Here is a 280,673-nt window from a genome sequence, read left to right on the forward strand (position 1 = left end):
CCACTTTATTCTTGGAAGGAGCCTTCATGATAAGCTTTATCAGACCTCACCGGAGCTCAGCTACCCGACCCTCACGGCAGCAACAACAGGTGTCAGTGTGATTCCAGCCGTTTTGTCGCTGACGATGTTGTTTTCTGGTTAATTTACTTCCAAATATAATCCTTCCTCTTCAGTTGCAATCAGGAAAATTCCATCACAATGTTTTGGTTTACGGACCTTCATCAGGTTATTAACCTTCGATGAACCGATTTTCCTGAAATGTCCCAAAATGTTTTAGTACACAGACCTTCATCAGGTGCCTGTTATCTGTGTACTGAAACATTTCTAATTTTTTTCCTGATTGCAAGAGAAGTGGACAGTGTGTGTGAATTGCCATTCAATTTGGCTTTTTTCATTAAGATAGTCACTGTATTCCTGACATCTGATTTCTTGTTGGGCAAGGGGGTGTTATTTTGTGCCATAAAGCTCGAAGTAGCGAGTGATGCATTCAAGGTGACGTTCCAAGAGCAGTCAGTTTAACATTGATCAAAGAAATATGTTGATTCAAGCGTCATTAGTTTCATATTTCATAAGTAGACCTACAACAACTGGTACTGCTGCACCGATCTGACTGAGTCTCGCTGCCATTTATCTGTTGTTTATTGTGACTGGAGCTCGCTAGCTACAGGGTACGGGAATGTGACATCAACAACAGCAAATCAGCCATTTTTGGTGGATACCAACCATCACCCTGTACACCATCTCAAGCCATGCAACTCAGTCTAAGTGTGTGACTACAGAATATACATTTACTCATATTTAAATAAATGAAAAATATGTTAGGCGAGTAGTTAATTAGACATCCTACTCGTTATGCAGGCTATAATATGTTATATGTTACACAGTGGGAGGCTAAAAACACAGGCTAATGTGTTTCGCTTTGCTAGATGCAGATTAATTATGCATGATTAGCCGAGGTTTTGTTGGCATTCAGTTAGCATGACATTAGCTAAGTACAGTATACACGAGAAATAGGCCTACTGTTGGGCTGTTGTTTAACCTTACAGTCCTTAAACAAGCAAACGGCTAAAATACGTGAAACTTTTGTTGATGTCCATTTCACCAAAGCTTAGAAAAATACATGCTTATCAACACATTTAGTTGCTTTTGTGCTCTACTGCTTTGCACCCTCCTTTGCATCAAAGACACACATCTCACAGGTGTCACACTCCAAGGGCTCCCTTATCTTACCGCACATGAAACCCACTCTGACTAATCAAAAACAGACTGTAGTTAATAAATATGCATACTGCTTAAAGTGCCAGTCAAAAGTGTTGACACACTTTCTCTTGGTGTAACACATTCGAAATAAAGTTTAGTGTTGACGTAAACCTTGTTGAGTTCCAAACATGACTCCCACATTGGTATTTGTTCTTAGAGAGCCCTGGTGGACCTGGCACATCGACATCCTCCTCTGCATCCTCCACGCGGCTTTGCAGAGGACGACTCTTCTTAGCAGCCAGAGGACGCACACAGTGGGGCCTTTTACATCGACACCAGTGAAAATCCTTCAATCTGATCAAGCACAGTCTGTAAGTTTTTAAAGTGCTACAGCAATTAATGAAAAGAATAGAATCGTTTTCGAAGATTATACTCATACAATATGCCAATTACACTCATCGCTAACTCCTGAAACAGTTTACGACGCTCATGCACTGTTTTAAGGAGCCCGGCTGTAAATGGAAGAGGGTGATGTTTTATTCATGGCGGCGTTATTATGGATCTTACTGCTTTTCTTGAAAAGACCCACCATAAACTGCCTCTGGTTGGTTGAAAGACTCAACCGAAGCATCATGGGAATGCCAGTCGATGGCTAACAATCATGCTAACAACAACAGTAGCTGTTTTCAAATCACATGACATGGTCCTGAGTTTTAGTTTTCCGGTTAATTTCCAGTTTTATGTTGAAAGTCTCTTAATTTACACTTCCTGCCTTTTTCTTTTTCCCGCCTGTTTTCTGTGCTAACCTGTGTTTCATTTGTGAATTAGTCACCGTGTATTTAAGCCTTGGTTGGTGTTGTTTTTGTTTTCCCTGGTCTTGTGTTGCTCCTCGTGTGTCCTCTGTGTTTCTGCGTTTCAAAAATTCACATGAACGCCCCCTCAAGTCAAACCAACAACTCTGACAACATGGCCGACGAAAGTAAACACTGGATTGACGGTAACAGGCATATTTGTGAAATACATTTAATGGCTTAGATGACCTGTTTGCTTTGCTCTACCTTGTCGCTCAAATACCAGAAACAGCTGTCAATGTGTTGTTTAAACGCTCTGAGCGATAAAATGCAATTGCGCCCACATTCCGACTTGACGCACACGAACACACCGAAGTCGGAAGAACGGGAGCACATGAATGCAGCACATGTTTTGGTATTTTTCTTTAGTTTTCTCTTGGTTTCTACCTTTCCAGCCTTTTTTCTGCCCACATTTAGGTTCTTTGGAATTCAACTTTGTTAATAAAAGTCGCCTTTTGTTTTATAACCCGCCTGCCTCGGTGTCTTGGTTTTGCAAAAACATAACACACTGCAGTTCAGGGCTGGATTACAAAGCCGCTCCAAGGGATAATTTTACACCAGAGCCCTCGTTAGCACAACAGTATTCTTCTGCACAAAAAGTAAGTCACTAACATGCAGCGTTCCAGAGATATTTAGTATGTCGTACACAACATACTTTAATATAGCATAGGACGTCGTGGACCCCAGGCGACGAGTTGACACTTTAAATGTAATAAACCAGAAACTAGACCAAATCTTATTAGTAATGCCTTATATTTCTTTGTTACTGCTAAAAGTAATATTGAACAATCTGGAAGAAATGAATGTGAACTTGTTCATTTGAATCTGTGTGAACTGATCACTAAACATGGTGGAAAAACCAGAGAGAGGCAATCAGCCAGAGGTTAATTATGAGTTTCTTACAGAGGCTTCATTGACTCAGACTTAATATTTATAATTAGCAAAAGCCTATAAAATGCTACATTGAGCCAAAGCCTATATGTTGAACTTCATAACAGACTGACTGATGTAGACTCCATAATGTCTAGATAACAGACATCATTTCAAACACACACACACACACACACACCTTGGATATTGTGGCTTTGGATATTGTTGGACCTGTAACAAAGCCAGCGTTGACAATAGCCCTGCTGAGCAACAACGATAAAGCCCACAATGGCACCAGTGGGCAAAAATGATATCCATCACACACAAGGAAACAAAGCCGCTCATCTGTTGTATAATCGACACTAACCTGCAACAGAGAGGTCAACAAATGAATAAACATAGACCTGACAGGAACGACTGGTTAAACAGCTGCACACAAGAGGTGTGTTTGTAATCTAAACACCGGCTCCCACAGAAAAACATCGTGGAAGTCTATAACAGCATGGGACATTATAGGGACCATTCGAGATCTTTTATAGTCTCCTACAGGCATTTGATAGCTGTTATCAGTGGCTTGACAAGCTGGCTGAATATATGAAATTACCCCTCATAATTTCGTGCAACATTTTGAAAGCACAAAGATGCACACAACCTGCCATTACAGCTTCAAAACATTTGCATGCCCAAGAGCCAGAATCTTCCACATATGATAAAATCATAGAGCATAAACACGCTGCAATAAGTACTGTATTCTGGTATGATGTTTTTTTCGGAGAGGCAAAAAAGTCTGCGTTTTTTTTGTCAGGCGAGGACAAGCTATCAAAGGAAACTCATGTATCATTCAATGCTATCGTAAAATTTTCAGGAAGGCGGGAAGACACAGAGGAAGAGTGAGAGTCCAGCGCAGAGAGAGAGGGGCGAGAGCTCAAAATAGAAATCAAATTTTAAAAAAAAACAAAAAACATAGAGGGAGCCAGCAGGAGAGCAAAACAAGGACAGTGCAGGACGGCATGTGAGACAAAGAGATGGGAGGGAGGGACAGGTGCGAAAAGTGAACTGAGAGATGAGTGACAGGAAGTCCCGAGTGGATTGGATGTGAAAACAAGGAAGGACTCAGCGACGGGCGGCGAGTCCCACCATCCTCATTTCCACAAAGACTGTACGGCTTCAAAACCATCTTCTCTGCACTTTTCCTCCAGCTCATTCACAACAAACACTCCGTGGAGGCTGCAGCGATCCGTAGTGATGAACAAAACAAAGCTCCTCCACCAAGAACCAAAAAAAAGAAAATCAGCTCAATACCCCAAATGAGGGTTCAAGCAAACCGATGGAAGGGTGAGCAATTTCCCCCCCGACTCAAATACCCTTGAAAATACTTGAGTCTAATTTAAACCAGCCGTCTTTTTGTTATACGACAAAGGTTTCACACGATTACAGTGTTCAGCGCCGTCTGGCTCTGAGCCATGAGTTCAAAATAGCTCCAGCTGATATGATGAACCAATTAGGAGACATAGCCAAATTGCAGCAAGCCTCAACTTGGACAGAAAAAACACAATCCACTAACACTTTTTAACAACCAAACCCCAACAGAGCAAGTTATAAATATACATATTTATAAACGTTATGAAAGTCTTGTACAGTAGATGAGCAGGTGTGTGGGGAGGGGAATAGTGGTAGTAAATGTCCAGGGCCACGACGAAGCCTGGAATTAATTCTGTTTTGTTTTCTTCTATAATTTCAAATTTGACACAGGCTATCTCTCGTTTCTAAACAATAGAGCATCTCGGCCATCCTGATTAGTTTTATTGTGGTGTTTACAAATATTAGTCATGCAATTAAACCTTCAGCACCGTCAGGCTGAGCTCTTTTTTGACATTAATCTCCGTATTAAGACAATAAATAAGGTTGAGAGTGAAAGCAGGTTCTAATCCTATGTTTGCAGTTTTAATACTGATGTTATCTTCTGTGTATGTGTATGTATTGTGTCTGTATGTTATTGATGTTTTTTAATCCACTGCTACGTTACAACAGACTTGGCAAGCACTTGTTAAAAACTACTTTGCCTTACATCTACAAATAAAACACTGTGCACTGACCGAAGGGGCTGATAACATCGGTCCCTTCGGTCAGTGCACAAAAACAACATATGCTGATGTTCAAGTTAGAAAGCCGGCTGTAGTTGTTAGGTCAGGAGCAAATTAGGGGGTCAGGAGCTGGTGTTATAGAGCGACGAAGAAGGCATAGGGAAAAGTTGGGGTAGTTGAATGCGTTTGTTTCCCATTTCAAAATGCGACTCAGTGTTTTGTTCTGTTGTTGTTGTTTTTTTGAGAATGACTATGATTGTTCCCAAAACAAAGTACTTATTTTAACCAAAACTAGAGCCCGGCTGATATATTGGTTGGCTGATATTATTGGCAGAATACGATGCTTGGGGTGATTTATAATTATGACATTTCAAGTTTTAGTTCACTGATGTCATTTTAGACAATAAAGTTTATTGTTAAACTGTAAAACATCTTGCCTCCATTACATATTTCTGTCACAAGTGTTCACAGATAGTAAAATTGTTGTGGCCCACATCAGACACGTTCATCTAGCTCACATACTAGCCCCGAGTGCCATCACTCTGGAACTTGGGTGTCAGCGTGTCTGGTACAATTTTGCCATCTGGGATTTGATAGTCACATTTGAGGGATCACTGCAGAAAGTGTGTGTATATCAGCTGAGATACGGATATCAGAATTCTTTCCTACCTAATATTGGCATCAGCCTCAAAAGCTGCAAATCAGTCGGGCTCTAAAAACCAACAAGTTGTTTTTGTGCCTAAACAAACCTTTCAACGTCGCTTTGTCACATCGTAAAATCAAACCACAGACGAATGATGTTGTCAAAACAGTTAGATAAAGAGGGTCTACACTTGAAAAGCAGGTTCAAGGATACAAAAATCCTGGCAAGCAAACAAAGGTCCAAGTCTGGTTTGAAACACAAGATCAAGATCAAACTTACAAGTTAAACAGAAAGCGTGGCACGAAGACGAAGACAATCTTGCAGAGAGATTGGTGAATATACTCAAGAGAGCTGTGAGGTAACAGGAAACAGGTGAGTGGAGTGAGTGAGTTAGACGGAGATGTATTTCTATAGCTAGGATTAAACATGGAACAAATTTAATATACGTTTAAAAATGTGTAATTCGCTTTTGGTTTTTCAAAGAAAGGTTTACAAAGCTATTTTTGAGGGTGACAAGTGTGAATGACTTTTATTGCTGTTGTTGTTTTCTCTCTGGAGGGAAGCTTAAATTGATAAGAATGTGGGTTAGGCATATATAAGCATTTTGCTTCTGTCTGCGCCTGTTCAGTCACTACTTAATACACAGACTGTTGATTTTGTTTAAACTGTCTTTACTGTTTATATCTATTGTATTATGTGTGATGACTGAATAAAGAGCCAACTACTAGTTAAGGGCTCACGTGTGGACGTGGCAGGGTCTGAAATTACATTTGAGTTAGAACAAAATAAACCAGAATGACTGATTAAGATACATAAATTGTGATAGTTGTAGTCCTGATAGAGGTTTCAGGTCAGAAAACACTTCCATGTGTCATTCTAGAGGTCTTAGATGTACGTCGTATTTTTTTATTTGGAGGACCTTTAGGTTCCTCATTGTAGCAGCCTGGCTTGGATGGCTTTCCACCTTTGTCTCATGCCCAGTGTATAATGAACACCTAAAAAAACAAAAACAAAAAAAATGTCTATAATGTTCAAACCTCAGTGAAAGCTTGACACTGTAATTACAGTAACGTGCAGCGGTGTTGACAAAGGAGGGCTGAAATATGCTGAGTGTTCAGATTGTGCAGATTATCTTTATTGTGTTCGAAAACACTCAATTACTGAATACCCTAATAACCACTACAGATTCCTGCATTCACTTGCTGATTCTGTCATTTGTGCAGACTGGATAATGGGTGTATTAAAAGTTTGCACTTGATTTTGACCCAGATTTTTTTTTTTTTTTTTTGCCACAGAAATGCGGATGAGTGAGAGAAGGCTTGGACTGCCCAGGGTGATGCTGAGGGTTTTCTTGAAGAATACAGACATGAGAGGAGACAGAGTGAAACTACCACTCTCTCTGTCTCAGTTGGCAGTGTACTGCCTTCCAACACCCAGCTGTGTTTGTTTGCTGTGAATTAGCAGGCAGCAAGAGTCTACATGCCCGCTCAATATTACCCACATCACACCATAATTAGAGAGGAGTGCACTATTAAAATGGTCGTCCGCTGCAAAATCATCAAGTGATAATTCGTTCATCTGTCAAAACAATTTTTGTAAATACCTGCGTTCTTGTGGAGTGTTTCGCTGACATCGAGAGGCATGTAATCGCAGAGGCATAAAATTAAAATATCACCAGGAACGCTGCCAGCTCTATCTGTCACTTCCATGTGACAGGTCAAGGCTGCAGACTCACGTAATGTGCTGTTGTTATAATATTCCCGATGACTGTGACAATCCTCCTTTAAAATTATATAATTATTGATTTGCACGTCTTCTCTCTCCTCTGATTGACTTAATTACTATCATCCTCCTGACAACGGTGAACTCCCAGTTAATGCAACCAAAAAAATATTGTTGATACAAGCCCAACAGGGATCGAATCAGACAGTAAATCTGGTCAGGTCCAATCTCAACTCCGCTCACAACTATGTCACGGATCAAACGGCACAGGGCTCACAGGAGCAAGCAGAGGGTTTCTGAATGCCAAACAGCCACTGCTGCTCAAACAGATGTTAGCTGCACCACCTCTGATATCTGAAAATCCCACCCAACACCTACAACACGAGCCCCTGCTGACAATCATCAGCCCCACAGCTGAGCAGCTTAACAACCATGAGAGCCATCGCAGTATTTTTTGTAAGAGAATAATGACAGACATGAAAACAAACCAAATCAGCTAATATAGAGGGATATCTGCTAAGTTAAAATTGTGAAGTCGCTTACAAAAATGACACTGGCGCGGCGCACATTCTAAAAATTCCATGCCGATGCATCTATAAACGGCAATATGCAAACAGACGTCGCAGGCAGCAGAAGGAGATGATACCATTCAGTGTGCAGTACTTCCAGGGGGCTTAGATAACAGAAAGCCAAGCAGGAGGGAGGCTTCAGGATGACTGCACATGAGGACTTTTAAAATAAAACCCATCGCACTGGTTGCCAAAGCTAAAACACCGAAAGCAACACTCGCCCAAAATGTCTTGTCTATTAACCTATGAATCATAACCAAAACTGGCATGGGCCCACTCGCAACTGACACGTGAAGCTTGAGGCAAACATTTGTTCTTATGAAAGCTGACACTGTCAAAGAGTACACTCGGAAATATCAAAAATGAAAGTTTTAGATGTGGACTGGCTCGTGGTGGCTTTACGTAAGATGGGCACTAACCACTGAGCACCTAATGAGAAGAATCCTCTGCATAAAAAATCAGCCTGCATGAATTTCCAACCTACAGTATACGTCTATAAAAAGGGATCTCGGTGGAAAGCCAGTGTGTTTATGCAAATTACACTGTATATACGTTCTAATCATGTGCTCGGGGAATATAGGGCTCCAGCGGAAAATAACAGAGATAAAGAGATGAAGGGAAGTGAGGGAGTCTTGTTTTAGAAGAACAGATTGAAGGGCTGCCGCGCCTTCATGCTCGTTAGTCACATGTAGAAAATAACACACCTGGAGGACGTTAATGTGAGGAAATGATTTTTAACAAGATTAGCAGTATTTATGCTTTGTCAGAGTAAGTGTCGTCAATAACGCGTTTATCATCGCAGAAATGACTGCCATTTATCTCCGTCACACTTTATTATTTTGTACATTAAGCAGCTGTGTTTAATGTGGTTTCACACCAGTGGGCGGCTGACATTTTTCCCAAAGTAAGTGGTCCGAGGAGTACAAAGGGCTTAATTAACATCTTAATGCCACTCTGTGTTACCCCCCGCCGATCTACACACGCAAACACACACACAAACACACTCTGACACACACACACAGACATAAGCAGGGGTAAAAGATGCACTGAAAAGGAAGGGAAAAAAGCAGACACTCGAATAAAATGTTGACAGTTAACAGTTCTGCAAACCACAAGTACTTTCACGCTGGTACGTGTCATAGACTATGTACCATCTTGACATTTCAGCAAAACCTGTCATATTATGTTTGTCCCCTGACTTTCATATCAGGAGGTGGAGGGGACGGTGTTGGAGTTACAGGTGAGAAGGCTGCCTATCCAGTGACTGCAGAGTCTGTGTTTCAACATTTGTAAGCGTGACACCATTGGATGGTGTGTGGACACCACAAGAAACTTTTTTTCACATGCTGAGGGGTTGGTATTTGCTGCTATTCCAGAGTAACTGCTTTGATTGAATATCTTTAACAATATATATCGTGCTTTTGTGTGTTTGGAATGTTATCTATTTATTTCTTTTTAAAAAAATTAAAATTGAACCTGAAGACATGTAAAGCTGTAACATAGAGAACATGTAAAGTTTCAACATATTAATGGTTCAGCACCTCTACTGAGACAGACACACATCATCTTGAGGATGTGGTTACTGTTGGCCTTCACAGGGTCATCAGGCCAACTGATTGTCATCCTATCCCGCCTACGCTTCACTGTCACCGGATGGAAATAAGATCCATTTACAGCAGTGCTCCTGAGGGGACCTCGGGCACTTTCCAAGGCGCTGGAAGCGGAACTACAACCATCCACAGCAGGAAACTAGAAGTCATTCACTGCTCCATTTACTTTAAAGTGGAATATCAAATATAACACTATGTTCCAGGGAAGCAAACAATAGAGAGACTCTGTAGCACCGTCCTACTTCTGCACAGATCATTTCCCCTCGCTTCATATACGTTACAGCGGCATCGAAGAGGAATCTAGGTACAGCCACCTTCTGGGGATTGAAGCAACGCATATGACATAATGCAGAGAGACATGTGGTGTGCGGCGCCTGCTGGAAATGCCAAATCCTGCCATCTGTGGACCAATAAGTTTCACAGCAGTGCGATGGTGGGCTGAAACAAGTAAGTTTGAGCCAACATTAAACTTAAAATAGGTGACCTGTGTTCCTTGGTTGTACAAGCACAGGATGAATCAGAAATCAATTAATTTTAAAGGCATGCAAATCTGAAAAAAAAAAAAAAAAGAATCAGTCAAGTGAGGTGGCACTCAGCCGTACAGCTCTGTCTGTCTACCTAATGAGTGGTTGCCTCCCTTTAATCAATCACATTTCATACCACATAATCACAATGACATGCCCTCTATTAGAGGTCAGTCTGCTTGATCTGTGCTCTGTTTCTCCTCAATGAGTGGTCTGGTACAAATGCTGTATCAGCATAGTTTACTAATGTTTGAGCTGTATCTGTCTGAGGGATTCATTAGTTTGAGGCTGTGCTGAGGAGGTCATGTGGGCACTGAGGCCATCGCATCACGACAGTAATGGACAGTGGTGGAAAGGAAATAAGTCCGCAAGTACATTTCAGGTGAATTTTACCACAATACATTAACATAGTTTCTTGTCTTGTTTATTTTGTACTGTCATCTGATGGTTATCTGTTTGTTCACGTTCACGCAAAATAAAAAAAAACTGCACTTGAACACAACAGCCGATGGCCAATTGCGTGAGAGGAAATACCTCTCAGCCCCTCAAGGCAGCGGTCTTCTGTGTTCGTAAGACTCGACATGCTCAAACAGCCACCAACGAAGGCAGACAAGTGCGAACGGACATCGCAACAATTAAGGCCGCAGACACTCACCGTTGGCCTAGTGTGTCAGAGCCCTTAAAGATTAAACTGTAGCTCCAAACCATCTTCGCTTGCAACCCATCGCATAAAAGCAGCGTCTAATTGGGGCCCCTTGTCATGTTTCAGATGTCAATGAATTGTTAGCAGTTCCACCCCAGAGACATTTCCCCTCTAAATTTCAGAGATGGTTTTATTTAAGTAACAGTTTGAAGCTCAGGGAGGTCAAATGATCCAATATTTCACAAAAAAGCAAAGATTGACTTCAAAGTTGAAAAAATGAATGCAAATTGGTGCAGCAGAACTTTTCTTTCTCTCATTAGTCATCTCAAGTCTACCAAGATGTATCTTGTGACCCTGTGGAGGGGGCCTCGAACTGTACATCAAGCAGCTAAAACGAGCTCCACCTCCACCAGCTACAACAGCAAAACTACTTAAAGGGTAACTCCACCAATTTTACACATTCAAGTGTATTTACACTCTTGGGGAGGACTACTGTATATATGCCTTTTTTGGCTCCAGATGAAGCTGCATATAAACTGATAATTTTTCAAAGTTGCATTGTGGGTAATGATAGCACCAGGTTTTGAAAAGGAGTGGTGGGAGTCACCCTTTAAGCGTAAATGCAACAGTATCAACGATAAAATAATATTATGTATATTAGAAATGCCACAGGGGTCAATTTTCAGCAGAATTACTCACTTATGATACTTTAAGTACGTTTTGCAGCTTATACATGTGTGTTTATACTTCAGAGTGATTTTGAAGGCAGAACTTTTAATTGCGTATTTTTCACTGAATTGGCACTTTGACATAAGCAAGAGATCTGAATACTTATGCGACTGGTAATATGTCTTCATTAATAGCTGTCTTGTAACAGAAAATTCTCACTTCAACACGACTGCACATAATATTTGCACAGATTTTCATAATATTTGCACATATTGTCCTTTCTCCAGTGCACTAAAGTGTCATCTTCTAACAAACTAACTGAAGACAATGTTTATTTAAAGACTCTCTGATTATTAAAGCATGTTAAGATGGCAACAAATGTGGCTGGGAGCTACAGTATATCTGTTAATGAAGCTTGTGTGTTCGTGTGTGTGTGCGTGTGTGTGTGTGTGTAAACTCACCAGCTTGCGTTGACACCAACCACAGACGCCACAAAGAGCTACCAGCCAAACAGCACACACTGTCACTGCGAGGGAGACCAGGAACACACTGAGGGACACTGAGCCTGTACACACAACACGCACACACATGCACAGGGAGGCAGAAAGACAGAAAATGTGAGTAATGGTTTTTTGCATACATGGAGAGATTTTCTGTGAAATAAAAACATGGGATTCTTGCAACAGAGCGGATTGTGTGTCACGGTAAATCATGTAATCAAAGGGGGCAAACCCAAAACAAAGCCGGGCCTTCTCCCTCCACGTCTAATTGAAAAGCCGGGCAGCCATTTTTACATTCTGTCATAAGGAGCTGAGAAATACAATCTCATCCCCCTTCGTGCCGGAGCATTTCAATACCTTTCCAATAAGGGCTGCAGCCAGGCATCACTCAGTTGCACACACATCACTGTCATGGTGTCACAGCTTGTTAACTGACAGGCTGAAAGTGAAGGGAGAGGGAGGGGGGGAGAGCAGGGAGGAGGGGAGGCTGGGCTGACAATACAAGAGAGCTCATGATTAATGGGTATCAGTAGAAGCCCAGAGAGAGAGGTGGCTCTGGAAGAGAGTCATAAAAAAACATCATCTTTTGCTGCTCGCATGTGTCTGTGTGTGTGTGTGTGTGTGTGAGACACTTCACACCTGCACCTGCACGCCTCCGTCTGTTTACATTCTGGTTACGATACTGATTGGATCTAAACTCGTGAGCACTTTGCATTTCAGACCGCACGTTCTCCGCATTTAAACAATTCGACGGCCTTCCCTTAAGAGGATGAGGATGAAGCCTCATTGAGCTTTGATATTTGCACGGCGGGGAAGATGCTAATGTATTCAACTTCATGATTTCCTTTCCAACAATTCTGATTCCTAAATATACAGTGATAAACGGGTGTCAGGATGCATTTTCACACAGCTGAGTGACAAACACTGACAAACACCCATGCATTTTGCTTTCAATAACTGGGTTTGTCTTCTCCCCAATTGCTGTCTCCTGCCCTTCCTTCGCTTGTCACAACTGGCCTTTTCATCTCGCTCCTCCATCATATTTTTGCTTTATTCTCCACCTCGTCATGTCCTCTGGGGAACGGATGAGCTCAGAAAGGAGGGACAGTGGCGGGTAAACTTGTTTCATATGGAGCATAAGAATGAGCATTGTATTGCACAGTCCTCCCTCAGCCTAAACTGCTGTTTTGAAGTCACAGTGACACCTGAGGCCACTTGCAGTCAGAGAGGAGGGAGCACATACAGAACAGCTGAGACCATGAACAGCAAACCTAATGACAGGTACTGGTAGGTAGATGGTGATTCGACTTCTGCTGCTAGACAGCCCTTTAAAATCTCCTCAGGACAGAAATTCTAGTATGTGACTGCACTGAAAAAGAACCAGTTACTTCTCTGGCCAAAGTGGAGGGTGGACAGACTGTTTACTCTGCAGGGAGAGTTGGAAGTGAATGAACTTTGCAGCATGCCTTACTTATTTATAAGCTTTATATAAGCATCATGCAGAACTGTAATGTCAGTGCATGGTGTAACCAACTAGCTCATGTCACCTGCTTGCAACAAATTGTTGCATAGAGCCACTTTAAGATCACCCGGCAATTTTACGGCATTTAAACGTGCCGTGTTTACATTCACTGTTTCCTCACCGAACACCAAATGCATTTCCTTTCTCGTTATTTTACTTAAAATGTTTGAAACCTGCATTATTTCTTCTTCGGCTGATGTCACCTGTAGATAAAAGTCCATATAGGCATGTCTCTCCACTAAGCAGCCGTCTTGGCAAAGCCCACAGACAGTTATTTCAGGCTGACATGACCAGACCCCTCTCTAAATGAATGAAGAGTAGGGCTGCACAATATATCAATTCAGTATCGACATCGCAGTGAGCACACATGCAGTAGTCGCACACAGGTTGTGCAGTGTCATGAAAGGCAAATTAAGAAGAAAAATATTGATGACAGTTTTCCAATATTGTGTGGCCTTAATGGGGAAATATCTATCTCCCCATTAAGGCCACATCTTCACTTTCATTGGTCACTGGGATATAAAAAGTTGTATGTAAAACTTGTATATAATGTATAGAATGTTAATTATGTATAGAAGTTTTCCTCTGCTTGTTTAGTTTTTCTCTTTGCTTTGTTGTATTTCAGGAAACCTTTTTAACTACAGACAAATGTAGGCTTTCATTTAATTCTGGCCCTTTTTCTCATGTATTACATTTTTTCTTTCTTTCCATCTTTTTTTAATTTACTTAAAAAGTTTGATGAATTTGATTAAAAAGTGCAGTGATGTGACGCCGTTATCCGATTAGGGCACTTGAACAAATGTGATAGCTTGATGTCTGATGTCTGAATTACCTCATCTTCCTTGGTAATCCTGTGCTTTAGTGTGATATCCTCCTTTTCCATGCTTACGATTTACAATTTCCAGGCTGATGATTGAATTTTGGGGGAGGGGGTGCAGGGTCTTTCTCATACAACCCCCATCTCTGCCGACTTTTCAGTACAAAATGCTTTAAGTGGTTGTCTCCTCTCTTATAGGGTCTCTGACGTTTACCAGCTCATAAAAACACTGCTCCATAGCGCTACTAATGGCCAAAAACTCCACAGGGGCATCTTTAACAGGCACTTCAGGGGAGCTAGTTTCTTGCAGGTACACCATCCTACGCTATCCCTTCCCATTCAAGCGCTCCAACCAACCAGTAGGAGTCAATCGAGCTTTCTGCTCATTCCCCTTTACGACCTAAGAGATAAAAATCCAAAACATTTTAAAATCCGACACGACCTGAATTAATCTGCCGGCAACAGACTGGAAAAGGCTTCATCTGACTTGACTGATCTTGTTCTGATCGTGAAGGTAAAGATATAATCAGTGTAAAAGTCATTCCAAGTGTCCCGCCGTTATTTATCTGCAGTCAAAGAGCATGCTAATGGTAAAAAAGCCACGTCCATGCCCTCCTGTGCATTAGAGGGGTCAGTGAAACACGGCCAGCTCCTGAGTGATGCATATATCCATTCATAGATGTTCAGAAATAGATGCAGGCTATATACTCTGTTACTGTATATTCACAGAGAGGTCAATAAAGATGAGTCCATTAGAAACAACGACATCAGCGAGGGAAGCAATGGATCTTAAATAAGAGAGGCTGAACTGGTCTCCAGCTAAGGGCATGTATGCTAGCTTTAGTGCTAAGTGGCTCGGTGATGGATGTTCTGATTTTTGAAGGGCCTGGAGAGTCGGGTGGATCCGTGAAAGCCAGCAGCTGATGTAGGGCCCTGCGTCCCGTGCTCTCTCTGAAGGTCGAGGGGTGGGGTGGTGGGTGGTATGGTTTATGATCTGTGTCAGTCATGAGAGGTATGGGAGTAAAAAGCCTCCAAATAAAAAGCAGCATCCAAAGAGGGCACATTACTGCTCTGAGTAATGAACAACTGGATTCTGCTTCCCACTTCATGGAATATAACTTGGTTTTTTGAAGCTACAGAGAAGCACTGAGAGCAGGCAGCCCAGATGAATAAAAGGAAATACACTGTGTTGAAGTATTAGGGAGATATGCAAATCTTCAGCACTATGGCTGTGGAGAAAAAGAGGCATCATTAGAGTAAGAGGAGCCTGCACCGCGCATCACAGCACTCAGGAAATTCAATTTATCTTTCCCCTTGAACAAAACAAAACTTTTAGCTTGAAATACTCCAGCAGGTGACGCATTAACAAGGTGAAAGATAAAACAGTGTTCGTGTGCCGAAACTGGAATAAGGAAACAACTTCACTTGATGTTGAATGAGAACTCCTAATGTCACGTGCAGTAATCTTTTCTATATGTACTGTAACTATGTAAGGAATGGAGAAGGAAGGGCGGTGATGAATCACATCTGAAAGAGGCAAAGAGGTTCCACTCAGTAAAACTAACAAGTGAACTGAAGAAGCCATTGAACCCTTTGATCAGAAGCCTTTAGAAGTCAGAGCACTCTTGAACTTGAAAGTCGCTTGTTTGTTTTAGATTTCAGTGGCCATCTCTTTTATATGCACATAAAAGGGAACGTAAATGGCAGTATGTAGTGGGTCGAGTAGAGACAATGATGGTGTAAATGAGCTTGCAATAAACCCTTTCGCTAAAGGAGACAAAAAAGATGAAGCCCTGCAGGAGGTTAAATATGGATGTTTAAGGATCTGACAGACATACACCCCTGTCAGCATCAGTGGAGATTTAAGTCCCTGAAAATCAGGATCACAGAGCAATTGTCATGGTCATCTCACTCCTCCACCCTGGTGAAAGAAAGCTCAGACTGTATGTCTTAGGGAAACCCAAAGGCTGATTTATGGTTGCACATTGGCTCTACACAGAGCGTACGTGACCTATGTACGTGCTCTACACCGTAGTGGGTATGTTTATGTGCGCTGGTGTGTCTGCATTGCTGGCGGTGGTGAGCCGATTGCCAGCTGCACTTTCTCCTTAAAACGCACCGACTCTTTCGGCACACAGCTGTGTCAAGGCAGTGTTTGTCACTGGGCTGCTCCTTGAGGTGCAGCTGAACATCCAGCCTGTCCACTCTCTCTCACCCGGAGTTACTCCGGAGGAGAAGTATGACCCACAAAGAGCAGCTGGCCGGTTCAGAGGGACTGCAACAGCTGAATAGTGCGGTGTGTTTACTGGGGAAACTACAGGTCACAAACCGGCCAGGCCAGTAAAATGAGATGCTACCAAACAGACATGTTTTCATTTTTTATAAGTAGCATAAACGGACTAAAACTGTCATTTCGTTGTTAGTTTCACTGAGTGAATCCAGGTTGTTAATGATAATTAAACGGATCTGAAATCTTGACTCTTAAAGCCACCCGGTGTTATTCTCTTTTTAATGGTTAGAATTGTTTTTGAAACAGACAATGGGGGTATGGTTAATAGTTGGACATAATCCATCACCATGGCAACCAGATTGCCATCCTAGCAAGATCAACATCATTAGCATGGACTGCAACAGCATGGATATTAGCATAGATAGTGATAGGTCTCAAACATAAGGTTTTCTTGGATAATGCAGAGTTTAATCATGGGCAAACTGTACATTTACTACCATTAGACAACTTCACTGCTAAACTTTCCCTCTGCTCTGATCATCAACGCCTGTCGCTCCCTCTCTCGCTTAACACCACACTCCCTACGCACTGCCCTCTTTTAAAAGGGGCCATGGCAATCTTTTACCACTATATACACTTGAGCCAGTGACTCGCATTTTGGGAGACACTGCCGGAGACTCTACGGCTTCTCAAACTGTCTTTTCAGTTTAGCTTGGAGGATGATATCTGACTTTACTGAGATTTTACTATAGTCATACGTCAATGTCTAATTTTAGCAACAGCTTAATTTTTTTTATGTTTGAGCATAAAGTATGTCAAAAAATATTTGGCAAACATTGTGGCTCATCAATATTGTCAGGAAATGACTCAGAAAAATATGAAATATCATAGAAATGCCAAAATACACTGGATTTAAGGGTAAGGCACAGGCAGAAGGTGCAGATAATATCACAGTACAGAGACTTTAGCAATAAGTGCTCTTAGCAGCATAGAGGCACTGAGTACAAAAAGCATTACTTTGGTTACACATGTGCATGTAGGTGATCTGGCCCACATGCAGTGAGCTAAGCCAAGCAGAAAGGGACCAGTCCTCAGGGGTAGAAAGATTGCTAATTGGACAGGCGGAACTGGAGCAGTGTCCAGTCAGCAAAGCTGCCACGCCGCATCTTTATGCTCTGACTGAGGTGGAGAGGGCAGCGCCTCAGAAGCTCTGGGTGCAAAGCTCATAGCCCAATCGCCGCTTCGAAGTGCCCCCCTCCTTGTATTGGAGCCTGGGTTCTGCCCTCTTTATAGCCACGGCGCTGCTGTTGGGGTAATCCTCAGATGTCGCTCAGATGTCTTTACTCTCCGTTCCCTCTGAGGCTCAATCTGTGTGCAGCAGCAAAATGTTACTTCCAGTTATAGTGTGATACTGAGTGTTTCAAATTGCTTCCATCTACCTTCTGGCTCAACTCAATGCCGCAGTTTATTGCTTTTGTTTTACAGTTATTTCTCAAGGCAAAAGACTGGGTGGTAGTAAACAGGACATGCATTTTAATGTGCTCAAACTAAGTATTTCCCCTGTGCTCAGTCGCGCAAAATGATTTGTGTGGGAATAGCATAAAATTGATTCACGAGGGTAGATGTGGATGAAATGAATAATTGCTATGGTTCCAGGTAAATAATGTCATTGTCAAATAAAGTGAAAAGGTGACATTTCACACAGGGAGCTCAGAGGTGGTTGCTAAAAAGTGCTGTAGCGTGCTCAAAGGATCAAAAGTTGTTTTGGCATGTTTTAGCCCTTTTACTGTTGTTGCAGAGCCAGCTCAGTCTGGCAAGGCTCAACAGGCATTTCCTTGAGACAGAACGTCATTTCAAGTAGGATGTACGACAGTTGACTGACAGGTCTCTGCTTCATGCAGACACCATTGTGAACCCTTCCCACAGCTATCTGAATGAATGTTCCACTTGGTGGGTGGGCACTGGTATTTGTTTTTTGTTAACAGCCAAAAAGAAAACATGGCAGCTTTTTTGAAAATGTCACTTATCTTCTAAATCGTCCTCCAGAACAATTGTATGAATCAATTTACAGTTGCATAATCACCTTTCATTTCTAAAAGTCAGGTCATCTTCATCACCACTGCTTTAGATTCTGATTGGTCTAATATCTGTCTTGTTGGCCTCAACTGATTCTCAGTGGATGTCTTGGTTTGCTTTAATGGTGCATTATGTAAGAGAAAGTAAAGAAAATGACACTGTGGCATCTATGTATTGTTTTGCAGATATATTTACAGTTAGCAGCAGTTAGCGGTAACTCTTTCAATATGCTGCGTCCTAATTGTTTCAACAGGTGGCCAATTCTTACATATTGCAACTTTAATTGCTTTCCATTTAAATCAACATTATGTAACTTTTTACCTTTAAAATAACAGATTCAACATCATGTTCATGGTGCACTTGAGGACTGAAGTAAATTCAAACATTATTTTTTTCACTTGCGGCATGTTTTTGTTTCACAATGAAAGAGCTGAAACTGTTGAGCTGTTTTTCAGGTTGGTGTTGGTGGTGCTAATAGGACGCTGGGGCATCTATTATTCCCCTTGAGAACAGAAAAAAAATACAAAATGTTAAATGCTTGAAAATCCTTGACAACACATTCAGGTTTGCTGATTTTTTGTGTTGCTATGTTAGAACATAGTGTAGGTTATGAATGTTTGGCAGGAACTGCCATCAATTCTTGGATGTCAGTGCTTGTCACCATCACTTTCTGTTTTATTACCAGGCAACAGTAATGTTGAGGAACAATATAGACAACTGTGCGCTGTGATGGATTACCTAACTCAAGTAGGCTGGCAGCAAATTGATCCCTGGATGGTACAGGGAACGTCCATTCATCTAAAAAGCTTTGGTATGCATTGGGAAATTGGTGCTAGTCATGCTGACTTAATGCAATTTGCAGTGAATTGGTAAAAAAGAAAAAAACAGGCAGATTTCTGGTACACTTCAACCACTTGGAAACTCGAGTCCACAGTGGACACAGTGGCCCCATGTGCTGCAAATCACAGGGATGTGTGGAGCGACCAGTGAAATTTTGACAGGTGGAGAGGGGGAGCACCTGTGGTGAGAGTAAGTGTCTCTTGCATCCCCTGTAGGCTGCAGGGAGCTTTGCCGGCTCTCTGTCCCTATATGCTCCCCGTGGCTCAGCTGCAGCACTGCTGTGCTGTCACAGAGGCTGTTTCACAGTGAGAGTAAGAGGACTGCCACCCACGTTCTGTCTGCTCTCAGCTGAGGAATAAGATCCATCTCAACCCAGTGACAAGCCGGGCTGGAGCCGGACCAGCAAGACGTCATGTGACACATGCCTGGTGTCACCTATAATGGCACCATCATCTTATTAGCACCTCTGACACTGAATGGGTGAATCGTCCATAAAACCCAAAGATATCTGGACACTTGGGGTGTAAGTGAACTGAAGCTGTGATAATGTGGGAACAAAATCTCCTGGTTGTGCCATACAACAATATGAACTGTCACTTTAAATACAACAGATTATATTTGTGTCCAGTGCACTCATATTTTTATTGTGACTTGGGCAAACACTGTATTTTCAAACATATATATTTAATGTCTTGGGGAGTACTACTGCATATTTGAACAAAGTAGTATAAAGCCTTTTGTGGCTCCAGAGGAAGCTGCATGTAATCTGATCAATGATGTCACCCAGTGGCTAAGTTGCATTATGGGTAATTTATGTGCTAGGTTTTGAAAAGCAGTCCACTGGTCTAGCATTGCACTCCTTTAACACCATTGGACCCGTTATGGACAGATATCACCTTTTTTACTCTACGCATTCTTCTTCCTTTTCGAAGCCTGGCACCTACGTTGCCCATAATACAGCTTAGCCACTGAGTGAAATAACTGGATGCAACAAATATAGTACCTGCATGAATTCCTTGGCCAACATTTTGGAAATACTCACTATTTCCTTATCTACTGCATGCTAATAGTAAATCCAAAGAAGCGTCTGTGAAAAGAACCAGCAGCCTGCTCGCAGTAAAATGCTCAATGTAGAGTGAATATCTTAACTTTTGTGTAGTAAGTAGTGCTGTATAATACTGTCAAAGTGACATACTGCAATAAAAAAAAACATGAATATGTGATTAATGCATATTTTCTCTATCAGCAAATATAAAAAGGCATACAGAATCAGCTCTGAATGAATTACTATTCTTTTATTCACCAGTGTAGCACCTACTCATTTTCTTCAGGTCTGGTCTATTTACAAAAGTAATGCAGCCTGTTGGAAAATGTTTGTTACATATATTTTATAAACACTGTGAAGCCCTAGTTTCAAGACACTGAAATCAACACGTTAATTTTGAAAACATTTCCTTTATTGTCTTGATTTCCATGGGAGGTGAATTAATATTACCTTCTTTTATTTCTTATCAATCGAGTGTGATACATGAGTCATTCCCATGGACTCGGATTTTATTTGGGTGCCAAACAAACTTGCAGAATCTCTTTCACAGTCTTTCATTTAAGATTTATACCTGCAGTACACCTATGAGCAACATCAGGGAGCGCGTTGGTATATCTACTACACTCTGCTGCCAGCCACAAGAAATGGACAGCTATCCCTCATTGCAGTGTGCTTCTCAAAATGAATACTTTGCTAATAATAAAGAAAAGCCCAGCTAAAGACTAGACTACGGCTAATGTTATCCAAACGGCCGTACATTTACGGTTAAAGGGGCACTACGTAGTTTTGGAGAAGAAATTCAAAATCAGAATTTTAACATTTACAATATAAATGTTATTCAGTTCATTCAGTCGTGAAAATGTCATGTTAGTTTGGCCATTAAAAAAATCAGTTAATGAAGATCTTTCTTGTTTAATTCAAATTTCTTCCCTGAAAATAAAAAAAGGATTTACCAAGTATATATGCGTTCAATAACACATGCATAGAACAAGTTGTGGTTAACAAATGTTCTCTTTGTAATGGCTTGTTTACACATTGAAGATAACATAAGGTCATGCTGAAAAGACAGTAAAAATGGTCAGAAACGTTAATTTATGCTCACAAGTATTATGAATTGGGTCACAATGATTTGTCATTTAAAAAAGTGGGTCCCCTGAAAAAAGTTTGGAAAACACTGGTTACATCTTTGTCTTTGATCGAGACTTCATACAGTATGCATGGTCTTGATCAGTCACATAATCTATCAGTGTCTTTGCCATAATTTTCTCCTCCTAGCTCTGCCTCAGAAAGACTGAATTAACTGGTCAGATTGAAATGGATGACTTTCATATGTAAGCCACAGGAAGGACTCAACACATTTACCAAGGACACTCTCCCTCTGCCTCCTAACAGCAGAGTTGTTTTCCAATTTGTAAGTGCCCCTGCCTCGCATCAAACGCACATTAATAATGGATTACAGTCATATATCACCGGATGATTTCAAAACACTACTTTAAAAGAGGCTGCCTGCTCGGATATCATTTTACTGCTGCACGTGTGTTGGCGTAGTTAAACAGCTAATTACATATTAAGGTAGCTTTGATTGTGTCAGGGCTGTCAGGACTGACAGAAATGTGATCATTGATTCATTTATTCATAGAGTTGCTCCTCATGGCTCCATGTTCCTCATGAGTAACCCCACACCCTGTTCGGACCTCACCTTTCTGCTCTTTTCTAACTACTCTTCCCACTTTCATCAGTATCACACAGGGACAAATGACTGTTATATATTCCAGAAACCCAATCAAGCTGAATGAGACTCTCCTGCTTAGTGGCCCCAGAGCTTTACTGGGATGTTACGGCTCCCTCATAGTTACAAACAATCTATTACTCACAAGTCCCACTGATGCCCTTGACTTTATTGACTTAAGTCTGCATGGTGGCTGTTGATACTCTGGAGGTAGACTAGTGTCCATCTCAGTAATGAGCTCAAGAGCTGTAAACTAAGTCAACCATGACTATCATTATTCAAGGTTCAGGGGCATTAAATTGCCTCTATATAGCCTAGTTTGTTTCTTGCAAGCATGGTTAGGGTTCGCAATAAATCAGCATCTCATTGAAGCTGGTCACTACTCTTCAGTATGTCCATTATTACTCCAATTTACTATTTCACACAGCCCCCTCCCTCTTGTTGTTCCTATGGCTTTCCAGCTCTGTCACAGCAAATAGAGCGGTTTGTATTGTAAAATACTACACGCTATTGCTTGTCGTGAAGGTAACATGTAACCCCACAAAATAGTTAGTTGCATTTAGTGTTTTTTTTTTATGTGTGTGAGTTAAACAACTTCCCTGGTTTAGTCCTGCGAAGGTCACACTTCTACTGCTTTCTTTTTTTTGGCGTGCTGTCTAATGTCAGCTGGGATTGGATCCAGTCCCCACACAACCCTCAGTGATAAACGGGTGTAGCTAATGGATGGAATGGATGGATATCTTCATCGAGGCCCAAGATGATATCACTCTCATATGTTGTGCCAAACGTCTTGGCTGGCTCCTCTGACTTCCTGCGTTCCCTCAATGTTCACTTTATAGCACCATCCTACTGTAAAATAACTTTAGATTTAATGCCGTATCACACTCCCCATCTGCGTTGTGTTTTTGTTACTGCCTTTCTAAATGAGATCGCTATGAAAAGATAAAAAGGGTGCGATGTCATGTGCTCAAAACTGCAAACACACACATATTCTTCCACTTGACACAGCTTAAGCACAGTGACATGAGTGGGAACACATGCGCTTTAGGGATGTGAAGAAACCAAGAAAGTGGAGAGAGAACAGTGCAGGAAAAAGCAGAGTGGGAGTGAGGGAAGAGAGACTCAACTGTAATGCTATTGAGGAGCAATTTGTGAAGCTTCTGCATATGCATACAGGCCTACAGTCCCCATCTGCCCACATCATCAGCTCGCTGCTGGTGACATCCACCAAGACAAAGAGGTCTCGGATGCTCCAGATGTATTATGTGGGTGGCATTATAAAATCTAATCCAAGTCAAAGTCAATTGTATTTGCCTAAGGATACGGGGCAGAGTTGAACGCATTTATTGTATGTTGTGTGTTTGTGTACATGTGTGTGTGTGTGTACGTGTGTGCAAACTTCCGCGCTTTTGTACCTCTGTCCTTTTTCCAGGACGCCACTTCACGTGAAAATATTAGCCTAAATATTCTCACTCCATCAAAAATGGGAAAACAATTATTAAGGGTGTAATTAAAGTATTGGCAGGACAAGTGCAACTTTAATTGAATGACAGCTAAATGACAGTCAAATGACAGTGAAGCAGCCTCCTACCAGCATCTCCGATATGATATAAAATCTCATCAAACACCGCGCTGTCACACAACGAGCTGCTTGAGACTTTGCCGTGATTATTCACAACCAAAACGGACACACATCTATCGAGCAGAGTTCATGTGGAAATGCCAGACAGACTCCATTTGTCATAAATGAATTAATTCAGATTCATGACTACCTGGAGGCCTCTACCTTTGCCTTCTTCATTCAATTAAAGACTGCTTGTAAAAAGCACTTTATTACCTGTCTGGACAGCTCAGGCAGTAAAAACCCAGGACACGGCAAACCCTAGCCTCTAGCTAGAGGTTAGAGTATTGACCCGGCCACAACCCAGCCAAAGTCGTCTCCTTGTAGACTCCATAAAAAAGCCACTAAAAGGCAGAGCTCACGTGACCCGATGCCGTCCGTGCATTTCTTTTCTGTGCGTCTCTATGTATGTCCATGTCTTTCTGCAAGTGGCCCTCACTTTCCCTGGAGTCAGATCCTCACACTGACTAACTTATACCCTCTGCTGGTGTGATGACTGATCACTCTGCCTCGCCTGTGACCACAACCTTCTCACAACTGGTGTCAGGGGTGCTGACGGGGGTGAGGATGTACAAGTGTGCGGCAGCTAAGTGAGGGAGGGCGAAAGGTTAGTTTGGAAGAAATAACGGCTCCAGCGTTGTCTTTGTATGTGTAACAGGCTGCCAAACTGAAATTTACACTGTCATAGGAGTGCAGAGGGAGAACAGAGTCACTCTGCAACAGGGCGCATTGTATTTGCTCAGTGGCTGCTGCTCTCATCAGATGGAACAGAGAATCCCGTCTCTCCAGTGAGCACCTTTCTCCCCAGGTGACCTTTCTCGTCAGCGGCTGTGCATTAACGGTAAAGCTCTACAATGGCTGAAGTGATCTTGTCCCCTTCACTGCTGCGGAGTGAGCAGAGGCCCCAGGGACGACACTACATTGGCTCAGTGTCAGGAGGAGATTTAAATACCCCTTCGCTTTTAGACTCCAGCTGGACAGACACCACAGAAAATAGCTCTCATTAGCATCGGCCAATGTCAATGGAAGGACGAATTAAAGTAATGAAATATACCCTATAATATACACTGTAGGTTTTAATGTATCTGCTTCCTCTGACACAAAAGTGGGTTTCTTCCAAAAAACACATTTAATAATTAATAATCAAATTTAACGTGCAGCAGAATGAAGTTTTACTTTTAGCGGACAGCCAGCTCTGTATGAACGTAATTTGCTCGTTATAAGCACAGGGTGATCAGAAAACGGGCCTCCAGCTCTGCTGTCTGTTGCCTGACTGCCCATTGATGTGTTTGCTTGTATAACTGTCAACAATTTACAGCTGGGTAGTACCCAGCAGACTGAGACATATTGACGATGCCATGCAGCTGCTCGCTCGCAGCAGGTTACAGTCAAGGACTCATGGGAAATATAGTTTTCAACAAACTACCAGTCCACATGGCCCTCACTTCTGCTGGGAGCAGCCTGTCATTTTCCTTCTGCATTAACTCAATTACACAGCACCTGAGGACATTTTAGCCTTGCTCCATACTGTAATAGCATGTCTTAATTCTTACTTACAAGCATATTATTAGTAACTGTTGTGGAGATATAAGTTTGGCACTCACACAGCTTCACTAAATATCACCTTGGAGTTCAGGAGTGGCCATAATACCTGCAGCAGCGTGCAGGATGTCACTGTTTATCACGTCAACCAATACGGCAAAGTATTCCTTCTGGTCTGGCAGGGCAGCAGAGAATAAGTGGCAGGCTTGGCTGCTGCCATTAAGTGAGTGACACACATACACACACACACACACACACACACAGCTCTCACACCTACTTGACATTATCACCCTAACATCATGACAAGGATGTCATTTGGCTAACTATTGCAGGCGTAGCTGAGGGAGGAAATAATAGAGGGATTGTGAGTTCAGGCTGGAGAGGAATTAAGAGCGAGAAAGAGAAGAGATTGAAGTTGTTACTGAAAATCACCTTTAATGTTTCCCTGGCAGGGTAATAACAAGAAACACAGTATTTCTATTACGAATATATGATTAAGTGTGGAGAGCGTGTTGGTGCCTTGTTTTCCATCACTTTCTCAATTTACTGGGTGCCCTCTCGGGAGTCAGAGTAGTGTTTTCACTGGGCGGTGCCTGATGCGGGCACATGCAAACTAAGTTGTCACAAACGATCTAACTGGCATTACGAGCGTTATTTATTGTGACTGGAATGAAAAACAAAGAGGCAAAACTAACCTGATACGTGGTTGATTTATTAACTCTCTTCTAGAGAGCTATAACTCTCGTCATGTGTAATGGGGCCAGATGGAGTAGGCGAGGAATAACGAATGCTGTTGAGGCAGCCTCTCAGCCCTCTCTCTATGAGGTCTGTTAAATCACTAAATGGACAAACAGGGCAGTTGTATGATTTGTATGCAACCTGACCTTTAAGCCAGTTGAGGGGCTCTTGAGTACACAAAGGAACAGTCTCCAAACAGAGGTTCCTGTTAGATCAGTATCCTATTAAGATCTGGCTGGATTGAAAACGTGATTTCCAATTTTTCTTTCCTGGTTCTTTGTAAAAACCCAGTTCAGTTTAGTTTGGTTAGGATTACTAGAGGTAATGTTTAGCCATGCTAGCATGCTACAGCCACTCGATAGGTTAAAGGTGCAGTAAATTAATATGGAGCATGTTGATTGATGAGTCTCATTCCCAGGTCATCAAATAACGTTTTGTATAAAATGTTTTGTACTACAATTGGTAGCTGGTGTTGTTACCAAGAGTGTTGGTGTATGAGTGGAAATGAGACTCAACAATTAACTGTTGTTCTCCAGAATTTCCTTATGCACCTTCATCCTGTCACTTTGGTCCATGAATTGCCATGAAATTTGGTTTGGTGCACAAATTTGCTTGATAGCATCTTCATTGAGGGCATGTTAGCATGCTGACACTGGCATTTAGGTCAAAGCACTGCTGTGTCTGAGTAGCCATCTATTCCTAGCCTCCGTGACACCTTGTGCAAAGAGCCAGCACCTTCTGTGGTAACGCTAATACTTTTTCTTACAGCACTTGGTACGACGACGATCTAGGTTAGTGACTTTATCAAGAGAATACTGCTAACACAATTATTATTGCTTAGCCCACTTAGCTAACGCTTCCAAAGCCTTGTAAGTGCCACCAGTGCGTCAGTTATTATTATACTTTCTTACTTATGCTAGTTCTGCCCGGCACCAGAAATATCACCCATCACCGTTTCCCCAATGACCTCCATAGTTATATTCCATTTTCCTTTGACTTCACTCTCAGGGGGTAAACTTGGATGTCATGGACTATCGATGTGTTACAGGTTTCGAGTCACATAAACGTAAGCAATCTGAACAATTGTTATCCTTTCACCAATTTCTGATTGATCAACAACTGAAAAAAGACGATCCAGCTAGGAAGTGTTTGAATGCTAACGTTAGCTAATGGCTAACCAAATATGTTGTTTTACCTTCAAATACGACCTGGTGTCACTCTAGATTTTCACTATCCATTGTCTTCTCAGTTGCTGATCTACTGAAAGGTGGTGAAGTGATTATGACTTGCATAATGTTCCCTACATATATACGACATTTGAGCTTCCCACCCTGAAAGACGTCAGACAAAAATGGACATAATGTGAATATGGTCTATCCAAAAGTTTCAAGGGAGGAAAAGATTGTGGGTGACACGTTTGGTATTCAGCAGAACATAATAACTGATGCACCAGCTGCACTTTCAAGGCTTTTGCTATCAAGGCAAAATGTTAGAAAGTTGGCTAAGCAATAATAATAGTGTAAGTACTTTTAAATGACAGGACGCACCAAATGCCGTGGCCATAATCTGGGCTAGGAATAAGATGTACAGCCTCACAGAGCTCCTAATATGGCTGTAGACTCCTAGTCCTGTTACGAATGTGTGCAAAACATTAGAATACAGGCACTGTTAGATTAAAAAAACTTTAGACATTCAAAGCATGCAATTAAGTCAGAAAAGTAAGTAAATACTGGATCAAGCAGCTAAGTGCTTTGTGCATATTTTGTCACTAAACACCAATTCTATTTGAAAATCAGCAGCTATTCACAAGTTAATGCAATAGTTTAGTACGGTTATCTAATGGGTATGTGTAAAGTGGCTCGCACTATACCATTTCAAAACACTAATTGATGCACAGATGAAATGCAAGGTTCAGGGGCGAGTATGTGTGTGTGGGTATGTGTCTGTGCCTATTTGTGTAATTGTTAGAATGCTGCGCAGAGCTTAGCCTGTGGATGCAGGGTGATTCACCAGGCTGTTCTGGAGGATTCCTGTGTGGGCTGACAGTCATGGTGAAACGGGACCTAAGACGAGGGAGAATGGGGGAAGAGGAAGAGGAGGGAGAACGACACGTACAACGGCACAACGCAGAGATTTGTGCCTCCCTTTTGGACCCTCATACCCTTGTCTCCAATGACTAGTGAAGTGACAAGTGCCACTTCGACAGGGTTCCTGGCTGATGTATGGTCGAACGGTTGAGTGGTTATAAACAGATGATGTAATAATATGTAGGGGGAGGGGTCTGCAGAGTCACTCCTTCCTGCATCTGGCCTGGAGAGATTGTGCAAACCTTGACTCAAAAAGCGGCACCAAAAATAGGATTAGTCCAGAGCACGTTAAAAAAAAAAAAGAAAAAAAAGAAATCAAACGCAGAGGACTGCCAGCATGCCCTACCTCGAGGCTGTGCTAGTTGGGGGCTGGCAGGCTGAAGGCTGGTGGGGGGGGGGAAGGAGACCATGCGTATGGCTGGCTGGAGGAAGGCAGCATGGCCACGCAGGCCTACAGATGCACAGTGCATTTCATTAGCCTTCTTTTCCTCTGCAAAGCCAAAAAGGACTACGCAGGGCTTTCTTATTACTCATATCACTAATTTCAAAACATTTGTGAATCTTTTGCGCTTCTAGCTCACAGTGATTTTTGCCAAGTAGGTTATCTGATGACTTCGAATGGTGTTTCATATGACATATTATTAACACCTCTTCCAGCTGGCCCGCGTTCTGACAAATCCTACTTATTGTTGTGGCTGCTGGCCCATAATCCTGTCAGAGAACAGCCCTTCCACATGTGTTTCATGCCCTGCTCAGACCAACTGCATCCAGAATGTGTCTAGCTTGAGCTGCAAATCACACTTGGCATCAGAATGTGTCTAAAAGTGACTACATTGCTTCCTGGTTGCATTTGTTTTGGGGGTTTTTTCTGTGGGGAAACTGCAGCTGCTGCTGAACAGAAGAAACAAATTTGTGCTCAGCAGCCACAGAGCTCGGGACAAGATATGCTGTTTGGTCCCTTCCCCCCCATGAATCTACTTCAAAACACTGTCCCCGCTGTTCGCCACAAACAAACAACTTGTCGTGCTGTATGCATGTTGTACAAAGTTGAAGTTGACCCCACGGCCTTCGCATGCAGTCAAGGAGGCACTTGCTTTCACACTACATTGAATATGCAGTCACATGCATCACTGAGCACCTCTGGGTGCTGTTTGAGCGATTCAACCTCAGAAGATCTTCAAAGCCATGTGGGTTCAATTACACCTGTGTTTAGAGCTTTTCGGTGATCAGATCACCCAAGATGTATTTTGGGAGCCTCAGAAAGGTGGTTCAGTCACAACAGGCTTACGCACAGCCTTAATGTTTGGTACATTTCCATTAGCTTTGACAACCAGGAAATTAGATCCCAGCATTTCCTAGAAATCTTCTTTTACCAGGAAGAAGACCTGCAGGATCTTGGGGTTTTTTTTTAGCATGTATGTGTCTGTTTGCACACTGAAGACTATCATATGTGGTGGAACAAAGACGCCTCCTTCAGACCTTACCAACACTGCCATGTTGTTAGTAGATACTTAAAGGTCAGAAATCAAAAACCATAACAGCTAACTGCTAGTTATCTTGGGCTTAAGCAACTAGCTGCCATTAGCAGGTAGCTCAGGTAGCCATGGAGTTCAGTGGCCCTGTCAGGTTGACCAACCTCCCAGTGAACACTGACAGATGCCAGTCAGACGACAGCGGATACAGTACAGAGGTGATTTAAAGTGCCTCTGACCAGGACAATGACCCCAAGGACAAGAAGACACAGCAGGCTGGCAGAGGCATGCAGAGGACAGAGAGAGTCGGGCTTCAGCAGTGGGTGCAGACCAAGAATATTTGGGACCATACCAGAGGTGATTGTGGAAAGACACACCAAGAGGCTTTGGATGAGTTTTATTGAGTTTATCACGATTTTGAATAAAGTGTGTTTTACAATGACTTAACAAGGCAATTAAGCTCATCTTAGTTAAAGAGTAGAAAAACAGAAACTTAAATTCAGTCGGCGTACAGTCGTACTTTTCTGTTTAGTAAGGAAAATAAGTGGAAAAATATCCTTTCCTGAGATTTTGTGAGTTTATTTTGTTTATTTATTATGCTAACAGCTGGCATATATCTGCCAGCTGAAACTATGGGGCCTTTGGACTATCGGCTCTTGAGGTACAAAGTGGTATTACGAGACAGGACGAGCTGGGGCTAGCTGGTTAACATACTAACTACAGCAGACTTCGTAGCAACACAGTACATCTTCGTGTCTTTGATATAATGTCAACAATGTGTCAACAAACTACAAATTCTGGCCATATTTCACAAACTTCTCCTTTAAGTACAACCTTAAAATGTGATTTTTATTATTCCATAACTGCAAAAAAAAATTCAGCTACAGCGATTTTTTTCTAATTACGTCTCATGCTAAAACGATAGCTTAGAGTCCAGCTATGTGATATTTTGTAGAATAAGAATCTGGCAATGCAGGTGGTTCAACAAGTAGCAGATGTGCTTCTTTTGCAAAGCAGCATCCAACAGGTGGAGCATCGAGTGCATCGGGTAGGTCTGATATCACAAGTTAAGGACCTTCAGCACTGCCTCAAACCACTGAAACAGCACACCAACAGCTGCATGCGATGGATTTTCCTTCCCCATCACTGCACGCGGTAATAACCTCAGGTCAGCACTATAAAGATGGTCATAAGCTCCAATATAACCACTCAGACTTATTAAATCTTCTAAGAGGTTATTTCTGAAAACTAGGGCATCAAACGATTCTGTCTGTTTGATGTTGTGATCTTCTCACTTCAAAGATGGTGCACTTTTACCCATTAGAATAATATCAATCTAATTTCAGTGAAATAATAGCATCAAAAAGTCAGAATAAACAATTTTTTGGTGCCGTGTTTAAAATGTATGGCAAGAAGTCCCAGTTTCCTCCTGAAAACAATGATATATTTCCAGAGAGTTATGATTTTAAGGTCAGGGGAAAACCTTCAACCTTATTTCCAATCACTCTGTGGCCTCACTGGTCTGCCTCCTTCATTTCATTTGGCAGTTTTTTTCCAGGTGAACCTCCCAGACTCCACGTACCTGGGCTGTGATCTCCCAGTAGATAGTACTCTAACAGGAGGTATTTTATGGTCCACGTCCAGCCTGTCAAATCTGTCTGGAGCACATTACACAAAGTGCTGCTGCAAACAGTGGGTAATAAACGAAGGGAGACTGAGCAGAGCGTGCTGCTGTGTTTAGAAGTAGCAGAGGAGGAAAATGGAGCAGCCAAAAGGACACAAGAAGCATTTTCACTGAACTTCCCGAAGCGATTCACAGCTCGCTCTACACACTCTCCCCCCTCCTCTCCAGACCGTCCTCGGCTCCTCTGCCATTCTAATTCTGTCCCAGTCCTACCAATTCTTTTAAAATTCAAAGGTAATCCAAAGTAATACTGACCAGCGGTTTATGAGATGCAAATATGACACAGAATTAAATATTTAATACAAATAGCCTATTACATTATATTAATATTTCAGACGAGTAAAGGAGAGGGGGCGAAGTGGCTCTGGGATTTGAAACAGAGGTGTGTGAAAAATCTGTCTGCACAGAATGATAATATTCCCACTGATATTAAAACAGCACCAATCATCTTTTTCTCCTGAAACACCGACATGTCATGCAGCACGAGTGTCTGACAGTGAATCCCATGCTACATCACACATGCCACTGTATTTACAGTATAGGTAACAGCTTATACAACACAAACCACTATAGATCCATGTATAGACTTGGCTATATAACCTTGGGAGATTCATGTTTTATACATGACCGTTCCTTGGTATGTCTCATGTCAATAGAGCCTGCGTGAACAGTCCTTAATGAGGTTTGTCAGGCGCTTTAAGAAGGAGGAAGACTGTCAGAAGGAGCTGGGAGCCACATGCCTGTCAATCCTCAGCCATGTCTGATGTGCAGTCATTGTGTGTTTGCCTCAGAGTCAGAGCCTGTTCAGCGGGGGATCTCAGAGTGCAGCCATCATCAAATATTAACTGTGATTTTTAAGAAACACTTCTCCTAAAACAATCCTCATTATGAACACCCTCCCTACCCCTCAGTGAGCTTCTCCCAGCTGCTTTCATGCGCCCATTTTACCTCCTCTAGCTACACGCTCACAGCCTCTTCTTCCGCATTTGTGGCTTTTGGTCGTTTCTCCCACTTTGTCCTCACCTCCTCCCTCTGTTGCTCTGTAATTAGGCGGTGTGTTTTAGAGGGCGATGGACTCCGAGACGAGGGAGGAACGGATACACCCCAGGGAAAGATGGTGTGAGAGGCACACTCTATGACATCCTATGCATGCATTATCCCTCTATGATAGCTCAATTAACAAGTGAAGACCTCCATCGCCTTGTTGAGAGTGTGCTGACCGTCACCAGTGGGCAAACAATACACTCGCTTTATCAAGTGGATAATCACATATACGACAACATAATTTGGCACCATTAGTCTCATATAGAAGGAAACATTACCATCCAGGAAAGGCTATCGGATGCACTGTGGAGTCAGCACTGGATAATAGCATTACAATTACCATATAGTGTTTTTTGGCATCCAGGCTTCTTGTTTTGATTATGTAATCAACATGCTTATTTTCGGTGGTGAGTGAGCTGAGCTGAAACACAGTGCATTCTGGGAACTCTCTGTTTGACCTGCATGTTTGTTTTTGCCGGGCTGTGCAGCAGGATCCCGCCTGTGCCCAAATATCCTGAGCGCATGGACCACGCCACGGGACTGGAAAGTCAAGATTTCTCTCTGTTTACTTGTGCAAATGCATGTCTGAGGGCATTTGAACGCGTGCCAACTCTGTGGGCAAATAGACTCCGAGAGTGAGTGGCCAAATATTGAAATATCACCCAATGTCAAGACTACTGGAGTGTATAATTCTTCGCCTTTTATGACTCATTAAGGATATCAGCGGCCCCTCCCGAGCCTGAGAGCCATAATCACAAAGAAGGGTCTCAGGGTGGTTGGCATTAATCAATGATTGTTGCGTACATGAAAAATGATCTGTGGACGTGGAAAAGCAGCGCTGTTAATTAGCGTGAGAGTTACGAGAGAGAGAAATTTCTACAGCATGTCAGATTTGTGGACCAGCGGCACATAAAGGCACATTTCAGCTTTGTAGCCCAGACCAATCAGAAATGTACTGCTTGGACGAGCCAGCCCAATCTGGTGTGTCTCAGCTCTAGTGAGTCCGGGGCTGAGCTCTCTCAGCTCACTCCCATGCATGCACAATTGCTTGCATCCAATTCATTGTGCTCTTCCAGCTGCACCAAATCACGTCCCTGCCAAGGCAAACACAGGACGATAAGCCCACGACCGGCAAAAGTTAGACGACTGGTGGGGAGTTGCGAGGGGCGACGAAAACAGTAATCTAGATCGGATTTTGGAGATGGAGTGGGTGGAGAGAGAACAACAGTAAGAGTCTCCCAGCTGTTGGTATCGGTAATTTGATCTTCTTGTGTTCATAACACCGCTTACACAGAGAATGGGGTCAGCATCGCTTTTCTTGAGCCAAATGTTCAGCTGGCGAATCCCGAGCACCCTAATCTGTTCCATTTCCTAATCAGTCAAGTGAATCCATATTTGGGTTCAGAGATGTGAGATTGCATATTTCTTTTGTCTGTGTCAGGTTTTCCCACATCATCTGTCCCTCCTGCCTGGGCTCATTACTCCCTGTTCTGCCTGCTCCTCCTCCTGCTCCTCCTCCTCCTCTCCCCCATGCTTTCTCCATCCTATTCTGCAGAAGGAGCTCTGGTGGGGCAACAAAGCAAAGCACAAAAAAGATGCCAATTTCAAAATGCCACATTTACCCAAATGGCTAAACACAGCTAAAGGAGATGTGAAATATAATAATGTAAATGTTATATTTTTCTAATTTTCCACAATAAGAAAGTGATTGGGATGGTGAATGAGGACACACTGATAGCTGTTGCTGAAAATCTTTCTTTCTATTATTGTCACCACAGTTCTAGTAAAAGCATGAGTGTGAAAACAGTTTGTGTGAACTCTCCCCACACACACAGTCACACACAATCACCCTATTCATGACCCAGCCTCCCTCTGTTCAGTTCGGCAGAACAATAGCTCTCTTTCCTACTTCATCCACGGTATCTGCGTATTTCATAATACACAGAAGTGAAAAAAGCTTTAATGGAAGAGGGTAATGCAAGGACACGAAGAGCGCTCGCTGCCATCTCTGGCATTTTTACCTCACTCGGTCACAAGCTACCTCCATGGCTCGAGCACGGGGGAGACAGACCTGGACGGCTGATCCATCAGGTATTGTAGCCACAGTTATGGAACAGTGAGTGGACTTAATCCGGGGAGAGGGCCTACCTATACAGCGAGCTAGATAAGGCAAATGAAGGAAAAATATCCCTTGGCCTGCTGGCCACCACTGAAGCAGAGTAATAGGAAGATGAGAAGGAGGGAGGAAGGAGAGAGGAAGCAGGAACGAGGGAGAAACGCTCAGGCAGCCAAGCTGAGGAGATGGCACTCGTACAGCCCAATCTGTCAGTCTGACTACCTTGCCAGATACAGGGTGGCTCACACAAAATCACACACTTCTTGCTAAATACCAAGAGACAGTGCGGCTGCACACACAAACACACACATTAGCGCTCAAACGCACACACCAACTTGTGGAACACGCTGTACTCGAGCAAACAGCGTGATGCATCTCCATATAAACACTGTCTTTGTAAGAAACTACCTGCGTTTTTCAGTTTTTGGAAGTGTTGGGAGCATGTGGGAGCTAATGGTTGTTGTTTGAACTTGTGCCTTTTCTCCCACGCACCTTTCTCAGCACAGGTGTGCAAGGGTCACTTCTCATGAATACCTTTTGTCCTCTAAATGAAAACGTTTTAAAGGAACAGTACACTAATTTGCTTTCTTGCCAAGAGGTAGATAAGATGATTTAATACCACTCTCATGTCTGTAAACTGGGTAGCTTAGCTTAGCAGGAAGAATGAAAGCAGGTGGAAACAGTTAGCATTGCTCGCTTTCATTGACTTATGCAAAACATTTACAAACACAGATACAGTAGGTTGCTGTCTGCATGTTGAAAGTTGGTTTGTCAAGAAGACAGAAGAGGAAGAAGAAGAACATGTAATATTAAATCATCCACATGTGCTCACTGCATCTTAGCCTTTCTTACCCTCAGGTGTGCATGGACTACAGGTTATGAATTTATTTTTACAATACAAAGATGGAAAATTAGCTGTCATCTTATTGGTATCAGCTGAAAAAATCTATATCATGATTCCCTATGTTTGCATGAATTAAATTAACAAGATATGATGTGTTAGTCTAGATGTGTTTCTAGACTTTATGCTAAGCTAAGATAACCAGTTGCTGGCTGTATGTATTTTTAATATGAGAGTGATACCGATCTTCGAGTGAGAAAGAGAATGAAATGTCTAAAACATGCAGGACAGGGGGCACCAGGAACAGGATTGAAAAACACTGAGTTACAGTAACAATGGTCGGATACAGTCAGAAAGGTGTAGAGTGGGGGGTTTATCGCACTTTTGAAGATACAAAACAGCCTTGTTTCCACCAAGCTCTTCAATTAAATTCAGTAAGTAACACATTAAAACAATTATTTTTGCGTCTCCATTATCAAAAGATATAGATGGTACCAAAAGAACTGCTCTGTGCAGTCGGTCGGTCGGCAGCGGCCATTTGTACAGTAGCATATACTGCAGATCAGCTGTTTAAGAGTTAAAAAATTACAGTCTGTAGTTGGCAAATGCTTTGACCCGTTATTATTACAGAAGCTATTACTCTTCATCTGTGTAAAATCATGTTGTGGAAAGATTAATTACTCTTTGGAAGCGTGATGACGTCTGTCAACAGGATAATTTGCAGGGAATTTCGGACTGAATGTGATTGTGTGGCCACTGGAGGTTTAATGGGAGGATTAGTGGTGGTGATTGCGTTTTTGTATGACAGAGCGGAAAAAGAGCATTTCTTTTCTAAAAAGTAAAATAAAATTACATCAACGGAGTGTGAGCAGATTAAGACAGAGACTGTCTGATGGGATAACAGTAGGAGCTGGCAGTGACCTCAGGGGGCCACCCACAGGGTGAACTCTTGACCTTCTTCAAACAAAGTCATCACGTTATCACGACTCCACACACCATTGCTCAGGAGAGATAATGTCACAGAGCACCCGAGCCACCTCAGATCTTTCACATCAGCACCTTGGTGCTCCAAAACACTATGGCAACTGCTCACAAGCGTAATCTCTCCTGGGTGTGAGATGCAAACAGGGCTAATATGTTTGAAGAGACAGCAGTGATCACATTTCCAAGTGACTCCCTGCACCCTGCTTGGAAAACCGTGTAAAGAATGTTCTCAGCAAACCACAATCCCACTTTCAAAACACTTGATCCTAAGATGACAAGCACCGGGCTATCCATTATGCAATAGTCTCCTTTTTCTCCATTGCTAATCAAAACTGGAGCACGTTTCAAGATGGGATTAACGGTTCCTTCCTCATGTCTGTCTGAGGTTGTAGGATGTACCTGCAGAGCTGTTTGCTTTTAATCTTCCCAACACATGCTCTGAACAAAACACATCATGGCACCTACTGAAAGTGGGAGCTGCAGCGAGACAGCAGAGGTCATCGAGTGGTGAGAGGGAGGCAAAAAAAAGCAACAGAGAGAGAATAAGAGAAAGAGACTCCGAAGAGAACATGGACCAACACGAAGGGACCGGGTGGTTACGCAACAGCATGTATTGAAGCATTTACTGCACGTACGCACAGATGCAGGATAATCGTAAACATTACACTCTTGAGGTTCAACATGTGAGAAGTTACACATTTATGAAGTCATTCCTGTCGTGAATAGAGGATTGAAGAGAATATGAAGCATAAGAAGAGTGTTGTGACGCCACATTACAAGCTCTTTTCATCTCTGGCTTTCTCCCTTTCCCTCCGCTGCTTCCTTTCTTCATCCCTCCCCCATAAAACCCCACATCCAGACTAAACCAATCCGCTGTCACCAACCCTTCATTCTTTACTATGTAGGCCTCCCATCCCCGCTGTTGTTCCCTTTTTAACACACACACATAGACATGTACACATGCAGGGCCTCCTCTCCTCTGCGTGACCTTGACTGGCTAGCACTCCAGGGCTTGTTCTTTGCTTCTCCCTCTCTCCCTCTGTCTCTCTTGCTCTCTCCATCTTTTCACGCTCGCCTCCACTCCATTGTCTGCCTCTCTACCTCTTGCTTTCCATCACTCTTCCCCTCGGCCGGTTGATGTTAACTGGCGCTGTCCTTTTCCTTCTCCTCCCCGAGATGCAGAGGAGAAAAGGGACAGAAGATGGCAGAGAAGTGAAAGACTTCCTCCCGCCCTCCTCCTCCTCCTCCTCTGCAAGCTAGTCAGCTGAGCGAGAGAGTCCACCATAAGAATAACTCCAGCTCTGAGGAACTGTATCAACAAGTCTGATCCGGTCTTATTTCTCATTCTGTGTCGTATTAGAATACAGGACTTGTATCAATAATTCAATATAAGATGTCACAAAATCAAAAAATAATTGTATTCAATCACAAATCTTCTCGTGCGTTACATAAAGCTAGCTCCACATTACGTAAGTGGGATATTTCTACCAGGCGGCAGGTTATTCAATAAAAACTCATTTTCTATTCTTTACAAACGCGATTTTATTCCTCGACGATTCAAAAAGTATGATTAGTCTTCGCTCTAATCAGCTGATACGGCTTCCTGTTTCACCAGGGGAGGATGATGAGCTCCCTCTGAGGAATAGTGAAACAGCAGGTCCAAATCCCTGTTTCATTGCAGGTGTTCCTACAAAAGCGTCTAATTGCCTGCGTCGCAGTATTGTGTTGCCTGTTCCTCGACTCCGGTGATCCTTCAGATTTTCCCATTCGCTTAGCTCACAACACCCATGTGTGTAATAAATCGGGGCTGTTAACCATTTGACTATCCATTCAAAGCTAAATAAACTTAAGCAGGAGTGACGGAGCGATCCATTAAATGTCAAACAGGCTGATTAAGCGCTCTCTACAATTATGTACGTTACATATCTAAAGGTCTCCACTGCGATGGTGATGCACGCAGACTGAATCAACCACGTTTAATGCAGGCTTTGCTGTAAAATGTGACATTTCCGTCTGCATCTGATATTAATACAGCAAGCTGACAGGACAACAGAATCGCTTGAGGCGGCTTCATGCTTTAAACAATATCAGGAGGGAGAATAGAGGGCATCCTAAATGAAACTCTCCAGTAATCTTCCTTTTAAGTTTGATCACAGTAATACAGACTTGTTGAACGCAGCTGCTGAGCCCGTAGCGATACCTTTACTCCCGGCATCCACAGCTTTTTTAATTCATCTTGCTCTAAGAGGCATGGACATTACTAGACTGCCACAGCAATCCCCCCCAAATAATTTCCCATCCCACATTAGTAAAACAGCCATGAAGTAGAGGGACATCATCAATTTCTACAGGGCAATAATAACAAAGAGGTTAGGAACTCAGTCTTCTGCTGACACTTACACTTCACACCATGTTAAAGACTCACCACAAATTCCCCACATTTTCCATTTCATTTCCCGAGCAGTTAAAATCCTTTGATGCATTGCAATAACTGTGACACACTACCAAGCTAGTATACCAGGAACTGTCACAACCCGGGGCACAATGAAGGCCTTTTCATTCAGAGATAGGTGACTACAGTCAATTAGTCCTATACAAAGGCTCCAACCACAGCTTTGAAAATGTAAAGAACATGTAGAGCTGTTTCGTCTTGTTGGACAGGCCAACAAAAAACCCATTTGCCTTGTTTTATGTCAACAAGTCTACAGCATTCTCGTGGCTCTGTGAGGCAATATTTAACCACATGCAGCAGTGATTCGTCAGCATGCTAACGTGCTCCACTGTCAATGTCTTAGTTCAGCATGTTAGCAATAATCAAAAATTATTGAAATTGCAGTATGGCAAAGTGTAATATCCAAATTGCAGGAGCAGCAATTTTTTTGACGAAGCTAAAATGTGTCACAACATCTGACTATAAAGCAACGAATCCCTGTCTCACTGTCTGTCTGTTTATATCAAGAAACGCTCATCCAATCTACTTCACACTGGGCAGGTTTGTTGCTGGGGACCCAAGGAAGTGCAGTGTCGATTTGGTGCAACGTGGACATGCAACACGTTCACTATTAATACATTTTGAATAAACAGTGAACACTGCTCCGTGCAGCAGCGGGGAACACGCGCTTCAGCGCTCTGGCTTCATGGCTCTGCAGACTGAATCGGGGCTCAAACGTGATGTCATGGGGAAGCAGACCTAAACAAAATGGAGATTAGCGTGGTGCAAGAACTCGCTGCAGTAACACTTTGTTATGAGCAAAAAAACAAAAGGTTTTTATTTTTGCATATCGTTCAGCTAAAGTCTTGACTATAGGGCTAGGGTCATCTCTAGAGCCATGCCTCTAACATGGCCAAAAAAACCAAAACAATTGTGTCTTAAGGGCCCAAAATTAGGTCAGTCAGAGGAAAATATCCATGAATCATTTTTTAAAGGTTTATCTATTTTAACATTCACGGTATCCCTCCTCTTTTAATCACATCAAACCTTTTTAGGTTGCAGATTCATCAAATGTCAAAACAATAAACTGCACCTACTGTAAGGAGCTACCTCAGTGCCAAACCTAAGTCATTTAGATTTGTAGCCCTGGCCAGAGATTTAGACTACAGCTCATATCCAAGGCCAGCAGCAACCTAAATCAATAGTGAACCTGACGGTATTGCTATATATCATATTCAAGTGGTAGATAGCGTGGGGTGCCAGACAGAGTACAGGACCACACATCAAACGAATTCAGGGCAATTTGTCCCTGATGCACAAACTCTGTCTCCAGACTTAGCACCAAAAAAGGACAGAGATAACAAAATGCCCACATACAGAAGGATAATTCTTTATGCTGAAGCTCTGCACTGATTACTTTATTACTTTTGGACTTATTACCGTAATCTGTATCGAGTACAATCCTGCTCTGGACTGAACATGACTGAAATGTTGACTATGCAGTGAGACAACAGGAGAAAATGTCCTGAGGTGACATTGCCACACATACAGAGGCCATAGAGCTGTACTACTGATCCACCTCTTGTTGTCAGTTATACAGATCAGGGTGATTGCATGCATAAAACATGAAGTCAGTCCACCACAGGTTCCCTCTCAGAACACGTCTCCCCAAGCCTAACCTGTACCTGAACCATTCCTGATCAATAAGGCATCCGCTCCTGTCCAGCCAATCTATTACAGTCAGTTCATCAAAACAGTCATCAACACATGAAGCTGGAAAGCTCTCCATTTACTGGTCTCCTGCTGTTTGACAAGCTGGAAACTGCAACCCTGTTTCAGTTGACTCCTGAAAGAAACCCTTCAGTTTCTGGCTGCAGCTGAAATTCATGCTGAAGTGGGTTTAGAAGTGAATCTCCCCTTTCTGTGTAGCTCAGACATTTCACGAGTAGGGATGGTCTTCTAGTTGTGCATTGTGCGATGATGCCGCCTGCCAGACAGATTTCTCACACTTTCTGGTGATGGTTAAAAGGAGAAACACACACTATCATGTGTAAAGCCACATGGAAACCCGATCCACTGATATAAAATCATATTGTTTCTTCAGACTTCTACTAATTAATTAACTGAGCGCAGAAAATTTGGTTAGTTTGCATAATTATAATTAAGATTGCAGTGGTATTGATGGTAGAAAGTCTTTCTTTAAAAAGTGATTTAAGATTGTGATCTACATAAGAAATTGTTTTGGTCAATTAGTTGAAGAAAATGGATATTTGAAGATGTCACCTTGGGCTCTGGGAAATTCAATGCTTTTCCGCCATTGATATAAGCTATAGATGAATTGATTGAGAACATTTGGCAGATTATTAGATAACGAAAGTCATAATGAGATGTGTACTTCATACCTGCCAACACTTTTCACAGGAGTCTCCTCATTTATGACCCTTTCTCCAGCTGTGTACCCAGTTGGTAATGTCTCCCTTTAATCTCTCGATTTCAGAGTGATACGAATCAAATATTTCTTCTACTGTTTTCTATGAATCAATTGGATTTCATTAAGAGGATATACTTTGTATTTAAGATATCTAAATGTATTACATTTTTTTCTTTCATTCTGCCAGTTTCATTTGTATTTTATGAGGAAATGTGTGTACTTTGTACTCTGTTATCTATTTATGATCTACCACCGAATTGTAGGAATTCTGTATCTAGTCATCCTTTGTAGTATTGTAGATGGATCAGCAAGACTTTATACTTTGATGTATAATTTTGTATCTTCTTGTCTTATGTAAAATGCATATGTATATTATAGATCTGTACAGTGGACTGTGGTGGCTATAGCCTGTTGACTTTTTGAAAGTGTATTTATATTAGGAAATGTGACCTTACTAGATTCTCTGCTAATCAGCACCAGATTATCTGAAAAAACATCTGTTGGCAATTAAGCAAGAGTGAATCTGATGGAGCAACATGCAAAACACGTAGTTCACTCCTTGTTGTTTTTGATGTAATTGTTAATAAAATAGTGTCAGATGGATCCTGGTGTGCGCTGGAATATTGATTTATTGTGGTACACAAATCAAATTGGTGTCTCAGTTTCTGTTTGGGATAAGTGTCATGGTACCTGGCAAACCAACCCGCAGGCAGAGGTGAGCACACGCAAACAACACTGCATTTTATCCTATAAATCTGTGGTGAAGGCTTATATGGGGACGGGGAGTTAGAAGTAGACCATTTGGTGATTTTCAAGAAATTCTCCCTCTTTTTCACAACCAAATGTTGGCAGGTATGATACTTAACCTAAACTCAAAAACATAACATCCATCACCTTAGACCTCTTAACAGGCGTTTACTGTAACTTTAAGAACTATCAGCATCATCATGTATGGGCTTTCAAATGTATGTTTAAAGACATCTATAGTGTTTCATTGTTACAGTATTACTCTGATATACTGTTCATACTGCCTGTGCCTAGTGTCTAGTCTCAACACGTAAATTCCTTCTGTTGTCAAAAATGAGATAGATAGATAGATAGATAGATAGATAGATAGATAGATAGATAGATAGATAGATAGATAGATAAAACAACAGTAAAAATAAAGTGATGAATGCCACACCCATCACAAACAGGAATCTTGTTTCTGTTATGTTTAGCTTTGTGACCGGTTTGTTAAAAATCAAATTCATCTGCCCATTTCCCCGATAACAAATTCAACATTTTAAAGAAATTCTTATTTTCTCCATAATGAAGTATTGTTGGCTATGTGGGCTGGATGGTCTGAACATCCCCAAGTTGTCTGTTAATGGCTTATAATCAAACCCTGCAGGAGCCAACACTGTTGCATTCTAACATCAGTAAGTAGTCTAAATAGTTGAATGTTTTCCAGCGGGTATAAATAACAAACCATTTAACCGTCAGACTGAAGAGACAATAACAGGGTGCCACTTATCCCCAGATATCCACCATTTCTACTCCCTACTTTTTTCTTAAGTTTAGTATTGATTGGAACCCACATCCAGTCTTATTTCAGCCGTTTATTTGACAGTAGCCGGCAGTTTATGTGTTTGTCAGCCTCACATATGATCAACCTGTTTGCCCTCACCCCCCTTTAATCCTCTGAGGCCATAATCAATACCTCCATGGTAGACCTTTCTCCCTCTCCCTGCCACTCCACCTTGAGACGCGGTGTGAATTTAAAGGCCACAGCAGTGCGGCGAGGGAAATACCCGCTGGAAAGGAACACCCACTCAAATGAATCAATCAGAGGCGTGTCGATCAAGTATTGAGCTCCGAGTAGCCCCAACACATTAGTAGTCAGCCTGCCCATAATTTAACTACTTTACTTGCAGTCCATTAATCCTTGGAAACGGCATTTCGTCTTTGTCTGGACCAAATAACCTCCAACTCAAACAACGGGTTACAGGTATTCACACTGATGCTCACGCCTGATTCTCCTTCCAACATTTGCTACTAACTAACACTGTTTTACTCCAAACATTTGCATCCCTCTTTGACCTTCAGCTAGACTAGCCATGCTATCAGCTCTGTGAGGATGCACTTAGGCACAAAGATTCTTTTTTAGCTCAATGTAAATGTCTGCTCACAATGACAATGCTAACATGCTGATGTTTGGCAAGTAATGCTTATCATGTTCAACTTAGTTAAGTGTGTTAGCATGCTCGCAATTGCTACTTAGCACCAATAAACAACAACTGAGACTGATGTCATTAGCAAGTTCTGCAATTTTCTGGTCATAAATCTAGTTTCTGGCTCGGTCATGGCGGTAAATGAAAATGTGCTTCTTCGTCTGGGAACATGGATGTCAGTGTTGAGGCTACTCATGAAGAGTAGGCTACACAGCAGTGCTGCAGAAGTTACCTTTTTTTTCTGCCCAGGTAGCTCAAAAAGCTTATGACATTTTTCAGTTGGATTTGGGATTATTGCAGAAAATAAGCTCTGTGGCAAACACAATTTATAATACTTGCACGTTTTGTTCAGCAAGGTTATCTTCACAAATGAACAGCACTTTTGTAATTGTTGAAGCGTCAATGCGATCCCCAAAAGTAAAACGCTTAAAAAGTTAGGCTATAAATGAACGACATCACATCACCACCAATAATGTGTTACTAGCTACACTATACTATACTTTAGGCTACTATAAATTGTCATTACACCGAACACAGAGACTCATCTACTCACTAGTCTGTCTTTACAGGTGGACTTTAGTTACAAACTATTCTAACTTTAACTTTACAACTCGTAGATTTATCCATTTACAGTAAAATGTGTACAGAAGTTGTGAAGTAAGATGCTTAGTGGTGGTGACGTTTAAGTCATGCGACTGCGATGTCGTCTGTTTACGGCCTAAAATGAGCTTTTTTACTTCTAGCGATTTAATTTACGCTTCGAAAATCACAAAACTTGTGTTAGGTGTGTAATTTTATTAGAAATACGTTTAAATGTGACAATTAACAAAACGTAGTACTACAGTTGGCATCCATATCCTGTTTATAATGTGAGCGGTAGCTAATAATAAGCTAGGCTATTGCTAGCTGGAGCTTGCAACCGGCAAAAGTCGGTTACCGAGGCTACCAACAAGGTCACGTACTGTAGTCTGTAGCCGCAGCGGAGCGACATTCACGTTTCGACTATCTAGAGGACTTTTTAGCCTTATTTTTTCCCTTCCTAGCACGTCTGTGGAGGTCAGTTTGAAGTGACCTCGCTGAGCTTCAATTTTGAAAAACTTTTCTTCAGGTAATGCTGAACGTTATCTTGTAAATGAAAGAATTAACGCTGCTTTTTCCCCCTCAAGGGTTAGCTACGTGTTCATCCCTGACGGCACACACAGGGGACTGCTCCCCTCTCCTCCCCTCCTCTCCTCTCCTACCCACGGATGCTGCTGCTGCTGCTGCCGCCGCCGCTGCTCGCACACATCCCGGTACAGTATCATGTTGTTGGCCGTGTGTGGTGAGATCCCATTATCTCACATCACTGGGAAATTAACAAAAATGGCTCCTCCCACTCTGCCTTTTTGCTCTTTTACACCCCCTCTCATCCGTCCTCTCTCCTCCCCACCCTCCCCTCCTCGGTAGCAGCAGGTGTTATTCTCGTGTAACCTGAAGATTTAGGTGGTAATTAGCATTACCTCTTAGCCCTTGGAGAGTTATTTATGCTTGGAGGTAACAGCAGGGGACACGAGTCGAGAGTGTTTGTGGGCACCCGATGAGAGGAGAAATCACGCCTCAAAAACACGTGGGAGAGATTACTCAAATATTCCTCCTTTGTGCCCTCTTTACCCCTCTCTCTCCGCTGCTGCCGCTCGGTTATCTCCATCTCTGCAGCCCGGTCCGTTTGTATTTTTTCCACGCAGGATGTCGCACGCTGTAGTGGACCATAAATAACCTATATACACTTGGGTTTCATTGTAGCTACAGGCTTTGACCTTGTGTTATGTTGCCCTTAAGTGGCTATTATTAAAGCCCTGATCATTGACAGCACAAGGCAATGCATCCCCGGGAAAAATCATGCATATGATAAAGTGGCTACAACAGGTTCACAATTAATCGGTGCAAATGGAATAAAACAAGCAGCATTGGGCTAATGATAAGCATCCTTTCTAGGAGGCAAATAACTGCACTGATATTACATAATGACAGCCCACACTTTCCACTAACACCACCGGTGCGAAGATAAAGCCTCTGTCAGATATACATACATACATATATATATAAATGTATACATTTGAACGCGGGGTGGTGTGTGACAGCACATCCCCACCTTTTCATGTCAGGCAAGTCACCTCAAAGAGAAACAGCGGGTCAGAAATGAAACACCTTGAAACTGTCAGGGTGCTCCTCGCAAAGAGTGGCAATTCTTGACAGGATCTTACCTTTGCTATTGTCCTCTTCCCTGTTCAGATACATGGCTGTGACTTCACTCCGAGGCAAATAACGATGGCGTTGTCTCAGTGATCTGTTGGTACTCCTCTGTTGGCGTGTAGTCGGTCAACTCCACTGGATGTGGTTTGTAGTAGTAGCTGTTTATTGTTTTGTTGCTCCTCAACAGCCTCTCCTCTCCTCCTAGTGGATAGGTAGGCTAACCAGTTTGAGACTCACTCCCTCACTCTCTCTCTCTCTCACACACACACACACATACACACACACACTCACTCACTATCTCCCTCCCTCTCTCTCCCTCTCTCTCCCCCCTCTCTCTCTCTCTCTAATAACCACAGCTTCAGTGTGGCTCAGAGGACAAAATGGGAAAAAGTGACTTTTTTGCAGCTGCTCTTCTCAAGTCTTCCTGTTTGCTCTGCCGCCACGTGCGATTATTGATTTGTTCCTGCATTCATTTGTCATTTTCAAATATTGCTTTGCATGTAATGAGGAGTGCAGTCGCAGTCCGCCTATGGGATTTGCATGGGTTAATTGGGAATCAACTCATTAGTGGTGGAAGAAGTGCACAGATCTGTTGAAGGATAATGCTGATGGAGGTTCTCAGTCAGCCAGATCATGGAAATTCTAAGTGCTAAGACGTAGGCAACTGGACTTTTAAAGGATAACTTCACCCAAAAATGCAAGATGTAGTCATTACCCTCACAGCCTCATGCTTGATGGGAAAGTCGGGTGAAGTTTTGTAGTCCGCAAAACCTTTCTAGAGCTTCACAGCGCTCTTTGTTTTTTTGTGGAGGATGAGCAAATAATGGCTTGATTTTTTAATGATTTCTATTTGGCGGACCCTGCCACCTCTCTAGCCTCAAACACTGTTCTGGGGACCTTATTTTCCTCTGAGAACAGCTTGTTCGCTCAGTTGTGGAAATAAAAAATAATCTGTTTGTATTATTACCTCATTAATATTGTAAATATTAAAATTCTAAGTTTGAACTTCTTCTCCAAAACTACATAATGCCCCTTTAAAGTAAAAAAAAAATTCAACTTTCTTCCCTCCTAGCATTCCCCTGTGGTGTCACTGTTGGTGCCGCTGTGTCGCAACAACAGCGTTAGCAACATGGTTACCACTAACAGCCTGGCTACTGTCTGTTCCTGTTTTGGTTGTGCAGTGGCAGATGTGCTTCATTTGTTTTTTCAGGAAAAATCCACCCCAGTGGCAGACTGAATAGCATAATGAAACAGAGGTTTACAAGGAACCAATCTAGATGTGGATTGTGTCATTTTTCTACAGCCGTTACACTGAGCAATTAGTATTTACTTCGTTAAAGCGAAAAAGTTGTCGACTGCCGGTTTAAGCAAAGCAAAATCTACTAAAAGTAAAAGCACTCTGCTCTTTCAGATTTAAAAGACAGTCACAAAACATATACAATATAAATGAACAACAGAATCTCACAACAAGGTAGACTGTATTGATTTATTATGACTGATTCATTAATGCATTAATGAGTAGCAAGTAGCATTTTAATGTTGTTCCTGATCAATATAGAGCTAATTTTAGCTGCAGCTGGATGGTTTAATCCTTAGAAATGTATCAAAGTCTGTGAGATGATCGTATGTTTGGTATGTAAAATGGTACTGAAATGATTGGCGCTCACCACAACATTGATTGCCAGCTATTTTGATAACTGATTAGTTATTTAGATGATTTATCAATAAAAAAAAAAATGCCCAAAACTGACGAGCTCTCCAGCTTCTCTGATATGAGCATTTGTTGTTTCATCTCTGATTTACATGATTATAAAATGAACATGTTTGGGTTCTGGACTGCTGTTCAGATAAAACAGAACATTTGAAGACAATAAACTAAACCTTGAATCAATAAATTGATAATCCACAGATTAATCAATAATGATAAAAATTAGTAACAATAGTTGACAAAATGAATGTTGCAAAAATATAAAAATATCACAGTGAAAAAATGGAAATACTAACGCAAGTGCAAGTACAAAACTGTACTTTCTTACAGTACTTGGGTAAATGTATTCAGTTACTTTCCACCTCTACGTTTCTTAAAGCACAATGACAAATTATTCATTAAGGCGACAACATCCTGTGCTCAGAGTGACACATTTTAATGGTTCAATTTGTAAAATGTTGTGCTTTCGTGTCAGTAAACACTGATGTAAGGAGAGGAGAGGAGGAACCCATCTGGCCCTGTCACTTCAACCATGTCCCACCTGCTGCATATCCATATCCGTATCCCTTATACAAATGGTGGTCAGATGGTCTCGTATTCAAGACACTGTCCTGCGTGAGTTTATCAGCCACATTAGTAGGCATGGGCCAGAGATTAAGAGCTCTCAAGGAGTAATTGGGTGTGTCCTCTGCCAGTTTTTGATGCAAGGTGATGTGGCTGCTATGCAAATACTCATCAAATGAGATGCAGAAGTGAGGTGTAGATCATTTCACCACTCAGTATTCAGGCTGTCTTACATCACACATAGGCAGCAGTGTAAGTGGTGAAGGAACAGTTTCCCTTGACCTTGACTTAGTCCTGGAAATATCCAGTCGGAAGGCAATTTAAAACAATTTCTTCAATTATTTTCCCTTCTTGTTTCCAATTTGTGATGGAACTTCTTGCTACATGAAGCGGGTAGACTGAGGCCTGAGACATTATAAAATAAATGGGATAAGCTGAAGCACAGGGCTAGAATCACCACTTTCCCGTTGGTTGTGCAATTAATCCATGCTATTAAAGTGGACGCCCATCAACCAATAACCTCTGACCTGAAATCTTTACAATGCATCCACAAGGTCTGTAATGTTTTTATTGCACTTCAGTAGCTCTCAGTGAGCCTGAGTAATAAGTATGCAGCTTCTCCTTACAAGCCTGCCAAATAGAAAGCTAATATTCCATTCAATCATGTGGCTCTCTGATATCAAAGATTACAATTCAATAGGATATGAGTAGAGCTGTACTGTGGATGCAAATGCTGCGAGCGTTGCGATACCGCAGCTAACAGTTTGCCTGCATTTTGTCAATAGAGCTGGGAAGGTCATTTGCTCAAAGCATCCTGCAGTGATTTCCATTTGATTATATTTTGTTTTGCGCCGCGCTCCGTGCTATTTGTTCACTATTGAGAATCTTTTGCCATTTGTTAGGAGAATTCTCTGCAGACTAATTTGACCACAGCAGCCTATTCCCAGATTTTCCCCCTCCTGCGCTCCCAGCATCATTGTGCCTGTCACTGATGCATCTGTCTCCACTGGTATCTATAAATACCCCCTTCTCTCCCCTTCAAAAACCTGATTCCCATTGATTTAGTGACCCATATACACATCAACACCATCCCCTCCCTTCCTCCGGCACTCTTGCTTCTTCCCCCGATGGTCCTTTACTGTCTCCACTTCTTGATTTCCCCCTTTTCCTCCATCATTCTCTGCCTTTAAGATGAACTTAAACTACCCTTTCCTCCACCTTCTCTCCTCCTCTTTGCTGGAAAGTATGAAAGACTAAGAATAGTTCACGGTGGGAGCTTAAGTCATGACACATGAAAGGGATTTGAATGAGCATTAGAACAGTGGCTGGTGCTCATTTCTGTATTTCAAAGTCTTGTCATTGTGGTAAACTGAGCCTTGCTCTAATCTCTTGTGTGTGTAAACACTGGAGTAGATAGTCTGATGAAAGGAATCTCTCAAAGAGGCACAAAATTCAATATATGAAATGTGAGTCTGGCTGAAATACGACCTGGTTACAAAGACAGAGACGTATAGAGCGTGTGTCTGCCATTATATGAAGGTGATGTCTAATTATGCTGCAAAACAGCTGCCTGGAAACTAATGCTATAAACATTGATGTTGAAAACATAGCAAACAGCAGGGGATTAATAATGAATAAACCCCTGTCATAACATCAGTGAAACGTGCTGGATTCAAGAGGGGTTTTATGAGCCTCAAACATTTGGTGAGATCCACACAAAAAACACATTTCCATATTCTTATCGTGCAACTTAAAACACACAGTGAGCCACACAGATAACAGATGAAAAAGACACATCTGTGCACAAGCAGCATCACAGCTGCAAGGGACAGAAACTTGCATGACTGACAGTGAGATAACCAGACGCATAGAGAGAGAGAGAGTGAGATCGGAGCGCGTGATCTACTGCCACACCGCCCCGGCATAGCATACACCTGTAGTATGTTGCACTGCTCTCACTCTTCCCACTCCCATCACGGCAGGACTGACAGCTCTCCTGCGACCCCACACTGACACCTGGTGGCTCCATGAGGCAGCAAATCATCACAACACAATGGTCTCAGCTGTTCTCGTTGGCCCGAGGACCCACAATGTCATCCTCTTCAAAACATGGCCCTGCTGTTTGGTTTTCATTGCTCTAGTGCAAACCACAAAAAAGGGCAGCTTGGGTCATTTGGTATTCTGTTGGATGACTGCTGGACCTTGAAATCTGCAAGCACATTGCTGCCAGTTAAAGGGAACAAAAAGGATGAGAGCTTAGTCTTGATATTCAAAAAACATTACTCCCATGGTAGGTCATGATTATGAGATAAAAAAAAGCCAATTTTTTTTAGTTAAAATGTCAAAATTATGAGTTAAACCCCCAACGTATTAGATAAAAATATCAAATTAGGTAAAAAGTCCTGATTATGAGATAGAAAATCGAGATTATGAGATAAAAATCTGAAATTATGGGATTAAAAGTCTTATTTATGTGTTAACATGTCAAAATGATGACACAAAAAGTAAAAAGTATGAGATAAAAAGTCATAATTATGAGATACAAAGTGATAAATACAAGATAAAAAGTCATATTTGTGAGAAAAAGGCCACATTTGGAGATGAAACATACAAGATAACCGTCAAAATTATAAGATGAAAAGTCAAAATTATGAGATCAATTTCAACTTTTTATCCCACTATTATGACTAACCATGGGAATATTTTTTTTCATCAATCTTAGTTTTTATCTTTTATTTTATTTCTTTAATTTTTTTATTTCTTTTTTTAATTGGCCAAAATGGGCTTTCATAGGAAGCGGCTGCAGTGACGAGCAGGAAAAAAAAATTAGGCGATTTTAAGGACAGTCAGTTTATTGAACAGCAAACTTTGACAGGGAACACAATATTTCATTTTTCCATTGCATTGTCAACAATGTGTAGGACAACTGTGTCATTCATAAACACCCTCTTTGTCACAGAGAGACTTTGTCGACAGACAGTGGGGTGTGTGTGTGTGTGTAGGGGGTCCTTGTTTTAAAGTGCTGTAATGCACAGTTCCTCTTGGAGGAAGACAACAGAGGTGGTTGAAGAGAGTTCAGACCCCAGAAGGCCTCCAAGATCCCCGATTGCATCATAAATTGTGTGATATTGTAATTGACGGTTGTGTTGTTGTGATTTTTTTTTCCTTTTGTGTGTGTGTCAAGTGTGTGTCCGTGTGTGGCTTCTATTTATTGCATATCAGTGAGCTGGTTCGTGAATTTTTCAGTGAATGTGTAATGCACAAATCTTTAGATTAAAATGTAATAAACTCTTCACTATAATTATAATACATCTCATAATATCTAAGTTACATTCTTATATCTGATTCCTTTAGAATATGTATAGGCGATATACATTTTGTGATGCTGATGGCTAACATAGTGGACACCATCCTCTTATCCTGTCGTCTCAGCCCTATGGATCAAGTTTTACAGACATAGATAAACTCTCTCAGAAAGACTAAAAAGTTAATCTCAATCAACATCGGACCTTAATCCATGTCTGCCAAAGCAGCACGCTGTTTGAAAAGGACTTTCTGAGTATAATCAAATCTCTTGTGCCTAATAATCCTTTGTGCTTTCTTTGATTGTATACACTCTAAGTCATACATTTGGTGTTTTAAAGCTCCTCTGCATCAAGCTGCACCCCCAGCTGGAGAGTGGACGGCAGAGGAGTGTGATAGATGGAAGGAAAGAGGGGGAGAGAGCATGGGTCTGACAATCAAAGAGAAAAATACTACCGCAGTGTCACACTAACAACTACACATCAACTACAGCACTACACAGTCAGACGCACGCACGCACACGCACATACATAACCAAAAAATTCACAAAGGTCAGTGAAAATTCACAGCTGTGTAAAACAAAATGACTCTGCACCACATTTTCAAGATTCAACCAAAAACAGACAATCAAATCTGAAGGAGGGAAGAGTGGGGGAGGGGGGGCTCAAAAATCATAACAATTATCTCAACAACACAAAAATAGGCATTATGATCACAATAACAGCATATACATATGAGATGAACTGGCAATCGGAATGTTGAAAAAAACTACAACAGGAATTCATAAAGACGAGCTCTCACGAGGAGGCAGGCAGGTCTTTTTTTTTTTTTTTTTGCCGTTTTCCTGTGGCTCAGCTTTCATCTGTCAACATGGCTGGAGGTGCCAGTCGATGTCTAGCAGTTCTTACGCCCCCCCTGACCTATGGCTTTCAGTTAAGACATCGATAACGCTGAGATTTGCTAGCATGTAAGTCAGTCGGTACAGCCTTGGTCGTTAGTGCAGCGACTTCGTGAAAGAAGCACCATTCAAAAATACAGGCGTTAAGATTTACAGTCTAATGTCAGCAGGTCAGTATTGGCCTTGTCCAAAGTGTGTTTCATTTTCTTTCATTTCCAGAGCAGTTTAAGTAGTGCCATAGGTCATTCACATAAAGCTAACTACATCTCTATCATCATTATATGATGCTTCATTTGGTCCCAGTTGATAAAACTGTAGGAAACGGGACAAAAGGCCAACCAATAGCTCAGGAGAAATGGCACCTCCAAAAACCATCCTACATCTACACTAGTGTTCCCCTTTGCATACAAAAAAAATCATCAATATGCTGCATTTAGGTTCAAATCATGCTTGTTGCATTAAAACAGGTTCCTTCATTTGATAAGTCCACATCATCGTAACGTAAAATCACCACAATATGGATCGAGGGGGGAAGCTGGAGAGGTAGGTGTGCAAATAAGCCATCATGTACAAAACAAACAATAAATCCTAAAACATAAAGTTCATATCATCTGCATATGTACAATATAGATAAGGTGGACACTTTGACACAGAGAAAACAACACATACAAATATATAGTGCTATACTGCCTATAGAAAGGAATATTGATAAATAGATCTCACTCCCACAAATGATAATACATTGAAGAGTTGCACAGTGCAACAGTACAACTGACGAGCTGCTTGAACAGCGGGAGTGAGGAAGGAATGTGATTGGATAACACACATCAAAGTCACCTTGATCTCCGGCGAGATAAACCAATGGCAGGGCTTCAGTGTTGTGATGCATAAACGAGATACGACGGGGCTGCTTTCCCTCGCAGCTTAAAGCAAACAAAACCTCTAAAGCAAACAAGCAAAGACGTTTGGTAAATCTCATAAAACACTGAAACCCCTTAAGTCCTCTGGTAGAGAAATGTTTTTCATTAGCTCTTTGGGTCCTGCCACTGGATTCAAGTTCGGATAACGAATTGAAATCATGTAAACAATAATAATCGTGCCTGGATCTGAGGGGTATGAACTGCTCCGGCTGAGATCTCACTGGCTCCACAATGGATGACTGTACTCGCGAGGCCGCAGCATGTGACGTCTGACAGTTTGTAAGCGTAATTACTGAATATCTACGACTAATCTGGCGCTCTATTAAAATTACTTTCAACCCATTAAGTGTTCACAGCTTATGCTTTTATCTGAATCACACGGGGCTGCACTGCTCTCTGTGGACTGGAAATTTAAAGTGCGCTGCAATGTTGGCCACAATCAAATCAGTGATGTCACAGTGCTGCCATCATCCGTCAAAGGCAAAACCCCTGCGGTGACATCACTGATTGGGGTGTGGCCACAAGTACAACGCGCTTGACCCTTTGAGGGAAGCTTAGAAGCAGTTTTTGTGATTCTACGTGGATGTTAAAAAATGTGTACATGTTGTTAGTGCATAATGCCCAAATGTTGTACACTGTCTCGTCAGTGTTGTGAGTGAAACACGAGATATCTTTCTTGCAAAACAGTCGAACCATTGTGGTAGTGCTAAATATCAGATGGAGCCTGATCTACTTAAAAAGCCAAGGCAATCAAAGTGTGCTCGGAGATGAATGGCTGAGTTCATTACAACCACTTACGGGAAGGGATGTGGCTTCTCAGGAAAGATCACAGGGGATGTGCTGCTTCCAAAGCAACGCATTCCCTGGGTCTTTGTCTGAAGCACAGGCAGATGTTTTGCTATAATTCTACGTATTCTGTCCTTTAAGACTTAAAATCAGGGGGAATTCTATGATTTGCATTGTTAGTAAATCTCCTAGCAGATCTAATGTTCTTAAATATCTGTCAAATTTAAGTACATGTGCATTTAATTTAGCTAGTTACAGTTTAAAAATCAGAATCAGTACTTTAAATTACTTATTTAGTACAGGTACTGTAGGGCTGGCTGAGCTGCAGCAACCAAGGGCAGTACATCTACTTTGAAATTCAACAATCATATTCAAAAAATGCAACAAAATGTAATCATAAAGCAATATTCCTTTAAAACTGATATCTGTGGCTTCATTTCCAGAGAGCGAGCTGAGCATGCCAACTGGAATTTTGTGCGCCACCACAGGCAGCTTGGCAAAACAAAGGCTCAATCCGAAACTATTTCAACATTCAACACAACAAATTTAAAACAAAATGTACTGGTTGGTCACGCTTCGACCCGTCAAAAACTTCCTTCACAATGAGATGAATCCTCACACAATCGGTGTGATGCATTATGGGAGGGAAAGGCAGAAAGGAGGCGCTTCTTCTTAGTTGTCTTTTTTAGGCAAGAAGCTGAGGATGTATTCACCCACGCCCAGGAAGTAGATCACCTGGGCGATGCCAAACAGAGGCGCGATGACCAAGGCTCGACAGTAGGCTCCCTTCAGGAAGGCTGATGGACCCTCATTACGCAGGATTTTCCTAGAGAGGGAAGAAAGGCTCATTAAAACATACAGCGAAGTCGAGTTACGTGGCAGTAGATATGGTGCTGGCGGTCCTTTATTTCAACTGTCAAGTACTTCTCTCAGCTGCGAGAGCACAAAGACCACATGCAGTAAACGACCCAATTTGTCCACTTTTATATTCCTTCTGGAGCCGTTGTTTTCTAGTACTGTAAGAATCCAAAGTATTAATCCAGCAGGGGTGGAAGTAACTAATTACAGCTACTCAAATTACTATAATTAAGTCATTTATTTGGCAATCATAATTGAGCACTGAGTACAATTTTAATTAATCTCTGAACTTTTCATCTGCATTTTTGCAGCCAATAAGGCTTTTTGATCACAAACAGGCCAATGAAAACCCTGACATACAGACAAAAAACAAACAAACTCAGGTTTGGAGAAGTGATAACGACCACTGAGCAGAACACAGCTGGACTTGGGAGCCTGCTATTGATAAAGCATTAGACATCAATGGTTAAAAAGTGACTAATACTCTGAATTTGAGAAGAATACTTTGTACTTTTGCTTTAATATTATTTTTAATACCAGCAGTTTTACTTGAAATTGAGTTATACTTCAGTAATGTAATTGTGCTGTGGTACATGAGTACAGACTTCCAGTACTCTTTCCACCCCTGTATATGAATTAATTATAGCTTGATACCGTCCTTGTGAATTAGGGATGTTAATGATGAATCATTTATCGATTAATTTAACTTACTGATGGGCAAAAAATACATTATAGAGTATCTTATTTACAAATACTTGCTTATTAAATATATCAACATGAAATACAAAATATTGGCATGAGAAAATGTAATTAATAAAATACCAGTAATTTGTCATTTATAAAATACAAAAAGACACTTTTAGTAGCCTCAATATGGCCAGATGATTACGGGTTGCTCTGTGTAAGAAAATGTACAGTAGATGAGAATTGTGTCGGGAGCTCTGGGAAAACGGGGAAAAAAGCACTTCAAAAACCGGATCCAATCCAGGCACACTAAATAAGAACAAAAGCATCAAAAACGGGGGAAGGAAATATTAAAACGAGTGTATTATAGTGGCTAAATAATTAATAGGCCAGTCATTAAAAAAAGCAATATGTTTTCATCAGGGCTTTTCAGTAATTTCTCGCTCGTTTTTGATACTTTTTCTTATTTGGAGTGCCTCGATTGCCTCTGGTTTTTGATGGGTTGGATTTTGTTGGGCCAGTAGTTGAAACAAATTAGATTTGAGCTTTTGTCATTCAAGTAACTTGGTGTTTCCTTTATCTGTCTTTTAAACTCTGATTTTGCATAAAACATAAATCAAGTCAGTGTTTAAAACAGTTTTCTAACGGAAAAATGTCCAAAATACTTCATATATTATTAATTATTAACTGATAATAGATTAAGGCAGTTGATTAATAATGAATCAATTGTATAATTTGCTAGTTCTGCTGTAGTTTTCCTTGTTTTTTGTTGAGATACTCTTTAAATAAATGTTGACTTGACGTGACTACACACACAGTCTCACACATGCTGCAGCGGAAAAGACATAATGGGGTCACCTGATACAGTCAGTCACTCCACTGTACGTGTCTTCTGTGCTTCCTCGGTTCAGTGACTGCAGTCTAGTCTTTATCACTGCAACACACAGAGAGCTCAGGTGAATATATAACATCACACCAACGGTGCACACGTCGCCCTAACAATGTCCCACTGCTCACCATCAACGGGGTTGACAGCAACAGCCGCTGTGCTCCCCGCGAGGCAGCCTGATATAAACGACACGTAGAAAGGAGCGGGCCCGTCTACGCCTCTCTTGCCCAGGTTGTTCAGGTTGGCAAACAGGGGGAAATAAATGATGGAGAAAGGAACATCCCTACAAAAAAAGAAAGAAAAAACATGGTTGATCCCAGTGAGTCTCATTACAGTTGGCTTGTAAAACTTCCACCTAGTTGCCAGACATGTTTTACCTGAGCAATGTGGCGCCGAGGCCTTTATAGAGCCCAGCGATGCCCTTTTCCCTCAGTAATTCTCTGGTGAGCTGCATGGCTGTTGGGGACTTGGTCTCCACAGTGCCTGCTGCCACCGTCTCTGGCATCAGCTTCCTCTGAGCAGCTACAGACGCAACATTAATAACAGCAAGAGTTTCATTTAAAGGCTGCTGTACAAGAATCACACAATGTTAAGAACAGGTATACAGGCAGACATTTTGAATTCATAACACTTCAAAGACAGCAGAATGAAGCTGTTGTAATATTTGACATGACCACATGAGGTCACTGTTTCTCCAGTTTATCCTCTACACTCCATTCTTTGCTAAATCACCATCTGGATTTCATTTCCTCTTACCAATTCTTCCAGCATCTTGGAGCTGGATTTTCAACATCTCCATAGGAGTTGTGACAATAACCTGCAACCAAACAAAATAAAAGCGTCAGGTAACGATGTGAACATATGCACAGTGTGAACAAATCAGCTAAATGTTCCACCCTGTGAAAGTGAATTTGAAACGTGTGTCCAGTGTAAATCTACTGGCATCCGTTAGCTAAATGTCAACACTTGTTTTCCTCTCTAATCCACACAGTAGTAACTAGTTAACTGGATTAAGGGTGAGATGGCCATGTTCTCAGCGCAATCTTAATCCAAGGTCTGCTACACTTAATCTAATCATGCTCCTCGGGCTTGAAGCCTTTGCCCTCATTGACAACAGGCGTTTCCCTCTGACTCACTCACTCAGCGCACATGGCCAAGCATTCTCACGTCTTATCTGATCACTCAAATCTAGCTGTCAGTGTATCGCCGACTAACAGGACAACATTTCAGTGATTAAAAATCATTCATGAAAATGGGACTTTAGAGGTCGAGCTCAGATCACAGATAACAGAGACAAATGCAAAGTGCGAGCGTGTTTCCACCTCTCATTCAGACGTGGTTGTGGCTAATTCTGGCTGTAGGCAGAGACAAATGAGGCGATGGCTGAGCACATTAGCAGTGCTAAAGGCAGCGGTTCCAGATGGAGAACAGGAGGATGCAATTAAAGCAGCACCTCACTTACTCACTCACCTGGCATGTACCTGCCCCGCAACCAGCCATCATCTCTTTGACCAGAGTGAGTTTTCTGAAAAAAGAAGAAGAAGAAAAGAAAGGTCAGATTAAAGCACGCAAGAGACTGACAGTGTGAGAGCCAGACAACTTTATTTCTAGAAAAAGAGTTGTCACCACCTGCATTGGTGATGCTAATCTTTGTCTTCCATATCAACATGTCAGGCGCAAGGGCGGATTAATAATTCACGAGGAGAGCGGCTGGGCCAGACAAGTCAATCATTCATCAGCCTGCATGTTTGTCACCATAGAGATAGATGCCCCAGAAACCTACGGGTTTATCTTTGCAGACAGTGCTCACGGGGGGACAATGGGCGCTTCATTTCAGCAACACCAGACGACGGCTGCTAATGTTTTACATGGCATACCATTGTGTGTGCTAATTAGGGAACACTTGTTGTGATATTCTGGGCCGATACAGATGTTTAAAATAACAATTTGGCCAATAGCTGATGCCAATACCAATGTGTTGTTTTTGGGTTGTTTATTTTGTTCTTGTTCTAATTTATTCCCCCTTTTGTGACAGGGAAACAAAGACATCTTCATCATAAAAAATAACTGTTTTACAGTCATTCAGCTCTCCTTTAAACTACCTCTGAAGAGCACAAATTTGAATGTTAACTGCAGCATTACTAGCGAGAGATTCCTCGATGCCAATCTGACCGTCTTTTTTGGTTATGCTTTTCTGTCGACGATCCATTCCTTGTCCGTGTGTGTCGGGTTACATGTGTTAGTCAACACACTAGTTAATGAGTGTGAATGAGAGGAGTGCGTGTGTGTAAGTCAGACTGTCAGCGCTTTCATGCCTCACCCATCCTTGGAGAGGTGATGCCTGAAGAAGTCGTTGGCAGCCAATTTGATGGCTTTCTCTGGCGTGACTAGTGTCAAGTTCACCGCTGCACCTGGGAGGGAAAAAAGGACAAAGAGGAAGAAAAAGAAGAGAAGAAACAGACAAAGGACAGAGAATGAGTCAGTCTTTGGCAGATAGTTGTCTGGATAAATGCCTGTACCAGTGAGACAGATTCCTCAATTTGATGTCTGAAGCTTCAGTATGAAGCTGGAAGTAAGAATCTACCTCACAACTTTGATGCTCTCATTGTCTGCTTGCACAATGTAGAGTGAGTTTTCTGAACTGCACCTGTTACTCTAATTTACCTTCACCTCCAACCTCAGTGATCACAGTGCTTTTTCATCCTTAAGGATTCAAAGAATTCAAAGGCTTTATGGTCATGTGCAGAAATAAACATGTTATCAAGCAATAAAATTCTTAGTTCACTATGTCTCCACCAAATACCATAATAAACCTATTTACAAATATATAATAGAAACAAATAAAAAAGAGAAGGATAAAAATAAACACATATTCATATACACTGACACATACTGAGGGAGTATAAAGAAAGTGCAAAATCCTTATTTTAGTTCTTTTTTTATTATTCTGATAATCATCTCACTTACTTAATTAGCCAGTCAGCTAGCCTAGCTGGCTACTAAATTGAAGAAAAGCATGGTCAAGTTTATGAGCAATGAGGTTGAAGCTCACTTTCGCAAGATAGTGTACGTCAGTCCCTGAATTTTTCATTTCAGCACATCCAAGCACCGAGTTTTAAAAAAGAGCCTAAACTAAACTAATTTTAACCTAGTGTTAAGTAAGCAAAAAACATGTGTGCTTCAGTGAGTGACTAGCTCGTTTCCTCGATTTTCTGCTCAGGATGCTTTACCAACCCCAAATGTCAGTATATGACATCCTAGGAATTCTCAACCATCAACTATCTCTGTGGTGCGCTGATGAACAGCTCAGACAATTTCTACTGATATTACTTTTAAGCTTAATAGTCTTTGAATTATATCAATATGACCTGAGGTTCAGTAAGCTCTGCGCAGAAATGGCTGATAGAAATGTCCTTCAGAGGGATACTTTTTACTTTTATAATTTGAGTACATTTCGGAGCCTGTACTTTACTACTTTTACTTGAGTAAAGAAGTACAACTACTTTTACCAGTCATTTACGAGTCTTTTTAAGTATTTGTAACATCATCAAATGTGGCTATAATGACTAAGTGGGGAAAGGCAAGTATTAAAACGTGTACAGCAGTCTGACAACTTGCCTGGCTCTACTACTCGACTGTGATAACTGAGGCTGGAGGCGAAAGTAATGTTAATGCAGAGCTGACAGGATGTAAACAGACATGCAGTTTGTAAAACAGTTACAGGTCACACTACATTGTGCAAGTAGAGGAATGTTCACGCTTGTCCAACACTTAATCACAACAACCTTCAGTCACTTCAAGTTAAAAACTTACCTCGGTACATCCCAAAATACCCCTCCGACCGGATGGTCTTAATAAGGCAATCTGACCTGAAACACAAATACAAAATGTGGTGTGTTAGTCTGAGAATCTGATGACGACCTGAGTGATAGTTAGTCCTGACAATGAGATGTATAATCCAGAAATCTCTTACATGCTGGTGTAAAGGCGAGATCCATTTTGCTGGTTTTGCAAGCGAGTCTTGGCCAGGTCAATGGGAAACACACAGGTCACTCCAATTAGGCCAGCGATCCCCCCATTGATCAATTTGGCAGGCAAACTGGATGAAGGTGACCACCACAGAGGAAGAGACAAGAAATATGAAATATGACAGGCAGATAGATGAAACAAAGGCCACAGTGCTGGTATTTGTAGTCATTCTACATTCAGCCTTACCTGATCTGCTTGTCAGCCATTTATGTCAAGCCCTGGCTGGTCAAAGTGTCAATCTGTGTGTTAGCTAGACACTCGGTAGGTTGTCCTTGTCTTTTGCTGTTTGGTTACAGTAGTGCTTTGCTGTCCAAGTGTGGATTATGTAGTCTGATAATGCTTTGTCCACTTGTCTCCTTTCAGTTGTCGTTAGTTTAATTCAGGGGATATCTGCAAAGAAACAGGAAAGGACCTGATCAGATTAAACACTCTCTCTTAACAGAAACAGTCCAACAAACAGAGGATCAGTACATTTCAATAGTTCATTAATAGAATTGCTTTTACATCATGCTGCAGAAACTGCAAACACTAGTTCTACCCCCCGAAATCTAGATCGACAATTGTTTTTGTCATCAGTTATTAATCGCTCTACATATGTCTATCACAGCTTCCTGAAGCCCAAGGTGCTGTGATTAAATCGCTTGTCTTGTTACATTATGTTCACTTCATTTAGCAGACACTTCTGTCCGAAGGAATAAGAACTAAAGTCATCAAAAATTGGACATGCAACCCTCCTTTATAAACAGCTAAAAGTGTTGTAGAGAGCTGCATCTTAAGTGAGATGTGAGATGGAGGCGCTACCGTGAGGTGTTGATGTGCAACCTGATTCTCAAACCACGGCAGAAGCTGCTGTACTGACTGCAGTGAGGAGTTCTTTCTACACCGTGTAACCCACACATTTTTTAAATGAGAGATGCAGTTTTGGCAATCTGGTTTTTACAAGACTTTCTGAATGAAAAGGGAGTTTATCTTATTCCTTGTATTAAATGGTGAAAAAGTAGCCGTGTGCAGTTATACAGAAGATTGAGGAGGTTGCCGTACACTGAGATACATCTGAGATGCATCGAGAATCATTGTGCATTTAAGTCGTCAACAGGTGAATCATTATCAACCTCTACAGTCCACACAGAACTGCCTTTTTCGCACCTAAAATTTAGCTTTCCTTAAAAAGTCTCCAGTCTTTCTGACTTTGGGGAAGAAATTTTAATCACAAGAGAAAGATCTTCATTGATATTGCCCTCAGCTACAGATGGGCTGGCAAGTCAGCAACATTTAGTCTTGGCATGGCATCACTAGCTTACAACACACTGACCAAATGCTCACATGATAGTTGGGCAATTGAAGCTCAGCTCAGTTAAAATAAGCGACTCATGATAAACCACAGATGAATGTGAGAGCCTCAACACAGCAAATGAAAAACCTTTTTAAAAGGTCAGAAGTATTTAATCCAACCAGCACTCCAAAGGCCAAATATTCAGAAGAAAAGCAGCAAATCCTCACAGCTGAGAAGCTAGAGTGAAGGAATGCAAGAGTTGCTATTGCTCAAAAACTCTGTATTTCACCTTTCACTTCCTAAATAAGGACAATGACACAAGATACATTTCCATATTTTACTATGACGCAGCATAATTTGCCAATATTTCTAATGGCTCCTTAAAAATAGAGCTTTACCAATCACTGTAGAGGGATTATGTCCTGCAAACAGATCTACAACCGCTGCAACATCTGTGCGTCATGTGTGTCCTTGAACGCTCATGTTTTATGCATAAGCTCCTTCACTGACTCCTTCACTGCTGGAGTCATACAGGAGATCTTCTGCATGCTATAACACTCGTTTTTGAGCAAACAGATGTGATACATCTAACGTTGCCAAGATGCTCCCTATTTTTGGTACAGTTTGCCCTCATTGTGAAAAGATGCTGCTTCCCATTTCCCCTTTCATTCTCTCCACCCCCTCCATCCACCAATCACAACCCGCCTTTGCGCCTGCAACCCGCCTCCTCCCATCTTCTCCTCACCAACCCTCCCCCCTCAGTCACGAGTCACGACTCTCAAACACAGCTTTTCCGTCTCACATCTTTGCTGACTTGTGGCTTTCTTTTATGAAGTGCAACTGCGCACACACGTATGCATCTCTAATTCCTCAGATTCCTTTTCAGAGGGACTGTGCAGCGTGCATGGATGTTTAGGTCTCTGATGATAACTGTATCTCGGCATGAATGCGCCTGTGGTCTGGTTTGTTTGGTTTGGATGGGGACTTGAGGCCCTCACTGGCTGCTCCAGAGGTGGAGGAGTGAGGAGGAAAGGGGGAGTCAGACCAGGTCAGCGAGCTGCCTCTCTGGTCTCTGTTGGCTGGGTGTTCTCCTCTCACCTCCCTGGAGCGTCACACAGTTGCTTCACAGCCCTCCTCTGTCGCTTTTATCCCTCTAACTGTTTATCGACCTCGACGTTTTCTGACCCGGCAGCCCACCTTCTCACATGCTACTTTTGTTTCCCTATTTCCTGTCACTGACTTCCTTATAAACTCCACAGTCAGCATAATGATTTCCTTTCATTTTCACAGGAGACTATATGCTCTGTTGGTAGAAAATGTATGGCTGCTAAAGAGCACTGCAGTCCTACATGAGTCACCCATCAAACTGGCATCTCCCTCATTTTTTTACCATGCTTGCAGCGTTGCTCGTCAATTTCACTTCATCCACACCATCTAACTGAGTCTGCAGCAGGACATTTATTTGACCCACAGTCACAGCCTGGCTGTGCTGTCTTGTCAGGACAATTGGGAGTCTGTATGGAAACAACTGGCCTCAGTGTGCAGAGTCTGCAGCACAGTCTCATCTCTCATCAACGAAGTCTCCAAGGAATTCCTTTTATTCTCACAGCACAAGAAAAAATAACAAACTGCAGGGGATCTGGTATTTATTCTCTCCAGACTCAGGGTGGGACAAAGTAGCGCTACAGCAACATATTGTATCTCTTGTGATACCACTGTTGATACACTGATGTCAAATATAGACATTTTTATTAAAGCATGCAGCCGCTCTAAACTGATTCCTGACAATTTGTCGCTACTCTCTCTGTAAACTTAATTTACACAGATTGAAAAGAATTTAGTAAGGCATAGTTGTATCCTTCCTTTCAACAGCTTGATTCCAGTTTCGTGGATTCACGACATTCAACATATCTCGAAATCATATCTTGAGTTACTCTGTGATTCCCACCCTTAGCCCGGACTAAACCATTAAAGAGGAGTTACTTCTGACAAGACCCGATAAAGTAGACAATAAAATACCTTTTAAAGTGACTGAAAACTTCTTAATCAAACTATCCAACCTTAACTGACTTTAAACATCTCTGTCCTACATTCACACAGAGGTCATATTTTGAGTTTGTCCCACTAGAGCAGATAAGCACTGATGAGTAAACAATAGACAAGGTGATTGTGCAACTTGGCTGCCATGCAGAACTTTTAACATAACTCAACCCCCAAAAACAACTATAGGACACACTTGATTAAAGAGCTACTTCAGAGTCCGGGCACCGACAGATAACAGCTCTGTTTTTGACCCTTGATCATCATTTCAACTTGAGCAATGAGGCAATAAACACTGTTTCACTGACAAGGACACTTACGTTAAACATTGTCAGTAACAAAGTAGGAGATCTTCTTTAGCAGGATGTCAGGATATTAAATTAACTTATCTTATATACTTATATCAACATATAACAAAGACAATGATCATAAATACCATACATGATTACTTAAATTGATGATTATTGCAAAATAAAACATAACAATAATGATTACATAATAGGTTGGTTATTATGTAATTGAAGTGTTATGTAGTTGAGGTAATATGTAGAAGAATACAATGAATAAAATGATCGTAACACATGCTCTTAAAACTCTCTGGAAGCAATTTCAACTCAGGATCAATCGTTTACTGTGCAATTTTAGACAATTTAGATTTAAGACTTATACTGAGATGATAGCTGGTAACAAATGGCATGGCAAAGGCAACATTTTACAAAACCTTTTTCCACTTCTTTTGATTGATTTTCGAACATTTTTCAACCATTATAAGCACATTTAAATAAAAGAAGAAACAGGGAAGATGAGAATCTCTTCTGTTCAAAAGTCCAGAACATACATGTAGCCAGTGGCTCAGATTAATCTGCTCCGTCTCAATCGCAAAAGCCTCACAAAAGGATACATATATAGCACTGCAGCTACTGACAATCTGGAGACAAGTCCAAGCCAGATCATTTCCTAGGCAAAACTCCATGCAAATTCCTTTCATTCAAATCAACCAGAGAAAAATTTACCTTATCCATGACAGCTCCTGAACTACCTCCCTGTCCTCGAGTGCCAAACAGAGCTAAGGTCTTGCTGACTAAACGACCGTGAGTTTGGTGATTGACAGGAGGAAGCGACTGGCTGTGTTGGTCAGCAGTCCGCTCACGTGACTGTGGCTTAGTCGAAAAGACAGCAAAGAAAGGAAAAATAACACGGACCCTTCCTCATTAGCTTAGAGCAGGCTGTTGTTATCAGTCCATCTGTCTCACATGAACTGGTTTGATTAACTCGCTGTGAGCTCTAAGCCACCAACAGAGGAGCTGCACCAAGGAGTGTGTTCCTGCAATCCTCCATCAGATGTCAAGTACTTTTCTCAGCTGCAAGAGCACAAAGGCCACATCAAATATACAGCCCCAATCTGTCCACTTTTACTTCCTTCTGGAGCCATTTTTCTAATATTAATCAAAAGTATTAATTTGTTGGTAGGATTTTAGTCAACAGCAAAGCTCCTCTGAGCTGGTATTACATGACTTACTTCAAGCTTGATATATCCTTATGCTTTAGGGCCAATTAAAAACATATGAACCAACAATCAGAGATGGGCATAAATTGAGTAAAATACCAAATACTGGTATGAGTAAATATTATATATTTATATTTAAGTACATTTGAAACGACATACTGTTGATGATTATCATACTGTGTACATTTGCTTATATCTGATATTATATTGAATTCTACCATATTAACATTAATTAAAAGAATAATATTTCAAGTCTATATCAAGTTTCATGTCTGTCATGACATAATATTTTATGAAACTTTAATAAAGCATTTGCTCAACCAAGAAACCCATCTGTTTTCATTCAGTTATGGGTCATTAACTGAAATTAATAATTATAATGGGGCCCACAGGCCAAAGATGGCCCACCAGGTTCAATTTGGCCCGGCAGATGTTTCTAGCAAATATATACAAGTATAGGATTTCAACTATCAACTAATCAACTACAATATCACTTGGGTTTTTTTATGTGAGGTAAAATGCTCTTTAAATAAGTAGGATCCCTTGTTATTAACTATTTTTCATAGTGAACATGGCAGGAGGAGTGACACTGTGCAGGACTTCAGACAATTTAGGGAATCTTAGTGCCATTTTGCATCTTAATATTACAGTACAATAAGTGTTAAGTAAGTGTTCACCCTCAAGTTTCAGTTGTGGATCTCAGAGGGAAAAGGTTGGGCACCCCATTCTATCCGAACAATATTATAACATTTAGCCTTTTAGTAGCCTCAGTATGGGTTGGTTTTGTTGGGCCAGTTCTTGAAAAGCGACAGACATCAGCTCCTCATTTAAAATGAAGTCATTATTTTGAGTTATTTAGTTTATCATCCAAGTAACTTAGTGTTTACTTTATCTGTTCTTTGAACTCCCAATGTAGCTTACTCTAACATAGATCAAGTAAGTGTTTAAAACACTTTGCTAATGGAAAAACCTCCAACATATTCTATACATTATTAACAATTAATCAATAATCGATGTTAAGGCAGTCGACTATCAATTAAAGAAACTGCTTTAAATTTGTCTCTCTACTGTGACTGTTTGTTGCATCGATTATTACTAAAAGGACCAGGTTTAAAATAGTTCTCAGCATTGACAGATGTATTTCTACAGTTCTTCACTGTAAATCTGACAGCTGCTGTGATGCTGTTATCGTGCTTTTTTCAGATACTGGTTTATAGGATGCTGTCTATTTTTGGACATCTACAGCACTGCGGAAACAAGGGATGAAATTTGTGGTGTCACAGATAAATCTGATTACTATTCCCTCTTCCTTCCAGCATCAGGATTATAAATCTAATACCTACTTATGAAAGCTCTCCGGCAATCTCCATTTACAACCAGTGGAGTGAGTGTTATGACCCAGGCACAGCGGATGCATTTCCACTACAGGTCCTCTATAGCTGAGTTTCATGTTGCAGCTATTAAACCTGCACAGTGATGCATTGTTGTAATCACCTGCTGTGGATCAGAAATAAGAGTTCAACTTTCAGGCAGCCAAAATGCCCGCTGGTGCAGAGAGGTGGTGTTGTGTTTAGTCCCTCCTGACACCACAGGTATCTCTGGTGGCCCAGTTTCTAAAGTCACCTGGGGCCTCTCCCTTGCATCGTGTCTGTTTTGCCTCCCTCTCAGCTTTCTTACTTCCTTGATAGGCAAATAATAATGCCACTGTGTGCTGACTTTCCTTAGATAGAAAGCCAGCATTGAAGCATCTGGTTACAGATTACAGTAAGGCTTTGGATGGCCTAAAGGATTCTTTCACACAGCAGCACAGCATCTTTCCACCAGCATTTCCATTCAGTGCACACATACGGTACCAGTGACATTTAGCTGTCCTTGGCTTTGGGATGTTAGCTTTCTGTCAGGCATGGCTATATGTGTGTAGCCCTGCATACAGATTACATTAATATTTAACACAGTGTTGTTGTCCTACTGAATGAAAGCCAAAAAGGTACAGCAGTTCCACTGGAAAGCATAGGATGTCACCCTACACGCAGGAATGACTCACCTCATCAATTATTTCAAGGCGACTGCTTGGCCTCGACATAACCGATCCAACACACTGGTCACGATGAAAAAAAGTTACTTCTTTTAAAAGCATGCATTGCAGTAAGTTTGCACACCCTCCTGACATCTTGCTCAGCAGTAACGTTCCCTTATGTGTGCATTTTGGGAGTCTGAGCAGAGATGAGAGGACACATAGAAAAGCAAGGTGCTTCAAGGATAAGTTCACCCCAAAATTTAAATTAAATCATTATATATTCACTTTCATGCTGATGGAAAGTCGGGTGAAGATTTGTAGTCCACAAAACATTTCTGGAGCTTCACTGCAAAACGGCGTTGCGGCGTACGGTGACAATCTCGTACTGCTGCAACCCTACGGGGGACTTATTTTAAAACGTAAAATAAATAAATTTAAAAAACAGGTGGTGTAAGTCTCTGGAAACCGGGAGTTTCCAAATTGATTTGAAAAGACATTATTTACACCTTCGACAAATTTGCCTTTTTAGGCTTTTTACGTATTTATCTTTACCCCCCTCATCTTTGCTGAAACTCCAAAAAAGCATACATAAGGGAGAATTACGGCCAAGTAAGCTGTCAGGAGGAACTCTCCATCAGCACGAGGCTCAGCTGATAATGATTAGATTATCGTTTCTGGGTGAACTCAACCTTTAAAGCAACTTGCCTTTTTATGAACTCCCTCATCTCTGCTCAAACTCCCCAAAAAAGCCCCTAAAGCACTGAGTAGCTAATGACTACATTTTTATCATTTGGTGAATTTATACCTTAAAATAGAAATGGCCTCCAACAAGACACTCAGCAGTAATAAGGAATTACACTTCTCAAAGTTAGGGATATTGTGATTTTTTTGTGTTTCACTTGATTGTTTATTCTGTGACTGAATCTGAATTGTTATTGTGTGTTTTGTGAATATTTTTGGTCCCCAAAAATAATGCGACACATTTCATTAGACTTTTATTGCATATCCATGCACATGCATATATGCACCCATATCCCAATACCCCCAACTACTTTTGAGTAATGTAATTAAAAGGGTTGATTCTGGATAATGAGCACTACTTAGTACAACTTATGTTATTTATTGTTTTTATTCTCTATCCTGTGATTTTGTTGCGTTACGTCTTTTACTTGTAAAATGTCTGTTTCTATCTGAGTACTTCTCCCACCACTGGTAATTACACAGAGGTATCTACTTAAGCAGTTTACAACACAAGCACTTAATACTTTTAACTTGACTTTAAACTTGAGTTTAGTAGTATGTGACACATGTCATTAGACCTTTATTGCATATCCATGCACATGCATATATGCACCCATATCCCAATTTCCCTAACTACTTTTGAGCAGTGTATTTCATTCCTTCTTTTCATCCTGTACTAACAAGTGACAGTATGCCACTGCTTAGCTGGAGTCTGCATGGCTTTCCTCTACCAATGAGAAAGGAGGTGGGTACAGTTTAAGTGGGTTTACCCTCCACTACCAACATCCCAGCCCACATGATAATCACACCGTCACTGCTGAGCGGAAGCCGGCAGAGGGCGGCCGCAGCGGCCCCCTTCAGATCCGGGAGCGATTCGGTAACTGGTCCGGTTACTCTGCGGTAACATCCATAACAGAGCGAGCCAACATGTCCATAAAAACCCTGAGCCGTGACACAACACGGTCAGCTTTAACATCATAATGGATAACTGTCAGACCTCCGTTCAATGGCTGGTCGGTTTTATGGGGAAAATATGACACATTAACCGGCTTATACCGACCCCTGTGTCCCCGTTATTCGTGGTCCATAACGTTAATCTAACACCGTACTAGCTTGAGATGCAGTAGGCCGTCCGTGAACGTTACATCCCTGAACCCACCATATGTTAAAATGTGAGGTTTGCCACATAACGGGAAAAATGAATTACAGCCTCACACATCGAAGCGACAACCTCACACACGCAAAAACAATCACGACCCACAATGAAATCAAGCTAGCTCTGCATGTCATCTCTATTTGTTAAATAGAAATGCAGCTTAACGTGTCGCCTTCACGTTATTCCCCCAGGTGAGGGTTTTTCTAACGGATGTAAGCCAACACACACATTTTGTGACTCAGACACCAACAACACTGTAACTGTGTACATCTACATACCACATAGAGCCGTGTCCGTTATCTGTCCCGGTGTGGCTGAGGGGGGAAATCACAGCCTTTTTCACTGTATCTTTGGCTGACACACCGACAAAAGCTAACCTACCGGCGTTAGTAGCATTTGAGTCCAGCGGAGGGAGGTAAGAGGAGGTGGGAGTGAAGGCAGGCAGGCAGACAGGCAGGGAGGGAGGCAGGGAGGGGGAGCAGCCTGGCTGGCGATGGAGGAGGAGGAGGAGGAATAAAAAAAAACAGCAGAGGGATTTAAAAGGGTCCTCTAGTGGTATGTAGTAGAAATGCAGACACATATTTTATGTGCAGGTGTAGGGGTGGGGGATGGGGGACAGCGTCATCATGATGACGACTCAACCCAATGACCTTGAACACAAAAATAGAAGGAAAAAAATGGCTACAGTTGAGATATTTGGGATGACAGGCAGCATGCAGCAATAAACGTGCCCGAAACAACCAGTGACTCACTGTAGGATAGTGAGAGAGACACCCCTACTGGAGGTGAGACTAAACACAACAATGTTTCTAATTTTCTCCAAAGTCCTCCATATTTTAAATGTTTTACTGGAAAAGTGGTTAAATTGACAAATACTGTGATAAAAGGAGTGCAAATTAAAACACACAGAATGTGAATATCTTACTGCATTGAGGGAAGTTGCCAAAATGCCTTACTTTACTAGCAAAATGACCTAAATACATCCTCTCGTTAACCTGCCATTCCCTTCTCCGTTCCCTAGTAGCAGAAAGAGTAGAGGAGCAGAGTAGTCATTTGGTCGGTTTAGTCTGCTTGACTCATTGATCCTTTGATCCTTTTTCTATCGCAAATCGCCTACTGAATACAGTATTATATACACAGAAGAACCAAAATTGGAAATACCAAATATGAAGGTCTACGGTCGAATTGTTGTCCGTTGGTCAGAGGAGCGAAGGAGTGAGTTACTCGGAGTAGAAAGCCTTGTAGACGTATGTATTAACCAGGAGGACGCTGATAAGAGATTAGAAGCGATTGTAGTTACATGCTATACACCTTATCCAGTCACATTCTTGTCTTATCGTCAAACGCGATCGCACATACATTGTTTGGTTTAACTACTATTCAAGCCAATGGATGTTTCCAACATTTACCCCATGCATTCTGGACATGGCCGAAGGGAAAGTTTGGACAAATCTTTTTTTTTTTTTCAAAGAAACTTGAAGTTCAACTCTCTGATTGTCTACCTGCATGCCACGCCTTCACAGTCTGTAACACCATAAGTAGTTGATACAGGAAAGGGAAAACAACAGCTCTTTACAAAGCTGCAGACCCATCATGTTGATTTATAAGAATAGTCAAGCTTTGGATTATGTGACAGCCTGGAAGAAGCATTGCCTGTGGCAAGAAAATATGCCCTCCATCTGTCAAGTCCAGTCAATTTTATTTATATAGCCCAAATCACAAATCACAATGCCTCGGAAGGCTTTACAATGTCTACAGTGTACGACACAGCGACACAACTGCCCCCAACTGGAGATGCTTTCAAGCTGCATGTTTTGAGAGCAACATATCAGACTTCCAGAGGCACTTCCCTAGAATCCCATCGGGAAAGGCTAACAGTCAAAGAAGGATCCATTGAGGCCACATTGTTCCAGAAACAAGCTGCTGTGCTAGAGCTCAGGAGCACCACAATGTCAGTGCCTTTCAGTGTGATGTCAGATGATGTGCACTGAGTTTTGCTCGTGCTCTTCTCCTGAGTGTCCAAACATGAAACATGTTGTCAAGAGGATAATGTGGATGAGTGACATGCTACAATGTTAAATAAGTGGTCTGATTAAAGTGTATTTTTTTGGTGTCCAGATTGACTGCAGACATGCTATTTATGGACATTTCATATACCTGGAACAAGTCATACATTTTTTTTTAATGTAGACCACTTGCTACAGAAACGTTATGTTTATTACTGGATTCAGCACAGTCATACCTTTACACCCAAGGTGTTTCTGGGATTATCCCAGCCAAAGCTGCTTAAAAGCAAATTAATGCATTCATCTTCGACCTTCATACTTAATATTTACGCTTATTGGGCTCCTTGTATGTAGTGCTGTACACATTCTGTTCCTCGGACATGTAATGGAACAACCTGCCCAGTGGCACACCAAATTTGAGATCAATCACAGCTTGCATTATGAATTTACATGAGCTCAGGTGCATCATCTACTATTTGGCCCTTCACTTTTGCAGAAAATATTTGTACTGAAGAATCCGCTTCATACGTAGTAGACCTTAGATTATATGAAAATCATTGTTGTGCTTTATCCTAATCCTAGTAGAGTTATCTCAACAGCTAAAGCGTATTTGGGGGTCTTCCCTGTAGCCTACTACAGGGCTCGGAGCAATAAGTTTCAAAAATAGCTGACACATTTCTTTTTATCACAGTTTTACTAGACATAAAAACATTGGAAATTCATACATATATTAAAAAACTGTTTGTGTCCTAATTTGCCACTGAGATTGCACTGGGGCTCAGCTGGTTTCCAGGAGACCAAAGGCACACAAGGAAGAATTTAATCAACCGTAAAATCTGCCTCCTCTTGCACTTTCAGCAGGTCAAACAACTCGTTGGACCTGCGTGTTTGCTCTGTCTCTTAACACCTGAACAGGTAACAGTTCACGTCAAGTAACAATTAACTCAGAAGAATTTTGTTTTTCAATGAAAAGGTGATAAAAAGTAGTCATGGCAGGTCAAAATAATGAGATACTAAGTCAAAGTGACAGCATTGTCAAAAGTCAAGAGTCAAGCTTGTAAGAAACTACAACAAAATTACGAAATACAAAATCCAAATTATGAGTCACAATTAAGAGATTCTGAGTGAATGATGAAATACTGCTGCAACTCAGAATTAAGAGGTAGTAAGTACTTAGTATCTCATGATTTTAACTTACCATGAGTGTTTTATTAATCATGACTATGACTTTTCATCATTTTTTCATTTTCCTGAGCAAAATGGGCTTCAACTGTGTTGTCTTGCACGCTGAGACAGCTTTTAAAAAGTGGAGAAAACAAGGCAAAGGCCATCATCTTCATACAAGTCTTGTGAAAGGTGCCATGATTGTAACAAATTGTGACAAAGAGAGATTTTCTTGTCCTCCAGGACAGTTGTTTAGACAGCAGGAAGAGATGATGGAGGCACGTTGTAAACAGGTTACTCAAGTGTAAGTCAGCCATCTGCACCCAGCGTGTGTTCATCTACTGCTGTGTTTCACCGAGGGAGGAGCTCTCAGCTTCCAGACCTACCCTCCTCAGTGACTCAGAGTACTTTCTTCTTCCTATACTGACAATGTCCTCGATTTCATCTGCTACATCCCTCCTGCCGCTTTCTACCATAGCGGCCACCAGCCTCGCCACTGCCCCGGGTCCTGCATTCCTCTGTCCTCGGGCCCAGTGGAACAGCATGTCCAGCACCAAGCCTCCCAGGTTGTCCCTGGTGAGGAGAGGAGAACAAACACCAGACCTTTTTCATCAGCTACAATAATCTAACAAAGGATTAGAGCTCGACTTTTGCTCGATTTTCAGGGCCAAAGTCGATACTGATATTAGGGAGTAAAATATATATACATACAATACATCCGTCAAGCTCAACAAAGGATTAATAAATACTGATGTTAAATAAATACTTTGATTTAAACAATATTAGCCGTTCTCATGTTACCACAAGACTCAATTCTTTAAGCAGTAGTGTATGTTTCAGTTCAATCACAGAATAAAATCATTTTCTTGATATTGCACCAAGTCCTTACATTTAAGAAGCTGGAACCAGCAAATGTTTTACATTTTTGCTTGAAAAATTACTGAAATTATCAAAATAGTTGGCTATCAATTTTCTCTCAATAGACTAATAACTTATCAACTTATCATTGCAGCTTAAGTGATATTGGAGCGCCATGCAGTTAAAGATAGATCATGTATAAAAAGTAGATAATCTCTTTGAGATGTAGGCTATGCACCGCCTGCTTCCTAAGTAAAACATTTATTTTCACACAAATGACGTGAATACAGTCATAAAAACCTTTCATAGAGAACCATCTCCACAACATGTATGATTTTGTACATGATGCATTTTTCCTCCGTCCCCCTGGATGCGTCACGAGAGGTTTTTCTGAGCGTGGGGAGTAGGGGGAGGAACAGATGAGCATCAGTCTGTGTGTAATCTCCTGCCGTGTCCCAGATGGCTTAGTGATGGCTGACAGTGCAGATTAAAACAATCAAAATTTCTACCATTTCTCTCCCACTGCGTTTTTTCCGTCAGTCACGTTACATCTCACTCCATCCTGTTCCCTTAGAGGCTTTGGCTGTGCTAACACACGTGTGTACACACTGGTTACATCACTCACCCATGTAGAGATGCTTTACATATGTCTATAGGTTCACACATTTTACTCTTTCTTTTTCTCTCTTTTTCTTTAACAAAAATATCGATTCGACAGGTCAGCCTGAGATGATGTTGGTATTCCATAGGTTTATTTTTATGTTCTCATTACAACTGAGCTCTGATCTGAGCTCCTAAACACTCACTTTACTTCTTTTGTCAAGATGCAAAAGTTCCAATGAAACCAAACAATTTGAAGCACTACATTTGACAGTGTGATGTCTGAGTCATACAACTGCACTGAATTTGGATCTCAAACCAGAGACATATAAAAAAAAAAGCTTGTAAAAACAATCATCTCACAGAAAAATAGAACAACCTGTTCATTACTATTGTCGAGTTCAGTTCAGAACCTTTGACTGAACACGATGGATCATCCCTACCTGTACTTGTACTGGATGCGTTCCAGCTCCTGGAAGCTTAAGCCAAGATTGATGCCGATACCATGCCAGTCCTGTCCTATCTGAAGAGAGATGGACAGCAGGTTGGCTTCTGTCAGGTAGCCACTCTCAGGGTCACCCAGATTCAGAGGAGGATACTGGGGCTCTTCCATGTTGAAACTATTGTCTGAGTTTAGAGCCTATCGCAAAAACAGAGAGGAGATAATTGTGCAGGGTTTACCACTGGTTATTTGAAGGTAGCAGCTACCAAGCACACCAGTGTTTTGTTACTTGAGTGTTAAGAAATAAGCATCTAGTTTAGTACATATTTAATCTTTTTTCTATTTCTAACCAATATATACGCATTCTCATATGATATTATTTTATAAGAATACCAACACGTTCATATTAATTCATGTACTAGTAGTAAAAATATATCAATGTTATCATAAAATAAGGAAAAAACTGTCATTCCAACTGACAGGAAGTCTTAGCGGCAAAGTTGTAAGCCACTGGCTGTCATGTCCTTTCCTCTTTCTCGCCACTTCCTCTGGCAGGTTGTTGGGAATCTCCCCTCTATAAAAGGACACCTGTAACAGACGTGCAAAACACATCAATGTGTTGTCGAAACAATGCTTGCACACCAATTCATGGGAAAAAAATAAGAAAGGCATTTCTAACTGGCACTTGGCTTAGCAGCTGTGGTGAAGTGACCACAAAGGCAGAAACATCCAATAAGATAAATACTTCAGAATAATTATAAACTTCCATAACATGTTAACTTTTATTGGTTTTATAAGAGACCAACAATGTAGTTGTTTGTGTTTTGACTCAATTGTTTATTAGATTTTGAGGCTGTACTCTATGGTTTGATGTATTGTGTTGAAATGTAATATATTTAATGCAAACCGATACAAAAATATACTATAAAGTCACCCTCAGTCACCCAATGCTTTTAACATTAGCTGCTGTGGAGTGCATATGTGGGTTTTCAATGGGAAAAGCTGCTGGTCCTTCTCTTTTACTTATCTGCTCTGATCATTTAATACGAACACATCGGGCATCACTATGACAACATAAATTAAGGCCATCGGGAGAAGAAGACCCGGCAATCTGTTGTAATGTCAGCAATGGGTAGTCCCTGGTTTTCTCTCTAAAGCCCTGCTTCGTCTGATCTACTTCAGCTACTGAGGAAAACTTAAAAATGTGATGATTCTGAGGGAATTTCTGAAGCATCTTTTTCTTGTGATTTGCCAGCAGAATTACTGAAGTTTAGTCGTGATGGACATCAGAGATAACGATATCCACAGGAGGTGTGAGTCACTCTGAATGATATTAATATTATATTAATATGACTTTGTGTAAGAGTTATTACTCCAAGAAAGAGTATAATTTTTTACTTAAATCCACCGCCAAATTCACAACTCATCTGTGCCCCTCTTTTTCTCTTATCTTTGTGCTGCTGAATAACCATGTCTATGACATAACACATCCTGTAATTTCCCGATTGTTAAAAAGTCATCTGGAACAATATGTTAAATTACAGAAGGAGTACAGTGAATATTTATCCCACCTCTCCTTGTAATGTTAATCCCGTCTGAAAGGGGCTTTAGTGTAGAATGTACTGTACTGTATGTAGATAAGTGATATATATAATCTGTTACTGATTGTTTGTCCTCATATAATGTCAGTGAGGTCATGCAGTCCTTGCTCTGCCATGAAATGTGGAAATGCATGATTCACAAAGTGACTTTGTTTATGTGTACAGACAGTAAACACAGCAGAAATCATTATTTCAGTCACCGCACATTCTTATCTGCTGAACATGATCTTACTTGTCCCCTCACTGGACTGTTGTGACCCTGAGCTGGACAGATGTACACTTCCTTCAGATTCTTCATGTAGGAGTAAAATTCAAAACACAGTCTTCCCCCGACACAGTCTGGTCTCTCTGGAGAAAACAGGAATATCATCTCTAGACTTCTTTCAAAGAACGGTTTCAATTGTTACACAACAGCACATCATAAGACCTTGAAAGGAAAGGGGCCAGGAGAAAAAAGTGTTTATGTAAGATAGAGGTTCAAAGAGGACTTCAGACCTGTGCTGATATCCAAGCCCCTCTCGAAGCCGGCAAAGAACTGCTCTCCCTCCAGCAGGTCACAGAGATCTGATGGCTGAGGTCCGTCATACTGCTCTGACAAAGACTCCACTCTGCTATCCACCTGGACAGGAAGCATCACAATCACTGTATAGTTTTTATGCATAAACATTAAGATGGCATTCGCACACATGATGATAAGGGTTAAATACCACACCCAGAGGTGGACAGAAGAGGGCTGACATACAGACTATCCTTATTGTGAGTAGTTTTAATCAAACTAAACAATAGTAGCACAGACAGGAGGAGAGTTACAAACCTTGTTAGAAGGTAAACACTGTAGCATAACTTGTGAAGGATCAGTCTTCCGCTGGAGGACAAGGAACTGGACTTTGAACTGTTTTAGCCTCTGATAGACCTTCCTGACCACCCCACTAACACAGCGCTGAGTGGTGTACCACAGCCAATACCTGTGATGGTGCACACAAAGCTGTATTACCCAGAGTGTATTATATCGAAACAAACACATATTATGAGATAATATTATAAAAACTTACCATGAGAAATGTGTGATGTAGAAAATGGCATACAAGTGGGTGACATAGAGAGACACTTGCGATGTAATGTCAGTCCAGGTTTGGGCAGTGGGGTCTCCATGGAGCAGGTGCAAACAGGACATATCAACTGTGTGGCCTGCAGAAACAAAAAGGTCAGAGTGAAAGTGTTCACTGTCATATAAACATTTAAAAAAAACAATTTCCCCAGACAATGAAATTCTTCCTCTTGCCTTCCACTACGAATGTTGTATTACAATGAAACACAAGGTATAAAGGTGAAAAGTATTTTTAAAAAACAACAACGCAAGAATATAAGAAATAAAAGGATAAATAATATTTATATACTATATATAATATGGCAAAAGATAGATAGTACAATAAGTAAATATAAAGTATCAGTACAGTACAATACAAATATGCAAATCATCAGTGCAATCTGTGCAAAATCTATATATCAGGGCAGCATATAAATCCCAGTTAATGCATTTTTTTTGTTTGTTTTTTAAGGTTAAATGCTCAAGGATCTCTAATTATTTCCTATTTTTCTGAGGCAGAGCATACTGGGAAGGAATTCAGTCAATTAAGGGAACCTTGAATCCTAGTCCCATTTTTCATCCTAACAATACTTAATAGGTGTTTGCTTTTGGTCTGTGGCCAACTATGAAGTTTCAGCTATGGCACTCCAAGGGACAATGTTTGGGCAGCCCTTCCATATAAAAACAGTGAGTAATTGTCTATGAGTGTCTAGTATGGAGAGTGTATGTGTATCTATGTGTGTGGAGTGGGTTTGGGGGGCAAAATGGTGCTTCCTGTGTGGTAAGATGGTTAGGGTGGTGGCAGAGATATAGTGTATATATATATTGCACTGATACTGTATATTTGTATTTATACAGTATGAAACAGTGGATTTATATTAAACTGTACATATGACAATAAACGCTTTGACATGGCTATTGTACCTGTGACTCCAGATGGCAGAGGGACCTGAACTTTGATAGGCTGCAGGAAATTTGTGCTGGGAGTCTGAGAGAGGCAGAGCAGAGGGCTAACGCTGGCCTGAGGGTCACCACACACAGCCTGTACCTCTGACACAGACACCTGCAGCACCTACAGAAAGAGTGATTAAGTAAAGCCTTGCAAACTACAGATTACTCAATGACATATAAACTTTAATATACTTGAGCGCTACCTGTAAAGTTATAGTGCGTGTCTGCACAGTGGAGTCTGGTGGGAAGTGCAGCTTAATTCCAGGGTCAGAGCTGGACACCAGCAGAGCACCAGCTGGTGTAACAGAACAACTGTCCATTACTGGACGGGACACTGCCATAAACCAGGAGAAGTGGCGCACAGCACAGCAGGCCAGCTGTAGGGACGCCAAGAGGTTAATTTTTAAATACCAACCTTACAATTTGTACTAACTAGAACAAACGTAAATATCGAAGTAAAAATATTCTTTAGCAGTGGGAGGTTTTTTACTTTACCCTGGCCGGACGTCCACCGGGGTGACTGCTGTGTGTCTCACTTCCTCTCCTGAGAACAGTGGGCAGAGTGCTGCAGGACTGTCCATCAAACCTCTGCACCACCACCTCCCTTCTCTTTGTTCGATGGTATGGCACACACACCTCCACAGGCTGGAAGGAGTTCAAAGTTAAAGTGCATTTATATCACTCAAGTGCAGGAAAGGAAACAGTCAAAAGAAAGAACAAGAATAATCTATGAGGATCAAAACTAGTGGTTGCAGCGATATTGAGTTTTCAAGGAATCCTGTGGTATGAAAATGGACAATTGTCATACCGTGTACATAAGCTTATTTATTTATTGAACAGAATTGAATTCTACTGTACTAGTGTTATTAAAACAAATACATTTCAAGTTTATATCAAGTTTCATGTCTGTTTAGACATAATATTTTTTTAAATTATAATAAAACATGTGTTCAATCAAAAAACCTTCTGTTTTCATTCCGTTTAGGGTCACTGTAACTGACTTTATGATACTAAATAAAGGGACTTTGAGTTCGGGCTCGTTGGTTGGATACATTTGAAGACGTCACATTGGTCTCTGGGAAACTGAAAAAGCATTCTTCACACTTTTTTGACATTTTATAGACTAAACTATTAATCAATGAAAATAATCATTAGATGCAGCTTTATCACTATGTACTCTAGACTTTCTGTGATAGGTTTGTCTCTAACCCCAAGCTGAGATAACCCCTGATGACATCACTATAACTTAATTGGGCTATTTTTTCAGACTTAGTAAAGCTCCTCGAGAGCCACTGAAAACATCATACGACTGTTTTTCACAGAGTAGTACCAAACATGAAACTGATATCCATGTGTAAAATGTATGTCGCCATAACAGATGTGCTAATTGAGTTCAGTAAAGACCATTTTATACCTTTAGAAATGTAATTCCATGAGGTCGAAGTTCCAGTGGACGACTCAGTAAGATGTCATGCTCCTCAAGCTGCACCCACTTCCTCTCCGGCCTTTTCACAACCCACTCCAGTCTTGTGGTGTTCAACAGGCACCCCGGGGGGAACAGCAGCTCAGCCCCCCCTGGGAGAAACACATGACACCCAGCAGACGAAACACAGAAACTAAGGAGCAAAAGGAGCACGACATCTTTAATCGCAATGTAGGAAGAAAGAAAGAAAGGCCTTAATTGACAACATTACTGCAAAGATGGAGAAAATGTTTCTGTGCTGAGAGTGACACTGTACCTGTGCTGATTAAATCCGAGATGCAGCTCTGGGATTTTTGTTTCTGCTTGATCTGATGAAAAAAAACACATATAGGAAAGCGTGAAAATGGTGACAAAAAATGTAAACACTGTGTCCAATGACTGCTTGAAGCACTAATCGATTTGAAGCCCTTTATTTTTTCTTTGCTCACCAGGTGTAGGCGGGAGAGGGGGAGGGGTTGGGGGTTGTCCCAGAGGATTGTCACGCACATCTATTTTCAGCAGAGGCAGTATGTTCAGACAATGTGGGATCAGGCGGAGGTCATTGCTGTAGATGACAAGCTCTCTGAGGGAGAAGAGAGAGCCTGGGCAACAAAGAAGACAAGGAGCTTTGATTTACTTCTGCAATCACAAACTTAACTTACATGAAACAAAATGAAACAAACAAGCAACAAAATTCATCCTCACCCATGCTCTCTGGCAGCTGCTTCAGCTTATTGTGGGACAGTTCCAGCTTAACGAGCTCCTCCAGAGAACCAATTTCATCGGGTAGTTGCTGAAGGAGGTTATGTGACACATCCAGTGTCTGTAGTGCTTTAAGCTGACCCAGACTCGGGGGAAGAGAGACCAGCTCGTTCCCCAGGAGGGAGAGGTAGGTGAGGGAAGACAGCCGGCCTATATCAGGAGGCAAAGCTGAGAGGTGGTTGTGACAGAGGAGCAAAGAGGTCAGCACAGGCAAGCTGAGGAGGCAGGGTGGCAGACAGGAGAGCTGGTTGAAAGAGAGATCCAGGTGTGCAAGATGAGAGAGGGAGGAAACTGAAGTGGGCAAAGTGGTGAGGAGGCCAGGCAGCGGGTCACCTTGCGTGTCATAAAAACAGTGTCCTTGAATTAGAGAGAAATGCAAAGTTAGAAGCAGAAAGATTGGAGCAATGCAAGAAAAAAGACAGAGAATGACACCCAGATTATAATGTATTTACAGTATTTACTTTGTATGCAATGGTTTTACTAGGGCTATGAATAAAAACTACAATGAAACAATGTCCAGCAGCTGATACCACATAGAATTAATCAGAAAAGTACCTCGTATAGCCAGTGAGCGCAGCTCTGTCAGATTAGGAAGGACGTCCAGTGCACCATCCAGGCCTGGTTTATCCTCAGAGCCCAGTCTCAGGTACTGGATGCCCCTCAGCTGCCCTGGGACAGACCCCCAAATCAGAGGCAGTGCAGCTGCTCCTCCCTGGTACACATCCAGGGTCAGCCTTGTATCAGTCAACACAGCTGGGAGCTCCACAGACGGAGGCAAGGGTGGAGTCAGAGACAAAACAGAAGAGGAGGAGGAGGAGGATGGAGACAAATTGGGATGGTGATGGGTGGAGGAGTAGGAGGAGGAGAGGCTTGATATGGAAGGAGCACAGGTGTCCATGAAGCTGGAGGGAGACACAGAGGGAGCATCCCTCTCTGGCTCATCAACCTCTGCTTGACCATCAGGCACCACACCACCTGTCTCCTGGTCCTGGTGCACAAGCCCTCTCCAGAGCCTCACAGCCAAATCAGCAGGGTCTGGTACTCCACTACTGTATCTTGTTCTTGATGGGTTACATCCCGCTTCTTCAGCCCCCGCCTTCATTCCTTCCTGGTCCCCATCCTCTTCATCAGGAGCTGCACCTTCCTCGCCGCTTCTCTCCATTGAAGCCACTGTTTGTTACACTGGACAGCTAGCTAAGCTAACAGTGTCCTATTAGCTAGCCCAAAACTGGTCCGAGGTTGTCTTTCTGCATGATGTGTCTGTAACGTAACTCATGACACAACTGTACGTCCATTGTCATTAAAGCTTTGAAAAGCGAAAATGAATATGTTACTAGACATGCTTGCTGAGTAAAGCTAGTTATTAGCCACAGCTGTTGTAGACTCATCATACAGTATTTACATAAATGTTAGCTAAAAATGACACATCTGCTGCCCTTTCTGTGTCCTTTATGCTCCGTTTCTAATGCTAAATACAAGCTAATGTAGTGTCATATTCACTAAATAATGTGTATAATCAGTCTTTGGGTCAACCTGTTTCTTCAATCTGTCCTCTGTCGCTCCTTCCCTTCTTACTTTTACTTCCTTGTGTCCGAGACTTGTGTTTTGAAAGCAAAGCTTCGCCCATCAGTTGTTCGTTCGTTTTTCTGTACGTCATTCACCGACGGGCGGCGGGAGGAGACTAATCATTTGCATCGGTAGTAAAGTAGGAAGCCCCGCCTCTCCGGTTGATTCCGGGTAACAAACCGAGCCCTTTGATGCAGGCGCCGCCAAAGTTTCAACTCGGGGCGGGACAGTTGTGTCAGTGAGTGCTCTGGCTGTGAGTACCTGGTCGGCCATCGGGCGGCGCTGTTCAGTCTCTTTTACTGCAGTTTTAGCTGGTGTTGTGGTGCTTTATGTACTTTTAACAGGTTTATTTATTTATTTACATTTTTTAATTTACTTTATTTTATTCTTTGTCTAATTTTGAGATGTGCAATGTTGTGTTGAGTTAGTTTCTTATTAATATTGTTTATATTGTTCTTATTGCTTTATTATATCTCTTGTAAATATCTGTTTACTTCTTATTTACTTACTTATTATTGTTTTTTATTGATGTTCCTCTGTTTTTGCTATCCCTTTTGCTGCTGTAATATTGCAAATGTCCCTGTTGTGGGACTAATAAAGGATTATCTTATCTTATTTGAAGACAATAGGTTTATTTATAGGCTGTTAACGTAAGATAGCCTATATGATACTATTTCAAACGTATCTGTGGAATACCACTTTACAAAAAAGGCTTCCTCTTATATCATTTTTGTCTGAGTTGTTGTTCTTTTCAAAAACAGTAACACATCTTGTTTTTATCTCATAATAGCCCGTGCGTGACCCTTCGGTACAAACTGCACTGCGTATTGGAAAAGAAACTGTGTCAAAAGTTCATCTCTGTTGTGGAAACCGTTTACTTGTGTAGAAAAGTATTTGTTTGATTCAGATACACTGTGCAAACAGAACACAGTGATTCAATGAGCTATTTGGGTACAATAACAAAATTCTCCACAGAAAACCTCCCAGTGAAGCTGTCATCATGCGGTCAGACACAATCTGAGCCACTTCTCTTGAAGCTCAGCCAGAATGACTTATCCTCTGGTGAAAGTCAGTCAACAATTTAAATACTTTTCTTTTTCAAAAACATATATTGCTTTTACAGTGATTCAAATATGTTACTTGTAACATTTAAAAACAAAATTTGCCCTCCTGTTTCCTGGATCCATTCACGTCAGCATTGCCAGGCTATAAGCTGTTTGGTTGTCCGTTTTGAAACTACCTGGCAGAGACATGGAAGCTGTAATGTTACTATTATGTACTTGTTTTTGGCAGGTTCATTATTTGCCCAGCCACAAGAACAGTTACTTGATCCTGTTCTGGTTTAACACTACCTGCCCTCAGTGTGTCAGCTTGTTTGGTTGATACTTTAGTGGGGCATATTGAGAAAAGTCCCCTGAACCTGACATTTTGTGTACTTTGGGGCTCTGAGGGAATTTTGAAACACTTAACAGAGATACACAATGGTTTCACAATAGGATATGTTCTCTAAGGAACCTGGGTCTGTGCCCACCAAAACGGACTATTTGCAGTCTAATTCTACGAATAGTTTATTCAAGGAAGTGTTACTAAAGATTTTTATTTTTATTGTTGGATGTTCTTCAGTTGCAAGAGATTTCACCACAGTTTCTTGTGAAACCCTCTTCCGTTTACTATTTTGTAATGGGCGCCAAGCCTCGACGATTTTCTTGAAAAACATTAAAAGTGCTGTTCTTTAAGACGAGCACTACCACACATAAAGAAGAGCTGACATTAGTGCGCACTATCTCAGGCTTGTCTAAATCGACCTGTCAACAATGGGTCAATAGCCTATAGCCAATACTGCACTGCAGGGAATCAATACAAATTCTTCCATATGATAACAACTATTGTGAGTACTATTATAGTTCAGTTTAACTGTTGAGGATATCAACACACAATGTGAACACAAACAAACAGGCAGATGCATTTTAAAAGGACAAAACAAACACACGTTGCTCTGCTTGGGGAATATGACAGCTGTCACACTGCCCGCTCGGTGACTTTGCGGGTGTTTCACCGACGTGGATTCTGATTGGTCATTCCTTCAACTGTTTCCGCTGTGATTGGTCACCTTGCTTTGCGGTGTCGATCGTGATTGGACAAGGCTGCTTAGCCTGCGCCCTCCTCTCAACTCACACCAACAAAGTAGGTGAAACAACAATAACTCCCCGTGGTTCACTACGGAGCTATTTAACCTGCCGAGAGCTGTTTTTAATTGCAACACTTTTCTGACGGACTTTAGCGACAACACAAGGGATATTTTATATATTTTAAAATTGTGTCAATTTAGCGACGTCACCTACAGCGAAAGACTCACTTCTAACGTTAGCTGGAAAGTCAAAAAACAGCTAACTAGCAGGTAAAGAGACGTCATTCATAACATTTAAACAGGATTGAGCTTTAACAGCGGACTTTTACTTCTCCTGCAGCTGTTGATCTTCGCCTCGTCGACACAGCTGTGGACGGACGGTCACCGGTATGTTTCCTCTCGACTCGCCGTGGAACATCTCGTTCGCAGGTTGCGGCTTCCTCGGTATCTACCACGTCGGTGTGGCCAGCTGTCTGCTGGAGCAGGCGCCTTTTCTGGTGCTAAACGCCCGGCACGTCTACGGAGCATCAGCCGGAGCTCTCACCGCCACTGCTCTGGTCACTGGAGTGTGTCTTGGTACGTGGTAAACAAAATTTCACACTGTTTTACTTTGTTTGTATGTGGCGGACCCTGCCACCTTTCCAGCTTCAAACAGGGAGAACAGCTTGTTTATTCAGTTATGGAAAAAATAAATATGTCTGAGTTTGTATTATCACCTCATTAATATTGTAAATATTAATATTCTGAGTTTGATCCCCCCCCCCCCCCCCCCAAAAAAAAAAAAACTGAATAGTGCCCCTTTACAAAAGACCACAAGGGTACTAACTAAACTCAAGTTTAAAGTTTTAAGTGCTTGTGTTGTAAACTGCTTCAGTGGATACCTCTGTGTAATAACCAGTGGTGGGAGAAGTACTCAGATAGAAACAGGCATATTACAAGTAAAAGTATTACATTGTTATTAAGTATTAGTAGTGCTCATCATCCAGAATTACCCCTTTTACAATCAAACAATATACTGAAGCTACTATAGCAATGGATCATTACACTACTCAAAATTAGTTAGTGATGTACATGGATATGCATGCATTATTTTCGGGACTGTAAATACTCACAAAACACAAAATAAAAATTGACACAATTCACAACATCAAGTAAAACACTGTAATATCCCTAACTCATTTTGAGTAGTGTACTTTTGTTGCATCAACAGTAGCATTTTAATCAGTGGTGGAAAAATTGCTCAGGTCTTCTACTTCAGTAAAAGTCGCAATGCCACAGTGTAGAAATACAATTAAAAGAGGAGAGCGAATAAACACAGATAGTACGAGAGTACTACGATACTGCTGAGAATAAGTATTGATTCAACTATATCTGATTCAGTATGGATATTTATCGATATTTTGATACTTTAAACAACACTAATATATTATAGGCTTATTATTGTATTATTAACTGTAATGTTGTGGCTAGTAAAGGTGGGGCTATACTTAACTATCTGAATACAATTTAATCATTTGTTGTTGTTTTCTTTGTTAATTAATCATTTGAATCATAAACTGAGCACATGGTTTATATGTTCAACTGCAATGTAATTGGGTACTGCAGCTGTGACATAAAAGTAGTGAAGGAAAAGAAAAGTATTTCCTTTCTAAATTGTTGCGGAGTTGCATAAAATGGAAATACTTAAGCAAAGTACCATAAAGCTTAGTTATTTTCCACCACTTGTAGCTCCATATAAGGACCAATATGGAGCACCGTCGTAACATTTCAATGTCCACTCACACTGAAATTCATTTTGCATCCTGAGGCAGTTCCGTTCAAGAAGTTTACACACAGATTAAGCATATGGTTACACCTATAATGCATATTAATAGATGTACAAAGCACATCAAACAGCCATGACAATAAAACATATCACATAATACTGTCAGATTCAGATGTTAGTTAGCACATAGGGCAAAAGGTGTAAAGGAAAAATCTAGGGGTAGAGTAATCATCAGGTTTGGCAGATTATTGAGGCCGATATTCAGCATTTTTACAATTATCAGTATCAGCGTCCAAATTGTAGACAAGTATAGTACTTGAGTAAAAATGTAATTGGTTACATTCCATCACTGGTTATTCCCGACTTTGAGACTAAGATTTTTATTTTTCCTGTTTTTCTGTTTCCAATTATCGGTTATTAGTCTCCTGGATTACTAATAATCGGTATGCATTGGTATTTGCCCTGAAAAAAAACATATCTGTCGACGACTAGAAACAATATATCCTATTGATTGGTCTATATCAGAATCAGTGTCGGCTATTCTGTAATTCTTGTTTTACCAAATCCAGTTGAGTACAACGTCTAATCAAAAATCTTCTTAACTGAAGCTGCGATTCCGTATTTTATAATGTACACAGAGCACAGTTGCATGAAGAACCTTAATCATCCCAAAAACTTCCTTCCTCCCTCTTCTTTATCTGATCATTTACAGTAAAAATGTCTTAATGTCTTCACAGGAGAGGCCGGTGCGAGCATCATCGATGTTGCCAAAGAGGCGAGGAAGCGATTCCTCGGACCCATGCACCCTTCCTTTAATCTGGTGAAGATTGTGCGTCACATGCTGCGGCGGACCCTGCCCGCCGATTGCCACCATCAGGCCAACGGTCGTTTGGGTATTTCTCTTACCAGAGTGACAGATGGAGAAAATGTCCTGGTATCACACTTCAACAACAAGGAGGAGCTGGTGCAGGTGTGCATCATGTCTGAGTGTATTTTTCTCAGTATTTTGCAGTAGTGTTGATTGATATTAATGAAATCAGATGTCAGGATATAGTTGATTTAGTACCTCTATACCGATAATGTGACATTATTCTGGGGAGCACAGTTTGACACATGATTATTAGTAATGCGGATATGATTGTTGATTTTAGAGCTGAAACATTTAGTATTAAGTAGTAGAGAAAATGCACAACACTCTAGTTTAGCCTCTCAAATGTGAGGATATCCCGCTTGTCTCTGTTTTATTTCCTTATATACTGAATATCTTTATGTGTTTGACTGATGGTTGGACAAAAGAAAATACTTGAAGACATCATCTTGAGCTCTGGAAAATTATAACAATATATTTTCACATTTTATAGACAAAACAATCGATTGATGTAAAAAATAATCTGCAGATTAGTTGATGTTGAAAATAATTGTTGCAGCCCTGATAGGTAGTGACTGTATTTATCTCAGCTACAGTAATGTAATAAGATAATGTAATTTAACCATAATGCATCCTTAACAAGCCTTTAAGTTATATGATAACATTGTGATAAGTAGAAGTATGTAGTTTTACGCTGTAATACCAATATAATATCACGTCAGCCAACTGTAAGTTTTACAATAGGGCTGAAACAAACAATTATTTTCATTATCAATTTATCTAACAATGTCAGAAAAACAGGATGTCATCAAATGACTTGTTTTGTCCACGAGGCAAAGATGTTCAGATTACTGTCATGAGAGTAACCAGAAATTAATTTAATAGTTGACAACTTATTGATTAATCAACTTATCATTGCAGCTGTAGTTGACAATTTATTCATTTTTTCTTCTTTTTTTAAAGTTTAATTTCATCCAAGTTAATTCCATCTTGAAATTAAAAATATATATATATGTACATAATGTTTCTTGTTATCTCTTGTGTTGAATAGGCATGCGTCTGCAGTGCCTACATCCCAGTGTATTGTGGCCTCATTCCTCCCACACTGCAAGGAGTGGTGAGTAGATTCAATACTACACAAGAGTGCACTGTTTTATGTTGCTGATACCCTGTATTTAGTCTAATGAAGGAAAATTACCTTCATGGATTTTAACTTAAGAGCTGCACACTAGTCATTGCTATTGTTAGAGGTGTAATGATCAGGCTGCTTTGCTTGAACCATGTACTGTATTTCCTCTCATTGTGTGTTTGTTGTTGTTACTTGTGGCACTTTTTTCCAGTTGTAACTGCCCGCATCAGAGCCCTCCCTTCCTCAAGAATGTGTTTGTTCTGAATGGCACGTGTGTAGAAAGGGGAATGTAGAACTTTTATTTTTTTCTTTTCTTTGCTGGACATGTTTCTAGCACAAAGGTTTTATAGGAAACATTATTGAGCAATGCCAGCACTCCCACCCTCCCAGGCCTTTGTGGCCTCTGAGCTTACATGTGCTCGCGTGTATGCAGGGCCTGCGACCAAAACTTTGAGAGTGACAGAGCCAGATGTGACCATGTTGGCAGAGGCATTAAGGTTGTCCTGTCCTCTCCTACCCTCAGTGGCCCGAGTTAAAAAAAAAACTGATGCCACCCTGTTCTTATCTGTTGACATGTGCAGCAGGTTAAAAAGTTCATCAGCTTCCAGGAAAACAAAACGTGAATCAATTCGCAGGATAGGATGTCACTGTTATCATAATAACAGAGCCTTCAAAGGATTTACGAATTGAATTTTGCTTGTTCTGATGCTAATATGCATCTTTATCACTTAGCGATACGTGGATGGAGGAATCTCCGACAACCTGCCTCAGTACGAGCTGAAAAACACCATCACCGTGTCCCCGTTCTCAGGGGAGAGTGACATCTGCCCACGAGACACCTCCACCAACATACACGAGCTGCGGTTCACCAACACGAGCATCCAGTTCACCCTCACCAACCTCTACAGAGTCTCCAGGGCACTTTTCCCTCCAGACCCAATGGTAGGTCACCAGATTACAGCCTTCCTGATCCATACAAACACTAACACACAGATGTCTTGTCTTCAGATAAATTGATCAGCTGAGATGAACTGGAGTGAACTCAGTGGACTCATGAAGTGTTTGTGTTTGTTTTGAGTGCAGGTTATGAAGGCCATGTGTAAGCAGGGATATAAAGATGCTCTGCACTTTTTGAAGAAAAATGGTAAGAAAGCTGTTTACTTTGTTTTCTAACCCCCCAAAAAATCACGATGTGCTCTGTTTAAACACAGACTGATTGATATTTTGTCAAAATATATTAGTATGCACTCATTTTGGTGACTTCTTTGCTTGTTTATGTCTTTTTTTGGCAATTTGTAAGCACATAAACATCAATTATTAATATAGAGCTGTGCTGTCTTTGCTGTGATGCAGCATACAATCTGCAAAGACAGAAATAACTAAAGTGGAAGTAAAAATTTCAGGAAATACTCAAGTTAAATACTTGAGTAAATGTACTTAGCTACATTACATCACTGATTATAAAGTAGTTGAATGAAATAGCAAATTAAGATAATCACAGATGATAATAAAGCTTTCATATTTGCTTCTGTTTTCAGAATTGCTTAATTTCAACGGACCTCTCAGAGACAGACCGCTGCTAGCCAATGGCGAAGAAAGTCAGGATTATAACGATGACGAGGAGGACGAAGATGAGGCAAAGCCACATGTGGAGGAGGGAGCAGTGATGGTTCCTGGCTGTTCCTCAATAGAGGATCATTTCATCGAACACCTTCCACCCACCCTGCACAGAGGTAACTTATCATCTAAGTGCAACGAGACAGAGTAGTTTATGGCTTCATAGCTCACCTATCGTCACTGTCCTGTGAAAAATATGTATCTCTGAATAGTGAACATTTTATGGGCTAAGAGAAACAACCACTGCTTAATCAGTGTTTATCTGAATTTGTAAACTGTAAGAAAACAATTCCTCTCTCACCATCCACAGTGTGCAGCAGTGGATTTCCATTACATGTGAAAAAAAACCAACACATTTACAACTTACTTGGGGTGCTTTTGTGTTATTTAGTTCATAATTCAAGTAACTTGGTGTTTCTTTTCTTTGATCATGTCAGTGGTTAAAACAGTTTTCTGATGGAAAAACATCAAACACATTTCATGTATTACTCATGATTAACCTATAACCCATTGTTGAGGCAGTTGACTGTCAATTTAAGAAATTGCTTTAAATTTGAATCCCTAATATTGACACAATGTTTAATGTGATGGGTTGCCAAGCTAAAGCGAACATCAAGATAAACATAGGAAAGTATCCTATCCCAAGTATCCCAAGTATCGATCTCTCAGGTATGTGTTGATATTGGAACAGCACTATAATTCCTATTGTGGGTAGTTTTTATGACCCACCTTCCATTGGATTGGATTGTAACTTCTGTGTATCATTTACAGAGAAATGCTGTATTTGCTTACAAGAAAGACTGTTATATTCACTGTACTGAACATTTTAATTTGATATAACATGTGATTTGCCTCCCTCTGCAGCTCTGGTTGAGGCCTGCATGGAGAGGAGGAGCCTGGTGCAGAAGCTGGGCAACATGCTTCCTGTCAGGATGGCCTCGGCCCTGATGCTCCCCTACACTCTCCCTCTGGAGTCTGCCATGTCCATGACTCTCAGGTACTGTAGGACTTAATTACATCTGGTCTAATTCCCTCCTTATTTCATTCAAATAAGTACTGTGGTGCAGTGCAGTACTACTTCTGTGTGTCTACTCGGGTCTTATATGAACATTTGTTTACAGCAAAAGTAATAACACTATTTTAAACAGAATTTTTACAAAGTTTTAATTGAATAGTGGAGCTGAGCTGAACATTTAAAATAGCAGAAAATACTTGACTGGCCTTCTGTGCTGATTGACTAACTGCAATATATCTCTTGTGTAGACTTCTGGAGTGGCTGCCAGATGTACAAGAAGACGTCGGGTGGATTCGAGAGCAGATATTAAAAGTCCTACAGCATGTTCTTCGCCAGGCCTCCAAAAGCATTTCCCAGCATGTATCTGCCAGGTAGGTGATGTCTCTGCCATTTATATACAAAGACAGCAATTACACAGGCAGCTTCTTTCATCCAATTATTCCAGAATACATTGAATATCATTTAGCTGCTAGCTGGTATCTATAGTAAGTGAACATGGCTGGGTTTCAACCTGACTAACCCTGCAATGACTGACTTTTGTGACCACTTGGGGGGGACAGAAACAAGATGTGAACACAACATTGACACATCATCAGCTTTTAAGTCTATAAGTCAAACTTGTTAGCAAACATTTGCTTATTGACAGGCAACATTAGCATGACTTTGGACTGGCCACCTGATGTATTTAAGTCCAATATTCACCAGAGATGTGGACTCCAGTCATTATAACTCAAGTCACTATTTTGATGACTTGCAGTTTGACTTGACAGAAAATAAATGATTTGAGACTCAACATGGACTCAACAAGTTAAAGACTCGTGACTTGACTTGAGACATAATGACTTGTCAGTTTTCATTTTGAAAGTGCTGTGTAGGGATGGTTTTTTTTTGAGAGGTCTTTTATTATTTGTTTTCTTTGATTACATTTGTTTCAGTAATGAAACAAAACTCACTTAATTGTCATACTTTTTGCAGGTTAGATAAATTGGCCAATAATATTATTATTACACAGGTTCTAATACCTTGTATTGTTCTCTTTATAATAACCGGATCCTGCAGGTAAGACTGCAGTATTATGGGTAGGGTGGGGTGACTTGACTTGACTTGCCCAAGAAAAAATTACTTGGGACTTGCTTGTGACTTGGACCAAATGACTTGAGTCACACGTCTGGTATTCACTCTCTTGTAGTGTCCTCATTTTTCACACTTCTGCGTGCTGCTAATGCTCACTCCAGGTTTTCCTGTCAGCTGGAGCTGCACCACTACCAGTCCCTCCCATCCTCGCTCAGCTCCACCAGCCTGTTCCCCACCTGGGTGAACGGGAGCAGTTCTTCAGTCCTGGATGTCTTCATGCGCCTTGACCAGTACAAGAGGCAGCTGTTGTCTGGAGTGCTGTGCATCAACATGGACCTGCAAGGCTCCTTCAAAACTAAAGCGATGTCACCGGATAAGAGCCCTCCATCCATCCTCTCCCCAGAAGGCCTCACGATGCACTGAGGTTGTCTTAATATTCCTCCTGTTTCCGACTCTGGAGAAACCATCAGCAGCTCTTAAGAGCTTTTGACAGGTTTCTGATGCAGCTGCTGCGGCACTAAACCTATTCTAGATCCAGGAACATATGAAAAGAATTTAAAATCTGAGTTTGACATCTGTTTACATCCTTACATTTAGGTATTTTAAAGCTGCCAGGGAAACATGTATAATCAAATCAAACCCTTTGCATAGGGGTTAGAAATGATAATAATTTACTACTAATTTACTATATTTACACTTAGTGTGTATTCAATATTTTTGACTAATGCCTGAAACTGAAATAAATCTTCAGCTACAGAATAATGAGGTAAGTCCTTACGCACAATATGTCTTTAGGTCTACTGAGGAGCATTTAAACTCAGCGTATGTGCTCACACAGTCATGTACAAACTTGAATTACAGGACGTTACATACAAAAATGCGCACTTGAAGTGGCGCAGTTAAAATAGGCGAGTGTTTATGTTTTTAGTGGAATGAAGTCAGACCAGTAGTTAAACACAGTGTTCCTGCTGTATCCGGCTGTGAGCTCCAACTTACTTCTGGTGGAAGAGACTGACTAGAGGAAGGGGAAACAGTGGATGTCAGCGGTAGTTACTCCATTTATCTGATGCAAGTGTCAATGCAGTAGTGTGAAAAAACATTGTCTTTATGTTTCTAGGTTTGTATGAATGTTAATGTCTTTACAGTTATTTATATGAAAAACATAAAAACTGCTTTGCCTTTTCTCTCATTCCTGATTTACATCAGTTTCAACTCATTTAGATTTGATTTTAAATCTACATCGTATTTAATTCTTGCCTAAAAATCAGTGAACAATCACTTATATGCCAAATTTTAACACAAAAATGTGATTTTTTTGTAGTCATGAAATAGTCAGTTTGATCTGAATTGCACTTTGTCATCTAATGTCCCTGTACAGTGTGACATCAGATGAGTTTGTTTGTGTCCTTTTTAAACACTTCTCTTGAACTCTGTACTAAGAAACTGCATGTTCGAGCCCCAAGTTTTGCCTTAATGTTCAATGATGTTAATGTTCAGTGAATGTAACATATTGTCAAAGTGTTGCTGGGAGTAATATTTATGTGATCATTAAATAAACTGGAATTATTTGACATTTACTGCAGCTTGTGAATACTTTCACTTAGAGGTCTGTTGAACAACAATGATTCTCACATTACCCAGAAAAGCTGTGACCTACAGTGGAAAGTGCGCACAGAGCAGAGAACAGTACACAACAGTATGAGTAACCAAACAGTCGGCTGGCAACCTGAAGGCGTTCTTGGGAGGCTTCCCAATGATGCCAGCAAAATGGCAATCAATCACAGTCGATGCCTGACTTGTGAGTGTAAAGCACAGAAATAATGTAGCTCTTATATGTACAGCTGGATTCAATTTGACAGTTACAAATATAGGTTGACAAAGTTATATTAAATGAGTTCCTGGTTCATTCTGCTGTTATATGCCCCAAAGTTGACTTTTATGTAATTTTATTCATAATATCCTGCTTAGAAATTAGAAGCTGTGATAGTAAAAACATAAAAGTTTTCTATTCATGACAGACTAATTATTTTGGTTTTGTAAGTATAGTAACCGATCTTGGAAAGATGTAAGTCTCTGGTTTCATCTCTATCTAATAATGTCTTAGTTTCCACACACACTATTTGTCTAATGAAGCACGTCATCACCATCTGTGGTGTAGAGGCAGATCTGCAGGCTTTACTTTTACAGTTCTTTGTACACTACTCAAAATGAATAAGGGATAGTCCACCGCCCTCCACCCCGTAGAAACTGCGTCATGTCATATGTTCATCTCTAAAACAAAGAAATTAAAACATGGTAACAAAGGATGTGATTAAAACAAAGAGGATTTACTGCAGACCAGACAGTCAACAGTCGACGTACCGTAGTGTCAACACTAGAGGCGCACACCGGGATTCCCCTCAGCTCTATGTGGTCATCATAATAATAAAAGTCGTCATCACACAGTTTTAGTAGTTGGGATTTTTTGCGAGACCTTCCTTGATAAACTCAAGAAATCTTGGTTTCAAACAAGTTCGCAGCAGATACAAAATGGACCGTGTTGTTGAACTTGGTTTTTAAATGACAGATGTATACGTACAGTATGGTCATATTGTTACGTACATACGTGACAATGCCTTCAGTGATGTCGGAAAAATCAGGATTAGCTCAAATAGTATTTTATTTACCAATATTTGCCTCTGAAGTTTAAGGTTTGCAAGCATGGAGTCTGTGTTCAGTAGGGCTATCTATTGAAAAACATACTATGTTATGTTGGCCATTAACTAAATAGTGTATTTTCACTCTTTCATTTCCCATGAATTTTGTTACACTCAAAATAAGCTGCTACATTGGGATTCTCAGGCACCCTAAGTTCATAAAGAACCGGTGTCAATACAGGTTTTAATCTGAATCATAAATGATGACAAGTAATTTTACCTTTGTGTGTGTGTGTGTGTGTGTGTGTGTGTTGTCAGGTCCTTCAAAATAATCAGTCAGTCAATCAAATGATGATTGATTATGCAGCAGTACACTGAAGACAAGACCCCACAGAGCACATGTAAACATATAATATATAATATATTTTTTAAAATAAATAAATAAAAGTACACATGCAAAATGATAAAAAAAAAAGTTAAATTAATATGAAAAAAGTATGTATAAAAGTAAGTATACTAAAAAGAAATATAACACAGTACAAAAAAAAATCATTAGTCCTTTATTTGGGTTATTTATCTGAAAGGGGGAAAAAAAGAAAAGAAAAAAGAAAACTACAGGAAAAAAAGAAAAGATAAGAAAAAAGAAAGGAAAAGATAAGAAAAAAGAAAAGAAAAGAAAACTAAAGAAAAAAGAAAGATGAGAAAAGAAAAGAAAAGAAAGAAAAGAAAGAAAAGAAAAGAAAAGAAAAGAAAAGAAAAGAAAAGAAAAGAAAAGAAAAGAAAAGAAAAGAAAAGAAAAGTATGATATATACACTGTCCCTCCCTCTGGACTTGGAATGTCCCAGCAGCACCTGAATGCAGCAGGAGTGCCACAGAAGTTCGCTCTGAAGTTCACGGTTTCGTTTCCAGTGTGTCCACCAGGGGGCACAGCCCGGGGGGAGGCTCGGCTCAATCCAAACCCTCCACTCCGCTTCTCCTCGTACCATGAGCTGAATCTGTCCGGGACAGACCAGGGAAGATGGCGGCCACTGACCATTCCCGGTCCGAAGCTGCCAAACAGCGACGGCAGGATCAGCTGCAGCGATGGCTGGGCTCGGAGACGGATCGGACGGGGTCGGAGGCCCGGGAAACCTTGAGCGGTTCCGGTACGCGGCGAGCGAAGGTCCGCTTCGCCCAAGGAGCCGTGTTTATGGCCGCCTGCTCCGCCGGAGACCGGGAGGAGGTGGCAGCGCTGCTCCGGCAGGGAGCTGACATAAACCACGCCAACATAGACGGACTGACAGCGCTGCATCAGGTAGGGAAGCTAACGCGACTGTGTAACTTTTAACAAGTGTGTGTGTGTTTGTGTGTGTGTGTTTGTGTTTGTGTGTTTGTGTTTGTGTGTTTTATGAGTGAAGGCGCCGCTAACAGTCGCACGAGCAGCGGCGACCGTTCACCGTCTATCCGTTAACTTAACGGTCGTCACGGCGAAGAAGCGTGAACGTCTCGTGGAGTCACGAGCTGAACACGTCCCGTTAAATAAAATAAACACGTTTCTGTCGCTTTTCAACGTGGCAGCCTCAGTAAAGTTAGCTTAAAGCTGAACTCTCGCTGTGTTTTCCCGGCAGCAGCGGCGTTTCTGGCCTTTGTAGACAGCCTCAGTTTGGTTTATTATCCTGTTGGTAGGCTGGGCCGTCCGCACTGTTGTCTTTACTAAGTTACAGGCTAGTTTTTCTATCACAACTTGTAATGTGTGGAGGGCAGCGAGCAGCAGACGGTAAAAACCGGTCACACCAGAGCCTGCGGGATCAGTTTGAGACATTAATAGGCACTGACTGGTAGGCTCGTGTCAGACAGTCCCTGCTGCAGTCTCAGTTAAATAGTAGGTCAGTGAATTCAGAGAGGTTTTCATCATCTGATCATCAGGACTTAGGTTGTTTTTTTTTCTGTTTTTTCAAGCAGCAGGGTTGTGCAAACTACCAGAAAACTACCACTGTGTTTGTGGCATCTGTGGCACCATCATAAACGGATGGTTCGGCCTTCAGTTTTTAACAACAGTTTGAAGATTGTTGCTTCTGCATGCCCCAAATTGGCCGCACTTCTTCTTCTTCTCCTTCTAAGCATGTTCCAGTCTTAATGCAGCTCAGCCTTTAAGGTCCCTCCCTCCCCTCCACTTCAGTCATAACACAGAGGAGCCGTCTGGACAACATCACTGTCACACAAGCCCTCACTGATGCAGTATTTCCTCTGCTTTTATGATACCGCGTGTCATAAACACATTGCTGTGTCTTCGCATAAGGTGATCTCACATTCTCGTGGATTTGACTTTGGTATCTAGGCACGCTAGACGGCTTAAATGTTGGTGGTGGTGCTTTTTAATTTTCCTGCCCACTGGAGCTGAATTGTAGCTCAGCGAGCCTGATGTCATTGGTGTTTTCCCTCATCGTGTAAGTATGAGTGTGGTGCCTTCCCGTGACCAGTTCAGATTGAGCATGCTCCAGCCCGGATGTTGGGTAAACGTGCCCTCCTTCGGCGGATCCACGTGTGGGACCGTCACCCAGTGTGGTCCCTCCATCCCTTTCTCCCCTGTTGCTCATCGGTCGCCTCGCAACCAGAATTAAATATAGGCCCACTCTCTCCAAACTTTCCGTCCTCTCCATCCAAAGCCTTTCTGTCTTCTCCACTATGCTTTCTCTCTCCTTTGTCCCCCTCCTCCCTCCTCCTCCCCCTCGTCTCCCTGCCTCTCTTTCTCTTTCTCCTTCCCTTTGCCAATTCCCCATGGTGGGGACTTTTAGGGATTTCGGATGAAGAAATGGAAAACATTCCTCAAACAGCACAAGCTGCTGTTGTCAAAGGCGATTTCCACAATGAGTCACTTGATGACCCAGTGAAGGAGTCTGCTGCTGGCCGGCTGTGTGTGCACCCTCGTAACGCGCAGGGTGCGAGAAGTGCCCTCTGTTCATTCATTCAGCTGGGAGCCCCCACTTGTTCAGAGGGCTCCCCCTCTGCTGCAAGTGAACGCTGCTTTTGACTCGCAGGGTTCTGCCTCTACGAGCCTCATCTCAGATCGACCCCTACTACCACACTAATTATCTCATATTATGACCGAGGGTGGAGACTTGTAGCAGCTTTGTGATTAGTTGATTTACCCCTAAAGCAAAGCCTCTTACAGTTGGTGGCTTAAGACGGCCTGATGGACGAGGTTCTGTCCACTACTGACACTTGCTGCGATGATAATGAGCGGCCGGAAACGCTGTCGCATTAGGGAGGGCAGTCTTTCTCTGAGAAGATGTCATCTCATCAGCTGTTAGTGATGTAGTTGATGTGATGTAGCTGCATGTGTGAATAGTAAAAATCAAGAGTGGTGCCTTAAAGGTTATCCCAGTAATTTAGCGAGAAGTATGCGTGAAAGAGGCTATAGAAACATGCTGCTCATCCAGGTTGTACCCGTCCATTTAGGGCTGCATGACAGTCAAATGCAGCTTCTTGTGACACTTGGCCATATTGCATTTGCGATAATATTTTGATGAATTGTGCAGCCCAACATCCATCTATCCATCCATGAGACAAGACATGAGGAAAAGTGGGAAAACAAGAATACATAACTGTTTGATTTGTCTCAAGAAAAATGATAAGTTATATCTGTGCCCTTTACTTACAAAAGCGCAGACTAATCTAGGGCTGCAGCTAACAATTATTTTCGTTAGGCTATCAAAAAAATCTGCAGATTATTTTAAAGATTAATCGTTAGTCCAGAGCTAAAACCCAAAGACTCCTCATTTATTATCACAAGTGACAAAGAAAAGCAGCAAATCCTCACATTCAAGAAGAAGGAACCTGCAAACGTTTGGCTTTTTTTTTGCTTGAAAAATGACTGAAATGATTAGTCGATTAACCCTCTAGTGTTTTCTCTGTACATTTTTTTCTAGCAGTGATGACAGCGGGTAGTTTTTGGTATTTTTTCCACGTCCATCCCTGTTGGTCTGTTCTTGTGCTATAAGTGGCTGCAGCACTAATATTGTTCATATATGGTCACTTGATCATCGTTAAACGGCTACTTCTACATACTAGACCTTATGTTTTAAATTTCCAGTTTGACCTAGCTAATGTTCTCACTGTGATGCTCCACCACTCATATATGGATGTAGAGGAAACACGGACACTCAATTCAGGCTGATCTGTTTTAGAGCTACCTGCTGGTGTACACTGCTGAATCTTTTCTAGGGATCTCAGTGTTGGTCTGTTGGTCAGCCTGTGCTCCACTTTGCTCCAGACTGAAATATCTCAACAACTATTTGATGGATTGCCATGAAGTTTTGTACAGACGTTCAGGTTCCCCAGAGGATGAATCCCCTGATTTAGTGTCACCATGAGGTTGACATTTGTGTTTTTGAGTGAAATGTCTTAACAGTTATTGGTTGGATTGTCATGAATGGATATTAATTTCTAAACAACTTTGATGATCACTTAACTTTTCATCTAGCGCTGCCAGCAAGTCTAAATTTTGGACAAGAGAAGCAATATGACAACTTTACTGTGGGCTCTGGAAAATGCTATTTAACAAACAAATGAATCTATGATGAAGTGATAGTTGCAGCATTATTGTACGTCAGTGCGGCCCAGTCTTTACACAACAGCTGTAACGTTAGTCAATTGAAAGAAAATTAATATCAGAACTATTCCAGCTTTTTAACTCTTACAATTTGCTACTTTTTTTTTCCTTTATGATAGTAAATGAAGAGTCTTGACGATGTAGCTTTAGGCTCTGGGAAATTGTGATGGTTATTTGACACAATTTTTTGATATGTGAGAGACTACGCGACCAAAAGTGAAAATAATCATCTGTGTAGTCGATAACTAATGATATTAGTAAAGGACCAGTACTATTTCGTGTTACTTCTTCTTTGGGAGGCTCTGCAGTCTTTAAATTTAGGCAGTTGTTTATCCGTTCAGCTCGTTGCAAAGGTCAGTAATTAAAGTGTAAAACCCTCATTGATAAAAAAGAAAGATAAAAGAATTTTAAAAAAAGGTTTTTTTTTGTACAAATGACGACTTACTTTGATGTTAGTGCGGAACTCATTTTCATTCTGTCCTGTTTCAAGATTAACACTGTTTAAAGACATAATAACCAGAGCTTTTTTGCGGTATAAAAATTGGGGTGTACACAGATTGCATTCTCTGAGTTTTTTTCTCATAACTAATAGCTGAAATTAAAGCAACATATCAACATAAAACCATGAGGTCCTCATGAGATTCATCTTGGGACCTGTATTGGATCACATTGGGATCTTAGCTAGACCTCGCCTCGGGAAAAGCAGTTAAATAGATTCGCTGTTTCACTCACGCCACAGAATGACTGTTTTGGAAAGTACTTGAGGGCTTTTAGCAGCCCACTTAACAGAAAGTCATTACCACGAGTAGACACAGTAGTCATTGTTTTAGTCCCAGTGCTTTGGTTGAATTTAATAGATTTTGGAAGTGACTGCAGTTTTGCCTTTCACAACAAACCAAAATGAAGAGGGTCAAAGACCTTTTCTACTGAACCCAAACTGGACTCTGACTGACATTTGCTCTCTGGTTTCACTTTTTTAATGTGCGCAGTGGGGATTCTTATAGTAAACGACAAACAATAAACACTTGTATAGCAATCCATCATGTGGCTGTGTGTCCTCTGGCAGGCCTGCATTGATGAAAATGCTGAGATGGTGCAGTTTCTGGTGGAGAGCGGGAGTGACGTCAACAGAGGGGACAACGAGGGCTGGACTCCTCTGCACGCTGCAGCCTCCTGCGGTTTCATCCAGATCGCCAAGTGAGTGTTGGCCATCACCACACTGACACGTCACTGCCATTATGATTTAAAGTATTCAAAAAGTGTAGACCTACATTGCATTTTCAGTTCAGAGGTAGACACTGTACAGGATATTGTAATAGACAATAGTGATGTCAGGTCAAAGACATTAAACTAATGTATGTTATATAGTATTCCAGTTCTAGTGTCACTCTATGTTGATTGTGTGTTTGTTTTTCAAGATACCTGATAGAGCACGGCGCTCACGTCGGAGCGGTGAACAGCGAAGGAGAGCTTCCTCTGGACGTGGCCACAGAAGACGCCATGGAGAGACTTCTCAAAGGCGAAATCAAAAAACAAGGTGACGAGCCTAATGTTGCATCTTGTCAGTCCTGTTGAGACACGGCCGTGCACGGGATGACAACCACAAAATGTGACAGTATGTGCATGTTGTCATCAGATTTAAGGCTAATGTGAGGCTGTAATCAAGCCTGCATGATCAGGCTAAAATGATAACTGTGCTAGATGCTAGCATCACTGTCAGATACTAAATATAGATAATCTACTCATCTTTGAGAGCTTTATTTATTTTTGTTTCCTCAAATTAATCTACAAATGTATCATCAGTCTAGCCTCAGAGCCTCTTTCCAGATGTATCCAAAGACAAGACAGTAACAGAGTAACTAGGAGCGTGATGAATGGCAACTGTAAAATACCACATTGTAGATCTAAATTTAGACAATCAGCTTTCTCCATAAAAGGCTTTAAACTCTGGAATACATTACTAACTGAAATCAAACCGATTCCTGATATAAAATCTTTTACGATAAAGGTGAAAGCAAACCAGAGCTGTACTCATTTTAAGTAATTGTACATTTGATAATTGTGTATTGATGTACTGTGGTATGTGTGTTGTGGTATTTTCATTTCATTGATTTTATATTTCATTCATCATTTCCATATCTATTGTATATTGTGGTTTTTTGATTCTGACCATTTAAAGCTGTATGTTTGAATTACACTGTACATGTAAAAACCCAAATAAGGCAAAAGTTTAAATTTAGCAATAGCTATAAACTGTGTGCAGCACATCAGATGTTATGCTGCATTGTCCCTTTTAGAGCTCCTGTCAGTAAGACAGTTGATTTTTGAGTCTCATCCCCAACTCGTCAAACACTGACCGTCTTGCTTTTTTTGTCAGTTTTACTAGCTTACTAATAGGAGCTTTAAATAAGATTTTAAAAATATCACCCAGAGTTATTAATTATAAGCTCTGAAACAGTAAGTTGATTATTTAAGTCATTTTTCAAGCAAAAACATTTGCCAAACATTTCTAGCCTCTCAAATGTGAGGATTTGCAGCTTTTTCTGTTTTATATCACAAATCGTAAATGTAAATATTCTTGGTGCTTTGGGCCATTTGTTGACCAAAACAAGCTGTTTGAACATGCCACCTCAGGCTTTATGACATCATCATGAGCATTTTTCACATTTAATTGACATTTTAGAGACTTAATGAGTCTTGCGATAAATCAAAAAAACTTAAAAAATTGGCGGAGCAAAATGGCACAAGCAGCTCCAGCCGTTCCACCTTTCCATCTTGTGACATGATGAATGACATTTTGGGGCACGTTAATCAGAGTATGCACGGCTGCATGTTTAAAAGGAATATTAGAGGAATATTCGTTTTCATTAGCCATGTAAACAGCTGAGTAGGGAATGTTGTTGTCTTCAGAATAAGTGAAAAAATTGACTATTTTGTGCTTGTAAATGTAGCTAGTTACAGCATCCTCTCAAAAATCAACATGTTGTAATGGTGCCAGTATGCCAGGGCAAAGTTATTTATTCATCTGATGGTTTGCATGAGTGGTTCTCAACAGCTTTGGCAACAGCGAATTTTTTCACAATTAAAATGAATGAATGAAAGTGAAATCACACAGAGCTCAGGCTACTTGAAGCGCAAAAACAGAGTTGAGTCCTGTCCCGTTTTTACAAGGGGTCACATTTAAAGCACACGTCCGCTCTGAGCAGACAAAAATAGGCAAAGAAATGAGGACAGAGTCAATCTGTACCAAATGTTCTGTGACCTCCATAGCACTGAAGTGTACCGAGGCTCCAGGCTTATAACTTTATCACTGTCAAATACACACATTGTTGAGATCCATCATGCAATTGAAATCACTGAAGATAAATGAATACGAAGCTGAATATTTTGTCCTAAAGTATGTTATAAATTAAACTGACAATGTTTTTTTCAGATGTATTTAATCAAATGTGTTTTTAATTGCAACTGTTTGTCCACGTGTGCATCACAGGAATAGACGTGGACAAGGCCAGAAAGGAGGAGGAGAGGATCATGCTCCAGGACGCCTTGGCCGTGCAGGACGGGGGCGGCACTCTCACACCTCACCCAAACACCAAAGCCACCGCTCTGCACGTTGCCGCTGCCAAAGGCTACATCGAAGTCCTGAAGTGAGCATCAGTCCACACACACGAGAGCGATGACAGCTCGTTAGCATTTGTCTTCTTCCTCATGGATATTCCTGTCATCGTCTCCCTCTCTTATTTGTTTCTCTCCCCTTTTCCTTGCCTTGTTCAGGGTGCTGTTGCAGTGTGAGGTTGATGTGGACAGCAGGGATATTGACGGCTGGACTCCCCTGCATGCAGGAGCTCACTGGGGGCAGGAGGAGGTGTGCAGCCTGCTTGCTGACCACATGTGCGATATGGGTGCCGTCAACATTGTGGTGAGTGCGAGACAAACGCAATCGGCATAAACATATGTCTTTAAAGCCTCTAAATGTGCCACGACTGACGCTCTCTGAATGTCCCTGTAGGGCCAAACACCTATAGATGTTGCCGATGAGAACCTTGCCGACACTCTGGAGGAGCTACAGAAGAAACAGAACGCTGTGAGTCCACCTTCACACAGGCTCCACAACTATCTCACTCAGTTAGATAAACCTGATATGATTTATCGCATTACAGCGCCGAATGTTCTCCGTGTTTATGTGTGTTTATATTCCTCTTCAGTTACGCAGCGAGAAGGAGAAACAGACTCCTGTTATTGAGACCAGCCCGCAAATCACCATGGTACCAGTCCGCACACGCAGGTCAGTGCCAGTGTGTTGGTGTGTGGGCATGTGTTTAATGTGTGTGCGTGTCATTGTGTATGTGGGCACACGCTACGCTGTCCCTCAGCTGAATCCCAGTAGTCCCAGTACCAGTAGTTTGCATGCAGGTATGATGTTAACAGTCCCAGCATTCCTGTGAGCCACGTTACTTCTATCCACTGACGTAACACTGGATAGATGTAGCAGTCTGTGTCCCAGGTTCATACTGTTCCCACTGAACGTAACTGTTTTCAGTTTGTAGTGTGTACTGTACACATTGGAAAAAGACGGTACACCTTAAAAAAGCAACATCAGGGCTGTAACTAACGATTATGTTCATTATCGTATAATCTGATGATTATTTTCTAGATTAATCAGTTAATCGCCTATGAAGTTGTGAAAAAAATGTTCACCCCACTTACTAAAAGTTCAAGGTGTTGTCTTAAAGTGTCTCGTTTTGTCAGTCCAAACCCGGACGATATTCAGTTAAACCAGATAAAAGCAGGAAATCTACATATTTGAGAGGCTGAAAACGGCATGTTTGTTTTTGCCATATTTGCATAATAAATCATTTTAATGATTATTCTGTTGTCATGCATGCATCCTTAAATTCAGCATCGTTTTAATGGATACTTTTTTATACACTTCGACAGGGAGGAAAATAAAAAATAATAACTGGATTAATAAAGCATTGTAGCCATAGCAAAGGAGAATGATAAAAGAAAAAAGTAAGAAAAATAAAATGAAACAGTGCATTAATTAAAAACTAAAATGAAACAAACTAATTTGTCTTTTGATTTATCATTTATAATTGGCTCTTTGGGATTTGCAATATGGATAAAATCCTCCCTCACAGTTAAGGGGGGCTTTTTCTAGGCTTAGTCAAAGGGGACACCCACAGTCTCAGTCTGTGAAAACCACTGAAATAACTGACAAATCAATGTATCTTATATGTATATATACATAAAATTGCTCACAATGGTCTAATACAGCCATAGATTATATAGTGATAGTATTAATAATGTGGTTTACCCTGTAAGTGTTTTTAAATTGCCTTTAATTGATAATTAAAGTTATCAAATTTTACACAGCCAGTAAACACAATATATTTTACTTACTTTTTGTGAACTAAAAACCAACATAGTACACTATGTAATTGGTACAAAGCATGTACTTTGTAGTATACAGTATGTGGTTTGGACACACATTGTTTTGTCATTTGTGTGGAGGCTCTGTTGCTATTTTATCCCTGTGGGTTTGTGTAAAGTTCACATTATCAGATATTGGGGAAAGATAATCAAACATGTGATCAAATAAAAAGCTGTAGGTCAAAGTTACTTTTAACTTAACGGTGATAAGACAGCAATGGTGCACATGGCATCACAGAAAGTGACCCACTGTCCCGCCCACCGACGTGTTGCATGCTCGCTCTAATTGGCTGCACATGGAATGATTGCCCTCACTGATCAGCTCCCTGCATGCCACCTGTTGTTCCACCCCACCTTGGCCCCGCCCCTGCAGGACTTCTATCTCTCGTATGAGCAGCAAGGAGAAGATCTGCCTCCATGAGCGCGAGAAGCACCCGCCCCCGGCCCTGCCGAGCAGCCCGGCCGAGGATGAGGAGGAGGAAGGCCAGACGGGACAGAGCCAGTCTCAGAGCCAGGTGAAGGCGTCCAGCAGCTCCAGCTCGGAGGAGGAGAGCGAGTCGGAGAGCGACGCAGAATCGGGTAAGAGATGTTGTGTTTAAGGTGTTTTATCAGGTGGGTTTTATGACTTTTGCTGGTGATTCTTTAATGTGTGACCTTGCATGGTTTCAGAGAAAGCCAAGAACCGAGAAATCATAAACAACTTGAACAACAAACGCAACGCCACCAGCCTGCTTCCTACCTCCATGTCAACGAGTACTGCTGCAAGCCAAGTAAAAAAGGTAAAATATAAAGAGAAATTACGTAGAAGACATCTCGTGTCAGCAATACTGAACAATATAGGTGATGACTTCAACTCTGTAGCAGGACCCAAGCAAGCCCCCAACCACCGAGGCCCCGGGCTCCTGGAGAACGTCTCTGAGGAAGGCCGGCAGCTCGGTGACTCTGGGCTCAGCTGGACTGTCTGACTCCAACCAGGACCCCAGCAGACCTCCAGAGAGCGTCCTGGGCATGACCCGCTCTGCCTCCAGCCCCCGCCTCAGCTCCGAGCCCGAGACCAAGGTACAAGACCACAGACGCTCACATGATTCGAGGATTTTCACATCCATGAAACCTGCTATTATTTTATGACTCCAGATAAAGGCTTCTTTTACAGCTTCCATTCGCTGAGTCACATAGAAAACAACTGATCTCATTCTCAGGAGCCGAGGCTCGCCCGAGTACCGCCCATCCCTACACGGAGACTCTTCAGTATTCCAGACAGCAGCCCTGACAACTCCAACAGGTGGGCCTCCTGCGCTCTCATGTGCTCCTGCACTCGTGAAACCAGAATCTGTTTTTCTGAGTCACTGCATATGTGCCCTTGTCACCCTGTCTCTCTCTCAGTTGGCTAAGCCGTAGCTCCTCTTACACCCGGCGCCTTCATAGTCAATCAGGGAATGATCTCACTAGTTCCACCCCCTCTTTGCTTCACAGGTCAGTCATGCTGCTCACCGCCCGTCTTGTATTTGTTTGCTCTTCTGTTTGCTGTGTCACAGCTTATTATGTTCCCCCAGCAGTGAATACTAATTTGTGTGTGTGGCTGTGAAAGATGCCTTTGTGTCTCCAATGGGTTTTGTCCTTCCAGCTCATCTTATGGAAAGAGACTGGATGACCCCACTGTGACCTCAGCTAGCACAGGAACAAGCTCTGCCGGACTCAGCCGCCTTAATAGTGTCTTGGCCCAGAGGTACTTTGTTTTATACTCATTTAACAGTTTGTTTTTCTCACTTATCTTAAAGATCTGATGGTTACACTCTTTCTTTCTCCTCAAGACTCCCTCAGGAACAGACAGAAAAGAAGGATCATTTTGCCGTCACCACCTCCAACTCTCGAAGCACCACGACCACAGGCGAACAGGAGACCAAGCAGAGGCGCAAGTGAGTCAAGGCTTTTGTCTGTGTGTGTGGTTGGGAAAGATAGTAATGCATTGTGTCTAAAAGTGTGTGACTTGTGTAGGTCATATCTGACACCAGTGCGGGATGAGGAGGCAGAGGCACAGAGGAAGGCTCGCTCCCGACACGCACGGCAGTCCCGCCGCTCCACTCAGGTACAGGCCTCGCCCGTCACATGTTCACTGCAGGTTCTAGTTTATGTCAGTCTGGTGCATAAGACGGCGATATCTCTTTTTTCCCGCCAAAGGGAGTGACGCTAACAGATCTGCAGGAGGCGGAGAAGACAATGAAGACGGACAACAAAGGGAGAGAAAAGAAGGAGGAGGAGGAGAAGGAGAAAGAGAAGGAAGCGAAAGAGAAAGAAGCAAAAGCAAAGAAGGGAGAGGAAGGGGTGAGAGCCATATTTCAGAGTTATAGCCCTGCGTTGACTGCGCTTATATAATGTCATGTGACGTCACATAACAGGGGATACTGTATTTACAGGAAGTGAGCTGGAGGTCTCGTATTGCCAGTCTGCAGAAGTCTGACCTGCTGGGCCTCACACAGCCCACTGGCACTCCAAGGCCTCAGACTGGATCTGACAGGAGAGGTACGCATCACCACTTTTCAACATGAGCTAGAGCTCGACAATGTGGCGCTCGTTGCAATACTTGATTTGCTCTTAAACGACTGCTTTCTGGCATTGTTCCAGATGTTGAGGCCGGCACAGGGGAGAGTGAGACTGAGCGATGGGCCAGGGAGCGCAGGGAGAGGAGACAAGCTCGGGCCAGAAGGAAGGCACAGAGGACCGGGGAGGTAAACTCTCCAAACTTCTTTTTATCTGGATGGATAGTAAACAATGCTCACAAGAGAAGATAAATTCAGCGGCTGCAAATGTAAAGTGATAATAATTTTGTAATCTGCTGTCTGTGTCGTCTACAGAGTGATGACAATGATCCCAGTGGAGAGGAAGAGTTCTCAGGCAGTGGGCTGGATCCACAGGTGTGTGTGTGTGTGTGTCTGTGTCTGTGTCTGTGTCTGTGTTTATATTAGTTTGTGGTCTCAGTGGACTGTAACCTAAGACACCGGCTATAACTTGTTTGCTTGTCTTCTCTGTTTACAGACAGTCGGACGTTCGAGTTCCAGGTATGAATTCGGCCTTTGACCTGTTTGTGCTGCTGCTTGGGGAAAGAAAGAGGGCAAATCAATGTCTGTGATCGCAGTATCTCTGACCTCTGCTCCTCTCCTCAGGTCGAACATCTCCTTTAACGACTGCACCCAGGGAGGAGGCTCCGAGACCAAGGATTTTAAGAAGGTCAGCAGACAGAGCTGATTTTGAGGTCACAGCATTTGTCCTTCTTATTTGTCCCAGTTGTTTACTGCTGTGTTTGTTTGTGTGTGCGCCTCTGTGCCTCAGTTGTTCGAGGAGGTCTCCAGAGAAAACAGTCAGCTCCAGTCTCAGCTGCAGGACACCCAGAGGATTATCAGTCAGACCAGGCTGGACTTGGAAAAGGCCACACAGGTGATGACACAGACACACAAACTGTCACTGTAAACATCCCAATGCAAAGACAAAAGAAAGCATCTTGAAGTGGTAATTGACAGGTTTTGTAATTGTGGCGAGTGTTTCTGTGTTCAGTTCTGGTGGCTTTACTTGTAGACATCCTGTCTGCCAAAACCTTACTCTGTTTACCCCAAATACTATTTTTGAAACATGATGTTTGTTGTTTCCATTTTTCTCTGTGGTTTTTTTTCTTTGTTCTGAAAAACAACTCAAAGATTTGGATCGTCAAGCATTACACATGAAAATGAAAATCTGGAACTTTTAAAAGCAGAAATAGTTCAGTCACACAAATAAAAATAAAAGTTTGAATTCAATAGCAGTACAATTACTTGATTCTACAGCCTCATTTAGCAATAAACACAGCAGGCTCAGTTCAAGACGCTCAAGGGTTTTGCCTCCACAACCTTACTTGGTCTGGTATTACCAGTAGCTAACAGAGGCTAATGTTAGCAACATGTTGCTGTGCAACTAACATGACCAAGTCAGTGTGTCTATAGTGTGTCTAGTGGGAATTATTATCCCTATTTACGTCACAATATTTACATATGCATCATAAAAATAGCTTACTATCAATGGTCCATAACAGAGTGCTAACAACCTAAATGCATAGGATAGAAGAGCACAAAAAAAGCAAATTTAGATTCAGCTGTCAGATGAACAAGACAAATAATACAACCACAATATTTCCATGAATAAAACAGGAGCTGGAAGAAGAAAAACTTGTATAACCTGACCCTTTCTTAATGATAATGTAAGTGAGTGTAGATACAGAGGGCCATTCCTTTTTTCCTTTTTTCATTATGCCCCATTATTTTTCCTTAATAGATTCTCTTATTGATATTTGAGCAGCATTTTTGGTCATTATTACAGTTTCACTTCATATACTGGAATACACATCTGCTTTGCTGTAGCGCATGCATACAGACCGTAAAAGTTAGATTTCCTTCTATGATCCTCTTCCTTTCATCTTAATGTAAACAACCTCTGTAGATTTCCCGTTAATAGACTGTTTCTGGCTTTAGACATGACTAATTACATTTTCAAATCAACTAAATCTTTAAATTTCAACACATGACTTGATAAATTGTTGGTTTGTTCTTTTATATCCACCTTGTTTGTGTTATTGCGTAAGTGTTATTGCTCTTTTCTGTAACACATACAAAGGTTTTAATATAAGTCATCGACGTGTCGCCCCACACCTCTGTGCAGTAACCAAAATATGGAAGAATAAACAAGCAGTACAAAATATGAAGGGAAGCAAAATCTAAACTGTCCTTTGCTTTATTCAAAACACTTTTCTCTTTGTATATTCTCTATGAGGTTGTACAAGTATGAGCACAATCTATAACCATTTTTTATTTGATCATTTCAGTTACTAAAAAACAAAATTTTAGTTTTTTTTAATTGTTTAATTCAAGGATAATTTGTTTACCGTATATCGCTGCAGCCCTACTCAGGACTACTTGTGCTAGTGTGCGTCTGTTGTGGTGATGATTTCAATGTTACTGACTTATTGAATCCAACAGAGACAGGAGCGCTTCACTGATTGTTCGGCCCTGCTGGAGCTGGAGAGAAAGGTAATGCATCCCTGCTGATGACGTTACTTGTTGTAGCTTCAACTGCCTCACTACAGCCACCCCTGCTTTCTGTTGACGCTCTCTCCTCTCTTCCCCCCACTTGAACCACTTTCTCACCTTTTTTCACTCACCTTTATTGGTCCTCCTTCTTCTCCACCTCACCCCCCACTCTCCCTCACATCTCCCTGGCATCAGGACCGGAGGATGTTGGAGCTGCGAATGGCAGAGCTGGAGGAGGAGCTAAAGGTGAGGAGATGTTCACAGACACTTTGCATGCATCTGCTTGATTAGCTTGGCTTAGCTTGTGCAGGGCAGCAGTGATGTGGAGGTACACTGCCGTTTTATACAGTAAGCACTCTGTCAAGCTGTTTTCAGGTGGTGTGATGTGATTCACTTGGTTGTTTTTCACATGATGGATGTTTCTGTTTGCTACCTCACTACTACCTCAAAAGGGTATTTTTTTACCCATCTGATCCCTACAATCTCATAATTTTGGGTGTGAAATGACTCCTTTATAAATTGCCTGACGTAATACAGAAAGAAGAGAACAAGAATGTGAGTCCATTTCTCTAAGGGACTGCTCCGACATTCTGGTAAATATGCGCTTACTTGACATGTTGCCAGGAGTTAGACGAGAAGACTGATACCACTCTCTTGTCTTTATGGTGCTAATAAATCTCACCATCACCTGGTTAGCTCTTGGAAACAAGAGGAAACAACTATTGCGGACTTGTCTGAAGTTAACTTCAGTCTGCTGGTTGCCTGTCAAGATTGTTAAGCACCCCACCACCACCACACACACACCAAAAAAATAGCTGGAAAATCTGTTATCAGAGACAACACTCATCCAAGTGATCGTTTATTATCTCATCTCACCAGGGTTCACACAACTTGTTTTAGAGACAGCTTTTGTCATCAGCAGTGAGACTTACTGCAGTAGCTACTAACCAAATGTGTTTTCTGCTCTATTTAATTCATTACTTTTATTATTGTTTTCATGTGTCCTCTAACAATGTGTGTAACTGTGATAGTTGACTGGAGAACAGCCAGGACCAAGTTTTTAGTTTTATGAATATACAGACATGACAGTGTTATGAATCTTCTCATCTAACTCGCAGCAACAAAGCAAATTAATATATTCGCCCAAATGTCAAACTATTCTTTTCATTTTTATAACATGTTCTGAATCTATAAGGACAAAAAATATACTTGGTTTAATAATGATTTATATAAAAAATGAATATACTGTATATATCCATGCTTTTATTTCTTGTTCTCTGCCACCAGACTGTTTTTAGCTCATCCTTTTGGGCCTTTGACACTGTGATTTATCCCACAGAGGATTCAGACATGACTTGTTTGCAGTACATTAGTGCTTTTATAATATGCATTACCAAAGGTTTTCACGATACCACAATCGTAAACTTCAATACTAATTTATAAAACGATACTCAACACCTCTTTAGAAAATGTGATTGTAGAAATATTTTGTTTTTGTTGTTCGTCACTATGGTTCTTTTTTTCTATGAAATGCAGATATTGTTTGAAACGTGGTATCGAAAAAGTACTGGAGTATCAATATTTTGACAACCATATGCAGTACACAGTTTTGGTAAATGAACAATAACCGTATGTAAGTCCTGCTCCCGATTCCTGAGGCTCTGTAGCATGAGCAGGCAGCATTTCATCATTTCATGACCAAAGTTGCCAGAGTTAGGCAGCAAAAGGTCACCGTCCATACAGTTTAAAAACCTACCAACTAAAAAATGAACCAGCTGTCTTTCTTTCAGTTCTGCTTCCTTTTAATTGAACAGCTTTATTTGACATATTTCTGCATTGATTTGAATAAATTATCCTCTTCATCCCAAAGTGGCTCCTTAATTTAACAGTTTAACCGTTCTGTAGTTGTTTAATAGGCTTTTTTAGACATTTTAGCATGCCACTATGGATTAGCGGATTAACAGAAGTTTGCTGGTATTCTGTGTGCTAGCTCAGTGTCATGGCTTACTGCCACATTAAAATCATGTTAATATTATTAGTTACACCTGTACTTTTCCCTTAACATCTAATATCTCTTAATACATTAATGTGAACACAAGCAATAATGAAATTCAAACTGTTTTATTTTTTTATTTGTTTTTAATGTGAGCTCAACTTTCACCGCCAGGTTCTGGTTGACTTGAGAGCAGACAACCAGCGCCTTAAAGACGAAAATGGAGCACTGATCCGTGTCATCAGCAAACTCTCCAAATAGCCGGAGAGAGTGAGAGAGACACGACGAGCAGGGAACCCCCTCCCTCCTTCCCTCCATCCATCCATCCATCCCTCCCTCCTTCCACACATTCCTCCCGGTGCCAAAGAGAGAGAGAGGGGGAGAGAAGCAGCAGAATGTCCCACGTATATGAACACCACAGCTTGACTTGGATTGTGATGCCTCTCTGTGAACAGCTGGAGTGGCTTTTGTGTGCCTTTCAATGCCCGTTTGTCACAGGCAGACCTATGGCATCGAGGCCTGTGGCTCTGGTCAGAGGCTCCCACAGTCGCAACATCAGACTCGACAACAGCCAGAATGTCCACGGCTGGTCCAATGCACGAAACACGACATCTACTATGACTGTGCATCAGGGGGACATGCACACACATTCCTATGCGTGCATCACATACTTCCTCGATGCACATTCCACGAGCGCACAAGGCAGCTTGGGCCTTAAAGCTCCCACTTAAGTATTTATTTTTTTGTGAACACACTCACGTTACACATTCACGAATTTACCCCACTCACGGATCAAATGTTAGGTGTTGTCAGTAAAGGTTTTGGTGTAGTTCTTTTTAAAAACCCAGCTCTGAAATCAGACTCTGTCCTTACATTCAGCTACGTCCTGACGTTCAGTGGTGGTGGGGGGGAAGTCCATGAAGCTCTGTTGGGTTGTTTTGTTTCCACATGCAAGTGTTTGAACCCACCTACCTCTCCACCCATGCACTTCCCCACATCCATTTTTATTTTTGTGACCACAGACACACTCCATGCTCTTAAAAAAAAAAAAAAAAATGACCGCAGAACCAGGTCCGTCGACCGCAGCACTTTACTCTCTGCAAAGCAATAAACGATCTGCGAGGCTTTGCCCGTCCTCCAGACAGACACACTTAATATCTGAGCAGCGCCTTCTCACTGAGTAAGTGGAGGGAGAAGTTACCCATAGCTGAAGGTCAAAGGTCATTGCACAATTATAGGAATTGCTGTTCTGTCAAAGCCTATAATGCTATGAATGGTTTTAATTATTACCATTGATAAAGATTATTTTCATAGTTTTTCATTGTCAATTCCTCTCTTGCAAGGGAGCATGGTTATGTATATTATCTGTGTATAAATACTATTCTTGAACAATACCCTTTTTGAAGTAAAATTCCATGTAGCCTTTCTTCACATGTTGGTTTTCTAATATATTGAATGGATGTCTGCACCCTAATAAAAAAAAAGTGTGTTTGTAGCGACCGCCTGTTTATTTTGGACACTGAGAATTTGTATCAGCGCCGACATCTGTGCACAAAACTCCTGATTCAAGGAAACTTTTACGCAAAAGTCCCTGGCTTTTTACTAACACGTCGTATCAGATGGAGTCATCAGACTGCTAACTTTTGAGATTTGCAGTCACCTGGTGGTTTCCCTCTTTGCTGCTTCACCCACACTGTGCTTGTATCATCCCTGCGTACAGTACAGTCGTTCTGTTTTCTGGTAGCCAGATGTCCCACATCACTGAGGAGAAAGAAAGAGGAACAGCTGCAACACCGCAGCGCTCACACAAAGCGAACATGCGATGTATTTACAGTATGTTTGGACTGTTAAATAAATTTACAGCAGCTCCCAGGTGCACAGTACATCACGAGTGGCTTGACTGATATGATAGAAATGAGTGTCGTTACATTTGCTGGATGAGTGCTCAGCAGACGTCTGGGTGAAAGCTTTAAGTTGTCTTCTGAAGTCTCGTCCATCTGCATGAAGTGTATTTAACACCAGTCATCCATCTGTTTGTCTCATCTGAGAGCAGAGAGATGGACCACTGTCCTGCAGGGTAGAAGTACTGACAACAAGCTGAGCTCCTAATAAGGAAGGGCAGGCTGGCCGAGGCACTCTCTCTGTAAATATCCCTCAGGTCTGAGAAAGACAGAGGAAGGGAGCTGGGGAGGAAGAGGCAAGCGGATGGATTGCAGCCTTATATGGACAAAGCACTGCTTTTCCCAGGGTTTGTGGCTCTGACCCCCGGCATGATGCCAGATGCTACACAAACAGCTCCTCAGCGCCACCAAGTGGTGAAACTCATGAAATGCTGCAGTTCTTTACATGTTTGACAGCTTCAGACCAACTGAGGAATAATGTACCAAAACAAACCTCAGACTATAATCCTGTAATCAGGGCTACCAAAGAGCAAAGTGGGCAACCGCTTCAGAGGCTCTAGGTAGTTTGTGTCAGACACTTGGTGGTAGTAGATTTAATAGACACATGTTTGGTGATATGCTCTATAGCAGTTTTCTTCAATCCCTTGGGGACCCTGCCCTGTATTTTTTAGATGTTTCCCTGCTCCAACACACCTGATTTAAATGAATGGGCCGTCATCAGGCTTCAGCAGAGCTTGATGACGAGCTGATCATTTGAATCAGGTGACCCAGATTGAAGAATGCTGCTTAAGGTAATTTTTTAGGAAATTTACCTAATCTAATCTAGGCTTTGTTTTGTTTCTCTCTCAAAATGTTTAAATTGAAAATGAAAATGAAATATGAATCTGAAATATAATATTTCAGTTGATGTACATGGTGCATATTACAGGGCTACTCCAGGGATTTTGCTATCAGGTTGCAATAAACTCACAGGAGTCAGATTTTAAAAAGAAGCCAAGCTGCAGAGGTGGAGATATCATCCAGTCTTTTAATCTTTAGTATGTGTCAAGCCTAAAAAATGCTGGGTCCTACAATTCCCACAATGCAGTTAGATAACTAAATGCTCCTATTCTGTAACGCAGGCTTTCTATTAAAAATCTAAAGCTTGAATTCAAGTTTATTTTACTTTATTAAGCTCACCCAGAACATTATACAGCTGTTTTACAAATTGAGTATAATTTCCACGACAACAAAACTGAGCTGTAAAATTGGTGGATGTAATGAGCGCCTTGATACATTAACCCCTATGGCACCAGCTTGATCTCATTTTCGTGCACTGTTAAAGGGATAACTTCCACCTATGGCCCTCATTGGAGCAAGGGCCTGTGACCCAAGTATAGTTATGATAATAGTAGAACATTAATAATATGTATGTATTTGTAAAGCACTTTTCAAAGAACCAAGCTACAAAGCGCTTCGTGCATGAAAATCAAACCAAAACTAACCATGAAAAGAGGAAATGGAAAATACTCAAATTAGTATGAGCTCATAAAAGTGTGTCTTAAAGGATAAGTTCACTCAAAAATGAAAATTCAGTCATTATCTACTCACCCCCATCCCAATGAAAAGTCGGATGTCGGATTGTAGTCCACAAAAACATTTCTGAAGCTTCACAGCAAAACAGCGTTGCAGCATTCTCCTGAACAACTGTAGTGGATGGGGACTTACGACAAAACGTAAGAAAACAACAAAAAATATCTCCATACAGCTCGTCTGGCTTAATGCAAGTCTCCAGAAGCCCAAAAATAACATTCATATGAAAAGATGTTATTTACACCCTTTTTAAAGTCGAGATCTTCAGAGAGATTTTTTCTTTTCAAATCAATTTGGGATCTCTGGGCCTCTGGAGACATGGATTATGCCGGAAAAACTGTGTGGAGCCATTTTTATTGTTATGGTTTTTTTTTTTTACATTTAAAAACAAGTCCCCATCCACTTCACTTGTTTAGGAGAATGCTGCAACATTTTTTTTGCTGTGAAGCTCCAGAAACGTTTTGTGGATTACGAAACTTCATCCGACTTTTCAGTTTTTCAGGGTGAACTTGTCCTTTAAGAGGAGACATACAAGAGAAATGGTGATTCTCTCAGGCCCCTTTCCTCAAGCTAGTGGCCCCAGAGACTCTGGACTCTGACTGCAAAGACTTTAAAGATTTGTTGGCTAAAATGAGTAAAAACAAGAGCTAACAGCATAACAGTAAAAGATTAAGAGCGCCTGGTAAGCAGAGGAGAGAGGACATGATTTAGTTTGGAGAGAGTGACGTGGTACTTCTTGGAACAGATGGGATGAAAAGGTAAACACTCTCACTGTGACCTGGAGAGTATTTTAACTGTCTCGGCCAAGTGGTCCTGGTGTTTTAACTGTGCATATGTACGCACAAGTTGGCAGCCATTACAGCCTGGAAAAGACAAACAAAGGTGTTTATTAATATTGTTCAGATGTTTTTCTTAAAGCTGGGAGTTGACATCATTAATAGTGTGATGAGTGCACTTCTTATTTCACTAAAATCTGGTCGGTATATGCAGTGTTGTCCCCAGCTGCTTTACACACACTGTGACTCGTCCACCGCATGAAGTCCATGCCATGTTTTACACCAGACAATCCTGTCCAGGTTTTCTTTGCTGGACACACACAGCTGCATGGTCACCTCCTACAGAGTGATACTCGTTTCCTCAAACTTGGTTCCTTTGTATAAACTTTATTTGACTTTTCACTAGACATGAGCTCTAAAAGGAACTTCCTGCTGTAAACTGGAAACAACAAGCGCTTTTTCGGAACTTTTGCTTTCAATTTTCATTTCTTGCAGGCATTTTTCTTTGTTGCAGAAACAGATGGTTCTTCCTGTTCACGTGAGACTAAACCATTCCCACTGTAGTAATGTGTTAGAAGGAGTTATGCAGGATCTTTATGCCAACTGCAACAAGTGTGGCTCATTTTCAGGAGTGGTTCAGCCCTGATCGCTCAGATTGTATGTTTTATTTTCAGACAAAATTCAGACAACTTTACTTAATGAGGAGAAAGTATTTGCCCTGTTTTGTTCATTAAGTGACTCATGTTTTTAGCATGATGACGCCTTAGGATAATGTCTTGTGACACAAAAGTGTCAAAGTACACAGTCTACAAATAGCCTTCAACGGCAGGAGCCTGTGAAAAGTGTGTGTTGGTTTACAGTAAAAATTTCCAGTACTGATGTAATGTCTCTGCCCATGCATGGTGAACGCTATATATTTTAAAGGCTCGTCACACTGTATTTAGCCCGGGTCTGAAAGCATTCTTAGTCCCAGGCTAAAAGAGAGTTCACATTGGCACAGTCTTGGCACTTTTCAAAGTGGGCTACTTTAAGGCCTGCTCATCTTAAAAGTTAACATTAGTCACACATTCAAAAGGACATTTAACCCGGGGCTAGTAGATGTGCCGTGTGTTATATTTGCATACATACAGAACTTAACCATCATATAAAAATAAATTAAATAATCAGAATATAAGTGCTTTTCACACTGCACTTAGCCCCAGGCTCAGAAAAGACGTGTTAGTCTTGAATGTAAACATAAGTCCCGCTTTCCAAAGGATACTAACAGAGCTAAAAGCAATGTAGTGTCAATTGATAGCTCTGGGTTGGGGCTAACACTGGGTTAATACAAGTGGCTCAGTTATCACAGGGTCAACTCAAAAGCCCTGGACTAAGAATATGCAGTGTGAAAAGCCCTTTAGTTTAATCCAAGAATATTGTACAAATACTGTACACAACTGTTATAATCTCATTGAGGGAGTGTAAAAACAGAGTCAGAATATAGATGTTTTCAAGCCGTGTTAACTTGTAATGAGTGAAATAATCTTTCATTGTTCAAGAACTGGGACAAAATCAACAAACCCTGACTGCCTTTGAGGAACCAGACTTCTTGGTTCCATTTAAGGTTTCCAATTAAAGCGCCCCTCCTCGACATGTCCTGTGACTCAGACCCTTACATCTTTTCCACTGACACTCTGCCCGCTGACCGCCGCTTCCTCCCTCCACTGGCCAATGGGCGCCTGGGATGGAGGGTGTACAACAATACCATGCACATCGGTGGCGTGTATAATGGGGAGGGTGGACGGTGTCACCGAGCGGATGTCCCCTGTCCTTTCGCTGTGGAGGTGGAGACAGAGGAAACGGCCCAGCACACCTACAGCCTAGACACCCACTCAGGTAGCGTCCGCAGGGTTTGACCGTCTGGCTGCAGAACATGTTGCTGATCTTTTTTCATGCTGTGAAGAATGATCGCTGTCTCATCTTCTCATCCAGGCATTTTTACCCATACACTGAGCTCAGCAAATGTGACCATCTCACAGTCTTTGTATTCACACCGACGCTACTACAACCTGATGGTGATGGAGGTTCTGCTGGTGCGTCAGGTGACCTCAGAGGAGCCAGTCACTGTAAAGCTGGTCAGTTCATTCACACCTCAGAGCAAAGACATCGTGTTCGAGTCTGGTCCTGATTATAAAGGAGGAAGGTAAGGATGACAACGACACATTCTTGAATATACAGTACAAGTATGAAATCTCTCAAAGTCTACACCCATGTCTCATTCAGGTACATCCACGGAGAGACAAAGAGTGCTGAGGTTCCAGGAGGTTCCTGTTCCATGGTGCATCTTATCTGGAGCCACATACCCTCTACCCTGACGCTGCTTCCAGAGCAGAGCCAGGCTCGCTGGGGCTTCATCCTGGTCGGGACCAACAGTTTAGACACAGCTGAGGCCAGTTTTGATGAGGGCCTGGATCTGATGGCGGCAGGCAACCTGCGTCCGTCTCACGAGAATGCCTGGAAAGAACTGTGGCTGCAGAGCAAGGTGGAAGTGACTGGGTCAGAGACAATGAGCAAGGCCGTGATTGGCTGCATGTTCTACCTCCTCAGCGCCTTCCCCTCCATACATGACACCTCCAGCTCTTTTGGTGGCGTCAGTCCAGGTGGGCTGTCTAACGGAGGGGATGGTCAGGACTACTGGGGCCATGTTTTCTGGGACCAGGTATGGCTAGATATGTTATTTGCATGTTGTTTGTTTGGGTTGTATGATGTATCACACAGTGACCCTGCCTTCCTCTTGATAGGACATCTGGATGTATCCTGGCATAGCCCTTTTCTATCCCAAGCTAGCCCGAGCTGTGCTAGAGTACAGGGTGAGCACTATAGATGGCGCAAAGGACAACGCACAGAAGCAGGGCCACAAGGTATGATGATCAGAGGGATGAAGGTGCACAAGACCAAGAACAAGAATTGGGGACAGAACAGAAATATAAAAACTGTCAAAACGTTTTCTAACCTGGACCAGTCATTTCTTTGAGTCTTGTTGTCACCAGCAGAGACACTGATATGCCCAGCAACCCAGCCAACAAGGTGCTGCAGGCAACGCCCTGTAAAAACTACGTGTCATTTTTTCTGTTTGTTTGTATACGGATTAAACACACAATCATTTTTAGGGCTGATATCTTTAGTCTTTGTGTTTGTATTCTTCTTTAAAGTAAGAAGTACTTCTAATAATGAAACTGTGTCTGAGTCCTCTGAATCAGTGTTCTGTCTTTACAGGGACTAAAGTTCCCGTGGGAGAGTGCTGTGTCAGGGAGGGAGGTGTGTCCAGAGGACATTTATGGACAACAAGAGATTCACATAAATGGAGACGTCAGCCTGGCCTTCCAACGATACTTCTACCTCACCGAGGTACACTCTTTTATCACCATCATATTGCCTCAGCGTGTGTGATGATATTAACGGGGCTGTTGGTTGCAGGATCTGTCCATGTTCGCAGAGGGCCGGGGCAGTGAGGTGATCTATGGTGTGGCTGATTACTGGGTTTCTAGAGTTACCTGGAGCCCTGAGGACCAGAAGTATCATCTCATAGGTAAAGATTACTATTAGAAAGATGGTAATTCTGCTGAATCTATTGAACTTGACATGGTTATGGGGCAAATTCTTATTCAGTCATCTTGTTATGTTAATTTTGCTATTGTAAGATTTTCTACTTCTATATTCATATATTTTATATATTTGTCTATTTTTATTAAAATATCACAAAGTTGTCTCTTTTGTGCATTTAGGTGTCATGCCACCTGATGAATATTATTACAATGTCAACAACTCTGTGTTCACAAACGCAGTGGCCAAATTCAGGTACAGGTGTGAATATTTCCCTCTAGTCGATTTAAACTGATCAATACCAACAATACAAAAAGTTTCTCATCTGTCAGTCTCCAGTTCGCTGTGGAACTGGCTGCCCTCCTCCAACATCCTGCACCAACAGAATGGCAAGAAGTGGCCGACGGCCTCAAAATACCTTTCGACCAAGAATCCCAGTACCATCCCGAGTTTGATGGCTACGTTAAAGGTTCATTTTTAAGCCTTCTGACACTGACGTATATTAAAAAAACTGAGTGTTCATAACGTGATGTCAGAATGTCCTTTGGGCGTCTCACAGGTCATCCAGTGAAGCAGGCTGACACAGTTATGTTGAGCTACCCTCTTGGTCTGCCGATGTCCGAGGAGGTCAGGAGGAATGACCTTGCAGTGTATGAGCCAGTAACAGACCCCAGTGGTCCGGCCATGACATGGGTAAGACACAATTAAGGTTAACACTTTGACTGTATTATAGAGATTTATTGCCAAATGAACATATTAAAAAGATTATATTTTAATAATTTATAAGCCAAAACTTGGCAGTTGTGGAAAAAAGATTCAGGTACTTTAGTAAAGTAAAAGTAATGATATCATAATGTAAGAAAGTCTTGCATTCAAAATATTACTTAAAGATATAAGATTAAGATCTTTGTTATATATTTTGTTGAGTTTCCATTATCCTAAATGTTTCCAACAATGTTCAAACAAAGACAAACCTGTAAAGCCTATTGCTATAACTCAAGGGGAAATACGGACACCAGACGATTTGTCAGAGAATGAGGAGGGAAGTGGGCGAATGTGACTAAACACAACGTGAATAAAACTGTGATACATTACCTCGACCTTGAAAATTTCTGCCTGAATCGAGCCAGATAGATTTTCATCCACAACGGTGGTTATTTAAAAATGAAGACATCAACTGGTTGTGGCTGGTGGAGGTTGAGCTTTTTTGTTATCATCTTTAGACTTTTCAGTTGTTAAATCTTTTTTTTAAAACGTTAATCTGTAAGGTAACTAGTATCAAAATCTGTCAGATAAATTAATTTATTAGTATTTTGTGTGCACATTAGTAGCTATGTTTTACAGTGTGTCTGTGCATTGAATGTAAAAGACTGTTGCTGCCATTTCTTCTTTATTAGTGTATGTTTGCACCAATGCTTTTACTTTGCATTGTAAGAGTATGTTTGCAATCGGCTGGATGGAGCTCGGGGAGGCCGAGAAGGCTCAGAGTTTACTTCAGAAGTGCTTCAAGAACATCCAGGGACCCTTCCAGGTATCTTTCTGACTCACACACACTCTTAATACTAAAAACAGACCTCTTGACTGGAAACTCAGAGAATGTGTGATTACCTCTGCTCACAGGTATGGAGTGAATCATCAGACGGCTCTGGTGCAGTCAACTTCCTCACGGGTATGGGAGGATTCCTGCAAGCTGTGTTGTTTGGCTACACTGGCTTCAGGTCAGTATTACACCCCAATATACGTTTAGACAGAACACATGGGCAGTGATACAATGATTGACATACTGTGTTTTCTTTCTAGAGTTCAGAAGGAATGCCTGGCCTTTTCCCCACTTCTCCCCAATGACATTTCTGAGCTCTGCATTCGTGGTGTGAACTACCTCGGCAGTCAGATGGACTGGCTGCTGAGGAAAAATGAAGTTTGTATCATAGTGAGGGAACAGACAGGCAGTGCCAAGACTGCTGATCTACAGGTGGTCCTCAAGGCATCAGGAACTAAAATCCCTCTCCCGCCAGGTAACACACAAACATGCATGACATGCTGTCAAAGCAGCCCATTTTTTAGAATAACTTGTATTTTTATTTTTGCATGTTTGTTCATTAATAGCAAAAATACTTTCAAACTACAGGTCAAGAAAAGACAAGTGAATAATTGACCAAATGTGGTACATTTCAGAGAAAACATTGAAGGATAACTTCACCCAAAAATGAAAATTCAGTCATTATCTACTCATCCTCATGCCGATGGAAAGTTGGGTCATTTTTTTAGTCCACAAAACATTACTGGAGCTCCACAGCTAAACAGCATTCTCCTAAACATCTGAAGTAGATGGGGACTTGTTTTAAAACATAAAACCACCGAAAAAGTTTAATCCAGTTCTCTGGAAGCCCTGAGATACCAAATTAATTTGAACAGATATTATTTTCACCTTTTTTTTAAGATTCACAGAGTACGTAGAAGACCAAAGGCCGACAAAATCATAATTTTTTTAAAAAAACAAACAAACTCCTGCACGCTGTCCACTTAACTTACAATTACGTTTAATGACAACAACAAGTGGACAGAGTGCGGGAGTTTTTCATTTTTTTCTTCGTTTTATTTTTTCTCTTTTTTAAGATGAAATCTTCACTGTAGCTGCTACGCTAAAAGCATAAGTGCACACCCCATCCAAAGAATTTTCATTTTTGAGTGAACCTTTAATAATAAAAAAATACTTACAGTAGTAGATGAGGTCATTTTGAGGACACAGAATTTCAGTGACAAAATAATAGTCTTGAACTGCACGCTACAACTCCAGAAATGGCACCATCTGTCTTATTCAGGCGGAAAATGATGGAGAGCACTCACACGCTCTCCACTTAATGAGAAATGGCTTTTCAGACACTTAAGTGGAAAAAAGACAGACAGACATTTCCCATTTAGAGGAGAAAACTGTGGCCTTCAGGGACCTTAGAGAGAGGATGTGATGCTTCTGCAAAACAAATTCATACCTAGAGGAATTCAGTTTCTCAGTTATTTAATTAAACAATGCAGTTCATAAACATCCTGTAGTGCCGCTCCACCCCAATCCAAAATGGTACATGACAGATTACCTGTAATGGGAAAATGACTCCACAAGCCCACTGGTTTGAATTCATGTGTTTTCCTTTGCACCAAGCCTCACTTTTAAATTATGTAATGTTATTCAGCACTGCATTCCTCTTACTTTGTACCTAGATTTCATCTCATATGTCTTAATGACACGGAAGTAGTAACAGATTATATTTAATTGACATGTACTCATCTGTATTTCCAGGGCAGCCAGTAACTTTCCCTCGAGAGCCTGGGTATGTTTGTAAACAGGCTTGGACGTCTTCCTGTTGGCCTCTCTGAAACCTCAACCGGGACCCTCCTGATCATCATCATTTCATTTACCAAGAATTAAAGTGATGCTGACCAAGTCGTTTCATATCCGAGCTACTGCTTAGCTGTATGTTGGCATTCACTTGTGTAACCGTGGACAACGTGTATTAAAATTGCTCGCTATATAACACAGTGGGACCACAAATGAGCATAAAAACGTGACAAAATGAGTTTGTTTTTATATCATTTTACAGAATGTTTATCGTGCTTCTTTATTGGGTTAAAAGGAAAAAAAGGTTTGACATGAAAATCTGTCTTTCTGTTTCTTTTAGGTATTTGGTATTATAATATGCCACATTATGAAACCTTTTGTTTTGTAATTGACATGTATTCAAATAAAACTCCTTTCATTCTGTGCAAATCTTCATTCATTCCCCTTTATTTTCTCTCCTGGATTTTTTATACGAGTGTTCACCTTACCTCTGTAAGCTGGATCACCACCACAGCCTTTGTTGTGTGACTGATGGCTTCAAATATCCTGTTTTCTGGAGGAGGAAGGCAGCAACAGTCCTGCAGTCTGCTGGAGAGGATGGGACAAAGGACAGGAAGAGGTCATCAGCTACACACTCCATGCCTCTCAAACTGACCCACACACAATGATTCCACTTCAAGGTTTATCAAGTTATATGTATACATGTTTTGTGTCACAGTGCCTGAAGGAGCAGGAGATAAACATGTCTGTATTCGTGCCTGGAGCGGAGCATATCCTGCCACATGGCAATTGGTTGATTTAAATCTGAGCAGCGCTGTAACCCCGCCCCACATTTCAGTTGGGGTTGCTCGTTATACTCAAAGCTCATCTGTTTCAGCACTCCGCCCCGTTGCTTGCTATTGTTCCTAACGGCTAGCTCCGCCCTTGCGGATGATCCCGAACACCACATCGAACGCGTCCTGCGAAACGTCACTGCGCTCCGGGTCGGGATTGGCTGGTGCAGTTTTGAACGAGTTAAACGGTTTCAGCGGGGAGGTTTGCAGTTACCACCGAGATCACTCCCGAGCTTACACATGAGCTGTAAAGCGCAGTGGTAAGTCCTTCGTTTTAGCGCATTTTATTTTCTCGTCAACATGCGATTGATTTAGCTTTAAAAAAAAACAAACTAGCGGAGCAACGAGCATCGGATACCCTCTTCAGAAACCCGGAAATCAAAGGTAACGCCGTTTATTTTGACGCTAAAGACAACATTAACGTTAGCTAAGTTAGCGTTAGCTCACAAACATGACCGTGAGAGCAGCTCTGTGCACAGACGTGATCAACATCTCGGTTAAATTTAACGTATCGTTGTCTTACAGTAGCTGTAATAGCAGTCTTGTGTATTACTGAACATTATTTGAGTGTTTTGGTTTTGAATGCTCGTCGACCGCAGTTGAGCTAAGCTAACGTGTTACCTGGGAAACGTTAGCTAATCCTGTCCACATCACAGAGCGCCTGTGTTTAATGTGAGGCTGATAGGACAGTGCTGTGATTTCCCTGCACAACAATACATCAGTGCTGCTGTGACACGAAAAGACCTAGACGACCAAATGTTATTGACGACTATATTGTTGTTGAATAGCGGCCGTCCAGCCCATCAACCGTCCGCTAAAATAAAATGACATTGCGCATGCACAGATTGCACTTAAATAGACATCAAGTGAACAAAATGGATCTGGAAATCCAAGACAAAGAAATGCATTACATGTCAATGCTGTGGTTATTATGTAGGGTTAGAGTCTACACAGCTGCCCAACTTTGCAAAGCAAAATATGAAACGTGTTTAGGAATGAATTTACCCAAAAATGGCTGTGACTTAGTGACATTTTAATAACTTTAGTCGGATTGTTTGTGATGTTAGAAGATAGTTGACGTCATAACACTGTTAAGCTTAAAAGGGACCTATAGGGGTGTGTCGCACACCTCATGCCCCCCCCCCTTTTGTACATTGACTAAACAGACAATGTGATGTTGCAATGAAATATTTACATAGATGCATCTTTCAACTATGTAAGGATCAATAGCAAGCATGTTTTGGTGTCAGTTGACATTAAAAAGACAGTATACAGATCATTTCTAGATCCCTCCATAAAGATAACATTTTCTGTAAATAATGGCCTCAGCAGTCAAAGTTTTGTGAATGGGATGTAATTACAGTCCTAGACTCTGCTTTTAATCAAAGTTTTTGGTCAGCTATTGATGCATTAAAAAATGTAAGTGAGTTGACAAGATGACTGCTTTGGGGGTCTCAAATAGTCATGGTCAAAGCAGATGTTAAAATGTAAAGGACTAATCCTGTCTTTATGGCCTCTTAATATGGTCATCCCAAGTCTGTTACAATCTGTCCTGATGTAACGGTGCAATCTTTCCCTCAGGACGTCAACATGAACTCCGTACTAACTTCTGTGCGGTCCCTCATGCAAATGTTCGATGGCAAAGCTCAAGAATTCGCCAATGAAATCGAGAATGTGCACATGGTTTGGCTTGAGGAGATCCAACAGGAAGCCAACCGCATGTTCTCAAGGTAAGCTTGAGTTAATGTCATGACCCCTCTTGTTCGTTTCAACGATCTATTGTTCTTCTCTCGAAATGTTTACTAATGAAGCTGATTCTTTCTGTTTCAGAGATTTTAATGCTGAACCAGAATTAATGCCAAAGACACCATCACAGAAAAAGAATAGTCGCAGGAAGCGCGTGTCTCTGGGGCGTCAGGAAGAAAATCAAGCCAGGCGAAGGTGCGATGTCTTCATTATCGTTTCAGTAAATGCTGAATTTTCTTATTTATTCAACCTGAGCAATTTTAAACAATGATGCCTTTTGTGATTCAAAGTCATTTTTCTTTTCCTGTCCAGATTTTCAAAGGGAAAGCGCAGCAACCTTCGTGGTTCGTCTGTCAAATCGCTGAACTTCATTGCCGAAGAAGAGCCTGTTCCCGAGGCCTCGACCTCTGAAACCACCACACCGCCTAAACGCACCACTCGCAAAAACAAACAAACAAAGTCTGAGGTGACAGAGGAAGTGAGCCGGTCAACTCATGGAAGCTCTAAAACTGAGATGGTGGAGAACAAGAAGCCAGAGCTCGTAGAGGAGCTGGACAAAAGTAACACAGTGAACGATGCAAAAGTGGAGCCAGACTACGACAGCACTTCTCCAGCAGACCCGTCTCCACCTAAGATACCCTCACCTGAAGTTGTCGTCAGCATCTCTCCAACAGACCGCTTGTCTGCTGAGATTGCTCTCCAGCCGGAGCCTTCTCCTGGCCGCACAGCCGCCAAGATCGCCATCGCTGGTGCAGCTGAAAGCTCACGGCGGAGCTCTGTACGGTGCTCCCTCAAGCTACGTCACTCGCGGGCTGGTCTGCGGCACAGTATGACTCAGGAGTCTGTTCGCCGCGCCTCCCGTCGCTCCATGCTTAAGAGGAAGGTGTCTCGCATGATCAACTCCACATGTAGCAGCAACACTGATGGTGATAAATTAGTTATATTTTTTTTACGAATGACAAACTCTTCCACTCTATCAAATCTGTATGTTATATTTTGGTATTTTTTCTGATTGTAGAGGACGCTTGCATGGACTCTGTAGAGGAAGAGGATAAAGAAGCGTAAGTAATGAAAAAACACATAGTTTGCATCAACAATTACATTGAAAGCATGTAATAGTGACTGCTAATTGTGTCATGGTATGAATTCAGTGTCATTTTATTTTTTTAAGCGTTTCTTACCCATATTAATTTATTCACTGCTATAGCAATTATGAAGCTGTAACTGCTGACACAGAGGATGATACTGCAGCTGAAGAGCTGAAGGAAACTCCAGAGGTATGAATATTTCTTTGTGTATTAAAAGTGTCAAACTTGAATTTAACTTGTTTTTTTTGTCAGCTGACGTTTTGTTTTGTTTGCTTGAAATAAATATAGATCGAGGTTAACCAGCGCGTGAATCCATCTATTGGACGCGTTACTCGATCTGTGGCTGCAAACTCTCCCAAATTGGCGCCTCCATCATTGTTTACCACTGAGCAAAACATGAGCACTCCCAACAGGAGAACAGGTGTGTGCACTTTCTATTTTATTATTTGATTCTTGTTTAGATTTTAGCTAATAGTTCTTGTTGAATGTTAACAGTTTTATACCAAGCTGTAACTTGTATGGGCTAAACACACATTTGTGTCTGTGTTTCAGTCGTCGCTGAGAAGCAACAGTCTTCCAAGTCCGGCCGGAAGTGAGTGCTCTGTGTGTTAGTTGCCCTAGATAACAGATGGGAGCTTACTACAATGTTTGATTTCTGCAAAGCTCTAAAGGCCATGTCAACTTGTTGACTGTTAAAAATATCCTGTCTTTTGTGTTAAAATGTGTTATTTCTGTGTCTCTAGGTCACGCCTTAGTGCCAAACGCAAAGCACCAGATACTGTAGAGGAAAGTCCCACAAAGAGGTTCTCTCCTCCTAAGAAAAGTCAAAGTGTAAGATGCAAAAAATCTTAGATTGTTGAAGTTAAGAAATGGAAAATATGGTAAATATGTCTACAAAATAATGAATGTACATTCAATTAACTTCCTCTCCTTTGGGATAATACAGGCTATCAGACCCAACATGAGGTCTTTCCTCCAGACTGTGCAGAAGAATCAGATGCTGATGATGACTCCAAATACCCTCGGCCGCACTGGCGTTATCAAGTCCTTCATTAAACACACCACTCCTATGAAGACTGATCCGAAGGTACGTTACACCCTTGCATCAGTGCAAAGCAACAGCGCTGTGGTGAAAGAGAGCAACAATGCAGCACTAATAGGCAAGGGTGGCCAAAGGATCAGATTTTGATCAGCTTTATTTTAGATCCATTAAGATATAGATCAGCTCGAGACATCTTGACTCCATAATTACACTCCACTGACCCAACAGACGTGGTATTGCGTCCGCATAACTCGTCATAGGGATTATTGCTTATCAGCTATCTTATAATTTCAGTTGTGTGCCTTCCTAAACACCCGAACCATTTAAGAGTGAACAGTGCATGTTCTAAAATGTTAAGAAGTAATGAGCTATGAAATGTTGTAGTCCTCTTATTTGGATGTTTTTTCTCCCCTCCCCAGTTGTGCGTTGGTACAGTGGTAAGTGTGGAAGCACTGTATGTTGGTTGTGGGCATTTGGTGGTGTCTAATATCCCATTGTGTAATTTATTTTCCCCATTTCCCACATAACCAAGACGAGCCCCTTTCACACTTCCACATTTAAACGTAAATGTGGAGCTGACATTAAGGCTCATGACAGTTCTGTAGCTGAAGATTTAGAAAGATTTTCTTTTAAGTTTGGGCTCTAGTGAGAACATGAGCAGCTACAATTCAGTCTAAATCACATAAAGAGTTAAATGTTACGTAGAATAGACTCTGACAGAGACAGACACACATGAAGAAAACCAAAACCACATCACCATAACTGAGCCCTGCCCTGCATGGTCCACTGGTGAAAGGGGCTACTGTCAACACCCCCCCAAACTGCACTTGTTAGTTGATGGTTTCTCTCATCCCACGGGTCACTAATGCTCATCGTTTGCAATCTTTTAATCTAACAATCCTTCAGACCACCTAATGGCTTTAGTAACCTCACTGTTTGTTGCCTTTGAAGCATAATTTGATCAGAAGTAGAAATTGAAGTAAAAATCCATCTTAACCAGAAGCCGTGTCACTGTTTGGGTTGTTCATAAAACTAAAACTTAAAAACGATTTCCTGTGTGAGGAGAACACTGGAGCTAATGTCAGTGTTCCTTTATTGGATTCTGGGTTTGTGTTTAAGAGCAACTTGTTCTGTGATCAAATGGCATTCAGCCGCTCTTGTCGGTATTTGGACACTTCTTGTTGTTTCTCTGCTTTGTGTCTGTTGTGGAATAAAACGATTGTTACATTTAATAACACAGGCCCTATTCAGACCTGGTTTTCTCATCTGCCCTGACTGATCTGATCACACGTGGACAGCTAAGTACGGGTGTGAACACCCCCAAGATGCACTGGGGACGCATTTGAGATCCGATCACTCAACCTGTGTTCCGAGATGATCTGTGACCACATTCTTTTAGCAGTGTGAATGCACATTTGTCCTGGGCCACACTGAAGTACCGCCTACTCAGCTGATGTCCTCTGTGAAATAATGAGAAGCCACAACAACAGACAGAATGGATTACACGCTGCCTGATTTCCATTTGGTTCTCTCTAATGTAAATTGTGAGCAGGAGATGGTAGTGCGGTCTGTTTCAGCTGATCTAACCTTTGAACTAGTAAACGCAGTGTCATGGAGGTACTCTCCCTCACAAATCGCGTGATTTAAAGAGTTGTGTGAGGAGAAACATACCAAACTTGAGCGAAATGAGTACTGCAATTACAGTACATGCAATACAAAAAGTTTTTTATTTCCATGTAAGAAGTGTCAGCGGTACCAGCCAGGTTAATGCAAGGTGTGAATCAACAGATGTGATTGGATCATGTCATAACCAGGCTATAGACATGACAGTAGCCAGGTGTTGCTTCTTTAAAGAGGCACGAGATCTATCTGATGAGGATTACTCATCTTTGAGAGGCGTAGGCCTTAAGGATGGCTTGAAGTTTGTAGTCTGTTGAAATTGTCCACGCATTAGTTTGGAGGCTAATGGTCTCAGGTCAAAGGACAGGACTATCTCTCTGCAGTTCAGCCGTGTGAGAACAAACTTGATGGAAAAAAACACAAAGTCTGTCAGGGTGGATCTTTGCTTCATCTGTCTGCTCCAAGGATATGATGATCTGCTTCAGAATAAATGCAATCCAAAGCAGCACTGCCACTTTGGATTATTTTTGCATTTACCACCTATTGCAGTGTATCAGAATTAGCTGATTTCTGGCAACATCAGCTAACTAAACAAAATCCTTCTCTTCTCTTTTTTGTTCTCAGGCCAAAGAGCGTCACAAACTGGAAGCACTTAAAAAGAAACAGGAGCAAGAGGAGGAAAGAATGAAGAAAATGGAGGAGGAGAAGAAAAAGAAACAGGATGAACTTAAAAGGTTAACCTCGTTATACACCGACTGGACAGTTTATTAATTAAAGTATTACTCTTTCTGTTTTAACTTTGAAAAATTGTGTTGCAGGAAAAGGGATGAGAGGCTAAGAAGAGTCTTTGAGGCCAAAGTAAAAGAAGAGCAGAGGGAGGAGGAAAAGAAAAAGAAGATCGAGCAAAAAATGGCTCAGATTGATGAGAAAAATGATAAGGTATGTAACACATTTTGTGATTTTCAAATCTGTATGTCAATCTCAAAACCGTTTCAACAACGTTGTCTCATCTTTGATGCGTCTCCTGGTGCAGCGTCAGGCAGAGGAGAAGGCTAAGAAGAAGGCGGCTCTGAAGCGCCAAGAGGAGCTAGATCAGAAAAAGAAGTTGGAAGAAGAGGCGAAGAGGAAGAAGATGCAACAAGCGGTGAGACGGTGCTCTTTTAGTAGTTGATTATGCTGCACTCTCTGTTGCTGTAGCTGTGCTTAGTTTGGTGCACGCTGAGGTTTTCATCCTGTATATGCTGATAACACTCGCTCAGAGCACAATCCTATCACCCTGCACACTAGGTTTTTTTGTAACTTAATTGCACAACATTGCAATTAAACTTTTCTAATGTATCTGGGTTTTTAACTGTGTTTTTTGTTTTACTAGGAGGAGGAGAAGCGGCAGCAGGAGTCACTGGCCAAGAAGAAGGCAGAGGAGGAGGAACAGTTAGCTCGTAAGCTGGCTGAAGCTCGCAGAGCGCTGGAGCTGAAGAGAGAGCAGGAGCGCGAGAGGGAGAGGGAGCTCGAGAGAGAACGCCTGGCTGCTGCTGAAAGGTCAGCAATAACTACTTTATAAACCTCAGTAACTGAATTAACTGTCTAACCAGTGTATGAAATTGAAACATGCACTGGTGAATTTATAAGAACAATGTTTATTTACTCCGGAGTTTGTTTTACTGACTTGGTGTCTGTCTGTCAGGGAGCGGGTGGAAAAAGAAAAAGCTCTCGCTCTGCAACGGGAACTGGAGAGAGCAGCGAGGGAGAAAGAGAGGAGGGAACTGGAGGAGAGGAGAAAGGCACTTGAGGAAAAAAGAAAACTGGTAAGAAATGTATCCCAGCAGCAACCACTGTCACTGCTGCTGGTACAGTAGCTAGGGAGCTCAGTGTCTCACCCTGCTTAATGATTTGGATTATTTGGGTAGTTTCAGGACATTAGTTTGACCTCCATATAACCTTGTTACCATGACCATGTTTACCTCCATGAAACACCTCTGTGGATAATTAGTCCACTCATTAATCAAGTACATTTGTTTAGGCTTCAGTTGCTCTGGGTTTGTTTGTTTGGCTGCTCAGCTGTCCATCTGTTAATGTGCTTTTTCTCCCACTAGGAGGAGCAGCTGAGATTAGCTGCAGAAGAGAAAGCTGCAAGAGAGAGAGAGGCTGCTAAACAGAGAGAAGCTGCTGCTGCTAAGCAGAGAGAAGCTGCTGCTGCTAAACAGGTAATCTACAGTTTACACTGAGGTTAGATAGACCTGCACAGCTGAATATGAGCAAAAGTTGACGAAAAGGTAAATTATTCTCAGTTTGAAGAGGAGCTTCATCTAAATATCATCTACTCATGTAGGTTTAGCTTTTGTTTATTAGGTTTATTATTCACAGACTTTGCTCTTGAACACTTTAAAGTATTCTCTAAATATAATTCTCAACATTTGCTCTTTTCCCCAAGACTGCTGCTGTACTGAATGCGACTGTGGATATCGAGGTAAGAATCGCAGCCTAGTCACTCAAAAAATCACTTTTTACTTTTGGTAATTTATCATTTAGATAAATTGGGACATTTTCGAATGAAACATTTTATCAAAATGTTCCTAACCTGTGAAGGGTTAGTTTAGCTCCAGTTTTTAGTTCACTTTTTATAAATGTAATTATTATTAGATGTCTATGGTTGTAATTATTCAGTGATCCTGATAATACACACAAATTATTTACCTGAATGTGTTTAAAGTTCCCATCAATTCAACATAGGTGTCCAAGTTTTTCTTTTTTTTTAAATCACTTAAGTCTTGCACTGATCATCACATGTACACCAGTGCATTGTGTATTTTCCTGACTTTTACTTTCTAATTTCCTGGAAAATGATAAAAATGTTGATGACCCCTCCTGCACTCAGGGACGAAATGATCTTTGTGTCCAAACTTTAAATGGTCCTCAAAGTTTTTAACTTTATTCACTGATTTGGGTAAAACTGGATCATGGGGGGCTAAATGCACATTCTGCGCTATTGGCTGCTACAAATGCCAGTCAGTGTCCGCAACAAATTCCTCATTAGCTTCCTGATTTTACAGGAAACAAGTAAATAAACAGTTTTCTGGGTGTTTGGAGGTTTGTAATCAAACAAGTTATGTTTGCATTCAGTGTTACTCAACAAGACATCTTTTTTGTATCTGTGAGGTCTTGCAAACATGTAAAGTGCATTTTCTTTTCAGCCGTGGTGAAAGACATATTTTTACCTCTTGTCTTCTTACTCTTTTCAGCGCTCTGTAATGAGCACGCCTGTAGGAAAAGGCGGTGGCCTAAATGTGACTGTGGATATTGAGGTAAAATGAAATAATGCATTTTTGTCACATGTATTTAATCAAAAAAATCTTAAAACCTGACCGTTATCTTTTCATCAGAGTACATCCTCATAGTGTGTGTTTTATCCTCCTCTGTAGAAATCACCACAGTCATACGTCATCACTCCAAAGGGCGGAAACAAACCCTTTGTCCCCAAAAGTGCAGAAGATTATGGGATGGACCAAAACAGTGACGACTCTACTGATGATGAGTCCGCCCCAAGGAAACCCATTCCATCCTGGGCAGAAGGTGGGCATGGTTTCATAAAATTATCATTTATTATGATGACGTTCAGTCTTCACAACTTGGAACTGCTGCAGAGTTGGGTCCAGACATATTTTGTCAGTATCTCAGTGTGTTTTCTCATGTTGTTTGGTCTTTATTCAAAACATTATTATTGTTTTGTTTTGTTCTGTTTTCACATGTCTGCATTCATTCATTCAACATTCTACTTAATTTTCTTCCAGGTCACAATCTGCAGCAGATCATTATGAAGCAGTACTTTAACCCTCCTGATTTAGACTCTATCTTTGGAACAATTGAACCACCCAAACTGGAAAACATCTTTTACAAGAAGAAGCCTCGCTATTTTAAACGCACCAGCTCTGCTGTGTGGCACTCGCCTCCAGTTGGATCCAAGTAAAGTCTGTACACTGATACAGACGTACTTTGCTGTATAAAGTTTTCATTTTGTTTTAAAGTCTGTTTCCAATAAAGTATGTTAAATATCATGATTTAAAGTGATACCCAAGTGATGCTTTTACTTGTACTTGAAAATGGGTGTATATTATAACCTAGTGGGATGTGAAAGTCTTTCTTTCCAAATGATCAGTAAAACTTTCTTTTGTATGATGTGTGTACTGTCTGTAAATGATAGCAGAACCTTCAAATGCAATAAAATGGTTGATAACGCCAAAATGTGTGTAAGTTGACATGAAAAATTAGACCCCCCTGTCTGACCACAGCCTGAAACTTTAACAGATATCTACAAGAAAAGTAATCGCCACCACGAGAAATATGCTTCAGGTATGAAACTTGAGATGACGTATCTACAGTCGTGGTCAAAAGTTTAAATATGCTTGTATAGAAAATGTTTATCATGGCAGTCGTCAGTTCCAGTGATTTCTATAGCTCACATTTTTCTGTAATGTTGTGAGTGGACCATGTATGACTTAGTCACAAAAAGCTGATATTTGGTTAAATGTCTCGGCCATTTTCACCTCAATTAGGTGCTTTTGATAGCCGTCCACAAGCTTCTGGCAGGCCTCTGGCTGAAATTTTAATCTCAACTCTAGCCTGATTTAGCCGTTCCTTTACCACTTTTGTTGTGTGTTTAGGATCGTTGTCCTGTTGATACACCCAAGACCCAATCTTCTGGCTGATGATTTTAGGTTTTCCTGAAGAATTTGCAGATAATCCTCCTTCATTATTCCATTTATTTTATTTAGCGCACCAGATCCACTGGCAGCAAAACAACCCCACAGCATAATACTGCCACCACCATGTTAGACCGTCTTCTTGGAATTAAAGACCTTGTCTCCAAACATATTGCTGCTCATTGTGGCCAAACAACTCGTTGAGCTCTTTAGACTGAGTCAAGTGGGTGTATCAAATACGCCCTACTAAAATTGGCCCAGAAATGTCATCAGCTGTTATCAATCAGAATCATAAGGCCGTGCTACAAAGAAAACCCATAATAAATTCAGATTTGAAGCAAATTTCATGAATTTTATTTGTGACCAAGTCGTACATGTTCCTCTCATTCCATCACAGAAAAATGAGCTGTAGGAATCACTGGAACTGAAGACTGCCATGATAGACACGTTCTTTATGAGTGGATGTAAACTTTTGACCACGACTGTATATAATTAAAGTAATCCATAATCTCCATAATCTTAGGCCTATCATATCACAGTCATTATCTCGAGATCTCGAATTAATTATATCGTTATCTCGGGAAAACAAAGTTTTGTTATCTCGAGAAAATTATCCCGTTATCTCGTGTAAACGGCAGTTGTTATTTCGAGATAATAACTCGAGATCTCGAGAAAACAAATGAAATTAACTCGTTATCACGGGAAAACGGAGGAAATAAAATGTATGAATGCATGGCCCTTTAGGGCTTCCGTATAAGACAATAATAATACAAGAACAAATTAACACTTCAGAAAACCCCAGTCATGGTATGCACATTTAGGGAGCATCAATTAAAGTCATAATTATGAGACATAAAGTCAATTATCAGATCAATTTATCTGATAATTGACAATCAGAGGTCGCAACTAGGAGGTAAGAAGTGGAAATTATAATATTAAAGTTGAAATTATGAGCCAAGAAAGTCAGAATTATGAGATAAAAAGTTAACATGTATCTGATATTTTTTTTACTTTTAATCTCATTATTTTAACATTTTATTTTTTATGACTTTTTACCTTTTTTTTTAAAATCTCCTTATTTCAGTGTTCAATCCCATAAATATGACTTTTTATCTCATCTTTGTAGCTTATTAAAAAATCTCATAATCATGATTTATCATGGGATTTTTTGTTTTTAAATCAAGGCTTATTTTTCTTTCTCTTTTGTTGACTGGTGTGTTTGAGCTTCCATACGCAGCGCAGCGTCGAGCAGACAGCGTTCATTTGCTGTGACGGCAGGTAACGTCAGCCAGTCTGCTAACTTCAGTCGTTGGGAAGTTGACGGCACAAATATCGGACTTCTTCACAGCTACCTTTTTATTTTTGTTACAGAGCCAGAGATCCACAAACCAGGTAGGTTTTACACACCAGCTTGATGCAGCGTCCTAGCTAGCCTGTAAGCTAGCTAGCTAGCCAATGGTTCACCTGCCGATGCGCTGATGGAGATGTGCTCGCTAACGGTGCCTAGCAACCATAACTATAGATCTATGCTAGCAACGCTCGGTGCCTCTGGTAGCTTGTTAACTTGCTAGTTTGCTAACCTGTCAAATAAAATAACTGATTAGGCGATAACTCAGTATTATCACCAGTCAATACCAACATTACTATCCCTTTTTAATCGTATATTTGACGCCACGTTAGCAAGCTCTGTCATCACTTATCAGCTCACCTTGACGCGTTACGTTTCTTTAAATAAGCTCATGTGCTAACTTAGCAAAAACAATCTTCTCCTGGCTGATTGTAAAAGTCACAGCCATTTTGTGCTCTCTGGAAAAATGACTTCGTTATGTCATTTTCATTACTTCGTAAATACATATTAGTAAATATTTAGCTAACTGCTCATTAAAAAAAACAAAAGTGAGGAGTGTTTATTCAGCTTGTTAGGAGTTGCTTTGAACAACAGTGTCTCGTGTAGTTTTTCAGATGGATACAGTGAGATGAAGGTCAGCCTGTCCGGATCAATATGGATGCAGTTATATCCCTTAAAGGGTCGATGCACCTGAATCAGCATAATTCACAGACTGTAGTAAGTTTGTAAAGGTGCAGTCTCTTTATTATTCATTAGTAGTTATATGAGTTATTTGTTAATTCATCGGTCTGCATGTTTGAATAAAGGTGTCGTCTTTTGGAAATCCATATATTCAGTTATTTACTGAGAAGAATAATGTGTCAGGTGATGTTAGCGGTGGTTGTCTCAGTGCTGGTGGCCAGGTTCATGATCAGATACAACACAAGCGGCTTCAGCTGTGCCCGTCTAGGTGCATCATTAGCAGCGGTCTGTAAGGTCTTTTCTTGCTATGCTTGCATCATGTGCAATAGTGTCATTGAAAAGTTGCTCACACCTTTCTTCATTGTTTTAATTTACACAGAAATGGCTTCACAAATCCGACAGAACTTCCACCAGGACTGCGAGGCCGCCATCAACAGACAGATAAACCTGGAGCTTTATGCCTCTTATGTTTATCTCTCCATGGTAAGAAATACTTTTCAACTAGTAATGCAATGTGCATCTTTTCTTCCTAGTGCTCACAGCTCAGTGCTGTTTGTGTCTTTAAAGCTTCTCTTCTTCATTTCTCTTGGCTTGTAGGCATACTACTTTGATAGGGATGATAAGTCCCTGCCAAATTTTGTTAAGTTCTTCAAGGCACAGTCCAAAGAGGAGCAGGAACATGCGGAGAAGCTGATGAGTCTGCAGAACCAGCGAGGAGGCAGAATTTTTCTACAGGACATCAGGGTGTGTACTGATACTTTTTCTACTTTTGACAAAATGAGTGTGATAACAGCATCTTCTTTTGGGGGGGGGGTGGTGCTTTTTAAGTTTGTCAGTTGAGATGCAAGCACCCCTTTATGATGCAATTATTAGTTCTGTGTTGGTTATTTTTGTAAAATAATTATAATATCAGTGTTGAATTGTCGTGAATTATTTATGTCTGTCATAGAAACCTGATAGAGATGAGTGGGGGAGCGGTCTGGAGGCTTTGGAGTGCTCCTTGCAGCTGGAGAAAAGTGTAAACCAATCCCTGCTGGACCTGCAGAAAATGGCGGCTGAACACAATGACCCTCATGTAAGCAGCAGACCAAGGGCCAAGTCACACAGCATCTGGCTGCGTCACGCTCCAGCTCTGTCATGGCTGCCAAAGACGATCCGCCGTCTTTATTAGCATTTAACTTTAATTATGATGCACTTTATTTGTTTCGGACTTTGTCTACACACAGTAAAAGTAGTTGTCATTAGTGAATGAAAGAGGAAGGGGGAGAGCGAGGGAGTGTTAAACCTCTGTTCTGTCTCCTCCTGCTCATGATCATTTAACGCAGTTGAGTTCACAAAGTTGCACTCAATAGCATATCGATATCATGGGATATAAACAAAAATCCAGGGTTATGACATGTAGAATGAGAACAAGCAACAAAATGTTGTCATATTCAAGCCCAGCTAAAAACACATACCACAGCTAAATGAGCTGCAAATGTGTACTTGTGCCTGTAAAACAGGAGAAATGTGGGAAAAACTATTCTAAACTATATTATACTGTAAGTGTGGCTGCTGAAAAACAGCCGCTCCGCTTCTGAAGCGTTTCCAGTTTACATGAAATGAAGGAGTGATGGAGCTGTGACTGAGCCGGAGTGCATCCAGATGCTGTGTACATTCGATGTTAGAGAACATGTAGTGTAATAAGAATAACATCCTATCCATTTTATCCACAGATGTGTGACTTCATAGAAACACATTATCTGGATGAGCAGGTCAAATCTATCAAACAGCTCGCTGACTGGATATCAAACCTGCGCCACATGGGAGCCCCTCAGAGCGGCATGGCTGAGTACCTTTTTGACAAACACACCATGGCTGAGGAGGGCAGTTAAACTGCGCTGATGACACTGATGATCATCTTGGTCACTGCTGCATGCCAGTCTGCTCCCCGCCCCTGTCATGTACTGCATGTATCACAGATAACGCTGCTTTATTTATGTTGTCAATTAATTGCAGAATTTGCACAAAGCATAGATAGCTCTCTAAACTAATGTTTTGTAGAAACAAAGAAAGACCAAGCAAACCTTTAAATCATGCCATTTACGCTTCATACTTCCTGATGTTTTACAGATTGTTCAGTGTTTTTGGTGTTTCCAAAGTGCAGTGGCTAAAACTCTACAATCGTCTGAGTCCAATGAAATTACAATGACATGGAAATTTATAATTCTGTTTGTAATATTTTTATATATGAGAATTATTTTATAAATGGATTTGTGAAATAATTTCAAGTTTTACTTTAAGCTTTTACTGAGTGTTAAATTGTATTCCAATTTGTTTTTTACATTTATAAATCCACATTTGTTTCCTGATTTTGCATCTTTTTTCTTAATTTGACATTTTCATTCTGATATTCTCATATTTTTTTTGCACTTTATAGTTCCTGCTAGTGTTGAGTGATGAAGGATATCTAAAGTGATGAGAGTCCTCAAACCTGAACATTTAGGCTGGTCATCATTTTACTAGCTTTCAACTTTGTGTTGAACTTTTTGTTTTGTTTTGTGTCAAAGAGGAAGCCGGGAGATCCCTAACTAATTTTTCAAATCTATATGAATTTACCCTTTAATCCATATTTTCAAAAACATTTACCTACTGTGGTTAAAATTGTGACATACTTAACCCTCCATATATTCACCTAGTATTCACTTTTAAATGCGTCAGCTTTGAGTTGCATCAATCACGTATTTATGGGATAACTACATACGGTGTCTGTGTAAGCCAACTGTTCAGAAGCTGCTGAAGAATCAAATATGTTTGTTGTCCGAACACACTGATGTGTTTGAGCAGGTGTGACCCAGGAGGATGTTTCTCCAGGGTACACTTTGCTTCTTCTCTCTGCAGTTGCTTTATATAACATGAATATATTATGAATATTTGTGAATTTAAGTTGAATTGTACAAACAGTTTCCTTGTATAACAAAATAAAATGGTAACCAAATAATTTCAAGTTTCATTTTTTTATTAAAAAAACAAAATGACAAAAGAAACAAAACATATGATACTTAATATTTATTAAAGAGTACACTGATGGGAACAATGCTTAGAAGACAAGTTTTTTTTTTAAATATACACATTTCTGCGTCTTGTTGCTGAGATTTAGAGGAAACCTTTGCATGTTGACGGTTAAATCTCATAAGGTGCTTTTTTGCGTTACAAGTAGGTTAATTGTTCTATAAGAGCTTATCAGGAAGTAGAGATTAACTCAGTGTTTGCAACAAATACTTTTCAGTTTGTGTGTTTGGCTCCAGATGACTGTAATGCGCGTCAGATGGAGCACAGATCAGGACCTGTTCGTGAGTAATGTTTTGAAAGCCACATGTGATACAAAAACAGTCTGTCACACCTTCTTTTCTCAGTCCTGCTCCCTCCCTCCTGTCGCCTTGTTCACCCCGCTGTCCACCAAAACGCCCAGCAGGTCCCCTTCAGCCAATGAGATTCCTGAATCATTGGGCGAGTTTTGCTGATTGGTTTCTTGCTGCGATGACGCTGAAGTGGAAACTGTGTTCATGTTATTACTCAGCCCGCCGTTGGTGCCCCCGTTGCTCGCCCTCATGTTGGCGCTGAAGTTCCCATGGTTACTAAAATTACCGTGACCTGCACCGTTGCAGAGACTTCCTGTGCCAGCGCTGTTGGTGCTTGTTGCATTAATGCTGTTAGAGCTGCTGTTGGGATTACTGGGATTTGCTGCCGCTGTGCGAGAGGGTGAAGTGAACGAGAACACTCTTTCCCCTCCGCTTCCTGCCGCCCGAGCACTTGGGGGTCCGGGCTGGCTGTCAGCTGAGGGGAGGGTGTCCAGAGTAAGGCGTGGAGGTGGAGGGCGGCGAGACAGCAAGCCGTGTCCAGGTCTGAGTTTAGATATCGGGCAGAGTTCAGGTGGGTCTGGGAAGGAGAAGGTAGGGGCACTGGGGACCCCGCTGTCCTCACTCAGCCAGGGAAAGGCAGAGGATGGTGGTGGGGGGACGTGGTTTGGGGTGTCAGGAGGCAGCAACTGTGAGCCCACCATTGGATGAGCAAGGGAGCTGCAGCTGCGGTCCCACTCGTTCTGAGTCCGCCGGGCAGGTCGAGGGCGGGGCACCGTCGGGGGCACACAGTGGATGGGTGTTTGTGGGCAGCTGTAGAAACCCGGCCTCTCGTACAAGGGCATGGTGGAGAAGGCATAGTCCGGATCTCGCTCTTGGTTCAAAGGCTGGCGGGCTTGACCCGGAGTCGATGGTGCTTCCTGTTGAAGGTACAGAGGGAAACGGCTTAGCGGAGCTCCAGGACGGCGGCGCAGCAGAGAGACCCGGGAGGAGCGAGGAAAGTTTGGTGACTGGACGCCGAGAAGACGACCCAGCCCTCCAATCAGCGGGGTGGAGTAGTTGGCTTCCTCGTGTTCTTTGATTTGCTCCAGATTGGACTGAAACTCCATCTCTTCCTTAGGAACACTAGATTGGATTAAATAAATGGTTAGGTGATGATTAGCTGGACTGTTTCAGAATTGTCTTCAAGAAAATATAAACATTATTGAACCTGATATCTAGGGCCGAGCCCATGAAGGAGGGTTTGCGGTGTTCGGCGCTGGCAGCAGTGTAGGGAGGCTGAGGTTCAGACTCATTCCAGTACATATCCCTCTCAACCAGCGGCAGGCTGTCATACATCTCATCCACAGACAACAAGGACACCTGGGAGACAAAAGACACCAAAGCAAGAAGATGAAGACAGCCTCTTGATTAAAAAAGAGGGGACACAGTTTGGTTGGAATCCAAACCTGTAAGTTACGATCAACGAGCCAGTTGGTTTCAAAGTCGTCATCGTCTTCACCGAAAGGATTTATGAGTTGTTCAGCCACCTGAGACCATGAGCAGGAAAGACAGAAACGTTAAAAGGACAAAACATCAGTGTGACATGATCGCAACACGAATCTATTGTTCCTCACCTTCAGCCAACCAACATAGAAGAAAAACTGCAACAGGGTGAAAACGGGCAGGTAGAAGTCTATATCGTGACCCGGGTACCCCTGAGCTGGATCCAAGAACTGACGACCAATCAGACAAGCCAGGAAGAAGCTGTAGACCGCCACCGTCACCACCTAGTTAAGAGACATGAGTCAAATCTGGAAGTGTTTCACGACTAGTCTCTTATAAAGTGTTTACGCTGCTGATTTCATCTTATTTTTCACTGTCAATCACTAATTATGATCAAACTGAGTTAATCATTTTAGGTACATGATGATTTTTGTAGCACACAAAATCACATTCTTATAGACTACTGGTGTCATTAGCTGAGTCATTTCTTTACACAATCATTGTACATTCATCACCAAATGCAAACTATACTTCAGCACAGTATATCAACAAAACCTGAGTATAGACAAGAGGCAGGCTGATCCAGTCATAACCGTACAGCTTCATACACTTTGCCCGTAAACTATTCAACTCCTGAACAGGGAGAAAAAAGCAAGACAGGCAAAAAAAACATGTTTCAGAGCAGAAAAACTCCACAAAGTGAAGATGTTCAGGCCTGCAGACAGACAACACATGAAGACCTACAGTGAGAATGGCTGTGAGCGCCACGTCGTTGTTGATGCGACCTTCAGTGCGAGCCCTCAGAGCCAGGCTGACGAACCACACGCAGGGAACCCAGAACTTGTTGTGAGGAGAGGGCAAGTCTTCCATGTGCCTCAGCTCCTCTGACGTCATCAGACCTGAGAGGAACAAACACAGCGTGGACAAAACCACCACGTCACACTCTCTCCTAAAATAGTGGTTGTGCTGTATGTGATAAGACTGGCTTGATGGTTTCATTGCGACATCGTACCTGCCTGCACCAGATGCTCCATGGTGGGAAACCTCTTATAGACGGCAGTACTGACAGAGCGGTAGATGAGCACGCCAGAGAGGTTGGCGTATCGCATCAGGGTTCGTCGGGTCAGCCTGGAGGCCTCGTCCGCTCCACGAACGTGACCTCCCACCAGTGCTGCCAAGCGGTCTGGCCAGGGGACGTTCTCAAACTGGCCCCACCAACGTGACACGACCAAAGTGACATAAAACCCTGACAAAAGAATGAACAAGAAGTGGATGCCTTGTGATGGTTTCGAGGATGTGAAATGTAGAAGTAGAAAATAATCAGTCTCAACTCACCCAACACGAACGACACAGGGATGAGCTCTGCGTAGCGGTCACAGTATATAGTCAGCTTCTCAAACAGCCTCCTCTGGTCATCATTTAACACAAACCTGGTGAAGGAAACAACTATTGAGTCCATCACAATTAAAACCCAGGGAGGGGAGCCTTGTGGTCTCTTTGTTGGTGTTGATCTTTTTTTTTGTTACTTTTGTGTCAGAAGATATGGCAGCATAAAGGTGACAAAACTACTGTGACCAAAAAAAGCTCAGTTTCTCCTCATAAAGTGAAAAGTTTCTTGCTTTTTATGTTATATTGACATACTTCTCACATTTCTTTTGACCTAATATACCAGATTATTCTTTTTATATCAAAACTTTCCTCTTGATGATGTAAACAGTTTCCAATATAGTATAAACAGTCATATTTATACTATACTACTATTTATATATACTATACTATTGGCAAAAATTAATATTAAAGGTCCAGTGTGTAGGATTTAGAGGGATCTATTGGCAGAACTAGAATTATATATTCAGAAATATGTTTTTGTATGTCTATAATGGCCTGAAACTAAGGATTGTCGTGTTTTTGTTACCTTTCCAATTAATCTTTAATATCTACAGAGGGAACTGGTCGTCTTCCATGGAGTCCGCCATGTTTCTACAGTAGCCCGGAATAGACAAACCAAACACTGGCTCTAGAGAGGGACTTTTCGCATTCATACCTCACTGCTAGAGGCCACTACATCTTAGACACTGGACCTTTAAATTTACAATTCCTAAACTAAAGATCCCCCAGAGGCTCCTCAAAGACCTCCACTGGCCCCCAAATTCCAGCTCTAAAACGTCTTACGTTTGTTGAGCGAATAATTACTGTTCAATAAAATCAGAAACTGTATATACATTGGTGACAACTCAACATTAAAAACTACCAGTGGAGTTCAGAGTGTTTGGTCAGAGAAAGTACCTATAAACAATACTGAAGAAGGAGTAGAGAAGAGTGAAGATGATGAGCTCTCTGTAGAGCAGTTTATAGATGCTGCCCTTCCATCGCAGAAGCAGGTTAAAGAAGGTCCCCAGACCTGCATCAGCAACCCTGCGAGAGTATGTGACTGTCATTGCTGCTGCTGCTGCTGCTGCTGCTTGCTGGCCAACTTGCTGGCTGACTGTGGAGTGACATGAAGGAGACCAGTGTTGTGATGCTCTCCGGAGTTCGTCTGAGCTCAGCGTCAGCGACCAACCTGGATCTCATAAGGACAATTTGGTCACATATCTAAAATGAAGAAAAACAGAGCAGTGTTAGTTATTTCACATATGTTCTCCAGCTTGTTTGAAATCATACACCCTTACTGTGTTGAGATACAACATTAATCATTTACCTGAGCAGGTGTTTGTCAGGCTACAACATGTGAGGGTCCCAAAAGGTCAATTCTACTGACTCCCAACACAAGGCTGTAAAGTTGTGGTTACTTACCACACAATGTGAGGACGTCTGGCCATCGTACTCGCTGTGGCTCGAGATGTGTGGCGGCAGAGTCCGTGGAGAATGTTGTAGAAGGGAAAGAAGGAAAGAAAAAGAGAGCGGGGGACTCCTACACCTCCGGTCACTTGATGTGTTAATCTGTTTCAGCAACAAAGCTGCATTGTGAGGCCGGGTCCTGTTAATCTGAAGCACCCACACGGCCACAAATAGGTTGGTTAAAGGCATGAGTGCTGAGTTGTTGTGTTCAGATTTTGGAAATGTGACCAATTTCAGCAGCCAGTCCAACCACTTTCTTTAGAGTTTGACACATTTCTCTCTGTGCCTCTCGTTTGCTGCAACACAAAGACACACTTTTGAGCAACATTCTCATTTCTTGATTTCAGTGAACTTCTGCAGGGAGATTTGATTATTTTCCATTTGAAGCGTCAGTCTGTATTTGATCATTGAAAACTCTCGATCAGGTGAGAGTGTGTGTCACCCCCCTCTGCTGGAAGAAATGTGCACAGCCGGACTCTAACTAGAAGGTGTTAGTGTTTAACCCTTCCTGTCTAACCAGGAGACCTACAGCAGGGCGAAGTACGGACTGACTTCAACCTGCTGAACTCTCGATCTTGAGATTATCGAAGCGCAGTTTCAGCAGTTTTTACTGAGTTTTTACTTGGTGCAGCTCTGATCACTCTGGTGAGTATATTCTGTGTATTATTTCGTCCTGAAGTGATCCAGGATGAGTGTAAGTCTATCATGTGTGTGATACTGTATCTTATCTTAGGTTGAAGTAATGTTTACACTGGATATCTCAAAGAAAGAAATTCCTTCAGCACGAAAGCCTGCAAAGAGAGAGCCTGACTTCCTTTAGCTCTGTGTGTAAGTTACAGTTTAGCACTGCAGACGTCACGGCTCGTCCACCGACTGCTGGAAGACTTTGACTTTGTTTGCATTATGTAACTCTTTCTTTTCTGCATTTTAGGTGTCTGACACCCACAGGAATCAGGATCATTAAACAGGAGGAAAAGCATTCAACATACTTTATGTAACTTCAATGGAGCCATCTATTAGTTTCTGAAGAGTCCCTGCATCTCCTGAGAGAGACATGGATGCTTTTGAGGGAATTCACAGTGTCCGGATTTCCTCTTCTCCACCGTCTTCAACAACATCCAGCCCAGGATATGAAGTCCTCAAAGCAGGGAGATCGGGAATAGCAGTATATTCCTCTGCAGTTTTTTTCGGCACACCTGACGTCCTGGGATCCAGACACAAGTCCAGCAGGGAAACTGAGGAGAAAGGCTGTGTTGTTGGACGGTAAGTGTCAAAAACCTGATGAGTTGATCTCACCTGTGTGGAATAAACATGTTGGTTTTTACTGGTTAAAAAAGAGGTGTTAACTAAAGTTTAGTGTTAGATCATTTCACTATTAATTAACTTGCTAAAATATACCACAATAGCTGTATATAAAAGAATGACTTTTTTCATTAAATGCTTAACTCTCAGTTAGTGTTTCCCAAAGTCCAAGATGACATCTTTAAATGTCTGATTTTGTCCACGACCTAAAAATATTCAGCTTTTTGTCATGGAGGAGTAAAGAAACCACAACATATTTACATTAAAAAAACTGGGATCCTATAGTTTTCAATTATCAAAATAATTGAAAACTAATCAATCACTCACAACTTCTACTCACTGAAATGAAAAATGTTGTTTTCACCTGTGACCATCACATTGAGGTAGAAGACAGTTGGACTAGTCAGTATGTAAACTAGCTGACAATGGTCTTTATCTAGTCACTAGCTTAACTCTAAAAATACATGATGTTATCTTAGACCTGTTTTACATGTAAATTTTATTCCACGGCCGTCAGACAAAGTAGTAAAGGGCGGAGGAACCTTGGCTGTCACGAGCAACATATTCACAGACAGAGCCACACGATCGGGCATTTTTTCAATCTGTGGGCCGACTGCAGGGTCGGATCAGGACTTGTTTTGGTTTTAATTTTTTCCTTCATTATAAAGTACAGTAGAGACCCAACAGGAAATGAGAGAAGTCCCTTGCCAAAGCAGCCAACTGATGTGCTTTATTATGATAGATTTTAAGGCGTCTAAAGTGGATTTGTATATTGAGAGATGGGGTGAATTGCTGTAGTATGAGAGTCGCACTGATGCTCTTTGTTTGGTTAGTAGAGCCTGAATGATATTGATGATGGCATGATAAATATTTTAATAAAAGAAAAACAAACAAAAATTGTCCCCTAAATTTTGTTTTTCAAAGACCTGTGATCAAGTAGTGGAATATAACTAAGTATGTACAGTACTACTGCACATGTAGTATGAAGTCTTTTGAGGCTCCAGAGGAAGCTGCATGTAATCTGATTAATTAACTCAAGTGATGTCACTCTGTGGCTAAGGTGCATTGTGGGTAATCTAGTCTCCAGGTTTTGAAAAATAAGAAAAACGCGTGGAATAAAAAAGGTGGTATCTGTGGTTCTGTCGTATCAATTTTGATAATTTGTTTTTAAACTGTCCATAGCGAGTGCAATGCAGGACTGCTTTGCCTACATTACCCACAATGCAACTTGAAGCCACTGAGTGACATCACTGGAGGTAATTCATCTGGTTACAGGGCAACACAATTTCATATTGTTTTACTTTGTTTATAATTGGCGGACCCTGCCACCGTTCTAGCTTGTAACAGTAATAATATTTAAAATATTTAAAAATAAATATTTCTGAGTTTGTATCATTACCTCATTAATATTGTAAATATCAACATGAAGTGCCCCTTTAAAGTGGCATGTACATGAATGCATCACTCATTATAATCCAGTCATATTATATTATATTATATTATATATATTCTACTGGAGTTATCCATGGGCCATTTTGCATAATAAGTACTTTTACTTTTGGTCCTCTACTTTGATGCTAATACTTTTACTTAATTACTTAATTTTTAATGCAGGACTTGTACTTTGACCTGAGTGACAGATGTGATCAGTAATGGAGTAGTGCAGTAATCGGATACATGGATGCTGGCTGCATGTGTCGGTGCTGCTGGCTGCATGTGTCGGTGCTGCTGGCTGCATGTGTCGGTGCTGGCTGCATGTGTCGGTGCTGCTGGCTGCATGTGTCGGTGCTGCTGGCTGCATGTGTCGGTGCGCTGCTGGCTGCATGTGTCGGTGCTGCTGGCTGCATGTGTCGGTGCGCCGCTGGCTGCATGTGTCGGTGCTGCTGGCTGCATGTGTCGGTGCGCCGCTGGCTGCATGTGTCGGTGCTGCTGGCTGCATGTGTCGGTGCTGGCTGCATGTGTCGGTGCTGCTGGCTGCATGTGTCGGTGCGCTGCTGGCTGCATGTGTCGCTGCTGGCTGCATGTGTCGGTGCTGCTGGCTGCATGTGTCGGTGCGCTGCTGGCTGCATGTGTAGGTGCGCTGCTGGCTGCATGTGTCGCTGCTGGCTGCATGCGTCGGTGCTGGCGGCTGCATGTGTCGGTGCTGCTGGCTGCATGTGTCGGTGCTGCTGGCTGCATGTGTCGGTGCGCTGCTGGCTGCATGTGTCGGTGCTGCTGGCTGCATGCGTCGGTGCTGGCGGCTGCATGTGTCGGTGCTGCTGGCTGCATGCGTCGGTGCTGGCGGCTGCATGTGTCGGTGCTGGCTGCATGTGTCGGTGCTGCTGGCTGCATGTGTCGGTGCTGCTGGCTGCATGTGTCGGTGCTGCTGGCTGCATGTGTCGGTGCGCTGCTGGCTGCATGTGTCGGTGCTGGCTGCATGTGTCGGTGCTGCTGGCTGCATGTGTCGGTGCGCTGCTGGCTGCATGTGTCGGTGCTGCTGGCTGCATGTGTCGGTGCTGCTGGCTGCACGTGTCGGTGCTGGCTGCATGTGTCGGTGCGCTGCTGGCTGCATGCGTCGGTGCTGGCGGCTGCATGTGTCGGTGCTGCTGGCTGCATGCGTCGGTGCTGGTGGCTGCATGTGTCGGTGCTGCCTGCATGTGTCGGTGCTGCTGGCTGCATGTGTCGGTGCTGCTGGCTGCATGTGTCGGTGCGCTGCTGGCTGCATGTGTCGGTGCTGGCTGCATGTGTCGGTGCTGCTGGCTGCATGTGTCGGTGCTGGCTGCATGTGTCGGTGCGCTGCTGGCTGCATGTGTCGGTGCGCTGCTGGCTGCATGTGTGGGTGCTGGCTGCATGTGTCGGTGCTGCTGGCTGCATGCGTCGGTGCGCTGCTGGCTGCATGTGTCGGTGCGCTGCTGGCTGCATGCGTCGCTGCTGGCTGCATGTGTCGGTGCGCTGCTGGCTCCGGACCGGACAGGCTGTTTTCAGGGCGTTGGGAGTGGATGCGCTGTCATGTGACCTGTGAGAAAGAGGCAGAAACTGAGGAGGGACGCTCGTTTTTCTTGTCTAGAAAAGGGAACACAGAGGATGAGAAGAAAAGCGGTGAAGGACGTGTAAACTTCATGGTTTTGTGTGTGTCACTGGTAGTTAAGGAGGCTGCTGCTGTTGATGTGTCGGTTGTTACGTCAGCGTCCGCATTCCTCCGCTGACTGTGATTTAAACGGCTGAGATTAGTTTGACTGAAACTAGCTAACGTTAGCTCACTCTGTTCACTGTTTACTAACTTAAAAACAACAACAACGACAACAACAACACCTGAAGGACGCTGGAGGGGAGAAGCTGACAGATACCCAGACAGGGCGGGAGGTTTATCTGCGGTCCTGGCCGCTGACAGGGTAAGCTTTAAGGGCGGACACCGGGGAAACCTCTCCGTGTTAGAAAAGTTGTGACGTTAGCTGATTGTTAGCTAAAAGTCTCGGTTCGTGTGTGTAGATGAACTGATTTGAGCACAATCTGTACAACTTGGTGGGAAAAAAACAACACCATTTAATTAACTGAACGTGAGGTTGCTAATGTAGTAGCATAGGGTTTAAAGCTGTGGTCCGCGGACCTTCAGGGGTCTGTGGCTCAGCTGATTTCTCACATTGTAACTTTAATTAGCTGTAACTCAGTGATGTAGTTCATGTGTAGACCCCAGAGCTGGGGAAGAGGCTGCTTTGATTAGGGGGACACTGATTATTAGTTTAAGCTGATTATCTGCAAGACATTCAGCTTTTTTACAATTATAGGTTTGTGTGTTTTGTGTGTCAGATTGCAGATAAAAATAAAAATACAGTAATTTGGCTCTGATTGGCTCTGTAATAGTTGATCAGCACTGAATAATCTGAATTTGTTTGCAAAAGTTATCAAAATAAATGGAGTGAAAGTATGAAGAAGCAGAAAATGGAAATACTGAAGCAAAGTACCTCCAAATTGTACATAAGTACAGTACTTGAGTAAATTGTAGTTGTTGTTCGATCACTGGTTATTGTCAACTTTGAGACTAAGATCTTTATTTTTCCTGTAAACGTATAATGGTTCCTAATGTTCGAAACATTGTGAATCTGTTTATGAATCCTCAACATCAAACGCTCTGAAACTAAAATGGCTGTACATGTAAGGGTCAGTGTACAATACAGCTGCAGCCGCTTGGCAACTAAAACAATGTGTGGTGTAGCCAGTCATCGTCATTAAATCAACCGTATATCCTAAACTGTGGACAGAAAATCTTTCTTTCCCCTCAATAACAATCCTGATTGTATTTCTGCTTTTGCAAAGGTTGGTAGATCTGGATCCAGAGCTGGAGTCCAGAGTGGAAGGAGGCGGCCAGGCTGGGCCCACCTCAGGCCGAGACCATGGCAGCCTCTCCCGGCTCCGTAGCTCCTCGCTGGAGATCAGAGAAAGAGAAATCAGAGAAAAGGGGTCGGAGATCCTCAGGGAGCAGCTGGACGCTGCCAAGAAGGTGTCGCAACCTACTTTCTGCTGACACGCGCAAAACCTGAAAAAAAAGAGTTGACAGTGCAAATGTCCTTCCTCGTAAATGTGGTTGTGATCTTTTCTCTTGCACATCTCAGGAACTGAAACTGAAGGACAAGGAGTGTGAGCGTCTGTCGCAGGTCAGGAATCAGCTGGAGCAGGAGCTGGAGGAGCTGACTGCCAGTCTGTTTGAGGTTAGCAGTAATCACTGCTCTCTGCTGAGTGCACTGTAATTATGATACGTGGGTTTGACCCTGGTGATGAGGGAAGTGTCACGATGCTGCGATTCATTACAAGTCCTCAAAATGACAATTTGCTTTGCAGTGAAAACATTAAGTGTAAATTTAACACTAATGTTTCATCTTTTTCTCTGTAAGGAAACAATGGATATTCTGTGACGAGGTTTTGCTCGACAGAAACTTCCCGCATAGTTTAAATCAACACAAATCAGAGTTTTATTTTATGACCAGTGGATCAAATGATTATACAGTATGTGAAAGGGGTCGCTCATGCTGACAAGCGGCTGGACTCTTCAGTTCCCCTCAGCTTTACGAAGCATTAAACCTCTTGTGGCTCATTGTTTTGTTTTTCTGGCCCCAGAGCTGCAATGATCATTTATATTATGAAGGAATCAAAGCAAACATGAAAAATACTTAGAGACAGCACACGTGATAATGCTCCCGGGAACATTTATTATCTCCATATGTGACGTTTCAGTCTGAAGCCCCTCTTCAGAGTTTTGCTTCCGTTCAGCACCCAGTCTTTAACGTCTTTGGATGCTTTTATAAAAGCTTTGATAAACTTTGTGTTGATGTTTCAATCTTCTTCTCAACAGGAAGCTCACAAGATGGTGCATGAAGCTAACGTCAAACAAGCAGGAGCAGAAAAACAACTGAAGGAGGCTCAGGGAAAGGTGTGTGAAGTTGTTTCTCTAAAGTCCTGTTCTCCAGTAGGTAATACTTCATGACCCTTTGTCCCATTAAAATTCCTTCACAGCACCTAAACTATTTTTGAATTGCACTCTGGGGCTGCTCTGCTAAATAGTTTTGAAGTCAACAATAAAAGCCCATCATCAAACCATCGCTCTCTTAACTTTTTGTGTCTCTACTTCTTCTGTGTCTAACTCCCAGATTGACGTTCTGCAAGCAGAGGTGACAGCGCTCAAGACTCTGGTGTTGACATCGACACCTTCTTCACCAAACCGCCAGCTACATCCACAGCTGCAGTCTTCAGGAACCAGGGGAGCGTACAAACATGTCGGGGGCCACATCCGCAACAAGAGCGCGAGCGGTGCCTTTCCATCCTCAATTGGAAAACCAGAACCGTCCTCTGTTTCCATTCAGCCTGCGGCCAAAGAGGACCGAGAGGTAACCTGAATGGTGTTTGCACATTTGCCTCTCTTCTCCTTTAAGTATGTTTCTGCAACTTGGACTCTGTTTCTGCCCTTCATTCCTGTTTCCAGTCACTCGTATCTTTGCTTTTCTTTTCTCACTATACTAACCTCTCCCTGTCTTGATCTTCCTCTCTGTCTCTGGTATCTCTTCCTCTCTCAGCCTGCCGTTCCTGCTCTCCTCTCTCTGATACTCTGCCTGGTCCCTGGCCAGTCTGTCAGTGTGAACTTTGACCATTACTGGCAGGAGCGGGGGGAGGGGCTAGACATTGACGGCAGACAGGTAACTGCATCCCTTTGACCGGCCTTCAGCTGCTGGCAGGTCTTTAGCTGCTGTTTTCTGTAGTTTGGGCCTTTTATGGGACAATGAGTAGGTTTTTCCTGCCCCAGAGCACAAAGGGATAATAATGCACCGTCTCTCTTGGGACAAAGTATTATCAGTCATTTTCTTGTTTGCAAAACTCAGTGAGTAACATAAACGTGGTGCCTCTGTTTTCACTGTTGCTGTGAGATGGACATGGACTTGATATGTCTATACACTACTACTTGATACTTTTTACAACAGCGATAGTTAAGACTTGATTTTAATGTTTGATCCTGTCAAGTGTTTGTTAGTGAAATACAATGTTTATGACTTACAAAACAATGTGTTATCGCTTCTGTCTCCTTTTGGAAAGAGTTTTTTCCTGCTAATGCGAGACCATTTTCACTGGAGAGTGCCAATATTAGCACAGCTCTTTAAACAGCTACAAGTATGCAGCAGGAACCGAATCTCCACTTTGGAGATTCGTGGAGGCACAAGTAGAAAAGTAAACGCACAGCCTCTTTATTCCACTTTCACAATTTATATTATCTAACCATGATTTGTTGCCATGGTTGCTGTGTGGCTCTACAATGTTGGTCTGTTGAACACTTTGCAGACTGACTGAAATATTTAACTTTTGTTGCATGGATGCTATCAAATGTGGTTCAGACAACCGCAGAGTTCAGGGTGGATCCTAATCATTTTGTTGACATTTTCTCGAGCGCCACCTACAGATAAAAGTTTTCACTTAACCTGTGAAATATTTCAACATCTACTTGATGGATAACCGTGAATTGTAACATGTTCGTTGAACCCTTAAGTTTTCTTTGAATGCCGTTACCTAGCCAAAACTTAAATGTGTTCAAGACTCACATTTATGAACAAATACCTGTAAAATATTCCCATCAATCTTAGCTGCACTTTGTGTTCATTGCTAATCCGAAAATGTTAGCATGCTAACATGCTAGGACAGTGAGCATGGTAAACATTACACCAGGTTAACATCAGCAGGTTAGCATTGTCATTGTGAGCATGTTCGCAAACTGATGTAAGCGCTTTTAGTTTTTTAATTTACGCATAGGTTTATTGACCAATGCTAGGGCTAAAAATTAGCACCAGCCAGCAGCTTAAGCTGAAGCTGTAATTTTTCTGTTACAAGACTTTTCAGTTGGTAAATGTGGTTAAAATCTATTTTTACCATGCTAGAAGGCAGAAAATGAATCTTTACCAGAGTGTTTTGCACAATATAATACTCATTGGATCTGTGCCCTAATAAGCCAGCTCACCTGCCTCCATTTTGAAAATGTGCTCATGATCTTGTCACTTGCAAACTTCTGTAATTTAACGGCGGGTTACGAAGGGTCGGAGGTAGAACCATAACTGCATGTAGTTGTCACATTATAAAGGCAGTTTAATAAGCCAGTGTGATGGACTGTTTTCTTCTTGCAGATGGACTCCGTTCTGTATGCAGAGTTTTTAATGTGGAAGGAGAATCCATGTCTTGAGCGTTCCTCCGCCTTCCTGAGTCGCATCTACAGAGAAGACATCGGACCCTGCCTCTCCTTCACCAGATCTGAGGCCAGAATCTCACTGCTTCGTCACATAAACACTGCATGTTATATTTCACCGTGTGAAGTTATATTAACATTATTGATTACTTTTCTCCACAGCTGTCACAGCTGGTGCAGAGCGCAGTTGAAAACAACTCTTTGACTATCGAGCCTGTGGCCATGTCAGCGTTACCGATGGTTAAAGCCTCAGCTATAGAGTGTGGCGGCCCTAAGTGAGTTATCACGTTTACAGATTAACGATCACCTGTCCGCTCTTTCACCATTCACTGCTAAACAATGGCATAGTCATCACTGAAAATCCACTCTTACTTGTATTTGGTTTCTCACTGCTGTTAGTAGTCATAGCTGGAGGTTTTTCAGTCTTACATCAGAGGGGTTTAATCAACGGGCACCTTTCTAATCACTGTCTGATTTAAAAATCTTTTTCTTCCAGTGGCTTTAGAGCAGCAATAGAGACGTAAGTCCTCTCGGGAACCAAGCACCTGTCAACTTTTCACTAACACAAGTGACTGATCTGCATGTGTCTGGTGTGTGTTAATGGAACGGTGAACCTTTTCCTCTTCCAGTGACTAACTTTCTCTGATTGTGCACTACTCTTTTGTGTGGTCTCACATATTCAGTCGTTGTTCAAACCCAGCTTTCATTGGATGTGACTCATGTTCACTGTTTTGTGTGATAAATCACTGTGTATCCACGTCTTGTAGCTGTTTTCTGACAGCTGATCCTTCTCTATTTGTAGAAAATGTGCGTTAAGCGGCATGTCGCGCCTTTGCCGACATCGCATTAAACTTGGCGACAAAGGGAGCTACTATTACATCTCTCCTTCGAGCCGAGCACGGGTAACTATTGCTTTATCTCTGTAACCTTCATTTGATACACTGCTGTTACTACTGTTAACTTTTGCTACATGTGACCATGTTTTTCTAGATCACGGCTGTTTGCAATTTTTTTACTTACATCCGCTACATCCAGCAGGGCCTGGTAAGACATGATGGTAAGTTAACACTAACATCTTTTTGTTTTGCCTCCTTTGCTTTTCCAAGAAGGGTTTCATTCAGGCAGCTGACATGTTGTATCTTTTGTTGTCTCTCTGTCCAGCGGAGCAGATGTTCTGGGAGGTGATGCGTCTCCGCAGAGAGATGACTGTGGCCAAGTTAGGTTTCTACCTCACTGACCAGGGCTAGAGGACCTGACAGTCCACTGAAACACGGCGGGACAGAAGATCCCAGGACCAGGATTATTCAAGGTCCTGGTCAGGGTTAAACTGTGGTAACAAACAAGTCATGTATCAGTTTTAGTAGCAGAGGTTGTGCAGCATTGTAGTGCTGCAGCAGAGGTCAATCAACAAGGGAAGAAGAAACTGTTCACTTTTATGCAATCAGACAAAGAATTAAACCAGCACAGATAGATAGAAGTAGAAATAACATGCTTTACTGCAGATGAGGAGAGTTGTTTCTGTTTCTGAACCTCCCCGGTGGAGTCTCATGTTAATACAATAGATTCTGTGTCATATTTCAGGTCTTGGTCTTTGTGAGGAGCACAAAGCGAGATGAAACCAGTCTAGAGAGTTTAGTTGTCTCTTACCTCAAGTATTACATATGCAATGTCTTAGTTCCACCAAGTTTTCACCAATTATTTGGTTTGTTTTCTTTATTTTTACATAAATATGATGCTCGTTAGCATCTCATTGTTAAATTCAGTTATCAGCTCAAACACCAGACGAGACTTTTTGTCTCAGCAGTTGATGCACTCCTGCACTTCCTGTTCTCGTTGCCTTGTATAAAAACACAAATGTAACAGCTGCAGCCTTTTTGAAAGGAACAGCTTGATGCTAGCCTGGCCTTACTTAAAGCAACAAATGGGGCTTTTCCAAACAGAAGTGCTGGCTCGACTTGACTCGGCATGTCTGCTCATTGGACCTTGCATTTCCACTTCAACAGGGCTATTAGGTCTTCAACTTACGGCACACTTGTCTTGATTAGTGCTCAGGAGCGGATTTAATAGTGCGTTCATGTGGTGTCGGAATTATCGAGGGAAAAAAAATCTTTAATCCACAGAGATTCAGTTGACCACACAGAGACTCGGCGCGGCTAAAAGTGCCAGTGGAAAAGCCCTAACAATGTAACTTCCTGGAGAAAGATAGTTAATTGATCAGTCCCATCTTCAAATCATCAAATACTGACACTTTGGATTCGTGTTTGATTACCTGGGGATGAGACTCAACCATCAACTATCTTTCTTCAGGAGGTTATACATTGTTGCTTTAATGACCAGATACATTAATCATGAATTAGTGTTGACACATCCAAGCTCAACATAGTGACAGATTCACAATATAGTTAGAAAATAAAAAAGCTTTAATACAAGTGATCGCAATATGCACAACTGTAGTTTTGCACGTCTGCAATGAACAGTCTGTACATACAGTAAAAGCCATAAATGACTTTGCATGAATGCAGTACATAGCCATATTATGCAATGTATATTGATTGTACCTCATAGTGTAGATTTATTGTTATTAATGGCCATTTTTTACAGAAAGCGTCTGTTGAAGGTAAAACTGAAGAATATTGTGTCAGAAAGTGCAATAACTGCTTCTTAGCCTTCTTTAGGGCTTTGAGGTTTCTAACCTCAGTGTACTGATAATCAACTGTCTTCCAGTGTAAACACGCCATTAAAGACCAGCATTGTAGCCTGATGACATCTCCTTTGTACCGTGTGTGATTTATCTGACAGCAGATAAATAGATTAGCTCGTCTGACTTTGATGCTTTGTTTTGTTTTTTGGTCTTTTGTGCATTTTAAACTGAAGATTGGGAACGATGACTCATCGCCGTAATTCAATTCATTTTACAACCAGTACAACCAGATGACACAGAGACCTATTTCTCTCAGAGCACGACACTGATTTGGCTTTAGATTAAGATCACTGCCAGGAACAGCCTGGTTCCCCTCGATACAAAGACACACACAGAGCTGCCAAACAGGTTTGTGTGCAGGAATCAGTCACAGGGATATTGAGACCAGATCCCGCTCAGAGGGATTTTTATGGTATGAAAATCTGTTTTTGGAGCTGACATTCCAGTAAGATTTTAGTTTCCGGATTGAAAGGACTTATGTAAGCTTGTTATTTTGTGTTCATGACCTCATCTTTGACTTGTAGTTAATGAGGGAGCGCCGTCAGACTGGTCAATTCAATTCAATTCAATTCAATTCAATTCAAAAAACTTTATTTGTCCCCAGGGGGCAATTAAAGGATTATGTTAAAAGGTCAGTAACATAATGTGTAGTCAGAGGACATCGTATGATATAAGCATACAAACAACAGGGGTAATTATAAATGTGAAATATTGATTTGTTCAGCCGTAGTGTGATATGGCATCATCATAAATAAACAAAACAAAATAAAAACAGGTCCAGAAAGTTCACAAATGATTATTTTAGGTTGCAAATATACTGAAGACAGATAATGTTCATATGACATACAGGAACATTAGAACAAAAACTGACCAAACTCTTAACTTTTCGCCTGGCAACATCCAGCATTCACCAACTCTTCTTTCTTGGGGAAATATCTGCAAAAGAGACATTCAGTTATTCATATTTCGATGTGAAGTTTTTATTATGTTTTATTATGTTTCAGGGATAAACGAACAATTTACAGAACATTTTTTCTACTTGTGTGTCAATATGTTAGTGTGTTTTTATGATCTGATCGGGGCCACCTACAGAATTTGAAGGCACTGTAGTCAACAGTCCATTAAATTGACTTCTACCTTCAGTGACTGACCTGCGGTAACAGAACATCAGCAGCAGCAGTGCGGCCACACCACCGATCACTACCATCACTGCAGTGACAACAGAGACGGCGGACAGCGAGGACGGTTCTGGATCAATGCACACAAACGGGAGAACGGAAGTGGATAACACTTAAATGTTGCACATTTTTAAATATGTCAGCAATGTAAGCGAGGAAAGAATAAAGGGACAGTCGCCTCAAAATCAAAAATACATATTTTTCCTCTTACCTATAGAGTTATTTATCCGTCCAGATTGTTTTGGTGTGAGTTGCAGAGTTTTGGAGATATCCGCTGTAGAGATATCTGCCTTCTCTTTAATATAATGGAACTAGATGGTACTCAGGGTGTGGTGCTCGAAGTACCAAAAAATTACATTTGAAAAACTCAACAGCAATGCCTCTTTCCAGAAATCATGACCCGGTTACTCAAGATACTCCACAGATCTTGTTGTGGTACTTTCATGTAGGAACTATTCTCTCTTTACTGAACTACACCCCCTCCAGCTCTTACCACTCTGCAAAAGGAAGCATGCATCTACTCATGGACGAGAGGCTAACTAACTAAGCTAGCCAACAAAACAGCTCAACTGAGGAGGGTTACATCCGGTGCTGTGACAGACATGTATGGATGCCTATTTTTGCCAGTTTCAGAAAAGAAAGATGAAAACTAAGCTTGATGAAACAAATATTCCCTTTGTAAGTCACACATATGAGATAAAAAGTCAAAAATTCTATAATATATATATATTTTTTCATTAACTGGTGGAAATGGGCTTCCATTGACACGAGCCTCTGTTTCATGAGTAGATGCACACTTCCTTTTGCATGGTGATACAGTTGGTGGGTGTAGTTTGGTAGAAAGGAAACAGTTCCTACATGAAACCGCTAACAACAAGCTCTGTGGATTATCCTGAGTAAATGGGTCATGCCTTTTGGAAAGGGAAAGAGACATTGCTGTTTAGTTTTTCAAATGAATTTATTTGGCGCTTTGAGCACCACAAGTCGAGTTCCATCCAGTTCCATTATATTCGATCTCTAAAACTGGGCAACTCACACCAAAACAATCTGGATGGAGAAATAGCACTACAAGTAAAAGATAAAAATATGTAGTATTGATTTTGGGGTAACTGTCCCTTTGATTTACATGGTACTTTTCAAAACAAAAGTTACAAAGTGCTTCACAATAAAGCACTAAATATCAAACAGGCAGAAAATGTGTGAACCAACCTGAGCAGATAAATGAACCAGGTGTGTTGAGGCACTCCAGGTTTTGTGGGCAGGGAGAAGTTTGTTCTTGACATTCATTAATATCTGCAACAAATCAAGCAGACATGCATTCTGTATCTGATGGGACGGGGCGATTAGTCACAATTATTGTTAATCTTTCAGTGAAATCATATGATTGGAAGATATTGTAGTGACATGATCCAACAGTGTTGATGAAACCGATGATGAAAAACAGGTAACATTTTGGGGAACGGTTAACAGAGCAATTTCATCAGTCTGTCTTCATCTGTGTTCCTCAGCAGATGAGGGTTTTCTCACTTTGTATCTCAAGTTTCAAGCCAGCGCGGACGAGAAGTCATTAAAGGGCTTAAAAAAAAATTAAGTTTGAACGTCTACAATTCAGACAGTGTGGTATGCTCAAAAGCTCCAATGGACCTTAGTGGTTGGAAGAGTGACTTTTGTTGTGATTTTACAGACATAAACCATTTTGTGATGCACTGATCTTCAATATCTACTCCGCTCAGATCACCTGGACCTAGTCCAGGCTTCATACCTTGACATGTTGGGGGTTTGGGGCTCCACTGCTGGCTGTCTGGATCACAGCTGACAGATGAAGATCCCAGCAGCTTGAATCCAGAGTGACACTGATACAGAATCACAGAGTTGCACAGCATCGAGAAGCCGGATTGAATCCTGGGTATCGGACCACAGCTGGGATCTGGAAGAGAGGTCAGGCAGGGAGACATGACAACACAACAAACCTGATATCAAATTCTTCTTTTTCACTTTCTTACCCGTGTCCGGTTCTTTCCATGGGCTGAGGTCGAGGTGGGGGATGAGCGGGTGTGAACAGGCCAGCATATCCTCTGGTCTCTCGGTGCGTGAGAACGGGTTTGCAGGGACGTGAGTGATGTGGCTGTTGTCACAAATGATGCGGGAAAGAGAGACGGCGTGGAGGTGTCTCCTCTGTGGGTTGGTGAACACACCTTCTCTTTCCCACCAGAACCTCAGGAGAGAAAAAAACATTTAGATTTCTCTTCTTGCACGATAATATTCACAATTTTACATCAGGATTTAGTTTTACTTGTCCCCGTCTCTCAGTGCTCTGAACTGTCTTGCCAGCAGGCAGGACAGGAGCGGTCCGACTCGACCTCCGGGCAGAGCGGGCTCAGAGATGGCCCCCACCCACACGTCGATGTTGTGTGGCGTCCCGTACAGGAGCTGGAATTTGTGAGCTAAAGTGAAGTTACTCAGAATCTCGGCCAGTTCTGATGTCGTGTTGGGAACAGAGAGGCTGCAGAACCTTCTCCACGAGCCGTATCCTGATGTGGAGAGACGGGACAGACAGAAGAGTGAGCACTAAATACAAGGTTTTCAGTTACCTGAAACAAAGACCACCTCTAGTAAACATCAGAAGAAATTACAGCACTTAAATGAAATAAATCATTACTCTTTGGGGCAAATGGCTAGACTCTGTACTTCAGCAGATGCCATATATTTACCCGTGGTGCACCCACTTATTTTGCCTGATTATATTTCTTCTCAGTTCTGTGTGAGCAGCAACAGAGTGTGCTTGATTGATATCCTCCTAATTCTAATGTTGTGTTGGTGTAGGTGTTGGCAGAGATATCAGTCTGCTGTTGGTACATGTTTGTAAGTACAGTATACCATGGAAACCACACCGACCGGCTCCAAGCGGCTCTGTGCCAGTTGTGTGTTGGAGCGCACCCATTGTTCCCAGCAGAGCTCCACCCAACTTCAACCTGAGCAGAGGTCTACTCAGCCACAATAACTGACACATACACATACATTCCTTCTTCTGGAAATAGTTCAGGAATCAACAGACTTTCTTCACATCACTGGTGGCTGCATTTGTTTGGTGTAGGAAGGTTGGTTTGGCGCATGTTGACTTTCTCTGCATCATTTCATATTAATGTATACAGTATGCTCTGAGCTCTTTTTCAAAGTATATCTTTGAAGTTAGCTCACTATCAAATTATCTATGGGTTATCGCACTGTACTAGGAAATGATGCAAGTGCCAATGGATGACTCACCTTTAGAATGTCACTGCCAATCAAAACTTTCCAAATAATTAACTTTATTTATTTATATAGCACCTATTAAAAACAGAGTTTACAGTGCTTAGACAAACAAGCAAAAGCAAGACAATATTCCAGAATAAACACAGTCAAGTCAAACACAAGGAAGCCCAGTCTAAGGTTAGTTAAAACAAGAAGACAGAGCAGAAAATGTAAAAACACTAAAAGAGAAAGTCAGATTATTTTCCAAAGATTAAAAGGTTTGTTGTGTTGTCTAATACATGTTTCCACCTCCACCTGCACTCAATTTTATTTTCTTGCAGCTGTGAGAAGCTCCTCAACAGCACAAAACAAGTAGATTCGGTGTGCATACTGATTTTTTAAGTATACTTGATCGTCTCACTTTTTCTTTTAATATATTAATTTTAATTTTGGAAAAGCATTTATTTCACATTCATCAATTTACGTAGTTATCATTCCTCAGAGGTGAGTGGCTCTGATTTTAGCCACCTCCTCATCTCAGTCTTTTTGTTTGCAGCCAGAAGTATTTGTCTCTTTTTTCCGTTTAATACACTACAGACTCAAAACCTGCTTAGCATTAGTGTGGAACTACTGTCATGATTTACTGAGACATCGAGCTGTCATTGTTTTGTTACATCTACGCCTTTCTTTTATGACAATGTGACAGTATCTTCTGTGAGAAAGGCCAAATTAATATCTGTCCAATAACTCTTATTAAATGTTTGTTTTCTTACATTGTCGACGTTGAATTTACCCTTTGCCTAACATAATGGTAGAAGATAAAATAAATACACTTTGCAAATTAAAACAAATCTTGGTGATGGTTCTGACTTTTGAGTAAAAAGTGATATCAGAGGTAACAAAGCTGGTACCTGGCAGGCCGTGATCCCGGCCCCTCTGGAGGTTGAGGGCCCCGAGGTCCAGAGGCATCCCTCCCTGCGCCTGAAACAGCCTCTCTCTCAGCTCCTCCACCATCATCTGACCTGGAGTCTGCAGCTTGGCCGGAGACAGCAACAGACCCCGCAGCACTGGGTCTATACCACCTGACACACCAGAAGAAAACAGAAAACATGAGTACATAATTGTCATCAGAGTGTAATGCTTCACAGCATCGTTCTTTACCTTCCTGCACAACCCTCCAAGAGGCAAACAGTGAGTGATGCAGAGGCAGCGGGGGATGCTGTGAGTTGGTGGTGTATCCTGGCCCCAGCCTGCTCACGACTGGCTGCACTGTGACGTGGGCAAAACGAAAGGCAGCGGTAGCGAAGACGTTAGCGATGGTGGGATCCTCCTCAGGATCGTAGCCCTTGTAGGGAGGCATCAAACGAGACATGGCGCCCTCACTGATGACCCGCGGCAGGTAGTGCTCCCATGTTAGGATCTGGACAGGCAAAGGAAGTAGTTCAGAGTGAAGGGAATGCTCATGTAGGTAGAGGTGAATGAAATCCAGCTGAAGTGATACCTGATGAATGGCTCCCATGATCTTGCGTGCCTCCTGATACAGGGTGTCAGGGCTCCAGTGAGGGTTGAGCCGCTGCAGCTCTTTGACCAGCCGGTTGTGCTCCCTCAGGAAAAGCGTGTGCAGTGCGATCATTCCCAGATGTTCGTTGGCTCTGGAATCACCTGTGAAACATGAATCATGAACAAGAGCTCCACTAAAATCTAAAGAGAGATCTTACTGCATGTACTCACTCACCAGCTTGAAAGCAGGACGTGGTGTTCTCCTGGCGCTTGGATCTGTCTGATGCCCTCGAGGTGGTGGAGTTTCGAGGGCCACAGGGGTCCAGGTGAGCCTGCAGGCGGGGAAGGAACGGCATATGGGCCAGCTCCTGGTCCGAGTGCTGGGAGTTTACGGCCATTGAGCCCAGAGGAGAGGAGAGGTTTCTTAGAGCCGAGGCCAGACTGGTGGAGCTGCCGTACACCATGCTGGCATCCACAAAGGAGGTGATGGCGTTGAGCTGCTCACGGTGGCGGTGAGACAGGACGCCAGCGACACAGCTGGGAGCAGAGCGGAAGAAAGGCATGCAACTCTGGACGCCGTTACGAGGATCTGACAAAGGGATCTGGGAGGAGAGGTTTTATTTTTTTATAAGTGATGATGAGGGGAAAACTGTTGCCTCTAAAATAAATAAAGAGTTGCAGCATCTACACAGTATGTAGAATGAAGGACAAGTTAAGGAGGGACAGAAAAACAAAGCACACTGGACTAAGAAGCAGCTGACAGTAAAGCTCACCTGTATGGGGAAGCAGGGCGTGTCCCGGCTGCAGGTGTGGGTGCAGTCAGCTCCTGTCCTGAAGGCGGCTGTACTGGGGCTCTGAGGTGTCTGCACCACATCGTGGTCTATCCACTGACCCCACTCCACCAGCAGGTGGGACAGAGTGGAGTCCAGAGAGATGTTGTCGTTGCGAGTGAACAACACCTCCTGAGACACCAGCCGCACCTGGACAACAGACAAAGTGTTGGAGCTACAGCAGCTGACGGGACAGAGGATGAGTGAGTGCTGCTGCTCGACTCTTACCGGAGGCAGAGTGGCGTTATGGTAGGTGTGCTCCGGGTCCCAGCCTCTGGGCGTCCCCCACGAGTCCTCGTACTCTGGAGGCAGCCAGCGGGAATATGGGATGTTTGCAGCTCCCCATCTGGGATATTTTCTAGACAGGACAAAGTCTGTTAGAGACAGCACTGCTCTTGTGACTACATGTTTCTTTGTGTGAGCACCAGAGTTAGGATAGTTTTTATTTTTGCATATTTTTTAATTTTTGTTTTCAATTCAGTTTAGTTTAAGTTAGTTTCCAGAGTGGGTTTGCTCATTTGGTTTAATTTTTATTGTTTAAAAATTTTTAGTTTTAGTTTAGTTTTTATTAGTTTCAGTTAATAGTTTCAGTTTTTGTTATCATAATATGGGGATATTTGTCTGGGGCAAGATGTTCAGAATACATATCACAGTACAAACTCAACACTCTTTGAAGGCAGCTCACTCAGTCATGTAGAAATCCAATGCCTCCTCCTCATGCTTATTGTTCTGACAAATAAACTGACAAAGACTAAAACTTAATACAATTCCTGTTGACATGTATTTAATTTTAGTTTGTTTTGTAAGTACACAATATTTCAGTTGAATTTTTGTTTTTATTTCAGTTCAGTAAAATGTGTTTTCACACCTAGTTTTAGTTTGAAGTCATATTCATTCATTATCTGTAACTGCTAATCCTTTGAGGGGTCACAGAGGGCTGGAACCGATCCCAACTCACATAGGTTTTAGTCATTCGTCATTCGTTTTTAGTTTTTATTTTAGTTTTAGTGAATTATAATAACCTTGGTAAGCACTGACCTGTTGTTGCACTCTCCTGTGATGGATCTGTAGCGCTCAGACAGACAGTCAGAGTCACAGCTGGGTCTTTGCAGCTCAGCAGAGCAGCCGGTCACCTGCAGCAGGTTCTCAATGTCTCCTTCACTCAGCAGCTCTTTGGGAACGAACAGTAAACACAGCAACTAAATTATACAAATAATAACTTGCATATTTAGAGAGGAAATCCCCAGATGACTTTAACTTGCTCGGAAGTGACAAGTAATACCAGGCCTATTTGTACTAACATGTCAAAAGCATGTAATATTTGTCTAGTACCTTTAATTAATCTGTTGTCTGAAACATAGCCAGGGTAATGAGAGCCTGGCATCTAAGATAAGTTTAGTTTATCAACAATTTCACATACTAGATGCAGAAACATCTGTATGTGTTGTGTTAAAGCTGCTGTTCAGTACCATTAGGGTTGGGCTGCTCCATAGTGTTGGTGTACACCATCTCTCTGATCAGCTCCACTGTGTTGTCCAGCAGCTCTGCAGCCCAGACCTGAGTCCTGGTCGTGGCTTCAATCTGTTTAAACTGAGCCAGCAGATCACTTGGTCTCAGGGCGCCTTCAGACAGAGACTTCTTCACCCTGGAATAATTTAGAGATTTTTTTTTCAGTGCCTTATATAAGTGGGTACTAATCATGTAATTTTTACCTTTCACTTGTGCGAGCATAAGCAGCATCAGTCAGCTCAATCGCTCTCTGAAGAGCCTCCTTCACAAACACAGATCCCAAAAACACAGTTCCTAAAAAACACCACAAAGATCCAGTTAGAAAGGCTCCTCAGTGGCTGCTCTCATCAGTAATAATCAGCCAGACATCCTACCTGAGGTGTTGGCAAATTCTCTGTTCAGTGAAGCGTGCTCGGGGAGAGAGAGCAGGACGAGAGCCAGTCCAAGCAGAGAGACGGACACCTGAAACCAGAACACTTCTAACTAAACATCTCAGGAACTTTATTCTTTTATTTTGATTAAAATTAAATATAAAGGAAAACTCACCATGAGTGCTGTGTCCATCTAGAACCTTAAAACTATTCAGTCAAAATCACTTCTGGTTGAGAAAATTAATCACACTCGAAGGAACTGACCGAGGGGCTGACCGTGACTCATCTTGAGAGCCAACCAAAGTGTGTGTGTGTGGGTGGGTCAGTGCGTGTCCGGCTCAAAGCATCGTAGGCTGCCATTTATACACTGGCAGCAGGGGCAACAGGTATGTGCAGAATCCCCTTATCTGTCCTCCTGGTGACAGGAAGGCAACATCAAACACTGGACTCACCGCCCCGACCGAAGAAGCTCTCAAATCAAATTTACTTCTATCCTCTCGGCCGTGATGAAAGCCCTCTGACACATTTGGATCATTTCAATTAAATGAAACAATTCTACCCGTCCTTCAAGAGCCAGCTGAAATGTTGACTCTCCGAAAACAAATTTAGAAGCAGATTGAAAAGACGGGATTATTTATTATAATGAAGCAGCCAAACTGGATTTCACAATATGTAAACAGCATTTTTTGTGGATCATTTTCACTTCAACTGTGTCTGTCTTTCCATAAGCCAAAGCCTTCAATCTGATTGTCCCTGTTCCAGTGACACACACAGGATGGTGAGCTGGAAGAAGAAGAATGTGAGGATTCTGGGAAATGATGTAGAAGCAGGGATGAGAATGACAATAAGAAAGCATTGAGGATCGGACAGAAAGGTCACTGTGGCACAGAGCCCGGCTTTAAAACTCAAATGTGAAGGACTTCCCTCTGCGCACGTCTGCCCTTTGATGCTCCAGGTGTGTGATAGCATCAAATGAGTCATCAGTCCCATTTCATTACGTCGTTATTAACATTATCTCTGTTGCCCCACATTACCCATCGTCTACTGTGGGTGCTGTTGATGTTTGAGAACTGAAATGTAGAAATGTTTTATTCTAAAAAATGTAGCTGTGGATTCTTTTTGGGTCAACCTTCATCTCAAAACCTCAATTAATCAACCAAAACTGTCCACATAGCTGGACACTAGGATGGGACTTAATTTCGTTTTGCAGTTGCAATAATAAAGTTAAGAAATAAGGTTGATTTTTTATGCTTTCGGTGTGCAGAAATTACATTACTGTAAGAGGCAAAGACAGGCTTGTTCTTTTTCTCATAGTTTTCTTACATAGTTTTATACTAATTCTAAAAAAAAACGTACATTGTTAGTTTTTAACTTTTGAATTTTGGAGTATTAAAAATAAGATTCATACGTTTTACATTTGGTTTTATATGTTACGTCTAGTATAGGCCATTTTATTAATTTTGATAAATGTGTACTGTAACTTTAGTGAAGCAGTGGAGTTGAGGATAGTGTGGAGGCTGGACTTGCTGTGGAGTCACACAGTTCTGACATTGATACATGAGGGAAAAATGCACATTATTCAGGCTTGACTATAAAAAAACAAAAACAAAAAAAAAAACACATGAAAAGAAAAAGAGGTTTCATATCGACAGCTTTTATTCACATAATATCACCTGGTTAGAACATTTCACAGTTATTATTGACAGCTCATTTTTTGTTGTTTTGATATTTGACAACCTACACATGCAAAAAAGCATTTCACCTGAATTGTTTGAAAAAAGGTAGTGTAGAGATAACCCTGTACACATGTCTGAATATTGATAAAATTGGCAACTTAATGGAATGAAGAGGATAATACTGGTAACATCTGTGCAAAAAAAAAAGGAAAGTAACATTTAAAAAGATAATACTGTTTTCAGTGGGAGGAGAAGTACCTTCATTTAAACTGCAAAGCTCAGACAAATATTACAGTGCATAAATTAAGTCACAGTTTTATCAGCAGTTACTGGGGAGATTTACATACAGTGTTAGCCATCTTGAAGGGACGCCTCTCTCCACACAGCTGTGATTTTTAGTTAGGCATGTTGAGACCACAGGAAGCGATCGCAGCGCTCAAGCATCGTCTGGATCATCGCTCTGAAACGCAAAACAAAAGAAATTGTACTGTGATACCTATAAAATACAAAACACACCCATTCTTTCTGATTCTAACAGTTCCTGTGATGTCATTTCAGATTTCAAAAACACAGTTTGTTTCAATATCAAGTTATTAAAAAGGGATTTTCAGACCACTAAGATCACTGTCATGCTCTCCAAGACACTAAGAAACCTCTAAAACGGTTCTCAGTGTATTCTCTGTCTTCAAGAAGCAAATTTAATAAAGTTGATGGATCACATTAGCACTTCTGCCAAAATGTCAACACCTTCAAAAGATAAACAGAATCCCATCATGTCAGAAAATGCCCACATTAGTCAGGAGCCACAAGAATGATTTTGATACAAGATATTTCAAAACAGCTCGATCACACTACTCTTGTCTGCTTTTAAAGTTTGATAGTTTGGTAATCAGCATCCTGACCCACCTCTGCCTCTTCTCAGTGACTCTCAGCAGCTCACAAACCAGTTCGGATTGTGGTGAAAGGACCACCTGCACTCCACACTCCTCCAGGACGGCCATGGCGCGGTCGGGCCCGGCCGTCCGAGCCAGCATCAGGGTCAGACTCTCTGGGCTGATCTTCCCTCCGCAGTCAGCTGAGCCGTTGGACCAGCTGCTCCCATTCACACCAGGGACCTGCTCCGAGTCTCCCACGCTGCTGCACTGCTGAGATAACTGGATCAAGAGCTTCCACTCGTCCAAGGTCTGGGGCTCAACACCTGGAAAATAACAGCGAGCCAGTGCAGACATTATGGGTTTTTTGTCCAGTGTGAAAGTAACCTCTGTAACCACGTTACAAACTCTCCTCTCAGCCCATTAGAGATTATAACTCTGCTACTGTGTGGAAGTGTGAAAGGAAAAGATTTCCATTTTACCTTCAGGTTCCTCCAGCAGACTGATGTCATCCAGCTTACAGATGGTGGCAAACACTTCCGTACGACACTGCAGCTCACAGCAGAGGTAGAGGTAGCCAATCCAGTACCTGCACACACACCCGATACAGAGGGTTATATAGACAAAGGTCACTACCAAGCATCAACAGCAAAAAGAAAGAAAATCCGAAATACCCGTGACTGCGGCAAGTCTCTGCCATCTTCTGCTTGGAGGACAGATCAGCAGGAAGATGAATCAGGAGAGACAGGAGGCGTCCGTATCCCCAACTGTAACAGTGAGAATGCCACCTACAGCAGGAGTCACACAAATTCACTGTTACAATTATTATAGGGCTGCACATTACAAACCGATTAATCTGCCGATTATCTTTAGGTTAATCGTTTAGTCTATAATGTCAAGAAATTTATGAAAAATGCTCATCACAATATCCCGGAGCCCAAAGTGACATTTTCAAATTGCTTCTTTTGTCCAACCAACAGTCCAAAACCCAAAGACTCTTCATTTATTTTCATAAATGACAAAAAAGCAGCAAATACTTACATTTAAGAGGCTGAAACCAACAATTGTTTGACATGTTTGCTTGAAAAATTACTGATACCATTGTTCGATTATCGATTATCAATATAGTTGATCAACTTCACTTCATTATTTTACCTTGTTGCGGCCTAAAGATGACTCACTAATGAAATGTACCCATGATAGTTGCTTAGTTTACCGCCATCAGGTCTAAATGTGTTTCTTTTTTGAAGTTAGTCTTAAAAATTAATTAAAGGAACACCAATGTTAATATTATGTTACCAGACCTGGGCTGTCCATCGGGGGTCAGGGTATCACAGCGCTGAGGAGCATCATGGGTAAGTGCCAGCTCGAGCCAGTCCTGTCTCAATGATTCTGGTTCCAGAAGGGACTGCAAAAATGACAACCTATAGGGAGAGATGAATGTAAAATTCAGCAACAAGGAGAGTTCACTTTTTTCGTCTTTTTTTTATTTCTGACAAATAGATGAAACAGAAGATTTACCTGTGCCCCTCAGTTCTTGATTGGACCAGATTATCCAGGTATGCCAGGAAGTGGCTTTGCTGAGCAATGGTCATTACGTCAGCAGGAGTTATTGTAGGATAAAACTGAGAAAACGATCGTACAGCTGCCTCCCCGTGCTTCTCATACAGCCTAGATAATGACAGTGATCTTACTTACAAGGTTCATCAAGTGTGCTGACAGTGAAAGAAATAAGTGTACTGACCGGTGTAAGTGAGCGAGGAGAGGAGGTGCACTCCAGGGCTGCAGCTCTCTCAGACTGCGCAGTGATCTCAGCAGATCACCTCTCTGAATAACCTCCACCACCTTACTGGACTGAGTGAGATCTACAGAGAATGACAAAAAGTTGATTTTCCACATCATTAAAGATTAAAATAGAAGAGTACCAGAGATTTAAAAACATTTTTTTTATGATTTTACTACTTTTCTTTATTTGAGAAATTTGAAATCTGAAAATAGAATACAGTAAAAAAAAAAAAAAAAAAAAAAAAAGATAAAACCAGAAGGAGAAGCTGACCTAACATGGCCTCAGTGAAGGAGCTCTGCACCTCCGGCTGCTCCTCATAACACAGCAGACACATTCTCCTCACACGCTCTTTGTCCAGCAGAAAGAAGTAGCGCCGCAGGAAATTTGTGCACCCCACTGCTTGTTCATCCTGCTGGTTTCTGAAGCAGCTCAGCTCTGTGTACAGTGTTGCCAGCTGGGTGAGATTAGCCAGGAGATCTGACGGTACGGGTTTGGGAGACACCACTCGAACTGGCTCTGAAGGGCTCCCTTTTGAAGTGTCGGGCTCCGTCTCAGTGGAGTCACATTGGTCCTCTTTTCCTCCGAGCTCAGGAGACTCCTCTTTTGTCTCATTCTCAGTGATGCTCTCTGTTGGTTCTCCTGATAAGCTGAAAGACTCCTCTTGTTGCTCTGAGCAGGGGCTGAGATAATCTCTCTCCCATCTCTCCTCTCCTGCACCATCCACTTTTGAATCACCTGCAGCAGCTGACCCGTACTCCTCAGGTCCGAGTATTCGCTCCAACACCGGCAGCCACTCCAGCAGAGTTTCTCTCAAGCAGGCTGGATCCAGTAGCACCAAAGGATCTTGGATCTGGGAGCTGAAGTTTGGTAAATATAGTAGATATACATTCAGATTATACTATTAAAACTGGTGAAAAAGATTGTCAAATATTCTAAAAAAAATGGTGTGCAGTACTTACATAGCTCGCTCTGTTGCTGCTCGAAGCTCCTGCATGTCGGCCTCTGTGTTTGGCATTTCATCATAAACTCTGACGACAAATTTAATTCAGTGGTTTTAATAGTCTTATCAAAAGAAACGTACAAGTTGTTAGCACAAAATGTGTCTGAAAAGTAAGTGAAGAAATGAGTGTGGACTCATTTCTCTATTCCAGATACATCTGTTCTCAGTAGAAACCGTTTCAATTCTACTTACTCGTTGTCCATCTCCTCTGAGTATGAAGCTGTGGTGTCGGCCTGTCCGCCCTCTTTGAATTCAGATCGTTGCCGGAGTTCAGAGTTCATCTGGAGGGTGTTGATCTTCTCTGTTGTCTTCTTAACAAAACTCGAAACACTGAAGAAAAGAAAATCAAATAATAACACAACCTGTCTTCAATGAGATTGCATTTGATGGGTTTACAATCTGACAACCATGGAGGCAAATAGAACTACAAACAGTGAAGGGCTTCATATGACAAATGAGAAATGAGTGTGAAGTGCTTTCAAAAAACTAGATGTGGGTCTTCAGTGGAAAGGGGAAGTAAGCCATTTAAAGCACAGCTGTGCTTGAATAACATTATATTCGGAATGAAAGAACAAATGAAAGAAGAACAATCCATTCTGTTCCATTTACACTTCTTTCCTTGATTTATCTGGATGTTCACCTGTCTTTGACGGCCTGCAGGGCGATGCGAGGGGGTTTGGGGCGGAATGAGAGGGGGAGGTGGAACTGCAGGCCTTGCTCAGATCGCTCGGCCTCCGTACGCTCACTGCTCTGTGGGTCTGAACAAAGATGGGGGCAAGAGCCAGAGGAAAAACACAGATGGATGGAGTACTGGACGGGAGTGATGAGAGGCAGAGGACATAATGCAAGCAAATGGAGCAAAGGTGCCAGACACCACTACAGAGACAACGTAAATTAAATGCTGCACAATGCAAAAGAACCAAATGGTGATATATGTGTGATACAATGGAACAGACAGGAAACTTGATATTAACAGTGTGATTATATTCGCAAAGCACATCAGCCATCAGACTGCTCATTCAGCTCTCTCATAAATCCAGTGGTACAGCATAGCAACAGTATTAATTGATTTAATGTATTTTTCAAATCAAATTAGAAACATACAAAAAGGTATCAGAAATGTGTACATATGATCCTTACGACAACGCACATAAAGTAAAAGAGTAAAATTATTATCATGTCATTTGTTTACATTTATAAATCTTTCAGCAGCGGTGATGCTCCAAAATCCAAAATATCTTATTTGGCATTTTTCCTTCATATTTTGTTTTTTATTGTTCAGCTTAATCATATAATGTAATGGTAGATGTAAAACTGAAAATAATTTCACTCTCTTTTCACACTGAAATCAGAAGATGCAGAAAAGGAGTTTGTTCCTGCTTAGAGAGAGAGACAGAGTCAGAACCAGAGAAAAATAAGGAGTGAAGAAAGAAAGAAAGACACAACAGAGTGTGTGTGAATAAGAGCTTTATTATTTGTTCTGCTGATGAAGAGTTTATTTTGAGCGAGAGCAGATGAAAACATCTTGACCTCTAAATCAGTACGGTTCATGTCACTCTGCACAACCGGTATTTATAATCTTTCACATCAGGGAATGGTTCATTGTTTCTTCATTTATATTTATGCCAGAGTAGACTAATGTTTATTATCATTAATATTACATTGTTAGGTTAAATTAGTTTATATCCAAAAATATCACAATTTCAGGCCTTAAATTATTTCAGCCATTCTTCTTGATGTTACGTCTTAATAAATCAATATATAAATAAAGTAAAGGCAATCATTCCACTGTTCTACTTGACTCCTACTGGTAATTGCCATATTACTACAACTGAGATTATTATTATTACTACTAGTGATTATTGTATTAACATTTGAAGATAACCTGTTTATTCATAAAATCAGAATCAGACTGTCCTGAAGGGACACAAAACCCCCGAAACACGACTCTGAATAACATTTTTGTATCTTTTAAGTCATTTATATTGATTGCTCATTTTGTGGCTGATGATCTCTTACCTTGTTCCACCTGATCTTCCTCATGCACAAAACTGAACTCTTTGAGCCGCTCCTCCTCTGACATGGACTGATTGATGAGGGAGCCCGTCTCCTCATCTGACTGACTCCCTCTGCGGCTGATCACACGATAGATTCCACAGTCCAGAACGTTGAAGCTCTCCTGGTTAATGATATAACCGATATAAGTCCAGTCATTTGTCACATGTACATACAGATTTACAGAATCCTAGTGCTTCTGTTACAATCAACTCAGAATTAAATGTGTTGAATGGACAATCCTGTTCAATTAAACCGTGATGTGTTTGTTTGATGTGGATTCATTCTGCATGCATTTCTGCTCCCTGGAGCTTGTGACGAGTCATGAGACAGAAGAAAGTCACAGTGGAGATATTTAACTGGCTAATATTAGCTGACATGTAAGTTTAATTCTACTGTTGAAACCTGCTAGTCCTTAACAAACATCATGTTATGCCACAGAGACACTTTAACTAAACGGTCTCCATAGCAACAGGATTCAATGGGTCCCATAGAAAAGTAAATTAAATGGAAGCGGGGTGCTAATAATCCATAGTTTTTACAATTGCTTAGAAACTTTTTACATTACATAATTACATTATTAGGTGTCAAAAGTAGATCCAATAGCTAAAATAAACTCGATCTGTGTGACATCGTTAAAGAGATAGTTCAGAGAGTCAGAGACTAAAAAATATCTTAGAGAGAACTTTTTTATGTATTTGGTGTAGTCTGAAGTTACGTCAATTAGCAATATAGGGCTATCTTGGCTGTCATAGACATCCATAGATTGGGGGGTTGAAGGGTTTTGTCTGAGGGGAACCCCACAGTCTCAAACTTTGAAAACCCCTCATCTATAGAAAGTTACTTTAACTTACATGTGAGGAGATACTACTTCTTCGGCTGCTGCAGGCCGAGTCCAGAGGTTCTAGTTTACTGATGACTTCCTCCAGCTGGCCAGAGAGCTCCAGGTGTGTACTGGAGCTGAGCTGGGACCTGAGATGTTCAAGGCGGTCGATGGGAATCGATTTCCTGGCCTGAATGAGCAAATACTGTATCAATATTCCAAAAAGATGATTTATAATGTGTTTAAGATACCTGACTTCATAAATGCTTCATTTACTTTCATCTGTAGTATGTCAATTTCACATTTGGATTTCACCATCAAGACAAAACCAGACTTACATCTGATTCTTTATGTGCTGTGTTAAGAGGAAATACTGAGACAATCCCTGATGAAAGTATAATACTGTTTCTAAGTCAATAGCGGGAGTCAAATCTTGCACCTGCACATTTTTTATTTTACGGCCAGGCCATTCAAGGTGGGACACCTCAGGCGAACAGGTATGTTTCTGTGATTTATCCTTAGGAACACAGGAAGTCATAAAGTCATATGAACAACTCAGCCCAGATAAGAGTGGAATCTAGGTTACACAGTACACAGAGACGAGGCCAGTTAGCATGGCAGTGGCAGCCATCTTACCCTGCCGGTGGTGATTGTGTGCTGGAACATACAGCAGACAACAGCAGCTAGAGGCCAGGACTCCCGCCGCAGCAGACGCTCGACACAGCGCTCGGCAGATAACAGGGAGAGGTGAGACAGACGTCCGCTGCCATGGAGACAGAAGAGCTCGCTGCGGTAGACTACAATATCAACCAAGTCTAATAAATGAGAAAACAAGTTTAAATCAATTTACAGTCCATCAAATAGAAACAAAATATCTGGGGGATCACTGTTTTAGATATGTATCAACATATTTAGCTTGTGTGCATTTATTGATAAAAAAAAATTTCATAACTACTTGAAAGGATCTCTCGTGGTATTTTGGGAGAAAGCAACAAACACACCTTTGACTTCAGTCCAAAGGAGGACTTGTCCATTCTGAGGTGTGAAGATATAAACAGCTGAATCAGTCCAGGTCAGCAAGTTTTGGTCTCTACACGAATTAATAGAGTATACAGTTAGTCTGATGTAAATAACATATTTGTCTTGTATTCAACAGTGTGCATGTGATTAAAAAATAGTGATCGATGAGCCTAACCACTCTGATAATAAAACATATTATCATAACCAGCATTACCCCACATAAAGCAGTTTAGGGAAGGCGATTGACTGGGAGCTCTTCTGCGCTGGATTGTAAAGTGGCTCATTTCTGCAGGTATACAGGAACAAAAAGGCAAATTAGGAGTTTGTCCTTTTAGAGAAGACAATTTAAAAACAGGAATAACCAGTACCTGTATGTGATGAGAGGTAGAGGAGGACAGGCCAGCAGCTGTTTGAACTGATGGGTGCTCAGAACCTCGCCATTAAAACTGGCCTCCCATACTCGGGAACCCGGCCGGGCACAGTACAGCAGGGGGGGCTGACCGACTAATAATCCCCTGTTCTGGGGAAAAAAACAAGCTCCATACTCCCCATCACGCTCCTTATTTCCAACACGCCAGAACTTCTCCCTAAAAGCAGAAAAATTAATTGCCGCTAAATGATCCACATGAAGAATATTTTGACAACCCGTTTTGGGAACTCAATATAATCACCCTTTTTGTTTGTTTTTTAATTCATTACCTAAAGTACCTTAGATTCTGTTGCATTGCTGTTTTAAAGAAAATTATGATAAAAAGTTACTTTAATTCGCTTTTCTATACCTGCCACGAAAATATAAAAATCACTACAATACAAACAAAGTACCAAGACAGTACCAAGAGAAAAAAATCCTGAATAAATCACCACAAAACTGGTATGTACACAATATGGATTCACCATCTTGCTACTGGACATTTAAGTAGGGACTCGCTCTGTTGCTGCTTGAAGCTCCTGCATGTCGGCCTCTGTGTTCGGCATTTCATCATAAACTCTGTGGCAACAAATTTGCTGGTACTCACCTCTCTGTGTCACACAGGTAGCAGCGGCTCAGGGAAGACACCAGCAGGCGGCCATCTTGATACCCGAGCTGAACCACTCTTGAGTCCACAGTGGTGACGGTCTGAACAGGAAAGATAACAAATGCTGACCCCTAGAGACAAAGACACAATATCAAATAGTCACTTAAAGCATCGATATGAAGAAATTGTTAAAAAAAAAAAAAAGGAGGGACAGTGATTCATTTTACTCTACTGTAAATGAAAACAGCTAAGAACAAAGAAAATATAGATTGCGCACAATGAATGTTTGATATTGAACCACCAATTTATATTCAAGTCTGGGGACTTAGATGCACTTCTTCGTATAATTTGCCAAGTAAGAGTCAATCATTTTTATTTTTAGATCCTTAGTCAGCTGCTTGAAGGTTGTTATGATCGTCACCTGGCTTGAATTAAGGCCTGCTGATTTGATTAAATTCTGAGAGCTTACACGACTGCTACTTTATCAACTAGTAAGTTCCTAAACTCTTCAAAAGCCACATTTACTTTCTATATCTTATTACATTATCATTGAGGAAACAAACAATTTTCAATATTAATCAGCAGTCACTACCTTGCCCAGCTTGGAGGATCCTGCACGGAGACAGGTCACCTTGCCTCCTGAGTCTCCGACAAAAACTCTGAGAGTGCTGGTGTCCCAGCAGAGTGCAGTGATGGCGTGACCTCGGTGCTCCCAGGACAAACTGACCCTCTCTGGACGACCCCGCCGCTCCAGCTGCAGCTCCCACACCACCACCAGACCCTGACTGGAGCAGAAACAAACACTTTGAACAATACAGGCAACACATCCAAACACAAAGAAACACAAAGGGTAGTGGCACCAGGTAACTAGAGGTGACTTTAGACTGAGGGTAGATGAGCATGAGACATATCTTTGCCTGAGGGAGAGCTGCTAACCTTGTTGCAACGGCGATAAAGTCTTCATCATGAGGGCAACATGCCACCTGAGTGATAGATCCCTCCTGAAAGAGTGCAGATTTGGAGTTAGCAAGAAATTGAGAGAAATCAACACATACGAACACTGTATTCTTTGTTATGTGCAACTCATCAGTTATTAGCAGAACAATAGTCAGCTCCGCACTTCTGCATGAGGTACTCATTAACATATTACCTTGTGAGTGAGGATGAGCCTTTGTTTCCATCCCTCCCTCTGAATCAGGTGCAACCCTCCTGCTGATGTCCCTAATGCGAGCCACTTCCTTGACACGGCCAAACAGGTACACTGTAACACAACAGGGTCACATTTAGAAACAGATTACTCATCCTATTAATTTAGATACATCGTTAGATAAATGAACTCTGGATGTGGTTTTCATCGAAAGTGTTACCCCCACTTCTCCTAAGACTCAATCCAACTTTTTAAATCGGCAAGACATTTTTTGCAAGTCCAGTGCAGCTGTTGGGTTTTGAATCTATGTTTGGTGACTACAAATACCTATAACTGTTTATAGTAACTGTAATTCACTAACTGTTTACTCTGTAGTACTTTAAAGACATTAAATAACAAGATACTATAAATTGTCGATGTATGATTTTCTCGTGATGGCATGTGATGGTGTAACCTACCTTCAGCCTTCCGGAGTCCAATCGGAGAGCAGACAGGAGCGGATCAAGGCAGTCAAACTCTGCCAGTACATGACTGTGGTTCTCTGGAACAACTGGTACTAGAGGCATCTTCACTGGTGATCCTCTACATCTGTGAGAGAATGAAACAAGGGAGTCACTACTCTGCTTCCTCACATACCACGGCCCTCAGCTGTGTGGCGTCTGACTTTTAATAGTGTACCAACGCTCTTAAATTTACCAGTCGTGACTCCAATTTTCACTGACTCCAGCCCGGTAAAACATCCTCATCAGCCTCATGGACATTTAAAATGCTAAACAAAACTACACTTGAAAGGATATTTTGTAATTCCAGTAATCCCTACCATGAGGAAGACACTACTGTCACTTAATGAAGATAAAAAATCTTGTAAATAGTTGGATGTTCACTTGCATACATAATTCTGTTTTAGGCTGAGGCTTATGGGGGTAAAAACATGTTATCATGTAAAGAAGTGTAAGTGTTGTTCAAATATTTCTTGTCCTGGAGCTTTCAGTTAATATTGCCAGAAAGGACCAGAGGACACAATTCATCTCAGAAAGAAGCACAACACACACTCGAATTGACTTATTGTGGTTTCAAATTAACTTATGAGGAAGCAGAAGCAAAACTAAAGCTGCAGCTCATGAGAGTTATCAGTTACTGTTGGCAACAAAAATCAGCGCGTAAAAGTGTGTTTAAACAAAATGAGAGAACATAACTGCTCCTGATCATTGAGTAGTTGACATAGGAATCTCAAAAGAAGGTGAGAAGTGGCATTCAACTCTGACCTCTGTATTTGTTAGCACTTTAGTGCTACAGGAATGTAAAGTGGTAGAGGCTAGATTCAGATCCCTCACTTAAATGTCAAAGTAGCAACAATATACAAAATACTTGAAGTTGTTGGAAGTCCCGTAATGATAAAGTTTTAATAGCCATCTTACTTCAACTATCAAAAAGGTACAGAAAAAAGGCCACTTGAGTGTAACACAATTTTATTTTACCTGTAAAAGACCATTATTACTGCTGCATCAACAAAGTGGGGCTAATTTTAATTTATTTTTTAATTTTAGTTTTAAAGTTCATTGTGTGTGTGTGTGTTTTTGCATGTAAAATCATATAGTGTGAAAGACAACAGAGCTGTCAAATAAATTCAGACTTGTAGAGGAGTACAAGTATGCAGTGATGTAATGTACCCAAGTACATCTACTTTAGTACTGTACTTCAGAATAATTGTGAAGTACTTTCCATTTTCTGCTACTTCATACTTCAATGCCACTACGTTTAGGAGGCAAATATTGCACTCACTACATTTATTTGAAAACTTTAATTACTAGTTACTTTGCAGATTGAATGCTGCATTAGGGCCAAAGTAGCAGATTTTTAATTAATTTGTTTTATTGACAGTAGAATAAAAAAAAAAAAAAACTTTTCTTTTTAGAAAAATGATGGTCCAATAATCAGTCAACTCACAGTATACAGCAGGACCTATTAACTGGCAGCCAGTGGGCCAAATAAGATCCTTTAACAACTTCATTCTGGCCCCTTGATCATTTTGTCAGTCAGCTAATTAACCCATTAATTGGTTATGTCTGTTGCTAATCACAAAATTACTCTTATTTTCATTTTAAAAGTTTAGCCCAGGCTGTTTATGCAGAGGCAATTTACAAGAAAGAAAGTATAAAGTGCCATGAAGTGGAAATACCCCAGGAAAGTACCTCAGACGCTGCTTGGCTGTGTACAGTGCAGTAAGCTAGCTGCTAGCTGCTAGCTACAGAGATGTTCTAATTAAGTCACAGAACAGACCTTTACGTTTCAAGCTTTCGTGCCGAGCCGTTCCAGGTTAATGTCAGCTAACTACTGCGACTCGGTCAACTGGATAACTGGACGGCTCTCTTCGGTTTAAGTTTTTGTTTTTGGAGCATAATGATAAAGTTGCGTCGCTTCACACAACTAATTTAAAGGGGCGAGTCGCTCGGTCGACCATGGCAGCCTGCATCACGAGACCCGTCTGCTGACACCGATGCTAACGTTTCTATCACAACTAATGCAACCCCGAAAAAACTTTAATAAAACACACATGAGCACAACGTGACTTTGTTAAATATGTATGACAGGTCGTTAAAATTAAGATTTAGCTTACAGACTCTGCTCAGTGTGCCAGCTCGCCTCCAGTGTTTATATATTTACAAGCTAGCACGCATGCTAGCTAGCTGAGACAGTGATGTTGACATCCACTCGCCGCGTCGTCAGTAAAACTCACCAAATGGTCGGAGTGACTGGTGGTGAATCCACACCAAACTGCTGTCTTACATCGCTGGGTTCACTCGCTTTTTGAGGAGAAAGTTAGCGGTCAGTGTCGCCTCGCTCTGACGGCAGCCAGCCGACCTGTCACAGCTTCTCTCAGCTGATGTGAGTGCACTTCCTGAATGCAGCGCGGCGGCTCCCCCCCCCAGCAGCCCTGATGGTGGATGCTGCCGGACGTCCTAACAAAAAGTGAAACCATCTCCTAATTACACAAAGCAGCTACACGCAGTGACGGAATGTAACTAAGTACATCTACCCGAAGCACAATATTAAGTTACTTGTACTTTACATGAGTATCTTCTGCTTTATACTTCCACTCCAACACGATATTGTACTTTTACTCCACTAAATTTGTTTGATAATTTTAGTTACTTTGCAAGTTGTATGCTGCATTAGAGCCAAAGTAGCACCATTTTTTATTATTTTATTGGCAATCCGATTAAAACAAAACAACAGATTCTGAATCAGAAAATGTTGAATATCTGATTCAATAATTGGTTGACCCATAAACATACATGTAGGCCTAAATATATGTATAATTTACTTTTACTTGAGCTTTTGATGATTAAAGATGCACTATGTAGTTTTGGGTAAGATATTTTAACCGGAAGAGAAATATCTTCATTGATCGATTTTTTTTTATGCCTAAACAAACTAAATAAAAAACTCATGACTGAATAAACTGAATAAACAAACTGACCTTAAAGGGCAACACAGTTTCATACCGTTTGACATTGTTTATATTTGGCGGACCCTGCCACCTTTCTAACTTCAGTGTTCTGGGGACTTTATTTTCCTCTGAGAACAGCTTGTTTATCGGGTAATGGAAAAAATAAATATGTCTGATATGTCTTTGTATTATTACCTCATCAATATTTCAAATATTAAAATTCTGAGTTTGAATTTCTTTAAAAACTTTAAAGGTGCACTATGCAACTTTTTTATGGGCCTAAAAACAGACAGAGCTCTTGATATAAAGAATAGCATTTTGCAAATACCAACATAAGTTTTTGATATACCTTATCACCATTGATTTATGTTTGTATTTGTAAACATTAGAGCAAAACAGGCTTGTATTTTGAGTTATGGTAGGATGAGAACAAAAAGAGCACATTTAAGCATAAACTGTATATTTATGTAACCAAAATTGTTCCTTAAGTACATTTAATATCAAATACTTTGAGACTTCTACTCAAGTGCTAGTCGTATGGGTAACTTTTACTTTTGCCAAAGTAATATTTTAACAGTGTCTTTACTTTTACTCAAGTATGACTTTTGAGTATCTTTTACAACACTGATTGCATATTTAGAAAGGTGACAACATCTAGCTACAGCTCTAGATGCTGTAGTTTATTAGGGAAAAACCATTGGGAAAAACAAAGTTGTAAAACCTGAGATGAATACGCATATAAACAGAAACAAAAACAGTGCTTAATGAAATACTACAGTTTCAATAGACAGTGGCATGATCAAAAGCTTTATGCCTCACTTTAATTCAGAGTTACATTTTTGTCTTCAGTGCAGAGGGTGCAGACATTACAAACCAGTGACAGTGTGATTGTAGTCACACACACTAGTGCACTCGAGTGTGAAATGTCTTTACAGTATTGCTATATTCACTTCGCCTTTCGCTTTAGATTTTCCGGGAACTTTGTTCCACAAATCTACCGAGTGCTCAGAGGGGCTTCCTTGTTATGTCCAAGCTCTCTTTCTCTGCTCTGTGCACTGATGAAGCACATGTTGGCAGCCCTCCGCTTGCCTCTCACACCTCAGCCTGTTGTCCTGAGCGTCTTTCTGATTTTCCATCTTGAAATTTGGTCATGTTACACTTTTTTTTTTAAAAGTCCCATTTAACCATTACCGGCACCAATCTCTCAGCCATTGAGAAAACACAAACAAAAGAGAAATAAACTAATTACAGTTATTTGTGACTGAGATGCAGTTAGTCTCTGTTTAACAGTTGTAGCAGCGTCCACCTATATCCTCATTAAGCCCCTGTGAACCACGTCCCATCAGGATCTGTGGTCTCTTCACAGCAGTCTGGAGAACCTTCACAGGCCATTTATGTCCATATACTTTAATGTCTTCCTCGTTCTCTCTTTGTCAAACCATAGACCTCAGGTTTTCCTCATCATGCGCCGGGTTTGCCAGACGTGGAACTTGCTATAGGCCGTCTGCAACATCTCCTCCAAATGCCCTGTGAGCTGTGGGAACGTCAAAGAGTTTTAATGCAATTGCCATCAGGTATAAACCATTACTGTGTCATTGTTAACAGCCTCAAGACTTACATTTGTACTCAAGTACTGACGCTGAATCTTCTCCTGAAAAGGACAAAGCTTGGTCATCTGAAATCTCTCGAGGTTTGACTTCATTTTCATCACCTGTGTGAAAATACACAAGGAAAATTGGAAATATTTTTTATATCATTGATTTGTATGCACTATTTAACACATATTAGAATTGCCAAAGGACAGTGTAACTGACTGTGTGACAAAAATAATTTGGCCTTGTCAGTACAAGGTGTATTAGTCACCTTTTCCTCCAAAAATGGTGTGTTTACAGGAAAACAGGACCAGAAGTGTCTCAACAACTCTCCTGCAGCTGCATAAAGATGCTTCAACTCTCCTTGAACCTCAGTGGGGACCATCTCTGGAGAAAAACATAGATTTGGGAGAAATGACAAAATGAAGTATTGCAAGTTTAAATATTAAATATTTAAATATTCAGCATTTAAACAACCAAGAAATCTAAAAACTAAGAGATTTTGGCTATTTTTACAGAAATAATTCCCTCCTCTATCTGCTCGGAAGACCTAGACAGCAGTAATATTATAGTTTTTTAGTAATTGTACAAGGAACTTACGATTTATGGCTTGCTGTGTTCCTGTCATCATGAGGACGCCACCTGGAGAAAGTGCTGTAATGGCAGAACTAGCCGCTGTGCTGGACAACACCTGCAGAGAGTAAGAGTACTCCATCAGTTTGAAGGGAACATTCATTCATTAAACAAGTTACGTTCTGCTGGCTTTTCAGGAAAACTGAAAGTGACTTCTTAAGTCACTTAAGTCATAACTGGGTGTACATAACCTTAAATCACATTTTAAGTTCAGGGAGATTTGATTCTTCGCTACAATTGCCAACAGATCCCACTTCATTAAAATGAAAATCTTCTGACCAAAGAACAAATAAAATCAAGTACTGACTCATTGTGTGTTAATCGTGTGAAATTTGTGTTATTTCTACGCCGACACACATGGGTACAGTCAAGCATTTCATTGCCATTTAGACTGTAAAAGGCTCTTTCAAAATTAGGTCTGGAGGTTACATATAATGAGTAAACTAGTACCCATAAATAAACATTATTCAAATTTATGATGACTATGACTTTGTATACAGCCGTCATTTTGTGGCACATTATATCTTTATAGCTCTGGAGCTCGTTTATGTTTACCCATGAACAAGCTCTGTTTGCCTTATTATATGCAGTTAATGTAAAACGGTCACAGTTTGGTTAGGTTTAGGCACCAAAACTAGGTTCAGGAAAAGACCATGGTTTTGGTTAAAAAAGGATATTAATTACATAATTATGTAAGGTTGATTAGGTACAAACACAAGTACCAGTAAGCAAAGGATGAGCATGGTTTAAAGAGCGAAAAAGTCCATGTATACAGGAGGTCGGGGTGGATGGATGGTCAAACACAAAACTTTTATATAGGAGACCAGGGATTGTTTCCCGTGTGAATCAAGTTGTTTTTAAACAAACCATTATTTCTTTGTTTCCCACCATTCTTAAATATCCTACGATTGTCACAGGAAACATAAATAAAAAACCCTGAACATGGCCATAACCACAGCTCTAGTGGGGGTACCAACTAGATAGATAGTGGCCTCACCTGTATACAACATGTCACAGACACAACTGAAGTCTGCACTCAAGGGTTATGAAGAGGCAGGAAGACCTAGAGGTGTGTGACAGCAAAGAACAAGCTTCCTGATCTCAACCTGAGAATATGTTGTCACTGGACGCCTGAGCTGCAGAGATAATCATTAATCTTTTTTCAAAGGTCAATGATTGTTTAATCACAACAAGGCTGTGTGTTATGTTTGTCACCCTTTATTTCTATTTACATCCTGTTTTTATATCTATTGCCTTTCAAACATTTTATTGCTTTACACCTTTTATGGCTATTTCACTCTGCTTTCCTATTTTTATATCTTCTCTATAATTATTGACTATGTTCTGTAGTGGCTCCTCTCAACCAAAGAATTCCACTCGTACAACTGGATTAACAATAAAAATCTCAAATCTTATGTCCAGTTACAGAAGCATAGTGTGTATGATCTAACCTGAGTGAGGTTGGGTTTGTAATTGACCATCTCATGCTGGATGTAGTTGACAGAGTTGATGATATCCTGGCTTGTCGTATAGTGCTGGGACTGAAGTGGCACAGGACCATGAGCATACCTTATAAACAAAGACAGGGATTGAGAAATATATTAGAACATGTAACCATAAATTCAGCCAAGAATTGAAATAAATATTTCATCACTGGACAAGTTTTTAACTTTCAAAAGTAAAAGTGGGGGCTGCAAACTGGAAGAGCATCCTTTGTCCTCCACCTGAGATTTCATACATTGACTTTGTGACATTCAGGTGTTGGGTAATGACGACTGGCAGGAATTTACACACAGTGACAGCAATGAATCTGTAAAATGAAAGTACAATAATCTATTTCGAATCAGTACTCTGTCCAGAGGAAGTGAGACTCACCCACAACAGATGAGCTTCTTCCCTAATTCTGCACAGTTAATTTCTGTCTATGGAAGCCTAAAACTGTTGAAGTGCTATTGTCTGTACTAGAGCTGACACAATATCATCTGATTATGTAATTTCTGGTCAGTTGATGAATGCGTTTCAATAATCACTGCCATCTGGGGTTAAGAACATGTTAACTTACCCAGTAAGGAACAAAGAAAAATAAATAAAATGGACACACTGTACCTGTCAGACTTCTTGAGGTTTAACGCAACAGTTTTTAGTCTGTTTTCCCTTTGCAGATCTTCATACTCAATGGCTTCTTGTAATCTAACCTATGAGAGTTTACCAAGAGAAAAAAAAGATTCAGTCTGTTACAGAGGAACAAACATATTTTGGAAAAACTCTGTTAAAACTACAGAGCCATTATACCTTCTTTACAGGAGGCTGGAAGAAGTCAGAATCCCTCGAGTTTCCGTCTGTGCTGCTCGTCTCACTGGCTTGGTCAGTTGGTGTTTCACTTTAGAATATGATACATTTAGCAAAACATTTAAGACACTCACACATTAAGACAATAATAGCTTTTAAAAAATAAATAAATAAAAAAAAAGGGACTTCTCATTACCCTTTGCGAGAGCCTGCTGCCAGCACCATGGCACTGTGATGGTTGAACCGCTTTATGATGGCAGCATTGCTGCTCTCCTTCACCGTCCTGTTTGCATTAGAAGTTGAGGGTGTTGTTGTGCTGGCTCCATAACCCTGTGTCACAGATAATACCAAGTCTTGAGGTTGAAGGACGGAGAGGAAAAAGAAATCTATACAAGAAAATGATTTTTGAGTCGTATGATGTTCCTGCGATAGGCTCATCATCTCATTAAGTCTCACCTCATCTAATGTTTTGTCCTCCAACGACAGGAGGTCAACCAGAGGATTCTTCACTCCTTGAACCACCATAGACTTTAACCCTGCATGAGACAGATTTAAAACTTTTACATATGAAAACAGATTTGTGGCTTATTAGGATTTTATTAGGTTAGGTTCTACGTGATATTTGCACCTAAAAGCACTTTAAAACTCCTACCCTTTTCATCCTGCTTGGCACACTCTGAGAAGATATCCTGTGTTCCTGTGTTGATACGGTCTCTGTGAAAATAATGGGACTGGAAAAAGCGGGTCCAGAACTCCTTCTCCGTCAGGTTATGAGGCACATTTTCGCCATACTTCTGCTTCACTGCAAGCACAACGCAAGTTGATATGACTGTATTTAGTCCATTCTTTTATGTAACAAATGAGGAAAACCATTTAATATCAGTCACTGAGGAGAACAGAATGCACTACACTGTCTAGTTAAAGACATGCCAGCTGATTTTACAAATCAATTATTCTTCTCTGGCTGACATGGTGTTAATCAGTAACATCACTGTTGTTGTCTTTAGTTGTAATGAAAATCTGAGCTTGCAACAGCCTTTTTCTGCTCTGTTATTTCTGTTGCAAACTTCAAAGTTGAGATGTGATCTTTTACCTGCAGGGTATGTTCTGAAGATGGATTCAATAATGTCAGCTGTCAGATTATATCTCAAGCCATTGCAGCCATCTGTCTGAGGTCTAATGTCTGCCTGTGAAGCACAAAATTAAGGTCTGTTAAATTTCAAGTGTGTTGTTGATGCTGGAGTTGTCAATGTTTAAATCAAATATTATGTTTTGAAAAATGTAAGCTATAATTGCGCCAGGCTTGTACTCACCAGAAAGGCTCCAGATATACCGACTTCCTGTTTGTTGTTGTATGGTGTGGGGTCTGAGTTGTTTATGTCTCCTAACCGGTTGGCCCAGAACTCGTCAGCACTGATCACTTGGCTCACCACGAGATCCTTATACAACTGGAAAAGCACTGGATCTTCTTGAAGCATCCTACAGCAGACAATAAAACAAAGATATTTTAAGAATGAAATTGTTAATGCATTAATCTATTAAGTTCAGAGAACTGTATTGATTTACTGTGAAGCATCTTTAAAGAACAGGAAAAGATGTTATTAAAATATATGCTGATATTACGTTAAAAAATAAACTATAGACAACTATAATAAAATCAAAATCACATCAATATACACTCAGTTGCCAGTTTATTAGGTTCCACCTAACTTAAACGTATGCAGTCTACAACAATCCTGCAATAAATCCTCCCTTCATGAATGTTTCTTTTTTGTTGAAACTACTTTTGAGAGGTATTGATTTAACTGTATGGTCTTTCCGAAAGCTGCATTTCTGAGTTGTATTTTTTACACTACATTTATCAATGAGGCTAGACTAAATATTAGAACATATCCCAGAGAAACACAAACTACAGCCTCCAAAATGGCCTAAAAGTTTAATCAACACCTGTGTCAAACAGTTTGGAGTAAGTGAATCTAGAGTTGAGACTATTTAGACACACATAATGTTCCCAAAGTCAACAGTGAACTCAATGCTCAACACGAACTGATCATTTACTTTCTGACATCCCTACACTGTTAAGGGCTCGGAGCCCCAATTTTTTACTTGATGTAAAATATGTATATACTTTTGATATGTAGATAAAAATGTATCCCAGTTTTAAAACAAAATAGTTTGATATGACTCAAACAGGAGTATGTGGTTTTGTTGTTGCTGGTTTCAGTGGACTAATGCATTGTATATATTACTGAACAATGAATGTGGCACTGACTGAAAGTTAACAACAACTGAACATGCCACCCAGTGCAACAGCAAGGTTCATTGGTGCGTTTTTAAGTATTTGGAAATCTATGGAGACCTATGGCTGAAAGAAATATGCTCTATTAGACTTGGGTAACACATAGCGATGTCCAAAATATCGATACATATCTATTCTGAATATTTGAAACAATTTTAATTAGCATTTTATAGGGATGCACGATATGGACATTTTTCAGCCGATATGATAACCGATAATTACCTGATTCTCATGGCTAATATCAATAAACTAACCGATAACAGAAACCAAAATTTTTATGCTTTTTTAAAGCACACCTGAGTGCAAGAAAGGCTAAGCTGTAATGAGCAACAATGTTATATTCCATAGCTGTGATAAGATTTTAAGGTTAAACTTGAAAACTTTTCCCTCATGTTATGTTATGGTAAAAAAAAACGTTCACACCAGTGATGACATGTGCACAGGTGCAGCAGTTTGATGTTATGAGTGCGACATCAGCGTGTTTGTTCTTCTGTGTTTATTGGCTGCTCACAAAACAACTTTAAAGGTGCGTGCCACCACCTACTGTGTGTAGATGCTGCACTTGTTAAGTCAGCAAAAGCAATTTGTATTATCGGCTAGATCTGCCAATAACTAATAATGTAAATTTTCCATTATTGGGCCGATAATTTATCTGTCCGATATATATATATTTTTTGCAGTATGATACACCAGTGCCAGCTGTTTTTTTCCCCCTCTCCTCTCCAACAGCAAGTTGATACATTCACCGCTATAGTGTCCAAAAAAGCCCCACCTCCTCCAGAAGTAAACTGACTGAAATGCTATTGTTCTTAACAAACAGTATATTTGGCTTGTTATATTTATTTTTTAATGTAAAAACAATGTCCTCATGGGATAGATAATCAATATTTTTCAAGCTACTGCATCAAAGTTAGACTTTCCAGTACTGTGACAACACTACTTATACAAACAATACTTGTTAAAAGGATAAATTCATTGTTGGTTTTTGTCTTCAGGTACAATTTGTAGATGATATGAAAAACACATATTGTTACCAGACTTATCTTTTAAAGACGTGTGAAAACAGCACAATCTCACCTGTTTTTCTCCTCCAGTTCCTTGTTGGCTTTCTTCTTGAACTTGGGAAGCAGCTGCTGCAGCAGTTCTTTGGCAGCATCTCTGTCTTTGAGTGCGCTGCTCTCATTGGAAAAGTGGAATGTGGTACTCTCACCAGTGTGAAGGATCAGCTGGAGCTGAATTTTAGCTTTACCATCTGGGCTGATCTTCTGACCTGTACAGAGAACAAACAGAGAACAGCTCCAGAACACCACCAACACAACATTATTTCAGCACTACTTGTAATTTGACGTTATGGACTCACAGCGAATATCTGCATACAAGTGGCTGACTGTGAAGCGGTCTTTGCCCTCAGGACCCCAGGCTATACGTTCAGCCATCAGATAAAGTGTGCCATCCTGCTTCCTCTGGCGAACCTTTTTGACCACCAGCAGCACCTCCTCTGATAGTGATGCCATGGCTCAAAACAATAACTGAGAAGAAAACATAAAAAACTAGCACTGATAATCATTAATAATCATGCACAACAGTATTGATACAAGCTAAGATTAAATAAGAGAAAAGAGCACTTGAAATACACGTATTAAACATATGTTAAACACTGTGACTGAAGCACTTAGTCGTTACTTTGAGCTGCAGTTACAGAATTAATATAAGTGACATTAACGGAAGCAGGAGTAAAGCGAGTACACACACTGAGACATTAAGCACTTTGTATGAGATACAAGCACGAACTATTTCAGCTGCGAGCACAACACCATCATGAATAAATGTTGTGTTTCCTACAACACCTTCTCTGCTAGGTAATGTGACCTTAACACAAGCGAGCCACTGTTGAGTTGACGTTTTTTATCATATCAACTTAGCTAACCAGCGTTACGTTAGCTAACGTTAACAGTCAAGAAGAGAGAAAAGCCTGGGGGAGAAGTCGGCAATAAACTTATTTTACCTCAAAATAAATCGATACTGCAACGAATATGTCGCTTTCCTTCAACACATCATCTGAAACTGATGCAGCTTCAATATTAATATTACAGAATGAGTTATTTTAAACAGATATTTGACTACTCTAACAGTGAGCGTCCTGACTTCAGCGCCGACATGACTGCCAAGCCGTGTGTTACTCTCAAAATGTTCCGACTGGATAATGCGATAAAGAATCAGTTCCACTCAGAGCCTGCTGAACAATATAAGATAATTCGGTTAATTTAATGCAAACATCGATTTTGATACTAAATAAATACATAAAATTAAAAGTCAAAACTTAATTTAATTTGGTTATTTTTAATAAATCATTGTTTTTTTGTTTGTTTTGTTTTTAAATTGACTTTGCGTTTAAATGGGTGGGTGATAATAACAGAAAAAAACTTTGGGAAAGTTTGGATAATGTAAAAAGTTGCAAGTGATTCCTATGATATTACAGAGTCAGGTCACAAAACTGTGAGTGGTCTAGCTGTATTGTGCTGCCATGATCTCGCCCTTTTATGGAGGAATAAAACTGCCTTAATAATAATAATAATAATAATAATAATAATAATAATAATAATAAAACATATCTCTGCTTTAATTTGAGTCGGTATTTATTTACCTGTGTATTACTTAAACTATGAATTAACTTTTTATTATACTTTTAATAATAATTTTAATTTATTTTATTTCTGGTGCATTTAATGGCATATTAATTTATCTATTGAGCAATTTATATATTTCTTTAATTATTTCTAGTATTGGCAGTTTCAGTCCTCCACAGTCAGATCTTATTTCCAATAATTTCTTTGCTCCCTTTATTTGGTTTTACAGACACCAAAATCTAAATATCAGGTTTACTGATTTTTTTTTCTGTAAAGAATCCTCACACAGCCAAAGACCATGCTCTTTTTCAAACAGGATCTGTTGATACACCCTCAGCCACTAATGACAAAGAGGTTTTTCATCTGTTTTTCATAACAACTGAAATATGATATCATGATTTTCTGTCCAAATTTTTGACCCAGTTTGAATCTACAATACTGGACCAGGGCTTCGTTACCAACGAGTCAAAGTGGGCAAATGCTCCAAGGCTGCAGACCCCCAAAAGCCCAGGTTGTCAGATGGTTTATGGAGATGTAATTAATTGTAACACATCTTTAAACACTGGGCAGTTTGTACCAATTAATGTATTATTTATTATCTGATCTGCTGGCCCTGTCCTTTGGAGGGGCCCTTTGCCAAAATCTAGCTGTATTTTGTTTGTTTTGATTTATTTAGGCTCACAAGGTGCATGTTCCTAAATAAAGCTGGGCTTTTTCAAATTAATTGGAGCACAATGGCATTCCCATTCTCTTTTAAATTACAAATAATGGTGTACTGCCTGTGGGCAAAATAAATACGTTTTTACTGAAATGAAGACATTCTCCTCACTACCAACAATGCATAATGCATAATAACACATGCAGACAAATTACACAAAAATAGCCATGAAAAATAGAGTTTTATTAAGATTTGCAGAAGATTAACACATCAGATGCTGGATAATGACAGTTTCAAGATTCCTTACACTTTTTTATTCATACATTTTAATTAGATAATTTCTGTTGATGGTGCTGTTATGAATAGTAACCAACAATCATTTAAAAATCAAATCTATGTTTAAGATCTTTCGCCTTTACCACAAATATAATCCCTTTTCTCCCGGGCCAAAAGTCAGTGAAATTATCGCTACAATGTCATGTATACCCAAGCCATTGTGTCTTACATCTCTTAAATCATTAAAGTTAAAATGAAGAGAAAACACCCTCTAAGAAAACACCACATGATATAATTGGGATAAAGGAAAACCCTCTTCAAAGCTTAAAGAGACCACGACACAAATATTTGCTGTGGACCTGCCTCCCCGACAACAAATGACAAGTGATGACAAGTGCAAAGAGGTGAAGGAAACTTTAGATGACAAGCTCTCTGCTGTTTAAAAGGTTGAACCTTTTTGCCCTTATTTCAGGGCTGCTGAATACACAGAGATGTGCCTTTGGTGAACTTCACATACTGAGTCTTGATTCTTTAATAGACTTTGGAGAGGAATTGTTGAATTTTATAAAAGTACATTAGTCATGTTTTCCCTTTCCCTTTCATTTTCCCTTTCCCTTTCCCTTTCCTTTTCCCTTTGCCAGTCCTTTTCCCTTTCCCTTTTCCTTTCCTTTTCCCTTTGCCAGTCCTTTTCCCTTTTCCTTTTCCTTTCCTTTTCCCTTTCCCAGTCCTTTTCCCCCTTCCTTTTCCTTTTCCGTTTTGCTCTCAAGACATTCTTCGCAACCGCACTTGTCAACTGAAATGTAGGAGTACGTCATCCTTTTGCCATCAGTGCACTCCATCTCCACCTTCTTCTCACTGGTGGCCTTTTCTTGACAGCACGAGCATGAATGCATCAAACTGTTGCTCTCCATAAAGTACCTGTAAATAGAGACAGGATCAATGTCAGTCACCTGCCGGTCAATGTAAACAAACATTTGTCTTAAAAATTACTCTTCACATGAAAACTGGGCAGATGGTTTTAGAATGATTGATTAAACAATTTCTATTTTTTAATCTTTGGCTTCTTACATTGATGAGGACGGTCCACAGGTTCCCTCACAGGCTGTCATCTCCACTGGTGTAACTGACTTGCAGTCCTTTGTCTCCAGATAGGTGGTATTCTTCTTCATTGCACAGCGGTGACGAGGAGTACCTGTGTACGACACATGAACATCTTTTGCATCTTTCTGCAAAAACTACATTTCACACACATTATTATTGCAGTTGCCAAGTAAAACAAAGCATCTTATATGTGAACTTTTAGCCTTTGAATATAGAAATTTAGTGCTGAATCAGTGAGTTGATTTATCAAATGTTTGGTTGACAGAAAATTGATCAACAATTTTAATAATAATCAGTATATAATTTCAAGCAAAAACGCCAAACATTCACTGACTCCAGCTTCTCAAATGTGTCGACCTGCTCTGTTTCTGGGTTGTAGTTATTGTAAATACCTCTGGATTTAAGGCTGTTGGTCTGACAAAAGAACACAAATATAGGCGAAAATACCTCCTTATTTCTCCCAAACACCAAGGGCTCACACGTTAGTCAAATCATTTAAATAAAAATTAATTTCAAAGGTTGTGGATGAGGTTCATGAAGGTCTATATTTATGTGTAATAACATTAAAAAATTGATAATATTGTGTAATTTAAATTAAATCTGTTGAATACTTACATATTTTGCAACAACCGTTCGCGTCACTTTGTTCAGTTCCCTGTAATATAGAGACTATAGATTATAACATATGCAGATACACAACACTGACAAATGTAAAAATCCACCTTCATTATGTATTTGTGTATTTCATATGGTATATTTACATATTTTATATTTCTCTAACCATATATATCGACTCATATTATTTGACAAATGTGAAACTTTTTGAGATTAAGTTAGTAAAATAATCAGTTCAAAGTTATTAACAAAGAGACTGGATTATACTCACAGGGACACAGTTCTCTGGATCAAATTCAGGACATGTTTTTAGGTTTTTAGAGGTTATGAACTCATCCTTCACCTTCTGGCAATCATACGTGGTACAGTTGTCATTTGGTGGAGACCAAGACTGAGAAGGCTGTTAGATGTGTAGAGGAGGTCGATTAGTGAACATAAACCATTCTGAATGATACCGCAATTTAAAGGAAAAGTTCACCCAAAAATGAAAATTAACTTAATATCTATTCACCCACATGCCTATGGAAAGTACCTAATAATAATAATAATACATAAATAACTAAATAACTAAATAAATAAATAAATTAAAAAAAAAAATTAATTGGCTTCATGCCGCTCACAAGGCATAATCTAAGTCTACGGAAATCCATTAGATCCCAATGAATTTGAAAATGTGTTATAAACACCCTTGACGTGCAACGAGCTCAAGCCCATGCACTCACTTTTGACAGGGTGCATGCTAACACTTTTAGCTTAGCAGTAACTGAAGATTTCAGCTTAAAAAAGCGTGTAAATAATGTCTTTTTGAAATGAATTTGGGAACTCTAGGCTTCCAGAGACTACACCAGACTAGCTGTATGGAGCCATTTTATTTTGGGGGATTTGTTTTTTTCTGTTTTAAAACAAGTCTCCATCTACTTCAGTTGTTTAGGAGAATGCTGCAACGCTGTTTGGCTGTGAAGCTCCAGAAATGTTTTGTGGACGACAAAACTTCACCCGACTTTCCATCAGCATGGGGTTAAGTGATTTTAAGACTGAATTGTCATTTTTTGGTCAACATTTCCTATGAGGTTGCAGACACTGATTATGAAGGTGTTTCCATTACACAGTACTTACTTTAATAATTATTGGAGAAGTGAGGCCTGGGAGCTCCAAAACACAGCTTGTCCTTTTGCATGATCCACAACATGTTCCAGATTTGTCCTCATACACATGGCCCTGAAAAATGCCAAAATCAATGAGATCTGCATCTACGATCAATTACTAGAAAGTTCACACATAGTTATTATGTATATATATATATATATGTATATATATTTGTATAACTCAATACTAGATACAACTGGGTTATGTGAAAAAAAGTTGGTATTTTCATTAAATGGTCAACAATTAAGAATTAATTCCCAAATATGTATCTTCAAACCAATCATCATGTGCACATAAAAAACATGTCTATGTATAAGCATTTCTGAGAGTTAAGCATATGACTGAGTGACCCCCTGATGTAGCATTTGTTTACATTTTCAAATTCTTTTTACAATATATAACTTTACTGACTCTAAATTCAATTGATTAAAACCGCAATACTCTAATTTTCCATGCAAAGTACCTCTGGACATGTTTTGTCACACTGTTCCACCCGACACTTATCCTTGTTCAACTGGGTGATGGGATCCTGAGTTTCAGTACAGCGGCATAATTCACATGGGTTTTTGTAGAAATCCTTACCAGGCTGTGAACAATAAAATGTAAAGTCTGAGCTAGTTTTATATGAACGCCAGCAATACAAATGTTACTCAGGCATGATGGCTGGAATAGTGAATTATATTATATTATAGTATACTTCATTTAAAGATCGCAGAGTTTTAGTAACACTTTAACAAGCAAGTATACTTTTAGTAGAGCAGATTCAAAATATAAACAGTAAATTACTCCTTACCCTGTACTCAGTCTCATTGAAGACACAGACACCTTTGGGTACTAGATAAAAAAATATCAACAAATACGATCACATTAAAGGCTTTGCTTAGTTTAGTTTAAGGTCATCTTACACACAATGATACTAAAAGTAAATGTAACTGAAACCTATATGCAAAGCCTACCACAGGCTGGGCAGCAGCTGTCATTTGAGATGTTCAACTCAAATCCCAGTTTGCACTTCTGTGACGAACAGCGGCTCTTAACACATTCTGTTGGTTAAAAGACATTTCCAGGGTTGGTGAGTATACCATAAGAACACCAAATATTGTTAGACACATTAACTTGAATCACTATCACATTCAAATACATAATTTCGAATAAAAAAAGTTTTTTAATTGCAGAAAAAGTGACAGGAATAACATTTTTCACTGATACAACAAAACTTAAAACTTGTAAGAATAACTGAAGTTATTCTGTTTAGATTTCAAATCGGACAAATGGAAAAATAATGGCATACCAATCATTTGGCGCCATACTTTGCTGTGTATAGTAATATGTTGTTTTTTAAGAGGAAAAACTTTTGTTTTATTCTTTCAAGTCAAATGTGGGCATTCCTCCCATTTAATTTAAATGTGCATGTCTTTTTCCATATTTCATTTTTATGCATGTAATATTCGTTCATGATCAGAAAATCCTGCTTTGTTGCAGTATTTAACGAGAGCTGCATGTCACACTAATGCCAACAATTTAGTATTGCACTTCTGTGAAGCTGTGGGATTTGTGAGAGAAAATTATGCAGCAGAGGCCAAGATATCCTGACCTTTAGTCCCTTTTATGGGTCAAACTCCAAATGCTGCTCTTCAGCTCCCACATTGAGACTTTATAGTTAGACCCTCCTGGTGAACGAATGCATCTTCCAAAATTCGTGAGCCCAATTTCTAATGTTTCCTTTCCATAACACCTGCCAGTTTAATAAATACACCAACCTGAAATCAATGTAGTCTTATGCAACAACCCTGTAATAAATTCTACCTCTTTGAATGTCCTAATGTTGATTTTGTTGAAATTTTGAGGGTGGTCATTCAACTGTATGGTTATTTTTGAGGCTGCAGTTTTTTGTGCTTGTATTGACAGTTTCTATTTATTTGTCCACCCTCTGTATATCACTGGGGGTCAGCTAAATAATAGTCACCTCTCTGTATAATGCAATAAAGTTAAACAGCAGTTTTCAACAACACTGAACACAATAACCTCCATCATACAGGTTTCTGTTAAACTATTAGGTCAGCAGACTTTGAATCACTCACCACACCGATGTCTCTCACAGCAGTCCTCAGTGTGGTTCACCAACACCTCTCCTTCCTCATTACAGGTTATTGGTTCTTGAGTGGAACATGTGAGATTCTTACACTGGACTTCCATAGTGTTGTTATCACAAACACACTCCTTACAGCCAATCCGCCAACGCTCACCAGGCTGTTTAATGAAACAGAGTTAATGTGGTAACAGCAATAATTACACTATGAATAATGATAGTTAGTCATGTTCTGTAGCATTTACCTCTATAGGTCCGCCAGCAGGTCCAGTGCAACCTTAAACAATAAAAACAATCAGTTTACCTGTACCTTAATTCATTCCTAAAAAAAATTTGCTTTTTCTTCACAACAGAATCTCTTACAGGAGGTGACACAGGTGTCAGAAGTTGAACTGAATAAAATCATCCCATCTGGGCAGTAACATCCATCATGATCTTTGTTCTGGTTGTCCGCATATATCTGATTGTATCTTAATGTGAAGAAAATGGATAAAAAACAAACAGAATCTTTTTAGAAATTATATACTGTATTGTATTATATACTTAATTGATTGCTGTGAAGTTTTGCACAGACATTCAAAGTCCCTCGAGAAAGAATCTTAATTACTGGTGACCCCCTTACTTTTCCTCTTTTGCCACCATTAGGTTGACATTTGTAGTTTTAATGAAAGTTCTCAACAAATATTGAATGGATTACAATACTATTTGGTACAGAAATGAGTGATCCCCTCAAGATCAGATGTAATAACTTCTTATCTAGTGCTATCATCAAGTCGAAATTTGAATTTGTCCAATGTTGGTTTATGACCAAAGTATCAATATACCAATATACTTGCAAAATTCCAATTAGCTTTTACTGTACTTTTACTTGTTAACATACTATCACACCAGTGATGGTGATCATGGTTAACATTACTGCATTCCTGCATGTTAGCATGCTGACGTTACATTTGAGCCTAAGTATAGCCTCTCAGAGCCATTAGCATGGCTATAGACTGTGCCTTGATAAATCACAAGCAGCTGACATTATTTAATTTATGAAATTGCTACATAGAACAGAGCGATTACCTTGCATTACAAGTTGGTTCAACAGCTTGCTCACAAGGCTTGTAGACTTTATTTCCTGGACACTTATATTCTACAATAAGAGAAAGTGGATTTTAACATCAAATTAAAAAATCTGGACATCTATGAGATAACATTGTTTGCTTTCTACTAAAACAAAACCCTCCTACCACACAGTCCGTTAGTAGCATTCCTCCAGGCTACACAGATAGATGCTTTAGCACACTGTGAGGCATACAGCTCCAAACTGGAACAACCCATGCGTCCTTGCGTGTGGCAAACATCAAATTGACAGGCGCTATAAAGGTCATCTGGTGAGATAACTTTGCGGCATTCCTCAAACACCCTTAATGGAAATCAAAGGAAAGTAGGCAGTTAATCCGGGTGTCACTCCAGAATGAATCTACATGTTTCTTGTTTATTTTTAGGCAAAGTCTTACTTGCTGATCAAAATGTCACAAATAGGAGCTTTGCAAGTTGGTTGAGGTGTTGATGTTGATACTGGTGTAGGTATTGTAGGAGGCGGCTTCTGACAATATGGCTTATTCGTAACATTTACTTGCCACTGTCCCATCCCTGAGCATGAGGGATGAATCTGGCCATTTGGTAATCTACAGTCATTTTTCTTGTTATTATCACAATAACCTTGTGAAAGTCAAGGAAAAACATGATAGATATTACAATTCATGTGTTTCCATATTTGGTGCATCCATTGGCATTTTCATATTAAATCTTGCTGCTAATTCCAACAGCAAAATCATGATCAGCTTACCACACTGTCCCTCTGTGTTGTTGTGGAAAAAGGAAAATGGCAACTGCACGGTGAAAAAGAATCCTTCTAACGTCACATCTGCGCCAATTGCTGGGATTCTCAAAAGCAGCTTAATTCCTGTACTTGTTATGATGAGGTCATCATTAGAGTAGGTTGGGACTACCTGCTTGTTGTTGATGTACACCTAAACAATTTGAACATTGTTAAGGTGAATCAGTTTCGTTCATCAATATCATTGCATATCATTTAAATATACTGATGTAGTTTTATTATATAAGTCCCCTCCAGGCAAAGCTTTTTTTATTCTTGCTCCTACAGCTGAATGTTTGAGCTTCACTGTTTAAAATGATGCACATGCAGAGTCTTAAATTAGAAGGCTGTTTTCACAATCATTGCTCAAAGTGTAAATTTTCTGTGCTCATTGAAAATTTGATTTGAAGAGGCGGGTGTACAAGCATGATTTGTGACATCATAAATAGTCTCAGAAGCCAATCCTGGTCCAATATTCAGCAAACACAAGTATGATGTGGAAACCTAAAGCCTCCAGTGCATATACACTGAGAGTGGACCTTACAGTGACGTAGGAGACATCTTCTGTACAACAGTTAAACTTAAAAATATTTGCATATTCATATATCATGGAATTTTTAATGAGGGCAAATGCTATTTTAAGGATTTGAATGAGATTATATATATATACACACATACAAACAGTGTATATATATGTGTGTATATATATATATATATATATAAAAACATGTCTGAGAATTTATATACACTGTGTGGAGGGGGTCTTTAAAATAAGTTAAGAAAGTTTATTGTGGCAAAACTTACAAAGTTCTTGGTCTTTGGGGCTCTCTCCAGGACAAGAGTAATGTTATAGTTTTTGTAAAAAACAAGCAAGGCTTTTACACATGTCACGCTTCCAGATGGATCACAGTTTTCATTGTCGATAAGAATCGTAATGTTGTATCGAGGAATGATCTCTTTGACCAGGACATATGTGCAGTTTTCCTGGAAGCTGTAATACTGGCCATCAAATGTTTTATAGTGAGGATCTCCCCAGCCATAGCAAAGACCTGCAAATGTTAAGTTGAGATGACAATAAGTGTTAAATCTAAGAAATACTGCATATGTTGTAGATAGCCTATATGTGCAGTAGTTTTAAGATGTCTTGAATGTGAATTTTTAAAATGCTTTCATTTGAACTTACATTGGCATTCGTAGTGGAAACAACAGCCTGTTTCATCATAAATCTTAACTGGTGGCTTCCCATTTTCACACACAGGCTTGGTCACTTTTTCACATTCCACATGTGATGTAATTACGCTTCCATTGTCACATTTGCTTGTGGTGCAGTTGTCTGGCCTCCAGGTGTCACCATGCTGTAAAGGCCAAAGCAGTACTTTAATCTACTACCAGTAAAATCAATATTATGCTTGAGCCCACTAGGTGCACACATGTACAATATACACATCTATAATTAGTGTAATTCAGAACAAGAAAAGAATTCAGAAACAAATGAAGAATTTTACATAGAAACAATGCTAAGGAGAAATACAGTATTATTCAAGGGTGGTATTATTAGTCACACTTATGGACTGAAATTCTTTAATAATGTTAATGTTGGGTTTATTTGTATTACTTACCTGCAATTTACTTTGTTTACAGAGTTATTTGTTTTGTTGTGTTGTAAAAAGATCAATAAGTAACAGGCATTAAAAGGTCCTTTCCTTTACCAAAGAAATAATTAAAGGCCTTGTTTCAGACTTTCTCAGATCTTGATAATTTAGACACTGGTAACAAAGTCAAATAAGGTAAAATTTAGAACTCAGTACATAATGACAGCATTGTTATCTTAAGGTTATCTGTCCCTTTACACGGGACATATTGTGAAAAGCTAAAGTTTGGGTATCTGGAGTGCCTACCAACCCACAAACCAGTCTGTATTTGTGAGCTGCCAGTCACAAAACATGGGATTCAGCAAGCCATTCAGATTTTGGCCTCCTTCTTACATAATGTTGTAATATTAAGCGACAGTCAAGAGAAACTGTGTAAACATTAAGTAACTGTTTTTCATGTTGCTTTTTGTGTTAGTTACTGTAATGTTACTGCAGCGCTAGCTCAGCTACCGTTATCTTTGTCGTTATACGAAGCCTGTTTTGCTCCTGAATCCTTACTGGTATGTGTGTGTGAATGTTGCTGCTGATATTGATAAAGTTACATGTAAAAAAGAAATGATTAAACTGAAGGAATTAATTTGCTTGGCAACTGTGTGTAACTGTGATTATCACCCTGCAGTTTCTAACACCATACCAGGGCTGTTATAAAGTGGTAATGTTAGAGGCCCACTAGGAAGTGAGGCTGAGGCTAATACGGATCATATTCCTTCTCTAAGATGAGTGTTGGTGAAGTTTTTTAGTTTAGAAGCGGTTCTTGTGGTGATATTTGTGGGAGACGTGTTGCCGCTTGGAAGCTTAAAGTGCCTGGCAGAGCTGACTTGAGATACAGTGGGTGGTGCTAGCTCACGCCTTCGAACCAACGAATCAGAGTAGTCTGGGCTTTTTGGGAAAGGTGTCTTAAAGAGACATTCGAATGTCTGTCGAATATCTAAACTAAAACTATCTTCACCACAGTGGACTCAGTAACAATCTATTTCTGAGCTACAGTTTTGAAGTGATCCTGCTTTATATGTTGCTGGCCCTTGTTGAGACAGCTGTCAGAAAAAACAGGGTAAAAAGGTGAGCGCACACATAAAAGTGTTTTCCAGTTGTTGTGGGAACATTTCCATTAAAAATAAAGTTAATCCATTGGGTTTTCATTTCCTCTGATGGTTTTTGCAGACAACAACGGCAATGGGTTGCTGTGTTTACCTTCCACATGCTTGTGTTACCAAGGTTGGTTTAAGTAAGGAAAACAGGGGTTACTGGATGTAACTTTTGTTCTATGAGTAGGTGCCCCTTTAACTGCAGGTTATCGCAACCACATTTTTTTTTATTATGCTAAGACACAACGGTTATGAAGATATTGCAAAATCTATGGTGTAGTAGAACATGACACCAGTGATGGTGATGAAACTGGAATGCCACCCAACTCTATGCAGATGGTGTCATTGTTCTATAGAAATTACATTGTGCAATCAACATTACTTCATAATGTCATGTTAAAGCTAAAACATGCCAGTTTTTAAAGTACATGTTTATATAACTAAATTCAAATACCTTTCTAGGTGGCTGGAGATAAGGACAGTCTTCTGGTGGTGTTGTTGTGGGTGTTGTTGCTGTCGATGTTTCCGTGGTTGTAGTTGTTGTTTCTGTGGTTGTAGTTGTTGTAGGTGTTTCTGTGGTTGTAGTTGATGTAGGTGTTTCTGTGGTTGTAGTTGTTGTGGGTGTAACTATGGTTGTAGTTGTGGGTGTTACTATGGTTGTAGTTGTTGTTATAGGTGTTTCTGTGGTTGTAGTTGTTGTAGGTGTTTCTGTGGTTGTAGTTGTTGTTACACAATTGTTAACACAACATTTTACTCGTATTTCATAGTCTTTACACAAAGGTATATCTTGGTCTCTATTATGACAACTCAGTCCAACTTCTGCATTGCACGTTACGTTTTGACCTACTTCATTGAAAGAAATATTTGAGCCTTTTGCTCTACATTCTATTTCCAGAGGTTTTCTGCAAACATTTTGATCTAGATCAGGAATGTTTTCAATGGGTTCATAATCCCCACCATCTCGGTTGCCTTTGTCTGGACTATCGCTGTTTGTCCAATTAGACCAGTTACAAACATAGCAGTCAAGAGTTATTGGGGATGTTTCTGTGGTTGTGGTTGTTGCTGTTGTGGTTGTTGTTGTTTCTGTGGTTGAAGGTGTTTCTGTGGTTGTAATTGTAGTTGTGGTTGTGGTTGTTGGTGTGGTTGTAGTTGGTTTTTCTGTGGTTGTGGTTGTTGCTGTTGTGGTTGTTGTTGTTTCTGTGGTTGTGGTTGTTGCTGTTGTGGTTGTTCCTGTGGTTGTAGTTGTTTCTGTTGTTGAAGGTGTTTCTGTGGTTGTAGTTGTGTGTGTTTCTGTGGTTGTAGGTGTTTCTGTGGTTGTTGTAGGTGTTTCTGTGGTTGTAATTGTAGTTGTGGTTGTTGGTGTGGTTGTAGTTGTTTCTGTGGTTGTTGCTGTTGTGGTTGTTCCTGTGGTTGTAGTTGTTTCTGTTGTTGAAGGTGTTTCTGTGGTTGTAGTTGTCGTTTCTGTGGTTGTAGTTGTTGTAGGTGTTTCTGTGGTTGTAGTTGATGTAGGTGTTTCTGTGGTTGTAGTTGTTTCTGTTGTTGAAGGTGTTTCTGTGGTTGTAGTTGTCGTTTCTGTGGTTGTAGTTGTTGTAGGTGTTTCTGTGGTTGTAGTTGATGTAGGTGTTTCTGTGGTTGTAGTTGTTGTGGGTGTAACTATGGTTGTAGTTGTGGGTGTTACTATGGTTGTAGTTGTTGTTATAGGTGTTTCTGTGGTTGTAGTTGTTGTAGGTGTTTCTGTGGTTGTAGTTGTTGTTACACAATTGTTAACACAACATTTTACTCGTATTTCATAGTCTTTACACAAAGGTATATCTTGGTCTCTATTATGACAACTCAGTCCAACTTCTGCATTGCACGTTACGTTTTGACCTACTTCATTGAAAGAAATATTTGAGCCTTTTGCTCTACATTCTATTTCCAGAGGTTTTCTGCAAACATTTTGATCTAGATCAGGAATGTTTTCAATGGGTTCATAATCCCCACCATCTCGGTTGCCTTTGTCTGGACTATCGCTGTTTGTCCAATTAGACCAGTTACAAACATAGCAGTCAAGAGTTATTGGGGATGTTTCTGTGGTTGTAATTGTAGTTGTGGTTGTTGGTGTGGTTGTAGTTGTTTCTGTGGTTGTTGCTGTTGTGGTTGTTCCTGTGGTTGTAGTTGTTTCTGTTGTTGAAGGTGTTTCTGTGGTTGTAGTTGTCGTTGTTTCTGTGGTTGTAGGTGTTTCTGTGGTTGTTGTAGGTGTTTCTGTGGTTGTAATTGTAGTTGTTGGTGTGGTTGTAGTTGTAGTTGTTTCTGTGGTTGTTGCTGTTGTGGTTGTTCCTGTGGTTGTAGTTGTTTCTGTTGTTGAAGGTGTTTCTGTGGTTGTAGTTGTCGGTGTTTCTGTGGTTGTTGTAGGTGTTTCTGTGGTTGTAATTGTAGTTGTGGTTGTTGGTGTGGTTGTAGTTGTAGTTGTTTCTGTGGTTGTGATTGTTGTGGTTGTTTCTGTTGTTGTTGTTGTTGCTGTGGGTGTTACTATGGTTGTAGTTGTTGTTATGGGTGTCTCTGTGGTTGTAGCTGTTGTAGGTGTTTCTGTGGTTGTAGTTGTTGTTGTGGGTGTTCCTGTGGTTGTAATTGTTGGTGGCGTTTCTGTGGTTGTGGTTGTTGTTGGTTTTTCTGTGTTTGCTGTAGTTGTTTCTGTGGTTGTTGTTGTTGTTGGTTTTTCCGTGGTTGTGGTTGTTGCTGTTGTGGTTGTTCCTGTGGTTGTAGTTGTTTCTGTGTTCGTAGTAGTTGGTGGTGTTTCTGTGGTTGTGGTTGGTTTTTCTGTGGTTGTGGTTGTTGTTGTTTCTGTGGTTGTGGTTGTTGCTGTTTCTGTTGTTGTAGGTGTTTCTGTGGTTGTAGTTGTTGTAGGTGTTTCCGTGGTTGTAGTTCTTGTTGTTGTTCCTGTGGTTGTAGTTGTTGGTGGTGTTTCTGTGGTTGTGGTTGTTGTTGGTTTTTCTGTGTTTGCTGTAGTTGTTTCTGTGGTTGTTGTTGTTGTTGGTTTTTCCGTGGTTGTGGTTGTTGCTGTTGTGGTTGTTCCTGTGGTTGTAGTTGTTTCTGTGTTCGTAGTAGTTGGTGGTGTTTCTGTGGTTGTGGTTGGTTTTTCTGTGGTTGTGGTTGTTGTTGTTTCTGTGGTTGTGGTTGTTGCTGTTTCTGTTGTTGTAGGTGTTTCTGGGGTTGTAGTTGTTGTAGGTGTTTCCGTGGTTGTAGTTCTTGTTGTCGTTCCTGTGGTTGTAGTTGTTGGTGTTGTTTCTGTGGTTGTGGTTGTGGTTGTTGTTGGTTTTTCTGTGGTTGCTGTAGTTGTTCCTGTGGTTGTGCTGTTTGTCCCGTTCTGGCGACCTGTTGGAACTGTATCCACTGATTGAGTTACAGGGCTATTGGGCGTTGTGGGTGTTACTATGGTTGTAGTTGTTTTTGTGGGTGTTATTATGGTTGTAGTTGTTGTTGTGGGTGTTACAGTGGTTGTAGTTGTTGTTATGGGTGTTTCTGTGGTTGTAGTTGGTTTTTCTGTGGTTGTGGTTGTTGCTGTTGTGGTTGTTCCCGTGGTTGTAGGTGTTTCTGTTGTTGAAGGTGTTTCTGTGGTTGTAGTTGTCGGTGTTTCTGTGGTTGTAGGTGTTTCTGTGGTTGTTGTAGGTGTTTCTGTGGTTGTAATTGTAGTTGTGGTTGTTGGTGTGGTTGTAGTTGTAGTTGTTTCTGTGGTTGTGATTGTTGTGGTTGTTTCTGTTGTTGTTGTTGTTGCTGTGGGTGTTACTATGGTTGTAGTTGTTGTTATGGGTGTCTCTGTGGTTGTAGTTGTTGTTGTGGGTGTTCCTGTGGTTGTAATTGTTGTTGGTGTTTCTGTAGTTGTAATTGTTGTTGTTGTTTCTGTAGTTGTTGGGGATGATGTTACACAGACATTAATACAACATCTTACTCGGATTTCATAGTCGTTACAGAGAGGTATATCTTGGTCTCTATTATTACAACTCAGTCCAACTTCTGCATTGCACGTTACTTTTTGAGTTATTTCATTGAAAGGAATATTTAAGCCTTTTGCTCTACATTCTATTTCTAGAGGTTTTCTGCAAACATTTTGATCTAGATCAGGAATGTTTTCAATGGGTTCATAATCCCCACCATCTGGATTGCCTTTGTCAGGTTTATCGCTGTTCGTCCAATTAGACCAGTTACAAACATAGCAGTCAACAGTTGTTGGGGATGTTTCTGTGGTTGTGGTTGTTGCTGTTGTGGTTGTGGCTGTTGTGGTTGTTCCTGTGGTTGTAGTTGTTTCTGTTGTTGAAGGTGTTTCTGTGGTTGTAGTTGTCGGTGTTTCTGTGGTTGTCGGTGTTTCTGTGGTTGTTGTAGGTGTTTCTGTGGTTGTAATTGTAGTTGTGGTTGTGGTTGTTGGTGTGGTTGTAGTTGGTTTTTCTGTGGTTGTGGTTGTTGCTGTTGTGGTTGTTGTTGTTTCTGTGGTTGTGGTTGTTGCTGTTGTGGTTGTTGGTGTGGTTGTAGTTGTTTCTGTTGTTGAAGGTGTTTCTGTGGTTGTAGTTGTCGTTGTTTCTGTGGTTGTAGGTGTTTCTGTGGTTGTTGTAGGTGTTTCTGTGGTTGTAATTGTAGTTGTGGTTGTTGGTGTGGTTGTAGTTGTTTCTGTGGTTGTGATTGTTGTGGTTGTTTCTGTTGTTGTTGTTGTTGCTGTGGGTGTTACTATGGTTGTAGTTGTTGTTATGGGTGTCTCTGTGGTTGTAGCTGTTGTAGGTGTTTCTGTGGTTGTAGTTGTTGTTGTGGGTGTTCCTGTGGTTGTAGTTGTTTCTGTTGTTGAAGATGTTTCTGTGGTTGTAGTTGTCGGTGTTTCTGTGGTTGTAGGTGTTTCTGTGGTTGTAATTGTAGTTGTGGTTGTGGTTGTTGGTGTGGTTGTAGTTGGTTTTTCTGTGGTTGTGGTTGTTGTTGTTTCTGTGGTTGTGGTTGTTGCTGTTGTGGTTGTTCCTGTGGTTGTAGTTGTTTCTGTTGTTGAAGGTGTTTCTGTGGTTGTAGTTGTCGTTGTTTCTGTGGTTGTAGGTGTTTCTGTGGTTGTTGTAGGTGTTTCTGTGGTTGTAATTGTAGTTGTGGTTGTTGGTTTGGTTGTAGTTGTACTTGTTTCTGTGGTTGTTGCTGTTGTGGTTGTTCCTGTGGTTGTAGTTGTTTCTGTTGTTGAAGGTGTTTCTGTGGTTGTAGTTGTTGGTGTGGTTGTTGGTGTGGTTGTAGTTGTAGTTGTGGTTGTGATTGTTGTGGTTGTTTCTGGTGTTGTTGTTGTTGCTGTGGGTGTTACTATGGTTGTAGTTGTTGTTATGGGTGTCTCTGTGGTTGTAGCTGTTGTAGGTGTTTCTGTGGTTGTAGTTGTTGTTGTGGGTGTTCCTGTGGTTGTAATTGTTGTTGGTGTTTCTGTAGTTGTAATTGTTGTTGGTGTTTCTGTAGTTGTTGGGGATGATGTTACACAAACATTAATACAACATCTTACTCGGATTTCATAGTCGTTACAGAGAGGTATATCTTGGTCTCTATTATTACAACTCAGTCCAACTTCTGCATTGCACGTTACTTTTTGAGTTATTTCATTGAAAGGAACATTTAAGCCTTTTGCTCTACATTCTATTTCTAGAGGTTTTCTGCAAACATTTTGATCTAGATCAGGAATGTTTTCAATGGGTTCATAATCCCCACCATCTGGATTGCCTTTGTCAGGTTTATCGCTGTTCGTCCAATTAGACCAGTTACAAACATAGCAGTCAACAGTTGTTGGGGATGTTTCTGTGGTTGTGGTTGCTGCTGTTGTGGTTGTTGTTGTTTCTGTGGTTGAAGGTGTTTCTGTGGTTGTAATTGTAGTTGTGGTTGTTGGTGTGGTTGTAGTTGGTTTTTCTGTGGTTGTGGTTGTTGCTGTTGTGGTTGTTGTTGTTTCTGTGGTTGTGGTTGTTGCTGTTGTGGTTGTTCCTGTGGTTGTAGTTGTTTCTGTTGTTGAAGGTGTTTCTGTGGTTATAGTTGTCGTTGTTTCTGTGGTTGTAGGTGTTTCTGTGGTTGTTGTAGGTGTTTCTGTGGTTGTAATTGTAGTTGTGGTTGTTGGTGTGGTTGTAGTTGTTTCTGTGGTTGTTGCTGTTGTGGTTGTTCCTGTGGTTGTAGTTGTTTCTGTTGTTGAAGGTGTTTCTGTGGTTGTAGTTGTCGGTGTTTCTGTGGTTGTTGTAGGTGTTTCTGTGGTTGTAATTGTAGTTGTGGTTGTTGGTGTGGTTGTAGTTGTAATTGTTTCTGTGGTTGTTGCTGTTGTGGTTGTTCCTGTGGTTGTAGTTGTTTCTGTTGTTGAAGGTGTTTCTGTGGTTGTAGTTGTCGGTGTTTCTGTGGTTGTAGGTGTTTCTGTGGTTGTTGTAGGTGTTTCTGTGGTTGTAATTGTAGTTGTGGTTGTGGTTGTTGGCGTGGTTGTAGTTGTTTCTGTGGTTGTTGCTGTTGTTCCTGTGGTTGTAGTTGTTTCTGTTGTTGAAGGTGTTTCTGTGGTTGTAGTTGTTGGTGTTTCTGTGGTTGTAGGTGTTTCTGTGGTTGTTGTAGGTGTTTCTGTGGTTGTAATTGTAGTTGTGGTTGTTGGTGTGGTTGTAGTTGTAGTTGTTTCTGTGGTTGTGATTGTTGTGGTTGTTTCTGTTGTTGTTGTTGTTGTTGCTGTGGGTGTTACTATGGTTGTAGTTGTTGTTATGGTTGTCTCTGTGGTTGTAGCTGTTGTAGGTGTTTCTGTGGTTGTAGTTGTTGTTGTGGGTGTTCCTGTGGTTGTAATTGTTGTTGGTGTTTCTGTAGTTGTAATTGTTGTTGGTGTTTCTGTAGTTGTTGGGGATGATGTTACACAAACATTAATACAACATCTTACTCGGATTTCATAGTCGTTACAGACAGGTATATCTTGGTCTCTATTATTACAACCCAGTCCAACTTCTGCATTGCACGTTACTTTTTGAGTTATTTCATTGAAAGGAATATTTAAGCCTTTTGCTCTACATTCTATTTCTAGAGGTTTTCTGCAAACATTTTGATCTAGATCAGGAATGTTTTCAATGGGTTCATAATCCCCACCATCTGGATTGCCTTTGTCAGGTTTATCGCTGTTCGTCCAATTAGACCAGTTACAAACATAGCAGTCAACAGTTGTTGGGGATGTTTCTGTGGTTGTGGTTGCTGCTGTTGTGGTTGTTGTTGTTTCTGTGGTTGAAGGTGTTTCTGTGGTTGTAATTGTAGTTGTGGTTGTTGGTGTGGTTGTAGTTGGTTTTTCTGTGGTTGTGGTTGTTGCTGTTGTGGTTGTTGTTGTTTCTGTGGTTGTGGTTGTTGCTGTTGTGGTTGTTCCTGTGGTTGTAGTTGTTTCTGTTGTTGAAGGTGTTTCTGTGGTTATAGTTGTCGTTGTTTCTGTGGTTGTAGGTGTTTCTGTGGTTGTTGTAGGTGTTTCTGTGGTTGTAATTGTAGTTGTGGTTGTTGGTGTGGTTGTAGTTGTTTCTGTGGTTGTTGCTGTTGTGGTTGTTCCTGTGGTTGTAGTTGTTTCTGTTGTTGAAGGTGTTTCTGTGGTTGTAGTTGTCGGTGTTTCTGTGGTTGTTGTAGGTGTTTCTGTGGTTGTAATTGTAGTTGTGGTTGTTGGTGTGGTTGTAGTTGTAATTGTTTCTGTGGTTGTTGCTGTTGTGGTTGTTCCTGTGGTTGTAGTTGTTTCTGTTGTTGAAGGTGTTTCTGTGGTTGTAGTTGTCGGTGTTTCTGTGGTTGTAGGTGTTTCTGTGGTTGTTGTAGGTGTTTCTGTGGTTGTAATTGTAGTTGTGGTTGTGGTTGTTGGCGTGGTTGTAGTTGTTTCTGTGGTTGTTGCTGTTGTTCCTGTGGTTGTAGTTGTTTCTGTTGTTGAAGGTGTTTCTGTGGTTGTAGTTGTTGGTGTTTCTGTGGTTGTAGGTGTTTCTGTGGTTGTTGTAGGTGTTTCTGTGGTTGTAATTGTAGTTGTGGTTGTTGGTGTGGTTGTAGTTGTAGTTGTTTCTGTGGTTGTGATTGTTGTGGTTGTTTCTGTTGTTGTTGTGTTTGTTGTTGCTGTGGGTGTTACTATGGTTGTAGTTGTTGTTATGGTTGTCTCTGTGGTTGTAGCTGTTGTAGGTGTTTCTGTGGTTGTAGTTGTTGTTGTGGGTGTTCCTGTGGTTGTAATTGTTGTTGGTGTTTCTGTAGTTGTAATTGTTGTTGGTGTTTCTGTAGTTGTTGGGGATGATGTTACACAAACATTAATACAACATCTTACTCGGATTTCATAGTCGTTACAGAGAGGTATATCTTGGTCTCTATTATTACAACTCAGTCCAACTTCTGCATTGCACGTTACTTTTTGAGTTATTTCATTGAAAGGAATATTTAAGCCTTTTGCTCTACATTCTATTTCTAGAGGTTTTCTGCAAACATTTTGATCTAGATCAGGAATGTTTTCAATGGGTTCATAATCCCCACCATCTGGATTGCCTTTGTCAGGTTTATCGCTGTTCGTCCAATTAGACCAGTTACAAACATAGCAGTCAACAGTTGTTGGGGATGTTTCTGTGGTTGTGGTTGCTGCTGTTGTGGTTGTTGTTGTTTCTGTGGTTGAAGGTGTTTCTGTGGTTGTAATTGTAGTTGTGGTTGTTGGTGTGGTTGTAGTTGGTTTTTCTGTGGTTGTGGTTGTTGCTGTTGTGGTTGTTGTTGTTTCTGTGGTTGTGGTTGTTGCTGTTGTGGTTGTTCCTGTGGTTGTAGTTGTTTCTGTTGTTGAAGGTGTTTCTGTGGTTATAGTTGTCGTTGTTTCTGTGGTTGTAGGTGTTTCTGTGGTTGTTGTAGGTGTTTCTGTGGTTGTAATTGTAGTTGTGGTTGTTGGTGTGGTTGTAGTTGTTTCTGTGGTTGTTGCTGTTGTGGTTGTTCCTGTGGTTGTAGTTGTTTCTGTTGTTGAAGGTGTTTCTGTGGTTGTAGTTGTCGGTGTTTCTGTGGTTGTTGTAGGTGTTTCTGTGGTTGTAATTGTAGTTGTGGTTGTTGGTGTGGTTGTAGTTGTAATTGTTTCTGTGGTTGTTGCTGTTGTGGTTGTTCCTGTGGTTGTAGTTGTTTCTGTTGTTGAAGGTGTTTCTGTGGTTGTAGTTGTCGGTGTTTCTGTGGTTGTAGGTGTTTCTGTGGTTGTTGTAGGTGTTTCTGTGGTTGTAATTGTAGTTGTGGTTGTGGTTGTTGGCGTGGTTGTAGTTGTTTCTGTGGTTGTTGCTGTTGTGGTTGTTCCTGTGGTTGTAGTTGTTTCTGTTGTTGAAGGTGTTTCTGTGGTTGTAGTTGTTGGTGTTTCTGTGGTTGTAGGTGTTTCTGTGGTTGTTGTAGGTGTTTCTGTGGTTGTAATTGTAGTTGTGGTTGTTGGTGTGGTTGTAGTTGTAGTTGTTTCTGTGGTTGTGATTGTTGTGGTTGTTTCTGTTGTTGTTGTTGTTGTTGCTGTGGGTGTTACTATGGTTGTAGTTGTTGTTATGGTTGTCTCTGTGGTTGTAGCTGTTGTAGGTGTTTCTGTGGTTGTAGTTGTTGTTGTGGGTGTTCCTGTGGTTGTAATTGTTGTTGGTGTTTCTGTAGTTGTAATTGTTGTTGGTGTTTCTGTAGTTGTTGGGGATGATGTTACACAAACATTAATACAACATCTTACTCGGATTTCATAGTCGTTACAGAGAGGTATATCTTGGTCTCTATTATTACAACTCAGTCCAACTTCTGCATTGCACGTTACTTTTTGAGTTATTTCATTGAAAGGAATATTTAAGCCTTTTGCTCTACATTCTATTTCTAGAGGTTTTCTGCAAACATTTTGATCTAGATCAGGAATGTTTTCAATGGGTTCATAATCCCCACCATCTGGATTGCCTTTGTCAGGTTTATCGCTGTTCGTCCAATTAGACCAGTTACAAACATAGCAGTCAACAGTTGTTGGGGATGTTTCTGTGGTTGTGGTTGTTCCTGTGGTTGTAGTTGTTTCTGTTGTTGAAGGTGTTTCTGTGGTTGTAGTTGTCGGTGTTTCTGTGGTTGTAGGTGTTTCTGTGGTTGTTGTAGGTGTTTCTGTGGTTGTAATTGTAGTTGTGGTTGTGGTTGTTGGCGTGGTTGTAGTTGTTTCTGTGGTTGTTGCTGTTGTGGTTGTTCCTGTGGTTGTAGTTGTTTCTGTTGTTGAAGGTGTTTCTGTGGTTGTAGTTGTTGGTGTTTCTGTGGTTGTAGGTGTTTCTGTGGTTGTTGTAGGTGTTTCTGTGGTTGTAATTGTAGTTGTGGTTGTTGGTGTGGTTGTAGTTGTAGTTGTTTCTGTGGTTGTGATTGTTGTGGTTGTTTCTGTTGTTGTTGTTGTTGTTGCTGTGGGTGTTACTATGGTTGTACTTGTTGTTATGGGTGTCTCTGTGGTTGTAATTGTTGTTGGTGTTTCTGTAGTTGTAATTGTTGTTGGTGTTTCTGTAGTTGTTGGGGATGATGTTACACAAACATTAATACAACATCTTACTCGGATTTCATAGTCGTTACAGAGAGGTATATCTTGGTCTCTATTATTACAACTCAGTCCAACTTCTGCATTGCACGTTACTTTTTGAGTTATTTCATTGAAAGGAATATTTAAGCCTTTTGCTCTACATTCTATTTCTAGAGGTTTTCTGCAAACATTTTGATCTAGATCAGGAATGTTTTCAATGGGTTCATAATCCCCACCATCTGGATTGCCTTTGTCAGGTTTATCGCTGTTCGTCCAATTAGACCAGTTACAAACATAGCAGTCAACAGTTGTTGGGGATGTTTCTGTGGTTGTGGTTGTTCCTGTGGTTGTAGTTGTTTCTGTTGTTGAAGGTGTTTCTGTGGTTGTAGTTGTCGGTGTTTCTGTGGTTGTAGGTGTTTCTGTGGTTGTTGTAGGTGTTTCTGTGGTTGTAATTGTAGTTGTAGTTGTGGTTCGTGGTGTGGTTGTAGTTGGTTTTTCTGTGGTTGTGGTTGTTGCTGTTGTGGTTGTTGTTTCTGTGGTTGTGGTTGTTGCTGTTGTGGTTGTTCCTGTGGTTGTAGTTCTTTCTGTTGTTGAAGGTGTTTCTGTGGTTGTAGTTGTCGGTGTTTCTGTGGTTGTAATTGTAGTTGTGGTTGTGGTTGTTGGTGTGGTTGTAGTTGTTTCTGTGGTTGTGATTGTTGCAGTGGTTGTTGTGGTTGTTTCTGTTGTTGTGGGTGTTTCTGTGGTTGTAGTTGTTGTGGGTGTTTCTGTGGTTGTTGTGGGTGTTTCTGTGGTTGTAGTTGTTGAGCAAGCTGCAAAAGAAGTATTCATATGAGAATAACATGAATCTTTATGGTTAAAATGTACACGTTATATTGTTTTTTCCATTATTCTCTATGTTGTGATAGTCAATCACAGGAATATTCATAATCATGCTCACCTTGGATATTGCATTCAAGCGTTGTTGAAGAACAATAACTAAAAGATAAATAAAAAGAACAGATTGAACACAATGTATAAACATTTAGGGTCACATGTTGGTGTTGGCGCACAGCGCGCGATGCAACATCACACAAGTGAACTGGTATTTTACTGGGGCACGATGAGGTAACTTCTTCAACTGTGCCAATTTGGTATCTTAGCAACTTGCCATGCGTCCCAGTGGGAGGAGAGGCACGATGGGGAATGTGACAGTGCCAATCCTCTTTCATTATATTTGTGAAGGCACACCCATATACAATAAAACCCCTTTTATTCATGCTTTGCTCATCTTTCCACCTTTATTCTACACTCTTCAGCCAGCTAACATGTGATCACGTTAAATGTTACTGAAACAGATATTTATATGTGGAATCCGTGTGGCTAAATTCACATGCTGGGCCAATGTGGCAGGGTGTCAATAAAGTCTAAGTCAATGATACGTCAAAAACAATAATTTCATTTAATCAGAGTGAGCTAACTACTTATGCTAAGAATGTTCTGGTTTTTAACGTATCATTGACCTAGACTTTATTGGCACTGGCCAGGCATGCTTGTTTGGACATTTGGCATATTTTTTGCTTTTGTGTGTATACAGAGATATTATCATGTGGATGGATATGGGGAAAAATATCTGTTTAAAAATAACATATCTGTATATGTGTGGAAACATTTTGGCCCAAGTTTCCTCAAAGGAAAACCAGAGGGTTTCTGAAGTATGACAAATATTCACAAACATGACGGGGATGAAAGTAACAAATGTGATTGGCCATGATTTTCACAGGCTGTAACAAGCCCACCTACTGTATAATGTATTATACTGTATGATAATGTATTCTTTCTGATTCAACCCTCTATGTAAATCCTGCGTACATGTGAGCCCCAGGTGCACCAGGTGATTGCATTTGGCACACACCACTGATGAAGTGACCAAGATGCACTTGACTGTGATTAGTGCAGTGCTGCAAAATGCTTGATAAATAGAACCCTTAATATCTTATTTGTAATTATTTTCATAATGAATCACTACTTTATTAACCATATACACATATATATTCAGTATATAATGCTGCAATAAAATTGTTTTCAATTTATAATATAGCTTATCAGCATGAATGAATGATAGTATTAATTATTTCATTGTGTCAGCTTTTCTAAATTAAAAAAAAAAGTAGCATAAAAATGGTCATTAACTTTTGCACCAACATCAGTCTTAATAAGATGGAAAGTGTCCTACCAGTACAGACAGTTTTCCTCCGAAGGCACACGCTCCCTCGGTTCATAATATTTCCCCCTGTAATAGCAGCCACATTCCTCCTTTGACACACATTTCATGGTATCTTCTCTCAAATAAGATCGTTCAGGCGGGCAATGTGGATAGCAACCTTAAAAATATAATGTTACGGTAAATCACAAAACAAGCACAGAATAGGTAGAGACAGAAAGTCAACCTAAACCCCGGGACAATCTCTGAGTGGTAAAAGTTGTTAAGATGATGGTAAGCACCATTGCACTTAACCAATGGGCTTTGCCAGAACAAAATCATGCGCTGTCAATTCTCCCTAAATAACTCTTAAGTTTGAAATACCCACATTATATTTTATTTGTACCTTCTAATGCTGGAATTTTATTGGAGCACATTCCTGAGGGATTCTTGCAAGTCTTCATGCAGGGTTTCCCGCAGGACTCGTAGTGCCATTCACACTCTCCATCAGGATTGTAAAAATCACAAAATAGAGCTAATGAAACAAAAGAAAGGAATATTAACAAACTACTGTAAGCTGACAATACATTGTCTTTTTTTTTTAATCTCCTCAGAAATACAACACTCACGGCAGATTGTGGGAGTTCTCCATTTTATGCAGGCTCCGGCCTTGTTACAGGCTGCTGCGTAGGCTGCTACAGCCGAGCAGAAACACTCACAATCTCCTCCTGTATTGCAGGCACACGTGTCTCTCACACATGCATCATGATAATTCTGCGGCTCCACCTTTTTGGAAGAAAAAATTGTAAATGTAAGATGAGGCTAAATTATATTCAGCTAATTATACAGAAAGCCATTATGCAGATGGTTATCTGATTACAATAACTTTGTTTGTGTTTTCATGCCATGTGATATTGCTCAATTGTTTCCTTACCTTTGAATGGCAAGCAGTAAATACTTCACTGTTGATAATGCTGCAGTGTTTTGAGGCCCATGCCTGCCTGTGTGAGTACAGACTGCAGGGATTTTTTAGTGCTTTTGCATCAGGGCATGTAGTTGACGCTTTCCAGCTGTTTCCAAAATCAAGGGCTTCGGCCACAACTTCTTTGTTTCTGGTGGTGAAATCATCCTTCACATTCCCATCGAAGTTCCCACACAGACCGCAGACTTTTCCCTGGGATAAAATGGAATAGTTCAATTGTAAAATGGCAACCACTCCAACAATTACCTGAATACCTGTCTATATATCTTCTCACCTTAAATGTGGAGCTGAGTTTGATCATGAGTGTTGTCTTCTTATTCCAAATGAGAATAAGACCATTCTCTGCCTCAATGACAAGATATATACCCAAAGAGTGGACCTGATAGGGTATGTCCACCCCTTTGCTTTGTTTGATAACTTTGACATTTTCCTCTGAAAGAACAATTTCTTTGTTCTGAAAGAAACAAAACTTGCTTATTTGTAGTCCTGCAAAGACAGCATTGTAAACATGGTTTTAAATGCATATAATAGAGTAATGTACCCCTAAGTAGAGCTTGATAATAGTGGAGCAGATGCTTTCAGTTGATCCACAAGGGATGCTCTCAGTCAGAACCCTGAAGCTTCCATTCATTTCGCCCCCACAATAATCCTGGAAGATATTGATGTTAGTATCCCAAGACTAACTTTTCACAAATCGCAAAAGACAAAACGAAGTAGCTCTATACCTGCGTGAAGATGTAGCCGCAGTCCCCATTAAAGGAGAATCTCTTTTCATCAAAAGTGATGTAATGCCCTTCTCCATATATGGTGCAGGTTCCATCACAGTTTTGATGCGTACAATTCCATTTTCCACTTTTGCAAGTGCTATGAATTATATTGATGAAGTAATGTCACGTTGTGTCTCAGATTTGAAAAACAAAATAGTGTGGAAAGGATTAGAGGGCTCACCAGGTGTTGCAGTCCACCGTGATAGTCTGTCCAGACTTATAGTAGTCTTCATCATATTTGCAAGGACAGTGCTCCTTCTCAATGCAGCCTCCATTGCCATCTGACAGCAGGCCAGTAGGACACACACAGCCTGAGATACACTGTTTACTGTCCTGTACAGCATAAAGCAATGTATACAACATGTCATCCTGCTGCTTTAATATACATTAGTAGAAGATTTAACAACAATCATGAACTAGTGTTTCAATCTTACACAGTCCATGTCTTCTGTTTGGCAGCTTTTTTGGCACTCCGATCCCTTGACGCCCGGCTTTGCACTTGAACAGTTGAAGTAAATCATTGGATCTTTGCATGCTGATGACAATGAAAGCATGTTACAAAGGACACCACTGTACGCTTGATGTTGCACATACAGTACTTTGCTGTCGAGGGAATACTATGATAAGCTGAGCGATTTGTACTTACATTCATATTTGGCTTGTCCTTTACAGTCTAGCTTTCCACTGTGACAGGTGCTGAAATGCACAGAAAAACAGGCAAGGAGGCCAAAGACGAGTTAATTTCTGGAAGTTTTAGCTCAATTTCTTTCTCCAGCAAAAACAATGTAAGACAGTGGTTGCAAACAGCTCTTATTTTTTAGGATCTACAATTCTCAGTGGTAATTAAGTCATTGTCCCCACACACACAGGCTTAATTGATGCCAATTAAATATTGTGTCCATCAGTCCATTCTCTGAACGGAGGAGGTTGCAGGAAGCAGTGTACACCTGAATAGTTACTGATTTGTCAAAGTCTATCTGATATCCCTGTGTTGGTGTTTTCCAAATTAATGTTGGTCCAGGATCATAATTTCTTCTCCCAAGAAAGCAACTATGTCCAGATTTTAAGCAAGCCATTCTGGCTTCATGGGTTGAGTACAGGACTCTCGTTGGTATCCTGAGTGGAGCATGCTGTTATACTACTGTTTGGTAAGGTTGAGGCACAAACAATACTTTGTTAGGTTTAGACAAGAACAATAATAGGTTAGTTTCAGGACTTGAAGGTTTAAAATATACAATTTCACAATGTTAACATGTGTTACAAAGAATAATTTCTCTCTGTTTTTGCCCCGAGTCACTAACGCTGTTTTTGGACATTTGGATTAAACGAAAGCCTCAAGAGGAAAGACACACAAACAATGTGTCAAAACCAAGACCTCCTTCAATTTTATGTAAAAAAAAATAAAAAAAAAAAAAATATATAAGGTGTAAATGGAGCATTAAACCTAATAAAATAGGGCTTAAAAAATCAACATTAAAACCATTGGAACATAGGAACTACAACAAATTTAGGCTCACAAAGCTTTTTATTTTACAGCATAATGTCCATGGGCCTAATAATAATGAGAATAAACAGAGAAGTAATAAAGTTAATAATGCATTGTCTTCACTGAAAAGAACAAGTTACAAGCTAGACTTCAAGCAAGGGCAGCGAGGGCAGTACCCCCCTGCCCCCCCTGCATATAACATACCCAGGTTGTTTTTTTGTTTTTTTTTAGGTTATTCTTCACTTTAAGTCAAACCAAATTTCACGTATTACGTCTGTTAAAAAGTACTTTTAAGACAATGCTAGCTTCCATCTCTGGAATTAGCTGCAGAGATCCTCTAGGAACCACAATGATGTGCAAGGCAAGCATCGCTAGGCTAGCTTGATTTTGGAGCGCTGCATGCCTTAACACTGGTACTCACTCTACAATGAGCTTGATATGTACTACACAAAGTTGACCCACAATTGGCTCCTGGGACTTTGACCCACAACTTAGGACCCACTAATCTTGTGTCTCTTTTGTTTAGTTAAAAATAAAGTTCCCAGTTTGCCTCCTGATGGAGACCTTTGCACCATCTCTCTCTCCATTCTCTCTCTTTTCTTTCCTGTGACCTCTCAACCATCAGCTGACTAATAAAAAAAAAGACTGCTCTGCTTTATTATTTGTTTTGAAAAATCGAAATTCTCACCAAGTTTGTCCATTGAGCCTGGTGGTTTGCCTGGGATGTACCAACGTCTGTCCCGCATGACAGGGGCATTTACTGGCTGGCACACACTTTTCCTTCTCATTTAGGTAAGTTCCTTCAGCACAGCCGCAGCCATCAAGGGGGGTAAACCTAACCCCACATGTTGAGTCTGACTGACTGAGAGAACGGCAGGTGCGTCCACAGCTTGTCATTTGGTAGTCATACACAAAAGTCGGAGGGCAGGCAGTCATGTACTTCTCTTTTGAAAGGAAACAGATTCACTCAGTGTTTGAATATAATAGCTATAGACTTCATTGTTTCAGTTTTGGTAGTTTAGGTTTAACTTACTGCATGTGTTGTTCCTCCATCCATTCAGTAAAACACCTTCAGCGGCACATGCATGGACATAAGCGGATAAGCTAGCACACATGCATTCTTCACTGTTATCACAGGCACAGGCGTCGTATATACAAGACTGTTGAGAGAAACGGCAAAATGAGCAGTTGAAATGTGTGTTAAAGAAAGTAAAATAATACCAATGTTAGACAACATATAAAATGTAATCACTGCTTACAGCTTCATAGTCTTCTGGGCTTATTTCAGAATGGCACTTGGAAAAAATCCCTTTTCGGTCTGACAGCAAGGCGCACCAGTTTTTGGCATATTTCTCTATAAAAAAACAAACAAACACGTTAACTGGTACAGTGATGTAAAGAATGATATTAAAATATAGAGCATGAGGTCTGTTACCTACCCTTGGCTGTGCTCAAACTGCAGGGGTCCTTCAATTTGTTTTTCATATCGTGGCAGTGTCCTCTGGTTTTCCATGCATTAACAAAGGGACCAGCTGTTCCCTCAATCAATCCAGAGCGGGTTCTGAAGTCATCAGCTTCCATATCATTAAAATCTCCACAAAGACCTGAATGAGGATAATGATTTTGACTTAATGCTCATCCTGATATTCCTCATATTGTCTGCTACACTATAATCAAAAGTTCTCAAGAAGTAAAACACACCTTGGAGTTTTCCCTTATTGGAAACACTGGCTTTGATGTAGACCTGCATGATGGGTGTGAGCTGAATCTCAAGCTGAAGCCCATGGGGGGTGTGGATTACAATGAAGAATGTTGATGGGCTGAAGACTGTTATGTCATCTGCAGGCAAAAAAACATTTTCACATTAATTAGAAAAGACAGTTTTAATTTGAGAAAACTCGATTATGTCTTGTTATTTCATAGAAAAATGAATAACAAAAATAACCATCCACTCACCCACGAAAAGAGGCAGTTTGGAGGTCATTTTGTTGTGAAAAACTTGTCCGTTTGCTTCAACTACTATCGTCTGCAGCAGGGAAAAAAGACAATATGACTGTTAAAAACTACAGGGTACATCTCAACCTTTACTTCAGATATGAAACAGAGAAAATCCTATGAGTACGTTTTCACTTTATTAGGAGAAATCCATAATAAAGTCTCATTTTACCATGCTTTTTTGAAGTTGCAGAGTGACTGCAGTCAGGCAGGTCCCCTTTACTGATTTTCCACATTTTTCCAGGTCACCAAGGACACGGAAAATCCCACTAGTTTCCTAAAATCAAGAAGAAAAAAATGCCCTCGGTTACAGAGTTTTCTTTTTTCTTTATTTCTTTTTTTTTTTTTTACAAGTAATGTCATATTTTTGTGAATTAAAGGATGAATTAAAGTTTGAATGCCTCACTTTTGAGAGAATATATGTGCAGTCTCCAGTGAAAGTGTATGTTTTATCGTCATATGTCGAGATATGGGAGCCACCCAGTACAGAGCAGATACCAGGACAGTGCTTATCCTTACAGCTCCACTGACCGTTGGTACAGGTGCTGTCAACAGAGTTCAGTCACTTCATCTGGACAGACCATCATGACAGACACATGTTGTAAATGTAAACATTATATTGAATAAAATTAAGTGATTACCATTCTTTACATTGCCTCGAGATTGATTCTCCTGGGGAGTATGGCTTGCCATTGTGCATGCAGGAGCACTCCTCAACAGCAACACAGCCACGTTTTGTAATGTCATCAAAGACAGTCCCTTGGAGGAAACATGACACGATTAGTCGAAGCGTAACAGCTCTACAGTGAAAATACTGTAAAAGCTATACATACACATGGGTATTGCAAAATATTTTTTTTCAGAGTGCCCCTAAGTGTGCAGAGCCCAGCAGGTGTCATGGGGGAAAATGCTTTTGAATTGCTTGATTTGCATTCTCAATTAATAATTTGTGCACATAAATAACATTATATGTTTGATGTTTTAGGAATGTCAAAGATAACATTAATCAAAAATTCTGCAGTATATTATTAACATATCTCCATCCAAAATGAAAAAGCAAACACACAAATACTATATCCGAGCTCCTCAATAAGATTTATTTGACAATGGCCTGAAAGCTTTTACTGTCAATTTTTAGTACATTAAGCTACTGTTGCATGCTAGCACCTAGCAGCCAAAGCTAAAAGCCTTAGTCTTATGTTGCAGCACAAATGTGTAAAGATGAGTGTTGAGAGGACAAGGAAAAATTTAATTAATGTAATAACCTTAGGCAACTAAACACGAAAACACAGGTGCTAGCCTGGCTTTAAAACTACAACTTCCACTTCTGATGCTATGACAACTTGACAGTAACACAACAGCACATATTAAGTAATTGAGAGCATAAATTACATAGTTGTGTGAACAAATAATACAAAAACATTTAAAAAACAAAAAAAACAAAACATCTTTTAGACAAATATCATCTGTCCTGATTTTCAAATCTGGAAGCTTACCAGGCGGACAGAGGCAACCGTCTATGCAGTGATCATCACACACTTGGCTTCTCTCACGGTTGCTGCAGGCGTCAATACAGGGACTACCACATTCCCGATACTCCATGTTAAGAGGGCATGTTTTTGCTATTCAACACACAAAAAATTAACAATTTATAAAAACAGAGTTTCAGCTATAAATTCAATGACACCATGAACGCTCAAACATGTAAATGCTGTTCTTACCACACATGTGTTTGGTCCTCCATTCCAGTGGTTTCCCGCCTGCATGAGCACACTGACGGGAGTACTCTGATATGGTTGAACACAAGCATGAAGTGCTGTTGCTGTCACAGTTGCACTGGTCTTTCTCACAAGCTTTGAGGAAGGACTCAGTATTAATCAGGCCATGGCAGCTGAGGAATTCAGGTCTAAAGAGCAGGTTCTTACAGAGGTCTTTCTGTGGGTCAAAGTATATGATGTATTTAAATTGTATCAGTAAAAAATATTTACAAACAATCATTTGAAGCAAATCCGTTTTTACATACCTGATTTGCGCAGCTCTTTGTGTCTTTAGATAGGATTTCTTCACAGTCTTCAGTTGGACCATTGACTTTCCAGACATCCCCATAATCTTCAAGACTTACAGAATCCCCTGTTTTTAGAAGCAAATATAGGTTTTAGAAAATGTGAAAACTGACTGTGCGCAGTTTGTTTTAGGCTTTATTTTTTAGTAATTACCTTTTTCGATGAACTCATCGTAAATCTGGACGCCGTTAAAGTCACCACAGAGGCCACAAGTCTGATTCTTGAATTTTGCATCCAGCTCAACCTTGGAACCAAGTGAAAATTAGATTTGAAAAAAGTGCAGAAAATAAGAAATCTTGGCACAATCTTTGCGCAGTAGCTCACTGATAACTTTGTTTTTACCACAAAAGAAGAGAATGGAAAGTCTGAACATCCACATCGTAATTTATCATATCATTTATCATATTATCATTTGAAAACTACTGTCTCAAAGAATGAACTGTCATACCTAAATCTAAAATGAAATGCTCTCAGGCTTTCACTTTTTCTGTTGCCTTTGATTAATATTGGTGTGAGTCAGTGCAGTGTGTGTGTATCTTTGGTAGTATTTTGGTCTGTATAGACTTCCAAAATAAAGTCATTAACGTAGGAAATGTGTTGATCAAGACACTGAACTAGTTTTGTCCCAGTGACACAATTTTCCAAACAACTGCTTAATGAATCAAAGAGCAAAACAACAGTGGGCAAGTAATGTATAATATAGCCCTCACAATTGCTTCTCTTTAATCAGTCTCAACTAATCTTAAATTCACCTGAGTCGATTCTCTGATTTGTCAAATAGCAGTAAAACTAAATATAGTGTATATATTTTCAGAACTCAGTGTATGTGCTTATCTGTAAGTTATCCAAAAATAACAATAATTAAAAAAAAATCAGATATAATTTATACACAAGTAGAATCAGGTCTGATGACACAATATTTACACATACCCAAAATGAGTCTTTTTCATCCCACATGGCGATCAGACCCAGCTTTGCCTCAATTTGGACATAGGACATGGTTTTTCCAATTGAGATGCCACGCTTGCTGAATGGTATAGTAACACTAGAGACGACAAAAATAAATGAATAAATACATTTAAGAAAATCACCCCAGTAAGATATTAAAACATTTCATTGTACAGAACTGTGTGGACTAATGTTCAACTGAATCTTGAATTAACCATTATTTTAACCAGTAGACCAGCGGGTAATGAAAAGTTACTCACACATCATCGTCAACTTTGATGGAAGTTTCGGCTAACTCTACGACGACCCCATCCAGTTTCATAGTGACCTTCTTGATGGTGGTGGTCTGATTTATCACCTGCCGTCGTAGCTGAATATTGAAAAGCTCATAGTTACTCTTACACTGGGACGCAAAGACGTAGTTGCAAGTGTAGGGAAGCTGGAAGAAATCTCCGTCAAAAGTCTTGAAATGATAGTTCCCCCATGTACTGCAGAACTGGTCATTCTGAGAGCGTCTCACTTCTAGTTTGTGGAGAGAAAAAAAACCCTTCATTACACTGAAGCTCAAATTATACATTTTGATTTTGGCTATCTTTTATCTTTGGAAAGAAAAATTACCTGTAATTATTGGCATTTTGGTCACCGACTGAATCATGACTTAAAAAAGAAAGACATTTATGCTTTAAGTTATTAAAAAGATCACAATAATATCACACAAAAAACAGCCTGTTGTATTACCGAATATGCACATGAAAAAACCCCCACCTTTATTTATTTCATCAATATTTTTTCACATGATAAGTTCACTTATGATAGTGCAGAACAATAACGTTAGGTTTAATATATGAAGCTCTCTTTGTGTCCCATTGAGTGGACTCACCAGTGGTCGCGGCAGACAGTCCAAAGCAGAGGATGAGCCATGGTATCGCCCGTTCTGGTGGCATCCTGGCTGTTCTCGAGAGCAATGTGCAGTCCTGACAGAGATGGATGAGCCGAATGGTGTCACACTATGAATGTCATGTAAAATACTTCACTGGATGTTTGCTGTTTAGGAGGGGTCAAAGATACATTTGGGGTGTCAACCATTGTGGTTTCTGGCTCTATTAACATCAAACCTGTGAAAAGGTGTCTTATTACAACATGGTTGAAGGTGAAGATCAGTAAATGTGTTACAGTGTATCCTTAAATCACTCAACCATTTATTTAACTAAACATTTGCCAAGGGCTTATTGAATGTTTACTGAGTGTTAATCATCATAATTATCCATCTATCATCTTCTCTCTCATATCAGGTATCATAACAGTGTTCATAACACTGAGCGTAAACATTTACTTCTACAAGTCCTTCCTCTTTTCAGCTGTGTTACTGAATATCCTTTTGAGACATGGTGCCTTATCAGCTCATATGTGACAACATACAAGGAAGAAGGTGTGACTTGAAACAAGAAAAACACAAATTAACTGGCTGTGTTGTTAGTTCACTTCACAAAAGCTAAATACTCAACAACTCTACAACATTCACACTATAGGTTTACAGGATACTAAACCTACTAGTGCTGTTTACCTGTTATCTAATAAAAAATAAATGTGCATTTTAAGTAAGGAGGAAACACTTGAAGATGACGAATTTCAGAGCCAGGAACTGCAGGGTGTCACCAATGAGCTATTGTGGTCTAATACGAAGGGAATTTTTTCTGAACAAATAAATGGTGTGTGGTTGTGTTTGAGGAGAGAGTTCCAGAGGGAGGAGGACCTATGGTGAAGTCTCTGTCACCCAAAGTACTGTGCTTAGTCCTGTGGAGACAAGAGGTTGGCATTAGAGGAGCGGAGGCTACAGGAAGCAGTGTGGGGTTTGAGGAGCAGTTCAGACAGCATTGTTTAAAAGTGTGATAAACAGTCTGACTAAATGCTTGAGCATAACAAATATTAGAGACAGTGCTGTACTTGAATATGTGGCAAATAGAAACATTCACACTGTTCTGAAAACTGTTCGCAATCTGAAATAGTCTAAACTATATCAATGACCCAGGCAACAGACTAAGAAAGGAAACACAACCATACACACATCGAAACTCTCTACACATCTTAAGAGGATTCTGGGTCATCAAAGCAGGTAATGGTCAGTCACTTGTCAGCCCTTTATGTTCAGATTGCTTGTTTTTTTGCTTTAACTTTTAGGTTAACTACATGGTACACTGATAAAATCAGGACCCATTTTGCAAAGGCAAATATCTCATGCAACTAAAAAAAAGGCCCATAATATTAATGAAACTCATGGAAAATGATATTGTTGTGTTTCAAGTAACTGTGGGTTTAAATGTGGTAAGAGACCATGTTGCATAATTTAAACTGCATTATGAACAGTGCAGGATATGCACGCAACACTACATCCTTGGTTACTGTCATGCACTGTGACCATGAAATATACAAGAGCGAACGTCATATGAGAGGATGACACGACGATCTTTTGTTTGTTCGAACTAATGTCGTGGAGCTGTCCTCAAGGTGCTGGCCTGCTTATCAGGGAAAACCACAAACCACAAACCCTCCACATGAACAGCTCAACCACCTAAGCCATACTGTAGGCTAAGAAATCACAATTTTACTCCAGTATGACTGGACAGTTAACTGTGTACCACAATGATGTCCAATTAAATATTTATTCATTAGGGTCAGTGTTTTTACTTGTAATTTAAAGGGTCACTGCACTTTGTGTGTTTGACTTTGGTGAACTGATGCTTCAAAGTGGAAACAGTGTCCGAGTGTTTCCCTGTGGGGGATTCCTGTTGTGGCCGCTATTGCATAGACAGCATTGCTACAGCTAATGGCCTAATACACCTGGTTGTATTAATAAGTAGGCAGATTTAATGATCACTGATCAAGTAGAAAGAATGCCAGTTCTAAACCGTATCAAGTCCTGCAGGTAAGGGAAAACACATATCAATGGGGGCACAGACTTTGACACAACACCGGCACTCTCCATCGAGTGAATGCCCGTCTGTTCACTCGTTTTCCCTCAGTTTCTATCATTCTCCCTCCTTCTTTCTTATTCTTTTGCAGAGTCGAGTTTCCACAGTTATTCCAGTTGTTCCACTGTTACTTTGGGATGGTGACCGGACAAAACAATACAATGGTAAGTTAAAGCAAAAACGTTTTCTACTGCCAGTTTAACGTTCAAGTCAACATTCTTCCGATAATGAAGCTTATCAGTATGCCTTGCAGCTGGTTAGTAAAAACATCAATACATGAATAAATAAATAAATAAATAAATAAATAAATAAATAAGAGATAATTAAGATACATAATTATCTCCGCCATGGAGGTTATGTCTTCACCTGTGTCCGTTTGTTTGTTGTCAGCAGGATTGCACAAAAACTGCTGAGCTGATTTTTAACATTGCAAGATGGTACGTTTTTCAACATTTTCTACATTTCTCAGGTAATAAAGCATGACTCTTGATGAAAAGAATCAGGCATCTTTAGGTGGCTGGCCAATCTATGAGTGAGTACAAAAAGGGGACTGTTAGGCCTTTTTGGAGGTATGCGCAGAAACATGCAGCATAGACTGACTAACCCTAACCAACATAACTAAGAAAAAAAATTCTGGATCCTGTCAAAAAACATGTTTTGAAGAAAGGATAAAAAATTAAGACAAAATTAATTGTCAACTCTCTTGTCTTACATGTCTGTTATCTTCAGTTTAGTCATTTTATCAGTCAGTTATCCATTAGAAAGATGTACTGGCTGGGCTGGTTGTCACTGTGTGCATAGTCTGAAAAGGAAAAACTAAAATGTAAAATATTTTGTTGACTTAGCTGCTCTACATCCATGATTGATTGAATTGGGACAGAGAACCAGAGAACCATTAAAATAAATTAATATTAAAAAATTAACTGAGATAAATTCATCATTTTTGAAAAATAAAATCCAAAATATTAAATATTTCTGTTGTGTGTTTTAAACACTTAAACATGTTGTGTTGGCATACTTCCATGCAAAGAGAAAGCCTTTCTCTGACACATAACAAACAGAAAGGCTTGCATTGACTAATCTGTCAACACAGTCAAATTAAGCTGTAGCTTAACAATACAGGCTGAATTGGCAGTGATATGGAGCTAGGTGTTGCTGTGTGTGTGTGTGTGTGTGTGTGTGTGTGTGTGTGTGGTATTTTTGTTGTTTTACAGGACAGACAAAGGACCTGGGAAGGACACAGCCTGGTCAGCTGCTGGAACGCCCCATGTAGAGGGTCTTTCTGAAAACCTCAAACATGTGTCTGAGGTTCTCTGGTCATATAAGCGATTAAATAGGTATCTACTTTTGTTCAAAAAACAAACCAAAAAAAAGTGTGTTTTTTTAAAGTTTGAGTGAGTTACAAATTAGTTCTTTGAAATTCAAAAAAAGCAATAACATTGCTGGAAGGAACATAGATAAAACATCAATTTAGCGACAGATTTTATGGAGAATGTCCTCAGAAAATAAGTTGTCCGGTTGTTGTGCTGACCTGATCCTCTGGTCAAATTATCTTGTCAGACTGCCTGTGAGTTTAGATTTTCTATGTATTATTAATTATAAGGAACTAAGGCTAACTTCATGGGTGATATTGAATTTGTAAATGTTGTAAAAAAAAGTTTGTTCAACCTCAAAAACAAAAATATTCTTTATCCCTGAGACAGGATAGATAGATAGATGCAGTAACTACTTAGTTCCACATTAACACTGTAGCGTCCACTTAAATTTGATATAAAATGCATTACTGAGATGATTGGATTAAGATCGGATGCTATGTTATTGCATGAATCTTTGAATTTTTGTTTAACCATTGAGTATGAAATCTGAATTTAGGCTAGCGCTGAATGAATGCAGAAATACTACTGGAAATACTACAGCACAATCATATATTCTACCAGTTCTTGTTTAACTTGTAACATTTCGGTTGTGTTTCCATGTTAAAGCCTGCACATTATTCTGGCACGCTACTTTGTTTAAACAACCTCAGTGATGTTTTAGTTTGTTTGAGGTATTATAACATTCGGTGGAAGTCAAATAGAATTATGTTGATACTAAAAACAACATCTTGAACAGTCCTTCCTTTAATCAAAACTTGTTGAAGGTATTATGGCGTATCAACTGTTCTCCTTGAATCAACACAATCCATGTTGTCACACAGAAATTGACCTTTCTCATCATGCTGCTGTCTACCTGTGGGAGGCCCAAAGCCATGTTTGCTCTTGGAGGAGCTCCTGTGTGAGTAGCTGCTTGAGTGCATCAGTGCATTTGAGTGGAAAAATAACTTACCAATGTACAATAGTAGTACAGTGTACAGTTAAGGACATTGTTAGACCTCAGTTCTCAGACATCAGAAAATTGGTGTAGGACCAAAAGGGTTCAGGCAACAGGAAACACATTGTTAAGTAAGCATGTCAGACTGAGTCAAACCAAAGTGAACGGACAAACAGCAAACAAACTCACCTCATCTTGACGTTGGCCTCCTCACAGCTGCCTGATAAAAAGTAAACATCCTGAAATGGTGTGATGACGCTTTCATGTTTTGGTGTAATCTTTTGATCAAACCACCTTTTCTGTGAGAATTGGCACAATGCTGTAAGAGAACAACACAATAAAGACGTTGCTCACTTATTTCTGCACTTTTATTAGTTGCAAGGACTTTTGATTAGAGAAAAAAGCCTCGCTCTAGATTTCTGGGCTCAACAACCTATGGGCTGAGATCTACATGTTGCCCAAACTGTATGCAAACCCAAGTGCAAATCTGGATCATGTGGTAAATGGCAATTATAGGCTACTGAAATTTCCTATCGTAGATGAAAAGGAAATATGCAAATATAACAGAAATCCTGCATTTCCTTTATCTCATTTTTACATATGTGTAAATGTAATATGCTCAGTTATTACCAAATGAATGAAGTCTTCAGTTGTTTTCCTTGACATTTTCCTACTAAAAAGAGGGGTTTCCAAAATACAACCAAAATAAGTTTAAGGGGAAAAAAAACCCAAACATGTATGGCTGCACCACCTCCTTTTAGCATCACTGAGAGTACATCCACTAACCTACTAAACCTACTGTACTGGCTAAAAAAATTTCTTTAGTATCAATTTATGTATGTTAATGATCACAGTAAATGTGGATTTATATCAATTGAGATAGCCTCTTTTGGGAAATTCTCCATCCACCGAAACTGTTATTGTATAAACGTTTTTAAACTTCTTTCCCATATTGTTAACTATTCTTAACCCAGAAGAGACTGTAGACGGATGTAATATATCTTCTCTCAGCACTGTTGTGACCATTCACAGACAGCTATGTTAGCATCAACCTGAATGACTTGACACATTACACACACAACTACATTAGCTTTACACACTGAGGACAAAGTATTTATGACAATTTACCCTAAATGATCCATATAGAAAACACTATTCATCAACCTTTCTCAACGGCAACGGCTGAAACCGCAAAAAATAAAGTTATGGGTTTTAAAAAATGAATATCTGGAACAAGCTGATACAGAAAATACCATACACATTCATTGTCAGTGTGGAGAAATGTTTTTCCGACATAAAAAAATACTACATACTTTAAACTGTATGTTAGTATTCAGTAACAGTATTGCTGTCCAACATGTGGGAGCTGTCTGGGATGTATTTCAAGGATTTTAGTTTATGGGAATTGCCTTCCCAAGTCTAAGTGTGTTTTTTTTTAGGTTGGCACTGAAGCCTGCTGTGTTGTTTCTATGCACCAATCTGGCATCTTCTTAGGACCGACTGACCCCCCTCTCCACTTCAGCCTTCAAAGTTCTCCTTTGATTATTTGATTAATGATAATTATATTTTTTTAATGAATATAATTTATAATTGATACTGTATTATTACAAATCAAAACAAACAAAACTTAAATAGGCACAAACAAGACAAAAGAGATGACACTTCAAGTTGCATCTTTTTATTTGAATTGATAAATACTCTCTACAATCGTAATACTTTGTAAGAGATGTAATGATTAAGACAAAATGAGAAGGAACTTTTACATCCTTCATCCATCAATGTAATGACATATTGTGTATTACACCAGAGTGAAGCTCCGCCTCCTGCGAGCTGATTGTCCAATAGCTCTGGTGCAGTCTGTGTGGCCACAGCCACACTTCTCCACATGGATGTAGGTGTAGGGTAAAACCTCTCCATTCAAGCAGTGCAAGTCAATGGTGCGATTGCTGGAGCGTGTCTCCTTACAGCAGGAGCAAGAATGCTGCATAATAGCTGCTGCTTCAGAGTACCTGAAGAAGGCAGAGGAGGGATTGATTAATGCACTAAACTATACCTAAACATTTTCAAATTTCCAAATTTCAATGGGTTTATGACTTTCCAGAGGAATGATAAATTTTAGTATCATCCTTACTTGGTGAAAGTGTTACAGGATCCTTCACAATATGGCATTTCGACTTCCTGGTAAGACTGACAGCTCTTGTGTGTAATGTGAGTTTTCATTGTTACTATCTTGCAGGCCTTCTCCTTCTCTACACCTTTTATTAAAAAGAGAGACACATTCAGCTTTTCATTCAAGTACTGTACCTTTTCAGGAAATGTAAACACAAATGTCATACTCACAAACTTTACAACAGCCATTTGCTGCAGTCTGGATTGTTTCCTAAGGAGGAAAATACACAACATCAACAAACTCATGTTCTCACGGACGACAATCCAGATGTGTTGAAAGTGATACTTACAGGTTTGCAGTTGCTCTCCTGGAATGGCGGGCACACAATGTGTGAACTGACTGTTGTTAAAGTCTCACCGCTCTTAACACAGCTGTAGAACTCACACTTATTCTCAAGTGGTGACCAGGTTTCTCCTAGCTGGAGAGCAGTGAGATGAGCGTACACACATAAACCGGAATTCACACAGATACCAAATTACTGAGAAATTCTACGCTATTAACGAAGAACATGTGGAATAGCAGCCAAAATAGATGATCCAACTTACCGTCACAGGCTGCTTGGTACCATTAACATTGACCACACAGTGTGTCTGTACACACTTCCCACAGCATTCATCTGAAGCTTTTTTCACATATTCATAACCCTGAAGGAAAGGAGCAGTTAAGTTGCCAAGTTAAGTTTACAAGTTCACCCTCCCAGTAAACATATTCTAAAGAAAACAAGTTGCATAGTATTCAGTGTGTGTTTGGATATGATGGGTGCAATTCCTCCTACCAAGTCACAGTCTCTTTGACATTGCTGTGGCCCACAAATAACCTTGAATAGACCAGACTTGAGATCAACCTCAAGTGAACAGGTACAGTCCTGACAGGGAACTACAGGAACTGACGAACCAGGCTGGTAAATAAAGAAGACATGTATTCATACTTTTGTTTTTAGTCATTCATAACTGTAGCAGTGTAACAGATATAATTTAATAACAATAGTGACATGTTAACAAATTACGTAAGAAATCATTTTTGCAATTCTAACTTATTTACCTGGTATTCAACGTCTTTGTGCACACAAACTCTCTTAGGATCTAGAAAAGAGTAAGACAATGGAAATTGCATGAAAGTGTCTCTGTCGTCCTGAGGTTTTATATAAATTCAAGCTATGAATTAATGAGCTCACCACATGTATGCTCCGGACAGCATCCTCCCTCAGGAACACTGAAAACTGGTATATATCCAACAGGACAGTTCATGTTGGTGACTGGGCAAGTGTTGCTGTGACATTCTTTGGAGATGATAAAACAGTGAACACAACTAGTTAAGAGCCATCCTCAAGAATCGTCATCTATATCATTTTGAAAACTCTAGAAGAAAAATGTGCATTGATGTCTTACGGCAAACAAAGACAGAACAGCAGGGGTCTGATGGATTAGTCTGGCTGACAAGAACAAACCCTGGACCAGTGCAGTTTGTTGGAGGTGGTGCTGGGCACACCTTAGGCTTGCATGTCACAGTCTTGGTTGACTCCTCACAGATGCAGTCTTGGCAGTTATACTCAAACCTCTCATTAAACTGAAAGAATACAACACAGTAGTGACTTAACTGTCTTTTGCAAGCAAACAACACAGGTTAGGATTTTAGTTAAACAGTCTTACCTCACGAGGAATACCCTGAGAATCAAGACATCCTGTTGAGCAAAGGATGCAAATGAGCAATCCTGTAGGACTTCATGATTGATAAGATACTTTTAGCTCTATGATAAGACATGAAGATCTACACCACACTTACCACACTTATCAACACATATGCCAGACTCTTTGTTGAAGAGTTTCATTCCATCAGGACAAAAGCAGCCCTCAGTAGTGAAGTTTAAAGATGGTTCAGCAGGACTGTAATATTGAATCATCAAGAAAGATGTCAATTTACATTATTCCTTTAAGATCTCTAAAAACACAGTTCATTTAAACACTCCATTCTACTCTACTATGTTGTGGTCAAGAAACATTTATTACCACTATGCTCCTAGTTTCACGAAACACTAATGTGAGCAGTCCACTTTAAAATGAATACACTGTTTGTGTGAAACTCACTTGTCATCACAGGTTGGTTGTTCTGCAGGACCACATGGCTTGTAAACTTTGTCAGAAGGGCAGTCGCTTGCTGTTAGTGAAGAAAAGTTATTTTTAAAATTCATATTGCCCATCTATTGTATATAATAAAATATGCAGCAGCCTGAGCAATGTGTGCTAGGTGCAACAAAAGTGAAAAAAAATTAATTCAACCTCCTGATTCCACTGATCTCAGCATTTACAGTGAAAGTATTGAGGGCTTGCTTACTACACAGTTCGGTGTGGTTTCTCCAGTGAAGGCAAACTCCTTCCTGAGCACAGGCAGCAGCATAAGTCTGCAAGCTTGTGCACTCCACTGCTGGATTAGAAACATGGCAGCTATCAAAAACACAACCTTGATAGAATTTGTCTGGAGAGACGAAGGGGTGGCACTCTTCAAATAAACTGTGAAAGTAAAACACAAACAGAGCACAAAAAAAAGTTATGGTGTTTAAACTGCAGATATGCCAAAATTATGGGGATGAATTTGAATTACTATGGGGTTTTACGCCTACCTGCTCTTAAGCATATCACATATGGAATCTGGCTTGCATGGAGTTAAGGTTGGTGGAGGTTCAGGTGCACTGGTGGGCAGTACAGTTGGTATCTGGCAGTCAGGTTGGTAAATATGTTTTGCAGGCCAATAGTCAGCCATTACAGCACAACTTTCCACCAGCTGGCCTCCAGGCAACATGCAGTCATCAGCCTGGTTGTTATTGCATGTTCCTGAAAGAGAGTCCCAAACAGTTAATATTACAGTCTGGCCACAAATAATTTCTCAATATGGCCACTTGAAAGGGAGATGTTCTTACCACAATGGCCCTGTGTGTTTCTGCCAAACTTTTGAAATGGAAGGTTGACACTAAAGCCAGTTATTCCGAAAGAAATTACCACATTAAGAGAAGGGATCTCAAAAATCAAGTTAAGGCCAGAGTTTAAGACTTTAACATCTTGTTGTGAATACGGTAGTTTCAAACGGACTCCATCTTTGAGTGCCTACAGGGAAAAAGTAAATAAATTATATAACAGGAAATATACTATGACAAAATTATCCATTATTGCTATTCTATCTACACCGACAGTAATAATCTACTCAAAGTTAGTCTGGTGAGTTTTTCAGAATGTACAATAAAACCTCCATGTGACCATACATACCTCTAATTGTGGAGCTCCAATTAGGTTATGATTCATGAGTGTGATAACTTGTGAATTGTATGCTATAATTAATGATCGTGGACAAGAAACATCTTCAGTGGGATCACAGAAGACATTATCAATATAAATCTTCAAGTGATGTCGTGGTGAAATCTCTTCCATCAAGACATAAGTACAGTTTCCTTGATAACTGTAGTATAAGCCATCAAAAGTGATGTAATGAGGATCTCCCCAGCCTTCACACTCACCTAAAAAGAGCCCCAAAAAAGTTAAAAATCTTAAATTCATTTAGTGGAAACATATGAGTCAAAAAAAATGTCAAACAGCATTTTAACCAAAGAATGGCTTACAGTCACAAGCAGAATAGTTGCAGCAGTAGTGCTCATCATACACAATAACTGGTTTCTTTCCATTGGCACAAGTGATGTTCTCAATGGGTGGACATTCATATGGAATTATTTCAATTGTCGTGTTCTCAATGCATCTGGCCATGGTACAGTTGCACACTAAGAAGGTCTCGTTTTGCTGATGAGAAGAAAAAAATGGGGAGAATTAATAGTACTTTGAAGTCATTTGATAGAAAATTGATAGTAAGCTTGTCTTTTTTTATGTGCAAATGTGCAGTGTTATTAAAAATGCTATAATACTTAGTAATACATTGTGTATACTTTCAATGTGCTAGATACATAAATATTCTTACTACAGCGTCCCAGTCAGGGCAAGTAGGGATAGTAGGTGTGGGTATAGGCATTGTTGAAGGTGTAGCTTCAGATGTTATGGTTGTAAATTCACTGATAACAGGGGCAGTTGATGGATGGGTTGCATTGGGACCAGTGACAGGTGTAATTGGTGTAGTAGTAGTAGTAGTAGTAGTGGGTTCCGTTGATGGTCTTGTAGTTGGTGGTGTAGTTGGAGTAGTAGGCACAGTTGTTGGAGGTGTAGACCTTGTGGTTGTGGTTGTGGTTGGTGTTGTAGGTGTGGTTTCGGCTGTAGTTGGAGAAGTAGGTACAGTTGGTGGTGGTGTTGTATATTCGGTGGTTGGTGTAGTTGGAGCAGTAGGCACAGTTGTTGGTGGCGTAGACCTTGTGGTTGTGGTTGGTGTTGTAGGTGTGGTTTCGACTGTAGTTGGAGAAGTAGGTACAGTTGGTGGTGGTGTTGTATATTTGGTGGTTGTTGGTGTAGTTGGAGTAGTTGTTGGTGGTGTAGACCTTGTGGTTGTGGTTGGTGTTGTAGGTGTGGTTTCAGCTGTAGTTGGAGAAGTAGGTACAGTTGGTGGTGGTGTTGTATATTCGGTTGTTGGTGTAGTTGGAGTAGTAGTCACGGTTGTTGGAGGTGTAGACCTTGTGGTTGTGGTTGTGGTTGGTGTTGTAGGTGTGGTTTCGGCTGTAGTTGGAGAAGTAGGTACAGTTGGTGGTGGTGTTGTATATTCGGTGGTTGGTGTAGTTGGAGTAGTAGGCACAGTTGTTGGTGGCGTAGACCTTGTGGTTGTGGTTGGTGTTGTAGGTGTGGTTTCGACTGTAGTTGGAGAAGTAGGTACAGTTGGTGGTGGTGTTGTAAATGAGGTGGTTGGTGGTGTAATTGGAGTAGTTGTTGGTGGTGTAGACCTTGTGGTTGTGGTTGGTGTTGTAGGTGTGGTTTCAGCTGTAGTTTGAGAAGTAGGTACAGTTGGTGGTGGTGTTGTATATTCGGTGGTTGGTGTAGTTGGAGTAGTAGTCACGGTTGTTGGAGGTGTAGACCTTGTGGTTGTGGTTGGTGTTGTAGGTGTGGTTTCGGCTGTAGTTGGAGAAGTAGGTACAGTTGATGGTGGTGTTGTATATTCGGTGGTTGGTGTAGTTGGAGTAGTAGTCACGGTTGTTGGAGGTGTAGACCTTGTGGTTGTGGTTGTGGTTGGTGTTGTAGGTGTGGTTTCGGCTGTAGTTGGAGAAGTAGGTACAGTTGGTGGTGGTGTTGTATATTTGGTGGTTGTTGGTGTAGTTGGAGTAGTTGTTGGTGGTGTAGACCTTGTGGTTGTGGTTGGTGTTGTAGGTGTGGTTTCAGCTGTAGTTGGAGAAGTAGGTACAGTTGGTGGTGGTGTTGTATATTCGGTAGTCGGTGTAGTTGGAGTAGTAGGCACAGTTGTTGGTGGCGTAGACCTTGTGGTTGTGGTTGGTGTTGTAGGTGTGGTTTCGACTGTAGTTGGAGAAGTAGGTACAGTTGGTGGTGGTGTTGTATATTTGGTGGTTGTTGGTGTAGTTGGAGTAGTTGTTGGTGGTGTAGACCTTGTGGTTGTGGTTGGTGTTGTAGGTGTGGTTTCAGCTGTAGTTGGAGAAGTAGGTACAGTTGGTGGTGGTGTTGTATATTCGGTAGTCGGTGGTGTAGTTGAAGTAGTAGGCACAGTTGTTGGTGGCGTAGACCTTGTGGTTGTGGTTGGTGTTGTAGGTGTGGTTTCGACTGTAGTTGGAGAAGTAGGTACAGTTGGTGGTAGTGTTGTAAATGTGGTGGTTGGTGGTGTAATTGGAGTAGTTGTTGGTGGTGTGGACCTTGTGGTTGTGGTTGGTGTTGTAGGTGTGGTTTCAGCTGTAGTTGGAGAAGTAGGTACAATTGGTGGTGGTGTTGTATATTCGGTGGTTGGTGTAGTTGGAGTAGTAGTCACGGTTGTTGGAGGTGTAGACCTTGTGGTTGTGGTTGGTGTTGTAGGTGTGGTTTCGGCTGTAGTTGGAGAAGTAGGTACAGTTGATGGTGGTGTTGTATATTCGGTGGTTGGTGTAGTTGGAGTAGTAGTCACGGTTGTTGGAGGTGTAGACCTTGTGGTTGTGGTTGGTGTTGTAGGTGTGGTTTCGACTGTAGTTGGAGAAGTAGGTACAGTTGGTGGTGGTGTTGTATATTTGGTGGTTGTTGGTGTAGTTGGAGTAGTTGTTGGTGGTGTAGACCTTGTGGTTGTGGTTGGTGTTGTAGGTGTGGTTTCAGCTGTAGTTGGAGAAGTAGGTACAGTTGGTGGTGGTGTTGTATATTCGGTAGTTGGTGGTGTAGTTGAAGTAGTAGGCACAGTTGTTGGTGGCGTAGACCTTGTGGTTGTGGTTGGTGTTGTAGGTGTGGTTTCGACTGTAGTTGGAGAAGTAGGTACAGTTGGTGGTGGTGTTGTAAATGTGGTGGTTGGTGGTGTAATTGGAGTAGTTGTTGGTGGTGTAGACCTTGTGGTTGTGGTTGGTGTTGTAGGTGTGGTTTCAGCTGTAGTTGGAGAAGTAGGTACAGTTGGTGGTGGTGTTGTATATTCGGTGGTTGGTGTAGTTGGAGTAGTAGTCACGGTTGTTGGAGGTGTAGACCTTGTGGTTGTGGTTGGTGTTGTAGGTGTGGTTTCGGCTGTAGTTGGAGAAGTAGGTACAGTTGATGGTGGTGTTGTATATTCGGTGGTTGGTGTAGTTGGAGTAGTAGTCACGGTTGTTGGAGGTGTAGACCTTGTGGTTGTGGTTGTGGTTGGTGTTGTAGGTGTGGTTTCGGCTGTAGTTGGAGAAGTAGGTACAGTTGGTGGTGGTGTTGTATATTCGGTGGTTGGTGTAGTTGGAGTAGTAGGCACAGTTGTTGGTGGCGTAGACCTTGTGGTTGTGGTTGGTGTTGTAGGTGTGGTTTCGACTGTAGTTGGAGAAGTAGGTACAGTTGGTGGTGGTGTTGTATATTCGGTGGTTGTTGGTGTAGTTGGAGTAGTTGTTGGTGGTGTAGACCTTGTGGTTGTGGTTGGTGTTGTAGGTGTGGTTTCAGCTGTAGTTGGAGAAGTAGGTACAGTTGGTGGTGGTGTTGTATATTCGGTTGTTGGTGTAGTTGGAGTAGTAGTCACGGTTGTTGTAGGTGTAGACCTTGTGGTTGTGGTTGGTGTTGTAGGTGTGGTTTCGGCTGTAGTTGGAGAAGTAGGTACAGTTGGTGGTGGTGTTGTATATTCGGTGGTTGGTGTAGTTGGAGTAGTAGGCACAGTTGTTGGTGGCGTAGACCTTGTGGTTGTGGTTGGTGTTGTAGGTGTGGTTTCGACTGTAGTTGGAGAAGTAGGTATAGTTGGTGGTGGTGTTGTATATTTGGTGGTTGTTGGTGTAGTTGGAGTAGTTGTTGGTGGTGTAGACCTTGTGGTTGTGGTTGGTGTTGTAGGTGTGGTTTCAGCTGTAGTTGGAGAAGTAGGTACAGTTGGTGGTGGTGTTGTATATTCGGTAGTTGGTGGTGTAGTTGAAGTAGTAGGCACAGTTGTTGGTGGCGTAGACCTTGTGGTTGTGGTTGGTGTTGTAGGTGTGGTTTCGACTGTAGTTGGAGAAGTAGGTACAGTTGGTGGTGGTGTTGTAAATGTGGTGGTTGGTGGTGTAATTGGAGTAGTTGTTGGTGGTGTTGACCTTGTGGTTGGTGTTGTAGGTGTGGTTTCAGCTGTAGTTGGAGAAGTAGGTACAGTTGGTGGTGGTGTTGTATATTCGGTGGTTGGTGTAGTTGGAGTAGTAGTCACGGTTGTTGGAGGTGTAGACCTTGTGGTTGTGGTTGGTGTTGTAGGTGTGGTTTCGGCTGTAGTTGGAGAAGTAGGTACAGTTGATGGTGGTGTTGTATATTCGGTGGTTGGTGTAGTTGGAGTAGTAGGCACGGTTGTTGGAGGTGTAGACCTTGTAGTTGTGGTTGGTGTTGTAGGTGTGGTTTCGGCTGTAGTTGGAGAAGTAGGTACAGTTGGTGGTGGTGTTGTATATTCGGTGGTTGGTGTAGTTGGAGTAGTAGTCACGGTTGTTGGAGGTGTAGACCTTGTGGTTGTGGTTGGTGTTGTAGGTGTGGTTTCGGCTGTAGTTGGAAAAGTAGGTACAGTTGGTGGTGGTGTTGTATATTCGGTGGTTGGTGTTGTTGGAGTAGTAGGCACGGTTGTTGGTGGCGTAGACCTTGTGGTTGTGGTTGGTGTTGTAGGTGTGGTTTCAGCTGTAGTTGGAGAAGTAGGTACAGTTGGTGGTGGTGTTGTATATTCGGTGGTTGGTGGTGTAATTGGAGTAGTTGTTGGTGGTGTAGACCTTGTGGTTGTGGTTGGTGTTGTAGGTGTGGTTTCAGCTGTAGTTGGAGAAGTAGGTACAGTTGGTGGTGGTGTTGTATATTTGGTGGTTGGTGTAGTTGGAGTAGTAGTCACGGTTGTTGGAGGTGTAGACCTTGTGGTTGTGGTTGGTGTTGTAGGTGTGGTTTCGGCTGTAGTTGGAGAAGTAGGTACAGTTGGTGGTGGTGTTGTATATTCGGTGGTTGGTGTAGTTGGAGTAGTAGGCACGGTTGTTGGAGGTGTAGACCTTGTGGTTGTGGTTGGTGTTGTAGGTTTGGTTTCGGCTGTAGTTGGAGAAGTAGGTACAGTTGGTGGGTGTGTTGTATATTCGGTAGTTGGTGGTGTAGTTGAAGTAGTAGGCACAGTTGTTAGTGGCGTAGACCTTGTGGTTGTGGTTGGTGTTGTAGGTGTGGTTTCGACTGTAGTTGGAGAAGTAGGCCCAGTTGGTGGTCCTGTATATTCAGTGGTTGGTGTTGTAGTTCTAGTAGTAGGTACAATTGTTGGTGGTGTAGAACTTGTGGCTGTAGTTGGCGGTTCAGTTGTCATACTAGGTGTAGTAGTTTGGTTTATACATCCATCACAACATACTCTGATCTTATAGTCGAAGCACTTTCCAGGACGTAAGGGTTGGTCTTCTTTTCTACATATTAAACCATAACTCACATTACAAGTAACAATTTGGTCAGCTTGATCGATATAGTCATCAAAGTCCATGTCAGGATTTTCTACGGCTCTACAATCAATTTCGATGGGTTTTGCACATATGTGTTTACCACTATTTGTGATGTTCTCATATGTTTCCCAGTCACTTTTGTCTGTACCTGGGTCATCTACATCATACCACTCTGACCACTGACAGGGTATCATACATGGTGTAGTGGCAGAAGTTATAGGAGTTGTAGTCGTAGGAACAGTTGTTGGTGGTGGTGTAGATTCTGTAGTTGGAGAAGTAGGTACAGTTGTTGGTGGCGTTGTATATTCTGTAGTTGGAGTCGTAGGTACAGTTGGTGGTGGCGTAGACCATGTGGTTGTGGTTGGTGTTGTAGGTGTGGTTTCGGCTGTAGTTGGAGAAGTAGGTACAGTTGGTGGTGGTGTTGTATATTCGGTGGTTGGTGTAGTTGGAGTAGTAGGCACGGTTGTTGGAGGTGTAGACCTTGTAGTTGTGGTTGGTGTTGTAGGTGTGGTTTCGGCTGTAGTTGGAGAAGTAAGTACAGTTGGTGGTGGTGTTGTAAATGTGGTGGTTGGTGGTGTAGTTGGAGCAGAAGGTACAGTTGTTGGTGATGTAGGCCTTGTGGTTGTGGTTGGTGTTGTAGGTGTGGTTTCGGCTGTAGTTGGAGAAGTAGGTACAGTTGGTGGTGGTGTTGTATATCTGGTGGTTGGTGGTGTAGTTGGAGTAGTTGTTGGTGGTGTAGACCTTGTGGTTGTGGTTGGTGTTGTAGGTGTGGTTTCAGCTGTAGTTGGAGAAGTAGGTACAGTTGGTGGTGGTGTTGTATATTCGGTGGTTGGTGTAGTTGGAGTAGTAGTCACGGTTGTTGGAGGTGTAGACCTTGTGGTTGTGGTTGGTGTTGTAGGTGTGGTTTCGGCTGTCGTTGGAGAAGTAGGTACAGTTGGTGGTGGTGTTGTATATTCGGTGGTTGGTGTAGTTGGAGTAGTAGGCACGGTTGTTGGAGGTGTAGACCTTGTGGTTGTGGTTGGTGTTGTAGGTTTGGTTTTGGCTGTAGTTGGAGAAGTAGGTACAGTTGGTGGTGGTGTTGTATATTCGGTAGTTGGTGGTGTAGTTGAAGTAGTAGGCACAGTTGTTGGTGGCGTAGACCTTGTGGTTGTGGTTGGTGTTGTAGGTGTGGTTTCGACTGTAGTTGGAGAAGTAGGTCCAGTTGGTGGTGGTGTTGTATATTTGGTGGTTGGTGGTGTTGTTGGAGTAGTAGGTCCAGTTGTTGGTGGTGTAGATCTTGTGGTAGTGGTTGGTGTTGTGGTTTCGGCTGTAGTTGGAAAAGTAGGTCCAGTTGGTGATGGTGGTGTATATCCTGAGGTACATCGCGTAGTTGTAGTAGTAAGTACAGTTGTTGGTGGTGTAGAACTTGTGGCTGTGGTTGGTGTCGTAATTGTGGTTTGGGCTGTAGTTGGAGAAGTAGGTCCAGTTGGTGGTCCTGTATATTCAGTGGTTGGTGTTGTAGTTGTAGTAGTAGGTACAATTGTTGGTGGTGTAGAACTTGTGGCTGTGGTTGGTGTTGTAATTGTGTTTTGGGCTGTAGTTGGAGAAGTAGGCCCAGTTGGTGGTCCTGTATATTCAGTGGTTGGTGTTGTAGTTCTAGTAGTAGGTACAATTGTTTGTGGTGTAGAACTTGTGGCTGTAGTTGGCGGTTCAGTTGTCATACTAGGTGTAGTAGTTTGGTTTATACATCCATCACAACATACTCTGATCTTATAGTCGAAGCACTTTCCAGGACGTAAGGGTTGGTCTTCTTTTCTACATATTAAACCATAACTCACATTACAAGTAACAATTTGGTCAGCTTGATCGATAAAGTCATCAAAGTCCATGTCAGGATTTTCTACGGCTCTACAATCAATTTCGATGGGTTTTGCACATATGTGTTTACCACTATTTGTGATGTTCTCATATGTTTCCCAGTCACTTTTGTCTGTACCTGGGTCATCTACATCATACCACTCTGACCACTGACACGGTATCATACATGGTGTAGTGGCAGAAGTTATAGGAGTTGTAGTCGTAGGAACAGTTGTTGGTGGTGGTGTAGATTCTGTAGTTGGAGAAGTAGGTACAGTTGTTGGTGGCGTTGTATATTCTGTAGTTGGAGTCGTAGGTACAGTTGGTGGTGGCGTAGACCATGTGGTTGTGGTTGGTGTTGTAGTTGAAGAAGTAGGTACAGTTGAATATCCTGTACTTGGAGTAGTAGGTACAGTTGGTGTGGTTACAGTTGTGGTGGTAATAGTTGTTGGTGGAGTGACAGTTGTAATAGGACATGCCTCTACACACATTTCGGTCTCCTCATCAAATATGGGTTTGTCTTCAGGGCATACAGGGTAACAGCCTGTAAACATCAAAACATAAAACAACACAAATTACATCTTGATTGTAAAATACACCAATCAGCCAGAACATTAAAACCACTGACAGGTGAATATTATTGATCATCTCGCTGCTGATCACTTGCTGATGGGTGTAATTGTTACTCACATTTTATTTAAATCTTTGACACTGAAGCAGGCCAGCTGTTCATTTCTTTTCCTACTTGGTCACATAAGATTAGCCGAATTTGATAAGTTTGACATTTAAGATTCAACAGCATCATGTAATTCTCAGTCCCTTTTATGTGTTTATTGAGTGTACCTTAGTATGTGTGATGATTATTATTTTGATTCACTGCTGGCTGTAAAACAAATTGCCGGCTGTAAAACAAATCAAGGGATAATGAAGTTGATCTTGACCTAGCACATTAACCAGAGGTAAGTAAGGTGAGACCTTAGGTGTTCTTACCTTCCAGGTTGGGTATAGGGTTGCTGCAAATTCCTTGTGGATTTAAGCAGGTCTTGTAGCAAGGTGTGTGACAGGGGCTGTAGTGCCACTTGCATTCATCTGGGCTGTTGTAGTAATCACAAAAGACGGCTAGGAGGAAAACATACAAGGTATGCAATCTTTTTACCAAAGAAATTGTTGATTCAGATATGTATATCAATCTCTGTCAAAGAAAACTCAAACTTAAAATCCACCTGATGCATTCTCACATTATATTATTTTCATTTAGTTTAAACTAGATGTGGGAAGTTATCACTCACTCCAGAATAAATAAAAGACCATCGAACATTAGAAAGGAAAAGGTTTAGTTTTGAATCACATCAGGCCAAAAAAACCCAATAATACTTACAAAATTACACTCACTGTAAGTATAAATTGAACTGGAAATTGCACTTGAAATCAGCGCAGTCTTGATGATATACTTTTCATAAAGCATGCACTGACGCAACATACAGTAGTCTCTGTAATACATATCCGCTTTACTTACATTTGGTGGCTATTTACATATTAAATATATAATGATAATAAAAAAACGGCAGAATATCAAATGTCCTATCTATAAAGAAAGGGAACTATATTCATACATACAGTACATCACACATACAATATCTTGCCATAAATCTCTAAATGCTGAGATCATAAGAATTTGGGATCTAATGACAGGGTCTTGGCAGGAAAAGGCTCAGTTTTATATGAGGGTAAATTTGTTGTATACTTACGACAGATTTCTGGAGTTCTCCATGCAACACAGACACTGGCCTCATTACAAGCCTGAGCGTAAGCTGCAACTGCTGTGCAGAAACACTCACAATCTCCTCCAGAGTCGCAAGCGCATGAGTCTTTCACACAGTTTTCATAAAATGGAAGGGGATTGACCTGTTTTCAAAATATATGATTAATTTTTAAAAATGTGTCCAATATTTGACCATGTGACTTTTAATAATACAAATTAGACTAATTGGTCATTACCTTATTGTGGCAGTCTTTGAAAGTCTCTCCAGTGATAATGCTGCACATCATTTTGGCCCAGTGGTGTCGATTGGGTCTTGCTCCACAGGGGTCAAGGTTTGTTTCCACATCTGGGCAGTTGCTTGACACTTTCCAGCTGTTTGCAAATTCTAACAGACTGCTCACTACCAGCTGACCCTGGGTGGTGAAGTCATTCTGTCCATCACCATCAAAATTTCCACACAGGCCACACACCTCTCTCTGTACAGTGAGAGATAAGGGAGTCAGTTACTTCTTTTACACACCATATCAAAGCTCTGAATTCTCACTTTCAGAGAGATTTCAGTTGCCATCACTCAAACAAATACTGTGACTCACGCTGTGCTGTGGTTCCAGGAGGATGCGAACAGTTGTTTTGCGATCCCACATTACTGCCAGACCAATGTCAGATTCTACCACCAGATACAATCCAACCCTCCTTACTTTGTACGCAATCACAGAGCCTTGTCCCAGGTCCTCCTCTTCATATTTACCCTTTGATAGTTTGACCTCCATTCGCTGTAATGTTAAGAGAGAGATTTGTAATTTAAAAACTGCAGTTTGATGTATTAAATAATTGATTTAGTCATGTTCAATACTTTATGGAACAGAATACAAGTCAGTTGTTGGTATGAGCTCTTACCCCTAGTTGGACTCTGACAGTTTTGGAGCATGTTGTGCCTGTAGAGCCACATGGTACATTTTCTGTGATAACTCCAAAGTTGTCCTGTACTGTTTTATTCCCGCACTTGTTCTTAAAAGAGAGAGATTCATTAAACATTTTAAATTTTTTTTCTTAATAGTGTACACAGACCATTGATCACATTAAACTTCAGCTTAGCCTTTTGTAGTCCACAGTATTTCAAGATTTTTAAATAAAGTCTAGAACATAATAAGTCCCCAGGAGATCATATAATTATAATTTTTCATTCATTACGTCATCTTAAAGGTGCAACATGTAAAAATTATTGGCTGTTGAAGATCAATCCAAACTGATAAGGGTCAGCATATCAACAGAGTAACCGCAAACAGCTGGTCCCTTTACTCTCTGCTGTAGCTACTAGCTGCCGTTAGCTAGTTAGCTCAGTTAGCTGTGCAGTTAGTGGCCTAAGCTGACTTGAGGTACAAAGTGATATTACGACACAGGGAGGGGCCAGGGCTTGGTGGTGAGCATGCCAACTGTGGCAGACATCTCTGCAACTCAACACAGACGTCTTTGACATGTGGTTCATATTTAGTTAATAATGTTAGTTAATTTAAGAATGTTTTAAACTTAAAGATTTCGGCCAGGTCTTACACATTGCAAGTTTTAAGTGAAACATAAACATAGCATAGTTGATGCATACATCACATATTTACTGTATTTCCAGTCTGATGTCTAAGATTATCAATTAGTTAGAATTGGATAAATGTCATGTCTATGATTTTTTTTAAATGAAGCCTGAGATTAAATAAAAGCATGAAGGTTGTGCACTGCAGTACATTTACTGTCTGCCATTTTATTTGATTCTCTGAATTATGTACGTGTAAATTTATTCACTGTATAGTACAGTACAGAAAAATAGTTTCCAAAGCATCTAAAGTAGTTTCTGTTGACAATTCCACATGCAAAAAAATGACACTTTTAGTTTCTGTTCTAGATGTAAGATATCTCATTTTAATTAAATAAATTAAATAAATATTGAGTGCCACCAAATACAGGGACAACTAATCAGTGAACAGGAAAGTTATTTCGGACACAGTCTGTCATTTGAATGATTTTGACATGCATTATTTACCTTAAGAGCAACATAGGCACAGTGTCCTTGAAACCCATATGTTCTCTGGTCAAATGTACTGTAGTGACCGCTCCCATAAATAATGCAAGTTCCTGGACATGCTTTCTTTGTGCACACCCAATTTCCACTTGTGCAGGTACTAGATGCATCAGAAATGGTTAAAATTACAAAACAGTTTTTTTTTTAAAAGTATAAGTAACACATGCATGCAGGTATGGTAATATTTGTTCAGCATGCTATATGATACAACTGACTAAGGTCATACCAGGTGTTGCATTGGTTAGGGATCTGTTTTCCAGGGGCATAAAGATGCCCATCATGTTGACATGGACAGTCAGTTTCTTTAACACAGGAACCTTTGCCATCATCAAGAAGCCCAGCTGGACACTGACAGCCAGATTCACACTCTGTGGAGTCCTGGGAAGATAGTAAGATCACAGTGATAAAAAGCAAGAACATTTGATGTTACTGTTAAATACAACTGTTCTTAATTCTCTCAAAACTATAGTATAAATTAGTGTACACAGTGTGTTACATCCACAATATACTGGCCACCATTAAATTCAGGACATATATAGTAGATCCAGTTATTTAAGACATAGTGGCAAAAATAACTCACACAATCATCGCTGTCCAGATTTAAACAAGTTCGAGCACACTGCAGTCCAACTTCCCCCGTGCCCGCGGTGGCGCAGTTGAAGAATACTTTTGGAGAACGGCATGCTACTACAGAAGTAGAAATGGATTTAATATGCAGTACATTGTACCAACCCAATGCTTGTAGTGAAGGAAAACAAAACAAAACTTACTTGATGAGCGGATTCTCCAAGAACGGCAATGAAGCATTCCATTGGTGCACACGCTAGAAAAAGATTTACAAAATTTAAGACGAGACACAAAGTTACCTTAAAAACAACACTGATTTGTTCAGTAAATCTAATATATTGCAGGAACTACATCATGCTAACAACTGACTCACCAGTGTTCGTCTTTGATACTGACAGACTTTCCTGGCTTAACGTAGACTTCATTATGGTAGCAGGAACATTTTGCCATGGGAACGCAGATGCCATTTTCATTTAGGTAGAGACCCTCTGAGCAGGAGCAGCCATCCACAGGCAAGAAGTCAGAGGTGCAGCTCTGCTGCTGTGAGCCCAGTGATCTGCAAGTCAACTGGCATCTCTGAAGCTTGTATGAGAAGGTCTGAGATGCTGGGCAGCTCTTTGTGTATTTATCTGTTTTGTGCACAATGTGACAATGGTTACTTAACAGTTTTATGACTAACTAATGAGAAATCATTACTCAGCTTTACCACAACATAATGAAAAAAATCCTTACCGCACACATTCTCTCTCCAGTCTGCCAAGAAAACTCCCTTTGATGCACAAGCTCGTGCGTAGGAAGAGAGGACGGCACACAGGCAGGCCTCACTCTTCTCACAGTTACAGCTAGCATAAATGCATCGCTGCATAAGACAGCAAACACTTTCAGAAAATTACATATTCCATCAAAATGTAATTAAATGATAGACAAACAGAGGTTTTGCTGTACCTTGTAGTGTATCTCAGGATCCACCGCTGAACGGCACTGTGCAAAGGAGCTGTCTGGACTTAGCAGCAAGGCACACCAGTGTTTGGCGTAATTCTCTATAAGTGGATAATCAATCATTTTTAATTTCTAATGTGTTTAAATGTGTTGCACTGTCTACTTGAAGATAAGTATGTAAATAAAGCAAATAAAAGTAGATAAACAGTAGAATAATCAACCAGTGTGTTTTACCATTTTCCACACTGAGGGAACAGGGATCATCAAGTCTTTCCTGTCTGTTTCCGCACATGAGGTTAGCTTTCCAGGAGTTACAAAAAGTTGCTGCTGTTCCCTCCACAATTCCCTGAGGAGTCTTCATGTCATCAGACAGGACCATGTTGTAGTTTCCACATAAACCTTAAGAAACCAAATATTTTATAATTACATTTTTTTATTTATATTTTTTATTTTATAATTTGATTAGAAGTCAGGTCTTAAACACAGAAAATAAACAAATGGAAATAAAGGAAAATGTAAGGTGTAAAAACCGTGAAATAAATTTACAAAATGGACATGATAACTAATTGGGTTAGGAATTTGATTAATTTATGCGACAAATGTACAAGCTTACCACGCGTCTTTGCTCTGTAGCTTTGTTCCAGACTGACATAGACTTGCATTATAGGTACATGCTGGATCTGAATTTGCAATCCAAAACTGGTCTGGAGCAAGATGTGAAAGGATGAAGCATGGAATATGTTGATGTCAACTGTGAATAAAGAGAAGTACAGTAACAGTCAAATCAGTTGCTCGTGTCACAGCTAAGGCTGGCGCAACGCGTCGATGTAATCGATTACGTAAAAACGACGAATAACGTAACGTGCGTTGATCTGTCGGATATAATCAGTACTACCGCCATCCTCGAGTTATTGAAGCGGAACCATCCTGGGGCGGCTTGATTCACATTGGATCCGGCGTTGCGGCAAAACAGCGCAGGTTGGTGTGGTCCGTGTGTGTGACGTGTTGGGAACCCCTGCTGATCAGTTTGCCGAAAGACGAAGCTGCTATGTTGTTGTGCTACTGGCATTCTGGTCCTACTAGTGATTTTTGTACATATCAACGGATTAAAAATAATAGTAAACAACCAGGATGAGGCAGATCATTGCTGTGTTTTAAACTAGTGGACAAGACCGAACTGAAGTGAAAGGGAAATTTAACGCCAAATGTCCGTTGTGTTCCCTCATTCCCCGCTCTACTCTGCTTATGATCTCATGTCTGCCACAGTAGGTTAAACATGCCTGTTACTAGTTACTACTACTAGCAGTTACTTTTTGTCCCCACCCAAACGTAATACATAATAGGATTACACAGATTACCAGTTAAAACTGTGCTATTTTTTGTTGGGGAATAATGCCCTGCAGTGCATACTTTGTCATATTTGTTTGTTGATGATTGAAGATGATTGAATAAAATATTGAAATATAAATGAGAAGTTTAAAACTATTATTTGAATCGATGTTATAGGAATCAGGTAATAAAAAAAAATAGTTAGATTAATCACAAAAATAATCGATAGATTAAACGATAAAAAAATCACTGTTAGGTGCAGCCCTAGTCATAGCATTAATGAATGTTTCGTTCAGAGTTTCTTATTGTTTGACCCACCTGACTGGTATGGCAAAGTGATGGTCTGCATATTTTGCTTCACTGTGCCATCAGAAGTGAACATTAATACCTGAATAAAACAGAATTGATCATTAGTGTTGCAGGCATCAGTGTGATTGATTGATTGATGACCACAGTCTTCTTAACTGACCAGCTTTAACTCACATTATTTCTGTCATTGTTCAGCACGATTTTAAGAGTCTTAAGACAAGTGTCAAACTTCTGATTTGCACATGGTGCCAACTGAGCCAGGAGGGTAAACTTTGGACTTGCATCATCCTGAAAAAAACAAAACAAAGTGTGAGTGCAATTAAATAAAAAAATAAAAAAATAACATCAGCTGATTATTTATTTTCTGTCATTTGATTGTACAAAACTATGAATCATTCACCTTGCTCTCCACTTTAGCTAGGGTGTAGTAACAGTCTCCATGAAAGGTGTAGGTTTTCCCATCAAAGGTAGTTACATGTGAACCCTCTTCAACTGCACATGTAGCAGGTGTTGGAAGGCTCTTACAAGCCCATCGACCCTCAAAGCATGTACTGAAACAACAGATTATTAAAGTTAACAAAAAAGAGATTAAGAAATGATCATGTATGAAAAATTATGTTGTCTTTATCAAATATTTGACACACCATTCCTCACTGTCCTGCCGGTAAACCTCACTGGAGTTATAGATTTTGTTGTGTTTGCACTGACACTCAGATTGATCGATACACCCTCTCATGGAAATATCATCAAACACAGTTCCTGAAGTAGACACACGAGTCATGAACACTCACAGACAAGGACGATGAAGTCCAATATAATCTTTAAGGGCATTAAAGAATTAATATTATTATATATTTGACATAATTATTGTATGCACATATGAACAGCACTAACCAGGTGGACAAAAGCAGCCGTCCATTTTGTGGTCCTCACACAGTGAACTTGTATCTTGATGTGTGCATGAATCCATGCAAGGTGAACCACTTTCTTCATGAACCATGTTGAATGGGCACTGTTTAGCTGTGAAGATATGGTACAGTTGAAATAAACAAAGGTAGGTGTAAATGTAATTGAATTATTCAAGTTTATCAAGGTTGGAAGTAACTCATTAGATTTTTTCCTTAAGTGTAACAAAAGTAGATTTTATTGTGTACTTATTAGAAATTACTTATTATATATATTTTTGTTACAAATCAAATCAATACAGAACTTATTTTTTTAGCTCTCCATGAGAGCGAGGACCTGGAAAATAATATGCAGACCTTTGCTTTGACACAGTGAAGTCACATAGAAAAAGCAGAAATTTCTGTCATTTCTTTAAGTCTTTTTCCCATGTGTTTTTCAAACAGAAAATAATTAATCCTCTCATCCTAGAGTTTATGATGTTGAGAAAAGGTACACAGAGCCTTTTATGTGATTAACAATTAAACTTCTTAACTTAATAAATGTAAAGATATGGTCACAGAACACAAAACCTTACCACAGAACTGAGGTGTCCTCCAGCTGGGAGGTTGCCCTCCTGCATGGGAACACTGTCGAGAGAACTCAGACAGCGTGCTACAAAGACAGAAGTCACTTGTACTGTTGGTGCAGCCACACATGTCCTGCACGCAGGCCTGGATGTAAGGTTCAGGGTTAATCTGATTGGTGCATGAGCTCCAGGGCTCTGAACGCAGGATCTGGTTGCAGGTGGTTTGCTGAAAGGGAAAAAGAGACACATAATAGAGACAAAGTTACTCTGTTGCAAATGTTTATATTGCAAAATATCACTATTGCTAATACTAGGGGGATAAAAAACTCACAAACTCCTTGCATGAATCCAGCAAAGCCTCAGCTGATTCCTCTTCCTCTTCATAGGGGTCCTCACATTCATCATTTGGACGATGGACTTTCTGTTTGTTGCCAAACTCAATGGAGCTGATTTTGCGATCTGCGTATTATTGTAATTATAGTGTCAAAGGTTAAAGATACAGTGGATGATTTTTGAAATGTATTAATACAAAAAGTCAATAACCATAAATACCATTATGGATGAACTCATCGTAGACAGAAACACCATTGAAATCTCCACAAAGTCCACAAGTACGATTGGCATAGTCACGATCCAGTTCCACCTACAACACAAAGAGAGGTTATTACAAGTTTCTCATTTAAATAACATATTGTGCAATTCAAAATTTTAATTCAAACAAAAAACAAACAAACAGTAAAGTGCCTTATGAAATGACATGAATGGAATACATATTGTGATTTGATACTTTCATAGTTTGAGCTAATGTACTTTAATTTCTTCACAAAAACCTGAGGAATTCATTTAAATACCGTCAAGAAAGACTTATAAACATGACTGTATCTCTGGTGAGTCGATTTGTTCTACGTCAATAAAAGATAAATGTGTTCCTTCTTAGATACTAAAAAGAATCATCATAAAGGAGTCTTGACAAAATAGTCTATGTATTACAATGTACTCTTTATGGTCCTGTATGTGCCTCATACAGGAGACTCTGAGGAGAGCTGTGTTGATGTATTTCTGCCTGGTGTATCACACAACAATCTTTTTTAGCAGACAGAAGGTAACAAACATCCATCCATTGTCTGTAACCGCTTATCCTTTACAGGGTCACGGGGTGGCTGGAGCCGATCCCAGCCCGACAAAGGGCCAGCGGCAGGGTACACCCTGGACAAGTCAGCAGTTCATCACAGGAGGTAACAAACATATTTAAAGTAAAACATTTGCAAGTCTTTTTTACCATGACTGCGTCATCACCATTCCACATGACAACGAGACCGACTTTAGATTGGAGCTTGAAGTAAACCGCATTTTTTTCCACTTGTACCCCTGCATTGTAGTATGGCAATTTGACACTATGGAAAAAGAGAAGGTTTTATATATTTTAGTGCAAAATTATCACAGAAAATAGAAGTATAGTTGCTTTCGGAGAAAACACAGCTTTTTACTCACGGGAGGCCGTTCACAGTGACCAGGCTCTTGCCGAGGTGGAATGAAAGGTCGTTGATGGTGACCACCACATAACTGACTGTGGGGTTTCCATCATGCTCTTTCCTCTTCATGTGCACTGAGAACTCCTGGAAGGACTCGTGGCAGTCGGAGGCCAGGTTGTATTCACATTTACCAGGGAACTGATACACATCTCCATCAAACGTCTTGAAGTGCTCTCTGCCCCATGTGCTGCAGATGCTGCTGACATGGTTGCGAACTACAGAAGATTTTAGAGTGCAGAAAACAGTTTGTGTTACGAATGCTCTAAATTATTGACATTGGAGACAGTGCTATTCATTATCAATTTGTTGGTATTCATAAAGTAGAATAATACATCCAATAATCCAAAACTATATAAGTCTTACCCAGTCTGGCTTGGACATCGGTAACACTGCCAACAGACAGAGCAAGGAAACACAGCCACACACAACTCCACCTCATCGTTGCCACCGTGGGCTTAATTGTGCCAAAGCAGGTAATAGTCAGGCTGAACCTGATAGGCTTTTATATTAAGGTGGTACATTTCTTTGCTCCCACCCTCTTACTAAGAGGGAGGTGAGGATTTATTGCCAGACCATGGCAAACATGTGCTGAATGGATGTCTGACGCCCTTCACAAGTACAATACAATTATCCCTACATCTTCCTTATCTCTTACAAATATGAACAAATATGTTTGCACTTCCTCAAGGAATGGGCAGCTATAAAAAAAGGTTTGATGACAATGCACTCCTCAGTTCTAAACTTATTCTTTAGAAGTCTTGAAGAAGCCATGCTATGACAGATTTCTGTACAATTAAACAATCTAATTTAGTGACAAGAACGTCTTAGCCTTGATATCTTGATACGAGAATTATGATTGAACAGAAAATAATAAAAACATATTTTATTATTAGATTACTGTCAAACACCATCACACCCGAAGTCAGCTTGGATAAGCAGCTGTAGATCAGATGTATGAACAGCCTCAGTGTCAAAAACACAAAATTATATTTTATTTCAGCAAACTTTGAAGCATAGATTTGAATGATAATCATAATTTTGTCAACTAATAATTATGTAAAATAGTAATACAAAATTAGATAAATTCATGCTAATATTTAAATTTTGATGAGCACAAATAAATTCATTGAGGCACTGGCAACACCATGTCACAGTAAAAATGAAAGGAAAGTAGAGATATCACCACATCAAGTATGGCCTTAATGGAGGCGTCAACCTACAAGGACAACACCTTGACTGAACATGCTAAAACAATGATTCAAACAAAGCCTGCGTCACACTATTTGCCATCTGCTTACATTTGATAGGCGGGTGGATCATTAAACTATCAAACAAAGTTAGCTGTTACCAGGATTCAGTGTTTCCATGAAGGATCTTATTCTTTTCAGAGCAATTACTTTCTATTCCAAATCACTTTCATCGTAGGCTTTGACAATATCATTACATGCTACATATCCTGAGCTGATAAAAATGTATTAGTGGTTCAAGTTTCGGTTTCCTTGGGGCATCTAAAGCAATCCCTTAAATATTTTTTTGATTCAGCAGGACTATGATTTGCAATATTGAATGAAATCAAAAATGTTACTTCATGTGTTCAATTTGAAGAACGCATCAGTCTAAACATGTCTGCAGGTCACCTGTAACTACATTGATTTTTTTTTCTTTCTACCATCCAGACTACTTGATCTCAGGATGATCCTCCAGAAACATTTAAGCTGGCGTGATGCCAATATGACCTGGCAGATTCTGTAATGCGGCAGGAAAAGAGGCTGATGTGTTACAAATACAAACCATAAAAAACATTTAATATTAACAATATCATCATTTAGCCACATTTCTCCAAAATATTACAGATATTACTTTACCTTTTTGTAGATTACCCAGTAAAACAAAAACTGAAATACACTAAAGGTAACCTGTGAAATCTTGACCGGTAGCAGTGCTATGGAGTAATGTTTTGGTCACACTGAGCGCATATAAGGTGGATCAAGATGCAGTAGACAGCAGGCAGGCAGATCAACTGCAGATCTTATATATTATATTAACATCAGGAAGAGGTAAACAGAACAGAAGACTCGACAAAAAATTATCTGACAACTTGACTTAAACACAAAATAAATTGACAAGGGGATGAGGTGTCGGTGGAAAGATTGGCAGACAAGCACAGTTGAGGGGAAGGAGGAAAAGAAACAGGAGAACATGAACATGGCTGGGATGAACACTGGGAACAGTGCAGGGCAGGTGTAGAAGGAGAAGCAGGCTGGGGACAAGAACAGGAACACAGGAGGGAATCATAAAAGACACCAAAAAAACCCTAAAAACACAATAAGAGGAGACAGACATGACCATGACAGTTTTTTATGAGAGGGGCCCGTTTTGTTCTTATTTCATGCATATTATGTGTACATATACACAAATGAGCAGCTGGGTGATGCAATACCCACTTCAGCTGACAGTTAATACACTATTTGCAAAGAAAAACAGAAATGTGCAGCAAGACAGGAAAAAAGGCAGATTTTGAAATGAAAGGTAATTCTTTCAATTCCTGCATTGATGAATGCTCTTCAAAGAAGTGTCTATGTTGGCCGATATACTGTATATATATATAATCTAAGTACAATCTTATTTTTCAAAAAAAAGTATAATGCTACAATCAGGACACAATGGTGAAACCCATTTTTAAAATACTACTGTACAATCATACAACTTAAAGTTAATATTTGTGGTAAGAGAGTAGACTGCATTATCTAAATTGCATCTGTATCTTGAGTAGCCCAGGATGTGCACTTTAACTGACTGTATTACATCCTTGATTGCAGTCATCCTCTACCTGCAGTGTCAAGTTAATACATATGAGACTTGGCATCATACCAAGCTGTGAACTTTCCAACTCTCAAGGTGATGAAGACAGGCTTATCTTGTGACAGATGCATTTACAGAGTACAGTTTAGGAGGTTAATTATTTAAGCTAACAGGTTGACCTTTAAAATCTGATCAAGCATGTTCCACATTGGAAAACAAACATAAAATAGTTTTTCATGTTTGCAAATTGCTGCTTACTGGAAACCCCTCCAAGTGCAAACAGGGCCAATCCCACAGCGGGACAGCTGCATGATGGGAGAGGTGTATTGTTATTTCAGCCTGACAGCACATATTGTGTTGGTACAGGGAGGATGATACACTTGCCAAATTACCAGAAGTAAGTTTTGATTAGAGGTGGGACAATTAAATATTTGTAATCCATGTTGGCATATTACTGTTTAACTTTCTTGTCTTCATTTCTCATAACACAGACTGAAATGACACCTTAACCACAGTAGTGTGTCAGGATACAATACAAGTTTTGCAATAGAAGTGGAAGGAAACAGAAAGTGGTCAAGGTGTTGCAGCATTTCTGATAAGATTCTCCATTACAATCCAAAAAGCTTATTCTATCATTAGTTATTATTAGTAGTAGTATTATTATTATTAGCAGTAGCAGTAGGGATAGGAGGAGGAGGAGGAGATGGATAATTATTATTAAAAGGACAAGTAAAAAAGTAGATAGGCCTATAAAAGAAACACATTGTATGTTTTCAGCCAGAATGGTGAAATAAAACAACTATGTCACAACTCATACATAGCTAGCTTTTCTGTTTGCAGGACCTTATGCAAAGATAACACTACATGTGTGACACGTTGTTACAACAAAGAGAAACCACACAAAGTCTTAAGTTGGTGTGCTTTGCATGAAAGCTTGGTTGAAAAAACTAACCCTAACCACTATTTGTTGTGCAGTCATACACACCTGTTGCTAAAGCTAAAGTAATTACTGGGACTGCAGCTGACTTTTATTTTCATCAATAAATGTATTGAGTCTACTTTGAGGGTGCACTATGTAGTTTTGGGGAAGATATTTTAATCAGAAGAGAAAGATCTTCATTGGCTGATTTTTTTTTTCTATGTCTAAACAAAGTAAATAAACAAAAGTTTTCATGACTGTATAAACTGAAAAAACAAACTTACCTTAAAGGAAAACATGATTTCATACTGTTTTACTTGTTTATATTTGGCAGACCCTGCCACCTTTCTAGCTTCAAACAGTGTTCTGTTATTTTCCCCTGAGGACAGCTGGTTTATTCAGTTATGGATTTTTTTTTTTTAAATATCTGAGTTTGTATTATAACTTCATTAATATTGTAAATTACAAAATTCTGGTTTGAATTCCTTCTCCGAAACCACATAGTGCACCTTTAAATGTAGCATGATAGAGCGGATGGTGGCATCTTCAAATGTCTTGTTTTGAACAACCAGCTGTTCCAATCCGAAGAGATTCAGTTCACTGTCACAGAAGACTAACTAGTTAAGGAAACCAGTTAATATTCAGTTTGAGAAGCTGCTAGTAGTGCATTTATGACATTTTTGGTAAAATTCCTGTACAATTAGTTCATTATCATAATTGTTGTAGATGAGTTTTCAGTCTAATAATCTAATGATTCATTCATATCAGTACTTGTAATTATTACATGGCCATATAAGACTATGGCTTACATTGGCAAGAAATGCTATTGGAATGTTAATATTATTTTTAATCGGTGAAATTGTAGGCCGACAAATAATATTTACTTTGCTTTTTTTAAAATTTGAGTAACAACTGAAAATAAGACTTCAGCTCTGAAAAATGCACTCTATTTGGGGCTTTGACACAGGGCTATTGAAGATTAAAGCTGTGACAACCGAAGAATGTCAAGTATTTAACTAAATTTATGTACAAGCCTGAAGATTACTGTATAAAATTGAAAATGTTTAAAATTGGCCAAACATTTCTGTAAGCTAGTGGCTAACTTATTAACAAACCGGGGTACCATTAGCAGCCAACAGGTTGAATTAGCTTTTTCCTAGCAAGATGGCTACCCAGACTAGCTAACTGCTGTTGGTGGCGGCTAACATGATTGCTGGAAGCAAATGTTTGAAGACCTTTGTGTCCAGTCCATGGATCTATTATATTAGTCTTATTATCTTTATTAGTCTTACTATAGATCCATGGTCCAGTCCCGGTGTTTCATGAACATATCATAACACAAGTCACAAACATGAACACCAGTGAAATTAACGTGAATTGAATTATTCAGGCTGCTTAAACATTGAAAAGGGGAACTTTGAAACACTCAGCAGCATTAGCCTTACCTGTCTTACAGGCAATATCATCTTCATGAATAAAAGCTGACAGCTCCAGGTTTGGACTTTATGACACTTGACACCCTCGTACTGTAAATCAAATCTGTAGAAAAAACCCTTGTTTTGTTACTTTACAGCCGGCTGACATTGACCCTTTTCTCGATAAATCGCTAAAACTTGTATCTAAATGCAGCCCAGATTGGACGCGCTATCCCCTCCACAGCCTGTCGTTTCCGCGGCGCCCTGCAGGGGGCGCCATTAATTTTAACTTGACGTGGTCGACCACAAGAAGAAGCCTGCGCATGCGCACTCAGCTTCCCTGTACTAAATGGAGGCGACTTGAAATGTCGCCTGGAGACCGGTTGCTGGAAACTGTGAAGACTGACTGCACACGATGATAATGTGTTTCATATCTACCAGCTAGAGTTAGTTTGAATAGAGAGCGGTCACTATGGGTGAGTTAACATGCAAGAAGTGCTGTTTATGAGCGTGATAGCTAGATAGCAATCCGTCTTTATGGCGCACTTGCGTCTGCTAGCCCTCACTGTTAACTTAAACGTTGAATCGACTCAGTTAAGCTAGGCAAAGTTTGCATTAAACATGTAGTGCGTTACATCCAACAATACTTCCATAAAACAGTCCTGTTTATTGATGGTGTTACACTTCCTGAAGTTACACAATAGTAAAAACAAAATAACAAAAATGTACTTGTTGATAAATCTCTGGCTCTCCATGGTATAGTCATATCACCCTACTCTAATCAATGGCACTGTTTTCTTTACATCATGTACTCTGTTACTTCACCCCGTAGACGGTAGAAGTGATGGTGCTGACGAAGTGGAGGCTGAGGGATCCTCATCTCCAACTGCAATACACTCTCCTGTCATGGACCGTAACCCATCACCACCTCCAGACACAGCCGACGGAGAGGAGGACGGAGATTTGGACGCCATTGGAGACACTGTTTACAGCAAACACTGGCTTTTCAGCACCCTGACTCGTCTCATCCATGTAGGCTGGCTGTTATTGTTAACGTCAACAAATTTGAGGCATGACAATTTCACCATGCACTTGAAAATGAAAGCGAGATATCACGTAGTACTTCACTGATTCGGTTGAAAATAGCCAAGTGACTTGTTTGGAAAAGTTGATGGAGTGTGAGATCAGTCAGTGACACACAGAGTTTCATTTATTTTCTTGACCTATTTAATGATGGCCTTTTCCACCACCAATCCAGTCAGCTGGAATAAAAATACTTCCAGTTACTGTTGATGGGAGCAGCTTAACTGTTCAACACATTGTTCCTCTGTGCTGTCGCTCTCAACACCAAACATGTCTTAATGTTTATGAAATGGTCTTGCAGATGGTCACAGAGCATTCAGAAGTGGACTCTGAGGGTCAGATGCAACTCCCTGATGATGAGGAGGAAGATCTGTGTAGAGTCTGGGATATGGCGATGGATAAGGTAAAGGTCTTTATCTGTCTTAAAGACTTCACATTCTTATTTACTTATTGGAACATTTAATGAACACTCGTTTCCACAGAATAGTTGTATTTGTAAAGGAAACTACAACACAAGTAAAAGAAAAAATGAAATGGATCGAAACATGTCATTTTGATATTAATTCTGTAGATAATTTTCTATTTTGCAGTTTAGTTGGTGGTAAACCTTTTACAAAATATACATCAACATCAACATTGGTTACATGGAAATGAAACTGTAGCTCTACATTATGGGATTTCCGGATATTTAAACATTAATTATGATGTATGCTGCTACTGTGTTTGTGTCTGCCATACGTATAGCATTACCAATGAATTAAACCACACATAACATTGGCAGTTTGTTAGGTACACCTAGCTAAGACTAATGCTAGAACAGGCAGCCGTCCCTTTCATGTTCAGTTTATGTTGAAACTGTTTTAGAAAAGTGTTTCAACTATATGATCATTTTAGAGGGAGTAGTTTATGGCGCTGTTGAACTGTATTACAATGTGTTCCTGGAATTTAGCCTATCCTCTACATGGGGTGAACAAACTAATAGAAATATCTGTTATCATAATGTATATACAGTTCAACTGCACCACAAACTACGTCCTCCATAAGGAGAATGAATTGAAAACTGGCAGCTGTGTGCATTGCAGTTCAAAGTTAATCATGTAAAGCTTGGCATATTTACTAATGACTGATTATTCCCAACTGTGTGCAGGACGTGGCTGGTTTTCTGCAGGAATTTAAAGCTACAGATATCCTTCTAGGGGTTATAGCCAAATCTCGTTGTCCACGTCTCACAGTGAGTGAAATCCTCTACAGTTTAAGCTGTCTGTGTCAAAATATTATCCTGTGTAATATATGTTTTGATGCCAAATTTTTAGGCTTTGAGAATTTCATAGATTTTTCTTTTGCTTCTCTAGGAAATTTGTGTGGGAATCCTGGGAAACATTGCTTGTTTTCCTGACACTTGTCTGACTCTCAGCCAAAATGATGACTTGGGGTGGGTAGAAGTCATCATGAATAATCCTTTAATTGTCTTTGTCACATTATTGTGATTCAGTGTAAATAATGCAACTCCTTGTGCATCCACAGAGCTGTGCTGTTGCTTCTTCTTGGAGACACTGATCCTCCGACCCTGCTGGAAACAAGCAGGTGACATTTGTATTTTCTGTAGACATGTGAGACAAAGAGACAGAGACAGAATTATTAATCTTTTCTGATGATTTTGCAGATTGCTGCTGACTTGTGTCTCTCAGAAAGATGTCTGTTCTTTGTGGCTTCAGCGAATACAACAGCAGACGTCTGTGCGCTCCAACCTGTGTTTCATCATGTGCAGCTCTACCAACAGTACTGTTGTTGTTACTCATTCCTTCCCCTATAATAAGATGATGAAGTGTCAATCGTGTTTAAAAATAAATATCTCTTTGACATGCCAAGATGATATTACCTTTAAGTCCCTGTAAGCTGCTAAAGGTTCCCTGTGGAGTTTCTGACCTCCAGTAGTGTTAACTATGATCGGTTCAGTGTTTTGTGTATGGTGTGATCAAGGACTAGCATGCATGTGCACACACGGGAGACATGATACACAGCCCTGCCAATAGATTTACACTATTCCACTGATTAACAGGCAGCAGTATCACACCAAGATTTGCTGCAGTGCGCCAACAAAAACAGGGAAGAAATTGCTTGCAAGTAAACAATGCAGAATTTAAAATACTTGAAACTGATGTGTTTGTTAGACCTCAAAGATACACACCTTCAACTGTTTGTAACCCTTGCTTTTAAAATGGTTCTTTTGACTATAACCCTGTGTTTTTTGCAGCGGAGCTGATCGAGAAGGTTGGGGAGCTGGTCGACAAACTGTTCGACCTTGACGAAGAGCTGATGAAGAGTTGGATCACAGCTCAGCCAAGTGAAGAGGAGGGGGGTGATGGTGAAAGCCGTCTGGATGTGGCCTCATGTCTTCTTGAGGCCGCCAAGCAGCTTAGGTGGGAATCAGAAACTGAAATTCTGGAGAATGTTTTAGCGTTTGAAGCTTTGTAGTTTGCATAATTATTTTTACTTTTAATAGGAATAGGAGGCATCTTGACTTTGAGATTAAAAATGTACAAATCAATCAGTTTCGTGATGATAAACTGCTGGTAATGTGTGAATATAAGTAATATATGGCCAATTTTAACATAAAAAAAATTCTCTGATAAATTTTCTCTCTTTTTTACTTTTATACGTCTCTATTTAGTTGATGCAATGCACTGGTACATTGTTGATATTTTTGACGTCTTACAAAGCAGCTCTGTTTTTTTTACTGTCAGGCTGACACAGCAGAGTTCAACCTAAATACACGGTGCTGATCATTTAGTTGACATTCAGTATTCAACAGTGTTAAATTGCTTTCACAGAACAGAGAGTCCGAATGGCTTAGAGGTTTACCTTCACGCCCTCCAACTCCTCACCACCATAGATGAGGGGATTCAGAGTTTTGGTAAGTGCCGCAAAGTATTAAGTTCAGCCTTTGTAACATCATTACAGAAGATAAACGTGTTTACAATAGTTGGTGACACAAGACTCAAGTGGCATTGTTTGATTGTTTCCTCTAGCTGCCCCTGATGGACCCGGCAAAGCAGTATGGGACTTTGTCTGTGACGTTGTGTGTGAGGACCTGTGCCAGCCAAATGATCTTCCAGTTGTCCTGCAAGAGCAGAAGAGCATTTTGGTTCAGGCGTTTGCTGTGCTGCACGCTCTTTATAGATGCCAGGACCAGTGGTGCAGCAAAAGGGACACAAGTGAGTTTTGTATCAACCCTGTGGTTCTTCGGTTTGCACATTTTACCACAGATTCAGCTGTGGTCACTGAATGAGACCAGCTCTGAAATCAGCCTTTTTATTGCATGTGGTACACTGAATGTTGATTTAGCGTTAGCCATATGGTCTCTGGTATTAGAAATAGTCATTTATGATATATTAGGATTTTTAAGCTGACCCACATGAATAGGATTGGGAACAATCTTTTGCCTCTAGGTCTTCCTCTTATTGGGACCATTTTGCGGGTGCTTCAGTACCACAGTGAGGGCAAACATGACAGTGCCAGCAAAGAAGACACAAGCGACGAACAGCTCCAGACTCTAGCAGAGATCACAGCTGAGTTTCTAGCTGATATCTGCATTCAGATTCCCAAGGTAAAACCAAAGGAGCGCTTTGTTCCTTTCTTCGTTTTTGCTTCCTCCTAACCCAATTTTCCTACTGGATCAGATTGCAAAAGAAGTGTCTATTCATTCTGTTTTCTTTTTACTCTTTGTAGGACACTGTGGCAGATTTGGTGACGAAAGGCTACCTTACAGAGAAGACTTCTCTCACAGCTGCAAGCAGTTTAGTTCCCAACTTTAAGACTTCAGTAAGTGCTTGCTCAAAAAAGTACAATCCTATGTGTATGTATGTGGAGTAACTAGAATGAAAGATATCCAAATTTCAATATTTGAGGGGGGCCTATCCATGAAGATAATCATCCTGTCTTCTTTTTACTGTTAAAGGCAAGTTTGTTGTAAAAATCAGACATTTTAAATCTTTCATTTAATAACAAATTATATATTTTCATTTGTTCTTATTACTGTTTGAATGATTGGGTGAAAAAGGATTAATGACAGCAAATGGTAGGGCTACAATTAAGTCCTTTGTAAGGTATAAATGGTTACTGTCAAAATAAATTTAGAATGTCACATGAGTTCTCAAAATTTTATAGACCCAATGACAAATCTATTTATGGGAACAAGATTTTTTCTTGTCAACACATTTCTTCATTAATAGCATAGTCCTCACGTGTGCAAACAGTGATGCCATCGTTTTAATAAAGTCTACAGGAGTTATTTTAGAGCTTGTGTCAGGTGAGGATGTGTGATGGACTGCTGCTGTAGTCCACCAGCTCCTGTGGAAAATAAACATTATGTTTCCACCCTTCCGCCCTTCTTCCTCTCGTGCAGTTTCAGCACCTGCAGTCCATGTTGTCAGAGACTGATCCCCAACTGGCAGACGTGGTGAGGAAACGGTTTCCTGTCTGAGGCGCCCAGCTGATCAGTGTTCAGCACTCATCCAGACTCTCGCCCCTGCTTTTTTATAGTGGCTTCTGTTACCTCTCCAAAGATCCTGCCTCAAGTCATACATACTATTTGGATTACCGCTGGGAAGACTCAACAAGGTTTTCACACCATCACGAGTGACTGACAGTGTGACAAAGACTCATTCATATTTTGAGCCAAACTTAACAAAATTCCCTAAGATTTAATTGTGTAATGGTTTAATGATTTTTTTTATTGTTCTGTGAATGCTATTTTTGTAATAAATAACTGACTTGTCTTTTATTAAAAAAGATCTTTCTTTGAAGAACTTGTGCTGAGACTCTTTTATCATCATTATCATCTTGGCTCGATGCAAAGCTTTAAGCAATTTCAGGAAAATAAAATATCAAATAAAAGATAAATAATAAGTAGGACATACAGACATGTGAGATTCAGTCCACAATAAAAAGAAAAGAAAATGTCAACTTTATGGGAAATGTCTGACTGATATTTGTACAGGCAAAAGCTTTTATTTATTTTCTAGGACCAAAAAAAAAAAATTCCCAGGAGGAAGTTATATCTTCCAAATAATCGTTTAATACAGGATGCAGTGTCTACCATTACATCCCGTCTTTGAAATTTGGAGCTGTTTTCACATGAAATATTTCCGGAGGCTGTGATCCACCATGATAACAGAAAATTAATATATGATATATTTGGTACTTGAGATGTTTCCCCTAATAAACAAAACCAGGACCAGACAGTGTCCTGAACCAAACCAAGGCCTGAGGACTTCCATAACTTTTGACAAGAATAGTCTCACTAATGTACATTCCAATATGATGTAGTAAAGTTTCTATATCCATTCCCCAGATTAAAAACAAATCCTTATCGGTTTCATTCTGTGGAGTGTAACTGCAATATGATAATATCTACGTCAGGGCTCGCCAAAGCGGGGCCCGCAGACCAAAGTTGGAGTGCATAAGTTTCGGTTTGATCTACAAAGTTTCTAGTGAAAAAATAGATAAATAAATAAAAATTCTATATTCTTTATGCTGTTTTTATTTTTTTGTGAGGTAAATATGTAAATGTTTCAATATTTATTAAAAAATTATGCACACCTGATCTATATAATGCATTGTGCAAACGTACCTTTTGCTCCATCCAACAGCATTTTTAAAAATCTGGACACAACACACATCAGTCAGTGTACAATTTCAGGATTTTTTTTCCTTTATTTAAAAATGCAAATAAAACACTGGTACAATGCAGATTTTACTGCAATATTGTACATCACAGAATTGTAAATACATACAATGTAAGTATAACCTTTTTGATGATTATATTGTTATTGACTGTACTTTTTTCTCTCCTCATCAATTTGTAACATGCAGGCACATTTCTTCTGTCGGCTATTCATACAAAAGAATATACAGCAAATTCATCTGTAATATCAGTCGTCACTCTAAAATGGCACAGGAGCCATTTTTAACAAAAAATAGGCAAAGCTTTTATAGTAACGCTTTAAGCATTAAATACATCTATCACAATATATATTCATCATTTGAATCATGATCATTCTATAAGAGGAAAATATACATTTTCTACATACGAACCACCTGCATTGAGTGCGAACTGAGTCACTTTTCCAAGCATATGAGTAATGGTACTAATGCTGATGACAGCATCAAGTGTTTACCAGAGGGTGACAGTCACTCGGTAACGACAATAAAATAAGATGAAAGGCTAGAGCCTGGCAACAATGAACTCATTTGGTTTCCAAATGCACCATTTCACCCACTCATGGAGAAGAGCAGGACAACCTGCGCATTTCCAGCAAGCTTACGAAGGCTCTGTGAATATAACAGCTTTTTAATTAAAGCTTGGATTGATATGTAGAACACTCTTTCTAATGGAAATCCCGAGATGGTTCGAGCTTATGCAAGGCAGAAAACACCCTATGGGGGAAAAAAAACCTGTCTTTTTAATCTTGCTGTCTCTAGACACGAGCTTGATGCACATAGTTGGCCGGTGCCTTGATCTGCGAGTCATGTTGTCTTTGTGTTGTAAATGGCTCGAATGATGTGGACTTAATCATGCTTGGCCTTTCGAGATTGCTTGTGGCCAGTGACTTGCACTTTGCTGGGTGCTCTTGTCTTGAGGCCTCACTCCCGGGCGTGTCATGTCACAGAGATCAGGCTGAAGCCCAGATGTTTGTTGCTGCCCTGCCAAACTTCATTGTCGGTCTGCCAGTCTTCACAGCAGCTTGATATGATCTGACTCCATGCACACATCACAGCAGGCTGCTCCCCGTGTGGCCAGTGCTTTCTACACATCAGTGGCGCTGAGGCATGTCAGGCCTGTCTGATGCTGATGCCTAGTGTCAGCTACTTCTTTTTCTGTTTACCTCTGCCCACACAACTTTCTGTTCTTTTAAATGACCCGATGTTTTGCCTTACGTTGAAATGTGTTCTATTTTTGTCTCACATTTGTGTGAAAATTCACATCCGGCCTTACATAACCCTGGAAAAATATAAAACTGCTTTTCACACCCATGAAGTTTATTTATATTTTGACATATCTGCAAAGGTCAATCAGGGACTTTTGAGGATAATAAACAAATAGGCTTTAAGTGGGATTAAAAAGGCCTTTTTTTCGATTAGGAGACTGAGAATGTCTGACGTCCAACATAAAGAGGATGTAATATGTTTTTCTTGCCCTGAGCAACACATTTATAGAAAATGTGAAGGCCTAAAAAGGCTGGTTGATCTACATTATGCCCTCTTGAGCATGTAAACTGGCTTTGACACTGGTGTAGTACTTGTTGCTGGGTGAGCGGGGGATAATGAATGGGATGAAAAAATGCGTGTGCAGTGTCACGTTCCCTCTCCTTTGATTCCAAGGCCCGGCCTATTCACAACCACCTGGTCAAGGCGTGTTAATAAAGACACACGATGCTATTGGACGCAATCAAAGCCCCCTTCAGCTCATTTCCTGAGTTCCCTGGCTTTCTATCTCTTGTCAACAGAATCACAATGAAACTTTCCCCTCCGTGATCCCTGAATATCAAAGACACTGACGTTTCCTGCTCGCAAAAAGTGAAGCGATGACGTTGATGTTTGCCTTAAGTGCGTGTTCTGCTTCTTCAACCACCTTATCTGTTAGGATGTAGTAATGATAAACTAGACAGCAAGGATGCTTTACTTTTTCTCAAATTATCTCATTTATGCAGACACAGAAATATTTTATGGCAACAAGAATTAAGTCAAGTCAAATGTATTTTTATAGCACATTAAAAACAACCTGAGTCGACCAAAGGGCTTTACAAACAAAGGTTGAAATAAGGTCAACAGGGCAGACAATAAAAGATCATGCATATGTCGAGTTCAAGATACAATCCCTGTGCAATGTAAAAAATAGTGAAACAACCATTATAAGAGCCCATTTAGTTTGATCCAAAGCCAAAGAAAAGATGTGAGTCTTGAGTTGTGCTTTGAACGTCTCAGTAGAGGGTGCAGATCTGCTGCGGCAGGGCAGTTTGTTCCAAAATAAAGATAATAATAATAATTAAAAAAATGGATTTAATTTTAATTATGCTCTACTTTAATGTTCCATACATTAATAATTAAAAAAGAACAATTTGTTTTCTTTGTCTATAGAGTGTGATGAAGGCTGCTCAACTAAAAATGGTATTGTGTGTGTTTGACGTTGGCTCTTATAAATAAATGAAGGTCCTCAATAGCTCCCTTTTGTTACTAAGAGACTGTCAGCAAAACTCTGTGGTGACAGTCATGAAATGTAAAAAAAAATTACATGTATTTGTTTTTCTGAACTGCTGTGTAAAATGGTTGCCTTTACTATTTTTAGTATCTTTTTAATAGGCTGTATTAGAGGAATCATGTGGTATTGGGAGACAAAATGTTTTGATTAAAAAACCTCGTGCATCATATAAAAAAACCTCTCCTAACTGATAACTTAACATCATTTATCATCAAAACACTGATAAATATTTTCTGATTGAATGCACAATACTTTCAGTGACCTTTTCTTAATCTCCATCATTTTTTTTTTTTTACATGTTGCGTTACTATTTTGAATGCGGCAGGTGTTTATGGGCCCAGCTCTATCCTGTCCTGTCCTTGTGCACATTGACGCCTGTCACCGAGTGGCATATGCTGCTGTTTGTTCAGCAATGAAAGAATTGGAGCTAATTAAAGGGATGTGGTCCTGCCGCAGGAAGTGTACGTAAGCAGACCATTCACTGTTCTGATTAGTTAGTTGTTCAAACAAGGCTCGGGATCAGGTGAAAGACTGGAATTCTATTGATGAAGTGCTTTCAGAAGACCTTGGATTCTCTGGAAATTCAAATACAGCAGGATGTTACAATCAGGAGTGGAAAAGGGAGACTGAACAAGCCACTCAAGTAGAAACAGATTATTTTAAAAAACAGATCTTACAATACTGATGTTTTTTTTGGTTATTAATCAATGTAGATGGACACATCTATTAAAGATCATTTGTGCATTCATTTACAGTATGTTAACTGTAATTCTTGCATTGAAAATTGATGTATTATTTTAATTGCTCTGTTTTTGATTTTGTTATTCACTTCTACAAAATCTGTACTCACCAACTGATGAGATTAGAAATGATATATTTAAGTCAGTGTTTGTATATTTATATTATACCATGTTCAGCTAATTTAAATGTTTCACACATGAACAGCCAGTCTTTGTACATCATCCTTATTTAAAAAATCAATTGTATGCTTTTAATATGAATTATTCCCCATTAAAAGCTTTTCAATTGGTAGTTTAAAAAAAAAAGTATTTATTTGTCAAGCTTTTTTTCTGGTGTGTTTCCAGTGCAGCTTTAACACTTTATATCCCTGTGTTAGGATGTGTAACTGTTACCTCAGCTAAAAATATTTAAAGCAACATTATGTAGAAATTGGCATTTTGTGTGATTTGGTGCCCCCCACAGTTTCTGAGTGCAACACCACTGTCTTAAATACAAATCCCAGGTCTGTCACAATTTGTCAGATGTAATGTAGGTGCTAACTACAAACAAAACATGTAAGTGTACAAGTAAACATGTATGTAATGCTGTGGTCCTACCCTCTCACTGAAGTTACATAGTGCAGAAAGATAATGAATAATGAATAATGTTGCTCTAAGTGTGTGATTACTGTAGCGACTTTGAGTGTCATTACTGCCCTTGCAGTTTGAAACCTGTGTGACAGGTTGGCATCTATCTTTGAACAAGACACTTAATCCCTGAACCAAAAACACTGAGACCTCTGACCTCCCTGTGGAAAATGCAATAAGAATATTTATCATTATTGTTGTATTTTAGTATAATTTATCCACCAAAAGCCCAGTGCAATGTGGAGCAGGTGAAAGTAGGCTACTGCTCATGTTGGGCATGTTTCTAAGTGGCACCATGGCTGAGATTAGCCAGAGCGGTGTTGTGCAGCTTGATGCTCAGACACTGTGAGTAAATCCCTCTGATTGAAGTGAACAGAACTGGGACAGACTGGTCATGGTGCAGCTCACGCGCTCAGACATGTCTGGAACCCAGCATCTACCCTTCACCAAATCTCTAGAGAGTCATCAGGAAATTTGTGCTTGAGCACTAATTAAGAACAAATGTCATTTATTTCTTCCACTTGTAATCGTGGGTGCATTAAAGACTAGAGTCCTTCAGCAGTCATTCCATACCTGGGTACCTCAAAAGTGGACATGAGTGTCATGAATGAAATGTGTGAATGTATTGTGTATTCTAATAATCTGACGACAGCAGACCATGAAGTGATTCATGAGGAGCCACATGCACAAGAAAACAAAAGTGCGTACAGCTGTATCCGAGTAGATAGAGTTTAGATGGACTCCTGCTGGTGAGAGAGACTTAAGGATAAGTTTACCCAAAAATTTACATTTAATCATTATCTACTGACTCTTAAGGTCAAGTGAAGTCTTGTAGTGCAGAAAAAAAATTCTGGAGCTTCACAGCAATGCTGCAACGCTGTATTTTTTATTTTATTTTTGCCGTCTCTGCACCCAAAAAGTCTGCTGTGTTTAGTACCGCCCTGTGACACTCACCCCTATCCTGATTAATTGCTTTGAGAAACTGTTTCATCACATCAAAGATAACACCCCAGCCAGCCTGGACCCTCACCAGTATGCTTTCAGAACCAACAGATCCACAGAGGATGCCATATCCATTGCCCTCCACTCAGTCTTCATGGAGAGTGGAGAATAAGAAAAGCTACATCAGAATGCTGTTTTTTTTTTAACTTACTTACTACGTTCTCAGGACTTAATGGAAACTTCACACTGTCATGGCCTGAGCACAACACTCTGCAACTGGATATTGGACTTCCTCACAGACCCCCAGACAGTTTGGATTGACAGTCACACCTCCTCTACGTTAACCCCCGGAGTACCCCAGGGCTGTGTGCTCAGCCCCCTCCTTTTCACACTGTACACTCATGACTGCACACCCAGACATCAAGAGAACTACTGTGAAGTACGAGGACAACACCAGCATCATTGGCCGCATTACAAACAACGACAAGAGTTCGTATCGGGAGGAAATCAATAATCCAATAAGCAGAGTGGTGCACAGAACAATCTACTGCTCAATGTCAGCAAAACCAAGGAGCTGATTGTTGATTCAGGTCAGCTTTTACAGAGGACCAACAGAATGCATTCTGACTGGAATCATCACAAACTGGCATGGTTCATGCACAGCCCAGGACAGGAAGGCTCTACAGCAGGTGATTGAAATTGCCCAGAACATCATTGGTCTCCATCTATCGAGCATCAGCGACACTGGTGAAGTGAGGTGTCTGCACGGAGCCCAAAGGATACTAAAGGACAACACCCACCCAAGCCACAGTCTGGTCACCCTGCTCCAGAAGTATCCGCTTCCATATGAGCAGACTACAGAGCAGCCTCTTTCCTCAGGCTGTGAGACTCCTCAATTCATCCTCTAATCCCCATTTTATAAAATAGACTTGTAGCTTTTTGTTTCCTTTTCTGTGATGTAGCTAAAAAGGACTCAAACTCAATTCCATTTATCAACCCTGAAATGAACCTTGTAACCTTACAACCTTGAGTGGCTGAAGTATTGCATCATGTTATCTAGTCCTTGAAGCTAATTACCCAGAGACCACTATCCACATAAGGTAAGAGGGTCACCAGGAGAGACAATGAGCCATCTTATTCATGCTGCACTCCCTGACCATACCCTGTCAAAGCACTTGATGGCTTACAGCATATTAAAGCACAGATGTCGATTACTGCTGAATGGCAAGGCAGAGGCGCCACAAGCCCCATGACGTCATCAATACGAGTCATTACAAACTGTTTAAACATACTTTAATATAATTAAATGATAATATCAGATTTAGTGTGGACACATTTAGTGCAGAAATGCAACATTTGTAAGCTGGATTCAGCTTGAAATCTGACATTAAATGACTCTGACATTAAATAACAGAGATCTGATCCAGGAGCTGTCAAGACGTGAGGACATCAAAGACACGGCGAGGGCATCTGCAGCATTAAAGTGTGGTCTGTGATAAGTAGATTTGGACGTGCTTGATCCTGTGGTGTAGAAGGCCACCTCAGTGTTCATGAAAAAAACAGTTCATTACTGAATCATAAACAATACCATGACGATACCAATCCCTGGGCTTTGTCCTTTCCCCTGCCTTTTCTCTCCTCTTAGTAAATAAGCAAGCCACAATACCCATTCTAGGAAAAACGAATTCAGCCTTTTCCGATGTATTAGTCATAGCGTTAACATGTGTATACGGTCCACAATGCTCACCAGTGCTCTTTGTATTGCTTCAGGCAGCAGCAGCCTAGTTAACTACTTGTGACGTTCACAGATGTGTGCTGCTGTGAATGGACGGCAGCAGAACTAAAGGGAGAGTTTGTCTAAAAGAAGTCTAATTTCTATTTCCATTCAAATCCATTATTCTCCACTAAATTTCACTGCTACTGTAGTCTTTTTCTCAGTAACGTTATTCAAACCTGTTTTTTTTTTTTTTTATAAAAATGGCTTTTTATTACCGATAATTTAACATCAGTAATTCTACAGTTCTGTGCCATATTAACTTTCTTTCTATATATTAACACTAATAACAATATTATCATGTTCTTGCCTCTCTTCAGTTTTCTATTGTTTTAATGATTTTTTTATTTATTTTTCTTTGTAGACCCTTAGTTCTGTGATGATATGTGCTATTTCAGGCTGCAATTAAAGGGTAACTCCCATCATTTTTACACATTAAAGTTTGTTTCAGCCTTTTGTAGCTACAGAAGAAGCAGCATTCAATCTGATAAATTGCCTCCAGCGATGTCACTAAGTTAAGTGGCTAAGTTGCATTGTGGGTAATATAGTTGCTTTGAAAAGTTCTTACTCATTATGGACAGTTTCAAAACAAATGATCAAAATCAATACAGCAGAACCAAAGATATCACCTTTTTTATTCTGAACATTCTTCATCCTTTTCCACACAATGCAATTTAGCCACTGAGTGACATCACAAGAGGCAAATATTCAGATTACATGCAGCTTCCTCTGGAGCCACAAAGGCTTTATACTACTTTTTTCACATATGCAATAGTACTCCCAAAAGTGTAAACACACTTTAATTGGTGGAGTTACCCTTTAAGAATTATATTCACTGTTGATTAATCCATTACAATCCAATTACTTTTTAGACTCTTTACTTTTTTTTTTTTTTTTTATATTTTTTAATCAACAGATTAATGTAACGGATTAACAGTGTAAAATTGTTACAGTCCTAAAGGGTAAAATGGAGATGTATGATATTTAAGATGACTTTAACTGTACTTTAACTTTTCATTTGTTGTGTTTTGTAGCTGAGGTGGTGCATATTGTGTTTGCATATTGCCTTCTATAGGTGGAGATGATAAGGAGCTTAAGCTAACAGTCAGGTAAACATGTTCACTCATGCTTTGCTGATCTTAAAGGGGGGGAGGTTTCTGTTGCTGCAAACTTCATGAGCAATACATACTGGTACATGTAGTTACTGTTGGAGAAGACTGGTTCGTCTGTTAATATGAATGGTGCCACATGTGTATAAACTGACTGCACTGACCACCAGAACAGACTGGCTCCCACGTAATAAGTGGTGAAGAGAGAGCAGATCTGAAATCAGTTGCCGAGAAGAGGAAGTTCCCTTCACTGCCTTTGTTGTGTAAAGCATCTGTTCATGTCACGAGTGACACAGGCCAGGACCACCTGAGACAAACAGCATGTGCACCAGCCACATGTATCACTGCATTAGAGCTGTGTGGAGCTAAGAGTATAGACTCACAGACAAAGACATCTCCCCTGTCCTATCTTTGAGGTGACTAAAGCTTAGACAACAGTGGTGTTATCTATTTAAAGTAATGAGCTCTCACCCTCAGTGCTCCCTCGTCTTGATTCAGCTTGCAGAGGCCCCCTGAAGCCTTTTCCACTGATTGTCTTGATCTTATTAAAAGGCTCACAGTGCTAAAGACAGGAAAACATGCAGATTATTTATGCTATGTGCACGAGAACCCAGAGGTGCTTACAGTGCAGGCAAATGGATTTTGAAAAGGGGGGCATGTTTGGATCACTAAAGAATGCAGGCAGGTGGGCTCTGCTTGAATCCTCTTAAACCTTGACCTCCTCTTAGTCTCAAGGTGTCAACAAACAAGAAGACTTAACTGCTTGGGCCAACATGAAGTCTTAGTCTACAGTAAATTACAGGTCTGCATACAAACTAAATGTACTCAATAACAAAAATACAACTAGAATGGCACTCAGTAGAGTGCATACTTCCGCCAAGGCCCAGCAGTCCCCTTTAATTCAATCAAGCCTGATGCAATATCAAACTTGACAGCCATGTATCACTTTAAACCACCCATAACGGTAATTTAAGATTTTTTTCATCAGTATCAATGCATTATTCCCAGAGGAATTAACAAAAATGTCCAAAAATGCCCTATCTCACAATGTTGTGAAGTAAGAAAAACATTTCCATGTCCATCCCTTTATCTGGATCCACACCAAAAGTTAATGGGGTCTGCTCTGGGCAGAGACCCATTCTCCATCCAAGTTTCATGGAAATCAGTTTCATAGTTTTTGTGTAATCCTGCCAAAAAAACAACCAACCAACCAACCAACCAACCAGCTACTGCTGCATTTTGGATTTTTTTCAAGCACATTGATATATCCAGAGGACAAAAGGGTCTGGAATAGGGCTGGATGATATGGCCCTAATTTTTAAGGCTTTATCGCCATACACAATATATATCTTGATGATTGGAAATCTCCTCAAAAGCACGTCATTAATGCAAGAACTGGGCAACAAAATTAAATATTAAAATATTATTGACCAAATATTGGCCTATTGATACAATATGGTAGAGAAGACTAGTGGTACTTTCACACAATATAAACACAATGAGATTTTTGATAAATAATCATCAGTAATGTGGATATAATGACTAAGTGGGTAAAAGCAAGTATTAGAACAAGTAGAACAGTGTGGTGAGTTCAGAAAATGACATCACTTTACTGTAATGCAGCCTTTAAAACCAGGAAAAGACAACACTGATGTCATATCAAAATATGAGAATATCCAAAATCTAAGTCTCATATCAATATAACAATATAATATTGGATTAAGCCTTTTATTGCACAGACTAATGTGTTGGCACTACTGTGTCTTCATCAGGTTTAAGACGGAGAAATAAATGAGGCAAACACCATATATATAGTCAGCCTAAACCAGGTGCACAATTATCATTGGATAATTGGTTGAACAGGGTTTAAAATCTATTAATGGGTAATGAACCCAAGGCCAGTCGAGTGCCACACCTATAAAACCATGTCAGAAACACAGACCTCCCTTCAAGTTATCACAGTGAAAATACAAGAAGTAAAAGTACAAACACCCAAACCAGTGTGACAAAGCGGAGGAAACAGAAATTCAGTTCTTTATTTATGCCGAATGGCTCGATAGTGATCAGAGTGTGAATCCAGTACTCCTCTCTTCAATGATGCAGCAGTGTCGTGGTCAGCCTTGTACATCATGATCAGCAGCAGTGATGCCAATGATTAAAATATCTAATAAAATCAGTGTAAGCAGGTATTTTTACTCTCTGTAGAATCTGAATGTGTGATTGATCTCATTGAAGCTATTTCAGGCCTTTAGGTGAAACAAAAGGTACCCTTTTTTCCCCCTGATGACGTCAGAGGTGCTGCTCTTTTTCCATTTGCTGCTGTGGGGGAGATTATTGCCCCCTCCTCTGTCTCCCTGTGGTTAAATAGCAAAGCGCGCTGCCTCTCGGGGTAGTCAGCCCACTTTACATAGCGGAGGTTATTTAGATAAGAACTACATAAAAAAGGCAAACAACCAGGCGGCACTTGAACATGTACTCAAACAAAAACGAAGGACCGCGTAGAGGAAGATCTTTTGACTCCATGAACATTGGCTTTGAAGAAAAACTGCTGAACAATGAGGTAAGAACTTCTTCATTAAATACTTCTTTTTTTTTTTTTTTTTTTTAAAAAAAGGGGGAACAAAGTAATACTTTTAAACAAATATCTTCCAGCAAGCGTGATGTTTGGTCCTATTTCTATTGTCTTCATCCTGCATTAAGAGCGCCGGAGAGGCTAAAAAACCAAAGAGGTGAAGAGGTTTTCACGTGTGATAATTTAAAGACTTTTTTTTTTTTTTTTTGACAGTGGTGGAGAAGATCGTTCGGGGTCATCTCAGTGAATAAGCCTTCAGTTTGTCATCAGCGCAGATTAATTTAAGCCGTTTTGTTATACTGTAATTTACGTCAAAGGGTTAAGAGGGTTATAGTTGGATACCTCCGAAATTCATGTCATAAACGAGTCTTTTTTTCCTCGATCATGTAGCTACATCCTTCATTGATTTCCATAAAAGAGAGAAGAGAGAAATCTGCCTGCAGTGTCGATGTTTTCTGCATTGGGTGCGCGGAAAAGATAGCCAGGACACAGGGAGAAACCATAGTTTAAAGCTGTGTCGAATTGCTACCTACATTTGTATTATTTATTGCATTTATAGATATAATATATATTCCAGCGTTTTACCTGCGTCAGATGCGTGCATTTCATTTTTAAGACTGCAGAAATGCTCGACAAAAAGCGGGTAAACAACCAAAATAGACAAAATAACCATCTTACTGAGGCAAAAATGATCTCTAAACTGTGACTTTTATATATTTTAAACACATTTTATACGTTCTTGGTGCTTTTCAGGCCTTCTCTGACAAATATTATGCTGCACAAGTTTATCTAAAAATGAATAAATAGAACAACAATATTCTGTCGCTCATAACAAAGAAAAAATATGAATATTGGTTAAATTGCGCAGTTGTAATCAGGCCTAATTGTACATTAAATTTGAGATGAATCACAATTTTAATCACTTTTAAATGTGTATAATGAAAATAAATGTAAAGCTACATTCATAAAGCTGACATTACAAAAGGGAAAGCAACTATTCCATGAGGAGGATGTGTGCGTAAAACCAGCCTAAAACCTGCGCGCAGCAGCGATTAAACGCTGCCTAATGTCTGCTAAGATCCCAACATGCAGGGAGCTAATAATAGGCTTCCTCGCTGTCTCAGTGGGATTGCAGTAAGGCGATTTTTTGAGACAGAGACAAGTTCATCTTCGTTAAACCGAGACGCAAAGAGTTGACCCCGGAGAGCCTCCTGATCCAATCTCCATACACGAATGCTTGCAGGGATACTACCGACAAGGGGGCACCGAAAACTGCTCTGCCGCGCTGTCTACACAATGCTCGAAGGGCGAAATATGGTAACTGAATTTGAATGACTCTTGTGATCGGCCTGCTCCCTCCACAAATTAGTTTTAACCATTAAGCTGCGTAGATATTTTAGTATTTCTGAAAGCAAATTAGAGCCTAAAGCCGTTACGCATGGCAGTAACTAATTGTAGCTTCTAAATCAGGTGACTGCTGCAACTACAGTGGACGAGAAAACGTTTGCAGTCGATCAAAACAGATTAGTTATTCTGTGCTGGTGGCATGTTGGGAGTCCTACTTCTAAAATCTGATGCAGGATTACATCCATTTTCCCCTGGCGTGTGCAGCGCGAACAGCCATGCGTCAACGTGAGGGCGCTGGCCAAGGTGCTGAAGTGGACAGGACGGGTTGGTTCAGCCTCCTGTGGGCACTAATCTCAGCCCCGTCTCTACATGAATTCAAGGCATCTGCATTTATAATTCCACGATTGCGAAGAAACAACCCCTGTGTCTTTTTCAGGGCGAAAGAAATATGTATGCGACATTTCTCTGTGGCTCTCGCTGCTCACTGCCAGTGTTGCATGCTCATTTGAGAAGATGTTCATTTATGATAATTGGTAAATCAAATTACGCATATATCACCAGTTTTTGAAATCAAACACTACTTGTATGTTGAAGGATTAGCACAGAACTAGGAGGTGCTTTTTAAACTTTAAAATGAGTTTAATTCTCTGTTTGAAATTTGTTATAATTAAAAAAGGTGTACTTTACATGTATGCATTTTAAAAAGTGTTCATAAAAGCTGAATATCTCCTCATATGACCGTCAAAGGAGGCGACACTACTGGTTGTTGAATGGTGATGATTTCTTGCTGTTGCACAAATTAAAATCTCTAAAATCTGTCCTACCTTTTTTCAGATAAACAAATCAACCTTCACAAAAATTGAAGAAAACTCTGAAAAGAAGAACACATCAGAGAAAGGCAGAGCAACAATCATCTTTTCCCTCAAGAATGAAGTGGGAGGACTAGTAAAGGCACTCAGACTCTTCCAAGTAAGTCATTATACTCTTGGTTCCCTATCTGTTCATGCATTTATCTATACATATATCTTAATTGATCTCTTCCAGTAACTTACTCATTTATGAAAATTAAATAAAAAATGAATCTCAATGTCTCTTGCAGGAAAACCACGTCAACCTTGTCCACATAGAGTCGAGAAAATCCAAACGACGCAACTCTGAGTTTGAAATCTTCGTGGACTGCGACAGCAACCACGAACAACTGAATGAAATAATCCAGCTGCTTCGAAAGCATGTGAACGTGGTGGACATGGATCCTCCAGATAACTCCTGTCTACACGAGGAAGGTAAGTGAAGTCCTGCAGATACTGTTAATATTTACAAAAATTGTAAATATTAACAGTAAATTAAAAACTAATTTTTGCTTCTTTCCTGTCAGATATGTATGACGTTCCTTGGTTCCCAAAGAAGATTTCAGACTTGGACAAGTGTGCTAACCGTGTCCTGATGTACGGCTCTGAGTTGGATGCGGATCATCCGGTATGAAGGCCCAAAATCAGCCTCCAGACTTAAAAAATGCAAAATCCCTTAAATGGAATTATTCTCATATCCTTCTGTGTTTCTCTTTATCAGGGTTTCAAGGACAACGTCTACCGGAAAAGGCGAAAGTACTTTGCTGATCTTGCCATGGCCTTCAAACAGTGAGTTTTTCTTCTATATCTTGATGGTTATTTTGGAAATCTGGCAAATTTCTTCTTGATACTTAGAGAATTATTGTCTCTTGTTGCAGTGGGGATCCGATCCCTCGTATTGAGTTCACAGAGGAAGAAGTGAAGACTTGGGGAGTTGTGTACAGGGAGCTCAACAAGTTGTACCCAACCCATGCCTGCCGGGAGTACTTGAAGAACCTGCCACTGCTCTCCAAATACTGTGAATTTCGGGAGGACAACATCCCTCAGCTGGAAGATGTCTCACGCTTCCTCAGGGGTAGGTTTTCATTTCTTAATAAAATGTGCCTCTTTTTGGAAATTAATGTTTTCAGCCTTTAATATTTGCTTGTCTCTTCTCAGAACGCACCGGATTTACCATCAGGCCTGTGGCTGGTTATCTGTCCCCTCGTGACTTCCTTGCTGGTTTGGCCTTCCGTGTTTTCCACTGTACCCAGTATGTGCGGCACAGCTCCGACCCCTTATACACCCCAGAGCCGTAAGTAATCCAAAACTATAATTAAAAAAGTGATGTCAATGCTCATAAAGATATTGGTCCTAACATTCTGCTATCTATCATTATTAAGGGACACGTGCCATGAGCTGCTGGGTCACGTCCCTCTGCTGGCCGAGCCCAGCTTCGCCCAGTTTTCTCAGGAGATTGGTCTCGCTTCACTCGGAGCCTCAGATGACTCCGTTCAGAAACTGGCCACAGTGAGTGACACCTATACAGGCACAGTTTGATATCCTTATATATAAAATCTAGAAGAATTGAAATGATTGTGTCTGTCTTGTGTTACAGTGCTATTTCTTCACTGTGGAGTTTGGCCTATGCAAACAAGAAGGGCAGCTGCGGGCATATGGAGCGGGACTGCTGTCATCGATCAGTGAGCTTAAGGTAAAAAACATTTGAAAAGAGCCCGATATTACCTATACATCCTAACCTGCCAGACCCATTGAATCAAATTGAGCAAATAGAAATCCTAAAGAAAAATGTATGCTAAAGACGTCTCCTCTTGAAACAGCTAAATACAGATTGATTTGTGTTCAATCAAATGACCCAAATGTGTGAAAGTGTTTCTATAAAAATGACTGCAACATCTGTTTGGTTTCTCTCTCACAGCATGCACTCTCTGGCAATGCAAGGATAATGCCTTTTGACCCCAAAGTTACATCCAAACAAGAATGCATCATCACGACATTTCAGGATGTCTACTTTGTGTCGGAGAGCTTCGAGGAGGCCAAAGTCAAGATGAGGTGAGCTTGGTTACAGTACTTCAACATCACAGAGATATCTTGCACGTATAGATGAAAATGATCTACAAAGCAACACTTGTCTTTTCCACATAAATTAAATATTATTATGTTAATTTCAGGGAATTTGCCAAGACCATCAAGCGTCCCTTCACAGTGCGATACAACCCTTACACCCAGAGCGTGGACGTGCTAAAAGACACTCCCAGCATCAACAGCGTGGTGGAGGAGCTTCGACACGAGCTTGACATCGTCGGCGACGCCCTCAGCCGGCTGAACAAGCAGCTGGGCGTCTGACTGCCCACATTACAGTCAAAGTTGTCCAACTGCAGTCCGTCAACGCTTGCCGTGTCACCCCTGAGCACCGCTGTAGAGATACTGCTTGTGTATCGCCCCTCGTCAGTACAATGAATGTGCCCTGCTTCTGGCAAAATGCTCTGTTGTCCCCACTGCATGGTGTATGGCTTATACGATTCACAGAGGCGCATTAGGTGTGTTTAACCACTGATGTCAGTATATTGCACAAACCCAGAAAGCTGCTTAACCTGAGATATCGTCTTCTGTATCGCAACCAATCATTGCTCTCATAAAACATCCCCAGCTGTTACAAACACAGATGTGGTTTCCTAATCCTCTTGTTAACTCTGCTGTTGTATTTATCATGTGAATTTTTTTTTGTATATCATTTAATTATCTTTCTTCAAATTAAATCTTCCTCACTTCAGTGATATGTATAAAATGTACCTTGTTTGTATTCTCTTGGTGTATGTATCATGTTCCTTTTTATGTGCTGTTAAGGGAAATTGTGAAAGTGAAAACTGGAATTTTAAGGATGTTTTCATGGCTGATTACGGCAGACCCATGTACCCTGACCTATTTTATTTTACAGTGATGATTTTGAATACCTCCTCTTGAAGTGAATATAATTGTAGTACTCCTTAAATCAAAACATTATTTTTCTACTGTAAAGAAATATAGACTATGAGTAGGCTCTGTATCAAACTATTGAAAATAAAATAAAATGTTTATTGTGTCTGCACAGTGTGTCAAATGGTGTGTTACCTGTTGAATTATTACTTTTTCATACCATCATGATGGTGATTTGACCCTGGAAAGTCATAATAATATTCATGTTTACAATGAAGAAAAGTATCAAAATTAAATGTTGCAACAATAATCGACGGCCATCACATCAGTGACATGAACATGTTTTCCTGAGATGGAAAACAAAACAGTTGACATTTCTGGAATTGGTTCCTTGAACACTACATTTTAATTTGGGATATTTAACATTAGAATTAGATTAGAAAATCTCCAATCAAGGGTCCTCTATGTCCAACCCTCCAGAGTGAAAGCTCGTCAAATTAACATGGTGAAACTAGGAAGATATATTACTGATATAACTTTAACTAATTATACACCAAGTGTTGTAGAAAAAGTATTCTTCAAGAAAAATGCAAATACTGCAGCTTGTGTCATTGAAGGAGTTTAACTGCAACAAAACTGAAACTTAGCATGAGTCTACATCCTCTTTATACAGAATCAAGTAATTATGTTATGACTACAGGAAGACATGGTTATTTACTTGATGTGGACCAACTGAACAGTCAGTGAAAGCAAGGGTGAAAGAAACCTAAAAATAGCATATCTAGGTTTAAAAAAAGAAAAAAATTCTTTACGACCCCACTTGTCTCTTTTCAAGATAATTATGGCCGATTACGGTTTTCATTTGCAATGGCTAATATGTATAATACTAACTTGACATAAACTTGTTGATGCAGGTTACATATCAAGGTCAGCACTTGCCTGCTGTGTGCAGTTGAGTGCAAATCAAAAACGTAGGTCAAATATATAGACTGAGAGTATAACTGAGCAAAAATATAATTCAAAAGTTTGTCTGGGAATTCATCAACTCCAATTATGTAACCCCTTCATACACTACTTGTATGGGCAATTTCATTCTTACCAATGTATTTAACAATATGTCATCCCCACACATCCAATAGCTATCTGCTACTGCAAAGGTCTGTTCACTCAGCAAGTGGAGAGTAGGTACAATCATAGTTATATTGTGACTATTGTGAAGCAATTGAAAAAATCGGCCAATGTTTTCATGAAAAATTGTGTTTTTTCTTTAGAATAATCATGAAAAAAAGAAAATCTACTTAAATCCAATAAAAACAGATGTGTCTAATTCAACCAGTATTGGTTGACATTTATGATCGATTTCAAGTCAATTTGTCAAATGACCTGGAGGAAGCTATTGAAAAAAATGTCCGATGTTTTCATGAATAATGGTGATTTTTCTTGAAAATATTCATGAAAAGTAGAAGCCCCTTTAGCTCAGTTGGTAGGGTGGGTGTCCCACCTACAGTGGCTTTGTCCTTGCTATAGTGGCCCCTGGTTCAAGTCCAACCTGAGGCCTTTTACTGCATGGGTATTCTGAACTTAACCATTTGCTTATTTTGCACTGGATTGTGTTTGAATTTGTCCTGAACATCCAAGAAACACTGGAAAAAATTGGCAACATTAATTCTCTGAAGTGGTTGTTACTGAATGGTTACAGGTATTGGTCATGTTTTCATGAAAAATTGTGACTTTTCTTTAAAATATTCAAGAAAAATACAAATTGCACTTAAATCTAATAAAAACAGGTGTGTCTTCTTCAACCAGTATAGGGCGACATTTGTGATCGATTTTGAGTCAATCGGTCAAATGACCTGGAAGATATTGAAGAAAACATCAGTTAATTCATGAAAAAATGTGCTTTTTCATTAAAATATTCATGAAAAATTGAAATTCCCCTAAAATCCAATAAAAACTGCTGTGTCTAATTCTACCAGTATAACAAGTCATTTGGCCATTGATTTCGAGTCGATGGCTCAAATGACCTGGAAGCTATTGAAAAAAACAAAAACATTTTCATGAAAAATGGGGAATTTTCTTTCAAATATTCACCAAAAATTCAAATTCCACCGGAATCCAATGGGAACTGCTGTGTCTCGTTAAGCCAGTATAGGACCACATTTGGGAGCGATTTCGAGTCAATCGGTCCAAAGACCTGGAAGCTATTGAAAAAATGGGCGCAGGTTTTCCTGAAAAATGGAGACATTTTTTTTCAAATATTCACCGAAAATACAAATTCCACCGGAATCCAATGGGAACTGCTGTGTCTCGTTCAGCCAGTACAGGACCACATTTGGGAGCTATTTCGAGTCAATCGGTCCAAAGACCTGGAAGCTATTGAAAAAATGGGCCGAGGTTTTCATGAAAAATGGCGACTTTTCTTTCAAATATTCACCAAAAATACAAATTCCACCGGAATCCAATGGGACCTGTTGTGTCTCGTTAAGCCAGTATAGGACCATATTTGGGAGCGATTTCGAGTCAATCGGTCCAAAGACCTGGAAGCTATTGAAAAAATGGGCCCAGGTTTTCCTGAAAAATGGAGACATTTTTTTTCAAATATTCACCAAAAATACAAATTCCACCGGAATCCAATGGGAACTGCTGTGTCTCGTTCAGCCAGTACAGGACCACATTTGGGAGCTATTTCGAGTCAATCGGTCCAAAGACCTGGAAGCTATTGAAAAAATGGGCCGAGGTTTTCATGAAAAATGGGGACTTTTCTTTCAAATATTCACCAAAAATACAAATTCCACCGGAATCCAATGGGGACTGCTGTGTCTCGTTCAGCCAGTATAGGACCACATTTGGGAGCGATTTCGAGTCAATCGGTCCAAAGACCTGGAAGCTATTGAAAAAATCATCCGAGGTTTTCTTTCAAATATTCACCAAAAACACAAATTCCACCGGAATCCAATGGGAACTGCTGTGTCTCGTTCAGCCGGTATAGGACCACATTTGGGAGCAATTTCGAGTCAATCGGTCCAAAGACCTGGAAGCTATTGAAAAAATCGACCGAGGTTTTCATTCAAATATTCACCAAAAATACAAATTCCACCGGAATCCAATGGGAACTGCTGTGTCTCATTCAGCTAGTATAGGACCACATTTGGGAGCGATTTCGAACCAATTGGTCCAAAGACCTGGAAGCTATTGAAAAAATCGGCCGAGGTTTTCTTTCAAATATTCACCAAAAATACAAATTCCACCGTAATCCAATGGGAACTGCTGTGTCTCGTTCAGCTAGTATAGGACCACATTTGGGAGCGATTTCGAACCAATCAGTCCAAAGACCTGGAAGCTATTGAAAAAATGGGCCCAGGTTTTCCTGAAAAATGGAGACATTTTTTTCAAATATTCACCAAAAATACAAATTCCACCGGAATCCAATGGGAACTGCTGTGTCTCGTTCAACCGGTATAGGACTACATTTGTGAGCGATTTTGAGTCAATCGGTCCAAAGACCTGGAAGCTATTGAAAAAATGGGCCCAGGTTTTCATGAAAAATGGCCACTTTTCTTTCAAATATTCACCAAAAACACAAATTCCACCGGAATCCAATGGGAACTGCTGTGTCTCGTTCAGCCGGTATAGGACCACATTTGGGAGCAATTTCGAGTCAATCGGTCCAAAGACCTGGAAGCTATTGAAAAAATTGACCGAGGTTTTCTTTCAAATATTCACCAAAAATACAAATTCCACCGGAATCCAATGGGAACTGCTGTGTCTCGTTCAGCTAGTATAGGACCACATTTGGGAGCGATTTCGAACCAATCAGTCCAAAGACCTGGAAGCTATTGAAAAAATGGGCCCAGGTTTTCATGAAAAATGGGTACTTTTCTTTCAAATATTCACCAAAAATACAAATTCCACCGGAATCCAATGGGAACTACTGTGTCTTGTTCAGCCAGTATAGGACCACATTTGGGAGCGATTTCGAACCAATCAGTCCAAAGACCTGGAAGCTATTGAAGAAATGGGCCAAGGTTTTCATGAAAAATGGCGACTTCTCTGTCAAATATTCACCAAAAATACAAATTTCACCGGAATCCGATGGGGACTGCTGTGTCTCGTTCAGTCAGTATAGGAGCACATTTGGGAGCGATTTCGAGTCAATCGGTCCAAAGACCTGGAAGCTATTGAAAAAATGGGCCACTTTTTTCTTTAAAATATTCACCAAAAATACAAATTTCACCGGAATCCGATGGGGACTGCTGTGTCTCGTTCAGCCAGTATAGGAGCACATTTGGGAGCGATTTCGAGTCAATCGGTCCAAAGACCTGGAAGCTATTGAAAAAATGGGCCACTTTTTTCTTTAAAATATTCACCAAAAATACAAATTTCACCGGAATCCGATGGGGACTGCTGTGTCTCATTCAGCGAGTAGAGGACCACATTCGTGACGAATTTCGAGTCAATCGGTCAAAAGACGACCGTAACCCTAACCCTAGCTCCATAACCCTAACCCTAACCCTAACCCTAATGCCAGCCTTAAGGCAGTCTCATGAAACATTGTCTCTTTTCACTAAAATATTCACCAAAAATACAAATTTCACCAGAATCCGATGGGGACTGCTGTGTCTCGTTCAGCCAGTATAGGAGCACATTTGGGAGCGATTTCGAGTCAATCGGTCCAAAGACCTGGAAGCTATTGAAAAAATGGGCCACTTTTTTCTCTAAAATATTCACCAAAAATACAAATTTCACCGGAATCCGATGGGGACTGCTGTGTCTCGTTCAGCCAGTATAGGAGCACATTTGGGTGCGATTTCGAGTCAATCGGTCCAAAGACCTGGAAGCTATTGAAAAAATGGGCCACTTTTTTCTTTAAAATATTCACCAAAAATACAAATTTCACCGGAATCCGATGGGGACTGCTGTGTCTCTTTCAGCGAGTAGAGGACCACATTCGTGACGAATTTCGAGTCAATCGGTCAAAAGACGACCGTAACCCTAACCCTACCTGCATAACCCTAACCCTAACCCTAACCATAATGCCAGCCTTAAGGCAGTCTCATGAAACATTGTCTCTTTTCACTAAAATATTCACCAAAAATACAAATTTCACCGGAATCCGATGGGGACTGCTGTGTCTCGTTCAGCCAGTATAGGAGCACATTTGGCAGCGACTTCGAGTCAATCGGTCCAAAGACCTGGAAGCTATTGAAAAAATGGGCCACTTTTTTCTCTAAAATATTCACCAAAAATACAAATTTCACCGGAATCCGATGGGGACTGCTGTGTCTCCTTCAGCCAGTATAGGAGCACATTTGGGAGCGATTTCGAGTCAATCGGTCCAAAGACCTGGAAGCTATTGAAAAAATGGGCCACTTTTTTCTCTAAAATATTCACCAAAAATACAAATTTCACCGGAATCTGATGGGGACTGCTGTGTCTCATTCAGCGAGTAGAGGACCACATTCGTGACGAATTTCGAGTCAATCGGTCAAAAGACGACCGTAACCCTAACCCTACCTGCATAACCCTAACCCTAACCCTAACCATAATGCCAGCCTTAAGGCAGTCTCATGAAACATTGTCTCTTTTCACTAAAATATTCACCAAAAATACAAATTTCACCGGAATCCGATGGGGACTGCTGTGTCTCGTTCAGCCAGTATAGGAGCACATTTGGGAGCGATTTCGAGTCAATCGGTCCAAAGACCTGGAAGCTATTGAAAAAATGGGCCACTTTTTTCTTTAAAATATTCACCAAAAATACAAATTTCACCGGAATCCGATGGGGACTGCTGTGTCTCATTCAGCGAGTAGAGGACCACATTCGTGACGAATTTCGAGTCAATCGGTCAAAAGACGATCGTAACCCTAACCCTAGCTCCATAACCCTAACCCTAACCCTAACCCTAATGCCAGCCTTAAGGCAGTCTCATGAAACATTGTCTCTTTTCACTAAAATATTCACCAAAAATACAAATTTCACCAGAATCCGATGGGGACTGCTGTGTCTCGTTCAGCCAGTATAGGAGCACATTTGGGAGCGATTTCGAGTCAATCGGTCCAAAGACCTGGAAGCTATTGAAAAAATGGTCCACTTTTTTCTCTAAAATATTCACCAAAAATACAAATTTCACCGGAATCCGATGGGGACTGCTGTGTCTCGTTCAGCCAGTATAGGAGCACATTTGGGTGCGATTTCGAGTCAATCGGTCCAAAGACCTGGAAGCTATTGAAAAATGGGCCACTTTTTTCTCTAAAATATTCACCAAAAATACAAATTTCACCGGAATCCGATGGGGACTGCTGTGTCTCATTCAGCGAGTAGAGGACCACATTCGTGACGAATTTCGAGTCAATCGGTCAAAAGACGATCGTAACCCTAACCCTAGCTCCATAACCCTAACCCTAACCCTAACCCTAATGCCAGCCTTAAGGCAGTCTCATGAAACATTGTCTCTTTTCACTAAAATATTCACCAAAAATACAAATTTCACCAGAATCGGATGGGGACTGCTGTGTCTCG

General features: G+C 40.6%; 21 protein-coding genes across 29 annotated transcripts; 8 read left to right on the top strand and 13 right to left on the bottom strand.

Annotated features, from left to right (window-relative positions):
* Positions 1 to 53,734: 53,734 nt before the first annotated feature.
* slc25a22a (solute carrier family 25 member 22a) lies at positions 53,735 to 64,627 on the bottom strand. The gene is made up of 11 exons (XM_073471275.1): positions 64,546 to 64,627; positions 60,406 to 60,609; positions 60,164 to 60,289; positions 60,004 to 60,059; positions 58,511 to 58,601; positions 57,661 to 57,715; positions 56,947 to 57,007; positions 56,568 to 56,712; positions 56,319 to 56,473; positions 56,160 to 56,235; positions 53,735 to 54,585 (listed from the first exon to the last, which is right to left on the bottom strand). The coding sequence occupies exons 2-11, from the start codon at positions 60,423 to 60,425 to the stop codon at positions 54,432 to 54,434; spliced, it is 939 nt and encodes a 312-aa protein (XP_073327376.1). The 5' UTR covers positions 60,426 to 60,609; positions 64,546 to 64,627; the 3' UTR covers positions 53,735 to 54,431.
* A 6,018-nt stretch (positions 64,628 to 70,645) lies between these two features.
* Positions 70,646 to 81,755, bottom strand: pidd1 (p53-induced death domain protein 1). The gene is made up of 16 exons (XM_073472886.1): positions 81,420 to 81,755; positions 80,442 to 81,192; positions 79,830 to 80,243; positions 79,574 to 79,726; positions 79,402 to 79,453; positions 79,077 to 79,278; positions 78,158 to 78,307; positions 77,866 to 78,039; positions 77,636 to 77,783; positions 76,677 to 76,812; positions 76,439 to 76,589; positions 76,120 to 76,243; positions 75,857 to 75,972; positions 74,504 to 74,611; positions 74,025 to 74,221; positions 70,646 to 72,696 (listed from the first exon to the last, which is right to left on the bottom strand). Exons 2-16 carry the CDS (start codon positions 81,046 to 81,048, stop codon positions 72,462 to 72,464), a joined length of 2,967 nt encoding a protein of 988 aa, XP_073328987.1. The 5' UTR covers positions 81,049 to 81,192; positions 81,420 to 81,755; the 3' UTR covers positions 70,646 to 72,461.
* A 1,907-nt stretch (positions 81,756 to 83,662) lies between these two features.
* On the top strand, positions 83,663 to 92,625 carry pnpla2 (patatin-like phospholipase domain containing 2). The gene is made up of 9 exons (XM_073471673.1): positions 83,663 to 84,156; positions 86,083 to 86,315; positions 87,265 to 87,330; positions 88,075 to 88,284; positions 88,426 to 88,486; positions 88,881 to 89,075; positions 89,824 to 89,956; positions 90,223 to 90,345; positions 91,210 to 92,625. Exons 1-9 carry the CDS (start codon positions 83,970 to 83,972, stop codon positions 91,469 to 91,471), a joined length of 1,470 nt encoding a protein of 489 aa, XP_073327774.1. The 5' UTR covers positions 83,663 to 83,969; the 3' UTR covers positions 91,472 to 92,625.
* Positions 92,626 to 94,610: 1,985 nt separating this feature from the next.
* LOC141000818 (protein phosphatase 1 regulatory subunit 12A) lies at positions 94,611 to 112,247 on the top strand. Of its 4 annotated transcripts, none has more exons than XM_073471691.1 (25): positions 94,611 to 94,978; positions 99,342 to 99,472; positions 99,694 to 99,812; positions 101,766 to 101,922; positions 102,050 to 102,194; positions 102,285 to 102,359; positions 102,481 to 102,560; positions 104,082 to 104,287; positions 104,378 to 104,487; positions 104,573 to 104,767; positions 104,908 to 104,990; positions 105,092 to 105,181; positions 105,333 to 105,434; positions 105,520 to 105,624; positions 105,704 to 105,794; positions 105,887 to 106,030; positions 106,123 to 106,228; positions 106,331 to 106,434; positions 106,561 to 106,620; positions 106,742 to 106,764; positions 106,870 to 106,933; positions 107,036 to 107,140; positions 108,709 to 108,759; positions 108,955 to 109,005; positions 110,927 to 112,247. In XM_073471691.1, exons 1-25 carry the CDS (start codon positions 94,703 to 94,705, stop codon positions 111,011 to 111,013), a joined length of 2,760 nt encoding a protein of 919 aa, XP_073327792.1. In that variant the 5' UTR covers positions 94,611 to 94,702; the 3' UTR covers positions 111,014 to 112,247. The 4 variants fall into 4 exon arrangements, with proteins under 4 accessions (XP_073327792.1, XP_073327791.1, XP_073327793.1 ...); XM_073471690.1 differs by having other exon boundaries at positions 94,626 to 94,978; positions 104,570 to 104,767; positions 110,927 to 111,103; XM_073471692.1 differs by having other exon boundaries at positions 94,626 to 94,978; positions 104,106 to 104,287; positions 104,570 to 104,767; positions 110,927 to 111,103.
* Positions 112,248 to 113,418: 1,171 nt separating this feature from the next.
* On the top strand, positions 113,419 to 122,352 carry pgghg (protein-glucosylgalactosylhydroxylysine glucosidase). Of its 2 annotated transcripts, none has more exons than XM_073472839.1 (14): positions 113,419 to 113,444; positions 116,540 to 116,876; positions 116,973 to 117,183; positions 117,264 to 117,699; positions 117,782 to 117,901; positions 118,257 to 118,388; positions 118,458 to 118,569; positions 118,766 to 118,838; positions 118,916 to 119,052; positions 119,143 to 119,276; positions 120,019 to 120,114; positions 120,204 to 120,301; positions 120,384 to 120,598; positions 121,879 to 122,352. In XM_073472839.1, the coding sequence occupies exons 2-14, from the start codon at positions 116,633 to 116,635 to the stop codon at positions 121,953 to 121,955; spliced, it is 2,085 nt and encodes a 694-aa protein (XP_073328940.1). In that variant the 5' UTR covers positions 113,419 to 113,444; positions 116,540 to 116,632; the 3' UTR covers positions 121,956 to 122,352. The 2 variants fall into 2 exon arrangements, with proteins under 2 accessions (XP_073328940.1, XP_073328939.1); XM_073472838.1 differs by lacking the exon at positions 113,419 to 113,444 and adding an exon at positions 115,339 to 115,539.
* A 600-nt stretch (positions 122,353 to 122,952) lies between these two features.
* incenp (inner centromere protein) lies at positions 122,953 to 132,414 on the top strand. Of its 4 annotated transcripts, none has more exons than XM_073471252.1 (21): positions 122,953 to 123,010; positions 124,332 to 124,480; positions 124,581 to 124,691; positions 124,809 to 125,422; positions 125,515 to 125,557; positions 125,704 to 125,773; positions 125,873 to 126,005; positions 126,137 to 126,176; positions 126,328 to 126,415; positions 126,531 to 126,671; positions 127,046 to 127,063; positions 128,871 to 128,980; positions 129,065 to 129,185; positions 129,280 to 129,390; positions 129,619 to 129,785; positions 129,931 to 130,051; positions 130,340 to 130,450; positions 130,678 to 130,713; positions 131,486 to 131,548; positions 131,666 to 131,816; positions 132,035 to 132,414. In XM_073471252.1, the coding sequence occupies exons 2-21, from the start codon at positions 124,341 to 124,343 to the stop codon at positions 132,208 to 132,210; spliced, it is 2,565 nt and encodes an 854-aa protein (XP_073327353.1). In that variant the 5' UTR covers positions 122,953 to 123,010; positions 124,332 to 124,340; the 3' UTR covers positions 132,211 to 132,414. The 4 variants fall into 4 exon arrangements, with proteins under 4 accessions (XP_073327353.1, XP_073327355.1, XP_073327352.1 ...); XM_073471251.1 differs by having other exon boundaries at positions 122,973 to 123,134; XM_073471254.1 differs by lacking the exon at positions 127,046 to 127,063.
* A 1,874-nt stretch (positions 132,415 to 134,288) lies between these two features.
* fth1b (ferritin, heavy polypeptide 1b) lies at positions 134,289 to 137,158 on the top strand. Its single transcript, XM_073472331.1, has 5 exons — positions 134,289 to 134,335; positions 135,352 to 135,455; positions 135,570 to 135,716; positions 135,922 to 136,047; positions 136,688 to 137,158. The coding sequence occupies exons 2-5, from the start codon at positions 135,354 to 135,356 to the stop codon at positions 136,844 to 136,846; spliced, it is 534 nt and encodes a 177-aa protein (XP_073328432.1). The 5' UTR covers positions 134,289 to 134,335; positions 135,352 to 135,353; the 3' UTR covers positions 136,847 to 137,158.
* A 1,205-nt stretch (positions 137,159 to 138,363) lies between these two features.
* On the bottom strand, positions 138,364 to 142,233 carry best1 (bestrophin 1). The gene is made up of 9 exons (XM_073471802.1): positions 142,082 to 142,233; positions 141,131 to 141,225; positions 140,808 to 141,041; positions 140,540 to 140,694; positions 140,351 to 140,428; positions 139,927 to 140,079; positions 139,759 to 139,839; positions 139,521 to 139,672; positions 138,364 to 139,435 (listed from the first exon to the last, which is right to left on the bottom strand). The coding sequence occupies exons 1-9, from the start codon at positions 142,231 to 142,233 to the stop codon at positions 138,364 to 138,366; spliced, it is 2,172 nt and encodes a 723-aa protein (XP_073327903.1).
* Positions 142,234 to 143,192: 959 nt separating this feature from the next.
* Positions 143,193 to 154,394, top strand: rab3il1 (RAB3A interacting protein (rabin3)-like 1). The gene is made up of 12 exons (XM_073471215.1): positions 143,193 to 143,278; positions 143,565 to 143,896; positions 148,229 to 148,412; positions 148,525 to 148,620; positions 149,262 to 149,339; positions 149,557 to 149,793; positions 151,570 to 151,698; positions 151,791 to 151,903; positions 152,125 to 152,148; positions 152,431 to 152,530; positions 152,619 to 152,685; positions 152,790 to 154,394. Exons 2-12 carry the CDS (start codon positions 143,688 to 143,690, stop codon positions 152,873 to 152,875), a joined length of 1,323 nt encoding a protein of 440 aa, XP_073327316.1. The 5' UTR covers positions 143,193 to 143,278; positions 143,565 to 143,687; the 3' UTR covers positions 152,876 to 154,394.
* Positions 154,395 to 154,951: 557 nt separating this feature from the next.
* epx (eosinophil peroxidase) lies at positions 154,952 to 163,141 on the bottom strand. Its single transcript, XM_073471803.1, has 17 exons — positions 163,124 to 163,141; positions 162,952 to 163,039; positions 162,781 to 162,871; positions 162,538 to 162,713; positions 162,107 to 162,239; positions 161,297 to 161,426; positions 161,012 to 161,218; positions 160,474 to 160,840; positions 160,240 to 160,400; positions 159,900 to 160,158; positions 159,650 to 159,820; positions 157,801 to 158,038; positions 157,511 to 157,722; positions 157,270 to 157,434; positions 156,717 to 156,800; positions 155,481 to 155,577; positions 154,952 to 155,265 (listed from the first exon to the last, which is right to left on the bottom strand). Exons 1-17 carry the CDS (start codon positions 163,139 to 163,141, stop codon positions 155,208 to 155,210), a joined length of 2,655 nt encoding a protein of 884 aa, XP_073327904.1. The 3' UTR covers positions 154,952 to 155,207.
* A 1,441-nt stretch (positions 163,142 to 164,582) lies between these two features.
* hps5 (HPS5 biogenesis of lysosomal organelles complex 2 subunit 2) lies at positions 164,583 to 177,264 on the bottom strand. 2 transcript variants are annotated; one of them, XM_073471930.1, is made up of 23 exons: positions 177,081 to 177,264; positions 174,802 to 174,931; positions 174,347 to 174,457; positions 174,133 to 174,197; positions 173,789 to 173,981; positions 173,197 to 173,327; positions 172,549 to 172,767; positions 172,395 to 172,466; positions 172,162 to 172,250; positions 171,797 to 171,975; positions 171,192 to 171,350; positions 170,302 to 170,461; positions 168,923 to 169,040; positions 168,475 to 168,612; positions 168,242 to 168,310; positions 167,553 to 168,139; positions 167,241 to 167,361; positions 167,018 to 167,167; positions 166,801 to 166,920; positions 166,171 to 166,284; positions 165,979 to 166,085; positions 165,531 to 165,822; positions 164,583 to 165,084 (listed from the first exon to the last, which is right to left on the bottom strand). In XM_073471930.1, exons 2-23 carry the CDS (start codon positions 174,907 to 174,909, stop codon positions 165,024 to 165,026), a joined length of 3,363 nt encoding a protein of 1,120 aa, XP_073328031.1. In that variant the 5' UTR covers positions 174,910 to 174,931; positions 177,081 to 177,264; the 3' UTR covers positions 164,583 to 165,023. The 2 variants fall into 2 exon arrangements, with proteins under 2 accessions (XP_073328031.1, XP_073328032.1); XM_073471931.1 differs by lacking the exon at positions 177,081 to 177,264 and adding an exon at positions 176,624 to 176,710.
* Positions 177,265 to 178,572: 1,308 nt separating this feature from the next.
* Positions 178,573 to 186,763, bottom strand: gtf2h1 (general transcription factor IIH, polypeptide 1). Its single transcript, XM_073471241.1, has 15 exons — positions 186,613 to 186,763; positions 185,968 to 186,136; positions 185,685 to 185,877; positions 183,622 to 183,787; positions 183,402 to 183,495; positions 182,961 to 183,110; positions 182,765 to 182,844; positions 182,505 to 182,638; positions 182,312 to 182,399; positions 182,126 to 182,214; positions 181,471 to 181,588; positions 179,987 to 180,077; positions 179,658 to 179,773; positions 179,413 to 179,505; positions 178,573 to 179,328 (listed from the first exon to the last, which is right to left on the bottom strand). Exons 2-15 carry the CDS (start codon positions 186,119 to 186,121, stop codon positions 179,242 to 179,244), a joined length of 1,653 nt encoding a protein of 550 aa, XP_073327342.1. The 5' UTR covers positions 186,122 to 186,136; positions 186,613 to 186,763; the 3' UTR covers positions 178,573 to 179,241.
* A 2,004-nt stretch (positions 186,764 to 188,767) lies between these two features.
* Positions 188,768 to 193,761, bottom strand: LOC141000918 (intestinal mucin-like protein). The gene is made up of 12 exons (XM_073471804.1): positions 193,742 to 193,761; positions 193,483 to 193,589; positions 193,365 to 193,396; positions 193,112 to 193,280; positions 191,987 to 192,073; positions 191,824 to 191,864; positions 191,494 to 191,616; positions 191,001 to 191,102; positions 190,156 to 190,284; positions 189,885 to 189,924; positions 189,237 to 189,360; positions 188,768 to 189,086 (listed from the first exon to the last, which is right to left on the bottom strand). The coding sequence occupies exons 1-12, from the start codon at positions 193,759 to 193,761 to the stop codon at positions 188,768 to 188,770; spliced, it is 1,293 nt and encodes a 430-aa protein (XP_073327905.1).
* A 422-nt stretch (positions 193,762 to 194,183) lies between these two features.
* Positions 194,184 to 198,472, bottom strand: LOC141000919 (intestinal mucin-like protein). The gene is made up of 8 exons (XM_073471806.1): positions 198,466 to 198,472; positions 198,178 to 198,236; positions 196,170 to 196,341; positions 195,791 to 196,035; positions 194,957 to 195,140; positions 194,625 to 194,829; positions 194,355 to 194,530; positions 194,184 to 194,257 (listed from the first exon to the last, which is right to left on the bottom strand). The coding sequence occupies exons 1-8, from the start codon at positions 198,470 to 198,472 to the stop codon at positions 194,184 to 194,186; spliced, it is 1,122 nt and encodes a 373-aa protein (XP_073327907.1).
* Positions 198,473 to 198,703: 231 nt separating this feature from the next.
* On the bottom strand, positions 198,704 to 203,282 carry LOC141000920 (uncharacterized). Its single transcript, XM_073471807.1, has 5 exons — positions 203,275 to 203,282; positions 202,848 to 203,162; positions 202,027 to 202,409; positions 198,901 to 199,517; positions 198,704 to 198,709 (listed from the first exon to the last, which is right to left on the bottom strand). The coding sequence occupies exons 1-5, from the start codon at positions 203,280 to 203,282 to the stop codon at positions 198,704 to 198,706; spliced, it is 1,329 nt and encodes a 442-aa protein (XP_073327908.1).
* A 66-nt stretch (positions 203,283 to 203,348) lies between these two features.
* LOC141000922 (uncharacterized) lies at positions 203,349 to 209,378 on the bottom strand. The gene is made up of 5 exons (XM_073471809.1): positions 209,318 to 209,378; positions 208,083 to 208,529; positions 206,184 to 208,010; positions 203,415 to 205,931; positions 203,349 to 203,359 (listed from the first exon to the last, which is right to left on the bottom strand). Exons 1-5 carry the CDS (start codon positions 209,376 to 209,378, stop codon positions 203,349 to 203,351), a joined length of 4,863 nt encoding a protein of 1,620 aa, XP_073327910.1.
* A 1,000-nt stretch (positions 209,379 to 210,378) lies between these two features.
* On the bottom strand, positions 210,379 to 219,534 carry LOC141000923 (mucin-2-like). Its single transcript, XM_073471810.1, has 27 exons — positions 219,471 to 219,534; positions 219,209 to 219,247; positions 218,851 to 219,112; positions 218,573 to 218,687; positions 217,796 to 217,886; positions 217,603 to 217,709; positions 217,301 to 217,514; positions 217,076 to 217,201; positions 216,221 to 216,338; positions 215,986 to 216,124; positions 215,752 to 215,856; positions 215,541 to 215,610; positions 215,286 to 215,423; positions 215,024 to 215,188; positions 214,844 to 214,938; positions 214,618 to 214,744; positions 214,273 to 214,528; positions 212,745 to 212,794; positions 212,533 to 212,633; positions 212,280 to 212,431; positions 212,057 to 212,195; positions 211,873 to 211,980; positions 211,606 to 211,785; positions 211,284 to 211,523; positions 210,979 to 211,135; positions 210,756 to 210,884; positions 210,379 to 210,530 (listed from the first exon to the last, which is right to left on the bottom strand). The coding sequence occupies exons 1-27, from the start codon at positions 219,532 to 219,534 to the stop codon at positions 210,379 to 210,381; spliced, it is 3,639 nt and encodes a 1,212-aa protein (XP_073327911.1).
* Positions 219,535 to 225,667: 6,133 nt separating this feature from the next.
* LOC141001694 (intestinal mucin-like protein) lies at positions 225,668 to 229,803 on the bottom strand. Its single transcript, XM_073472850.1, has 17 exons — positions 229,647 to 229,803; positions 229,297 to 229,544; positions 228,954 to 229,137; positions 228,657 to 228,867; positions 228,371 to 228,546; positions 228,124 to 228,193; positions 227,822 to 227,922; positions 227,689 to 227,720; positions 227,428 to 227,605; positions 227,214 to 227,318; positions 227,081 to 227,121; positions 226,815 to 226,937; positions 226,585 to 226,683; positions 226,329 to 226,457; positions 226,210 to 226,249; positions 226,001 to 226,124; positions 225,668 to 225,878 (listed from the first exon to the last, which is right to left on the bottom strand). The coding sequence occupies exons 1-17, from the start codon at positions 229,786 to 229,788 to the stop codon at positions 225,668 to 225,670; spliced, it is 2,214 nt and encodes a 737-aa protein (XP_073328951.1). The 5' UTR covers positions 229,789 to 229,803.
* Positions 229,804 to 236,972: 7,169 nt separating this feature from the next.
* LOC141000924 (mucin-2-like) lies at positions 236,973 to 247,238 on the bottom strand. The gene is made up of 27 exons (XM_073471811.1): positions 247,163 to 247,238; positions 246,759 to 247,014; positions 246,547 to 246,661; positions 245,820 to 245,910; positions 245,599 to 245,726; positions 245,277 to 245,493; positions 244,691 to 244,816; positions 244,441 to 244,555; positions 244,197 to 244,347; positions 243,971 to 244,084; positions 243,806 to 243,875; positions 242,772 to 242,909; positions 242,393 to 242,557; positions 242,165 to 242,259; positions 241,952 to 242,078; positions 241,593 to 241,848; positions 241,423 to 241,475; positions 241,233 to 241,336; positions 240,879 to 241,030; positions 240,614 to 240,752; positions 239,479 to 239,589; positions 239,175 to 239,354; positions 238,818 to 239,057; positions 238,568 to 238,724; positions 237,810 to 237,938; positions 237,305 to 237,363; positions 236,973 to 237,215 (listed from the first exon to the last, which is right to left on the bottom strand). The coding sequence occupies exons 1-27, from the start codon at positions 247,236 to 247,238 to the stop codon at positions 236,973 to 236,975; spliced, it is 3,807 nt and encodes a 1,268-aa protein (XP_073327912.1).
* A 5,020-nt stretch (positions 247,239 to 252,258) lies between these two features.
* saal1 (serum amyloid A-like 1) lies at positions 252,259 to 257,826 on the top strand. The gene is made up of 13 exons (XM_073472851.1): positions 252,259 to 252,411; positions 252,768 to 252,967; positions 253,320 to 253,421; positions 254,166 to 254,249; positions 254,371 to 254,450; positions 254,543 to 254,602; positions 254,682 to 254,797; positions 255,273 to 255,438; positions 255,850 to 255,932; positions 256,048 to 256,233; positions 256,468 to 256,625; positions 256,748 to 256,840; positions 257,424 to 257,826. Exons 1-13 carry the CDS (start codon positions 252,408 to 252,410, stop codon positions 257,499 to 257,501), a joined length of 1,410 nt encoding a protein of 469 aa, XP_073328952.1. The 5' UTR covers positions 252,259 to 252,407; the 3' UTR covers positions 257,502 to 257,826.
* Positions 257,827 to 268,940: 11,114 nt separating this feature from the next.
* tph1a (tryptophan hydroxylase 1 (tryptophan 5-monooxygenase) a) lies at positions 268,941 to 273,583 on the top strand. The gene is made up of 11 exons (XM_073472145.1): positions 268,941 to 269,030; positions 271,224 to 271,358; positions 271,489 to 271,672; positions 271,765 to 271,865; positions 271,959 to 272,026; positions 272,116 to 272,312; positions 272,396 to 272,531; positions 272,620 to 272,746; positions 272,835 to 272,930; positions 273,156 to 273,289; positions 273,409 to 273,583. The coding sequence occupies exons 1-11, from the start codon at positions 268,941 to 268,943 to the stop codon at positions 273,581 to 273,583; spliced, it is 1,443 nt and encodes a 480-aa protein (XP_073328246.1).
* The last annotated feature ends 7,090 nt before the right edge of the window (positions 273,584 to 280,673 follow it).

This window comes from Pagrus major, chromosome 8, assembly GCF_040436345.1.
Source record: "Pagrus major chromosome 8, Pma_NU_1.0".
NCBI lineage: Eukaryota > Metazoa > Chordata > Actinopteri > Spariformes > Sparidae > Pagrus > Pagrus major.

What these genes read in the sequence shown, in the direction of transcription:
- tph1a (XM_073472145.1), top strand. Translation starts at nt 268,941, where the DNA reads ATGTACTCAAACAAAAACGAAGGACCGCGTAGAGGAAGATCTTTTGAC. An exon ending in AAAAACTGCTGAACAATGAG is followed by an intron (nt 269,031 to 271,223) that starts GTAAGAACTTCT and finishes ACCTTTTTTCAG; the next exon opens with ATAAACAAATCAACCTTCAC. An exon ending in CCCTTATACACCCCAGAGCC is followed by an intron (nt 272,532 to 272,619) that starts GTAAGTAATCCA and finishes ATCATTATTAAG; the next exon opens with GGACACGTGCCATGAGCTGC.
- LOC141000920 (XM_073471807.1), bottom strand. An exon ending in AGCAACAACCACAGAAACAA is followed by an intron (nt 202,410 to 202,847) that starts GTACAACTACAA and finishes TAACACCCACAG; the next exon opens with CAACAACAACAACAACAGAA. An exon ending in CACCGACAACTACAACCACA is followed by an intron (nt 199,518 to 202,026) that starts GAAACACCTTCA and finishes CTTTGTGTAAAG; the next exon opens with ACTATGAAATACGAGTAAAA.
- LOC141000918 (XM_073471804.1), bottom strand. Translation starts at nt 193,761, where the DNA reads ATGGTGGCAAAAGAGGAAAA. An exon ending in CAGCTGCTGCCCAGCCTGTG is followed by an intron (nt 191,865 to 191,986) that starts GTAGGCTTTGCA and finishes TTTTTTATCTAG; the next exon opens with TACCCAAAGGTGTCTGTGTC. An exon ending in GTGACAAAACATGTCCAGAG is followed by an intron (nt 191,103 to 191,493) that starts GTACTTTGCATG and finishes GGCATTTTTCAG; the next exon opens with GGCCATGTGTATGAGGACAA.
- fth1b (XM_073472331.1), top strand. Translation starts at nt 135,354, where the DNA reads ATGGCTTCACAAATCCGACAGAACTTCCACCAGGACTGCGAGGCCGCC. An exon ending in CTTATGTTTATCTCTCCATG is followed by an intron (nt 135,456 to 135,569) that starts GTAAGAAATACT and finishes CTTGGCTTGTAG; the next exon opens with GCATACTACTTTGATAGGGA. An exon ending in CTGAACACAATGACCCTCAT is followed by an intron (nt 136,048 to 136,687) that starts GTAAGCAGCAGA and finishes TTTTATCCACAG; the next exon opens with ATGTGTGACTTCATAGAAAC.
- gtf2h1 (XM_073471241.1), bottom strand. Translation starts at nt 186,121, where the DNA reads ATGGCATCACTATCAGAGGAGGTGCTGCTGGTGGTCAAAAAGGTTCGC. An exon ending in CTTCAGAACATACCCTGCAG is followed by an intron (nt 183,111 to 183,401) that starts GTAAAAGATCAC and finishes TTGTGCTTGCAG; the next exon opens with TGAAGCAGAAGTATGGCGAA. An exon ending in AACACAGCAAGCCATAAATC is followed by an intron (nt 179,774 to 179,986) that starts GTAAGTTCCTTG and finishes GTTTTTCTCCAG; the next exon opens with AGATGGTCCCCACTGAGGTT.
- LOC141000924 (XM_073471811.1), bottom strand. Translation starts at nt 247,238, where the DNA reads ATGAGGTGGAGTTGTGTGTGGCTGTGTTTCCTTGCTCTGTCTGTTGGC. An exon ending in GTCACTGTGAACGGCCTCCC is followed by an intron (nt 246,662 to 246,758) that starts GTGAGTAAAAAG and finishes CTTTTTCCATAG; the next exon opens with TGTCAAATTGCCATACTACA. An exon ending in TCAAAGACTGCCACAATAAG is followed by an intron (nt 238,725 to 238,817) that starts GTAATGACCAAT and finishes TTTTGAAAACAG; the next exon opens with GTCAATCCCCTTCCATTTTA.
- LOC141001694 (XM_073472850.1), bottom strand. Translation starts at nt 229,788, where the DNA reads ATGGCCAGATGCATTGAGAACACGACAATTGAAATAATTCCATATGAA. An exon ending in AAACACACAGGGCCATTGTG is followed by an intron (nt 228,868 to 228,953) that starts GTAAGAACATCT and finishes ACTCTCTTTCAG; the next exon opens with GAACATGCAATAACAACCAG. An exon ending in CAACCAACCTGTGATGACAA is followed by an intron (nt 227,923 to 228,123) that starts GTGAGTTTCACA and finishes TCAATATTACAG; the next exon opens with TCCTGCTGAACCATCTTTAA.
- LOC141000818 (XM_073471690.1), top strand. Translation starts at nt 94,703, where the DNA reads ATGGCGGCCACTGACCATTCCCGGTCCGAAGCTGCCAAACAGCGACGG. An exon ending in GGCTACATCGAAGTCCTGAA is followed by an intron (nt 101,923 to 102,049) that starts GTGAGCATCAGT and finishes TGCCTTGTTCAG; the next exon opens with GGTGCTGTTGCAGTGTGAGG. An exon ending in ACCCCCTCTTTGCTTCACAG is followed by an intron (nt 105,182 to 105,332) that starts GTCAGTCATGCT and finishes TTGTCCTTCCAG; the next exon opens with CTCATCTTATGGAAAGAGAC.
- slc25a22a (XM_073471275.1), bottom strand. Translation starts at nt 60,425, where the DNA reads ATGGCTGACAAGCAGATCAG. An exon ending in ATGGCTGACAAGCAGATCAG is followed by an intron (nt 60,290 to 60,405) that starts GTAAGGCTGAAT and finishes ACCTTCATCCAG; the next exon opens with TTTGCCTGCCAAATTGATCA. An exon ending in CCAAGATGCTGGAAGAATTG is followed by an intron (nt 56,713 to 56,946) that starts GTAAGAGGAAAT and finishes TTGCGTCTGTAG; the next exon opens with CTGCTCAGAGGAAGCTGATG.
- rab3il1 (XM_073471215.1), top strand. Translation starts at nt 143,688, where the DNA reads ATGGATGCTTTTGAGGGAATTCACAGTGTCCGGATTTCCTCTTCTCCA. An exon ending in TCTCCTTCACCAGATCTGAG is followed by an intron (nt 151,699 to 151,790) that starts GCCAGAATCTCA and finishes TTTTCTCCACAG; the next exon opens with CTGTCACAGCTGGTGCAGAG. An exon ending in TTTAGAGCAGCAATAGAGAC is followed by an intron (nt 152,149 to 152,430) that starts GTAAGTCCTCTC and finishes CTCTATTTGTAG; the next exon opens with AAAATGTGCGTTAAGCGGCA.
- best1 (XM_073471802.1), bottom strand. Translation starts at nt 142,233, where the DNA reads ATGACAGTCACATACTCTCGCAGGGTTGCTGATGCAGGTCTGGGGACC. An exon ending in TGCCTCTTGTCTATACTCAG is followed by an intron (nt 140,080 to 140,350) that starts GTTTTGTTGATA and finishes TCTCTTAACTAG; the next exon opens with GTGGTGACGGTGGCGGTCTA. An exon ending in TCGTTGATCGTAACTTACAG is followed by an intron (nt 139,673 to 139,758) that starts GTTTGGATTCCA and finishes TTTGTCTCCCAG; the next exon opens with GTGTCCTTGTTGTCTGTGGA.
- epx (XM_073471803.1), bottom strand. An exon ending in TCATGGGAGCCATTCATCAG is followed by an intron (nt 160,159 to 160,239) that starts GTATCACTTCAG and finishes TTGCCTGTCCAG; the next exon opens with ATCCTAACATGGGAGCACTA. An exon ending in ATGGAAAGAACCGGACACGG is followed by an intron (nt 157,435 to 157,510) that starts GTAAGAAAGTGA and finishes CCTCTCTTCCAG; the next exon opens with ATCCCAGCTGTGGTCCGATA.
- LOC141000922 (XM_073471809.1), bottom strand. Translation starts at nt 209,378, where the DNA reads ATGAAAGAGGATTGGCACTGTCACATTCCCCATCGTGCCTCTCCTCCC. An exon ending in TCCTCCCACTGGGACGCATG is followed by an intron (nt 208,530 to 209,317) that starts GCAAGTTGCTAA and finishes CTTCAACAACAG; the next exon opens with AAACAACTACAACCACAGGA. An exon ending in AGAGACACCCATAACAACAA is followed by an intron (nt 208,011 to 208,082) that starts GTACAACCATAG and finishes TCACAACCACAG; the next exon opens with AAACAACTACAACTACAACC.
- incenp (XM_073471252.1), top strand. Translation starts at nt 124,341, where the DNA reads ATGAACTCCGTACTAACTTCTGTGCGGTCCCTCATGCAAATGTTCGAT. An exon ending in ATGTAGCAGCAACACTGATG is followed by an intron (nt 125,423 to 125,514) that starts GTGATAAATTAG and finishes TTCTGATTGTAG; the next exon opens with AGGACGCTTGCATGGACTCT. An exon ending in GGAAGAAGATGCAACAAGCG is followed by an intron (nt 129,391 to 129,618) that starts GTGAGACGGTGC and finishes TTGTTTTACTAG; the next exon opens with GAGGAGGAGAAGCGGCAGCA.
- hps5 (XM_073471930.1), bottom strand. Translation starts at nt 174,909, where the DNA reads ATGCCTCTAGTACCAGTTGTTCCAGAGAACCACAGTCATGTACTGGCA. An exon ending in TGGACTCCGGAAGGCTGAAG is followed by an intron (nt 174,458 to 174,801) that starts GTAGGTTACACC and finishes GTTGTGTTACAG; the next exon opens with TGTACCTGTTTGGCCGTGTC. An exon ending in TTTATCGCCGTTGCAACAAG is followed by an intron (nt 173,982 to 174,132) that starts GTTAGCAGCTCT and finishes TTTCTGCTCCAG; the next exon opens with TCAGGGTCTGGTGGTGGTGT.
- saal1 (XM_073472851.1), top strand. An exon ending in CCCTGACTCGTCTCATCCAT is followed by an intron (nt 252,968 to 253,319) that starts GTAGGCTGGCTG and finishes ATGGTCTTGCAG; the next exon opens with ATGGTCACAGAGCATTCAGA. An exon ending in GTGCAGCAAAAGGGACACAA is followed by an intron (nt 256,234 to 256,467) that starts GTGAGTTTTGTA and finishes TTTTGCCTCTAG; the next exon opens with GTCTTCCTCTTATTGGGACC.
- pgghg (XM_073472839.1), top strand. Translation starts at nt 116,633, where the DNA reads ATGTCCTGTGACTCAGACCCTTACATCTTTTCCACTGACACTCTGCCC. An exon ending in GATACTTCTACCTCACCGAG is followed by an intron (nt 118,389 to 118,457) that starts GTACACTCTTTT and finishes TGTTGGTTGCAG; the next exon opens with GATCTGTCCATGTTCGCAGA. An exon ending in TTTGGCTACACTGGCTTCAG is followed by an intron (nt 120,302 to 120,383) that starts GTCAGTATTACA and finishes TTTTCTTTCTAG; the next exon opens with AGTTCAGAAGGAATGCCTGG.
- LOC141000919 (XM_073471806.1), bottom strand. An exon ending in ATCTCCAGCCACCTAGAAAG is followed by an intron (nt 196,342 to 198,177) that starts GTATTTGAATTT and finishes TGGCCTTTACAG; the next exon opens with CATGGTGACACCTGGAGGCC. An exon ending in TGTGACATTTTGATCAGCAA is followed by an intron (nt 194,531 to 194,624) that starts GTAAGACTTTGC and finishes ATTTCCATTAAG; the next exon opens with GGTGTTTGAGGAATGCCGCA.
- LOC141000923 (XM_073471810.1), bottom strand. Translation starts at nt 219,534, where the DNA reads ATGCCACCAGAACGGGCGATACCATGGCTCATCCTCTGCTTTGGACTG. An exon ending in CAAAATGCCAATAATTACAG is followed by an intron (nt 219,113 to 219,208) that starts GTAATTTTTCTT and finishes TCCACAAACTAG; the next exon opens with AAGTGAGACGCTCTCAGAAT. An exon ending in AGGACAAGCCAAATATGAAT is followed by an intron (nt 212,634 to 212,744) that starts GTAAGTACAAAT and finishes CATTGTCATCAG; the next exon opens with CATGCAAAGATCCAATGATT.
- pidd1 (XM_073472886.1), bottom strand. Translation starts at nt 81,048, where the DNA reads ATGGAGAGAAGCGGCGAGGAAGGTGCAGCTCCTGATGAAGAGGATGGG. An exon ending in GCGCTCACTGGCTATACGAG is followed by an intron (nt 80,244 to 80,441) that starts GTACTTTTCTGA and finishes CTCTAATTCAAG; the next exon opens with GACACTGTTTTTATGACACG. An exon ending in CTCGGATTTAATCAGCACAG is followed by an intron (nt 79,279 to 79,401) that starts GTACAGTGTCAC and finishes TTTGCTCCTTAG; the next exon opens with TTTCTGTGTTTCGTCTGCTG.
- pnpla2 (XM_073471673.1), top strand. Translation starts at nt 83,970, where the DNA reads ATGTTTCCTCTCGACTCGCCGTGGAACATCTCGTTCGCAGGTTGCGGC. An exon ending in ACAAGGAGGAGCTGGTGCAG is followed by an intron (nt 86,316 to 87,264) that starts GTGTGCATCATG and finishes TGTGTTGAATAG; the next exon opens with GCATGCGTCTGCAGTGCCTA. An exon ending in TCCCAGCATGTATCTGCCAG is followed by an intron (nt 90,346 to 91,209) that starts GTAGGTGATGTC and finishes TGCTCACTCCAG; the next exon opens with GTTTTCCTGTCAGCTGGAGC.